Source organism: Podarcis gaigeae (assembly GCF_964106915.1).
Source record: "Podarcis gaigeae genome assembly, chromosome: 15".
Taxonomy (NCBI): Eukaryota; Metazoa; Chordata; class Lepidosauria; order Squamata; family Lacertidae; genus Podarcis; species Podarcis gaigeae.
In genome coordinates this window covers 18,965,833-19,254,190 of record NC_139692.1, presented here as the reverse complement: position 1 = coordinate 19,254,190, position 288,358 = coordinate 18,965,833, and the positions used below count along the sequence as shown (strand labels likewise).

Below are 288,358 nucleotides of genomic sequence, written 5' to 3'. Positions count from 1 at the left end.
GGCAAACTCTGTTAATTTAAACAGAAATTGCTGCTGCTGTAGAAAACATTTCCTTTAGGATTTCTTCTTCAAATGCAAATGAGTGTAAGGAAATAAACAGTAGTTTGTTAAATAAGCATATTTGCCTCCCCTTCTTTTGAAAGGTGGGGGACGTCTCTTTGTGCCATGAGTGGCTGGAAGGTTGGGTGGGTGAAGTGGGGAGGGGGAGAATTAATTTCCTTCTTGTGGATGAAGCCTGACCAGATGCTGCTAACAAGGGCTACAGATACTGGCATCGCCTTTTCTCCTTTTTGCCTTCATATCTGGATGATGGATGCTGGTCTTGCAGTACACAATATTTCCTAGCAGAGATAAGAGCTGAGTTTTCAGCCTCAGGAGTAATGAAGATGGCCAGATACCCAAAAGAGAGCAATTATTTTGGATTATGTGGGGATAGGGGAGGCGATGCAAAAGATGCTTCCTGGGCAACAGGAAGGAGATACTTTTCTTGAGCAGAGGTGTCCTTCCTAAATCCTTTCACTACCTGGAAGGTGCAATAATGAATAAGATATGGACAACAATGGCTGTGAGAGCTAGTGGTCATTTGTGTGGGCAAACAGTTTGCTTGCAAATTATTTCATGTTTGGCTGAGAAAAAGAGAGCCAAGGAAAGAAAAACTGAGGACTGAGTGAGTGGGGCAAGTTGCTGGCAGAGGGTCACTTTAAACAACCCCTGGCACCTCCAGGTAGGGCTGGGAAGGCCTAGAGAACCACAGTGAGTCAGTGCAGAAAATACAGGATGTATCAATGGTTCAGCTCAGTATGACGCAGCTTTCTAGGTTCCTAGAAATAATGTGAGGCTAGAAATAGTTGGCAAAGGAGTGTGTGCCAGAATGGAACAGCATCTCCAGAGATACACAAGTGAACTGTAGCTCAGTGGCAAGTCTTACTTTGAACTGCAGGCCCCTAAGCTCCAATATACCTGAAGGAGTGTCTCCACCACCATGGTTCAGCCCTGACACTGAGGTCCAGCTCCGAGGGCCTTCTGGCATTTCCCTCACTGTGATAAGTGAACCAGATAGGGAACCAGACAGAGGGCCTTCTAGGTAGACACTCCTGCCCTGTGGAATGCCCTCCCATCAGATGTGAAGGAAATACCTCAGGTTAATAACTTAATTCGTTCCGGAGGTCCATTCTTAACCTGAAACTGTTCTTAACCTGAAGCACCACTTTAGCTAATGGAGCCTCCCGCTGCTGCCCCGCCGCCTGAACACAATTTCTGTTCTCATCCTGAAACAAAGTTTAAAACCCGAGGTACTATTTCTGGGTTAGTGGAGTCTGTAATGTGAAGTGTCTGTAACCCGAGGTACCACTGTATCTGACTTTTAGAAGACATCTGAAGGCAACCCTGTTTAGGGAAGTTTTTAATGTTTGATGTTTTATCGTGTTTTTAATATTCTGTTGAGCTGCCCAGAGTGGCTGCGGAAACCCAGCCAGGTGGGCAGGTTATAAATAATATTATTATTATTATTATTATTATTATTATTATTATTATTATTATGGCTTTCAATATTTCAAAAAGTAAAAACCAGGACACCCTGAAAATTGTTGAGCTTCTTTTTAGGAAAACACGAAAGTTTTTCAGCTTTTTTTTTTTAAACAAAAACAGCAAAAAGAGCAATTTTTCTATTGACTCACCTAAGATCCAGGACAAAGCACTGCCTTTTGGAAATCCCTACCCCTACCCCTGGACATCAATCCTGGTAATGTCTGGAAAAATCTGGATGTATGGCAGGCCTATATTAGTTTATATAGTGCTAGCAGTGCACACCATGTTGCATGGCTCCCGTGCTGGACTCTGCTAGCTGTCTCCCTGCAAATGGAGCCAGCCACAGCTTCCCAAAGACCATCTGCAGCCTCTGCAGCCAGCAACTCCTTCTGGTTTCTCTAGGCCTTTCTGCACTTGGGACCCTGTGATGATTTAAGTGGCAAGCCCACATATCCTGATGCATCAAGTCTAGGAATCTAAAACCAGCTGCTGAGTTGCAAGAAAGAGAAGCAAGAGGGGGGAAATAACAGAGGGAGAGTTCTACAAGGAATTGATCTCTCAACAGATGATGACTGGAAAGGTTAGAAAGTAGAGAAAGGCATCTTCAGACGATTATTCACTGTCACTCTTAAAGACTGGCAAAGAAGTGAGAAATCGATCCCCAAAAAAGCACAAAAGCTGATATGGTGGCAGCCATCCAGCTTTCGAAAAGCCCTCATTTTTCGTAGCTGGAGTTGGGTTAAGTAAGAGTTGATCTTATGGCCTATAAGTCTCAGCTTGGCAAAGGAGCTTTCGGTGGTTTCCCTTAAGCCACTGGTGCTTAGAGGAACAGCTACTTTAGTTGGCTTAGCTGCTGATGCAATATATAATAGTTGGTTGGGGAGTTTGTGTTGGACTGAAGCAGCATCTCCAAAGATACAGATGCGGACTGTAGCTCAGTGGCAGGGTACACAGAATGGGGACAGCCTGCCCATTTCTTCCACTTCCACTGTGCTGCCTCCTCCTCCTCCACAGCCCTGACCACATGCTCCCCACTACCATGGCCACTCAGCCCACTCCTGAGGCCCACCCTGGCCCACCATTGTGCCAAGCTTCCTCAGGCTTCCTCTAGGCAGTGATGGCACAAGCCACGGTGGTGGGAATTTTTTCCACCTCAAATAACAAAATGTCTTGGGCAAGCCTGATGTGGAAGATCCCAGCTTCAACCCCCAGCTTCTCCACATAGGGCTGAGAAGGTCTCCTGTTGGAAAGCATGGAGATCCATTGCTAGTCTGTGCAGACACTACTGAACTAAATGGGCCAATGGTTTGTCTTGGTAGAAATGTCTGGTGGCCTGCCTTCTATTGCACGAATTCACTTCCTAACCCTTTGCTCTTCACTTCACACCTTCCTCCATATCCCCTGCAGTTGGGTGGGAAGGAGGCTCTCTGGGTTGTGGCACAGCAAAGCTGGCTGGGGCTGATGAGAGTTGTAGTCAAATGCACCTTGAGGGTTCCTGGTAGGGGAAGACTGTTCTGTGGAATGTCCTCCCCAGACATTTCATCTCCTGACACCACCAACTCTGATGTCCTTTTGGCAGACGGCAAGGATTTGTGTGCTTTGGTATGTTTAAACATTTTCCCAGGGCTTGCAGCATGACTTATAGTTCATCAGTCATGATTCTTTTTTAATGGATTCTGCTGGAGTTTATGGATTTACTCATTTTGCTTGTTCTTGACTGATGCCTCTACAGCATGTACTGATTTTTATAGGCTGGTTTATTACAGTGTTTATATTCTTTGCAGCCCTGGAAGGGTGGCTTATAAAATGGATAATTGACTGAATGACACATCATTTGATGTTATATATACATAATGACTGGCATAAGAACATTAGAAGAGCCTTGGTGGATTGGATGGAAGGTCCATGCAGTTCAGCATCATCCCACTTTCCCAAAGTGGCTAGTCAGATGCCACCAGAAAAATCACAAGCAGGACATCAAGGCAATTGACCAGTCCTGTTGTTGCCCCCAGCAACTGGATTTTCAGTAGTGGCAGATTAACTCTGCACCCAGAGGTGTTTTTTTTAAAAAAGTTGATATTGTGATTAGTGTCCATTCATAGAATTATGGAAGGGATATCTAATCCTGAGTGATGCAGGAATCACAGCTCAAGAATCCTTGACAAATGGGCATCCAACCTCTGTTTAATAACCTCCAATGAAGGAGAGTCCACCACCTTCTCAGATGGTCTGTTCTACAGTTGAGCAGCTCTTACCATCAGAAAGTTCATCCTAATGTTCAATCAGAATCTTCTTTCTTGTCATTTGAATCCATAGATAGCCAACCCTCTGGAGCAGCTGAAGACAACCTTGCTCCATCTTCCATGTTGACAGCTCTTCAGATATCTGAAGATGCCTGTCACATCACATCTCAAACTTTTCTTCTCCAAGCAGAACGTACCAAACTCCCATAACTGTTCCTTATAAAAGCTTGATTTCCAGACAGAGCCATCCTCCATATTTCTTATTTCCCACAGTAACAACAACAACAACACTGGCCCTACTCTCTTGAGATGGAAGAGTAGCACAGGAAGCCTCTGATATGGACATTCAATTCAATGCATATGTTACAGTAGGGAGTCTGAGTGGGGTAAGGTGTCTCCCCTCAGATGAGGTCCCATTGGTCCATTTCATTCATCCATCCAAGAAACATCTTATCTTACCACTCATTCTGCTCTTATTTTTTACTTCTGGTGCTAAGATTGCTTCTGTTAAGATGTTCTGGTATAATCATTGTGCTATATCAAACCTTTCTATTCTGTTCTATATCAGAACTGTCATGTAATGACAAAACAAGCAGTGTTGAATCATCATAAAATTGCAGCGTTGGAAGAAATCCAGTGGACCATCTAGTCTAGGGCTGCCATATTGTAAAAAGTGAAAATCCAGACAGAAAAGTTGTTGAGCTTTCTTTGCTTGTTGTTGAGGAAGAAATTGGATGTTTTTGAGCTATTTCTGGGGAAGACCAGCAAAATCTACACTGCCGACATGGTCTGCCGTACATCCAGATTTTCCCAGACATTTTTACCGATTTCCACCCAGACACTGCTTGCATCTGCAGTATTCTGGAAAATTCCAGGCATATGACAACCCTAAACAGGAAACACTACTGTTTTGATCTCTAGCTCCTTGGGAACCATCAGGGAACATCCATCCCCAATAATTACAACCTGCCATGTAAATGTTGGTTGAAGGAAGCATTTACAGAAACTGGTCAAATACAAATTTTTTCCTTCACAAGGAAACATATTCATCACACCCCTAATTGTGCCATTTCATGTAATCCTTTGCTGGAAACTACCATTCAGACTCTTTCTGCAGACACCCAACCTGGATTTTTATTATTTTTTTGCTCCTGGGTAAATAATTACTCCAAGCATAACAATTTGCTTAAAACTGTGGCAGGTTTAATGATCATCTGGGGCTAAATGACAGCTCAGCGTGACAGCTGGTGAAAAGCCAGCCTCTAAATGACAACAGAAGCCACCTAAACAATCCCAATCCACTGGGAGAGTTCAACTTCAAACAAACACCAAACCTTCTTGCATTGTTTGCAAGCATTCCAAATGGTGTTGAATGTTTTCTCCACTTCACAAAGATGCGCAACATATGCCATGTTGGAGACCTCCTTTTCTTTCAGTAATTAATTGTGCCCAAATACCAGAGACTCTCCAGCAAAAGGCTGCCCTTTCTTCTTTGTGGGAAGATAAAAAATCTGTTTGTCTTATCAGAGCATTTCTCATCACCCTGTGCAATTAGTTGCAGCTGGAAAGCAGAGTTTAATTAAATTCTAGAGTGCTCACTAGATCTTTTCTCTGGAAGATGGTGGACAATGTGGTTAATAACAAAGCTTTTTGTCACATTTTCTGCTGTCCTTGGGCATGGGCAACATCTGAGCGAGGAATTGCTCCAGAGGCAAGGATATAATGAAGTACCACAAATGAGCAGCTCTGCAAGTTATCTTGGCAATTATAAATGTACAACACAGCCCCCGAGTTGAGCTGTCAAGAGGCCAGGATTCTAGAAATGACAAGAGTTCAGCAAAAGAAGCCGATGGATCAAGCTTGGGGCATTAAGATGGCAGAGGTGTTGTGAAAGCTGCAGCTAATGGGTCATGCAGACTGGATTGTTAGGAATATTAACAGAAGACATCAGACTGAACTGATGCAGAGTCCTGCGGGATTAAAATTTAAATAGGCATTTAAATAGGGATACAGAGGTCTCCACCAGTGAGAAGGTGTGGAGGAGCTAAGAAAGGTTAAGCTCTCCTGTCTGTTTCTGAAGCAGCATCAAACCCTAAATGGCTTTCCCACTTCTTTTTGGGAGACATATGTAACCCGCCCCTATTTCAAGGGTGCATTGATGCTGACAGGAGCCATCAAAGCATATCTTCTCCACCTTCTCCTTCCCTCAGGTACTCTTCTACATTCTCATCTTGGTACAGTGCTGTTCCTTTGGCCAACAACATCTCTCCATCTCCCCTTCTCCAGGCTGCCGTGATTCAAGCTTGGTGTTAGCCTTTAGCAGAGTTGTTCTTTCATTCTTTCCATTGAGAGAACATCCTGATGTGGGTTTGTCTGGTAATAAAGATGTGTTACATTGGGGGGGGCAGAAGGTAGATTGGCATCTCTTGTAGGTTTCTGGCACACTGGGAGTAGAGTGGCAAGGGTTTCTGGCTCTCAGATGTTTAACAACCCCCCCACCCCCAAATGCAGGGGGCTGAAATGAAAATTAACCAGAGGATGCTGAAAACAAATCCCTAAGCTCAGAAAGTACTCAGAGGGGCTCTGGTCGTTCATCCTAGGTAAAGGTAAAGGGACCCCTGACCATTAGGTCCAGTCGTGGCCGACTCTGGGGTTGCAGCGCTCATCTCGCTTTATTGGCTGAAGGAGCCGGCATACAGCTTCTGGGTCATGTGGCCAGCATGACTAAGCCGCTTCTGGCAAACCAGAGCAGCGCACGGAAATGCTGTTTACCTTCCCGCTAGAGCAGTACCTATTTATCTACTTGCACTTTGACATGCTTCCGAACTGCTAGGTTGGCAGGAGCAGGGACTGAGCAACGGGAGCTCACCCTGTCGCGGGGATTCGAACCGCAGACCTTCTGATCGGCAAGTCCTAGGCTCTGTGGTTTAACCCACAGCGCCACCCGCGTCCTTCATCCTAGCTATATGTTCTTTTTGTTTTCACATGGAAGGTGGAGGAAGCTTGTTTTGTCCTACTCAAACCAATGTCTTCAAGTTACGAGAAAGGAGATTCCGACTAAACATCAGGAACCTTCTGACAGAAAGAGCTGTTTGACAGTGGAATGGGCTCCTTGGAGGTTTTTAAACAGAGGTTTAAAACAGCCTGCCAGCTGCCTCCTCCTTAGTCTCAATGTTACTCCCTGTGAAACTCAGGGAGGAGTGTGTTGTGCTCAAAGCTAAAATCAGTTGGCTTTGCTTGTCTTTTATGTTCTGCTTCTACCCATTAATGGCTCTGGCTCCACCTTCTGTTGGCTTCCCTGCCTTCCGTCCTATCAGTTTCAAAGGGCACTGGCTGCCAGTGGATTTGACTGGTAAATCTTGGGGTGGGTAAACCAAAGTAGATCCAACCAGCCTGAAATCTCCCACCCTTCCACCCACCGCATTGCAGCATATGTTACATGGCGAGAAATGCAGAATAATTAAGACACCTAAATCTAATTAAAACAATGAACAGGAACAAAATGCCCAGAGCACTTTTAATACAATTGAGTTACAATTCAGTGTAACTCCTGGATAAGAATTCTCAATCGTCTGTCAAATTTCTAATGGGTATTCAACTGTTGCATCAACACCATGTTTTGTATCCACAGTTGTCTAGTTAATTGTGGTGCCAAAAAGTACTTTTCTTGTATCCTAGTTATTATTTATGATGCCCAGACAGCAGCGTAGGGAAGAAAACTCAGAAACTTTTCACCAGACTAGTATGCCTCCAGCTGCAGTAATGAACAGCATCTAAAATTCTACAGTTCCCTTTGCTGCAGAAATACCTCATAAGTAATAGCATAATGCTTGTTCATAGTCACTTGATAAAGAGACACTGGCTTGTTATGCAGAAGCTGGCACTTATTAGCTGAGATGGAAAAGAATGTTGCACAAATTTCATAACTCCAGGCAAAGGATATTATTAAGAGGCATGCACACACACACACACACACACACACACACACTTCAAAAAGTGTTATTGGTGAATCTTCAGTTGGGTGAACATTCCACACCCTTGTGAGGAGAACAGAAGTATATTAATCCAAATTTTATGAGCAAATTGGAAAATGTCCCTGTTCAGGTTCATTTCAGCTCTATAAGGAATCTATCCTTGAAATTAAAAACAGGTATTAATTTTCACTCAATCTGGATTTCCACCCTCTTTTTCCCATATTGCTTAGAATTGCACAGAGGCAAGAGTAAAGTGCTCTGCACATCTTTAGAGGCATTCAATGTATGATTGCATGGTTATTCCAAGGCCAAGTCCTAGTGCTCAAAGCAAGCTCCAGGGATTGGCTCTTGTTACCCCAAATGAAACTTGCAAAGGCATTTTGATTTTCAAGGGGAAACACATGATGAGGCACCTGCCATGTCATGTACAGAAGACAACAGTACTGGCAGTTGAATCAGCACCTGGGTAGTGTCCCTCACCACACCTGAGAGCAGCAGATCACCTGGCAGGGTGCAGAGCACCGCACATGGCACACGCCCCGCAAACAGAGGCTTCATCAAAGGGGCTCAAAAGGGATGCCTTCCACTACCCTCCAGTATTTGCCACCTGAGGCGGTCATGTCAGCATACCTAATGGCAGAGATAGCACAGGATAGTACGCACCCCGGAAATGATCTCTTTCAGCTTCTGCCTTCTGGAAGAAGGTATAGCGTTATAAAGGCCAGGACTAGTCGTCTGAGAAACAGTTTCTACACAAATGCAATTCTGGTTCTAAATGCAGCATAAGGGGTCTCTATAGTATTTTAAAATGGGGTTTTACAGTTTTTAGGGGGTTTTGAATGTTTTATGTAGTTTTGTGGTAGTTTTATGTAGTTTTGTGGTAGTTTTATGTAGTTTTGTGGTAGTTTTATGTAGTTTTGTGGTAGTTTTATGTAGTTTTTCAATTTCATTGTTCTGCATGGGACAATGACAATAAAGATATCGTATATCGTATATCGTATCATAGGGTTGGGCTCATTTTCCTCCTCACTTGGTTGGAGTTGTCATTCTGTTTAGACCACGTCATACTGGCAAAGGCTGGGAAGAGGCTGATTTTGGAGCTGGAGAAGAGCAGTTTGGTCCTCCTTTTTGGAGAGGTTCTGCACTCGCCAAGCTTAGGAACAGAAGAGCATTGAACAAAGCCTGAAACTGACCTCTCTCATTTGTGTGATGGTTACATCTTCACTGTATATTCACACACAAAATTGCGCTCTCGTGCTAGGGGACCACAACTCACATCGTTCTATTTAGGAAAGGTTACAGAAGGTAAGACACTTTCTCTGAAGCTCACCTCTCATTTAGTGGCCCAGTTCTTTGGGGGAAATAGGAAAACATCCATCTTCGGAGTTATTAGCCCATCTTCTTTCTCCATAACAAAACTCCCTCGTGGAAAAACTGACAGTGAAGAAGATAAATTCTGAACACAACATAATTTACTAGTGTGTATAACGATGGGCTTTTCTGCCTTCATAAAGCAGCCTTTTTATACTGCAGGTGTAAAAAGAAAAAAGAAAATAAGTTGGGCTGTGACTCTTCTTAGTTGTTCCCTTGTTAAGGCTTTTGTCAAGGTCAATAAAACCATGCAAATAAGTAACCCAAAACAGAAACTTCTCATCTTGATTAAATGCAGGAGAGGTAGAAAGCTCTAAAGAAGTAATTCTGGACACCATGTATAAAAATGTGATCAAATGTGAATTTAGACCTCACCAATTAGATTTGCATTCATGAGAAAACCAGAAAAATTGGACCACTCCAGAGTTAGGGAGGAGCTGCTGGAAGACTAGTCAGTCAATCAATCCATGCCAAACAATAACTAGTCCATAAATGTATTATATTATCAGTCTGATTTACAACATAGTGCACCAACTTAGTACAGTGGTATCTCTGGTTGTGAACGGGATCTGTTCCAGAGGCCCGTTCGCAACATGAAAAGAGCGTAACCTGCAGCGGCACGTCTGCGCATGTGCGGGTTGTGATTCGCCGCTTCTGCACATGCGCGTGACATCATTTTGCACTTCTGCTCATGCGTGAGTGGCGAAACCCAGAAGTAATCCTTTCTGGTACTACTGGGTTGCCTCAGGACATAATCTGAAAGAACGTAACATGAAGCAGACGTAACATGAGGTATGACTGTAGTTTTTCTTACTAATTAACCTCCCTCTCTTCTCAGTTTGTGAATTGAGGTTATTTCTGTGCTGCCTTTCAGCCAAAACGACCCTTAAGATGGCTCACAAAATTCAATAAAAGTACAGCTTACGTTTTGTAAGACAACAAAATCCTAGCAACATATTTAAAAATAACCATACACCCACCTCCCTGCTTCAAGGCAAAGACAGTAACACCCCCTACCCTATCAAAGAGATAGTGGGAATAAACTCTGGGGGAGCAGCTCCTTCTTCTCCTAGGCAGAGCAGGGGAACAAGTCTGTCCCTGGACCCAACTTCCTTGCAATGCTCAGACACAACTTCCCCACAATTTTCACTCCAATAGTGTTAAGTGTTTCTCAGACTGAAACACAGCCCTTTGCATGATGTGCAATGTATGCACAGGAGACAAGCATGATGTATCGTGATGATGGAGAGCTGCCATCGCCTTTCATACATTTTGGAACCAAGCTGTAGAAACAGGTAGCTTTTACCTTAAATCTCACAAAACCTCATTTGCTCCCCTTTTTTTTGCTCTTTCCTCATTTCAAAGTCCTTCAGTCTCATAAACGTCCTCTCTACAACATAAAACACTCTGGCAAGTTATAAATACTGCTCAAACTGAATAGGAAGTAAGTGAGCCTTGGGGTTTATATGAAAGGAATTGGGAGCTGGTTGGTTCATTCTGGTCCCGTGACTTTCTGGCTTACCAAATTCCTTCCAGAAGTTTATCTCATAAACTTGCTGACTTGCACACAAAGCCTTCCTTCTGGGGTGACTTTGTGGTTTTTCCTTTTCTTTCCTCTGTGTCTGAAGTGAGAGCTGCCATAGAAATCCAGGATTTTTGCAAAAGAAATCCAGAGTAGAGGCTATTCAGCAGCTTGCCCCTCCTAGCAACAAAAAGACCAGCAAAGCTCTTTATAACTTTGATCTTACTGGTGGTGGGAAATGTCCCCCCCTCAATTAATAAAAAATAGATTTTAAATATTTAAAAGTGCAATGCAGGTAAATGGGTTCCAAGGCTTCTGTGTGCAATTGATTGCCAGATTCAGACTGGGAAAGAGGCTGAGTTGAGAATTGAGATAGAATGAACTTTGCAGCAACCAGAGAGGCATTTTGCACAGGGAGACTCTTGGCTTTAAAGTTTAAAGCAGCTCAGCTCAGGCTTCCAACCTGCAACATTAACAGTGAACCACACTGCAAGGCTGTCCCATGCTATTCTCTTCTCAGCTACACTACTTTTAATGTGGTCTAAACCATTGAGCCTCTTGGGCTTGCCAATTGGAAGATTGATGGTTCGAATCCACACGACGGGGTGAGCTCCCATTGCTCTGCCCCAGCTCCTGCCAACCTAGCAGTTCAAAAGCGCAACAGTGCAAGTAGATAAATAGGTACCACTGCAGCAGGAAGGTAAACAGCATTTCCACACATCTGGTTTCCGTCAGGGTGTTCCGTTGCACTAGAAGTGGTTTAGCCATGTTGGCCACATGACCTGGAAAGCAGTCTGTGGACAAACGCCAGCTCCTTCGGCCTGAAAGGGAAATGAGTGTTGCAACGCCATAATCACCTTTGACTGGACTTAACTGTCCAGGGGTCCTTTAGAAGAGTTTGAAGAGTTTGGATTTGATATCCCGCTTTATCACTACCCAAAGGAGTCCCAAAGCGGCTAACATTCTCCTTTCTCTTCCTCCCCCACAACAAACACTCTGTGAGGTGAGTGGGGCTGAGAGACTTCAAAGAAGTGTGACTAGCCCAAGGTCACCCAGCAGCTGCATGGGGAGGAGCGGAGACGTGAACCCGGTTCACTAGATTACGAGTCCACCGCTCTTAACCAGAACCAGTGAAGGCGGTGAAGGTCCTGTGTGAGTGCTTGGAGGCGGTTGGAGGTTGGATGGCGGCTAACAGATTGAGGTTGAATCCTGACAAGACAGAAGTACTGTTTTTGGGGGACAGGAGGCGGGCAGGTGTGGAGGATTCCCTGGTCCTGAATGGGGTAACTGTGCCCCTGAAGGACCAGGTGCGCAGCCTGGGAGTCATTTTGGACTCACAGCTGTCCATGGAGGCGCAGGTTAACTCTGTGTCCAGGGCAGCTGTCTACCAGCTCCACCTGGTACGCAGGCTAAGACCCTACTGTCTCGCCAGAGTGGTGCATGCTCTGGTTATCTCGTGCTTGGACTACTGCAACGCGCTCTACGTGGGGCTACCTTTGAAGGTGACCCGGAAACTGCAATTAATCCAGAATGTGGCAGCTAGACTGGTGACTGGGAGTGGCCGCTGGGACCACATAACACCGGTTCTGAGAGATCTGCACTGGCTCCCAGTACGTTTCCGAGAACGATTCAAAGTGTTGGTGCTGACCTTTAAAGCCCTAAACGGCCTCGGTCCTGTATACCTGAAGGAGCGTCTCCACCCCCATCGTTCAGCCCGGACACTGAGATCCAGCGCCGAGGGCCTTCTGGCGGTTCCCTCATTGCGAGAAGTGAGGCTACAGGGAACCAGACAGAGGGCCTTCTCGGTAGTGGCGGCCGCCCTGTGGAACGCCCTCCCATCAGATGTCAAAGAGATAAAGAATTACCTGACATTCAGAAGACATCTTAAGGCAGCCCTGTTCAGGGAAGTTTTTAATATGTAATGCTGTACTGTTTTTAACACTGATTGGGAGCCGCCCAGAGTGGCTGGGGAAACTCAGCCAGATGGGCGGGGTATAAATAATAAATTATTATTATTATTATTATTATTATTATTATTATTATTATTAACCACTACACCACACTGACTTTACCTTACCTTTTGCCTTTTTACTTTTAATAAGTGGCAGAAGAAAGGTATGCCTCCAACATTCACTTAGAGCTTGGGAGCTGGTACACTTCAGTACCTTCCTGGGCTGCTCAAATGCAAAGCTTGTGTCATAATAATCAACCACTTGAACCTGAGGCAGATAGGACCTCCTCACCAATGGGACAGGGAATCCCTGGGAATATAGGAAGCTTCCTTTCACTGAGTCAGACCATTGGTCTATCTAGCTCAGTAGCATCTACAGTGACGGGCACCAATGGGTCCCCAGGATTTCAAGCATGAGTCTTTGCCAACCCTTCCAGGGATTGAAACTGGCACCTTGGGCATGGAAGGCATGCTCTATCCCTGAGCTATTACCCTGACTCCCAAGGCCCCACTACATGCTGATTAGGGTTGCCATATTTTGAAGAGCAAAAAAGAGGATGCTAAGACGGCCATTCAAAGCAAATAAATGCAATTTGTCTCATTTTTTACTCCTGAAAAAGAAGGTGCGTCCTGGAAAAAGAGGACACATGGCAACCCTAACTGGGGCCAGGAGGAGTTGGTTTGTGCCTGCCCCAAGTGGAGACTCTGCAATGCACACATAGTGTAGGAGCTCTGATATTTCAACAGACTGCGCCTTGCCTCCAGCCACTTCTGAACCAAGAGGAGCCAGAATGTTTGGCTTCTCCTCTTGGGCCCTCTCAGGATGTCAATGCAGAGTGTCAGCACTGTGCCCTATTTAACAGAGCATAATGCAGGGCAAGTGGAACTGAATGAGCTTTGCCAAGGAGCAGGGGTCTGCAATATTCCATTGGTAGCTTTAGACCATATTTTCTCCTAAACATCCTATTAATATTCCTTGTTGAGAACAGGGCAAGAAATGAAGCCCATCAAATCCTATTATACGGAAAGTGAAAGGTGAAGAAAGCATGGCACAGAACTGCGTGCTGCTCATTTTGAACGTGCCTGGACTCCATAAAAGCCCATGAAGAGTTATTGGGGGATTTAGGTGAGAAGGGCTTGACAGGGCATCCCCTGGTGTACTCAAGGCTTCATCCCCATTGCCATCTGCTGGGAGCAGCCATCCTAGCCAGCTCCTTGTTCATGGTAGAGAAAGTTAGCCATGAAACTGGCCATGATACCTATGCTCTGCTCCCATGGTTGCAGGCAGTAATGCTTCTGAACACTAGTGGCTGGAAACCACAGAGCAGTAGAGCACTTTTGTGCCTGGATCCTGCTTGTGGGTTTCCTGGAGGCTTCTGGTTGGTCTCTATAAGAGCAGGATGCTGTCAGGATTGGACTCAAGAGGGCGAGATGGAGGAGGAATGGTGGAGGTCACCTCATCTTGTCATGACACTGCAGGAGAAGGGGAATGCAGCATTGATTTACAGCAGGGGTTTGAGGGGTCTGAAGGACATCACAGCTCAGAGATAGATGAACAGAAGAGTTGGGCAGTGTTAAAAGCGGGCGGGACACAGAGACAGGGTAGACAGCTGACACGTTGTCACTAGAGAGTATTTCTGATTCCCTCTGCATTCGTTAAGAGTTCAAGGACAATGGAATCAGAAACATTTGACCACAAGCAGCCACCGTAAGGTGAGATGCTGTCGCTAGGAAGGAGGGAGGAGGAGTCAGTTGGAGCAACGCTATTGTCAGGGCTGGCTACGCTCTTTTGTCTTTCGCTATTACGATTGAATAAAGTCATTAAAAAGGATTCTACCTTGTTTTCTCTGCTCTTGCAGCAAACAGGGGGAAGAATAGTTTCCTGAAGCCTTGACAGATGCTGAACTAGATGAGCCATTGGCCTGATTCAGCAAGCTCTTATGTAGGACTAGACCGGGGTCCCCAAACTAAGGCCCGCGGGCTGGATAAGGCCCAAGGGACTTGTTTATCTGGCCCGTGGCAACCGCTGCCCGCTCTTACTGGTGCTGCGCTGTGTGGCTGCCCACTTCCGGGTCGGAGGAACACTGGAAACAGCTTGTGCGCATGAGCAAGCATTATTTCCGGTGCACATCCAGGTCAGAGGAGGCCTGTGCACATGCACACAAGCTATTTCCGGTGCTCCTCCAACCCAGAAGTGCAACAGAAATAGCGTGTGCGCACGCATATGGGCACACGCTCCCCCTCCCTCCGGCCCGCCACGCGATCGGCGCTGGAGACACCAGCCCAAGGTGTGGTATGTTTGCTGTCCCCTGGACTAGACAGAGCAAATCTAGTACAGACCAGTTATCCAGGAGGCAATGAGATATGCTGCTATTATGCTTGCAGATTGTCTGTCGGCATCCAGTGCCTGCTCAGCCCAGAAGGGGAAAGGAAAATGCCAAAATGGTATAAAAATGAGAGATACATCCCAGCATCTTTAGAAACACCAGGAAAACCACCAATCAGAGGCTGTGGTGGTGTTAACTTCCACACAGGCTGTCCACAGATGGAGGGAGCCAATGAACCCTCAGCAGCAGATATCGCTGTGAACTGATTGAGGTTTGGGGTCCTTATTGCTCTGTGGTCTTTACAGCAGTGGGCTGAAAGGGCTGTGACCTGGTGTGGCAGCAGCTTGTTTCAAGGAGCCCCCACCCAAAAAACCCTTTACCTGGTTACCATACCATCTCTTCCTATTTAGAGGAAGGTTTCTGAAGCAGATAAGAATAGACAGCAAGGAGACTGCGGCTGCAGTCCTATGCATGCCTACCTGAGATTAGGTCCTAATGAACTCAATGGGCTTTTCTTCCAAGCAGACACACATAAGTGTGGGGCTACCTTTGAAGGTGACCCAGAAACTACAACTAATCCAGGATGCGGCAGCTAGACTGGTGACTGGGAGTGGCCACTGAGACCACATAACACTGGTCTTGAAAGACCTACAGTATGTTTCCAAGCATAATTCAAAGTGTTGGTGCTGACCTTTAAAGCCCTAAATGGCCTCGGCTCAGTATACCTGAAGGAGCGTCTCCATCCCTGTCATTCAGCACTGAGGTCCAGCTCCAAGGGCCTTTTGGTGGTTCCCTCACTGCAAGAAGTGAGGTTACAGGGAACCAGGCAGAGGGCCTTCTTGGTGGTGGTGCCCACCCTGTGGAACGCCCTCCCATCAGATGTCAAGGAAATAAACCACTATCTGATTTTTAGAAGACATCTGAAGGCAGCCCTGTTTAGGGAAGTTTTTAATGTTTGATGTTTTATTGTATTTTTAATATTTTATTGGAAGCCCCCCACAGTGGCTGGGGAAATCCAGCCAGATGGGCGGGGTATAAATAATTTGTTGTTGTTGTTGTTGTTGTTAGTTTGCATTGTACAATCTCTACCCTCCTCAGCAACCCCCCATTCCCACAACAATGACTGCATTTAACAGATCAAGAAAAGTTTTATGCTAAAATACAACTTCGTGCTAACACACGCTTTGTGTCTTGGGAGGCAACCCACCGCTGTTATCTGACTGTTACATTCTTCCATGGGAATAATGATTCTGCCTTTGCTCTCAGTGGATGCTTTGTTTGTGACAATTCCGCTCTGCTTTGCACATCAGGGGAGCCCGGTTCTTTTTTGAATAGATTAGCTGGGCAAATGTAGATAAACATCTGCTTTATCTCTTCTCATAAATTACCAACTTGACTGTAAATACAATGCAATGCAAATGTTCCCCATTATTGTTACTGTTAGGGGTCTAATCCGCCATTGTTTACATGGAAAGCAAAGGGAAGAAACCATTGCACTCTTTTAGTGAAGGAAGCAAAGGACTGGTAAAATCTTCCAACAGCCAGCAAGTATACTTATCGCCTTAACATGGGCACCTGCAGAGGAATACTGAATCACACACACTTGTGTGGGTACAGCCATAGTTTTTAATAGTATCTTGTGGTCTGTTTGAGAGTAGGATGTGATGGAAATGCACCCTTTAGGGGGCATTTCAGCAGTGCAGTATATTGCCCAAATCCCTTCTTCCACACAGTTATTAAAAGCAGAGCCCCCTTCCCTTGCATCAAAGGGATGATATTATTTCTGGTTCTCAGAGTTGGGGGGGGGGGGAGGAATGACACAAATCCTAGCGTAAGGCTGTATTTTTTCCTCTATTCCCTTTTCTCTCACTTATGTCAGTTTTTTTTAAAAATTAAAAAAGCTTTGTGAAATTTAAAGCCTAGCGACAAGAAATAAAACGGGTTCTATTTGCGAAACATGATTTCCTAATACTGTGGATTCATAAGTTTCTAAAACAAGCATGACCATGCATGTGTCTCTCACTGAATGGAGCAATCACTCTCTGCATCTCTGCTGAGCAATGAATCCTACCATGTCCCACTGTGTTCAATGAGTCCTGGGTTACTGTGTGCAGAATTTCAGCCTTAGGCTGCAGTTCTAACCCTACTTATCTGGACGTAAGTCCTATTAAATTCAGCAGGATTTCCTTCAGGTAGACATGGTCGGGGCTGCACCCCATATCAATTACTCGGTAACATTTAAACAGCACGGGAAGCCACTTGGCTCTATTAGGAAAATTGCAAAAATCCATCAAAAAGTCAGGCAATACTGTTATAGGTATCTTTCCATTGGTTATTGTGTAACTAATGTTTATTAAGGTATTGCCCAAATCCAGAATTTGTTTCATAGCCTGGGTAGAAATAGAGGAGGCATAACAGGGAGCGGGTGGCGCTGGTGTTTAAACGACTGAGCCTCTTGGGTTTGCTGATCATAAGGTCGGCGGTTCGAATCCGCATGATTGGGTGAGCTCCCATTGCTCTGTCCCAGCTCCTGCCAACCTAGCAGTTTGAAAGCACACTAGAGCAAGTAGATAAATAGGTGCCACTGCCATGGGAAGGTAAATGCCATTTCCGTCATGGTGTTCCATTGCGCCAGAAGCAGTTTAGTCATGTTGGCCACATGACACGGAAAGCTATCTGTGGACAAACGCCGGTTCCCTCGGCCTGAAAAACGAGATGAGCACCACACCCCATAGTCACCTTTGGCTGGACTTAACCATCCAAGAGTCCTTTACCTTTACCTTTTAGAGGAGGCATAGCAGTTTTAGTAAGGAAAGAATGAAATATAAGAACTCAATTCATCTCAAGATCCATATGTGATTTTCTTGCCAAATTGTGAATGAATGTGAGACAACTCAAATGGGACCATCCAGGGTGTTGATTTCTCTGAATCTCTAAACTTCCCACCATCCCCTCCATGGGTCTTTTTGTCAACATTTTCAATTGCATATTATTTCATCATCCATATTTTGCATCTGTCCATATTGTCCATTGTGATTGTTACATTACAAGTGCTATTAAAATCCGGCTAATGTTTTCATCTGCTTATAGTAGTCTACTAAATAACTTATAAATTCCCCCCATTCTTTCGTAAAGTTCTTGTCCTCTTGGTTCCTGGGTTTTCTTGCCAGTTTTGCCATTTCAGCATAGTCAGCTTGGTTTGCCATTCCTCTATTGTAGGGACTTCGCCTTCTTTCCATCTCTGGGCTAGTAGCATCTGTGTAGCTGTTGTCGTATACATAAAGAGTCTGTTCTGCTCCACTGGAATATCACTACCTACAATTCCTAATAAGAAAGCTTCTGGGGGTTTTTAAATAAAAGTTATTTTAAACATTTTTTTTAATTCATTATATATCATTTCCCAGAATGCTTTTATTACTTTACACGACCATCACATATGAGAAAAGGTACCTTCTTTTTCTTTACATTTCCAGCAGGTATTTTTACTTGTCTTATACATTTTTGCTAAATGATTTGAAATTCTTGGCATGTTGCATCCTGAAAGAAAACTACCGTATTTTTCGCCCTATAGGATGCACTTTTCCCCCTCCAAAAAGGAAGGGGAAATGTGTGTGTGTCCTATGGGGCGAATGCAGGCTTCAGGAAGCTATCCGCAAGCCGTGGGAGAGCTGCGCGAAGTTGCACAGCTCTCCCACCGCTTGCGGAGAGCTGCCTGTTCTGGGGGCTGGGGTCGGGGGAAGCTCGGGCTTCCCCCACCCCAGCCCCGCACCTGGGGGAAAAATAATTTTTTTCCCCTTATCCCCCCCCCCAAAAGGAGGTGTGTCCTATGGGCCGGTGCGCCCTATGGGACGAAAAGTATGGTATATGAAAATGATGTACAGGTGGCATTTGACTCCTAATAAGTTAGCAAGAATGTTGTATTCCAATGTAAATAACAAATGTTTCAGGGGAATGGACACACAGCTCCTGGAATGGGGAGGCAGACAGAACCTTTAATGTGCAAGTTGAAAGATTCTTGTAACCCTTTATGGAGGAGGTCCAGGTAAGGAAGGGGAGAAGTTTGATCCTGAAGAGGCTTTTTTTCACAAAGTGGCATATAAATTTTGTTAAATAAAATAAATTACATTTGAAAAAAAGGTTTTTCAAAAATTTGTAAAATCACATAAAATATATATGTTTAGATGCCTATGTTGAATTTTCACAAGGACTTCTTAAAAATAAATCATACACCGGTGCAGAAATGTGGAGAAGACACATTTTCTTCAAGACAGGAAAAATTAGAAAAAATATATTGATTTCTCCACCCTTGGATCCACTGCATCTTTACTTTGCTCCTTTAATAAGTCATTGATTGTCATCATAATTCCTCTGTTTTGTCACACATATTGTCCGCCAAGAGTTGCCCTTAATTAAACCTCACATCCCAGGACCTGTGGGGAGGGGAAAGCAGAAGGGAGGGGAAGGATTCAATTGGAGTTCATCTGATAATAGTTCCCTCTGCCTAACTCCTTGAACAAAACGATTTATTTCTGTATTTGTTTTTGCCATTGGCCATAACAAACGATAATCTGAAAACATAATGTGTATATATAGTAACAGGAAACTGAAAATAGTTAAAAATCATATTTCCAGCGCAGAGAACCCTGAACATATCCTCAAGGGGTTGACCCACATGACAATCAAAGGCCTGGGTTTCATTACATTTTCTGTCTCGTTTGGCCAGAGCAGAAGTCAAGGAAGCTCTTGTTTATATAGACTGATTGTTTTTGAGTCTGTCTGTGTGTGTGTGTGTAAAACCGCAACTGACCTATGCAGAAGTTCTGAAACCACAAAGAGGCTCTTTTGACCAAAAATATGGAGCGCACTGTTGCTAATCTCTTTGATTCTGAGAAGCGCAGTCTGCCGGGCTTATCAATAATTTCCAGAGATGTTAACGAATCCAACAATGTGAACAGAATGGGTGAACTCCTGGATGTACATGTCAGACATATTAATACTACACGCCTCAACCTACAGCATCGCTCAGAGTCAGCGAGTGAAAACCTTATGAGCATTCAATCCACAGATTGCTATATTGGAAGCAGCATCATTTTTTTTAGAGCAACAGGTGAAGGTAGAAGTGGAAACTTTTTGACATACATATGCAACATTTCTCTCTCTTTTTTTGAAATATGGTTTATTCACATATTTACACCTTGATTTAGGAGGGAGTCCAGATCTTACAACATGGTCATCTGAAGAGGAGCTTGCTTACAGCAGTGCAGCATTCTGACATTCATCAATGTCTTGGGTTTAGGTGGAGTCTCCCCCTCCAACTTAGAACATCAGTATTGGATTAGGACCAGGTAGCTCCAGATTCAAATCCCCGTCAGCTTTGAAGTTCACTGGGTGACCTTGGGCCTGTCATGATTTCTCAGTCTAGTCTACCTCACAGGGTTGTTCTTGTCAGGAGCTTGTCCTACACTCAAGTAGGACCCTGGTAGAAACACATGCCCAGCTGGCATGTTCCCTCCCTCCTGGTCGATCGTTCGGGAGTTTCAAAAGCTTTCTTCTGCCCGAACATCACAGCGCCCGATGCCAACAGACATCGGCACACTTAGGGATCCTCAGAGTCTTTGCAGTTTGCGTGACAGACCTCAGCAACTCAGCATTTTGGCTAATCTACTTTATTTACATATAAACATACATGGAGCACTGCAACATGGCTCCCTCTATCTTTAGCATCAGACAGCAAAGAGAAAAAAAAACAAAGGACAATAGTCCCACTTCACTGAACACAGTAACAAAAACATTCTGTTTCCATCACTTCCCACTCTGTGGAGTCAAACATATACTGCCATGTGATAGACAAAAACCCAATGACTGCAATCATGGAGCAGTAATTCTAACAGTTCTATAAACTAGGTGGAGGGGAATGTTAGAATTGGGCCCACCATCTGTCGTTGATACTGCCCCACACTTTGACCAGCGTGATTGGAGAGTATGCACAGTTCCAGCAGAGTCCTCTAGCAGAACACTAGAGTTTTCCTACTATCCAGTAAGCCAGCCTTTTTCAGAGATCCCAGTTCAGAAAACTCCTTTTGCACTCAGTTCAGTTTAGAGTATAAAGTGTTTATCGTCTCCTGGCACAAGCAGAGGTGGAAGAAGCCTCTCAGGCATCTGGGGCAGTGCGCCCAAGGTGGGGTGAGCTGCCCATAGGGGCAAGGCACACCACGGAGCCTCCAGAGTCTGCCAGTCTCCTCCCACTCAGCCACCCTACAGCTGGGAAGGGAGGCAGTAGGTGGACCATTTGGGGAAGCACGAAGCTTGCGTGCGCCCAAGCCACCAGGGAGAGACGCATGGCCCGGGCATGCTGCAGGCCCCACGATGAGTGCCACCCAGCATTTTGTCACCCCCTCAGTGGTGACACCCGGGGCGGTCCACACCCTCCACACCCCCTTGCTCCGCTCCTGGGCACAAGACACACATAAGCACACTAGCTACAAAAACTTTTAAGACATGCTGGTACATTGCAGACTAATCTACTATAATACAGTTCTCCTGGTCTTAAGAAGTAAACCTTGTAAAGATACAAGTATAGAGTGGTCCCTCGGGTTAAGAACTTAATTCGTTCTGGAGGTCCGTTCTTAAACTGAAACTGTTCTTAACCTGAAGTACCACTTTAGCTAATGGGGCCTCCTGCTGCCGCACGATTTCTGTTCTCATTCTATATGCTATTTCTGGGTTAGCAGAGTCTGTAACCTGAAGCGTCTGTAACCCGAGGTACCACTGTACAGAGAAATCCACTAGCACTTTACTACGCCAACTCATCATGAACCGCATACCATGCAACTTTCAGCTTCTCCATGGATATTTTGCACTCAGTGAATACCTCTCACTCCTGCCAACATCGCTGAATGCAGCCTTGGCTTTTTAACCACCTCTGCATATTCCTTAGAGAAAGAGAGGGTAGCCATGCTCCAAGAATTTAGGCTTGGATTCTTTCTAAGTCACCAAGCACAGCCGACATGCTAACTCTAAACAGAATCCAGACACAGAGGATGGGCTGCTCAAGAAAATGGCCTACTTAGTGCAATTTCACCCATTATTTTTTTTTCAAATTACACCAACAGGGTTGAGCTATGAATTCTACCTTCAGTGGAAAGAATGTAATAAAAAGTCTCTCTGTCCCCATCCCCCACTACTGTTCTGGATGTTTGCAAACCTGAGCAATAAAAGAGTGTGTGTTCAAAATCACTAATACAGAACCTTAAATGTATACATTCATTTTAGTGTCTTTTCTGGCGGACTGTAAGATAAATAAGATTAATACGAGAAGGATAGAGGCATTTCTCAGGGGACAGCTAGAAACAACAATAGAAAAATAATATTAAAAAAAAATGCTGAAATGCTAATATGGTATAACCAAAAGCAACCTTAGCATTGGCCAAAAGAATAATGTCATGCTGAATATGAACATCCCTTTCCCTTCTTGTAAGTTCATGTTGAGCAAAACAGAACCAAATAAAAGAAAGCTACCTCACAAATTCTCCTGCGGACCTTAACATGAGGTCAGCTTACAGATCACACAGAATGTCAGGTTACCTGGAAGAAATCCACAGACAAGCCCAACACTCAGAGTTACCAATTTATATCCCGAAGCTGCCTTTTCTCCATGAGTCAGAAAAAACCTTTTCAGCATTCATGCAAAGCGTCACTTTCATATATTATGCAACATAGGAAGAAGAAGCGAGAGAATAAAGGAATGGAAGATGCTGAAAACAAATGGAATGAACCTTCTGCTCCAGTTTCAGTTAAGAGAACGCTGATCCTTACATCTTGCTTTCAACAAACCCTCTAAACTTGAGATTGAATACACAAACACTCACTGCCCACCATGAACCACAATTAACAGGTTTGGCAGCAACAGCAACAGCAGTGTTCTCTGTCTATGATAATATTTTTACTCTGTTGTTAAGTATGCTGTTTTAAACGTGTGCTTTATATCTGACTTTCTTTAGTAATATTTCCTTTTGAAAAGTTTGAGATAATTTTTTGTTAACTTTGCTGCATTAAATGTGCATTCTGTAGCTGACCTCTTTCGTAATGCTTTATTTCGAAATCCCGAAGATAATATTTTGGTTTCCTGTTAATTGTGTTGCTCTTAATGTACGCTTTATATTTGACTATCTTCAGTAATGTCTTATTGTGAATTGTTTCGTTTGATATTTTGATATGTTGTAAAATGGTTTTTTAAAAAATAAATAAATAAAGATTTCTTAGTTTACGAAAACAAAAAACCCCTCTAAAGTCCATATATGACAGGAGTGGGGAACCTCAGGTGAAGGCTCCAAACATAACCCATCAAACCTTTCTTTCCAATCCTTGACATTCTCCTCAAGCCACGCCCCCTCTCCCAAGGCCACACCCCTCACTTGCTTTGCATCTTCCTTGATTGTTTTTGGTTTGCTGGAATGTGTCCTTGAGTTCTGACAATGTTTCTTGCTTGTCTGGATGTGGGGGGGGGGTGTAAAGAGAGGAGAGAGTGAATCTGTTTGAATCGAGACTGCTGTACAAAAGTATAATTCGTATTCATTGCTCTGAAAAAAAGGTTCCTCACTGTCAGGACGTGATGACCCTTGCGGTCCCTTCCAACTCTACAGTTCTATGATTCTATGATTTAGAGCATTTGTACCCACTCTTCAGCCAAAAAGCTTCCCAGAGTGGCTGTGGTGATCACACAAGGTCCCTGGACGTTTAACGGTCTATTGATCCCTGTGCCACCACTGTGATCGCTTCTCCGCTGCCACCAACCAGTTACTCTCTGGTAAAACACTAAGTCCAGTCAGTTGTTAAAAGTGAGCCAAAAAACCCCCCAAGTTTATTTTTCAAACATTAACAAGTTTATGGTTTCTCAGATAATATTCCTGTCAGTATCTTAATTTTAGTTTTTTTACTGGCCTATACCTTCCTAATACCTTCTGACGGATTATCTCAACTGTTTGACTGACTCCTCTTAACAAATTCTCTCACTCTCTCACACCAGACTAAGCCAACCCACAGACTTAACTTCTCTGTCTCTCCTAACTCCAGACTGTCTTCTCAACAACTCTAACTCACTAAAAGCCTCTGTGCTTAAATCTTATACACCATTAAGGCTGCCCCCTGGGTTCCTATTGGTTAGTCATTTTACAATTCGTTAACCCTTTCCCTATGAACCCAGTATGATGTCACACACTGTCAGGGAACTGCCATCGCAGCTAGCAGAGGAGGAGAGACTCAGCAGCGATGCTGGAGAGGGGCCAAGCAGGGAGAGAGGGAGGTCCCCAGCTGGGGAAGATAATCAGCACTACACCAGGGATAGAGAGGGGCCGATGGGGGAAGCGGAGAGGAGGCTCCAGGACTCTTTGCAGGAGACCAGCGAGGAGAGCACAAGCCCTCGGCTGCCTACGCCCACCCTGCACAGAAGACTTTCGCGCAGGGAAAGTAGGCAGCGACTTGGCGTCAAAGAGCTTCTTTGCTGGAAGAGGTTCAAGAAACGCCCACTGACGGATTCTGCCAGCGACTGCACAGCCACGGAGTGGAGGGCTGTCCAGAGGGAAACGGCTTAACCAGGCAAACTAGCCCGGAGAGGCAATAACTTACGCACAAGCAACCCTTAAAGCCATTACAGACACATAGGAGGGCAAACGCCACAGTGGCTTACATACAATTAGTAAAAGCAAGACAGTTCCTGCCTGCTGGGTTATTCTTTTTTAAAAAACCAAAACAAAACTCAAACAAACACATGACACAAAAGGGGAAAAGGACAGGGAGGGAAGGGGGAAAACTCAGGCACCAATTCTTAAACGATTATTCTTATTTTTAAGAAAGAAAGGATATAAGGGTCTGGGGAACAAATATTACAACTGGAGAGAGACCTGTTGGAATGTAATGTAAAAGTCTTTCCTAAAATGTATAAAATATTGTAATGGGAGACAAATTAAAATTCTCAACGATACATTGGGCAATAGATATCAGTCATCATATAGATATGGATGCATGGGAACAATTGTGGAATATGGATATAAAATTTACAGCATGTTATGGTTTAAGAGAAAATTATATGAAAATGATATATTGATGGTATATAACACCGAGTGAACTGGCAAAAATGTATAAGTCTAAATCAAGTGTTGGAAATGTAAAGAGAAAGAAGGTTCTCTTTATCATATGTAGTAAGGTTAAAGCTTACTGGGAAATGATATACAATGAATTTAAAAGGATGTTTAAAATAACTTTTATTTTAAAAAACCCAAATGCTTTTCTTTTAGGACAGAATTACCCAAATTATATAGAAATTTATTTATGTATGCTACCACAGCAGCAAGAATGTTACTTGCCCAAAAGTGGATAGAAGCAGCAAAGGAAGAATAGATACAAAAACTTATGAAATATTCAGAAATGGCAAAACTTACTGGAAGAGTAGAGTAAGAAATCAGAATAACAAACTGTTTATAAAAGAACGGAAATGGCTTATTGAATATTTACAGATAAATTGTAAACAGATAAAAACATTCGGAGGATTATTGTAATAACCTGCAGCTTTATAAAGAGTATATATTTACAGTAGGTAATTAAACGAGCAAGTTAAATGAATTTGGATATGCTGAAGGCATTAAAAAATAAATTTAAGGAACCACAGAAAGAGGGGGAAGGAATTCAAATTTTGAAATGTTAAATTGATTGTAAAATTAGTGAAACGTATAAACTTGAAAACTAATTATTCTTATGATGACCAGCTAGCACATTTCAGGAGTAGGGTGTGCTTGGTGGTACCGGGCTTTTGGCAAAGCTGGTGGAATAAGCGCTGCCTCATATCTCCCCACTTAAGCCAGATGGCAGTAGAACAAGAGGAGGTGGCAGCAGAGCTGATGGGAGGGAGCCCTGCTTCCCATCTCTCTAATGGTACAATGGCTGCTCCCAGATGACAGTTGAGGGAGAAGAGGCCTGATGGAGCTGGTGGAAAATGGCAGTGTGCTGGTCCTGGGTGTGGGTGTGGGTGTTACCATGTGGCGTGGTCCCTGTCCGGTCCGAGGCTGAAGCGGGGTCCAAGGCAGGGAGTCGGGCGTGGTCAGGAACTCTGGCAGAAATCAGGACAGGGTGCCGGCAGGAACAGGTAGCCAACGATGTTGCTCCCGCAACCTGGGACTGGGCGGGCTGGCCTTTATCTCCTCTGAGGCATAGGGCGGCCCCGGTCCACAGGTGACTCGCCTCTCCTGGTCTGGAGGCAAGCACTCCTTCTGCGAGAACTTAGTTCCCTCTGCCTCTCTGCCCTGAGCCTCTGCAGCTCAGGAGAGGCTGGAGGGTTACTGGACCCAGAGGCAGCCTCACCTTCCCCTGACAGGGCTGGGAGAGGAGCACCTGCAGGCGATGGGTCCTCGATCACCTCAGGAGCCAGAGTGGATTCAGCTGATGTCTGCTCCTGAGGATCCAGCACAGGTGAGGACCCTTCAGGCTCAAGCCTGGGATTCCTCAGGTTCAGCCTCTGAATCAGATTTCTAGGCCATCACAGGCAGACATTTACTGGCCACAGGTGACAGAGAGTGTTATGTGGTAGTTGGAGGGTACGATTGCGGCAGACCCTTGGCACAGCACTCTGCAATTCTTACCCTTGCATTCTCCACCAGATGTCTTCTACTTAGGTACATCGATTGTGGAGGTGAAAAGTTTGGACTCCCCGCTGGACACACCACATTTGCAAACATGTCGCACAATAAAACCATCATTTGCAAGGTGCCTGAAAATGTTTAGGAAGTTCTGAGATTTGAAATCACAGGATTAGCTTCCCGCGAGGTGGCAGCTCTCCATTTCCAGTAAAATGAGCAAAAACTTCCTCTCTCTTTTTTGCCTGTGGCATTTTTTGGGCTTCTTTCTCCAGTGCAAGGTTTGCTGAACAAAGCCTGCCTGCCTCGGTAGGTTAAACTCTGCATATAAAAATGGTCTCCTTGCTTGTTTTTTCAACAGAATTGGAGGGAAGCAAAAGTCTGACCCCCCTGATATTTCGATGCTGAGGTCGAGACTTGGAAAAAAAAAATAGTTGAGAGACTTAGGGAGTTAGTAAGTTTGCCTCCTTCATCTTCTGCAGACAGACAGAGCCCAGCTGGTGTGAAGCAGACAGCACAAAATGTGCTGCAGATGGTACTTTGGGGCAAGTATTTCAGAATTGGGTCAGACTGGTTCTTTTCTCTTTGGACGGCTTCAGGCGAGAAAAGTTATTTTCAGTTTATCTGTGCATTTATAAAAGTATTTCTGTACCTTATCGTAAAATAGCAGGGCAGTGAACAAAAGTAAAACTCAGAACACCACTAAAAGCAATGCAAATAAGTGTTAAAGTGACAGCTAATTGAACAAATGCAAAAGGACTGTTAGCATAAAAAGGTCATCAAGGGAAGCAGACTCTCCAAGAGTCCCTATTTACCAGGGACAGTCCCAGATTTACAGAAGCCATCCTGGTTTCTGATTTGATCCTGGAATGTACTGCTTTTCATTGTTTGTTGTTTAGTCATTTAGTCGTGTCCGATTCTTTGTGACCCCATGGACCAGAGCACGCCAGACACTCCTGTCTTCCACTGTTTGGTCATTAGGACATCCCTATTTTCATCGGAGAAATATTGGAGGGGATGTCTCTATTTTCATCGGAGAAATGTTGGAGGTTATGGAGAAGCCTGCAAGTAAAAAGATGGGGGATGCCTGCCACATCTCTGCTGGAAGAGTACACTGTGGCATGGGACATTAAATGCCTGACTTCTAGATGTGGTCACTTGGGCCTCTGTAACATGGGAGACAACTGGTAGACTTCCTCCAGAAGGTCTTAGTGATCAAGCTGGACTATGAGGGCTCAGGAATTTCTCAATCCAGGTAGCTCAGGACTTTCTTTCTTTTTTAATTTTTTATTTTATAATAAATTTTTATTGTTAAAATAGTTCATATATTACAGATATACAAGCATACAAACATACATTTCATACAATCCTTAAAAGTGTTCAAACATACTTTCACTCAATCCCACAAATAATTCCTTTTCTCATCACCATCCACCACCCCTCACCCCACCTTTGTGTTAGACTTCCAATCTACTCAATTGCAATTTCTTTCCACTTCTATTACTTTCTTTCACACACCTTTAGCCTAATTTCATATTTCTTTTTCTTTTACACATTTTTATCCATCTTATTTAGTATTTCAGTATTTGAAACGGAACTTGTTTATTCTAATAGGAGTTCTGATTTTTCGATATAGATAGTCCCTATCTATCTTCTCTTTTGAAATCCTTCCAATTTCTCCCATTATTTTGGATATATTGTAGTAGTCCAATAATTTGGCAAGCCGATCTATTTTTGTCGGTACAATACCACTTTTCCAGTTTTTTGCAATCAATAGCCTTGCGGCTACTGTTGCATATAAATATAAGGTCTTGTCTTCTTCCTCTAGGCTTCCTGGTACTATTCCCAATAGAAAACCTTCTGGTGTTTTCCTAAATGAATATCTAAACATTTTTTTCATTTCGTTATATATTATTTCCCAAAATTGTTTGATGTTTAAACAATTCCACCATATATGTATCATAGTACCTTTTCCAGTATTGCATCGCCAGCAGACATTGCTACAATTTTTATTCATTTTTGCTATTCTTTCAGGTGTTAAATACCATCTATGTTGTAGCTCAGTAGCTCAGGACTTTCAATACCAACACAAAAGTCTTCAATCTGCCCGAACAGCCTATGGACAGTCATTGTAGTTGTTTGAGCAATGATGCCATGTGCTGTTAGCCATCTGTCCCCATCTAGCAGCTCTGCTCTGAGTTAGCTGCTATCAGGGACCGTGCTGCGGAGGGCTGCACTGAGGAGGAATGGTGGGAGCAGCCCCCTCCCCCTGACCCTGAATCTTCCCAGGAGCAGGAGGACAGTATAGATTTGGAACAGTGGTTTGCAGAGGGGCCTAGTTCAGAAGGCAGAAGCTGGGAAATACTGGATGGGGAGCAGGTAGCAGAAAAAACACTGGAAGAGAGAGAGTTAACAGATTCATAGTCTCTGGACAGCATTCCTCCCCCTCCCCCCCATCCCCAGGGACAAAGAGAGCTCAGGGAGTGTTAGAACAGAAAGCGCAGAGGGTACAAACTCAGATTACAAAACATAGGAATGACATAGATTAATAGGGACGGAGGGGGTACATCTTAATTGGGAGCACCGCCATAACAGGGAAACGCTTTCTTTTGTCTCTCACTGTGTTTATTAAAGAAGCTAACTGGTAAGACTTTCCTTACGTTTGATCTGCTCATTTACTGCCACTGGGGAGGAAGCAGATTCCCCAAAGCCTGACAGCTGGAGCCTCTGGGACAGGCCTTAGCTGCTGAGGTTACTTGGGCGTCTAATGACAAAGACAAAATAAGGATAATGCAACTGAAAAGAATAGCTGATTGGATGTGAACATCAAATACACATAATCACTTGAAAACAAACAACCCACCAAGCTGAATTATTTAGCCAAATAAAATTCTCAATTACTCAGTTTTCTTCTCCAATGGAAAAGAAGGAACAATGATGAAGACATCTGACTTCTTGAGGTTAAATAATTTAAATTGCCCAACTCATTTAGTGTGATTGTTTTTGTGGGCATCTTACCGGATCCGGGAACTAGCTTGTCATCATACATGCTATAGTCTAGGAAATATCATCATGCACTTTGCCACAAGCATACACTGAGCCCATCATTTTGCCTATTTTATAATCTCCAACTACCTGAGCTCGCTGCAATGTGTTTTTTCAAAGTATGAATATTTATGACCCAGCAAACCAAATAGTGTGGATATTTGTTTTCCAAATCTTGTGTAGAAACATTGTTTTTGTTCAGTAGCTGCCATCCTTTGTTTCTGGAAAGCTATTGACAGCCCAATCCAATGCATAGTTATCACTCAAAAATGTCCCACTTTGCTGGATGAAATCTACTTCCAAATAGGTGCAAGAGTACTGCAGACCTAGCCATTCCTTAACTTACATCCATGTAAGTTTCAGGGAACATTCAGGGGTGGTGTCTTAAAGGTGGTTCCCAAGGTGTTTCCGGGGGGGGGGGGAGAGAGCAGTGGTATTTTCTAGTGGGGCACTAAGAGGCAAGGGTGGGGGCTCTGGTGATGTAAATAACTATCAGACCTTGGAAATACGGTATCACTGGGTCAAGTTCATCAATTTTGTTGAATTAATTGAACTAAATAATTTTCATTGGATTTTGAATTAATGTGCAATTAATCACTACTGTCTTTTTTACATACTTTATTGAAAGATAAAAAGGAATATTTGCACCCAGTATAAAACTATAAGTGCACAAGGTAAAATAAGCTGTGAAAAGAATAGTCACTGTAAGATACACCGGGGCGGGGCAGGGGGGGGAATCTTATAACGTAGTTATTCTACTTATCCTAAACTTAACCTAATACAGTGTTTATAAAAAAGTGATCTAGCAGCTAAATTGTTACTGATTGTTACTGTCTTGAATTGCATTGTGTTATTATCTCCCTTAATGGGTCATGCAAACCACTGTTCTGAATAATGCTTTTTATAGAGTAGGGTAGGGGGCACTGAAGATGAGTTTATGGAATTAGAGGGGCGTGGCCTGAACATTTTTGGGAACCTCTGTTGGAGAGACAAGCAAAGATTAAATTAGCTCTGCGGAACACTTGCAGGCAAAGCCCTGGGACTTTTCTGGATTTAGATAAAGAGAAAAGCATCTCTCACCCTGTGGCCACTGTCTCTTTTGTGCAGAGCTGAATGTATCTTGATAATAGGCAGACATCTAAAATTAAGGCTGCCTTTGAGTTCAGTTGTGCTCCTTCATGTGCTGCCTCCAGCTCTTAAGGCTACTTTTGCCTTATCTGCCGCCTAAACGAGAAACAGGACTGTGCAAAGTAGCTTCTTCATCATCTTTTTTCATGGCCTTCTGCAAGCCACAGAATTACTTTGCTCTGCCCAAGAGGATAAATGAGCTATAATCTTATTGCTACACTAGGGGCTATTTTTTTAAAGAAACTGCTAGTCAATTTGTATGGTGCCATTTTCCAGCCTCTTTTGCTGAGTGTGCTCAGGGCATGAGCCGAGATGGGGCTGACCTAAACAGGTAGCTGGTTAATAGCCCAGAAGGGTTGGCTGAGTGGGAGCTAAGGCTTTTGAAGACAGCTGGGGATCTCTGTATGGGATTGAATGGGAGCTTGATAACACCTCTTCACTGGAGGAGAGGGGGTGGACTTTCTCTCCCCTTCCCTGTGTGTGTGTGCTTGTGTGTGTGTGAAAGAGAGAGTGAGAGAGAAGCTGCAGCAGCAATTTGTCACCTTTTTGGAAGAGGGAGACAAAGGTCACAACCATATCTTACATTTAAAGCACAGCTCCTCCCCTAAGACACCTGAGAACAGCAGTTGCACGGTAAAACGATCATGACGTTATAAGAATTTTAAGGTCTCAAACGTAGAATAAATATTCGTAAATGCACACACATCTAAATATATGAACCTTGTGTCTGAAATAGCATGGGAGAGCAATCCTGAAGCCATTTTGGCTCTCCCATTGACCTCAAATATTCCTCTACAGTAACGGAGGCAAATGGGGAACACCTTCCCATTGTCTTTTTGCTTGCAAATCCTGTCTCCAAGGCATATTTGTGTATGAATAGGGTGAGCCTGTGACCTGGATTCAGGAACTAAAGTATTAACCATCACAAAGGAATGGCCAGGCTGCCCAGGTAATGCAATCAGTGACCATTATCAGGTATCCTGACAGGCAGGATTTCTGCTGTAGACTGCCTCCTTCTGTGATGTATGTATGATTTTTTTTTGGTGGGGGATGTTCTTGGGCTACAGGGCGGGCAATTTCAAAAGTCTACATAAGGGCTTGTGCAACATTGTTCAGGGTTCTTCTCCCTCCTGTGTGTGATGAGTGGTGACCCTGTTGCAACAGTTCCTTTAATAAACATCAGGTTTACTAGCTCAATATACTCAATATTCTCTGGTTGGTCTCTGTTATTTTCTCCTACCAATAGGGAACCCACTTTAGGACTCTGGAATACGCCATAAGGGAAAGGGAACAGTTTTTCTTATAACAATGATCACAGCCACCCTGCAAGGAAGTCCAGCAATACTTCCATCATATTGCAGAAGAGGAACAGAAGTGAAGAGATCAGCATCTCATCTTAGACCACCTAAGCAAATTCTTGAGCTTAGGCTCCACTGCTTCACAATCATTTTGCAGCAGCTGCCATTAGAGGTGCCAGCATTTGGTACTGCCTAAGCTCTTTGTAGGAGCAGGAGGTCTATGTGCAAAGTGGATCAGCGCCTTTGTTCCTGAAAGAGGACAGCCAACGCTTTTGGCAATTTGAATCAAGCAAGATACCTTGCCACAGCTTTTCAGCTTTGAAAAGCACCAGCATTTGAGGGCAGAGGGAGGCGTGAGATAATGAGAGAACATGGGAACAATGCTGTTTAGGGAGGTGGGAGGAAGGAGCAGAGCATCCAAACCAGTCTTGAAAAGCAATAGAAAAAAATATTAAGCTGGCCAACATCTCTTCCCATTCTAGTCTGGATCTTGGCAATAAATCAAGCGCTGACAATGTCCTAATTAGCCCTTATCATAGAAGGCTATAAAGTCTGATTCCAAACCAGTTGCAGAGTGTCTGAGCACGCTTTTGGGGAGCTCCAAGCTGCTCTGCTGTTGTCAGTTTTCCAAAAGGGGAAGAAAAGACATACATCAGGCAGGATGGTTGAAGATTCATTTAAGCTGTCTGTTCCTCTCTCTTTCTCTTAGCAAAAGGCATGAAGGAAATCAACCTGCTAATTAGCAATGGCTGCATGAGGAGCGAGGAGAACAAGGGGAGGGACGGTGCTCTGGACACAAGTTATGTGAAACAAGCAATATTTGCATGAGCTGGTAAGTAATTACATTTACTGTTCATGCACTGTTGGGCTCACTTGAGCAGCAAAGTGCTGTCTTTGTTTTGCAGAGGCAGATTAGGCTAAATTAGAGAGCATAAGCCAGCCTTCTACTACCAGGTGCTATCTATGCTTTGAACTACAACTCCTACCAGCCCCAGCCAACAAACGCATACTAGAGGCCATCATCTCACTGGGTGTCTAAATGCTTTGCCTAGATATGTTTCTGGATGCTGGTTTCCAGGGGTATGTGATCAGCTCTGTGAGCACCCCAAATAATGAACTGAACTAGGGTGATTTGAGGTAGATTCTCACATTCTTGGTTTGTGCATTACCAAGACATGTCCAGGAGCATTAGGAAGTGTTCAATCTTCCAAGTATCTCTATTGCCTCAGTTTTAATAAAATAACAACAACAACACAACAACAACAACAACAATAAATGTACAGCTTCCTTCTCACCCTGAGAAATGGAACCTACTTGGCCAGGGAAGTGCTCAAAATTTGTGGGGTGAGTGGGTTTACAAGAGAAGGGAGTGGTAGAGAGGTGGGATAATATTTTGTTACCAGAGAAGAATGGCAGATCAAGTTGATGGACTATGCTGAAATGGCAAAATTGACCGGAAAAATCAGGAACCAGGAAGACCAAATCTTTAATAAAGAACGGGGAAATTTTATAATTTACCTCGGAGACCACTGTAAACAGTTAAAATTGTTAGCAGGGTTGTAACAACACTTGTAATGTAACAAGAACTAGGGAAACAATGGAAATTTAACAATGAGACCCATGGAGGGGGAGGAGGGAAGTCCAGAAATTTGTGGAAATCTTGTTGTGTTGGGGTTTTTTTGGAATTTGTTGTGGTATGATTGAAATTGTTAATATGCAAAATCAAATTTTAAAAATTTAGGGGGGGGGGAATAGAATATTTTATTTTGATGGACAGGTCTACCATTTAATCAAAGGGTTATTTTACCAGTGTACTCCAGTAACAGTGATTTGGGGGATGAATCAACTTATGTCTTTTCCTATGTCATCATTTTCCTCAGAGTTTTGACTGTGAGACCAGGAAATACGTAAGTGGTAGAGTTAGACTACTGGGGTGGCCTGCTTCTAGCACAGTCATTGTTTTTCTTAAGAAAAAACTACAAATCTTCTTTCTTTTGGGTATTTCCAGGACGTGGGGAGTGGGGAGAAAAAAAGTGACAACTTTTCTACTTTCTTACAACCAAGGTAAAATCACTGAACATGATAGTCTCTGAACCTAATTTTCTGAGTCTCAGCAGGTTACTTACCGGGGCAACTCCCTCATGCTCCCCCCACCCCAATTTTCAAACTGATTGCCAACAGTCAAAACAAAAAAATTTCCTTCCAGTAGCACCTTAAAGACCAACTAAGTTAGTTCTTGGTATGAGCTTTCGTGTGCATGCACACTTCTTCTTCTGAAGAAGGTGCTACTGGAAGGAAATTTTTTTGTTTTGACTATGGCAGACCAACACGGCTACCTATCTGTAACTGATTGCCAACAGAAAAACTAAGGAAGGTAAGGAAATTTGTATTTTCCCACCCAAAATGGTAACGTCAGTCATTGAAGAAGACTGGCTACACCTTCCTTTTTTAAATTTGGCACACTATGTTCTTTCAGAAGGAGTAACAATGCCTACAATTTTCATTCCACTTCCAGCAGAAAAATGACAAAGTTAGATGCTTTTTAAATTTTTAAATACATTTTAAAGGTTCCCTGCTCAAACTCACCTAGATGGATCTGCCTGAAATTTGCCAGGTTTAACCCACTCTAGAAGGACTTGTTGCCTGCAAATTTCACTCACTTATGCAAAAGGGGAACCAATGTTATACCTATTTTAGTTTTCCCATTATAGTTGATGGGGGTGAAACAGGGCTTTGCATTTAATAGATCCGATCCCTGAATAACAAATCAAACAGGAATGATACAGAGCAGGTCTGAAGCAGATCTGGCCGACTCCAAATGCTACAGATGCAAGGCAACTTTTGCGATTGCTGCACATCTCTGATGACTACATAAAGATATCTGTGTACATTTTTGTTGTTGTTGTTGCTGTTTAGTCGTTTAGTTGTGTCCGACTCTTTGTGACCCCATGGACCAGAGCACGCCAGGCACTCCTGTCTTCCACTGCCTCCTGCAGTTTGGTCAAACTCATGCTGGTAGCTCCGAGAACACTGCCCAACCATCTCATCATCTGTCGTCCCCTTCTCCTTGTGCCCTCCATCTTTCCCAACATCAGGGTCTTTTCCAGGGAGTCTTCTCTTCTCATGAAGTGGCCAAAGTCTTGGAGCCTCAGCTTCAGGATCTGTCCTTCCAGTGAGCACTCAGGGCTGATTTCCTTAAGAATAGATAGGTTTGATCTTCTTGCAGTCCATGGGACTCTCAAGAATCTCCTCCAGCACCATAATTCAAAAAGAAGAAAAAGAAAAAGGACAAATTATGAGTCCCGCATCCAGTTTCATTTCCTACAACAGTCAACCAGAAGCCCCAGGAAGCCCACAAGCAGGTCTTGAGGGCAATTGCTTTCTTTTATATCTTCTTAACAACTGGTATTCAGAGATAGACTGCTTCTGAGGATGCAGGTTCCATATGGCCCTCTTGCCTAATAGCCATTGATGGACCTCTCCTTCTGCTGCAGGAGTTGCTTTATTTACTATATTAATATCTCACCCTACCTCCCAAGTGAGCCCAGGGTGGCCAGTGCACAAGGAATAAAATAATTTAAGCATATAAAAACAATTCCAGTGAAAATGAAGACTGGGAAAGAGCTCAATATATCTGCTGCTTTGGGTTGTTGTGGTTTCTTTTACGGGCCATGACTAGGTCCTGCAGCAATTTCCCTCCATTCTTTGGCTAATAGGTATTTTTCTCGCCCTCTTTGTCCTCAGTTCCTGAAATTGCTTCCACTCCCCTGGTTATTTTTTTGTTTATGCCCCACATCTGCCAAATTATCACTTAGCGAATAGGTCCTTTCACAGAGAAATTGGTCTCCATAACAATATACATTTCCTGTGCATGGGTGCATAAAATTACTAAAAGAGAGAAAAGGATTGGAGATAATTAGGAATGGAGAGATAATCTATTTTCCAGAACAAAGCACATCTTCCAAATCAAATACCCTCATTTGGTTTTAAAAAAAATTTACATCTCTGTAGTGTATGATTAGCAAACATGTCTTAGTTAATGGTTACACTGCGGTCCCTTTTCACACGCCAGGTAATACTCAGTGAGCTTGAGCCCATCAAACCCATCCCCACTGCACTGCAGATTTCACTTGTATAGCATTTGCGCAAAAGAGATCTGCAGAATATCTCACCCACCCAAAATACAGAAGCAATTTCAAGAAATTGTAAATAAAGTCATTTTGGAAAAGAAAGGATCTGAAAATAGAAAGAAGGAAAAAGTGAGCAATTCACTGTGGACTCCAACTAACAAATAACAAATATTTAATGTATTTGTGAAAGGTAAAATGCTAATTTCCCTGCTGACAGCACCCAGGAACAATTTGACAATAAACGAATCAGCAGTATAAAGATGTACAAAAACAATTTCAAATCCATTACAGATGCTGACAGCAATAATAAAAAAAATTGCACTTAAAAGGTTTTGGAAGAAAAGTCAGTATTCAACAGGCATGGAAAAGGCACTGGAGATGGTGTCTGTCTGATACGTAACAGGACTGTTCTGCCTTTGTCTCAGACCACGCCTGGAGTACTGTGCAGAGCCGTCTTTCCCGTAGGGTTTAGTGGTGCGTCGCGCCAGGGCGCCGGCCTCTCAGGGGTGCCCCAGAGAGTGGGGGAGCTGTGCGGCTTTGCAGGTGGCCTCCCCTTTCCCGGCACGCCTGCCAGCTGCGTATGGCTGGCAGACATGCAGTTTGCCTCCCAAGCCTCCGCGGAAGGAGAGTGATCCCCGCAGAGGCTTAGGATAGAAGCTGTGCCCCACCAATTACTGTATACGGCTGGTGGGCATGTAGCTTCCTTCCTAAGCCTCTGCAGGAGGAGAGTGATCCCCGCAGAGGCTTAGGCTGTGCTCTCCTCTCACGGAGGCTTGGTCGGCGTGGTGCAGCTTCCCTCCCAAGCCTCTGCGGGGATTGCTCTCCTGCAGCGGCATGGGGGAGAGTTGCGCCCCCCGATGGCTGGCAGTGCGCAGTTTTGGCCCCCCCCATCCGTGGTAATTTGGGGGCCCTGGGCGGATATTTGCACCCCGGCGCCGCATCTGTTAAAGATGGCCCTGGTACTGTGTCCAGTTCTGGGTGCCACAATTTATGAAGGATATTGATGAGATGGAATGTGTGCAGAGGAGGGTGATCAAGATGATTAAGGGTGTGGAAACCGAGCATAGCAGTCAACTTGTCCCTTTTCTTATGAGGAATCCTATTCGGAATAAGGGAATTTCCCTTAAAAAAGGGGAAACATTGACAGCTATGAAACCAAGTCTTATGAGGAATGATTGAGGGAGTTGGGTATGTTTAGCTTGGAAAAGAGGAGACTGGGAGGAGATATGATGGCTATCTTCAACTATCTAAATGGCTGTCTTGTGGAGGTTGTTTTCTCCTGCTCTGGAAGCTAGGATCTGAACCAATGGCTTCAAGTGACAAGAAAGAAGATTCTGACTAAACATCAGTAACAACTTTGTGACAATGAGCTGTTCGACCGTGGAACGGACTCCCTTGGGAGGTGGTGGGCTCTCCTTCCTTGGAGGTTTTTAAGCAGAGGTTGGATGGTCATCTACTCCTGGATGCTCAGCTGAGATTCATGCATTGCAGAGGAGCCTGGGGTTGCTTGCAACTCTACAATTCCATGATTCTATGACAGGTGCCACCACACCAGTGCTATTTTTCTAGGAAAAAGAGGTACCAAAACTCATCATGAATGCTTCCCTTTTTCTTTTATCATGGCAACGTTGCCCATCTGAGGAGTTCTGGTGAGTTCTGGCTGACAAAAATACTTGCACCACACTAAAGGCCCAGTTCCTATATCTTAAACCTCCCAATGAGATGGTACCCATGTTCCCTTGCCCTCTTAGGTTCCTGACTCAGTCACTGCCATGCCCTTCTCTGTCTGGGAATCAAGGCACCAGGCAGCTGACCATTGAGTGCCTTTGTTTCCCAGCCAGAAAAAAGGAGGCAGTTGCACAGAGATCAGGGGTCAGCAACCTTTTCAGCTGTAGGCCAGTCCATCGTCCCTCAGACCATGTGGTGGGCCGGAATATATTTTGAAAAAAGAAAAAAAATTGAACGAATTCCTATGTCCCACAAATAACCCAGAGATGCATTTTAAATAAAAGCACACATTCTACTCATGTAACAACACGCTGATTCCTGGACCGTCCGCAGACTGGATTGAGAAGGTGATAGAGCCACATCCGGCCCCCGGGCCTTAGGTTGCCTATGCCTGACAGAGATCATCCAATTGTGGTTTGCATTAAGGCAGTACTTGCTTTGCCCTGGATTTATTTTTTTGTCTGTTGATGGAGAATACATCAGTCTATCATCTATCTATCTGTCATCTATCTATCTATCTATCTATCTATCTATCTATCTATCAATCATCTATCTATCTATCTATCTATCTATCTATCTATCTATCTATCATCTATCTATCTATATCTATCTATCTATCATCTATCTATCTATCTATCTATCTATCTATCTATCTATCTATCTATCTATCTATCTATCTATCTATCTATATCTAATCTATCTATCTATCTATCATCTATCTATCTATCTAATCTATCTATCATCTATCTATCTATCATCTATCTATCTATCATCTATCTATCTATCATCTATCTATCTATCATCTATCTATCTATCTATCATCTATCTATCTATCTATCTATCTATCTATCTATCATCTATCTATCTATCTATCTATCTATCTATCTATCTATCTATCATCTCTCTCTCTATATATATATCTATCATCATCTATCTATCATCTATCTATCTATCTATCATCTATCTATCTATCTATCATCTATCTATCTATCTATCTATCATCTATCTATCTATCTATCTATCTATCTATCTATCTATCTATATCTATATCTATCTATCTATCTATCTATCTATCTATCTATCTATCATCTATCTATCATCCTTTCCTGCCCTGACTTGGCCACAGTGATCCATGCGACGGTCATCTCCAGGCTTGACTACTGTAATTTGCTCTACGCGGGGCTGCCCTTGAAGCTGTCCCAGAAACTCCAGCGGGTACAGAATGCTGCAGCGAGGCTCCTCACGGGGTCTCTGCCATGGGAGCATATTCACCCAGTGCTTTTCAAGCTGCACTGGCTCCCGGTGGAGTACAGGGTCAGATTTAAGGTGCTGCTTTTGACCTTTAAAGCCCTTCACGGCCTAGGACCCTCGTACCTCCGGGACCGCCTCTCCTGGTATGCCCCACGGAGAGCCTCAAGGTCCATAAATAACAACACCCTAGTGGTCCCGGGCCCTAAGGAAGTTAGATTGGCTTCGACCAGAGCCAGGGCCTTTTCAACTCTGGCTCCGGCCTGGTGGAACGCTCTGCCTCATGAGACCAGGGCCCTGCAGGATCTGATTTCTTTCCGCAGGGCCTGTAAGACAGAGTTGTTCCGCCTGGCCTTTGGCTTGGAGCCAGTTTGATTCCCTCCCCCCCCCTCTCTTTTTTCCCCTTCTTTTCCTTCTCCTGCGATGAGGCTACATTTTAATATTTTAATGTTCCATTATTTTAATTGTTGTGTTTTATTTTTGTTTTTAAGTTTGTAATCATTCATCTTGTTTTTATTATTGCTTGTAAGCCGCTCTGAGCCCGGCCTTGGCTGGGGAGGGCGGGGTATAAATAAAAAATTATTATTATTATTATTATTATTATTATTATTATTATTATTATCATCTATATCTATCTCTATCCAGTGCTTCTTTTCAAAAAAAAAAAAATGTTTAGGAGTACTCTCATTTTGACTCAAGAAAATCACCATTTTATAGTTAAAATTGGGGGAAAAAATACAGTAAATGGACAAAAGTGCAAAGATTCACAAAATGTTTAGGGGAATATGTACCCCTATGTCCCCCCAGAAAAAAGCTCTATCATCTATCTATCTATCTATCTATCTATCTATCTATCTATCTATCTATCTATCTAACTATCTATCCCAAAGAGTTGGACATGACTAAACAACAACAAATCTATCTATCTCTATCTAGCCCTGGTTTAAAAGTTGAATACATTTAGACCAGGGCCAGATAATGAAACTGATAATAAGATCCTGACAGTGGGTCCATGATACTGCAATGGTTTCCGTAATAATGCTGACATTGATGAAAAATGTTATGATTGAATGAGTTACATGCTTTGATTTGTGGAATGGAAAAGTTTATTGAATGACCCACAGATACCCTTTAGCAATGTTTTGTTTTGTTTTTGTGGGTTTTTAGGAGGGGGGTATTGAGAACCATTGCAGTGGCAGAAGTAATTAGGCAAATGTGCATTCAATTTGCTGGAAGGTTAAAGGTACACAATAACACACAAGTCGTCTTGCAGCAGTGCAATTCCAATTTGAGGTTTTTCCAAAAATCCTCTTTGCATGTCGCCTCTGTTAAACACTCCCTTTTGCACTATGCCAAAGATTCTTTGCAACGGAGCTCTGATAACATAGCGAAGGAGGAAGCATCCTGACTTGGTTCTGGTGGAAGGGAAATTCTCCCCCCTCCCCTTCATTTCTGCCTCAGGAATGCCAGCAGCAACTCTAGCAGCAATGTAATCACACTGCTTTCATCATCTCCAAATACTTTTGGGATCCCTCCCAGTAATCTAAGTTTTTACATCCCATTATTCCCATCGCCCCTAGTCTCCAGCTCATTTTAACAAAAAGTTAGACAATTCCCCACTTACCACAATTTTTTGGCTGACATTTTTGATTAGCATTTTGCTTACTTCTTGCCATTTCTGATTAGGGTTTGGGTTCTTTCTTTTTCCTTTTTTAGATTTCTTTTGCTAACTGTACCTTCAGGTACAAAAGAATAAAAAGGCTCATTAGAGTTTGAAATTGTGTGATGATTTATTGTTTCCCCTTCATGTTCTTATTAATAATGACTTGTCTCAAATGGGTTCTTTTGCTTTAAACACCCCCACCTCCGCCCTTCCCCAAAGGCTAATTTTCTGAGTTAATGAAATGCAGTGATAATTAAACAGCATCTATGGAATCCGTGTTTCATCCTGGGATATGAGTGTTTGCTTTTGGGTAATGATTGGTGGTTTTTCCCCCTTAGCTTATTTCTGCAAAGTGAAGAGCAAACTTCACTTTCTGGAACTGTAGTGTGAGTTCCATTAAAACAGCCTACACCTCAAGTGGGTTAATAGTGCTTTGTTGTTGTTTAGTCATTTAGTCATGTCCGACTCTTCGTGACCCCATGGACCAGAGCATGCCAGGCACTCCTGTCTTCCACTGCCTCCTGCAGTTTGGTCAAACTCATGCTAGTAGCTTCGAGAACACTGTCCAACCATCTTGTCCTCTGTCGTCCCCTTCTCCTTGTGCCCTCAATCTTTCCCAACACCAGGGTCTTTTCCAAGGAGTCTTCTCTTCTCATTAGGTGGCCAAAGTTTTGGAGCCTCAGCTTCAGGATCTGTCCTTCCAGTGAGCACTCAGGGCTGATTTCCTTAAGAATGGGTAGGTTTGATCTTCTTGCAGTTCATGGGACTCTCAAGAGTCTCCTCCAGCACCATAATTCAAAAGCATCAATTCTTCGGCGATCAGCCTTCTTTATGGTCCAGCTCTCACTTCCTTATATCACTACTGGGGAAACCATAGCTTTAACTATACGGACCTTTGTTGTCAAGGTGATGTCTCTGCTTTTTAATAGTGCTGGGGTCCTCAAATGCTCAAAGATGGCTATAGACCTGTTTGGCCATTTGCCCATGTATACAATAGACATGTAGAGTATGAGGACATAAGGAGAGCTCTGCTGGATCAGACCAATAGCCCATCTAGTCCAGCACCCTGTTCTTGCAGAGGCCAAGCAATTGCCCGTGGAAAACCTGCAAGCAGGGCTTGAGCATAAGGTCACTCTCCCCTTCTAATCTAGAAGAGGAGGGATGCGATTGCACCTCTGTCTTTGCTCCCCCAAAACAACACTCAACTTTCCATACCCACAGCATTTTGCACATAGAATCCAAAGGATACCAGCCCCATTAAAAAATGTGCCTCTTTGAAACCTTTGGGTCAGCAATGATTTGTGTGAAGCTACTCATGCAGTCCCACTCTCTTTGCTCCCTAGTCCTTCTCCATGCAAACATCCACTTCTAAATTTAAATGTTGGGTGATTCAGGATGTCAAGGAACTGTCAGCCAAGCACAGGTCATCCACAGGGTAGGAAAGACCACGAGGCAAGAAAGGTAATTAGCTTTTATTCACAGAATGTAACAACACAGCAGAGTTCCTCTGGTTCGTCTTGATCCTGCTGGGGATGTTGCTGGAACTGACCACTGCCTTCCATCCTCTAGCCTCTCACTCCAGATCCCTCCCAAGCAGACATAGACTGTGGAGAGGGGGTGGACTTCTCCTCTGGGCCTGTCTGGCCTGTTGCTTAGCAACGTGCAGAACTCTCCTCAAGTGGGTTGTCAGGGGAGGAGGACAGCAAGCAGGAGTTGGGCAGCGGGGGGAACTTCTGACTCCTCTCTGCCTGAGTCTGCGCTCACACTGCGACTTTCAGCCTCTAGCCCTGTCCTGGAAGGGCCTCCTTATCCTGACCCCTCTTGGTCACTTGAACTTCCTGCTTGTAGCACCTCCCTTTCCCAGACTGCTCCCCAGTGTTACACCACCACAATCTAAGTCTTCTTCTCCCATGTCCTCTTGGCCGGTTGGCACCCACCACTCTCCCTCATCCAGCCAGTCCCTGACACAGGGCAACCAAAATGAAGGACTTATTCACCCAACACATAGTTAAACCATGTGATTTTATCCCACAGGAAGCAGTGATGGCCACCAATGTGGATGGCTTTAAAAGAGGATTAGACAAATTCATGGTGGACAAGGCTCTCAATGGCTGTTGGAGGCAGAATGCCTCTAAATACCAGTTGCTGTGAATGACAATGAGAAGAGTGCTGTTGTTGGGCTCTGGTCTTGCTTTTGGCCTTCCTTTGGGCATCTGATTGGCCACTGTGAGAACAGGATGCTGGACAAGATGGGTCTTTGGCCTGATCCAGCATAGCTATTTTTATGTTCTTAATGTACATGCAGGGATGAGGTTGAAGACATTTTTTTGTATATTGTGCAAAGGGAGGTCTCTAATGGATGCATGAGATGGAAAGAACTGGCTGATTTCTAAAAGCAAGGATGTGTGAGATTCTGTGAGTGGAGGAACTCATTAGTCTTTTTGAAATTTTTGTTTGCTTCCCTTGAAATTCCTCAGAGGTACCACTTAAGCAGAACCTTCAAAATTCACTTCTGCTCCCTCATGATTCAACCATGAAAATGTCCGGAAAGAAATCTGTGCTTGTATATTGCCCAAAATTTCGTGACTCTACTCCTGAGATATTCTGGATTAATGGGGTAGTAAATGGATTTCTTTCTTTCTTTTTCCTTCTCTTTTGAAGCAATTAACATGGAAATGAGTGCTAAACTTCCATCAGAGTCCACTAGATTTCTGAAAGTAACTTTTAGATCACCTGAAAGTTCAAATATAATGCAGATATTAGCAGGAAGCGGTTGGGGGAGTGGAATAAGTTGACATGTGCATGGCGCCTATGTTTTATGTCTTAACCACACCTCAATTTGGGAAACCCAGTCTTTAGTGCTGAATCAGAACAAATGGCAATCAGGTTTTATGTAGATTCCGATTTAGCACTAAAGAGTGGGTTTTCCGGCGAAAGCAAAGGCAAAACTTCTCAAACCCCTGCTTCCTAGGCACGGGGCAAGTGCAAGTGCGAACAAGGCAAGAGTTGATGCATTGAAATGAATGAACAGGGCTAAGTTAAGTTCATTAATTTCAATAGGTCAACTCGGAGTAATGCTTAGTTGAATACCACCCATTAGCCCCTGCCTGCTCTTGAATGAAATTCAACTCCTCTGTGGAAATTTTTTTCTTAGAAAGTAATCTAGTCATCATGATGGAAGAGGTCAAAGTCTGTGTCTCTTTCTGAGCCCACTTTGGTCCTTCCCAGCAGAGCTCAGATGGGCCTCCTGATTGATAGTGACTATTGTGGTAATTGCTACTGGGATGTTGGCTGAAGGCAGGGTTTCAACATGTACCGTGTCACTTCAGTGAGACCTCCAATTCTCTCTGGCAGAGATAAATGCAGCCCAGCTTAGAAGGCTGATGGGTTTACAGACAGGAAAATGCAGAGGACAAGAGGCGAATTCCCACCTCCCCATCATGTCCTCTGCCTGTGTTTTTGTTTTCTTTAAAGGCAGCAGCTGGTAGAACAGACTCGGATGCACACAGCCTCACCAGATGGAAAAGGAAGCCAAGGGGCTAGAGAGGCTTATCTTTAAAAGAATCTGAAAGTTTTGCAAAACAATTTGACTAGTGGATAGCTACATTTTGTAATGATGCTCCTGGGTTTTGGTTTTGGGAACAGTTGTTTAGTATCTCTTTCCAAGGCAGCCCCATGGGGTCTACATTAATTATTATTATTATTATTATTAGTAGTAGTAGTAGTAGTAGTAGTAGTAGTAGTAGTACAATTAATTTATCAATCGCCTTCTAAACCACCATCTCAAGGCAATTTACACACAAAGTGATTAAAAACAATTAAAAATGCGAAACAACAAAAACATCCCAAATCATAGCCATATCAATAAAACGCTCACGTTTTCTTCCTGCTTCAGCAAAACACCTATGGGATGTAGTCCATTGGAACAGTCAAGTACAACATTCCTTGTTTCCCTAGAATGGACACAGACAGGGGGATGTTACTCCAGCCAAGGTAGAGTTTCCTGTTCCACCTGGTCTGGAACATCCTCCCCCCTGCATATGACCAGGTAGGTGGGTGTGACCCTTGCAGACCCCACAAAAGGTCTAGTCATGGAGCCATCTCTCTCTCTTTTGCCTCTCTCTTCCATTTTGGCCATTGCTCCTGATGCATCTGGTGCTGTCTGCTGATGCAAGCCACACTGTATCTGTAACTACAAGCTAAAGCCTGCCTTCATGGATCATACTGTGAACTGAATGTGAGTAAACTTTTCATTACAGTTTTACCTCAGGTTACATACGCTTCAGGTTACATACGCTTCAGATTACAGACTCCACTAACCCAGAAATAGTGCTTCAGGTTAAGAACTTTGCTTCAGGATGAGAACAGAAATCATGCTCTGGCCGCACGGCGGCAGCAGGAGGCCCCGTTAGCGAAAGTGGTGCTTCAGGTTAAGAACAGTTTCAGGTTAAGTACGGACCTCCGGAACAAATTAAGTACTTAACCTGAGGTACCACTGTACTTATAAGAAAGACTCTTGTGTCTTTATTCTTTTAGGAGGGAATCAAAGGGGTCTTCCCAGAAATATACTCCAATCTGAGCAGGCCAGATTGGATTGCTTAACTAAAGAGATCCAAACGAATCTGCAACTAGCTTCTCGCTGTGTTTGATTGTTGATTGTTGTTAGCCGCCCTGAGCCTGGCTTCGGCTGGGGAGGGCGGGATATAAATAAAATTTATTATTATTATTATTATTATTAAAGCTCTGCTATATGTAACTCACCAGTGTGAGTGAGGAAGGATAATATTTAATCAATATATCCTTTCCTACTATCCACAACATTCCCACATCACCGTCCTGCAAGAGCCAAGCTTCCTAGCCACAATCTGTTGTACAGCCTGAATGGTTCAGTTGGTTAGAGAGTGGTGCTGATAATGCCAAGATTGCAGGACTGATCCCTGTTGGACCAGATGATCCTCAAGGTCCCTTCCAACTGTATGGTTCCTGCTGCCCCTGCTCCTGCCAGTTCTAAAAGCTACAAGACTGCCAATCACCTCTGTCTTCTGCTTTCCCATTGGAACCCATGTAAATTTTTGCCCCAAGCTCATTCCTACAAATCACTGTTCAAAGGAAAGAGAGCTGTATTTTACTTCCACCATAAACATAATTACCTGCTATAGCCTGTGGAGCTCAGAAGGGACCTTGAGAAACTGGCTGAGACGTAGACAATTTGACAGTTGGCAGTGTGTTTTGCTCAGTTAATACAGCATTGATATGGAGCAGGGTTTTGTTGTTGTTGTTCATTCTGGAAACTTCCGCTAGAGCTTGCTTGTTATTTTAGGGCTTCCAACAACCTCCAAGGGCAAAGCCCATGAGCAATTTCATGTGGAGCTTTACATGTTTATATAAGCCAAATGGCCCATCCGTTCACCGAATCTTGCAGCCAGTGACATATTCTTTCAAGCAGAGTAGAAATCTGATCTGGATTTGATGGAACTCCCCCTTGCTCAGAGCAGATGTCAGAGTCCCAAATTTTCCACATAGGCTCTCACCTAATAAGAATGCAGAAGCACGGGTGCAAACTTGATTCTTATTTTGTATATTTACTGAGGCGTTACCTGTAACAGAAGTTTTCTCTTAGCAGTCTCCACTTAGCTTTGTCTCTCATTTCCATTGGATGCAGGAAGTGACTTCCTATAAATTCTGATCATAAAAAGATAACATGAAAAGAGCCTGCTGTATCTGGTCAATGGGTCATCCAGCCCAACATTCTACATCTCCACTTGACACACTTTTCCATTGTGTGCCAAGGCACCCGAGCCACAAAGTTCCCAGGAGAACAATAAAACACACAGACACAAAGTATTTTGGCTTATGAGTTTAAATAGGCCACAACTTTATTGGTTACAGATGTGAGCATTTGGCTTAGACACTGCGGTGAAGCCAGGCTATATCTTGACTCCTGCCCATCTGCAGGGAGTCAGTGGAAGGGTAAACCACCGATAGGGGCGCCCGATGACTTATCTCAAATAGGGGCACCCCAAGGGATCCCCATAGGGGCTGTGACATGGCCCTAGCCCACGTCCAGGCTTTGGACAGGATTCACACCCTGGATCCCTTTAGCAGGAAACCCTTACAGAGGAGGGGTAGGCGAAAGCTACAACCTCCCCTTATTCCAAACTAAGGCTTACCCAATGCCTAACCTCACAAACGTTGTGACGATTGCTACTTGGTAAGCAAAAACCAAATGGCCAGTGCCACTTTGCCAGGTGGGGAAATTCCTACCTGGCCACAACAATATGGCGGCTGACAATTGTCCATAGCAAGGTCATAGCATGAAAAGAGGGTGGAATGGTTGATGAGCGAAAGAGAAGGTCTGGTTGGCCTCGCCATGGTTAAATTGCCTGTGGCCACATCTACCCTGATTGGCTGGGGCTGTCCCACAGGGGGAAGAACCCCAGCAATGATGACGTGGCCAGCATGACACAGGGGTGAGGTGATGTCCCTCCGGCCCTTATGCTGTAAGCTGTTGTGACCTGGCTGCCCAGCTGCATCATTGCCCACTAGGAAAAGGTGAGTGGACTTCAGAGAACTGTCCATTTATTCTGACTCTCTGCTTCTGGCTACTTTACCAATTACTGATACACAATACAACTTCTCCTTTTATTCCATGACTGCTAAGCAGCTTTTAGTGAGGTACCTTGTTGAAAGCTTTTGAAAGTTCAAGTGTACTTTCTCAACTTGATCACCTTTATCCGTATCAGGACCACAATACCTCAAGGATTGTGTCTCGCCAGATGAACTGACTTGGACCCTGGAATCATCACATGAGGCCCTTCTTCATGTTCCTCCTCCATAAGAGGTCTGGAGGGTAACAACACGAGAATGGGGTTTTTTTGCAGTGGCTCCCCATACATATCTTTAGGCGTCAGGTAATAACATTTCTCTTTAACCGGGCCTTGGGCTGATTATGTTCTTTTAAATGTGTTTGTGGGAGGGGAGGTTATGGGTTTGCTTTGTTCTTGTTTTTGTTATGTATTATGTATTATTATTTTATACATAATACATAACAAAAACAAGAACAATGTTATGTATTATGTATTATTATTATTAATTATGGTGCTGGAGGAGACTCTTGAAAGTCCCATGGACTGCAAGAAGATCAAACCTATCCATTCTTAAGGAAATCAGCCCTGAGTGCTCACTGGAAGGACAGATCCTGAAGCTGAGACTCCAATACTTTGGCCACCTCATGAGAAGAGAAGACTCCCTGGAAAAAACACTGATGTTGGGAAAGATGGAGGGCACAAGGAGAAGGGGACAACAAAGGACAAGATGGTTGGATAGTGTTCTCGAAGCTACCAGCATGAGCTTGACTAAATTGCGGGAGGCAGTGGAAAACAGGAGTACCTGGCGTGCTCTGGGCCATGGGGTCATGAAGAGTCAGACACGACTAAACGACTAAACAAATTATTATTTTGTCTTTTTATGCTGTGGGCCAACCTGAGATCTTCGGATGAAGGACAGTATACAAATGTAATTAAAAAATAAAAAATGAAATAAAATTTATGCTTGTTGACACTCTAAAATAACTCTAATAGGTTCATGAGAAAATACTAGCCCTTGCAGAAGCCATGCTGGCTATGCTTCAGCAAGACTTGTTCTTCTATATGTTGACTATTTTACATTTAACAATACTTTCCACCAGTTTTCTTGGTTCAGATGACAAGCTAACTAGCCTGCACTTTCCAGGATCTTTTGAAAAATTGGTGTTACATTGGCTCCTTTCCAGCCCATAAGTATTGGAGGCTGATCTGAGGGACATGTTACTTATTTTTTGTTAGAAGTTCAGACATGGGTTGGTTGTTACTTTAATAATTGCTCCTCAGACTCTGCATCTTTCTGAAGTCTGAGTTCAACTTCTTCTTAAACTTCTTCCTTTGAACTCTGTTGAGGCTTCAGACTCAAGCTGAGATTAATTATACATCTGGACATGCATTGAAGGATACTCACTTCCTTCAGGTAGTGGTTCCCAACTGAAGTTGTTAGAGAAAGCTACCCATGGTGAAAAGGACCGTGGGGTGATGGCTGCTGTTCTTTGGCATGAAGTTGTATGCTGTGTACTTGGCAAAGAATTGCAACTTTTGAAAACGATATGAACAGAAACTGTCAGGCTGATTGCAGGATTGTTCTAGTAAATGGGTGGAGAGCTCATCACCTCATAAATGTACAAGGATCCACCCCCCTCCCCCAAAAAACACCCCTACCCATGCCAGTGGCCTTTCTAGTCCAGCATCCTGTTCTCACAGTGTCCAACCAGATCCTCTTGAGAAGCCTACAAAGCAGGACTTGAGTGCAACAGTGGTCTCTTCACTTCTGATTCCCAACAACTGCTTTTCAGTTGTATGCAGCCTCTGATACTGGAAGCAGAACATGATTAGTAGCCATGCATAGCCTTATCTTTCAGAAGTATCTCTAAGGCCCTTTTAAAGCTATCCAAGTCGCTGCCCATCGCCACATCTTGTAGTGGCAGATTCTATAGTGAACTGTGATCTCAAGATCAGAGCCGTAGCTGGGTGATCTTGCGCCCCTGGCAGAACCGTCCAGATTGCGCCCCCCAGCCACGGACAAATTAGCTCTTCTTTCTGCCTCTCCTCCAAACACCCCCCCCCATTCAATTCCTCACACACTTCACCTTGTATTTAAAACCTTTTCTTATGAGGCAATAATTGACATTTTTATTTATAGACATATTTATTGTTATGCCTACCGGCGTGATTGCTCGAGAGCAAACAGGCAAGACCCCCACTGGTCTTTTCAAAGGCTTTATTATCGGTGCGAAAACATTTACAGTGCAGAACGTCTCAGTTCCATGTCTTGCTCAGTCACTAGCAGAATCTGAGAGTGGGAGGTCCTTAAACTTTCCACAGCAGAGTAGTCTCTTGACCCCCATCCGACGCCTCCCCTCTCTGCGTGTAAACCTACTGCACAGAGATGGCGTGGGCAAAGGGGTACCTGCCTCCCCCCCCCGCTTTGCTCATGCACGGTGCTTTGGCTCTCTCTTGCATCCTCCGAGCCCTGCATCTCTTCCCCACTAGAGGCGGGACTTCCCTCCTCCGCGGAGGAAGTGCTGCTTCTCACGATCTTTGGAGGCTCCCTGTAACCCAGCTGCCCTTCCACCTCTCGCTTCTGAGCTGATGGCAGTTCCCTGACATCCAGGGACATATTTTAAAGCCAGTTTTGCACACACCCCTCATCTGCGCCCCTGGCAGGGGGCTTCCTCACCACCCCCTAGCTACGGCCCTGCTCAAGATCCCTTATCTGGTCAGTTACCTCCAGTTCATCAGTGTATATGTATGAAGTTAGGAAACTTTGCCCTGAGGTGCACAATTTCACACATACTCACATTGGGCCACACTTACCTTTTAAATGCCAGTCCCACCAGTTCCAAGCAATGCCTCTGTGAACAAATTCCTCTGCCGTTCATGCAGCAGACCATAAGCAGCTCTTAATTTGTCTTTAAACTCATCTTAGAAATCCCAGATGTTACCAAGGGACACAGCACTAAATATTTAATTGCCTTTCCCTTTGCAAATTATGTACAAACAATGTACTACTGTGTCTAATTACCTCATTAAAGCATGAAGGAGCATTATAAAAAAAACAAACCCAGATGGAATGACCTTTTATAATATAACAAAGGCCTAGAAATTGCATGTTATAAGGGGAAAGGTCTACATTCCCCACATAATATTGTGCGGCTTCAAGTCCACGGAAAGTGGTGACTGTGGTATATCTCCTATTTCATGTCTGACACCTCATCTGTGCTCTTAGGGGAAAGGCTAAATCCATCTATCTTAGATCCATAGTCCTAAACCAGACATCCCCAAATCAGGTGATTTTTCTGGCATTCACATGCCTTTGTAGTCTTGTTTCCCCACTCCTCCTCCAGTTCAGAGGAGGAGGTGGCTAGCCAGATCTGGATGTATTGCATTCATGCCAAGCTTCTAGGCTTCCCAGAGGCATCTGGCTGCTGGACTAGATGAGCCATTGGCCATTGAACCCCATGGCTTGCAGTTCTTCAGAGTCTGCAGAACCTAAGGGTGATGGTCCAGAACCAACAGAGTCTGAGCAAGGACACTGCCCCCTGAGCCTGACTCATCAGGGGATCAAGGGCTTCCTGTGCTGCAACACCTGCCAACAGGTATGTGAATGTGTCAAATGTGAGGCCACAGGAAAGGGAAGAAATGTTCTTCTGAAGGCCAGGGGTTTGGCCCTTTAAGATCCACAGGAGTGGCGCTTCAGATTTGGAGACTTATAAAGGCTCAGTTCACCTCAGGCCTTTGTTGGAGCAAGTTGCTCATTGAGAGATCCATGTGATGCTGCTACCACCAGTTGCCTTGCCCTGTGGGTACCTTGTACACATTGCTCAGAGCACATAGCCACTATTGTCTCATTCCTGTTGACTCAGGGATGGTCTGTGCCAATATCAAGCCTCTTCATATGTCCATATGGCAGCTGTTGGGCAATAAAAAATACATACAAATATCTACAGAGATGTGGGCATGGTTAATTAATTATGCACCCATCCAACAGGGTTCAGTTGAGAAGGACTCAAGGGAAGAACACAGAACACACTCCCTGACATCTCTGGATATATTAAATATAGGGCTGGTGGGAAAAGTCTCTGTCTGAGATCTAGACAGCACTTGCCAGCTCACATAATCCTGGGCTGGGGAATCTGCAGCTCCCATTATCCCTGGCCATTGGTATTGGTCATGCTGGCAGGGGCTGATGGAATTGGAGTTCAAGAACACCTGAAGGACCGCAGGTTCCCTGTCTCTGAAGAAAACAGCAGTCTGAATGAATGAATCGATTGCAAGCAGACTGATATGTCTATCCACTGGTTTCTTCTATTATCAGAATTGGGGGGGGGGGAGTGCGGCTTATATTCTGGCCAATACAGTGGTATGCTTCAGGTTACAGACTCCGCTAACCCAGAAATAATACCTCAGGTTAAGAACTTTGCTTCAGGATGAGAACAGAAATCGTGCTCCGGCGGTGTGGCAGCAGCAGGAGGCCCCATAAGCTAAAGTGGTGCTTCAGGTTAAGAACAGTTTCAGGTTAAGAATGGACCTCTGGAACGAATTAAGTACTTAACCGGAGGTACCACTGTACAGTATATGTTGGAATCTACTCTGGATCAATATTGAGTAGAATTTCCAGGACGCCATGCAGGTTTGGGTTGTATATACATACGTGTAAATAAAAAATATATCATTAAGAACAGCACAGTCTCTCCTGCACCTCATTGTCCAAAAGGAAAAAGAAATAAACCCTAGCTAGCACACCTGCAACCCCTGGACTCTCACCCCACACATGGAGATCAGGGAGGCATTTAACAATAGGACTCATCTTTCATAGGAGCCACATTACTACCTAGCTTGCCTGCACAGCTAAGAGGCCAGGTGTGCATCAAAGCTTTGACTGAGGCTGTGTTTAATATGGCTGGTGGCTCTTTTCCCCAAGACAACAAAGGCCCTTCCTAGTTTATTATTGGATGCTGGAGCTTTCGGACTGGCTTTTATCTCCCCAAGGATGGTCTTCATAAAACAAAGGCCCTGGAGAAGCGCTTTGTGTTCTCAGCTTTGAAATCATACTCTTCCAGGTCCCACAATCGCCCCTTCACACATTTTACATTTCATGACTGAACAACAAAACCTTTTGAGGGGATGTCAGGATTCAGAGGGACTAATCGTACACACACCACATGGTCCATGCATGAAATTTATTTTGAATGGGGGAGAAGCTGACCCAGTGGCCCACTGGAGGGTTTTGTTTTGTTTTTAATTAGAAGTATAATTAAACTATATGTATTCATATTTTTTTAAGAGTATAAAAGCTTTTTGAAGATCAGCTGAATGGGATGGGGCGGGGACAGAACTGGGGCCCAGCTTTACAAAGCAACCTGGAAGCCGATGAGAGAAGGTATATCCCTGCTAATGCCATTGTGAACAATTGGAATACAGTGGTACCTCTGGTTAAGAACTTAATTCGTTCTGGAGGTCCATTCTTAACCCGAAATTGTTCTTAACCTGAGGTACCACTTTAGCGGCCCTCCCGCTGCCACTGCGCGATTTCTGTTCTCATCCTGAAGTAAAGTTTTTAACCCGAGGCACTACTTCTGGGTTAGCGGAGTCTGTAACCTGATGTGTTTGTAACCCGAAGCGTTTGTAACCCAAGGTACCACTGTAAATTGCTGCTTTAGAGTTAAAGTGTTTGCAGTTCACATCCTTAGAGGGAAGGAACCATTTCTTTGAGCTTCTTTTCAAGACTAACTGCAGACCTGCATGGCTGTACATCTGGGGAGTCTCATTGCTTTTACACTGACCACCTGCTGATGTGCAGGTTGAAATATGTCACAGTATGTGTTGGCCATATATTGGTTGTGTATCACTGTACAACTGAATCCTACCTGGCTCCTTCTAGGTTGTTGTTTTTGTTTTTAAAAAGCAATGCTCTTAGTAGTCCAACCAAATGTAACAAAATATTCACTCCCGCTTTTCATCTCCAGCACTTATCTGATTCAGTCATACATCTTAGCATGCCTACTTGGAGTTTAATACCATCTGTAAATCATTTTCAAGTAGTTCTCCTTCAAAAAATAACATGCTGTGAACTTCAAATCACTTTTCCAGAGTTTTCCCCAGATGTTGAAATCTATATTGTGACCTATGTCTATTGCCCAGTATGTCATTGAGGCTTTGACAAGCTCATATTTTGTTTCCCCAGTAACAAATGATACAGTCGGAATTCAGGCCTCACCATGGGACTGAAACTGCCTTGGTCACACTGGTCAATGATCTCCGGTGGGCTAGGGACAAAGATGAGAGCTGTTTCCTAGTTCTGCTGGATCTCTCAGCGGCTTTTGACACCATTGGGAGCTGGGGGCACTGTTATATGGTGGTTCCGCTCCTTTCTCCTGGGCCGTGTCCAGAAAGTGGTGTTGGGGGATGAGTGTTCAGGCCCCTGGGCTCTCACTTGTGGGGTGCTTCAGGGTTCTGTCCTCTCCCCCATGCTTTTCAACATCTACATGCAGCCGCTGGGAGAGATCATCAGGGGGTTTGGGCTGGGTGTTCATCAGTATGCGGATGATACCCAGCTCTACCTCTCTTTCAAATTAGAACCAGTGAAGGCAGTGAAGGTCCTGTGTGAGTGTTTGGAGGTGGTTGGAGGATGAATGGCAGCTAACAGATTGGGGCTGAATCCTGACAAGACAGGAGTACTGTTTCTGGGGGTGGGGGTGGAGGACTCCCTGGTCCTGAATGGGGTAACTGTGCCCCTGAAGGACCAGGTGCGCAGCCTGGGAGTCATTCTGGACTCACAGCTGTCCATGGAGGTGCAGGTCAATTCTGTGTCGAGGGCAGCTGTTTATCAGCTCCATCTGGTACGCAGGCTGAGACCCTACCTGTCCGCGGACTGTCTCACCAGAGTGGTGCATGCTCTAGTTATCTCTCCCTTGGACTACTGCAATGTGCTCTACGTGGGGCTACCTTTGAAGATGACCTGGAAACTACAATTAACCCAGAATGCGGCAGCTAGACTGGTGACTGGGAGTGGCTGCCGAGACCATATAACACCAGTCTTGAAAGACCTAAACTGGCTCCCAGTGCGTTTGGGAGCACAATTCAAAGTGTTGGTGCTGACCTTTAAAGCCCTAAATGGCCTCGGTCCAGTATACCTGAAGGAGTGTCTCCACCTCCATCGTTCTGCCCAGACACTGAGGTCCAGTGCCGAGGGCCTTCTGGTGGTTCCCTCTCTGTGAGAAGCCAAGTTACAGGGAACTAGGCAGAGGGCCTTCTTGGTAGTGGCACCCGCCCTGTGGAACGCCCTCCCACCAGATGTCAAAGAGAAAAATAACTACCAAACTCTTAGAAGACATCTGAAGGCAGCCCTGTTTAGAGAAGCTTTTAATGTTTAATAGGTTATTGTATTTTAGTGTTTTGTTGGAAGCCTCCCAGAGTGGCTGGGGTATAAATAATAATATATTATTATTATTATTATTATTATTAATCGAAGGTTGGCTGATAGCAGACTGAGGATGGTGGGGCAGTGCCTCACTTGCCCTAATGGACCAGTCCCTGGCACTCTCTTCATCAAATGAAGCCTAACCTGGCTACTACTGCTCCTAGAACCTTTCACTGCTTGAGGAAATATGGAAAGTGGAGCACTTCGGTTCACATTCTCTTTTGCTTTCTGCATTTGTTTCACAGCAACGAGGAGCAGGAGACTAGAGTGGCGGTGTTTGCTCCTGGAAACGCTTTTAGTTACAAAGGCAAACCAAGTCTCTCCAATGTATGTATTTGTCTCCCCAGAGTGAGCCAAGGTAAAGTTCAGGGGGGAGCCTTTTGCTCTCTCTCTCTCTCTCTCTCTCTCACACACACACACACACACACACACACTGCTTGCTTGCTTGCTTGCTTGCTTGCTTGCTTGCTGTTGCGATGTTCTGCAGCTCCCGATTAAAAAAAAATAAATTAATTAAAAAATCTTCCCACAGCTGTTAAATGGAAAGCTTTTAAAGGTCAAAGGCATACCTCAGGGTGGCTCTACAAGGCTTGAGGATTGGATTTTGTTGGGGTCGATGTCAATTCCCCCAGGCTCCAATGAGAACAACCATGGCTTCAAGGACTTGGACAGAAGAACCCTGTGTTCAAATTTTCACTCAGCCACGAAGCTCATTCTGGGGCCAGTCCCTATTGCTCATTTCAGGTGATGTGTGGATCATACAGTTTTTATGTATGTTTACGTACAATGCAGGCTACCTTTCAAGCAATGGTTCTCAAAGCGGTTCATATTATGAATGAGAAAGCCACTCCCGACCTAAAGAGGGGGTGGGGTTGCGGGCTCACGCCCCCATCAACAATATCGCGGGGCTGGCATCAGCCCCGTGAGAAGCAGGGATTCCCCCAGCTCATTAATATTCACCGCCCACAGCGACAGCCAATCGGCTGCCGCTAGGGGGCGGGCCTCCCAGGATCACTTAAGGTCGGGGCAGCCCTGGCTCGCCCCTTTTCATTCCCACAGCAGTAGCGGTTTCCCACCCACCCGCCCTCTAGGTTTGCATTTGGACTTTGCTATGGGCTTTGGCTGGTCGCCGCATGGGGCCGGGTAGGAGTTTTTCCATTTGACAAATTGGCTGTATTTGGTAGCCACTTGGTTTGTTCGCCTAGCTCGTAGCAAAATGTCACAACTCCTGGTTTTGGCGGTTAGGCATTGGCAGGGGTATTGTTATGGAAATGAGGTGGGGGGGGAGGAACGCCATCACCTCCCCCAAAGCTTGAAGGGTAGTTCGTTAAAGGACTCCGGGGGGCGTCGCCTCATCCGAAACCTACGGAGGCTAGGGCCTACAGCGCGCTCCCGAGCGGTAACCCCTTGGGGAGCGCCCCAGGGATGTGCATCTCGGGGGCTCCCCCGTTTGGTGCTTAACCCTTCCCGGTTAGACCGGATAGTCTGGTAGGGCCAATGCCTAAAGCCAATACTGCTCTTACCTGTAATCAATAAAGTTGTGGCCATTTTCGCCCATTAACCTAAAATTTGGTGTCCGGTGTCTTTATTTACTTCATCTTTGGGATGGGGCGGGAATCGCCACACAACTTCAACAAAATCTGGCAACATGGAGTGCTTTTGTCCAGGGTCCTGGCCTACCAGCCATTCTCTGCTCCAAAATGCTGCATTCCTCCTCCCTGCTGTTTTGCTGCCTCCTGCCAGTCACCCAGCATTCTGTCCCCTCTGAGTCTGCTGAGTCCTCATTGGCTGGTTTGGGTGTTTGTCTTCCTAAAGGTTTGTTGTGCATCTGCAAATGTTGGCAGACACAGGGCATTTCTGAGTCTGCTGATCTCTCTCTGTCGTGTGTGTGTGTGTGTGTGTGTGTGTGTGTGTGTGTGTGTGTTGCCATATTAATAAATCAATGACTTAAATCACAGGAGTGGCAGCCAGCTATTTTTGGAAAGTCGATGACTCACTAGCCTAGGGCTTTAGACAGCCACATTCAATTGACTAGTTGGGCACCAGTATTTCCTTTAAGACATGAAAAGCTCTGGTAGATCAGACCAAAGACTTGTTTCGTCCAGCATTCTCTTTCCCAGAGTCCTGTTTGTGGGTATGCTCTCTCTCTCTCTCTCTCTCTCTCTCTCTCTCTCTCTCTCACACACACACACACACACACACACACACACACACAGAGAGAGAGAGAGAGAGAGAGAGAGAGGCAATAGTATACTTCCTATGTTATTTTCAGAGAGCCAACCATCTAAATCAGTCTTCCTCAACCAGATGCCCTCCATGTCATGTTCTGGTCCAGTGCTGGAACCCATGGGGAAAGCAGGAAAGCTGGAGGCAAAACTTATGGACCACAGATAGCTCCAAGCAAACAGTTTGCTCTAACAAATGCTGGGAGCAGACTGAAGCTTTTTATGCTCCCATCTCCAGACTGCCTCTTGCAGGCCCCACTCCCTTGAAAGAACTTCGAGTTATAAAGGGCCAACCCTCTGGATCGAAGATGGGCACTCTTCCTCTGTTCCATAGCCTCCCTCCTGGTTTGCTTCCTGTGCACCCAACTTGAGATGTGCATTTGGAAGGCATCTGGTTCTTCAGGCTCAGGGAAATGTGTCTGTGAAGATCCAGGCCTTGGCAGTCTGGCGGGTTTCTCCAGGAGGTCTTGTCCAACCACCCCAGGTGCAGTGGTCTTCCACACCCAGTTCTGAGCCATGACTCAGACCAAGCTGCCTATCTGGTGCCCCTGCAGCCTCCAACTCTGTGTCCAGATCACTCCTAGATTCAGGGGTCATGACACACAGGTGTTTTGCACTAAATATCCCAGCTGTTGTAGGCAGATGGGTGTTGGAGTTCCAAACATATTGAGGGTACCAAGTTGGGGACAACTAACCTAATCTGTTCCTGTCTGCCACTTTCTCGACCCCCTCACTGTAAACTGGTCACCTCACCCTATGGCATTTGTTGGTGACCATAATTTGCCCTGTATTAAACTGTATGATTCCATTTAGTTGAGATTCCTGCATTGTAGGAGGTTGGATTAAATTATCCTTGGGGGTCCTTCCCAATTCTACTTTTCTATGAAAACAAGCAACATATGTAGATTAAATGTTTGCCTGACAGGTGTTGCTGTCCAAGAACATCCTTCTGACCAGTGAAATATTATTGTCCATTTATGTAGTCATGGTTGGTGGCCTTCACCTTCCTGGATTTATGGAGCCAGATGGCAAACCTACATTGCCAATACATTGCATTACAGTCCTCTCTGGCCTCTTTCACAGTAAGCCAGGGATTTGCATATCCTTCTAGCGAGTTCCATTTTGGCTGCCGATTCTTCTGGTGGACATGAAACCACCTCTAAGATGCTTCTGCCAGTGTCACCTACCATTTAGTTTGTGGACATATTTCTGCTGGTTTTCCTCCAGGAAATGCAGAAAGCTTCAGAACTGCCTTCATCAACCTGGTGCCCTTCAGATATTTTGGCCTACAGTTCCCACCAACCCCAGCTGTATGATTCCAGTGCTGATGGGAGCATGGCCCTGCTGGCTGAGATTGATGGGGGTTGTAGTCCAAACATCTGAGGACACCATGTTGGCAAAGGCTACTACAGGCAATAATAGCCTCCAATAGACTTGACTTCGTGTGCTTTACTCAAGGATAATGTCCAGAATAACTTGGCTCAATGGCTAGTAGAGTAGTTTGGATTTGATATCCCGCTTTATCACTACCCGAAGGAGTCTCAAAGCGGCTAACATTCTCCTTTCCCTTCCTCCCCCACAACAAACACTCTGTGAGGTGAGTGGGGCTGAGAGACTTCAAATAAGTGTGACTGGCCCAAGGTCACCCAGCAGCTGCATGTGGAGGAGCAGGGAATCGAACCCGGTTCCCCAGATTACGAGACTACCGCTCTTAACCACTACACCACACTGACTAAACTGCAGATACAAGAAGAAGAATTGTTTCAAGACTTCTGTGACTTCTCTCCAGGGTGAGCCTAAGACATTTTGCTGCCCGAACAGGAGCAGCTCTCTTGAAGTCAAAGTGCAGAATGCCCAAATCTGGTCAAGATACAGTATTTTGGGAAGTGAGGCAGAAAATCCCACAAGACCTTATTACTCACCCTGGCAGTACAAATAGAATAGACCACTAACCATTTAATTCCCTTTCACGAGGCTCAGTCAGCTTTCCTTACTTTGCCGGACAGTAGGACCGGCTATGCTTCTTTCAAATAACTTTGGGATTTGTAGTTTACTGAGGATGCAGATAATCCATTTATTTTCACAGATCCTTAACCCTCTCTCCCTCCAGAGTTCCCCTGTGAGGAGTAACCTCTGTTTCAACAGTTTCAGTATTTGGTGTCCTGAATAGCATTGTTATGAATTTAAGGGAAGTTGAGGAAATGGCTCAGACAAATTTCTTTGAAGGTAAGGCCAGGTGGCCATTTTAGTGCTCTGATGAATACTTCAAAGGCAAGAGCCAGGTTGCAATTAGCTTCATCTAAGTGAAAAAGGACTGGGGGGGGGGGCTGGGCTGGGCTAGGCAGTTGCTTGTGTAAGTGAGCTGTCAGCAGGCTGCAAAAGCTGGGGACAGAGATATGCCTTTCTCAGTGCTGGATCCCAAGCTGTGACTGATGGAGAAGCAAGATATGATGGGGCATTATTGTCATGAGTCCCTCCATCCTGTGTTCATGTTGTATAGATGTGTGAATAAAACCATATATCTTCAAAACACCCCCGTCTCCTCTGACCCTCATTCCAAAGAAATTGAACCCTGGTAAGCGCACAACCACTAAAGTCTCTCACTACTCAGAGATTGGGGTGGCATGCAACAATATCTTATGTCTTCTGTTTTGCTACCACCATAAATGCCAACACAGAATGAGAGTCACCATTAATAGAGATCCAATGTCACCAGTGACTAGAGTGTTGGGCTAGGCTCAAGGAGACTAGAATTTATACCCCCATTCAGTCACAAATCTTGCTGTGTGACCACTATGAATCAATCACTATCTCACAGCCTAAGCAACCTCACAGGCTTGTGGTTGTTGAAGATGAAATAGGAGGTCAAGAACAGTATATCAGCTTAAACTCCTTGGAGGAAGGGCAAGATAAAAAAAGTTTTAATTCCAAAAACAAACATGAACTGTGAGCAAATACAGAGCAAATCTGAAACCAAAGTCAAACACAGAATCCATGAAAGTGTTGTAAGAAAAACTGCCCCCTTTCCCTTATGGGGTATTCCAGAGCCCGTAGAGTCCTTAAGTGGGTTCCCTATCAGCAGGAGAAAACAACAGAGGCCAACCAGAGTATATTGAGAAGCAAAGCAGCTAGTAAGCCTGATTTTTATTTAAGAACTGTTGCAACAGGGTCTCCACTCAGCACACGCAGGAGGGAAGAGAATCCTGAACAATTGTGTACAAGCCCTTATATAGATGTTTGAAATTGTCCACCTTGTAGTCCATGACCACTGGCAGAGGAAGGGGGGTGCTGTGGGTGCAGCCCGCCCCAGGTGTCATCCCTGAGCCCCACCTCCAGGTGCACAGCATATGTGCCTCTCTGGGTGCTGGAGCAGCTACCTCTGCCCCTGACCACCCCCCCAAACATCATACATACAACACAGGAGGAGGCAGTCTACAGCAAAACTCTTGCCTGCCAGGATACCTAATAATGGTCACTGATTGCATTACCTGGGCAGTCTGGTCATTTTTGTGTGATGGTTAATAATTTAGTTCCTGGATCCAGGTCACAGACTCACCCTATTTATACACAAATACGCCCTGGAGACAGGATTTGCAAGCAAAAAGACAATAGGAAGGCTTTCCCCATTTGCCTCCTTGACTGCAAAGGAATATTTGAAGTCATTGGGAGAGTCAAAATGGCTTCAGGATTGCTCTCCCATACTATTTCAGACACATGGTTCATATATTTAGATATGTGTGCATTTATGAATATTTATTCTATGTTTGAAAGCTTAAAATTCTTATAACAAAAGATTTCAAACAGTTGTGTGGTTCCTCCACACATTCAGGAAGCCCATCTCTGTTTGCTGGCATCAAGTCCAGGGCGTAGGGGGCGAGAGGCAACCCATTGTGCAACAAGATAATTAACTCTAATTATATATGTTGAAGTGTGACTCCATAATTGCATGGGGTCACGTTGTGCTGCTGAGATGATTCATTGATGTTTCAGCTCCTGCTGAACCCCTCCCCCAAGTTATGTCAAATAAAGAACTGAGATGAGAAATGGAGGGTGGTTGTCTCCAGAAATCTCTTAAGAAGGGTCCAGAGAGGAGCATTCTTCCCAGTAATTGTTGCTTTGCAGTCCCAGAGATGTTTATTTCCAGCAACAGTACACTGTTGGAGTTAAATAAATGGTACATGGCCCAGGCAGAAGTGTCTTAGAAGGCATTCAGGATCCAGACACCAGGTACCAATGGTAAAAATCTTCCCAAAGTCTTCGCTCTGAAATTAGGAGACCATGGCTCCAGCTGAATCCAATGTTTCCCCAGGCTCAAGACAGAGGTTACCTGCGAGCGAATTTTTGCAGCCTATGAACTGACACTCTCCCAAGCCAGTTTGCTTTTTCTGACAGCCAATTAGCAAGCCAACAGGGAGCATGTTTGTTTAAATACAATAACAGGTAGACTTTCATACACATCCCCACCCCAATTCATAGAGGGGTAAGCTGAGGATGCAAGCTGATCGCTTTACAAGACCTCATTAGTTGGGTGGTTCTGATGACAAGGAAGCTGTCCCTTGTGCAATTACCATTCATTAGCCACACTGAGTGCAGGAAGCATGTGCCATAAAGAAGACATTCAATCAAGCTCTTGCCAAATGCCATCAGCGCTTATGTACCCTGATTCCACTTGATCAAAGACCAGGGGAGAGACACTGTTCATGTTCATCGGTGCTCTCTAAGGAACTTCTTATCCAGATAATTAAGACATCCCCCCATATATGTCTCCTAACCTCAATTCCCTCTCTTTTCTTGTTTCTGTTTGTCAGCCTTCAAAAATAATTGAAGAGGGTCGGCCCAAACATTTGGCAAAGTGAGGCAACTGCCTCTGGCAACATAAGTGGTGCTGGCAGCATCAACATCTCGTTGGCTGTTGTTATTATTATTATTAATAATAATAATAATAATAATAATAATATTTATACCCCACCCATCTGGCTGGGTTTCTCCAGCCACTCTGGGTGGCTCCCAACAGAATGATAATGATAATGATAATAATGCAATAAAACACCAGTCATTAAAAACTTCCCTAAACAGGGCTGCCTTCAGATGTCTTCTAAAAGTCAGATAGTTGTTTATTTTCTTGACATCTGATGGGAGGGAGTTCCACAGGGCAGGCGCCACCACTGAGAAGGCCCTCTGCCCCCACCCTGGCCAGACTGCTTTACTGGAGTACAGAGTTGTGCATTCATTCATTCATTCATTCATTCCATGTTTTTTTAGTGTAAAAGCAAAACTTGAAAGCGGCTTACAAAATGAATAAAGCAATGAAATCAACAGTAAAAAAAAGCAGTTTGAAATTGTTGTATTTAACTTTTTAAATTTTTTTCAATGAAATATCATTAAAACCAATGGCAAACTAAAAACTGGATTAAAACACATGTCGACATACTACATATCTAGACAGGCATGCCTAATCAAATATACTTTTAGTAGACACTGAAAAGAGTACAGTAAAAGTGCCCTTCTGATGTTGATGGACAGAGCGTTCCAAAGTTTGGGTGCTGCCACACTCAGTGATTAATTTCATACAAATGAGGAATGAGTATTATGGGGCACCTATAACAGCACCACTTCACAGACCAAAGCATTAGGGTGGGCCGATATGGAGTAAGACAATATTGCAAGGAATTTGACAATCTTGCAATATATTTTACATAGTTGAAGGTTGCCCCTCCACTCCAACTAGTCTACTACAGTATCTCAGATATCTTGGGACATGGGGGCCCATTGGATAACTTCAGATTTGCAAAGCAAATCCCTTTGCTTCACACAAAATGAATCGCTCTGTGGATTATTTGAAAGGAGACAACGCCATTATAAACAAATAAAACAAATAAAAAGCTGGCCTCAGAGTAATATTAGAGAAATTGATGTTGTTGTTCCTTTCCTGGAGAATATTAACATTTGGTTTATTGGAAATGATTTCACAAAGCTGACATTTCAAGGTTGTTAAGTCCCCATAAATTAAGGAATTCCAATAAGGGAGCGTACGAAGCAGTGGCCTTTCCACTTGGAAGAAATTTCAGAAGAGATTAGTGGGGTTCTTATGTATCCTCTCTCCCTCCTGTCTTTTTTCCCCTGTTTACAATACACACTTCCTTAATCTGCTGACATCTTGATGAGATGCATGCAACCATTGATCTGGATTGGAAGTCCAGTTGAGTGCAAAAACAAAACTTCAAAGTGGTTTAGAAAAAGAATAAAGCAATGAAATCAACAGTAAAAAAAAAAAAAGCAGTTTGAAATTGTTGTATTTAGCTTTTTTATTTTTTTTCATTCAGATACAGTGGTGCCTCTGGATGCGAACAGGATCGGTTCCGGAGCCATATTCACATCCTGAAGTGAACCCAACCCGCGTCTCTGCATCTCTGCGTGTGCGGGTTGTGATTTGCTGCTTCCGCGCATGCGCGTGACATCATTTTGAGCATCTGCACATGTGCAAGGGGCGAAACCCGGAAGTAACGCGTTCTATTACTTCCAGGTCGCCGTGGAGCATAACCTGAAAATGCTCAACCCAAAGCTACTTCAACCCGAGGTATGACTGTATCATGAAAACCAATGATAAAGTGTTGAGTTTTCTAGGGCTAAGGATCAGAGTGGGACAGGGGGATAGCACAAGAAGAGCCAGGGGGCCTGTAGTCCCGGGTGCATGATTTTGAGGGGGCGCAAGCCAGGTGTCCCCACACAGGGATTCCCACCCTGCCTGCCACCTAGGCTAGGGAGCTCGGCCTTGCCTTGCCATCACACCCACGACCCCCTCACTGAATGGCAGCCTGGTCAGTGCTGGGGGGATGCACCTGCCAAGGGCCAGGTTGGATGGACAGGCTCCCCCCCCCCATGTGGGCAGGCATTACAGTGCAGCCCCATGAACTCTCCATGCCCTGCGCCTGCCTGGCGGCAGCAGTGACAACAATTAGACTGGCATGGTGGGTTTCGTTCACCCTCTGCACCCAGCCCCTGGTACTTCCTGGTGTGCACACACATGCGCCAGGCGCAAACAAAGGATGTGACGCCACGGGGGGGGGGCTTGCCTTGATTTACAAAGCAAGCAAAATAAAGTGATTAGCAGGGCAGGTTCCCAATTACAGTGGTACCTCGGGTTACATACGCTTCAGGTTACAGACACCTCTAACCCACAAATAGTACCTCGGGTTAAGAACTTTGCTTCAGGATGAGAACAGAAATTGTGCTCCGGCGGCGTGGCAGCAGCAGGAGGCCCCATTAGCTAAAGTGGTGGTTCAGGTTAAGAACAGTTTCAGACTAAGAACAGACCTCTGCAACGAATGAAGTACTTAACCAGAGTACCACTGTATACACCTGCCAATATCTGTCTTCACACAGGTTGAAGGCAAGGGCTCCGAGATTTAACACAAGATGTAAAGGTGCTGGAGCAATAGCTAAAGGGTAAGAGCACCAACTCTTGCCCTTGGCTTAGCCCCCCGGAGGAGTGTCTGGTAAACGCAGACAAATTTGCTCAGGGTTGCTTCTCAGAATATGCCTTCTTCTCTGCAGCGAACCATCAGAAGCTGTTGCATAAAGGAACAGTTAGTACCAGTTGCTGGAGAATAGAGGAGGAGAGTGTGTTCTTGTGCTCAAATCCTGTCTGCAGGTTTCCCAGAAGATGCATCTGGCTGGCCACAGTGAGAAGAGGATCCTGGCCATTGGCCTGATCCAGTCAACAGGCTCTTCTCATGTTCTTAACAGGCCTCTGAATTCCTCTTCTCCACCAAGAGTATGTCAGTGAAAGTTCTACTCAATATTGACCCAGAGTGGATTCCAATGTATAATAGGCAGGATAAAAACTTAAACATGTTGCAGGGTTCCCCCCCAAAATAGACCAGAGCAATTGTACTTCATCTAGCAGAGTTTTACCGCTACTGAAGGCAAATGAGCATAATGGTCACAAATCCAATACATTCAAGATTGGCCATGTCCATAAGAAATACCGTTGCAGCAGACTTAACTCAGACTTACAGTGACTTATAAAAAGACTAAACCTTAACACTATCTATGTACAGAACACCACACCAGAAGGAAAAGAGATACAAAGAGAAAGTGTGAAACCCAGGCTTCTTCTGTCCCTGCTATCAGCCTGACCTTGACAGAAAGAGATAACAGAACCAGTTTAAACTGTACTCAGCTTCTCTGAAGGAATAACCCAAACATCATGAAGTTTCTTTCACACAGAGAAGCTTCCAGAATCCTCTTGAATTAGGTAGAAAAGGAAAGATCTCTACACATCACATCAAGACTTTCTGCACTGAGAAATGCAAACTGACAGAGTATTCAGTCATGATGGGTTGCTGTACCCTGCCCTGGCTCCCATGCAGATGAACAGCAGGTTGTGCGTACATATTTTAATGAATATCTAAGCTCATTTCCCTGAATTGAATTAGGATAATTCAAGCTATTTCTAATCAGCAACAAAACTTGAATTGCTCAAGTCAATTCAGATCAAATAAAAGCCACTTATGGAGCTGATGAGTTCCAACCCCCACCTCTCTATGAGCCTCAAGTCCTCCATGACCTGTGAACCTTCTTCCCCCACCTCTCATGATCCTCCAAGAATGCCAGTTCTACAGCAGGTGCGTGGGGAAAGAGAGATAGAGCCACTCCCTCCTGTCCATCACTGGCACCAGCAGACAACTCATAGCATAAGGAACCCATAGTGGCTAAGGAAGCATTTGAACCAGTTCCCTGGCTTGAGGCTCCTAATTCCATTACCTGATTGGATAGCTCTCCTTCTGTCTCCTGAACATTTCCATGTACCTTCATTTCTGACCCTGCTGGTCAGAGGGCCTATCTGAGGTGGCTATCGGAGATGGGGCATCTGAGCATTGCATAGAGTGGGGTGAGTTCTTACGGAGTTCAGAATAAAATTGGAGGAATACTCAGATCATGCTTGAAATGAGCATTTCAAGTTGCCGAGTTCCATATTATGAGCCCTGTGGCTGATGAATAATTTTCAGTAGTATTTATGCTGGCTGCCACAGAAGGGAAATTGCCCTATTAAGAGAATCTTGCACTATGAAATTGCAAGCACCATCCCTACGTCCCCAAGCATTTATAATTCTGAGAAAGGGGACTTTATCTAGCAAATGTTTGGGACACTTTGCTGGATGCTGGCAAGCTTCCAGATTTCTGTTTCCTGTGTGGAATAGGGTTGACTCCGCAGGGACTTATTCCTAAAGCGAGAGAGATGTTGGGTGCTGGGGCTTGTTCTTTCCTGGAAGACGCATTCTCTGGCCTAAGAACAGAGGGTCCATCTAATCAGAGGAATATGTCTTATTCTGAGAGCTTAGTCACACATACCTTTCCTCTGCTCTTTCCAGCCATGGTCTGCAATTTATATATAGCTTTGTGTCCGAGTGCCCCCTTTTTTTGCTCTGGAGCTTTCCCCAGGAAAACTCACTCTTTAAAGCTCAACCAGAGCAAACGTCAATCCATGGAAAACTTGATGTTTTATCTGATCCAGCTTTAAAGAGCTGGATTTCACCAGTGGCGTAACGTGGGGGTGCAGGGGGGGTGCCCGGCCGCACCGGGCACAACATCTGGGGGTTAGGGTTAGGGGGCGCAAATCCATGGGTTAGGGGTTCAAATTACTTGCCTTGCCCCGGGTGCTGACAACCCACGCTACGCCACTGAATTTCACAGGAAAAGCTTGGAGGAAAGAAAAAGGAAGGAAGGAAGGTACGAAGGAGCTCAGACATGTAGCATTACAGTGTGGACCTATGCCTGGAAAAAACAAGGAAAAGAGTAAGTGTGGATGAGCCACACTACTGGTCCATAAAGCTTAGCATTGCTTCTGCATTGAGCGGTGGTGGTTCTCTGGGGCTTGGAGATTGGGGTCTCTCCCAGTCCTACCAAGAGATGCTTCCAGGAATTGAATCTGCAACCTTCTGCATGCAAGCACATTCCTCTCCACTGAACAGCAGTCTTTTCCCTAGTCTGGCATCCCATTTCCCGCAGCCCTAATGCATACCATATGCGACACATCGTGATTTTTCATACCATATGAAATTATCCCCACTGCCGTGTCATTTGCGCGAGAGAGTCCCCCGTTAGTATACGGGCTCAATTCATTTCCACCTGACAGCCAATGGAAAATGGTTTCCTGGCTCCAGGAGGTGTGTAAAAGAGGCTCGATATTTTCAGACCTTGATAAACCTTTCCTCCCAACACTGTTTTTGGCTAATTAACTGCCTTGGGTAGCTTGGAACTGATCCTGCTTTTTGGATGCTGCCACTTCCTTTCCGTTGCGCTCAAACTCTCAATTATTTCCCAGTGTCTAAACACTGTCCCTTTTCCAACAGGCTAAATTGCTTTGCCAGTGGCTCTTTGGATCTGTGTGGAAAGGGGGATGGAGACAGGCAGAGCCGGCCAGCATAATATACTACTCTGCTCTGTCGCCACTGCGTCTGCGTAATTGTCTCCTACATTCATGATCTGGCTTGAACTGCGGCAATGTGAACACATTCTTTTCCTGTCCCAGACACTGTGTAATTGAATTGGATGGCAAAAAAAATAAATAAATAGTGGAGAGAGGAAGAGAGGGGATTTTTAGTGAATTAAAGCTGATGATTTTAAGGCCTCAACTGGGGGGGAAGCTGGTGCATTAACACCCAGCATGCCCCATTGTTATAGTTTCACTGTCAAGCTAAGTTTAGCAACAAAAGACTTGGCTTTCCAGCTCTTTGAATTGTTGTCCCTTTCTACAGGGGTTGACCATTACTTATTGATACCATGCCATCCACACGCCTGACACTTGGCAGAATAACAAATGCAAAAAGAGGAGCTTATCAGCTCCGTTTGGGCAGCAGGGGAGATGCCAGAAGAAATAAGAGGATCCTGTCTGGTGGATCAGGTCAGGAGGGCCCATCTAAGCCCAGCACTCTGAGTTGGTTCACAGCCGCCAGTGTGGTGTAGTGTAGTGGTTAAGAGCGCTAGTCTCGTAATCTGGGGAACCGGGTTCGCGTCTCTGCTCCTCCACATGCAGCTGCTGGGTGACCTTGGGCCAGGCACACTTCTCTGAAGTCTCTCAGCCTCACTCACCTCACAGAGTGTTTGTTGTGGGGGAGGAAGGGAAAGGAGAATGTTAGCCGCTTTGAGACTCCTTAAAGGGAGTGAAAGGCGGGGTATCAAATCCAAACTCTTCTTCTTCTACTTCTGCTTGTCTACTGCTTGATCCGCACTTTCCAGGTGTCGGTCCAAGTGGTTTTCCCCTTGCCCCACTCCTTTCCCAGAGAAAACCCACTCTTTAGTGCTAAATTGGAACAAACATCAATTTGGAGAAAATTCAAATTTCTCTTTGCTCCCATTGAGCGCTAAATAGTGGTTTTCCCTGGGGGAAAGCAGTGCGACAAGGGGAGATGTATTCAAGGGGATGCTGCCTTCAACAGTGGAGAGAAAAAATGGTGCTGAAATAGCTTTTCCTGTTCCTTATGGTCCTCCAGACCACCTCACTGCTAGAAGAGTTTCAGTCACCTCTTCCATTGGACTGGGTACGGAGGCCCAAAGGAGTCAATCTCTGGAATGAAGTAGCCATTTGAGCCCAACAGCTGGATGTTACTCCCTCTGTGGCTCTCTCACCAGATGTTTCTGGCAGAGCTGTGTGCTGAGTCCTTAATTCCCTCTGTGGCCCCAATCAGTCTACCACTACATGGTTTTGTTTGAAAATGTTGAAACCAAGAAGAAAAAAAGTCAAGAAAGAATGGGGGGAAATTATAATTCATTTAGGAAACCACTGTAAGCAGATGAAAACATTAGCAGGATTTTAACCTCACTTGTAATGTAACAAATACTATGGATGATTTGGATAGATAAAAAATACAGATTATGAAATAATATGCAGTTGGAAATGTTGACAATAGGACCCATGGAGGGGATGGAGGAAAGTCTCGAGATTCAGAGAAATCTCTTTATATGGATACGTATTTGGTATTGTTATAAATTTATACTTGTAAAATCAAATAAAAATGATTTTTTAAAAAAGAAAATGATGAATAAAAAAGATTACCATGAGAAGTTGTGGGGAGGGGAGACCAGGTAATTCTCCAATGCCCCAAAAGAAATTCAAATGAGAAGATTTTAGAAACAAAATTAGGTATTTGAGTCCGACAAAATTAGCAAAAATGTATAAAAGTGGATCAAATATATGTTGAAAATGTAAGGAAAAGGAAGGTACTTTTTATCATATGTAGGGGTCCTGTAGAAAAGTAAAAGACTTCTGGGAAATGATATATAATGAATTGAAAAAGACGTTTAAGATAACTTTCATCAAAAAACCAGAAGCTTTTTTACTTGGATTAACAGAGGATGGAGTTCCAAGGGACTTATGTATTTATGTATGCTACAACAGCCACAAGAATGCTGCTTCCCCAGAAATGGAAAGAGGAGAAGGTACCAACAAAAGAATAATGGATAACTAAGATGATGGATTATGCCGAAATGGCAAAGATGACCGTGAAGATCAGAGATCAAGATGAAAAAAAGTTTGAGCAGGAATGGAAGAAATTTATAGTCTATTTAAAAGACTACTGTAAATATATTAAAATGTTTGCAGGTTTGATATAATATTTATGTAATTATACAATTGGAAATTAAGATACATAAGAGGGAAAACAAAGAGTTTGGAAAAATAAAATGAGATGCAAGAAATTATGGGGGAGAAATTTGGAATCCAGGGAAGGGGTGGGGGGAAGTCTATATTGTATTTTTTGGGAAAGTACTGAATTATCGTAATTATAAAATTTGAAAATAATATATATATATTTTAAAAAAGAGAAGATTTTTAGAAACATCTTTCCCTTGGGGTCTGAATCCATAGTTTGTTGCCAATCATGAAGAGCCACTTTCAGACAGCATGGAAGGGTTTTCCTTGGGTGCTTGGAGTTCTTTGCCCACCATTTAGTCCATGGAAAGCATCAAATCCCTCTTGGAATCCAGTCCCCTCTTCAATCACACCACCTTGATACTTTTCCACTCTTCCCAGCATGGAAGTAGGGCTTCATTTTTTCTTTGCTCTCTCCCTCCTAACATCATGAAACCTCTCCAGTAGAAAGGGAACTTGCCAGGTTCTTCAATGCATCAAGTTTGCTACCAGAAGTATTTTAATAATTTTCTTGCCGTGCAGGCACAGACCGGCAGCTGGGAGCCCTGAATTACAGCCAACATGAGGCCCCTGATAATGCCCGGCAGCCCTTTTCCTCTTCTGTGCAATACTGCGAATGGAGACAGGAGGGAAATTAGGTTCGTTGTTGTATTGATTCTCTGTGGCTCTGGTGTTAGAAGTTAACATTAATTTTCAGGGAGCCCGTTTTCTTCTTCTCTTCTGGCCTGTTGGCGTGTTAATGGGATTACAAGAACTGTCTTCAAAGAACCAGCTCATTCCTGAGAGCGCGGTACAACTGGTGGCAATTTTGTCCTCCAGATTCAAAGAGAAATTTGTATTCATATCTATGTTAGCATTTGACGATCTACAAAGGACCTCTCTTGCCATTGTCCTTCTAAGAAGGGAGAGCAGGGACCTTGAAGTTCCCAACAGCTGTTAATCAAGCAAGCAAGCAAGCAAGCAAGCAAGCAAGCACACAGGTCACCTTTGTCACAGTCCGGACGCCTATGCCCTGGCCAGGCCTGCACACAATCTTGTTTGTCCTCAGTAACCAAAATTATATTATCCCATTTTCTTCTAGCCAGAATGGCCAATGGTCAGGAATGATAGGAGCAGCAACATTGGGACGGCCACAGGTCTCCCTACCCCACCTCGTTTTAAATTCTCATTCCTATAATTTTGTCTATAGCACTGTGTTGTAATTGGGCAGTAAATAATGTGCCTTCAAATATCACTTCCATATACAAGCAGAAAAGTTGTTTTCCTTCATTTTCAAGGAATCGTGCAAAACAAAGTGGCACTAATAAAGAAAAAGTTCCAGGGTGGCAACAGAAAGCAAACTAAAAATGCTTTTGCAGTTCATCAAAACTATCCAGCAATATTAAGTTATAGGAAAACTGGTGCTATTAACAGTAATCCTTCTAGCTGGTTAATTGGTTTGGCAACTTCCATGCACATGATGTGTGATGCTAATTGTTTTCCCCAATAGTTAAATGATAACTAGTCAGAGGCAGCTACAGGAGAGCTATGAGATTCAGGTGAGGGTCAGATACCTTGTCATATATACGGTATATAAGAGGACGTTCCGGCCTGCCCAGGCCTCACTCAATTTTGTTTATAACACTCTTCCATTTTCTTCTAGTTGTGAGGGTGTGGGATGGGGCAGAGCCTCACAAGTGGTGTAGCCTAGGGCCTCTTGTCATCTAAATCTGGCCCTGATTGCACCCCTTCCCCCTCCCCCCACCATGATTTGTATTGAAATGTAGCCACCTACAAACCTTGTCAAACCTTGGAAAGTAGGCAGCTTCTTTAGGGGGGGGGGGGGGAGCTAACTTAACAATGCAAAGGTCGTCTCTCGCCCCAACCCCATGAAGTCCTTAATTTGCAGCTTTGCCTTTCAACACATGTAATGCACTCAGTCCACAAGCATTTCAAATGGGCACCTGTGACATTTCAATGCCAAACCTTTAGAAATCTATTTCCTCACACTTTACAATCTAAACGTCGACAGGAATCAATAACCTCTGAATGGCAGGCAGCCCTTTGCCAGGCAATAACGTTGCAGTCTGAATTTTCTCTCTCCTTGTCAATTTCTCACTAAATAAACCTAATGGTCTCAGGACACAACACTGGCATCACAAATTCAGTTTTTGTTCAAGCGTTAGCTTCTGAGATGCTGCCAGATGACTCCTTTAATGGCTGACAAAGGTGACACATTCTGGGGTGGGTGGGTGTATGTGAACACACCTACTGTTGTTTTGTAAACAACAACTAACCCACTGTCATCTGGAATCCAGCCGGCATTGATAAATTTTAAAGGGGACAAATGTGTAAACTTTAAACTGTAAAGGTTTAATTTAATAACCTAGATATTGGATCAAGTCCCAGGAAATGTGTAAAAGAGCCTTGGAAACCACAAGGCTACTTTGGGACTCTATACAAAAGGATTTCGGAGATCCTAGCAACTGGCATCTATTAAAGAGCTCAGCAAAAATCAATAGAGGAGACTTCAGTGCCAACAATAATTTCATATTTCACAGAGCTGGGCAGTCAAGATTATAACCTTGGAATCTAACAATGCTTTTCCACTGGCACAATTTGTCATCGTTCTTTCTTTTCCCATTCTTTTTCTTTTGTTCTTCTGTACTTTCACATGCTCCCCTCCTCACACACACATAACAAAAATAAAATAAAATACAAACAAAGAGGGCATGTCGCGGGCATGAGAAAACATGTGAGTCAACCTCCCCTTGGTACATATGGAGTGAGGTGGCCTGAAATGAGTTTAGGGTGGTTTTAAAAGCTTGGAGTCTCCTTCTCAGAACGCTTGAAAGGTCTGCTATTATCTCTATGTGGTAGCATTTATTGATAGCCAGCAGCAGGGTACAGTGGTACCTCGGTTTTCAAATAGCTTAGTTCACGAACAGCTTGGAACCTGAACGCTGCAAAACCAGATGTAGGTGTTCCGGTTTTCCAACTTTTGGGGGGTACCTTCCAACCCTATGATTCCATGAATTATTTTGTTGTGTGTTGCATTAGTTTCATAGGCTGAAAGATGGGGGGGGGGTCTAAATTATATTTATAATTTATCTCACACACCAGAGCCGGCCAACCCATGAGGCAGGCTAAGGCAGCTGCCTTGTACTGTGGAACCACAAAGGTGGCACTCTCACAGGTGCCCTGCCCACCTTGCTGCCTCTGCTGCTTGCAAAGAGGCAGAGGAAGCAGTGGTGGCTAGATTCCGATGAGATCCCACTGGAACCTGCCATGGCCACTTCACAGACATAGCCACACAACCCAGGGAAAGGAGCCTTTAGGGTGGTGGCGCAGCAGTAATGGGGTAGCACCTTCCCATGTCGCCTTTACACACACAGAAGGCTGCAATCCTAGTGTGGCGATCACACAGGGTCCCCGGACATTTCACCGTCTATTGATCTTTGTGCCACCACTTTATTTTTCACTGCCACAACCCAGGCCCTACCTGGGACAATACTGAGTCCAGTCAGGGTTAAATTGAAACATAAACTTTTGCTTATTTATTGCAGTTTAACAAGCGTGTGGTTTCATAAAGAGTATCAGTCAATTACATTCATCGGACTCAGCCTATTTCGTTACACTAACTCAACCTACCCACAACTCTATCCCAATTCACTCCCACTCCAAGCAACCACCCAACTCCCAACAAACTTCTCCCCAAACTCCTCCCAGAGCTGGTTTTATACTCCCTCTGACTCCACCCTCCTGGGTCCTGACTGGGCAACCTGTTTAACTATTTCACCTCCAGCACTCTCACATGTTAACGTCTCAGCGGTCTCCACCATTCCTCCATCTTGAACTTTATCAATTCAAAGAATCCCCAGTTGGTCATTAGGCAAATCATGTTGGCTGTCATTGCTTGATTGCGTTTGCATACAGAATAACTTACTATGCACCTGCGCTTTTTCCAGTCATATGTTTACATGTGCGTTTTAATTAATTTCTGTCCAGAAGGGTGCTGATTAGTTTATGGATACAGTAGCATTTAATTGGCCCTTGCTAATAACATGGACCTGCTGCTTCCCTGAAAGAATGTTTAGTCATCACAGCTTGGAGGAGTCACAGAAAGGAGGAAAAATAAACCACAGGCAGGTCTTCTTCTTTTCTGTTTCTATTTTAAAATAAGAATAAACTACAAAGTGTGTTTGAATGTTAATAAACACACCCTCTCCCCACACCTATCTTACATTCCTGACATCTGAACAGTTCAGCTGAATTAAACACGCAAAAAGAAAGTTAATAATGTAGTAGTTTAGGTGGGGAAATAATAAGTCTGATGTCTAATTGCAAATGAGGAAAGACTGAATTAATTATTGCTATTAACATTCAAATTATTCGGCAATTTTAAAATGTGGGTTAACATGTGGAGAGCGAGGTACATGACACGACTGAACTTGAAAATAAGAAGGATAAATAAGCAAAAGCTCTCCAGCTCGCCGCCACCTTCCTCACCTTTTATGCAATTCAGCCTGAGCCGAAAAGAAACACTCAACATTTTTTGTGCATGGGGAATAGATTTTCCTCTGTGCAGGGAATAATTAAGTCTGGAACATGTTATCAAATTACTGTGTGACTCTTGCTACATCTCCCAAACAAGCAAAATATCATCGTTTTTGCCCCAGAGACTTTATGGGCTTCCAATGGAGCTGAATGTTGGAAGATTAAGGGCAGATTAAAGAAAAGACTTAATCACAAAGTGCCAAGTTAAATTATGGAAGGCACTCTCACAAGAGGTAGTGATGGCCTCTGACTTGGATGACTCTAAAAGAGGAATGGAAAAATGCATGGAGCATAAGGCTATCAATGACTGCAATGGTACCCATGTTCTACCTCTACTATTGATGGGAACTATTGTGCTGTTGTGCTCAGGTCCTGCTTTGGGGCATCCCATAATAGGCATCTGGTTGGCCACTATGAGGACAAGATGCTGGACAAGATGAGCCATTGGCTTGATCCAGGAGGGCTCTTCTTATGTATGATTGTTTAATCAGCCCTAGTGGTATTGCATGGACTCGGATGGCGCTGTGGTCTAAACCAATGAACCTCTTGGGCTTGCTGATCGGAAGGTTGGCGATTTGAATCCCTGCCACGGGGTGAGCTTCCATTGCTCTGTCCCAGTTCCTGCCAACCTAGCAGTTCAAAAGCACGCCAGTGCAAGTACATAAATAGGTACCGCTGTGACAGGAAGGTAAATGGTCTTTCATTGCGCTCTGGTTTCCATCACGATGTTCTTTTGCACCAAAAGTGCATGGATATTCCATGCATAAGCAGTGTGTGTGTGTGTGTGTGAGAGAGAGAGAGAGAGAGAGAGAGAGAGAGAGAGAGAGAGAGGGAGGGAGGGAGAGAGAGAGAGAGAGAGAGAGAGAGAGAGAGAGAGAGAGAGAAATCATGGTCCCTTCTCTGCACTGTGTGTGCATGCACATGCAAAAGAGGAAGAAGGGAACAGCTTGGCAAAGGAGAAAGGAAAAACTGCACAGTTTTGCATGCAGCCTACAAGAAGCAGGACTGAGGATCTATGGAGAGCAGGTTCCGTCCTATTGCTTTGGGAACTGTCACTTCTCCAGACTGTAAATAAAGAAGTATTACGAACATGCCATGGAACTCCAATTCTTGCTCCTCACAAAGAAGATGATTAATGAAACAGTCTCCCATTTAGGAAACCGGCAAGTCTCCCATTTAGGAAACCAAGCATTATGTTCTGTTTTCCAAACCACCACACTCCTGGGTCATTGGCACTTGTGTGAATTAGTGTCAACAATGCACGGGGCTTTCCATATTGTCAACTAAGGAGTGTCTGATACTACCTGCATAGGGTGTAACAGGGCAGGAGTCATCATTAGGCCATTCATACCTCTCTCTCACACACAAACTCCCTGGCTACAATTCTTTTTAGGGATACTGTTTTGCAGATTAACCATGTAAAGCAAGAGTCTGTGAAAATCTATTTTGACCATTGACTGTGTTGCGTGTTCTGCATATTTCTGCACTGGAATAAAACACAGAGATGAGCTCCTAAGACATCCCATCCCCAACCTTGAGATGCTAAGCCGGTTTGGGCTTTATCAAACTTGTCATTTTCTGTTGCTCCTAAGCTGTTTAATCCATGCGCTCGGTGCAAAAGCTCCCGCTAGGAGGAAGAAATGTTTCTGGCAGTGGAACCCAGCCTGTCAGCTTCCACTACAGCCTGTCTTCTGCATTATGCTGTGAAATAGGAAATTATCCTTAATACGGTAGGGAAATCAAACGACTTAGGATGCCTATCAAAGCGTCTAATAGAGAAGAACATCTGCTTTGCTGGCTCCTTTTCTTCTTTTCATGTTTCAAACTCTTTTACATTTAAGGGATGACAAAGACAAGAAGCTCCGCTTCCCAGGAAACAATGAGGTGCGTCCCATAGGTGATCGCACCAACTGTCGGGGGACCACAACCAAGATAACAGGAAGCGGTGTTGGAAAACTGATTTAGTGAATACAATGTCATTTCACCTTATCTGTTCCCTCTGCCTTACACTTCTCAGGGACAAGCAGATAGGAAAGTTTCTACGGGACAGCCTAAAAGCAGAAGCCATGCCCCATTCTGGAAATTCACTTGCTTTCTGGTATGCGCAATCGTCTCTTGAAGATTGAGCCGTGCCCCCAAAAGTGTATAAATCATTTCATTAAAAATCTCATAGTCTTTATTGCTTTGCTAAGGGCCATCACCAAGTTTTGCAATAGAAGAAGAAAAGATAAACCCTCAAACGGAAGACATTTCATTAACTGATTCAAACATGGAGGGGGGGGGGCAAATCTGCTGTTTCACTTGTACCATTAACTACTCGTGAGTTGGGTTGAAGGAAGAATCCAGAAAGTTTATTTGCTGCAATACAGTCATACCTCGTGTTGCGTCCGCTTCATGTTGCGTCTTTTCGCATTGCGTCCCATGGCAACCCGGAATGGGTTACTTCTGGGTTTCGCCGCTCGCGCATGCACAGAAGTGCCAAATCACGTTGTGTGCTTGCGCAGACGCAGCGCTTCAAATTGCAGGCATTTCACGTTATGTACGGGCCTCCGGAACGGATCCTGTCCATAACACGAGGTACCACTGTAAAGTGTTTCAGCGGGATCACTCCACAAAGGCTGGAACCTCTCCCAAACGCCCGGGGTGTGTGTGTTACTTGTAGGTTTCTTACACAAAGCATTACAATTTCCTCCAGTCATATACATTCTCATTACCTCATTCAAAGAAGCATACAAGCTGTCGTTAGCCAGAACCTATTTACCGTACTTTTTGCACCACAACACTCACTTTTTTCCTCCTAGAAAGTAAGGGGAAATGTCTGTGCGTGTTATGGAGGAAATGCCTACGGATGGCATGCCTACAGATTTTCCTCCTCTAAAAACCATGTGCGTGTTATGGTCGGGTGCATGTTATAGAGTGAAAAATACGGTAGTTACATTTCATTTTAGTGTGCCTGCGCTTCTAGAATAAGCATATTTGTTGACATAGCTTTAATTCACTGTGCTTGCATGGCCTTCACATAAATACATTTTGTTGCAGAAGCTATTTTACTTTGTATTGTCTGTGTGTGTGTGAACCTGCATGTATAGCTACAGCACTTGTGTTCCTGTGATAAGAGTTTTAGCTTCTCTTGGGGAGGGGGCTACTTGTAAAGGAAAGACTTTCTCAGCAGTTTCTTAAAGCGATAGGCTACTATAAGTTCCCTTTACCAGTCACACTCAGGAGTCCATATTACCACATTTTGGGGACCCTCGAGGCCCCTCCCACACCATCACCAAGTCTTGCAATAGAAGAAGAAAAGATACTAAGGCCCTAAATAGAAGACATTTCATCAACTGATTCAAACATGGTAGAGTCCTCCAAGTGGTGCAGTCCTCTCTTAAATAAATAAATATTGCCACTCTGGAGCAGAAAGGGCTGTGCAGAATATATATTTTGATAGCAGGAATAGGGAATGGCTGGCCCTACAGTTGAAGTGGGATCACAGCTCCCAGCATCCTTGACCATTAGCCACATTAGATATGGCTGATGGGAGCTGGGGTCCAAGAACACCCCTGGAGGGCCAGTGACACACTTTGGGCTCTCAGATTTCAGCAGCACCCTGCGAGACAGTTAAAATTTGGCATGGCTCCCATCTCTCTAGCTCTGTTCTCCAATGTTGTTATGGCGCCCCCTGCAGCATGGCACCCAGTGCGGCCGAACTGATCACGCTCTACCCTAGAACCCCATCTGCAGGGGGCTGTATGTCCCCAATCCCTAATAGATAGGCTGGAAGCACCTGTGAAATAATGAAGCATTCTCTGCCCCTCTCCCTGGAGAAGCATTGTTAGCTTTAAAAGCAAACATTAATTTGCAGGATGAAAGCACCCAAAATCTAAGTAGAGGGCTGTAGAGCTCTGTGATGCCATACATCTGAGGCAGTTAAGTCCGTTGGTATGGTTATGACAGTTATTAGCAGTCTTAACAGTTAGAGCAGCAGGGATGTTCTGTTGTGCTGCTGTCTGCCTCACAGTTAGTCTGTACCCGTATTTATCATAGAGACAAATTTGTGTAAGATGTATTAATGGCATAAGTAACACCTACCTGCATTGCCTATTTAATCTGCAGTGGTTTAGACCACAGCGCCACCCACATCCCTCTTGGGCTTGCCAATCAGAAGGTCGGCGGTTCGAATCCATGCAATGAGGTAAGCTCTCATTGCTCTGTCCCAACTCTTGCCAACCTGCATTTTGAAAGCACACCAGTTGCAAGCAGATAAATAGGTACGGCTGCGGTGGGAAGGTAAGTGACATTTCCATGCACTCTGGTTTCTGTCACGGTGTTCTGAAGCGGTTTAGTCATGCTGGCCACATGACCCGGAAAGCTGTCTGTGGACAAACGCTGGCTCCCTCAGCCTAAAAGCGAGATGAGCAGCACAACCCTATAGTCACTTTTGACTGGTCTTAACCGTCCAGGGGTTCTTTACCTTTTTTACCTTAATCTGCGTGTGTAAGTACACTAAGTAAAAGTTATGCATTATTCGGAACTTTAAAAGAGAGAGCCTTGTGTAGTTTTTATAGGAGGAAAGGGGAACTAATGGGGTTTGGCAGTTGCTGGTGCAACACCTCATCTGGCTGATTTCTTAGTTCTTTGAGATGCCACAAAGATTAACCTGATGGATGGACTTCTCTTGCAGCCTGATTCTTAGTTTCTGCTGGCTCCCTTTCGCAAGACCAAAGTCCCACTGTTACCCTGAGGCAACCCTGCTGCCTTTGATCCTGTCCACAGGATCACAATCCACTGCCCACAGCACAGCTTCTTTGCAAAGTGTCAAGATAGCAGGAGACACAGAGTTAGTGGGACAAAGAAAGACAGGAGGCTGCTCTGCAATCACATTCTCTCCCTGTCTCCCTTAAGCATTTTTCACACACTAAATGACTCAGAACCAAAACGTTGATTAATCAAGTCCCGAGCCCAACCACCCATGTCTGTACTAATAAGCTGCAATGCAAATTCTCACCCAGGCCCAACACCCAAATACGATTCTGTCTGTGTTTTGTCACACTGACACAACTGGGCTTGTTTTATGTTACTGATGTTCTGTTTTTACTTCCCTGGTAAGCAATGTGAGGAAAGCAAAAGAGCGGAGTGATGGGAATAGCAAGTGGGGTGTTGGAGGCAGCAGAGAGAAGAAAACAAGGGCGCAGACTGCTGAAGTTAGTGGCAAAGTCACATTCCTACCTTGCTGCAAATCGGGTAGTGTCAATTTCATGCCAGCTAAAAGGAGAACGGTTTTGCATTACCTTTCTCAGCCCTCCAAGACGGGATTTGTGAAAGCGTCAGCATTTCATAGTTCCAAGTATTGTAAGTTTAGGAGATTTGAATATATATAGAAGGCATGGTGTCCCATTGCTAAATCAGATCACCCAACCCCAGCTTGGAATTGATGGCACTTCCAAAATACCTTATGCCAATGAGATGGGATGAAATGTTTTGTTCCTGATGCTGCTTATTGAATTACCTCTTTCCGCTGCACCCAAGATAACCAATCTGCATATGCATGCTTTCTTTGATGTCACCTGGGAATTCATTGTGCAAACACTTTTAAGATTAATAATTCAAAGCATGGGAGAGAGAGAAAACAAAGATAACTCTCCCATACTGGGGAAGAGATTTGGTTCTTCCAGAAATTAGCACATGAACAAAAATAGCTTTCTTTCTTTCTTTCTTTTCTTTCTTTCTTTCTTTTGAAGGGGCTGCACTCTATCAAAAGTAGGGATGGGGGAAACATTCATTCTGTTCCCATTTTACTGCAAAACACACACACACACACACACACACTTTGTGAACCAATACACAAACATTCAGGTGTCTTTTGAAATTCAAAATAAACAGATGAACAGAATGTTAGATTGAGAAAATAAGAAACTGAGAGAAATTAAAATTGACAGGTTCATCCATCCTTAGGTAACAAAGACAGTCAAGAATCCCACTGCCAAGCTTTGGCTAGTACACATACTGCACCCGTTTCTGGAAAAGATGGGCCTTCAAAGCTCAGTGTCTGAATGCTCTTTTTCTTGCTCTGTAGCATTCCCTGCACAAATCTGCTATTTAAAACTGAAACGCAACAAGTGACAATTTGGATTTTCCATGGATTGCCATTTGCTCCTATTCAGCTTTAAAGAGTGGGTTTTCATGGGGAAAGCTCCAAATGAAGAAAAAGGACCTTCGGACACAGATCTTTAAAGTGCCAATTGTCCCTGGAAAGCACAGAGGAAAGGTAAGTGTGGATGAGCCCCTTCTTGTCACTGTCAAACACAAAGAGCAAAGAGCCATTCCTTTGGAAAATCCTTCTCCATGACCGAGTCAACTTCTCTGACTCCAGGTCCACACCCATCTCCCTGGTCACATTCAGGGGGAGGACATTCTAGACCAGTGGAACAGGAAGTTATACTGACTGAAGTAACATCCTCCTGGTTGTGTCCACTCTAGGGAAACAAGGAATGTTGTATTTGACTGCTCCAGTGGATTATATCCCACACCTTAAAGTCCTAAATGGCTTAAGACCAAGATCATTAAAGGGTTATCACCCTGTGTATGATTCTGCTTGTCTCCTGTGGTCAGTAGAAGATTCCCTCTTGTTTGTCCCAGTCTGAAGTACAGTTATTAGGAATACGGAAAATGGCTTGCTCTGCAGTAGCAGCTAGGACATCAAATCCCTTTGCTCCAAGAGATTTGCTTAATCCAGAACTTGGTAACTTGCTTCCCACCAAATGATGTCAGATTATTTCCATCATACTTGACTATCAACCATGCTGGTTGGGGCTGATGGGAGCCAATATTCAACAGCCTCCAGAGAGCCACCAATTCTGTCCATCCCTGGCTTAACCCGTTTTTTTGTTGGTCTCAAAGACCATTTTCTTTTAGCAGCCACTTGGCCTGACTGTAACTTGGCATTTTCTTCATTCTTTCTCACTCCCCATGGTTTTGTTGATCGCCACTGTTTTAATGGTTAATAGATGTTGGAAGCTGTTTCAAGGACCTTTCACTTCCTTCCTTCCTCCCACCATCCCATGCGTGGACAAACATGTAATTTGTCCTATGGTCAACAGAATCCTTTGGCAAGGTTTCAAAATCCCCAAATCTGTTTTCAAGAGGTCATCTTTCAATGACAGAACCAAAGGGAAGGTATCAATTACAAGGTGTCAGGAAAATGAATAGGTAATTCAGAGATAGCCAACAAGCTAAATATTGTTGGGACTATAGATCCCATTGTCTCTGACCATTGGCTATGATGGGAGGAGTTCAATATCTGAAGGATGCTGTGTTGGCCACCTGTGATCTAATGGGAAGCTGGCATTTTCAGGAAAAATGACATTTTGTCAATTATGTTTATTGATTTCCCATTTACTTTTAACAGATTGTCACCAAATTAATACAAATTTAAAAGCTGACATTTTGAATGTGATTTGTTTGACAGTAGAACCAAGAATAAGTTCAGGAGAAAATAGAAACGAAGCAGTACTGTTGAAAGATAGAGTTTGATTTGAACCAAAGCTTCCTTTGGGTTTAGTCCCAGAATCACATTTCAGGTTTAGCTCTTGGGCATATGAACAAATAAGGGAAGAGTCCTTCTGAAGATGTGCAGAAGCCCTTTGACCATGTTCCTGAGTTCTCTTGGCAGCCCTTGAACATCTGCAGTTATAAACAAGACCAGAAGTCCTCCAGATGTTGCTGGACTCCAGCTCCCATCAACCCCTTCCAACAGCATGGCTAATGGTCAGGGATTTGGGGAGCTGGAATCCAAAACCATTTAGAGGGCTGCAGGTTCCCCAACCCTGATTTAAAGGCAGGCTTGAGACTCGGTGCGTCTCCCTTGAGAAATTTAGCACTGCCACAGACTGTTCTTGTTTAAGTCTTGATGTCTTGATCTGTGCAAAAAAAGGAAGAAGAAAAGAACACCTGGGAAGGTCATTCGGCAATTCTAGCCTCATGAAAAGCTGTCTGTTGAAAGCTGCCAACAACAGCTCATTTGCCCGGCCTGCAACTGAGCTGACATTTCCAGACCAGGTATTAAAATCTGACTTAACAAAAGCACAGATTGTTGGATAATATTTCTCCCTTTTGGCAAAATGCTGAGCACTGAAGCAACACTATTTTGGCCACAGGTGGGGGATATCACTGATGAATGCTCCACTGTGTTCAAACAACAACAGCAACCCTACAGCCTACAAGTGGAGAACCTCCACATCAGGGAGAAAGGGTCTAATCCAGGGGTCAGCAACCTTTTTCAGCCATGGGCTGGTCCACTGTCCCTCAGACCTTGTGGGGGGCTGGACTATATTGGGGGGGGGGGAATGAACGAATTCCTATGCCCCACAAATAACCCAGAGGTGCATTTTAAATAAAAGGACACATTCTACTCATGTAAAAACATGCTGATTCCTGGACCGTCCGCGGGCCAGATTGAGAAGGTGATTGGGCCACCTCTGGCCCCCGGGCCTTAGGTTGTCTACCCCTGGTCTAATCCAACCTTATTGCTGTTCCTCTAGTTTTTTTTTATTTCAGGGAAGCATTCAGAAAGTCCCCCCCCCCCCTATTCACACACTTATGTGGATCAGTAAATCAAAGCTGTTGCTAGGAGTTTTGGCAGCTAAAAGCATTACGGTGATTAGCAATAGGAGTGCTATAACGGGCAGGCAGAGACTCCTGACCCCACAGATAGTAAGGGCAAGTTTATATATGCACAGAGCTGGGAGTAATGCACCAGGGTCACTTTGTGTGCATAAGAGCTGTCAGATTCTGCCCTATGCATATAGCCATAGACTGACGAAGGAGCACTATAAACAGAGACTGTTCTCATTTATGTATACAGGTAAGAATCATCCGCAGGAAACAAGGCAAAGGAGATTTCATCAGCTGGGGCCAAGCTGGATTCTATTTCATTATGTCTATCAGTGTGTTGCCAATGGTTAACTAGTGCTAATAAAACATATTGAGGTCTAAACAAAAAAATTCCTTCCAGTAGCACCTTAAAGACCAACTAAGTTAGTTCTTGGTATGAGCTTTCGTGTGCATGCACACTTCTTCAGATACACTGAAACAGAAGTTACCAGACCCTTCTATATAGTGAGAAGGTGGAGAGGGGTATTACTCAGAAGGGTGGTAGGAATGGGTGATTGGCAGATAGCTGTGATGAGCCTGTTGACGACTCTTAACGGCTGCAATAGGTCTTACAGGAAAAAGCAAGGGATGAGAAGGTGAAAAATGGCTTTGTCATGTATAATGAGATAAGAATCCAATGTCTTTGTTCAGACCAGGTCTCTCCATGGTTTTAAGTTTGGTAATAAGTTGCAATTCAGCAGCTTCTCTTTCCAGTCTATTTCTGAAATTCCTTTGTAGTAAAACAGCTGCTTTGAGATCTTGTATAGAATGTCCTGGGAGATTGAAGTGTTCTCCTACTGGTTTCTCTGTCTTGTGATTTCTGATGTCAGATTTATGTCCGTTTATTCTTTGGCGTAAGGTTTGGCCTGTTTGTCCAATATAGAGAGCTGAAGGACACTGTTGGCATTTGATGGCATACACAATGTTAGACGATGAGCAATTAAATAGTCCCGAGATGGTATGTGTGATGTTGTTGTGATGTGTGCTGTTCTCATTTACAGGTAAGAATCATCCGCAGGAAACAAGGGAAGGGAGATTCCATCAGCTGGGGCCAAGCTGGATTCTATTTCATTATGTCTATCAGTGTGTTGCCAATGGTTAACTAGTGCTAATAAAACATATTGAGGTCTAGTAACTTTTACAGTCTTTCTTACGTGGCTGAATTACAAAGCCAATTCTGTCCAGCTTCTCATTTTCTATCTGGTTTAATTTTTGCTGCTTGTTGATTGTCTCTTTGCCATTTCTCATATTGCCCAATGGATGACTCAAACTGTGTGGTGTTTTTGGGGGTGGGTGGGGGGAATTATTGCATAAGCCAGAGGCATGCTGATAGAAAGAAAGGCTTCATTAAACTCATAATAGTATGTCATTACTTCTGAGAAGTGATCGCTGTGGATTTGCTCAATAAACAATGCAGCATTAATTGCTTTAGGAACGAATTTGTATCAGCTGGCTGAGAGATCTTATCACACTGTGATGCGCAAGCCTCTTTTGAAAAATGCATTGAAGAGCTTAAGGCCGCTCTGACCCACAAAGCTGCCATCAAAGTCAGTTCTTTAAACACCCACACTTATCAAACTTTGCAGCTCTCAGATAAGTTATTTTCCAGATAAAGTTATAACTATTGAAGAAAGGCCTGTGAAATATCGTCTCAGCTTCCAGCACCCTTCATGCACGTCTTCTTCTTCTTTGGTGATTCCTCGTAGCTGAGTAAGATTGTCTTCCATGAACATGGTTTTAACAATGAGTCCGTAAGTCACTGTGGAGGCCAATTTTGGATCCACACGTTCTTCCACTGTGGGGACATAGGCAGGAGCTGATCACGGTGAGGGTTTGCCAAGTGTGCCTTCCTCTTAGCACATTTCTCCCTTTCCTCCTGAGTTCGAGCATCTTCAAAGCCCATGACACCTTTGGTAAAGCCTGTTCTCCAGGCTTGCAAGTCATTGTTTCCCAGTTGTGGGTGCTTATACTACATTTTTTTAGATTTGCCTTGAGAGAGTCTTTAAACATCTTTTGTTGACCACCAGCATTACACTTTCCATTTTTATTTTCGGAGTAGAGAAGTTGCTTTGGAAGATGATAATCAAGCTTCCGCGCAACATGACCAGTCCAATGAAGTTGATGTTGAAGAATTATTGCTTTAACACTGGTGATCTTGGTTTCTTCCAACACACTGGCATTAGTTCTCCTGTCTTCCCAAGTGATGTGTAAATGTTTTCGGAGACACTGTTGATGGAATCTTTATAGGAGTTGGAGACAGTGGCGTCACAACGGGGATGGGGGTGGGAGGGCGGTGCGCCCTGGGTGCCATGTCTGGGGGGGTGACAAGAAGGCACCCCGCGGGGGCTCGCAGTGTTGAGAGCAGCCATCGCGCCTCCGCAGCCACATGTGGAGAATCCTGTTCATGGCTGCAGCCATGAGCAGAAGATCCCAGTGCCAGCGGCAAACTGCTATGTACAGCGCATGTGCTGTACATAATGATGCCACACATGCACTGTACATAGTGGTTTGCCTCCATCACTGCTCGAGCACCGCATGTAGAGGATCCTCCGTTCACAGCTGTAGCGGCGATGGAGGGATCCCGGCACTGTCCGTATGGCGCTGGAGTGGCACTGCTGGCAAACCGCTATGTACAGTGCATGTGCAGCATCACTATGTATGGCGCATGCGTCGTACGTAGCAGTGCCCCGCCCCGGGTGTCACAATGCCTTCGTTCGCCCCGGTTGGAGATGGCATTTATAAGTGGTCCACGTTTCACAAGCATACAATGAGGTTGGTAGTACAATAGCTTTGTAAACAAGCATTTTGGTTTCCCTGTGAATGTCCTGGTCCTCAAACACTCTGCACTTCAATCGGGAGAAAGCTGCACTCATAGAGCTCAGGCCCAGGCAGATGCTAGTCTAAACCTGAAGAGTATTGGTATGAGTTGGGGAGACCCTTCTAACCCCTGGATTCAGCAACTGTAGAAATATAAGCCAGGCTAGCTTCCTGGTGAGGTGATTGCCTGGGTGATGGGCCATTAAGTGGAACAAAGGAAGTGGGTCTGTGTGAGATGACAAATGGATGGGGCCCTCTCCCCCAACTTGTGCATAGTTAGAAGGATGAAGTCAGTGTTGAGGGCATAGAGTTGGAGTGATGTGAGCTAAAAGCAAAGCAGCAAGCTGGAGAGAAGAAGATAATCCTTGCTGCAGATTTATAGTGTTACTCCCCCCCCCCCACCACCACGACTCAGAGAGAATCCCTGAATTCTTTGTTGATTTAAATGTGTTTTCTTGCTCCCATCTTCACTGAGGGAATTTGTCACAGCAGGGACAAGGAGAAAAACTCTTTATCTACCCGCTACAAATCAGTCAATGATGCAAAGCTAGGTTTGTTTTTGTTTCTTTAAGAATTCTTGCTTGCTTTCATGTCTTTTAAGTTCTTTCATTTTCTTCTCCTTTTATATTTCCTTTGCTTGTTCTTTTTGGATATGCATATTTGTTTAGATTTATGTCTCTATGATTTGGTATAATAACCTTATTGTGAATCTTATGTAAATATTTTTATTTATTCTTTATAAATAAAATAAATTGGCAAACAGGTACTTCTAGAGCTAAGCCAACACAACACTCTTCACTAAGAAGTAACTGGCCATAGTTAACAGCAGCAAGGACATCTTACACACTGCTGGGTAGAGCTGTTCCCCCAACAAACAACCTGATCAAAAGTGCAAAACTAAGGTTTGGTCTCCCCTAGCCATAGCTGCCAACTTTTCCCTTTTCTTGCGAGGAGTCCTATTCAGAATAAGGGAATTTCTTTTAAAAAGGGGGAAAGTTGATAGCTATGCTCCTAGCACAGCAATCATCACTGCCAACCTTAGGGGAAAAGACTGGAGAGTATAGCATTAATTCAAAACACGATCAGGTAAGCTATGGTTTGTGAGCGCTCCCTGCAAGAGCTGGTGTAGCTGCTAGGAAAATGTTAAATAAAACATTCAGCCCCTGGTGAGGTATGGAGAACAGCCCCACACCTCGTGTCAGGTGTACCTGCACTATCATTACCAGCTTCTCTTGAGCCCAGCCCTGCTCTTTGTCTTCCTCTGCACTCCCTTCCATCACCAATATCTGGAGATGGAAGTTAATTGGGAGAGGTGAAGCAGGAGCAGAGATAGGCAGAATTTCAGAGAGTGTGTGCTATAATTTGCAGCTGGTTCCTGCTGGGCTGAAGCTTGCAAGCTGTGTGCATGGTCTCCTTATTTTTATAGATTCAAGCTCTCTACCTGCTACCTGGAGGGGGCTAGACAAACCTGAAGACTTCAAATCAGCCCTGGAAGTCCAGCAGCCCTTGCTATATTACTGCAGAAGCAGTCAGGGTCCCAGGTACAAATTTGAGGCCTTATCTACACTATATATTTAAAGCATTATCAAACCACTTCAAAGAGTCATGGTTTCCATCCAAAAAATCCTGGGAATTATAGTTTGTCAAGGATGCTAAGAGCTGCGAGGAGACCCCTGCTCCTCTCACTTGGCCTGTTTTTGTTTCAGAGGAACAGAGAGGAAATCAATTTTGTGGACAAGAAATACCATCCTTTTTGACAAATGCCTTATAATTTAGATACTTCTGTTTCATCCCCTGGCCTTTGAACCTCAGTCCTCCTTGCATGGGGGGTGGGAAGCAGGGTAATTTTCTGGTGTTCTTGAAGACATAATTGCTTCCTCTGTGACACAAAATCAGTACTTATTGAGTTGTCCTCAAAAAGCCAAGTATTAAATATTGGTTTAATAGCTGTGGTAATGTTTTCATGGGAAACCTATCCTTAAAAAGCCACTTCTTTCCTTCCCCTCAACAACTACAAAAACCAGGGGCCAAAAAAGTTCCCAAAATACACCTGATGTTTAGGCCTTCAGACAGCAAACATCGATTTCTGATTGGACTCAGCAGAGGTCCATGTGACAGAAGTGACAGAAAGGCTTCCAAAAATTCCATGTCAGAGCTAATCCATCAGAGCTGGTGCGTTGTTAAGAGGTTATTGTCTGCTTGGATCGATTGAGCCATTTTGCAAATGAAACTTTAATATTGATAGTAACTAGAATTTTAATACAGGCCCAGCATGACACTATTGATTGGGAGGCTGGGAGGAAAGTTTTTGGTTTTGCTGCAAAATAAATCCTGCTACTATCTCTGATGCCTTCCTCTTGGACAGGTAAATTACTTTCATCCCTGCAAAATGGGAAGAAGGCTGCAGTGATCTCCATCGTCCGATCTTCCACATGCCTTGATTCACCTGGCTGAGTTTTCTGTAGCAGTTTATTGCAGTGCCAGTCTAGATTAATTATTAGCTATATATCTCTCATGAGCTCCTTTTAAATGCTCCTTGTTTACAGAAGACATTTTGGATGAAGTGGATTCTAGTCCATGAAAGTTTATGTAACAATAAATTTGTTAGTCTTTATGGTGCCACAAGACTCTCTGGGCCCCTGCGGACTGGCGTTTTATCGCAGGTGTTTTCTGCAAAATATTCTTGGCTCAATAATAGTGCATTGGTGGTGTATTTATTCTGCTTTAGTTTGTTTTGTGATGCTTCCCCAGTGCTACCACATTATTAATGTCCAAAAGTCCTATAGCACAACAAAAATGTAACCAGAACACTTGTTGGTAAGGTACAAGATTTCAATAGGACATTATGGGGCATGCACTGATTGGAAACGAAACAGTGCAACCACCCAATAAAATGGATGTCTGGAGAGATCCTCTGTTGATTTTGCTACAACAGACTAAGGCCACATTTACACCATATGGTCACAGCACTATCATGACTTTCCCCAAGAATTCTGGGGCTGTAGTTTGTTAAGGATGCTGAACGTTATTAAGAGACCTTCCATTCTCCCCACAGAGCTATGATTCGCAGAGTCCCCTGTGAATAGGGAATGATAATAATAATAATAATAATAATAATAATAATAATAATAATAATATCTGGCTGGGTTTCCCCAGGCACTCTGGACAGCTTCCAACAGAAAATTAAAAGCACATTAAACGTCAAACCTCCCTAAACAGGGCTGCCTTCAGATGTCTTCTATAAGTCAGATGGTTGTTTACAGTGGTACCTCGGGTTAAGTACTTAATTCGGTCTGGAGGTCTGTTCTTAACCTGAAACTGTTCTTAACCTGAAGCACCACTTTAGCTAATGGGGCCTCCTGCTGCTGCCAGGCCACCAGAGCACGATTTCTGATCTCATCCTGAAGCAAAGTTCTTAACCTGAGGTACTATTTCTGGGTTAGCGGAGTCTGTAACCTGAAGCGTATGTAACCCGAGGTACCACTGTATTTCCTTGACATCTGATGGGAGGGCAATCCACAGGGTGGGTGCCACTACCAAGAAGGCACTCTGCCTGGTTTCCTGTAACCTCACTTCTTGCAGTGAGGGAACCATCAAAAGGCCCTCGGTGTTGGACCTCGGTGTCAGGGCTGAAAGATGGGGGTGGAGACGCTCCTTCGGGTATACTGCGCTGAGGCCTTTTAGAGCTTTAAAGATCAGCAGCAACACTTTGAATTGTGCTTGGAAATGTACTGGGAGCCAATGTAGGTCTTTCAGGACCAGTATTATATGGCCTCAGTGACCACTCTCAGTTACCAGTCTAGCTGCTGCATTCTGGATTAGTTGTTCTACTACCCTGAGAATTGTAGCTCTGTGAGGGGAAATAGGGGTCCCCTAACCACTTTCAGCACCCTTAACAAACCACAGTTCCCAGGATTCTTTGTGGAAACAGTTTAAAGTGGTTTCACAGTGCTTGAAATGTGTACTGTGAATGTGGCATAATACAGCTACAGAGCACAAAGAATAACCTCTGGAAATGGCTAGTTTTGTCTCTTAGGGATGCCTTGTTAAAAGTTTATTAGTTCAAGTTGCTAGAGTTGCCACCTCAACTGACCCTTGTGAAGAACACCTGCAAGTAATTCTGACCCCAGCTGAAGAATAAGGATGCCCACTGAATGTTTTGGACTACAACTCCCATCAGCCCAATGATATAATGTCTTCTTGAGATCGGTGAACTGCCCACCAGCACAGGTGAAAAGTAATTAATCAGCAAAGTGCCTTGGTGTTGTGTTCCTTCTCTTGATATGTGTTGTGGCTGTGTAGGTGTGTGATTGTACTTGCTTACCTTTGGATAAAAGAATAAACTTGTTGTGGCATTCGTATGGTCGTCTCATGGACTATTGACCCGTACACCACTAATCCGCTGCCACCAACCAGGTTCTCCCTGGTAAATCACTTAGTCTCAGTCGGGTTCTCAAGTTAACAATGAAGTTTGTAGTTTATTGCAAACACAAATAAACTTTAAATGCATTTGAAACACTGTTACCCTTTACCCTCTTAGTCTTATTTTATCCTGTCTCTAATTCTTCTACCTCCCCTGACACAAGAACCAACTGCACTAACTGTCTCTCTATTTCCATCTGTCTTCCAACTGCTCTTTCCCCCAACTGCTTTTCCCCAGCTGTCTAAACCTCTGGCTAAGCCTTTTAAAAACAGATAGGCTCCGCCTCTGGCTTTCTATTGGTCTACCTATTAACCCTTTCTCTCCCCCTGTACAGACATTTCCTAAAGAATGGGCAAACACCACATTTGTATGCTGTACGGGGGGTTTGAGCAGCATCGAGTTTGTTCCACAGAACCTTTGAGGACCAGATAATACCATTACTAGCCAGCACAGCTGTGCTGCCTGGAGCTGTTGGGAGTTTTAGTCCAGAAAATAATGGAAGGCAGCTTTGGGATTTACAAAACCCAGGACATTTTGCAGCCTTGGAGTGGATGGTAAATGGCTTGCAGGGGTGGATATTGGGGGAGGTGGACAATAGGGATAAAATACAACACTTTTTTCCAGCCAGAATTTGCCAAAACTCAATTCTGGCACCTCTCAGAACATTTGGTGCCATTGCCATCCTAAGAGAATGAGGGAAGTGTTTTTGGTGAGTTCTGGCACCCCTTTTTCTAGAAAAACAGCACTGGTAAAAGAGAATTTGGTCTGATATGACTATTGAAATTGTAGTCTGCCTATATTTTCCTTTCAGCCTGTCCATATTTGGGGTTGGTTTAGAAGGCATCTCTTATGACTGGAAAGGTAAGTGTTTGGCTTATTGCACTGAACATACATAGCTTTGCCTTTCATTGCCAGAGTCCACATCTCTTCAATTTAGGCGAGGTGTGTGTTCTCTGGACAAGCAGCAACTGGTTTTTTTTTTGGTAACATCCAGCATGTTTTAACCCAGGCTTTCCCAACCTGGCAACCTCCAGATGTTTGGAAATACAATGGACATGCAGGTTGGCGCTGATGGGGATTGTATTACAAAACATCTGTAGGGCATGGAGAAGGCTGCCTTAAACCATGCCCGTGTTGACAGGCCACTCTTCAAGATTAAATAACCTCAGTCCTAAACATACTTACACACACTTGTTTGCAGTCACTTTAAAATTAATGGGGCTCACTTTCAAGCAAAGGTGGCTAGTCTCTCCATTTACATTCTGTGGCTGTTTGTTTGCTGCTTGTTTTTAAGTGGAAGGAGGTGGAACAAACCAAGTGTGACATTTAACCAGCACTTCTGGACTCATCACTTCTGCAGGCCTCAGTTTTAAATAGCCTTGCATCATGCTGTTAAATGTTTAATTTCTCGCGGATAGGCAATCATGTTTGTTTGCCGTTCACTTCATTTCCCTGAAGGTGCTTTGTTGTTCTCTAAAAGCCCATCTCCAATATTAAAGATCTTTGTTTTCTTCATGTAGAACAGGCTTTGTGTACACTGAGAAGGATTTTAATGGCATCGGCTGAGCTGGCGTCCTCTGGGGGCAGCGTCAATGAAGGAAGTGTCTTTTGATGCTGGCTACCATCTTGGAGTAGGTTTGGTTATGTCAATGCTACAAAAGCAAGCAGGTGTACTTGTAGAAGGTCACCTGTGTAGCATCTGACCCCACAGAAATGGAATCTGTTGTTACCGTCTTGAAGAAGATGTACTGGGACACCGTTGTCAAGACAGAGCTGCCTATAGGTCCCAGCTCACAGAGGACCAACGCTAGGCTGTAGTAATGTACAAAAGTCTTTATTGAAGTTCAGTTTCCATTTCAAAGCCGCAGCGTGCAGCCCTACGTCTTAAACCCTAGATCGGCGAAGTCCCGTCTGAGTCTCCTCCCCTCTGACACCAGTTTAAGATCCTAGCCCTGCTCCACCTTTTCCGCTGCTCTCTCCTCCTCTGGGTCCTCCTGCCCGCTGGGGCATTGCCCTTTCTGGACTCTTCCGACGCTGAGTCGCTTAGCTCCTCCCCCTGCCTCCGGCGGGCTTTAGGACCCAGTTACCAATCCTCATTCTCTGCTGTCCCGTGATACTGGCCGGATCTGACCTCCCCTCCGTTGTCCGACTCTCCGATGGAGGCGTGGTCAGCCCTGCCTCGTCTTCTCTCCCTGGTGGGGAATGCACTGCCCCCGATACTTGGGACTCTTCCCCCCCACTCTGCTCTGGTGGGGAAGCTGGTCCTGATTTCCAACTACTGCTCTGGGAGTCCCTGCTGCCCCCTTGCTCCTGGGGCGTTCCCCTTGGGAACCCCCTACCCCTGGCCACTGGCACCCCCTTCTGTGAATCTTCCGATTTGCTGGAGAGGCTCATGGAATCCCTCGGGCCACTGTCCTCTTCTCCTACGCTCCCCTCGGATTCTTCCCCTTCGCTCTCCATTTCCTCTCTTCCCTTTGCCTCTGCTCCTGAGCCCCTGACAATATTGAACCAACTCAAGGTATGCTGATAAAAGAGTGTAAGAAGAGCCTTGCTAGCTATGAACAGGTTTCTTGGATCATACCAAAGGTCCATTTAGTGCAGCTCATAATGATCAACAAGATTCATCTGAGAAGCTCAAAAGCAGGGGACAGTGGATTTTTTTGTTTTAAAAAACCCAGAAGCTTTTTTATTAGGAATTGTAGGTACCAATATTCCAAAGAAGCAGAAAAGACTTGTTATGTATGTGACAACAGCCACACGGATGCTACTAGCCCAGAGATGGAAAGAAGGCAAAGTCCCCACCAGAGAGGAATGGCAAACAAAGCTGATGGACTACGCCGAAATGGCAAAACTGACCAGAAAACTCAGGAACCAAGAAGACAAAAGCTTCAAGAAAGAATGGGAAAAATTTATAATTTATTTAGAAGACCACTGTAAGCAGATGAAAACTTTAGCAGGATTTTAATAACACTTGTAATGTAACAAACAATATGGACAATATGGACAAATACAAAATATAGATCATAAAATAATATGCATTTGAAAATGTTGACAATAAGACCCATGGAGGGGATGGTGGGAAGTCTCGAGAATCAGATAAATCTCTATATGGATATGTATTTGATACTGTTATAACTTTGTAAAATGAAATAAAAACGATTCCCTCGCCCCCCCCCAAAAAAAGCAGGGGACAGAGCTAATACCTGCTAGTATTCAGAGGCATTCTGCTTCTGAGGTTCCATATAACTGTTGTAGCTATTAAGAGTCTGGATGAATCACTCTGTTGTTGTTTTTAATTTTTATTCAAAATTAAAATAAAACATACTATCCAGAAACATATCATCCTTATTCCCCCCCCATTTTTCCTTTCTCCCCCCACCCTCCCACACAAAACCCACCCACCCCCACCCCCCAGCTTCCCTCAGTTCCAGTCTTTGATTTCTCTAAGAATGCTGTTTTCTGCATGATACACAGTTGTATAGATCCTCAAACTATTTAGCTGATTATTATCAATAAAAAGTTTGTGAATGTTTATTCAAAGCCAGCCAAGGAGTCCAGTTCTCTTTGTTGCGTCTTCAAATACTTTGTATTGAAGGGTTCCCATTCATCTTTAAAGTCACAGTTATCTTTGTCCCGAGAATCACTCTGCTTTGAGCCCTTTTCCCATTTACATTGGTTCAGATATAAGTCCGTCTCCATATTAATCTGCTAAAAAGAAAATACGCACAACTACTTCCATTTAAATACATACGTTTTAAAGCAGGATTGGGGATTTGACCTCCTTGAAGAATCATTGCCCTATCACTGGCCTCAGCACCTATGGAGTTGAACATGGAACCTATGGAGATGGAGTGGAACCTGGGAAATCCCCTGAGGACCACCATTCCAGGATGTGCCCCATTCAAGAATGCAAAGATGTGGTGCACCCTGACTCATCTCACCTCGCGCCGGGGAAGGGTACTTCTTCACACAGCACATAGTTAAACTTGGAACTCGCTCCCACAGGAGGCAGAAATGGCCTCCATCATTGAGGAGAAGGCTCTCAATAGCTACTAGCCATGATGGGTATGCCTTGTGCTATGTATTCAGTGGTCTGTGTTTGCCCAAGGTTGAGTCTGGAATGATTCTGAGCTCCTGTGTTCTGATTCAATACATGATGTCCCATCATAGAACGTTTCAGGATTTGGGCCTCTGCCATTGGCCCTTGAGCTCTGAGTCGTGATTCACAGCTTGGAAGTTTAGACAGCCAATCACATTGGGACTGGGAGTGGCCCAGATTTTCAGGAATGTATATAAGCAGTTGCTTTGCCCCTGTTGTCCAGTTCTGTAGTTCAATAAAGGTTCTTGCTCTTATCTCTGTGTCTTGCCTCGTGGGAACCCACCTACACTTCACTTTGCCTCCATGATCAGAAGCAAGAGGCTCAGTGGTTTAGACCACAGCACCACCCGCATCCTAGTTGCTGAAAACTACAAATAGGAAGATTACTCTAGTGGTTAGATCCTGTTTGCAGGTTTCCCATGGGTATTTGGGTCATACTGTGAGAACAAGTTGCTTGACTAGATGTAGAATATTGGTCTGATCCAGCAGGATCTTCTTATGCTCTTAATGAAGGGGACTCATCTTCTGCCGCATGATCTGACTCAGCAGAAACAATTCCCGGAGGGTGCTGAGTGCCAGTTTGTTCCCCTGGTTGCCTTTGATGTTCTGACTTAAGAAGTTTGTGGAAGCCAATAAAACTGGTCCTAAGCGATGGCAACAACATTTACCAAAGTGGGCTTGATTCCAAGCTATTGTCCTCTAGCTAAGCAACTTATCTTAACTTTAGTGCCGCAATTAATCATTTGTGTTGCTCTTGTTAAAGTCCCTATTTAGTTTGTTCTTACAAGGACTCTGGTTAGCTCATTACCGTCCTTCCCATTTTTTATTTTTTATTTTTGCAATGTAGAGCTCAAGTTCAGACTCAGCATTTGCTGCTAAAAACCACTTGAAAAACATTGGGCACTTGCTACTTTTGCTTTCATGCCTAGTTCAGGGAACAAGTACATAAGAACATATGAACTACTACCCCTCCCCTAACACCCCATACAACATGACCATATCATTGGCTCTGGGTTGTATCCAACTAAAAAAAAAAGGTAAATGACAACTGGACGGTTAAGTCCAGTCAATGGCGACTATGGGGTTGCGGCACTCATCTCGCTTCCAGGGCAAGGGAGCTGACATTTGTCCACAGACAGCTTTCCAGGTCATGTGGCCAGCATGACTACACTGCTTCTAGCACAATGGAACACCATGGTGGGAACCAGCATGCACAGAAACGGTGTTTACCTTCCTGCCACAGCAGTACCTATTTATCTACTTGCACTGGTGTGCTTTCGAACTGCTAGGTGGGCAGAAGCTGGGACAGAGCAACGGGAGTTCACCATCATCGCATGGATTCAAACCACCAACCTTCTGATTGGCAAGACCAAGAGGTTCAGGGGTTTAGACCGCAGCGCCACCCGCATCCCTTTACCTGTATCTAACTAAGCTGTACTCAAGCAGACATACTGAAATGAATGCATCCAAGTGACACATGTTCATTCACTTCAATGGATTTACTTTGAGTAAGCAACATTGGCTACAACCCTCTTTTTTTTCTAAGGCAAGGATGGAGGACCTGTGGCTTTCCAGATGTTGTTGGACTCCAGCTTCCATCCTCCATGGGCAATACTGGCTGGGCCAGTGGGAGATAGAATCCAAGAGCGGTTCTCTCTCCCTGTTCTAGTAAATTTAAATCCATAATAATATTGATATTGTTTATAAGTCAAGAACATAAGAACGGCTCAGGGCCCTCCCTGTGGAACGCCCTCCCTTCTGATGTCAAGGAGATAAAGAATTACACAACTTTTAGAAGACATCTGAAGGCAGCCCTGTATTGGAAACTTTTTAATGCTTGAAGTTTTTATTATATTTTTTGATATGCTGTAAGCCACCCAGAGTGTCTGGGGAAACACAGCCAGATGGGCGGGGTATAATAATAAAATTATTATTATTATTATTATTATTATTATTATTATTATTATTATTATTATTTATTATCAGGGGCTCAGGAGCAGAGGCACAGGGGAGAGAGGAAATGGAGAGCGAAGGGGAAGAATTGGAGGGCAGCGTAGGGGAGTATGAAAGTAGCCCGAGAGATTCCATGAGCTTCTCCAGTGATTCAGAAGATTCCCAGAGGGGGGCGCCGATGACCAGGGCAAGGGGGGTCCCAGGGGGGACACACCAGAAGCAAGGGGCCAGCGGGGACTCCCAAAGCAGCAGCGGGAGCTCAGGACCAGCTCCTCCACCAGAGCGTAGTGGGGGGGAAGAGTCCCATGTATCAGGGCCAGCGTCTCCCCCAGCAGGGAGAGAAGATGAATCAGGGCTGGCCATGCCTCCATCACAGAGTGAGGGAACGGAGGGGAAGTCAGGTCCAGCTAGCCTCTCCGAAGGGGGAAGCAGTGACAGGAGCAGTGTAACGGTCAGGAGGAAGGTTGCCGGCTGGGCGTGCGCGCCAAGTTCGAATGTACAGGCACGCGGCACAGCAGGAAACCCGGATTGGGAACCAGGTCCTAAAGCCCGCCGGAGGGAGGGGGAAGACTCAGGGGACTCAGCGTCAGAAGAGTCTAGAAAGGGCGAGACCCCAGCGGACAGGCGGGCCCAGAGGAGGAAAGAGCAAAGGAAGAGGTGGAGCAAGGCTAGAGTCTTAAACTGGTGTCTGGGGGGAGGAGATTCAGATGGAGCTTCAGCAGTCTAGAGTTTGAGACGTAGAGCTGCGCGCCGCGGCTTTGAAATCGAAACTGAACTTCAATAAAGACTTTTGTATATAACAACGAACTGGCGTTGGTCCTTTGTGAGCTGGGACCTCGGGCAGCTCTGACAATTATTATTATTATTATTAGCCTCAAGGACTGCCTCTCCCCATATGAACCAACGCAGACCCAGCAATCATCATCTGATGCCCTTCTGTGAGAGGTCTAAAGAGCGGCAGGATGAGAAAGGGCCTTTTCTGTGGTGGCTCCCTGCTTATGGAATGCTCTCCCCAGGGAGCTTCACCTGGCACCTTCATTATACATCTTTAGGCACCAGGCAAAAACGTTCCTCTTCTCCCAGACCTTTGGCTAATTATAAGATCTATGGCCTGTGGGGAAGCATTGCTTTGTTTGTTACTATGGTGTGTATTTTTGTGTTTTTGTATTGTAAGTTGGTTGACATTGCCTCCTGTAGGAGTATGTTCCATAGTTTTGACTGCACCATCAGAGGTGAGTTAGTGGCTCCTGATCTTGCAAAGGATTTGCTAATTCTCCTTTGCCTGCTTTAACTTCTAATTTGTCCCTGGAACAGGTCAACAAATAAGAAGATGGAGTGGCTTCAGTTGGAGAGGGGATTATCCCAGGACCACTGGGATTGCATCAATAACTCTAGACAGGCAAGGCTAAATATCCTGAAAATTCCTATTTATCATTACTAAGCATCCAGCTCTCCAACAGGGAGGAGGGAGGAACCTATGAAAATGCTTTGGCAAGCCGCACAAAGGAACTACAATTCAATTTTGTTTCCCTTTATTTCTTTTGATTCTCATCTAACGAGATATTAGATTAGCTGCTTTTGCAATTAGGAGAAGAAAAACGAAAAAAGAGAAATCTTATTACTAGGGGGAAATTGTCCTTCTGTGGAAAGACAGCTCTGGTTTCTGGCAGCTGACCAACAAATGTTACTGGGTCCTTCTCCCCCCCCCCCTTTTAGAAAGCTATCCTTTTGACATTTCATTGCAGCTGTTCTCCAAGTATGCCTATAAAATTGCCCTAATATGGACACCTGTTCACGGGGCGGCTGTGCTGCCAAGCCTTAGGGTCAGCAATGACCAACATTTTCCAAGTGGTAGCTAACAGCAGAGGGCATAGAAGAACTTGGTAAGCCGATGTTGACACATCGTTCCACATTTGTAAGAAATCAGTCTTTCAGTGAGGCAGCACCAGCTCTTGGGAACTCCCTGCCTATTGACATTAGGTAAGCAATTTCACTGTACCCATTTTGACACCCCCTAAAAACGTTTTTTTTTCCTTTTGGCAGACCTGTCCAGACAAATAGGATATTGACATGTGTTTTAATCCAGTTCATCACTGATATAGATTCATAGATAGATAGATCAATAGATAGATGACAGATATAATCGTTGATTTTAATTATTTTTCAACATCACTAGAGCATGAGACTTTACCTCAGATAAGAACAGAAATTGTGCGTGGGGCGTGGGGGCAATGGGAGGCCCCATTAGCTAAAGTTGTACCTCAGGTTAAGAGTGCTTTCAGGTTAAGAATGGACCTCCAGAATGAATTAAGTTCATAACCAGAGGTACCACTGTAATCCATTGGTAGCCGCATTATAACAGTTCCAAATTATATTACAATTACTAACCCCAATCATTCAAATGCCAAATTATATAATTTAGGTGGCCTCATGCATGCTAGAATTGATGGTTTACTTTGTTTCTGCATTTCAAAATCTTATTCATCCTCAATTACATTCCAGTCATAATAATAAACCCTTATACAACAACTGCAATATTAACGACATCCATTCATCTTGACATGTTGAATGATTTATAAACCCATAGTGAAGCATTCCTTATTCCTCCTGTGTGTGGCAAATATTCTGTCCATGGTGTTTCTTCCTGTCCTTGTAAAATGTTACATCTATCTATTCCCAGCCGTTGCTGCTCTCCATCGCGCCTTGGGAGGAGCTGGAGTCCAACAACATTGTTGTTCCAGAAGTTCTCCATTGCTCTTAAATAGTTGTTTTTAACTGATTATTTCATTGCTTTATTCTTTTTTTGTATACCACTTGGCAGTTTTTATTGCAGTTAAGTGGTATATGAATCTTGAGAGATAAAGTGAAAAATAAATAAATATTAAGGTGGAAGAATCAGGGGTGGGAATCCCAGCAACCTGGGCTTCACCCTTTCCACCCACCTCTGTACCACCACCAGCCTGTTTCCACTGCAAGTCCAGCTTCTGTGCTTTGCGGATGCTGTTTAGGCTGCAATACCAACCCCATCACCTGACTGAGTCAGCTGACGAGAAGAATTGCTGATCCTTGATCCTCGGACGCTATAAAGTACCACCAAAGCGCTTGGTTTGTTTGGGATGGCGATGAGTTTGACGCTTTTAACAAAATCTTTACGTTTGTCTCCAATGTTAATCTTTCCCGGAGTAGGCCTGTTGACATCAATGGAAGCAACTGGTTTAGATCCATTGATTTCCACAGGTCCACACTGCGTATGTTAGTTGGATGCAACCTTTCGTAAGCTGGGGAGGAAATGCTTTTGCACTGTAGGGTAGGAATTCATAAGATGAAGCAAACAGGGGAAGCATATGCATTTCTTTCAGTCGCATGCATCTTAGCCTGACTGCAGTGCCAAGGGATTTGTGGAAAAAGTTGGCACACATGGGATGTCAAATGTGTAAATGCATTTAATATATCCATTTTTGCCTTTTGCACAAGGAGGAGTCTTAACACCCTTACCCTCCCACCCATCCCCATCCCACAATACTGTGGTCCCAATGAAAACTGCCCTACCATGTTGAAGTTGGTATTAGGCCCAGGATGGAAACTTCCACTAGCAGGGGTTTTTTTGGGGGGGTGGAAGGATTTTCAGTGGCCTCAGTGGTGGTAAAAGTTACCCCCTCCCATCCCTGTGTGCCATGGTCCTGAATGGCCAAGCCCTCCACCACCCTTGGGCTCTTATTTTGAGAAAGTCAGAAAACAGGCATGCTAATTGCATTCCCACATACAGTTGTACCTTGGCTGTCGAAAGGAATCTGTTCTGGAAGTCCGTTCGACTTCCGAAAACCTTCAACAACCAAGGCGCGTCTTCCGATTGGCTGCAGGAGTTTCCTGCACATAATCAGGAGCCGCAGAAGCTGTGTCGGATGTTCGGCTTCCAAAGAACATTCGCAAACCGGAACACTCACTTCTGGGTTTGTGGCGTTCGGGAGCCAAAACGTTCAGAGTCGCAAGACGTTCGAGATCCAAGGTACGACTGTAGAACCTTTTGCCTGTTTTGCAGGCTAGCAGATGAAGGAAGCCACTGTGGCATCACCCTGGCTGCATATAAGATTGCAGGACTGTCCAGAAATGTCACGATTGCAGGAATCCAAGCTTGGAGCATGACTTCAATAAACAAAACAAAAAAAATTCCTTCCAGTAGCACCTTAAAGACCAACTAAGTTAGTTCTTGGTATGAGCTTTCGTGTGCATGCACACTTCTTCAGTTCACTTCTTCTTGTGTATCTGAAGAAGTGTGCATGCACACGAAAGCTCATACCAAGAACTAACTTAGTTGGTCTTTAAGGTGCTACTGGAAGGAATTTTTTTGTTTTGACTATGGCAGACCAACACGGCTACCTATCTGTAACTTCAATAAACAAAAACACCCACCGCAGATTTGTTTTCAGTGCATCCGTTCCCAGAGCTTGTTGCCCAACAAGTTCCCTGCATGTTGGAAATGAATTGGCTCTCGGCCTCCCCTAAGGTGATATTTTATCAAAGCTTGGGGGGGGTTAAAGCAACCCCCTCATTTCCTGTTAAAGAGGGATGCCTTTCGCAGCCTGCCATCCAAAAGTTGCAATTTCACAGCGGAACATTAAATATTGATTTGAGGTAGGAATAGTGCAGAGCAAAGCCCTAAGTGCAGAAAAGGGTTTCTTGGGAACAGATGCCAAGACAGGCAATGGAGCTGCGATGCATATCCAGTGTCAAGAGAGACTTTTAATCACCTGGTGTTGTGGGTTTATGACAGACCCCTACAGGCGTTTCTGAACCCTCCACCTTTCTGTGGTTTCCTTGTGGTTTTATGAGCCTTTCTTACCAGACTGAAATGTGTACGACGGTTGACTTTGGGGTACTGTGATCTGTCAGGTGTCAAGCAAATCTGCAAAAAGGTGAAGTTGACATGCCAAGGGATTTCTACTGTTCTGAAGGAAAGGCTCCTTCTTGGGTTTCAAAGGCAAAGCCATCCCTTTTCCCCGCCTGGAGGGTATATGACATCCTCATATGGCATTAGCATCTCTTCCATTGTTTAAGCCAGGCATAGGCAACCTCGGCCCTCCAGGTGTTTTGAGACTACAGTTCCCATCATCCCTGACCACTGGTCCTGTTAGCTAGGGATCATGGGAGTTGTAGTCCCAAAACATCTGGAGGGCCAAGGTTGCCTATGCCTGATTTAAGCCATCAGAATACAGTGGTACCTCGGGTTAAGTACTTAATTCGTTCCAGAGGTCCGTTCTTAACCTGAAACTGTTCTTAACCTGAAGCACCAGTATAGCTATTGGGGCCTCCTGCTGCCGCCACGCCACTGGAGCACGATTTCTGTTCTTATCCTGAAGCAAAGTTCTTAACCGGAGGTAATATTTCTGGGTTAGCAGAGTCTGTAACCTGAAGCGTATGTAACCCGAGGTACTACTGTAGCTCATATCCCCCCCCCCAACATGGTATTTTGCATTCATTTCTAGCCTAAATGTTAAAGCCCATTAACGAATAAAAGTTCCAATAAACATTGCAGCAGAGGAAGTAATTGCTCTTCCATTGTTTCAGTATTTATGCTCGCTCTTTTCTTCCCAAATGACAGCCACGGAGGTTTTCTGACACTTTCTCATCAAGCCTTATTAGCATCTCATTATGCCAGCCCCTGAGTGATGGGAGACCACCGTAGCAAGGAGAATGGCCTAATCCAGCAAATATTGGCTTGAGAAGACTGGGAGGCCAAGGTCAGGTGTCTGTGGCATGGTGGGCATGCAGAACTTCCCCTGGATAATGACAGCCATAGCTGTCAAATCATCCTGCTGATCTACCCTTCACACCAGCTCATTACATTCTCCTAGGAAAATATGAGCGACGACTGGCAGGTGCTTAAAGGGAATCGATCAGAGGTTTGGCACTTGAGGTTCTCTTCTTGGATTGAGCAGAATTCACCCGCCCCTCAAAGATCTGGAGGGTGGAGTGAAGGCAGAGAAGGTGCTGTTTCATTCATCAAGGGGAGGCAGGTTGCTCCCTTTGTGCAGGTTCAAAGTGGGTGCTCTCAGCCTCTTGTGCCATCCTGTGCATTAGTTGACAGACAGCAGCCTTTCACTGTGAAATGTAAAAAGGGAACGGTAAATGACCCTTGGAGGGTTAAGTCCAGTCAAAGGCGACTATGGGGTTGCGGCGCTCATCTCACTTTCAGGCCAAGGGAGCTGGCGTTTGTCCACAGACAGCTTTCTGAGTCATGTGGCCAGCATGACTAAACCACTTCTGGTGCAACAGAACACCGTGTTGGAAAGCAGAACAAGCTGATCAGGCGCCTGGGGTGGCTCTGTGGGGCCTCCAAGGAGTATGCCTGCCTCTTCCCACTCAGCCGCCCTATGGCTGAAGGGGAGGCGGTGCGTGAACTGTTTGGGGCAGCACAGAGTGTGTAGGCACCCAAGCCACCACATCACTCCCAGGAGAGACGCGTGGCTCGGGCGCACTGCAGGCCCCGCAGTGAGTGCCACCCAGCATTCTGTTACCCTCCTCAGTGGTGACACCCAGGGCAGCCCACTCCCACTGCACCCCCCTTCCTCTGCCCCTGCAGAGAACATGGAAACGCCTTTTACCTTCCTGCCATAGCGGCACCTATTTATCTAGAGTGGAACCTCAGGTTGCGAACATGATCTGTGCGGGAGGCAGATTCGCAACCCGCAGCGCCGTGTCTGCACACATGTGGCTTGCGATTTGGTGCTTCTGCGCATGCACAAAGTGCAATTTATCACTTCTGTGCACGCGCAAGCACCAAAACCCAGAAGTAACCCATTCCGGGACTTCTGGGTTTGGCACGGTGCCCAACCCAAAAACGTGTAACCTGAAGCGTCTGTACTCCAAGGTACCACTGTACTTGCACTGGTGAGCTTTTGAGCTGCTAGATTGGCAGAAGCTGCGACAGAGCAATGGGAGCTCACCCTGTCGCAGGGATTTGAACCGCCAACCTTCTGATCGGCAATCCCAAGAGGCTCAGTGGTTTAGATTAGACCACCTGCGTCCCAAGTAAAATGTAATTGTCTCCATTTATTTGTTTCCACGCAACACCCACAAAGTACAAGAGGACATAAGAGCCTGCTGGATCAGCCAAGAGGAAGTCATCTAGTCCAATATCGTTTTTCTTATAGTGACCAAGCACATGCCTCTGGGAAGCCTGCAGCCAGGAACAGAGCACAACAATACTCTCTCCTCCTGCAATTTCCAGTAATTAGTATTCAGAAGCATGCTGCCTTCACTGGGGTGTATGGAGTGTTAGGGGAGGGATAATACCTCTGCTGTGGGACACGTCATGCTCCTTCTGAGGTAGTTGGCTCACCTTTGTTCCCCACCCTGCACTGACCTGTGGCTCCTAGAAGCTGTCACCTTGTGACTGTGGCCACACCTCAGAAATGGCTTCAACTGGCTGGCTAAACCAGGTGAGATTTGAAGTACAATAAATAATTGGGGGGGGATATAGGGGGAGGAAGAACTGTAAAAATGCTCAAAGGGGCTTGAACATGGTCACATCCACCCCACTTCCCTAAAATAAATCCTGGGAAATGTAGTTTGTTAAGGGTGCTGAGAATTGCAGTTCTGTGGAGGGATCTCCTAACAACAAATGATTTCTTGGGGAAAACCATGAGTGTTAAAGTGGTAAAAGAATGTTTTAAATGTGTGTGTGTGGGGGGGTGATTTTAGTGGCTACAAAATGCTGACTCTGGGCAAGGGGGAATGGAAATCTGCAGCAAAATGCAATGGAATATCCTGCCTGAAGGCATAGCTGGCTGGAGCATGGAGCAGAACAGAAGTGTTGCAAAGTGAAGCATTTTACCGCCAGTGCCATTTGTCTTGACTATAATGTGAATCGGGCTTCCAATCTCAGTCCAGTTTCTCTCTCAATCCAATCCAATTCCAATCTTGATTCAGAACAGTGCCTCTGTTTGGAAATACCTGGTTTCATTTTTGCAGGAACCTCACTTAAAGCTACCCAGTATTTTTCATGAGGTACTATCAACAACAACAACAAAATCTATCCTAGTACAGGAAAGTACAACTCCTGTTTCTGGGTGCAGAGGTGTTTTGCCGTGGAAACCATATCCCTTTCTGTGTGCACTTGTGTGTATGTCCAGCCATCAGACTTTTGATCCTGCTCTGCCATCAAATGGCAGTGGGACAGCAATTCACCCTGGGGGCCAGGACATCTTTCAGGACAGGAAGATATGGGAGTGTACTATTCCATCCTGAGGCTGAAAGCTTTTCTTGCACCCTAGCTGGTTTGCATTGCCTAATAAACCCAGAAGGATTCTTAATAAACATAATAAAACATATAACAACTTCCCTAGACAAAGCTGCCTTCAGATGTCTTCTAAAGGTTGTATATTTACTTATTTCCTTGGCTTGGGGGTTGCACAACTCCATGCCTTCTAACCTTTCTCCAATGAAAATAGGGACATTCTAAGCAAAAGCAGGACATTCCAGGATCAAATTAGAAATTGGGACAGCGACCGTAAATCTGGGACTGTCCCTGGGAAATAGGGACAGGGAGTCATAGGGACACAGTCATGACGGTTTCTGGGCTTGATGAGGCATGTGAGCCTAGCCTGAGCCATCTCCAGCTCCTCTCCAAGCTAGCAAGCCCCACCTGGGCTGTGGGTCCTTGCCTGCCTTCCCTTAGAACTGACAGCTGTAAGTTCTGGAATCCTGAGATCAGGGATGGTCCTATTTCACCACTTAAGGCAAAACAGGAAGTGCCACTCTGCTCTCTGCCACACTACCACCACCAGTGGGGCACTCACCACCACTGAGCCACCTGCCAGTGGTACTGCAGCTGTACCACCAGCTGTGCCACCTCTGCCGCTTGTGGAGAAGCAGTGGAGGCATTGGTCCCTGAAAGAGCTTGCAAGATCTCTCCCAAATCTCAAGAGATATTTTGCTCTCCTAGACATCTTGCAAGACTTTGATGAAAACTCGCAAGATCTTGCAGGAAATCAGCAGGAAATCACCTATCTGTTTCCCTGCAAGCACACACCTTTATTTATGTATAATACAATTTTCTCAATCTACCAGATCTGCACAAAACATCAGACTGTGTGTGTGTGTTGCTTCAAGGAAGGAAAGCTGAGGTCCATGGGTATTTGTTTACATGTGCACATACGCCTTTTGTGATCTACCATGCTTGCACAAAAGAGCAGTCCAAGAATAAAAGTAAGTGATGCCTCACTCCAGACAAGGTAAGGATTGGGAGTTGTTCACATGAACAGTCTGTTGCTTCATATCCTCAAGCAGGCCTGGCCAGGACGCAAGCCATCTTGCAAGACTTTGATGAGATCTATCAAGATCTTGTGGGAAATCTGCAGGAAATCAGCACCTATCCTGGCACCACTTCTTGGCCAGGACGCAGGCCTGGTGTCAGGGTGCTGTCAGTGGCTCCCAGCTGTTTGCCTAGGAAAGTATAAAGACAAGGGGAAGTTTCTTAGTCCTTTTTTATTTCAAACTTTACAGAGAGAGGCTATAAAACCCAGCCTCTTGGATAATGGTGTTGTCCCGAGTGAATCTCCACCCTCCCCATCTCTTCCACTTCCTCATTTGTCATCATCATCACCTCCTCTATGAGTGCCGCTAAGTGCCCTCTGTCTTTGAACTCTCTGCTCTCCTACTTTTAAGGCTCGACGGGTTCTGGGAGATGGAGGGTTTGGAATGCTTTCTAGTGGCAACGTGTCAGCCAGCTGCTGCTCCTCCTCTCCCATAATTTTCCCACTTTCCCCCTCATCTGCCTCTGAGCTGTGACCTCCTGCAAATCACTGTTGTAAATCTATACTGTCTTCTTCTTCCTCCTCCTTCCTGGAAGGGTCAGGATGAGGAGATGATCTCCACAATTCCTCCTCCTCTGCCCAGCCCCTGACACACAGTTTCACCAAAAACCCGTCATCATCTGGTGAAAATGCTGCGATTCACTGCCTTTCCACAAAATGAGCTGAGCCCTCGGTGCCCTAAACTGTGGGGTCATGGTTTCACCAAAAACCCAACATTGTCTGATTCTCTCCCAAGTGGCACCAAACACCAGCAAAAGGATTCCTACAACGTTTGCTGGTGAAAATGCTGCGTTTCACAGTGCCCGACAAAATCAGCCTTTGGCCCCCTAACTCAAAGGTATCCCATACAAGGGTTGTTTGTGTCCATGTGGAGACAAAGTAGCTGAACTGTTGGGCCATGCCTTCTTTGAATGTGACCTTCAGAGAGAGGAACACAATAAATTGTTTTGTCCCCTTATGAGGAAACAACCTGGAAGGACACAGGACTGTCCCATGGAATATTTATTGGCTGATACAAACAAGCTAATAGCAAATCTAGTGCCCATGTTCTCTGTTCAAAGGTGTTGCAAGATAATGATCTCATTTTTACCTTTTGCAGCATGTGATATTCTAAATATGTGTGTTATATCCTTTGTATTATATTGGATTTTAACCAAACATATATTTTAATGCTCATGCTTTTATTCTTTGTTTGCTGTGTTTTCGTGGGTCTGTGGCCTTATAATAAGAGATTTGATTGATGCTTCTCAAATTGCATTGGGGACAAACAACAGCAGAGACCCATTGTGTTCATAGCTTGCTTCTGTTAAGCTGCTCAGGACTGCCTGGCTAATCACAAGGGTCCTTGGTGCAATCCAGCAGAACTCATCTTATGTTCTACCTGCTCTGTAGTTAGCTCATCCCAGGACTATGACACAGGGCTGTAGTTCAGGGGCAAAGTACCTGCCTTGGGTGCAGAAGGACCCAGGTTCAATACTTGAATGTCTCCTGTGTAAAAAGCCTGGAGAGACATTGCAGATCTGTGCAGACAACACTGAGTTAAATGATCTGGTGGTCTGACTTGATGTAAGCAGCTACGTATAATTGTTGCCTTGCATACTTAACGCACAAGCTGCTCACCCGAAACTTATGAGTGGAACCTGAACGCACCTAACCCAGCTACAATTTCTACAGCTGTTGTAACCCACAATTGTTCTTAATTTTCCAACTAACTGAACCTGATCAAATGGAACTCTCGCCTTCTGCAAGTTCCTCCGCCTTGCAAAGATTTGAAGGACTGTAAAGAGTCTAACAGGTTCCCCCAATTTCATACCACAATAGTTCACTTGCAGCTCTGGAGCTATAGAGGGGTTTCCACAATCCACAACCACTTTTCTGTAAAACAATTTGCTGGGAATTTGCCATAAACCTATTCCCAGAGGAATTACAGTGGGCTTCCTGAACAGTTCAGGTAAGACTACAGGTGATTTGAGAAAGGGGGATCTTGGTGCTTTTCAGCACCATCTTTTAAAGTTTGTGGCTTATTATACTTTCTATCACCTTCCCTTCATGCTCTCCAAATCAGCTAAATTCTATCCCTTTACTAAACTTTTTTTTTAAATAGTAATAATCATAAATAAATAAGAATAAAAATGTGCACCCCACCACCAAGACCGTTCCATTGTAACTATCCAACCTCCCAAAATTTCAACTCCTCTTGCGATGGTTTGACCCCTTTCCGTTTTAACAGTACAAATTCTACAAACACCCTCCATATCTCCTCAAAATCATTTCTCCTGCAAATGCCCTGTCTTACCTTAATGACACATGTTAATTTATCATTAATAGCTATATCCTACACCTCTTTATACCATTCTTCCATTTTATGTTTTGCTTGCCCCTTCCAATTCCTAGCTATTATAATTCAGGCAGCAGTCAATAAATTTGTGAGCAAGTCCTTCATCGCCTGTGAACCTTCCACCCCATTGTAAATTGATAATAATGCTGCCTGTGGACTTTTGGTCAGCTTTAACCCCGTGATTTCTGATATCTCCTTAAACACCCTTTGCCAAAATGATTGTACGTATTTACACCCCCACCACATGTGAACATATACTAAATTTAAGATTATGGGGAGTCTTCCCTCTCCACAGTCTGTGTACACATCAGTATATACACTTTCACAGAACCAGTTGTGCATGGGTAGAGTCAGCTTGTACCCATATTCAGTTAATGTGTGAACCAGCCTATAGCTAACCATTCTCGGTTCTGCCTTAAGTAAATGTTTTTGTGAAGGTGCATAAATCAACAACATGAAAAATGCCTTGTCCTTAGATGCTGTAAGTTTAGTTCCTCGGCCTTCTCACTCAGTACTCCCTCCTCCTCTTTAACTCCCTCTCTTTACCTATAATTAATCATGATAAAGTTACATTTGGTAGAGAAAACATCCCTTGGAGAAATGGCAGTTCATAATCAGTATGATCGCAAATAATTAAAGGTACCTGTGGCGAAGCAAAGAAAGGATGGAGCAAAATTTGTCAGCTCGATATTAGTTTCCAAAATGAAGAAATACCTGCCCGTTTGCATTCAAAACTATTCCCAATTAAAATTAGTTAGTTTTGTTAAATCTGGCCCTAGCCAAAGTTTCCATTAGATTTCTATTTTTGTTGGACCGTCTGGTGTTTTCCCATCATCCTTCAATCTTCCCTCTTAGTGTTATTATATTTAAAATCCATTTGACATCTTCTTTAGCTCTCCCACATCCCAGCAATAAATGCAAAGGCTCCAGAGGGATATTGTATACAGACATTATTAATGCCTGAGCCCCACCACCAGCAATAGTTAAAACCAGAGTTTAAATGTACCATATTACCAATAAGACCAAATTACAATGATAAATCTTATTCAAGTATCATCTGTAATAGACTTTCAAAGAAGATTATTTTACATTAGATGCTAATATAAAGATTTTATATTAGCAGTTATTTTTCTTTATAATCCTAAAACTCATTCTGATTGAAATAAGAATAGAAACTGGGGGGGCAGGAATTAACAGCATGTCATATATTTCTCTTAGAAGTTCTTTAAGTTGCTAGTTAGAACTACAACACAGTGCCTCTCTAGCCATGTGAGTAGTCCCTTAATATTTTATCTTTCTCACTTAACAAATCTCTATGGTAGTGGTGGGGAACCTCAGTGCCAAGCCTGGATGACCCTACTTCTCCAGAAGTTTGACCACATGAGCAACTCATCACCTCCATGGCCTGTGCTGTCATCTGGGGCCTCTAGTCCAGAAACCACCAATGAACCGCAGTCTCCTAAACAGCACAGGAACCAACATTTGCTAAATCAGCCAAGGTTCGTTTAACTACAAGAGACACTTCCCAGCCTGAGTGGCTGCTTTATTTAAGCATGGCTGCCTTATTTAAGTTTAGTGCTGTCTGCTGCTGAAACAACATCCAAGCCTACTTGTGTCAGTCGCCAGCCTGAGTGCCATTTGAAGCTGTCTGAGGTGCTGCCTTGAACTGGAACTCTTGCCTTGCCTCTATCCCTCAAAGCTGTGTTCTATTTATTCAGGGCTTCTAGCTTTTGTGGGCTGTAATCCACGAAAAAGTCATGCTTAGAATTAAATAATTCTTATCCAATAAATCATTTTTGAGCACCAGAACTGGACATATCTCACAGTCCTTCCATACATCAAAAACACACAAATGGTTACCACGATGTTGCTGTTAAACAATTGGGAGCTTGTGTTGATCTGCTGCAAGCCACTCAGAGATCCACTAGTACAATGTTCTTGTGGGATGTAATCCACTGGAGCAGTCAAATACAACATTCCTTTTATCCCTAGGGTGGGCACAAGAAGGGGGATGTTACTCCAATCAGTATAACTTCCTGTTCCACTGGTCTGGAGCGTCTTCCCCCTGCATGTGACCAGGGAGATGGGTGTGACCCTGGCTGACTCCATAAAAGAGCCGAGTCACGCAGCCATCTTTCTCTCTCTCTTGATGCCATGCTGCTTTCCTGCAGCCATTTTGTTTTCTTGTTGCTGTTGTCTTAATGTATTTTGCTGTCTGCTGGCTCTCAGCCAGCAGCACATGGGCTCAATCCCCATAAGGGATGAACTCACACTATGTTCTGAAACTACAAGCTAAAGCCTGCCTTCAGGGATCATTCTGTGAACTGAATGTGAGCAAACGTCTTGTAACTTTTAAGGAAAGACTCTTATGTCTTGATTCTTTTAAGAGGGATCAAAGGGGATACCAGGAATAATCTTAACTAAAGAGATTAAACGATTCTGCAAACTAGCTTCCTGCTGTATTGAGGAGGAACTGCTCTGCTACATGACTCACTAGCGTGAGTGAAGGAAGGATAATATTTAATCAATATATCCTCTCCTACTATCCTTAACGTCCCCACAGCTTTTAGCAAATGCAAGCAGGGCAAGCAGGCACGGATTTGCATCTGTTTTAATTGCAACATGCTTTCATACTTGCAATTCTTAATTATCTGCTTTTTTGTTTTGGTTTTTTGCAATTCATCTTTACTGATTTCTTTTACAAACATTCATAAAATCGCATTGTAGCATTACAATTTTTCTTGTCATTAAACATGTGATTGTGAAATATAATAAAGAAAAAATATACTCTTAATCATTTAATTCATTTGAACTCCCATTTACACTTGATGTCCCTCCCCTTCTTACTTGGGTCCTCTATTTTACTTAGTTGAATGCCCGTCTATATATTTGGTAACCTACTTTTCCACTATATTTAATTTATCTCCTTACAAGGTTTATTCTAAACTAGTCAAAAAAAAATTACTTCTCCATAATGGTCTTTCAGATACTGTTTAAATATTTTCCAATCATTTCTAAATGTTTGTTTCATTTGATCTCTTATCTGCCCTGTTAGCTTATCCATTTCAGTGTACTCCATCAATTTAATCAGCCACGCTTTCTTTGTTGGTAAGATCTATGTTTTCCAATTCTGAGCGTAATTATCTACTTTTAGTGTATTTGTTTACAAAAACATGTCCTCCTTCACAAGTCTGTGTCGAATTCCCTGTAGTTCCAGGTGGGTATACATTCCTGCTTCTACAGTTCTCACTGTGGGTGGTGCTGTGGTCTAAACCACTGAGCCTCCTAGGCTTGCTGATCGGAAGGTCAGCAGTTCGAATCCCTGTGACAGAGTGAGCTCCCATTGCTCTGTCCCAGCCCCTGCCAACCTACCAGTTCGAAAGCACACCAGTGCAAGTACATAAATAGGTACCACTGTGGTGGGAAGGTAAATACCATTTCCTTGCACCCTGGCTTCCGTCACAGTGTTCTGTTGCACCAGAAACAGTTTAGTCATGCTGGCCACATGACCCAGAAAGTTGTCTGTGGACAAACATTGGCTCCCTCAGCCTGAAAGTGAGATGAGCACTGCAGCCCCATAGTTGCCTTTGACTGGACTTAACCATTGAGGGGTCCTTTACCTTTACCTTACATCACTGTTTCTACAGTTCTCACTGCCCACCTGCCCCCAGTTTTGCACACCTTGGCAAAGCTAAGGAAGACCTATGAGCATCTTCTCTCTTCCAAGCAGTGGTCTCAGGTTAAGCAAAGTTCAAGTCCCAGCAAGGGAAGGTCATGGAAATCATAAGCTAAGTCCAGAAAAGCAAGCTCCACGTCCCAAAGGCAAACAAGCAATGTGAGTAGCACCCTGGACAGTTCCAAGTAGAACAAACACAGACAGAGTCTTGAATGGAACTGCAGCTTCTTTTGAACAGATAGCCCCAGCCCTGATGAGAGGTTTTTTTAATTTATTGACTCCAAATATGTTTCCGAGCACAATTCAAAGTGTTGCTGCTGACCTTTAAGGCCCTAAACGGCCTCGGCCCAGTATACCTGAAGGAGCATCTCCACACTGAGGTCCAGCTCCGAGGGCCTTCTGGTGGTTCCCTCGCTGCGAGAAGTGAGGTTACAGGGAACCAGGGAGAGGGCCTTCTCGGTAGTGGCGCCAGCCCTGTGGAATGCCCTCCCATCAGATGTCAAAGAAATAAACAACTACTTGACTTTTAGAAAACATCTGAAGGTAGCCCTGTTTAGGGAAGCATTTAATGTTTGATTTGTTGTTGTTGTTGTTGTTGTTGTTGTTGTTGTTGTTGTTTTCAAAGGGGCCCAACCTCATTTATGAGCCTTGGACTCTGGTGGTGCAGTGGAGGCCATGGTTCTACTATGGACCCCAAAGCTGGAGCCACTGGAGTCTGAAGACAGTCATGTACCCTCTTCAGGCCATAAAGGCACTGGAACCACCAGTTCTCCTAATGCTGGGGCGTCTGAGGTAGTGGGTGCATCAAAGGCTGGTTCCGAGAGCAAATGCTTCGGGTCAGATATCAACACACACACACACACAACACCCATATCATGTGATATTAAGGACAGAGGGGAAGTAAACGGTTTTGACATATAAAGTCTTAAATGGCTCAGGACCACAATACCCGAGCCTCTTTCCATATGCCTCTTTCCATATTAGCCTACCCAGACCCTGAGATCATCTTCTGAGGCCCTCCTTTGTGCGCCCCCTCCTTGAGAGGTCCAGAGGGTGGCAACACAAGAATGGGCCTTCTCTGCAGTGGCTCCCCATCTATGGAATGCTCTCCCCAGGGAGGTTTGCCTGGCGCCTTCATTGTACACCTTCAGGAGCTAGGCAAACCAAGCCTTTGGTTGAACTGATTTATATTCTATGCCCTTTTAAAACATGTGTGTGTGTTTTTTTGGGGGGGGGCTATTGAGTTGTTTTTATTTTTATTAGGTATATTGTGGTTTTATATCTTGATTTTATTCTGTGAACTGCCCTGAGACCCCCGGGTATAGGGCGGTATATAAATTCAATCAATCAATTAATATTGAGTGTCAATTCCTGTTCTTTTAAAAATATAACATTGCAAACTCTACAAATTTGATGCAGAAATTAACAATCAGGCATAAGAGTACATCTTGGAAAGGGCCAGAAATTAAACACTCGTGTCTGAATGATATTGAAGAGCGTTCTGCCCGGACGCTGAGGTCCAGCGCCGAGGGCCTTCTGGCGGTTCCCTCATTGCGAGAAGCAAAGCTACAGGGAACCAGGCAGAGGGTCTTTTCGGAAGTGGCACCCACCCTGTGGAACGCCCTCCCATCAGATGTCAAAACAATAAACAACTACCTGACATTCAGAAGACATCTTAAGGCAGCCCTGTTCAGGGAAGTTTTTAATGTGTGATATTTTAGTGTTTTTTGGTTTCTATGGAAGCCGCCCAGAGTGGCTGGGGAAACCCAGCCAGATGGGCGGGGTACAAATAATACATTATTATTATTATTATTATTATTATTATTATTATTATTATTATTATTATACACTTTTCCAGCACTGTGCAGGAGTGCACGAGGCTCAATGGCAATTTCTATTCTCCTTTTGCCCATTTTCAGAGGACCACAGAGGCAGCATCTGCAGCTGCCTTTCTCCCCCAGAAGGGAACAACCGAGCACAGCTAAAGTTTTCTGCTCAGAAGTTTCCTAAGGGATGCTTGAAATCCCCAAATGAGTCAGCAACAGCATCTTGGCAGAAGCCCCAGGCGAGAGAGAGAAAGAGGGATAAGCAGGAAGTTGATCAAATTGTTCTCATTTCCCAAGATGGATGGCACACCATCAGCTTGTCAGGGAAACTGACGGGTTTTGACTTGCAGCAATTGAAACACATGCTGTTGAGCAGATAAGAAGCATTTAATGGAAACACATGTCTCAAAGAGTGAAATTCCCAGAAGATGCTATATAAATGAAGCCCTTTTTTCCATTGCACAGAAGCACACACACTTGGCAGGGGGAGTTCACAGGAAAGGTGGGGGGAGCTACTCAGAAGATAAAGCACTTCTCTACCTTCTGATGGTGGCTTCTGGACCATCTTTAGGGACTCCCCAGGGGTAACCAACATAGGGTCCCTTTGCCTGAGGAAGCACAAATCTGTGACAAGGGATCCAAACTCCTGGAGTCAGCAGGATTCAAGCCTGAAATGGAACAAATAGGCAAATCTTAGTGGCTGCCCCAGAAACCCAACTAGGAAGAGTAAACAACTTCTGGTCTCAGCATATATTAAAGTCTAAAGGAGTGCTCTCTACCTCTTCCAATGATGTGTTATATGGCTCAGGAGTTGAGAGTTGGTAAGTCCTGTTACCTATGCAGAGAACTCTCCAGCACTTCCCCACTCAGTGCATGGGATGTTGTGAAGAGATGTTTGCTGAGATCAGACTCTCTCTCTCTCTCTCTCTCTCTCTCTCTCTCTCTCCGGAGGATGCAGAAAGTCCCAGAAGCCCTTCAAGCAACAAAGTTGCACCAGCTCCTTTAAAAGCTAGTTAATGTTCCTCCACTAAAATGGTGATAACTGATGTCCCAAAGAGTGGCACAAATGGTTTTTAATTAGGAGACTGCTGCAGCACATTAGGCTCAATGAGGCTTTAAAAGTCTATCTCTTGGCCAGCTTCACTTCATCACGAAAACCTATTCCTTGCCATGAGCATTGAGGGAAGGATGATTCGGGTGTCGTTGGATGGGTCACATTTTCCTGGAGCAATCCTCCTCCCAACCGTAGACCCCATTAAGTATGCAAATACTTCATCCTCTGAATTGTCTGGAGCTCTAGTGTGGTTCTGCATGATAACACCTTTGTAGCAGATCCCAGGAAAGCACAAAAAGAAACAGGGCTCTGATCCAGCACTCTATTCTGGGTGGAGGAAAGCCCAGATCTTGCACTGTGCTCCCTGTCTCCACAATGGCACCCACGTGCATTTCAGTGATGAAGTTGCCAGCTGCCAATCTATCTCCTCTTGAGAAGCATTGGGTTGCCTGTTGAGAGCCCCTCTTGTGTCTTTACCACAGAAGCCTGGCAGGCTGCAAAGCATTATGGGAAAGAGTTCAAGGATGCACACACAGTTCATTCAAGGTGCTGCTGACCAAGCCTGTTGGCTCACCACCCCCACTATGATTTTATTGGGGGGGGGGGAGAGAATTTAAAATACTGTAAGTTGCTTCAAGTACAGTGGCACCTTGGTTCTCAAATGCCTTGGTACTCAAACAACTTGGAACCCAAACACTGCAAACCCGGAAGTAAGTGTTGCAGTTTGCGAACTTTTTTTGGAAGCCAAACATGCTCCGTTTTTTATTAACTTTCTTTTCTGTCATTACAAACATCTCCTATCACTAACATACATATTACACATCTTCACCCCTTCCCTCCCGGGCTTCCCTCAGCTTCCATTTCTGGTTTGTTACCCTCTTATTGCATACTGCTGTTCCTTACAATCCACTGTATCATTTCTGAGTGTTACACTTCCAATCTGAGTGCCACACTTCCATTTTGAGTGACATGCTGAGGTCTGTCTGGTTTTGCATTTTTGTTTTTGCAGCTTTTTTGTTTTGTTTTTGTGAGTGTGTGAAACCTAGTTCAGCTACTGATTGATTGATTGATTGATTGATTGTGTGACTGCAGTACATTGATTATTGCTTTCATTTTATGGATCAGTGGTCTCGTTAGATAATAAAATTTATGTTAAATAGCTGTTTTAGGGGTTGTTTTTAAAAGTCTGGAACAGATTAACCCATTTTGCATTATTTTCTATGGGAAAGCGCGCCTTGGTTTTGGAATGCTTTGATTTTGGAAAGGACTTCTGGAAGAGATTAATTTTGAGAACCAAGGTACCACTGTACTTCAGTTAGTAGCCATTATATAAATATGTCAAATAAATAAATACCTCTTCTACACATGATTGATCTTCTCCCTGAGGAAACCTGAGGTAGAGAGATTGAGAGGTCTTGCATTGGAGCAATGGCACCCTGTCTGGTGCTCCTGGTGGTGGTGATGTACTGTCATTTGATGCTGATTTACACCATTTCCTATGTCAGAGGGAGTGAACCTTCCTTGGCTCAGTGGACCAGAGCTTTATCTGCCTCTTCCCCACAGGCCAACACTGACAAGTAGGCGGGGCCACCAATTTGTCAGTCACCTGACATCATAATGCCATGGGACCCATGCTCTATCATAATGCCATGGGCGAGCAGCTTCTGAAACTCTTTCCCCTCTCATCTTAGTATATAAATCCATGAATAAAGTTACATTCCATACACACAAAGCATATCTATGGTGTTAAAGCAACTTTGCTCTGTTGCTAGGCAGGGTTCGAAAATGACAAAATTGTCTGCCTGTTGGCATCACTGCCTTTTTCAATCAGATCTTTTTGGAACGGCTTACTAGGCAGAGGGAAAAGCATAAACTTGGAACTCTTACATGTGCTTGGGATTTTCCCTTTCTGCCTTTTGCAATAATATGCCTCTTTGTAGAATGCCTGTTAAGGCGGGGGCAGGGAGATTTGTTGTAGGGATGGGGAATGTTGAAACAATATAAAGATCTCCCCCCCCCCCAATGTGTCCTCAAGTTTGGTGACCTTTTGCTAGTAAATCAATAATAAATTGCATATTTTTTTATATGAGCATGGCAAGCTTAACTTTTCCCATCAGAAGAATGCTATCAAAAGGACAGTTTAGTTAGCTATTAATTTCCCAGCTACAAACCCATTATTGCTTAACATTCCCCACAAAAGGCAATTCAAAGCTCCCCCCATAATCTATGAAAATGATACTGCAGTTAATTAATACATGCTTAAGTACTGCAAATGCAATTATGTGCACATCCTCAAACCTCCTAAATCCATATTCTGAAAATGTTGAAATATGAGAATTAAGATAAGTTTAAGTTTCCTGCAAATGAATTCAAGTCAAGAGAAGTTGCTTTGGAATGGTTGGTTGCTCCTAATCTGTTTAGCAAGCCTGATACAATTTGTATTTTTTCCAGGATACTCTCTTCAAGGACAGGGTCCAAATTCTATCCTTGGCCTGCTCTCACCCTCATTCACTTCCCTTCTTCTGCCATTGTCACCCAGTTGACACTTCACAGGATGCCATTTTATGTCACCATTTCCACATCCATTTTCACAAGGGAGCTGTCACGAACGTGTGAAAAATGTACATACCAAGGCACTCCCCAGGATGAAATAGTAGGAACTCAGGGATGGTGAGTGCTTCATCCTCCACAAAGGTCACCAAGATTCTGTGCCTGATATACTCCAGAGACCACCAACATTATTCCATCCATGTGATCGACTCAGATACTCTTAACACCCTATTAGTGTTTGCTCAATAAACAATGGTGAAGTGACCTAAGATGGGTTAGAAGAGTTCACCATTCGGAACGTCTTCAAAAAAATAAATTCAGAAATTGTACTTGAAGGAACTCTTAGTGATGATTTGACAAGGAACCTTGAGAGCTGTTTTTCTGAGAGTGTTGAAGATCATCTCACTGCCCAGGGGATACGGATCTGTCTCTGTCCTAAGGAAATATGAAAAATCCATTCTGGATCCCTGGCAGAGCATCATCAAAGCCAGTGACCATTCTGGTCCAGGTGATGGATGCAATAGATGGAGGGATGAGGGAAGGTATTTGGGATGGACAGCTCCATGTGGTGCTCAACTTGGAGCAAGTTTGGGATGCTGCTTCAGCAACAAATTACCCTAGCTCAGGGCTTATCTACGTTTACCTTTTGTTCACTCTTTCCAGGCACAGCCTTTTCTTTATTTTTTTTTAAATATATATTTTATTAAGATTTTTAAACATAAATGCAAAGATAAAGAACAGTGTAACATATATCATAACATACTTTCTTGACTTCTTTGGACTCCCTCACATCTCCCGCTCCCACTTGCATCATTGTCAATTCTTGCCCGCAATTTATCATCTTGTTTAGAATCTTGTGTCCCATTCATTTAAATATAGTCTATTAATTCTCCAATAGGTTTATAATTTTTCCTCAACTTACTTGTCATCTTAATTCCATCTAGTTTAGTGGTGCACAATTATTTATGATCTAGCATCCTTTCTTAACATTCAACCAAATTACAATGTTTTTTTAAATAAATCTTAAATTTCTTCCAGTCTTCTTCAACCCTCTCCTCTCCCAGGTCTCGGATTCTGCCAGTCATCTCGGCCAGTTCCATGTAGTCCATCAGTTGCATCTGCCACTCTTCCAGTGTGGGTAGATCTTGAGTTTTCCAGTTCTTAGCGATGAGTATCCTTGCTGCCATTGCTGCATACATAAAAAATGTTCGATCCTTTTTTAACACCTTCTGCCCGACAATACCCAGAAGGAAGGCCTCTGGTTTCTTGGTGAAGGTATACTTAAATACCTTTTTCAGCTCATTATATATCATTTCCCAGAAGGCCTTCACCCTAGGGCAAGTCCACCAGAGGTGAAAGAATGTTCCTTCATTTTCTTTACATTTCCAACATTTATTATCAGACAAATGGTATATCTTGGCAAGTTTAACTGGGGTCATGTACCATCTATATATCATTTTCATTACATTTTCCTTCAGGGCATTACATGCAGTGAAGTTCAACCCAGTGGTCCACAACCTTTCCCACTCCTCAACACAGAATACTCTGGTTTCTCTTCAGATCGTATAAATCTTTCGCCTTTCACAGCCTTTTCTTTAAAGCACCATGCCTAAGCGCCTTTTTGGTGCTTGGCTCCAGAGCTTTCCCCATGAAAAAAATGCTCATTAAAGTTCAGTTGGAACAAACAGCAATCTGGAAGAAACCTGATGCTTGCTGTGATTAAATGTTAAAGAGCAGGCAAAAACAAACAAACAAACCCCAAAACACCACTTTGACATGGAGCAGAGAGAAGTTGAGTGTGGACAAGTCTTCAGTCTGAGTGGTTAGCTCTGCTTTGCAGTGGAAGAAACACCTCTGGTACAAGGTGCCGTGGCTATTTCAGCACCCATACATCTCCACAGTGCATGAGAGACAGTAGTGCTGTTAGAGCTTCTGGGCTGGAATCTTTAGAGCAAGCTTCAGTGCAAGCTTGGACCAGAGAGGTGTTGGCAGAATGACTTCCTATTGTGCTGGAACTTCTGGGTGCAGTGGATTGTAAGGGACTGGGCAAAGGAGGAATGGTGGAGACCGCCTGCCCAGTCTCTCCCTTCCAGAAAAGAAGAAGACAGTTCAGAATTACAACAGGGGTTTGAGGAAGGTCACAGCTCAGAGGCAGATGAGGGGGAAAGCTGGAAAATAATGGGAGAGGAGGAGGAGGAAGAGGAAGAGGAAGCACCAGGAGAGCAACAGCTGGTGGACACAGTGACTTCAGAAAGCATACCAGATCACCCCTCTCCCAGAACCCACCGAGCCTTGAAAGCAGTAGAGCAAAGGGTTCAAAGGCAGAGGGCCTTCAGTGCCACCCATAGAAGAGATGAAGAATGAGGAAGTGGGAGGAAAAGGGGTTGGAGAGTCACTCAGGGAAATGCCATTCTTCGAAGAGACTGCATTCCCAAGACTCTCTCTGTGAATATTGAATAAAAGCAGATGGTAAGGACTTTTCCTTGTCTCATCCTTTCCTGTCAACCTACCAGGGGGGTTGGATCCTGTGCTGCCTGACACTGATGGTGTCAGACCCTGAGGTCTTTAGAGTGGCATGGAAAACTGAACATTGACTCTGGAGAAGACTTTCAACGAGAGGCCGGCAGCTGAGACAGCATGCACAAGCCCATGGCTCCTTCTTCCCATACATCTTTCACTCCATCTGACCTGGGCTGAGTTCATTGCCACAAAGTTCCATCTTTGCAGCCTTGTTTCACTCTGAATAAGGAAGAGTTAACTGAAAACTTCTTCAGAAAGCATTCGGAGGGCATGCAACTACTCTTCTCCCCCATACACCCTTCCTTTGTGTACAGTAATTATATAAGTCTGCCCAGAGATGGGATGAGCACTCTCCATTAGCCAAGAAGGACCTGATTGGGAATGACATTTTGCCAATAAATTCATTTTCTTAAGAAAGCCAGAACTCCCGAGCACCCAGCCTTGCTCATCTGCTTCTGTTTGCCTGTTTAGTCAACTGTCTAATCTTCTTTATGAGAAATGGGATGAGCAGGGAAGATCGGGGGAACTACTTTGGGAGTTGAAAACCAGATGGCAACCTATCTGTTATTTGCATTATTCTATAGAAAGCTGATAAAGGGTGCACCTAGACTGTCACTGTTTTGCAGGAGGGACTCAAACACTGCAATTAAAATGGGTTAAGGAGCTCTGATGCCTTTTTGCAAAAAAATAATAATCTACTTTTTAATATAAAAGCTGTTTTTTTGCAGTTTGGAAAGCAATGATGGAAAGCATTGGAAAGTGTGGAATGAACAAATGAGGAAATGTAGAAAAAAAACATCCTGCAAACAGATCAGGAGGAATTCAAGATGAGAGCTCATTATTGTATCAGACTGAAGAGATTGTCTGGAGGGGCCCTGAGTGTGTGATCAGTATACTCTTACGTTCCTTTACCCAAAATGCTATTCTTGTTTCAGACAATTCCAGTCATCAGTGGGAGAGGACAATTCAAAGAATGGCAGAAAGTATTGTCAAGATTTATCTGGCAAGAGAAGAAACCTAGAATAAAGTATAAACTTCTTACAGATAAGAAAGAAAGAGGAGGATTCTCGTTGCCAGATTTAAAGATATATCGTGAGGCGTCCTCTCTGACCTGGCTAAGAGATTGGATGAAACTAGAAAACACAGCTATATTGGATTTGGAAGGTTATGGAAACAGGTTTGGGTGGCATGCATATTTGTGGTACAATAAAGTCAAAGTAGATAGAAGTTTCTTGAATCATGCTATAAGAAAGCCATTATACGAGATATGGTCTAGATATAAGGATTTGCTAGAGCACAAAACACCATGGTGGATTTCACCAGCAGAAGCAATATCAGTAAAAAGGTTAAATATGAAAACTGATTGGCCTACATATAGAGAGTTCCTAACAGAAAGTGACAAGGGGTTAAATTTGAAACCATATGATCAAATCTGTGAAAGGTTAATAGGATGGCTTCAGTACCACCAGATAAATGATATATTTAATAAAGATAAAGCCAAGAATGGCTTTGAGACTTATAGAATGAAGCTGGAAACCGAATTGTTAGAAAGCAAAACAAAAACCTTATCAAAAATGTATGATGTACTTTTAGAATGGCATACAAAAGATGAGGAAATCAAAGAAGTAATGATAAAATGGGCAATAGACATCGGGCATAATATTCAATTTGATACATGGTCTCTAGGCTATGGAATGGTGGTATGAAATTCACTGCATGAATGACACTAAAAGAAAAAATGTTGAAAATGATGTATAGATGGTATTTGACTGCAGCTAAATTAGCAAAAATGTACAGAATAAGAAATAAAAGTTATTGGAAATGTAATGTCAAAGAAGGGGATTTCTACCACATGTGGTGGATGTGTGATAAAGTGAAAGGTATTTGGGACAGTATTTATAATGAATGTTTTAAAAAATGTTTAGATATACTTCCCAAAGAAACCAGAAGCGTTTCTGTTGGGAATGGTAGGAGTGGAAATACCAAGAATAGACCATAAACTGTTTATGCATGCGATGACCACAGCCAGAATTTTATTAGCCCAAAAATGGAAACAGCAGGAGTTGACGACTATTGAAGAATGGCAGATGAAGATGATGGAGTATGCGGAAATGGCAAAGCTGACCAGGACAATCCAGAACCAAGCTGACCAAGTGTTCCAAAGAGAATGGAGTAAGTTTATAACATATCTGGGGAATCACTGTCTACATATAAAGTCACTAGGAGGACTGAGATAAGACTCACAATGTTTAAAATTAAGGAACGTTCTATTTGTGATTAAAGTGTACAATAAGTAAAGCGAGATATAGGTTGAGGACGATATAAATGTGCAGAAATAAAATGGAGATTTAAGGAAATCAGAAGAGGGAGGGAGGGAAGTTGACAGCTCAGCAGAGCAGAAAGATATGATTTTACATTATGATGTAATATGATTGCTAAAATTCGGGAAAGCAATAATACACACACACACACACACACACACACACACTTAGGTTCCCTTGGAGGGATATGCATCAATCATGTTAGCAACCTTAGCAGATGACTCCTTCATTTACTGGGAGGTCAATCCATCATCTGCCTATTCCCCTAATTCCTTTCCAGTCCCTTACAACATCTAGCCTGTATCTTCCCTTCTCCAGAGTACAACTCTTACCATCTTCATCTTATGCTTTCCCAATGCTTAAGGAGAGCTGTCTTCTAAGTTAGGAAGGAAATGGAACTAAAGTGGTTAGAACACACTTTTCTTAATTAAAAAAAAAGTCACACTGAATTCAAAATCATGTTAACAAATCTACAGAATTAGAAAGAGGTGTCTGTGCTTCTTAAGCAGCTGAGTCTAGCAGTTTGCATCCATAGGTGGAGACTTTCTAATTCTGACTCACAGCCTGCAATGAATCAGTAATAGGCGTCAGCTTATAGTTGATGGAGGGACCTATAATTCCTCTCATAACCATTCACTGAAAGGGGGATCTAAAACAGGGATGGGCAGAACTGGATCTATTAGTACAATGTTTTTCTGCCTTGGGTCCCCAGGTGTTCTTGGACTACAATTCCCATCATTCATGGCAACTGGATAAGCTGGCAGGAAATGATGGGAGTTGTAGTCCAACGGCATTGGGGGACCCAAGGTTGGAGAACTGTGGTGACGTTAAGGATAGTAGGAGAGGATATATTGATTAAATATTATCCTTCCTTCACTCACGCTAGTGAGTCATGTAGCAGAGCAGATTCCCCTCAATACAGCAGGAAGCTAGTTTGCAGATTTGTTTCAATCCCATTAGTTAAGCAATCCAGTCTGGCTTGATCAGACTGGATTATTCCTGCTGTCCCCTTTAATCCCTCTTAAAAGAATCAAGACACAAGAGTCTTTCCTTAAAAGTAACAAGAAGTTTACTCACATTCAGTTCACAGAATGTAGTTACAGAACATAGGGTGAGTTCATCCCTTATGGAGACTGAGCCCATGTGCTGCTGGCTGAGAGCCAGCAGACAGCAAAATACATTCAGAGAACAGCGTCAAGCGAACAAAATGGCTGCAGGAGAGCAGCATGGCATCAAGAGAGAGAGATGGTTGCGTGACACGGCTCTTTTATGGAGTCAGCCAGGGTCAAGCCCATCTCCCTGGTCACATACAGGGGGCGGACACTCCAGAGCAGTGGAACAGGAAGTAATACTGACTGGAGTAACATCCCCCTGCTTGTGCTCACTCTAGGGATACAAGGAATGTTGTATTTGATTGCTCCAGTGGATTACATCCCACAAGAACATTGTACTAGTGGATCTTTGAGTGGCTTGCAGTAGATAAACACAAGCTCCCAACTGTTTAACAACAACATCGTGGTAACCATTTGTGAGTCACTGGACTGTGAGATGTGTCCAGTTCTGGTGCTCAAAAATTATTTATTGGGTAATAATTATTTAATTCTAAGCACGTCTTTTTCACCAGGCTCAGTTTGGTGGGTCTTGGGGTTTTAGTAAAAAACAACAACAAAGTAGACCCCCCAAGACTAAAGCCTGATTACCCCGATCTAAAAAAATCCATTCTTTTGGCAGTCTTTAACTGTGAGCACAACAGGAGCTTTAAAAAGAGGGTAAGGATGGAGACAATCTGCTAAAAAAAAAAAAAAATCTTTTTGGTTTCTCATTTTTTTCTATTCTTAAGTTCAGTTCTCCATGTTTCCAGATCAGTCTGAGATTTTTTAAAGTCCTCATGAAAAGCCTTCAGCATTCTAATATGAATTTATCCTAAGTAAATTTGCTTAATATCCTTGTTTTTGCGAAGCCATTTCCCCTAAAATAATTCATTTTTGTATGTTATTTACACCAATATGCAATATGCAAAAATGCATTTATAGGCATTTTTTTACAGATTGCTTGGCATTGCACAGATTGAATGGCATTGCAAAAATCAGAGAAGTGCAAATTTTGAAGGATGGTTGTGTTTCAGTCTATGTGTTGCTTCGGAAAGCATGAATTAGGTAGAGTTGTCTTTGCATCGCTGCTTTTTGACTATGGGAAGTCAATCAGATTTTTACACCCAGTCGCAGAAAAGAATCGCTAATTTCCCCCCAAGTACTTGCAGTTAATTCCCACCCCCCCACCCCCAGTATGGAAGCAGCCTCAAGATCCCAGCAAGAATGCAGTGAAAGTCTTTGCTGGGCTGACAGAAGAGCCTCTCTGCATTTTTTGTTCTCCAGAAATGAGCTGAGTTTTGAAATAAATGGCTGTGATGGGTTAGTATGACAGCTCCAGCATGCTCTCCAGAAGAAACTAGCTTCCTTGAAATTGCTTCCATAACAACTGCTACATAAATTCCCTCAAAAATGAACCCTCCTCCCCAAATAACAACAAAGAGAGTCTTGGAGATGGTGGGAGAGAATTTGCTTGCCACAATCCGTTTTGCTTTAATTGGAAAAGAAAGAAAAACAAGTGAGATGAGGGATGGACAGATCTATTTCTCTCCTGTTCCTGTCAATTTGATATGTGATAATTCTTAGGCCCCTTCTATCCTATTTCACATCAATCTATCATCCTGCCATTTCTAGAGGGATCTGATTGGCCACTGTGGGGAACAGAATGTTGGACTTGGTGAGTCTTCTGTCATTTGTTTCACGTGATGCTCAGCAAGACCTCAGAAGCCAGAAGTGGGTGGTGAATAATTCTCAGTGGTCAGAGGGTAGAACCTGGTTGCCCTATAGAGGTCCTTCCTTCCTTTCTCCAGTCACTGTCAGGCTTCAAAGAATCCGATCCCTCCCATGGTGACAGCTAAGAAGTTGGTAAACAAGAAGAGTTCTTACCAAGTCTTTTATTCAATATTCACAGAGAAATGCCGTCTCTCTTAGATAATGGCATTGCTCCGAGTTAAGTTCCACACCCTCCATCTCTCCTGTTCTACATCATCCTGATGCACACAGAGACCTATAAACTCAGCTAACTTGCCAGGCTAGAGGCCTTGTGCCTTATCTTGTGCTTTGTTGTTGTTTAGTCGTTTAGTTGTGTCCGACTCTTCGTGACCCCATGGACCAGAGCACACCAGGCACTCCTGTCTTCCACTGCCTCCCACATTTTAGTCAAACTCATGCTGGTAGCTTCGAGAACACTATCCAACCATCTTGTCCTCTGTCGTTCCCTTCTCCTTGTGCTCTCCATCCTTCCCAACATCAGGGTCTTTTCCAGGGAGTCTTCTCTTCTCATGAGGTGGCCAAAGTACTGGAGTCTCAGCTTCAGGATCTGTCCTTCCAGTGAGCACTCAGGGCTGATTTCCTTAAGAATGGAGATGTTTGATCTTCTTGCAGTCCATGGGACTCTGAAGAGTCTCCTCCAGCGCTATAATTTAAAAGCATCAATTCTTCGGCGATCAGCTTTCTTTATGGTCCAGCTCTCACTTCCATACATCACTACTGGGAAAACCATAGCTTTAACTATACAGACCTTTGTTGGCAAGGTGATGTCTCTGCTTTTTAAGATGCTGTCTAGGTTTGTCATTGCTTTTCTCCCAAGAAGCAGGCATCTTTTAATTTCGCGGCTGCTATCACCATCTGTAGTTATCATGGAGCCCAAGAAAGTAAAATCTCTCACTGCCTCTATTTCTTCCCCTTCTATTTGCCAGGAGGTGATGGGCCCAGTGGCCGTGATCGTGTGCTAGGAACAGCTTTAGTCCCAAGGTTGTAAACAACATTCATAAGTGTCTACATTTGACAATGTGCTGTGCTCAAATGCCCTAACCCCCTCAGGTAGAAAGGAATGCAACGAGACCACGTGCAATGGGGGCTGCTTAGAGAGAGAGTCCTTTCTTTCCTTACCTAATGAATAGGTAATGAAGGAAAGACCATACATGGTATAATTAGTATTGTGCTGTAACTTTAGATTGGAGGACGTTTATGCATATGTATTGCTTTAACAGATAACAGCTATGTATATTAAGCAGGCCCACCCTTTGGGGCTTGCTCAGCTTTCGGAGAGTGATCCCACTGAGCCATTATTGCTAGCAATAAACACCCTTTGTTTTCTCACCGCTGCGTGGAGATTTCCTTCAGCCTCAAACATTAATTTTGCTACAATCCCTGTGTCGGCTGATCTGAGCTTTCTGCCTCTGAGCTTTCTGTTCTCCTACTCTCAATGCCCGCCGGGTCCTGGGAGAGGGCGGTGTCAGGAATGCTTTCTAAAGACACTGAGTCTGTCAGCTGTCTGTCCCCTGGTGCCTCTTCTTCCTGCTGCTCCTCTGCCAATATTTCCCAGCTTCTCCCCTCTGCAGCCTCTGAACTATGACCTTCTGCAAGCCACTGTTCTAAGTCTATACAGTCCTCTTCTTCTTGGGGAGGTTCAGGAGAAGGGGGAGTGTTCCCAGCATTCTTCCTCAGTCCAATCCCTGACAGTGACTAGCAAAGGTAAGTGGAAACGTGCAAAATAAGACAGACCATTGAAATTAATTTGTGCAGGTTGCAGCTTCCAGCTTTTCTCGTTGCAAAATGTGGGTTGGCAAAGGATTCTAATGGGTGTGTGTTTAAAGCATATATTCTGATATGTGAGGTCTTTTATTCTGGCATTGATTCAAAACTATTTTGGAACTCTTCTGTCTAACAGCCAAATAATATCTGAACTGCCTGGGGGCACTTTTTCACTAGCTGACATTAATTATATTTAAAGAAACACTCCTTCCGAAGCCTCAACCATTGTAATGTGTTAATTGCCCCCCAGGAACGGAACTCCTCAGCAAATGAGGCAAAAGGGGTTTCGATTCCCAAGACATTCCACTTTCATTTGGTTTGGGGAGGGCCTTTCCCACCCCAGCATGTTCTCAGAGCCTTCTCAATGGTGGAGATACATCAGAAAACACACAAGCCAAGTTTTCATTCCTCCCCAGGTTCATATGTATTCCTTTCCTCTTTTTGGATGCAGGGAAACTTCAAGTTAGCAGCATAGCAAGACTCTCTCAGCCCCCCCCCCCCAACTCTGGTCGCTTCTTCTTCTAGGCAAATGTTGTAAAGAAAATGTGTATAAATAGAGCGGATTTGCACTTACGCAGTTGCCTATGAATAGCAGTTTTCTGCCAGATTAGACAGTGATATGAATAATGGGGATGAGCATCACATTGTTCTGAGGGAGGAGCACACACAGAAAGGAGCGACAACCCAATGCAGCCAAATTCTCACTGCAGGCAGTGAGAGAACATCCCCGGGGTTATATGACAGCAGACTTTCTCCTTTTCTGAGATCCCTGGGGGTCGAATGTCTTAAAACCTGGAGGTCGATTTGGAAAAACCAGTCTTTGTCAAGTTGAAGTTCCAGGAAAAAATATATAATTGAAAAATCATTCTTTCTGATTCCTCTTGTGCTTAATCCAAAGTTTTGGGGTGAGTAATGAGAGCAGAAAAACCCACAAATTGAAAAATGCATTAAATGGAAATAGCCCCTGACTTCCCAGATGCTGCTGTGAATTGGGACTCACATTATTATTATTATTATTATTATTATTATTATTATTATTATTATTATTATCATCATTATCATCATCATCATCATCATCGTCATCATCGTCATCATCATTATCATCATCATTATCATCATATTTAAATCCCACCCATCTGGCTGAGTTTCCCCAGCCACTCTGGGCGGCTCCCAACAGAATATTAAAAACACGATTAAACATCAAACATTAAAAACGTCCCTAAACAGGGCTGCCTTCAGACGTCTTCTAAAAGTCAGATAGTTGTTTATTTCCTTGACATCTGATAGGAGGACATTCCAAAGGGCAGGCACAACCACTGAGAAGGCCCTCTACCTGGTTCCTTAGTTGGAGACAAGTTCTGTTGTGTCAGTCTCATCCTGGAAATTTCCAGGCTGCACAAAAATACATTAAAGCACTTTTTTTAAAAAAATCACACCAAGAGCTGGAGGAACCAGAGTGGGTTTTGCTGTTGGAGAGGTTGAACAACTTCTCAGAACTGCAGCCTGGAAAGGCCGCTGAGCATTGCCAACATACAGGTGAAACTCAGAAAATTAGAATGTATTAGTTTCACCTTTTAAGTTGAATTACTGAAATAAACAAACTTTTCCATAATATTCTAATTTTCTGAGTTTCCCCTGTATCTCCTAAAGACCAGGGGAGAAAGAAACCAGGCAGCAGCAGGAAAGACCCCATTGCTGGGCCAGCCTTCCTGCAACCTCACCCCCCCCCCCAGATGTTGGACTCCAGTTCCCATCAGTCCCATGGTCTTTGCATGCAGAAGGTCCCAAGTGCAAAGCCCAGGATCTCCAGGAAAGACTGGGAATGCCCTCTGCCCGAAATCCTGGAGAGCTTCTGCCAGGTAAGGTAGACAATACTGAGCTAGATGAACCAATAGCCTGGCTCAATATAAGGCAGTTCCCTGTGTTTGCTTGACAGAAGCTATAAGGCCAACAGCATCTGGAAAGTACCAAATGGGAGGGGGTCTGCTCTGGTCCCCACAAGGGTTGCTCTTTTTGGCATCTGGTTACAAGAGGGAAGGAGGGTTCTCAACCCTGCTTCATGGCTTCTTCTAAGGCTCTGGCTCTGTTCTGCCTCCCAGGAAGGGATTCTTCTGCAGCTGGGACAGGGCAAAAACCAACACCTGCCTGCCATGTTTACATTCACATTGAGGAAGCACCAAGAAGCCACAACGGACACAATATCGTAAGGTGTCAGGGACTGGGCAGAGGAGGAGTGGTGGAGACTGCCTCCCCATCCTGACCCTTCCAGGGAGGAGGAAGAGGAAGACGGTATAGATTTATGACCATGGTTTGTGGGAGGTCACAGCTCAGAGGTAGATGAGGGGGAAAGTTGGGAAATCATGGGAGAGGGAGAGGATGAGGCAGACATCTGAAGGCAGCATAAGCATGTGACTGTAAAGATTATGATTTAATTCATCTGTAAGTTTCTGCAAGTAAAGTTTTTGAATGTTAAAATATATTTATTTATTTGAAAACGTGTATTTAAATGTGTATCTAGATTTTCAAGCCGGCTTACAAAAGAGAACCATAAAACAGATCAAAAACATTAGAAATAAAAGCAATTATCATAGCAACAATAAAAATACAAAAATCAGTAGATATAAAATCAATTAAAAACCTGGGCAATTTTTTGGGGAAAATGTCTAAAACATGGCTCTCTGGGCAACCCAGTCAGGTAGGTGGTGGCATATAAATAATAATTATTATTATTAGGAAAGCCTTGATGTTGACAAGTCTTGGCATTGGTTTAATTTCCAAAGCAGATTGTCAGTCATATATGATTAATAATAATAATAATAATAATAATAATAATAATAATAATAATATATTTATACCCCGCCCATCTGGCTGGATTTCCCCAGCAACTCTGGGCAACACCCAACTGAATATTAAAAACACAATACAGCATCAAACATTAAAAACTTCCCTAAATAGGGCTGCCTTCAGATGTCTTTTAAAAGTCGGATAGTTGCTTATTTCCTGGACATCTGATGGGAGGGCATTCCACAGGGCAGGTGCCACTACCAAAAAGGCCCTCTGCCTGGTCTGAGCTTCTTAGCTGTGTTTTTGCTACTCTTACTTCAACAAATGTGCCTGCGATCAGAGCACTAAGACATTCTCAAAGGTATCTTTTTCAGCATCTCTGGGACTTAAATCCAGCCTGAGAATGGGACCCAGTAAAGCCCCTGTGTTTTCTTCAATTACAGAATGGAATGAAGCTGGGCGGCATCAGATCCTGTGACTGGTAAGGAGGGTGAAGCCTTTGGGTTAACAAGGTAAAGGGACCCCTGACCATTAGGTCAAGTTGTGACCGACTCTGGGGTTGCGGCACTCATCTCGCTTTATTGGCCAAGGGACCTACTGGATCATGTGGCCAGCATGACTAAGCTGCTTCTGGCGAACCAGAGCAGTGAAAGGAAACGGCGTTTACTTTCCCGCTGGAGCGGTACCTATTTATCTACTTGCACTTTGACGTGCTTTCGAACTGCTAGGTTGGCAGGAGCAGGGACCGAGCAACAGGAGCTCACCCCGTTGCGGGGATTCAAACCGCCAACCTTCTGATCAGCAAGTCCTAGGCTCTGTAGTTTAACCCACAATGCCAAAAATGTGACTTTCTGCTTCTCTCTGGTGGACAGAGCAGAACTGGCTGTTTTCTGCATTTAAGCCCCAGCATCTCACCTGAAAAAATACTACAGGACCCCTGGCATGCTTATGGGTTGCTGGTGACCACTGAGACTATTTGCTAACCTTCACTTCAAATTGGATCTCAGGTCAAGGTCCCACCAGGCATTATTTCAGGCCAAGCAAGTCACCCGCACCATTAGCTCTCTCCGTAATGGGAAGGCGATTCCTCAGTGGACCATTGAGCTGCAATGCATGTCAAGGTAATTGCCAATTAAGGAGACCTTGAGATGCTGGCACCATAATCTGCCAAGAAGACTCACTGGGATCAACTAAGCAGCGTGATCTCATCCCATTTCAGCTTCACTGGTGCTGTGCCCCCCTGTTTTGTGTGGATTTTTTTTAAAAAAAATAAAGCACACGAGTGCACATTTAAGTTGCACACATACTTTTTACATAAAATATGCTTTTTTTTCTTCAATGCACTTTTCCACAAAACGCACATTTTAAAATGTAATTTCTCTGTATGTTTTACACACCAAAACTGCATCAAAAAAATCATGGAGGAACGTACAATCTGAGTGGGTGTTGTTGCATCTGAATCTGCAAGCAAGTGTTGGATCAGGTCAGTCTGCTGCAGAAAAACAAAAACAAAACAGAGAGATTAATTTCCTCTTCCACCTCTGCTGACAGGTAGGAATGACAGAGAATTCTGACGAAATTGGAACAGGAGTGGAAATGGTGAGTGTTCACTTATTCATTCTGGTATAGAAATCAATCCAGTGAATTTTTTTGGTATTTACTGGTTGTTGTTGTGAGGATCACAATTACAATTGTTGCCTTCACCCCAAAGTCCCAGGGTAGGTTACAGCGATTAAACACAATACAGTGGTACCTCGGGTTAAGAACTTAATTCGTTCTGGAGGTCCGTTCTTAACTTGAAACTGTTCTTAACCTGAGGTACCACTTTAGCTAATGGGGCTTCCCACTGCCGCCACACAATTTCTGTTCTCATCCTGAAGCAAAGTTCTTAACCCGAGGTACTATTTCTGGGTTAGTGGAGTCTGTAACCTGAAGTGTCTGTAACCTGAAGCATCTGTAACCCGAGGTAAAGGTAAAGGGACCCCTGACCATTAGGTCCAGTACAGCTTCTGGGTCATGTGGCCAGCATGACTAAGCCACTTCTGGTGAACCAGAGCAGTGCACAGAAACACCGTTTACCTTCCCGCAGGAGTGGTACCTACTTATCTACTTGCACTTTGACATGCTTTCGAACTGCTAGGTTGGCAGGAGTAGGGACTGAGCAACGGGAGCTCACACCGTCACGGGGATTCGAACCGCCAACCTTCTGATCGGCAAGTCCTAACCCACAGCGCCACCCATGTCCCCGTAACCCGAGGTATCACTGTATTAAAAACATTTGAAAACAAAATTCCAGAAATAAGGTTGGTCCTGAAAATATACTTCTCAAGTGTCAAAAGATAGGGTAAAGTAGTGTGTCTTCCGCTTTTGCTGGAAACAATACAATGAGGGTGTCAGACACACCTTTACAGGGAGGGAGTCCCACAACCTAGGGGCTGCCACAGCGCAGGCTCTCTCCTGGGCTGCCACCCCACAAGCTTATGAGGACAGAGGAACTACAAAGAAGGCCTCTGTTGCTGATCTTAGCATCTGAGAGAGTACATAGGGAAGGAAGTGGTCTATTAGGTATTTGGGGGCCTGAATCAAGGGTCTGGAAACTAAGTCTTACGAGAGCGCTTGAAGGAGCTGGGTATGTTTAGCCTGGAAAAGAGGAGACTGTGAGGAGATATGATAGACGTCTGCAAATATTTCAAGGGCTGTCACATAGAAGAGGGAGTAAGCTTGTTTGCTCCTGCTCTGGAGGGTAGGACTCCATGGCTTCAGGTTACAAGAAAGGAGATTTCGACTAAATATTTTTTAAAACTTTCTAACAATAAGAGGTGTTTGACAGTAGAACAGTCTCCCACGAGAGGTTGTGGACTCTGGTTCCTTGGAGGTTTTTGAGCAGAGGTTGGATGGCCATCTGTCATGGATGCTTTAGCTGAGATTCTGGCATTGCAGGGGGTTGGACTAGATGACCCTTGGGATCGTTCCAATTCTAAGATTCTACAATTCTATGAGTCATTTGGTGCACCAGCAATATGCATTCTATTACATTTTCGCCCATTTGCACTGTGCTTCCTTTGCACTGAAATGCATGAGGTGGAATGATGAAATGACCAGGTAAGTTATGTAATTAGATAAGTCATGTAATTTTGCCACAACAAGACATATACCGTACTGGCCTGAATATAAGCCTCACTTTCCCCCCCCCCCAAATTCTGACCGTGAAAATTTAAAGTGCTGCTTAAATTCGCGACCTTACAAAAATTGGCTTTTACGATATCGCTGCTGAAACAGACATACAGTAAAACGGAACGGGTGTGAGTACCTGCGGAATTTTATGGGAGCAGCTTATATTCGGGTATTGTCTTTTTTCTTTCTCCCCCTTGAATTTTAAAGGTGTGGCTTATATTCCGGCCAATACAGTAATATAGGTTTTGGTGGAAGGTGAACTGCAGCTGAATGGAAGCAGTGCTGCATGCATTGAATATGGAGCAGATTATCCGATTATCCAGACGGTACATGGAAGACACAGAGAGTGGCCAGATGTTCTCTCCTGCTGTGAACATGGTTTTTGGAGCTGCTGAGCTGTGTTTTTAGCTGCCCCTTTGACCACAGGAAAAGCTAGACCATCTCATAAGTGAGTGTTAAGGAAGGCAGGAAGGTAGGTTAAACAGAAATCTACAACAGAGAAGGATCAAAGGAGCGGGGAAGAATTCTCTTTGAATTACCTGCTTCATTCTACCTCTGTGTGTATGTGTGTGTGTTTTCCAAGTTTTCTGCAAAATAAAACACAAACAGCTCTTCAGTTGTCATCTGTCAGCTTTCCAATTGGAGCTGCAGAGACAGGGCAATTTACTCCTGTGGGCTCACATGCATCAGGTCTCTAAAGTAGAAGTTAATTTCAGCTGTTCACAAAAAAAATGAAGATTCTGGGAGTTTGTGGAGAGACGGTGGTGTGGGCACTTGATAGTCTCTGACATTAACCTGAATATTTGATAGAGTAGCATTGGACCACATCAAGGGAGGACGGAAGAGTCTCTTCTCGAGCTCAATAAATAAGAAACACGGAAGGAAGCAGCTTGATCTCCCTCTGTCCACAGAGTGACAACACAGTGCTCATGGTTGAAAGCTGAGTTTTCTCCTGAGAAGATCAATCAAAAATCACAAGAGCCCTGCAGGTGGATCTGACCAAAGACCGTCTAGTTCTGTATTCCCATGGTGACCAACCAGATGACTTTGGGTGATGGCTATGCTATGGAAATACTTCAAGGCAGAAATCGAGAGCCCTGCTCAGCAGAGAGAGAAGGAGGGGGAGACTAGCTTTCCATATATATATATATATATATATATATATATATATATATATATAGGTTTCCATACATATATCATCATTATTCAACTTAACCACCAAACAATCGTTTCATAAATTCCTCTCTCCCCCTTGGCTTTCCTCCATTTCCATTTCTGGTTTGTTGCATTCTGCTGCTTATACAGTGGTACCTCAGGTTACATACGCTTCAGGTAACATACGCTTCAGGTTACAGACTCCGCTAACCCAGAAATAGTGCTTCAGGTTAAGAACTTTGCTTCAGGATGAGAACAGAAATCGTGCTCTGGCGGCGTGGCAGCAGCAGGAGGCCCCATTGGCTAAAGTGGTGCTTCAGGTTAAGAACAGTTTCAGGTTAAGTACGGACCTCCGGAATGAATTAAGTACTTCACCCGAGGTACCACTGTATATAGTAGTATATTATCACATTATTGTCTTTCTTGTTCTCTCTAACTGCATTATGCATGTTTATTTAAACCCTGCCAAAGAGTCCATACTTTTACATTGTTTCTGCAAATATGTTACAAAGGGTTCTCATTCTTTTCCAAAGTCACTATTATCTTTTTCACGCAGTTTATCTGTCAATTTTGCTAATCCTGCATATTCCATCAACTTTTCATGCCATTGTTCTTTGGATGGTATTTCTCCCGTCTTGCAGTTTTGTGCTATTAAAATTCTTGCTGCTGTAGCTTTCCATATTTTTGAATTAAGGCCATTAAGTCCAGAGTCTCTAAAATTGTCTGACTGCCCTCACTGCCTCTGGGAAACCCACAAGCGGAACAAGGGAACAGCTCAGTGACAGAGCATATTCTGTGCATGTAGAAAGTCCCAGGTTTGACACACACACCTCACATCTCCAGGTAAAGAAAAAAAAAAAGGTAAAGGACCCTTGAATGGTTAAGTCCAGTCAAAGGAGCCTAGGGAGTTGTGGCACTCATCTCGCTTTCAGGCTGAAGGAGCCGACATTTGTGCACAGACAGCTTTCCGGGTCATTTGGCCAGCATGACTAAACTGCTTCTGGTGCAACAGAACACCATGCCAGAAACCAGAGCACAGGGAAACACCGTTTACCTTCCCGCCGCAGCAGTACCTATTTATCTACTTGCACTGGTGTGCTTTCCAACTGCTAGGTTGGCAAGTGCTGGGACAGACAATGGGAGCTCACTCGGTCATGGGGATTTGAACCACCATCTTCTGATCAGCAAGCCCAAGAGGCTCGGTGGTTTAGACATAGCGCCACCCACATCTCCAGGTAGGCCCACTTAGTTCAGACCAATTCCAGTGACAGCAGGTAAAAAGATGAAAAACCAGCGGCACAGCTTTCCCCCATTAACACACTTCTACAAAAAGAATGGTATACACACTGCATGTATACCATACATTTAAAGCACCCGGTTTCCCCCAGAGAATCCAGAGAAGTGTAAGGGGGCTGAGATCCCCATTCTCCCCCCTCCCCCGAGCTACAATTCTCTGAATCCTTTAGCAAGGTATTTCCCTTCCCAGGAAACTCTGCAAATTGTAGCTCTGAGAGGGGAGTAGTGGATCTCTTTAACAACTCTCAGAACCCAAAACAAACTCAACATCCCAGGATTCTTTGGGAGGATCCATGTCTGTTTAAAGTGGCATGATTTTGCTTTAAATGTGTAGTGCAGATTGGGCCTTTAACTCTTAATTTTTAAAAAAATTGTACCCTGCTCAGTTTTAATTTGCAATATTTCGCTGTGTTTTGAGGTAGTTTTTACAAACCTTTACTGAATGTTGCTGGGTTTTTTTATTGTTTTCATGTAACTCAAGAGATTATTATTGTGTGAAACGATTAGATATTTAAAATACTGTAAAGAAATGGCAACAGCTCTCTGGGTGACTGGGAGCTACAGCTCCCTACTGCCATCTGCTGACTACTTTAGATGAGACCAAGGAAAAATATCTCCCAAAGTGGCTGGGAGGCTGTGGGGAGAAATATTGGTGCTACTTAGGGAAGGAGAAGCAGAGCTACCCCAAAACTGGCAAAACAAAGCTGCTTGTGGTTTGCTAAGAAAATAGCTTCTTCTTTTTCAAAGAAAATAAATCCTCTCTCTCAGGTCATATCTTCACACTCCTCATGAAACCGAAGAACTCCACCAAAGTCCTGAGGCTTTATAGGGCCTGGATAAATCCTATTGGACCTTGAAAATCACCTGACAATTGCCCAATCCCTTAAGTGCTGCTCCTCAAGAGGGAGCAAATCAGCCGTCTCCTTGTTTCTAGGGCGATCTCCTTGTTGTCATTGGGATGCAGAGTGATGGGGACTCCTGGGATGGGCTGTGAGAGACTCTGATTTTAGATCTCCAAGCCCACCCAGGGACAGTAAAATTTGTGTGAAATTTGAGTTTTGAGGAATGGCTGTGTTTCCGTTCCTATCTTGTTTCAGAAAGTGCAAATTAAGTAAGTTTGCCTTCAAATGAATCCTGAACTGAATTTCTGCTACCATTCCTCTACACATCCCTGTGTCTTATGCAGGGGTCAAGCCCAGTGCTTACTAGCCCTGACCTAGCCACTGTGATCCATGCGACGGTCACCTCCAGACTGGATTATTGTAACTCGCTCTACGTGGGGCTGCCCTTGAGACTGACCCAGAAACGCCAGCGGGTGCAGAATGCCGCGGCGAGACTCCTTATGAGGTCTTCGCTGCAAGATCATATTCATCCGGTACTATACCAGCTGCACTGGCTCCCGGTGGAGTACAGGATCAGGTTTAAGGTGCTGGTTTTAACCTTTAAAGCCCTATACGGCCTAGGACCCTCCTACCTACGGGACCGCCTCTGCTGGTATGCCCCACAGAGAAATTTACGGTCTGCAAATAAAAACATCCTAAAGATCCCAGGCCACAGAGAAGTTAGGCTGGCCTCAACTAGAGCCAGGGCTTTCTCGGCCGTGGCTCCAATCTGGTGGAACGCTCTGTCACAAGAGACTAGGGCCCTGCGGGACCTGACATCTTTCCGCAGGACCTGCAAGACAGAGCTGTTCCACCAGGCCTTTGGTCAGGGTGCAGCCTGACCCCCTCTTCTGGCAATCTGCACAGAATTTTGCTTGATGGTTGCCATTAATTTGATCTTAATTTGATTTTAATTAATTTTATAATGAATGTTTTTAGAATGTTGGACTATTTTGATTGTTGTTAGCCGCCCTGAGCCCAGCTTCGGCTGGGGAGGGCGGGATATAAATAAAATTTATTATTATTATTATTATTATTATTATTATTATTATTATTATTATTACTGCCTTTCCCTGTTCAAAACGACTCCAAGGCGAAACTGTACTTGACTAGCCTAGAACCTGAGTCTGGGATCACATATCCACATGCCCTTGTATTTTAGTCTTAAAAGCAACTGGGAGAGGGGGGAATTGGGGGTCACAGTGCTGGTCAAGGGGGTTAACCCTTTCCACTCATACCATTAACCTGCTTTAAATACCTCCCCCAGGCCACTACTATCTGCAGGCAAAATACAGCTGCTTGTCCTTTTTTTCTTTACTTTCCACAGCTAATCAAGGCTTTGGAGGAGGAGTGTGCAATGGTACCTCGGTTTACAGACACTTCAGGTTACAGACTCCGCTATCCCAGAAATAGTACCTCGGATTAAGAACTTTGCTTCAGGATGAGAACAGAAATCGCGCGGCAGCAGCGGGAGGCCCCATTAGCTAAAGTGGTGCTTCAGGTTAAGAACAGCTTCAGGTTAAGAACAGACCTCCAGAGCGAATTAAGTTCTTAACCCGAGGTACCACTTTATTGTCTCCAGAGATATGGAGCTGGAGGAAATTCATAATCATCCCGTGCAGAACTGCAGTCCTGATCCACTTCACCCCTCCCTAAGAAACAAAACCCCACATACACTTGCTTTTCAGGCTAAAACAGGGGTCAGCAAACTTTTTCAGCAGGGGACCGGTCCACTGTCCCTCTGACTATGCGGGGGGCCAGACTATATTTTGAAAAATATAAATACCCTGCAAGCCGGTCCCCCAGCTGCCTCCGGACCTGGAGGAGGAACGCTCTCTGCATGTGCTCAGGAGCACTTCTCGGCGTTGCCTGCTCTCCGGTATTGTTGACGAGCAGCAGCCGCTCCATTGGCCCATCCCCATGGAGTTCCCAGGTGGCATGCACCACACACTGCGGCCTGTTGTCCGAGGCCAGGTCAGCAGGCAGGCTGCGCACATAGAGCGCTGGGCAGGCGGCTCACAGCTCGCCCTCCAGCTGCTCCAGTGCAGCCGCTGAGGACACCAGCAACAGCAGCGCCGAACCAGGCGCCAGGTGCGAGACCAGCAGGTGTGCCAAGCTCCGGCTGAAGCCCCGCAATGTGCCCATCACGATGCCCATGGCGCGGCCCAGACCCTCCAGCCTCTCCGTCCATGGCCACGCCGGGTTTACCGCAGTGTGTGGGCAACGAGGCTTCGGATTGGCTGCAGAAGCCTCAGCACCGCCACCCGCCCAGAGGCATCTGCAGTTTTGGATAGGCTGCAGGAGCTTCCTGCAGCCAAGCCAAAGCCGTGTCAGTGTCACAGAAGTCAGCCCCTGTGAGGTGAGGCATCCACGGCGGTGCCAATTTAGCTCAGCGCACAGGGACTAACCGAGCGGACGGAAGGTCCGTGGGCCGGATCTAGAAGCCTGTTTGCTAACACTTGGGCTAAAAGGTATCTCAGGCAATCTAACCATGGATGGTTCACATCACATTTAGTTTGGCCTTAAAATATTAGAATAATTGGCACCCACCCCAGTGACTGAGCTGGTTGCTCTGGCACCCTGAGCGGCACACATGCCATGCACCCGGGGTTCAGGGCGATCTGCCCACAGGTGTGGGGACCATAGCTGTCAACTTTTCCCTTTTCTTGCGAGGAATCCTATTCAGAATAAGGGAATTTCCCTTTAAAAAAGAAAAAAAATGACAGCTGTGGTGGGGAAGATCCACCCAAGGGGCAGGGCGATCCACCCACAGGGCCGATGGACGCGGCTGCGCAATCCTCCCCGGGGGGCAATCTCGGCACGGGGGGGCTGAATGTCACCCCTCTTCAGGCTGAAGGGGGTTGACATTTGGCGCCCCGCGACTCCCAAGCCTACAGCAAGCCGGGGAAAGAGGGAGAGCCGCAGCAGCTGCTGCTTATCCCCTTGCTGCTTTGCCTCATGCTGGGCTTGGGGGAGTCACGGGAGGTGGGGGCCACACCAAATATCACCCCCCCTTCAGGATGACACCCAGGGCGGCCCGCACCCCCACACACACACACCTTCCTACATCCCTGACCCACCCACCAGAAGATGTGTCCCTGCCTCTCTGTGTGTTTGAAGTTCTCTTTTTTAATCAATCAGAAGCCAGGGTACAAAAAGAAAGGCTTTGTTACTGGCAGCCGTTTGAGAAAATGAGAGCATTGAGTGGCAACCACAAAGGAGGGCTGTCTTTGTCCTGGTGAGAAAGTAATGAAGGTTGAGGAAAGTTGGCTTTAAAATGTCACAGCCAGCAGGCAGAGAACAATGAGGCTGGCTGGGATGGCAGCTGTTGAACATATATTCTGCATTGCCTCTCTCTGCAGCCAGGACAAATCTGGGGTAAGGCATTGTTAAACAAGTTCTCTGAATGCCAATGAGCTTGCCTTAATATACACTAGTGGCCAAACTTGTGGAAACCTTTTGGAAAAAGTGTATTACCGAGGTTTGATGGCTCATAACACCACTCTCTCTTTTTGGAGTACAGTGGTGCCTTGCAAGACGAAAATAATTCGTTCCGCGAGTCTTTTTGTCTTGCGAGGTTTTTCATCTTGCAAAGCACGGTCCGTCGCAACTGCGCCTCTTCAAGCGGCTTTAGTCTAGCGAGTTTTTCGTTTTGCGAGGCATTCGTCTTGCGGGGCACCACTGTAATACCATAGAATTATATATCAATGGAAAGATAATTTAATGAAGAATGTAATGCAATAGCTTTTATGAAGGATTATTTATTACAACAGCAGTCATAAAGAAGAAACGTGTAACACATAGGAAAAATGAGATATATAGAAATTCTCACCACGTCAGTTAATACTTAGTTGGAATAAAAATAAAAAAAAATGTCCAGTAGCACCTTAGAGACCAACTAAGTTTGTTTATACTTAGTTGGGCAACCTTTAACTTTAATTACAGCCTTACAACGCCTTCCCATGGAGTGAACCAAGTTTTTTAGTTCTGCAGCTGTAATAATGTGAAACCAAGATTGAGTTATTGCCTCTATTAATTGGGTTTTATTGATGGGTTGCTTCTGACTAGCAAGTGTATTTAGTCAACTCCATAGATTTTCAATTGAGTTAAGGTCTGGGTTATTCCCAGGTCATTCCAGCAGTGGAATATGATTCTCAGGAAACCACCATTTGCACACAGCAGCAACATGATATGGAGCTGAATTCTGTTGACATAGAAGTGCTTCATTATCTTGGAAAATATGTATTATATATATTAATTTAACATTTTATTTTGAATTGTTCGATGTTGCCCGTTTTGAGCACTCTTGCAATTAGGGAGTTTATAAAAAAAGAAATCTGTCAAAGAAGAATGCCCACTCCGAAATTAAGCATACTCAAGAAAACCCATTGATTTCATTCAAGGCTACCTCTTTGAAGGGCAGAAATTGTATTGCATTGGTACAGGATGAAACAACTTTGCTAGCAGGCACAGAGTTTTGAAATACGGATTTTTTAACATAAATTTTATAGGCGGAAGGCGTGTTTTCTAGGTGGTACAGGGTATATCTTTGACAACAGAAATCAGGATGCTTGCCAGAGGTTGTTGGACTCCAACTCCCAGCAGCCAGCAAGGGCAATGGTCAGGGATGATGGGAGTTGTAGTCCATCTCTAGAGGGCTACAGATGTTCCACACTCCTCTCTTACAGTCTTTGACAGCTCTGGGGGATTTAAATTATTTTCCTGGCACTTCTGGTTCCCACCAATCCCAGCCAGCAGGATGAACGGTCAGAGATGATGGGAGACCAACAATATCTGGAGGGCCACACACTTCCCACCCGTGTGCTAAAAATATGAAACCCCTTTCAAATACAGTGGTACCTTCGTTCTCAAACTTAATCCGTTCTGGAAGTCCGTTCCAAAACCAAAACGTTCCAAAACCAAGGTGCACTTTCCCATAGAAAGTAATGCAAAATGGAGTAATCTGTTCCAGATTTTTTTAAAACAACCCCTAAAACAGCAATTTAACATGAATTTTACTATCTAACGAGACCATTGATCCATAAAATGAAAGCAATAATCAATGTACTGCAGTCACACAATCAATCAATCAATCAATCAGTAGCTGAACTGGCTTCCACATAATCACAAAAACAAAACAAAAAAGCTGCAAAAACAAAAATGCAAAATAAATAGCAAAAACAGACAGACCTCGGCATGGCACTCAAAAGGGAAGTGTGGCACTCAAATTGGAAGCATAACACTCCAAACAGAGCATGTTTGGCTTCCGGAAAAAGTTCACAAACTGGAACACTTACTTCCAGGTTTGCAGTGTTTGGGTTCCAAGCTGTTTGAGTACCAAGGTGTTCCAGAACCAAGGTACCACTGTAGAATAAACAGCCTTCGGGGGGGGGGGGTTCACCACCAAACACCATGAAAAGCAAGTTATTCTGGATCATAGTCTTTCACTTAAAAACTGGTACCTCTTTTTCTCTCCATCAAAAGTTGGTGACTTTACGTCACACAAAGGAGCCATGTGTTGGAGGGACAGCTGTGGAGCTTTGGTGATGACGACATGGCATGTGACCTTTAGAGAGATGGGAATAGGAGTCCATTTCCTTCAATAATTACAGTGATTTCTCACTTCCCCCATAACATTTTGAGAGAGCCCTTGTCCTGTGTTCCTGCTTTCGACACTGTTTCATCAACTGCAAACATTGCTCAGCCTTTTCGCTCTGAGCAAGCACCCAGGAAGGTTGTCCTGCACCATGCAGGTTGGGGCATCTTTCCTGGTTTGGGAGAGAGAGGAGGGGTTGCTAAGCAACCACATGCTTGTCTCTCTTTCCAGGTGTCCCATCAGCTGGTTGGCGATAAAGGGGAAATCAACCAACCAGCCACCTGACCTCCTGGCTAAAACAATGGCTCTATTCACTGTTGGGGTAGGAGGTGTGTGGATTGTGGATGCACTAGGAGAGGAATCTGAGCCAGTGGCCTATTTAAAGATGGGTCACCAGCTTGGCCCTATTCAGCCTCCATCTCCTACATCTTGAAGCGATGAACTGAAGCTCCAGACATCATTTTGACCCACTGGAATTCCCTGCAATGGTAAGATAAAAAGGTAAAGGGACCCCCTGACCATTTGGCGCTCATCTTTATTGGCCGAGGGAGCCGCGTACAGCTTCCGGGTCATGTAGCCAGCAGGACTAAGCCGCTTCTGGTTAACCAGAACAGCGCACGGAAATGCCGTTTACCTTCCCGCTGGAGCAGTACCTATTTATCTACTTGCACTTTGACCATGCTTTCAAACTGCTAGGTGGGTAGGAGCAGGGATCAAACAACGGGAGCTTACCCCGTCGCGGGGATTCGATCCGCCAACCTTCTGATCAGCAAGTCCTAGGCTCTGTGGTTTAACCCACAGCGTCACCCGCGTCCCATTTAATGGTAAGATACCCCTGTTAAATTCTTCTCCGATGGCTTCATGAGCTGCAGAATATCTCAAGCATCTCAAGCGTGACTCTGGCATCCTACACTTGTGGAGATAGGAGAGCAAGGGGCAATCTGGAAATAAAATGACTGATGATGTGCATCTATCACTCATCCTCCAACATTCCCTGCCAATTCAAAGTCAGAAACATTGGTAAATCACTCTGCCTATTTTTTGTCTTTTGCAGGGGTGGTTTCTTCAAACATTCTTGGTGTGTGTCACTAGATTTGTCATGAAATATAATTAGATCTTTTTGACCAAATTTGATTCAGATTCCGTTGTGGTCCAAGCCACACACTCCCTTCAGGTAATGCCCTTTTTGCAATGTACTAACAGGCCAGTCTCTGTGCAAAAGAACAGATGGAAACAAAATTTCTGATATCAGAAATAGCAGCGTTCAGAAACCAGAAGTGGGATCATTTCAATCTCTCCAGACACTTCTGACTTAAGCGTTTCCTTTCTCAGACAGAGGGATTTCAGAGGGAGACTCCAGGATGAAACTGTCTGGTTAGAACCAATCAAGAAGTCTGAATCTATAAGTTTCTATAAGACTATGGTTTCCTGTTCCCACTGCTGGGGGTAATTTACACAGCAAAACCTGAATGATGGGGTAATCACCAGTTTTTGTTGCTGTTAATTGGTTGCTTTGCTTAGCTACAATTGCTGTACTTTTTGAACTTTCATTCCCATACAGCCCTATTTTTTTCCTCTCTCTCTTTCTAGCTAGGGGTGTGGGTTGTGTGCATATTAACAGTGACTAACAAAGCAAAAATATTACCATATTGCATTTGCTGAAGCTAAGTGGTGGCAGGTATTACTATGTCCCAAAGTGGGGCCATATGGTCTCAAGGTTAAAAGTCTATAAATCCAGACATTTTATCTTGTTTCCAGTGTTCCCGGAACAAGGTAGTTTCTCTCTTGCAGTACCTGATAAATCAGAGGGGCTGTGATTTTCCAGACCGAAGTGCTTTGCAAGTGGTTGTTCTGATAGATATATTTTTTTCAAGTTTGGAGTGGATTTACAGTATGATTCCTAAAACATGTGCGTGGGTCAGTTGATGTTCTTACACACAAACTGACTGTCGCATCTCACACTCAGCATGATAAATGACATTGGAGACCTGCAGGGAATGTTTTGTTTCATTTAGTAAGTCCTGGCAGTCCTTGTGCTCTTGAAGGGAACTGTCTCCATAAGATAAATACTGATAAAACGTTCAGTGGTTGGGTTTGTCAGGATGTGATCCAGAATGACTGATGGGTGGCTTACATACAACTCTCGCTTTCATAAACTTAGAGGCTGGCAGAAAGGTATTTAACAGTATATAACGCTTTTGAAATGGACTTTAGACTTTGAAAATTTATGCTGTAAGACCATTCTAGCCTTTCAGTTGCCACAAAACTGCTGTCTCCACCCACCCAAATAGTGTTGACCTTCAGCCGTCTCCCTCTGCAAATAAATGTCATGTGTGGTTTGACCCTCAGGTTCAAAGTCACAATCCTGGTCCCTCCTCAGAGGCAAAGGGGGAAGAGAGATCATGGGTGTCGGAAGAGAATGGTGAGCTATTTTATGGGATTGGACCTGGGAGTTATAAAAACTGGGTGGGCAGTAGACAGGGCCAGCCCAAGACATTTTGGCACCCCAAAACTGCACCCCCCTCCCCACCAGGGAAGAAGAGGTGAGGGACAATTCACATCAGGAACAAGTGGGGAAGAAGAAGAGTTTGGATTTGATATCCCACTTTATCACTACCCTAAGGAGTCTCAAAGCGGCTAACATTTTCCTTTCCCTTCCTCCCCCACAACAAACACTCTGTGAGGTGAGTGGGGCTGAGAGACTTCAGAGAAGTGTGACTGGCCCAAGGTCACCCAGCAGCTGCATGTGGAGGAGCGGGGATGTGAACCCGGTTCACCAGATTATGAGTCTACCGCTCTTAACCACTATACCACACTGGCTCCCACACTGGAAGGAAGACTGACATCGGGATCTGCTGCCCTGATGAATCCTAGTCACCTTGCCTCATGAATGGGCTGGCCCTGAATACAGGTTTCTATAGTGGTACCTCGGTTTAAGAACGATTTGGTTTACAAACTCCTCAAAACCAGAAATAGTGTCCCGGTTTGAGAACTTTACCTCGGTCTAAGAATGGAATCTGAATGGTGGAAGGGCACCAGCTGCGGGAGGCCTCATTGGGGAAAGCACGCCTTGGTTTAAGAACAGTTTTGGTTTAAGAACGGACTTCCCCAACAGATTAAGTTCATAAACCAAGGTACCACTGTATTGGGATCTGCTGCCCCTGTGGATCCTGTCGCTTGAGGTGGTCATCTTCTTCCTCCTCCTGCTTTCCATCTCCTGCCATCAATATTTTCTCAAGATGAAACCCAGAGCACTAACAGGATTATAGGAACAAGGAGGAAGCTTCCTTATACCAAATCAGATTCTTGGTCTGTCTTGCTCAGTACCGGCATCAACTCTCTGGGTTTCAGGGAGTGGACATCCTCAGGTCTACCTGATAATGCTATTGGGGACCATTTGCATGCAAAAAGCTCTGCCACTGAGCTACAGCCCTTCTCCGATATTTCAGTTTCCCACCCCATAATCTAATTTCTCTCTCCTTTTGTATCAAGTGCCTTCAAAAACATTTCTTGCAAACTCCTGCACAGCCCAGAGGTGCCTCTTGCTTCTGGGATCCTTTGGCTTGCTGATTGGAACAACCATTGGGGTATGGTTTCTGGGTAAGTACAGGCCAGCTGGGAGGTTGTGCATAGCCAGGCTTAAGTGGGCACATGGAGATAAGTTGCTTCTTCGGTAGCCCAGCTCTGGTGGTTACTATGTGGGGCGCAGTATCTAGGCTGCTGTTCCACCCTCCTTCTGCCATTGTCCTCTTAGTGAAACAACTGCAGAAGCCCCTTCCCCTTCAGGGGTCGTTCCCCCTCCCGGGCCCAGAGGCTGCTCTAACAAGGTGCAGGGAAACGATGGAAGAAGGGGAGAAAGACCAAGACGCCCTCGCTGGAGACGCTGGCAGCAAAAAAGGTTTGGAATCTCCAATGTAGCACTAAGTTAAAGGCACTAAAGAGGTGTACTCGTTTTGCCCGTGAAATGGGTGTTGTTGTGCAAAAGAACGCATAACCATGTTGTTGGTAGCTTTGTTGTGCAATGGGTTGCGCAATGGGTTGCACAAGTTTCCGTTACTGCAGCTAGGGTTGCCGGACCTCCAGGGCGGCAGGGGAAGGGCTTGAATCTCCAGGTGGGCAAGAGTGCTTTTGATTGATTGATTGATACTACAATTATGCATGCTGTTCCCAAGCTTCAATTACCAGGAACCAGCTGCAAAATTGCATAGACTCTCCACCGTGAGCTGCCCTCCCCTGTCCCAAACAACCTCTATCTCCAGGGCTCAGTGGATGGAGGGTGTACAGAGGAAGAATCATCAGGGTCTGCCTCTGTGACACCACCAGGGTCTCAGGTTTGGGCCCTGAAATCTCAGGGTCTGGGATGTTTCTGATCTGGCAACCCTAACTGCAACTGTTGCATTGGATTCCTCTGTTGCACAAGATTGAAGCTCACCTGTCCGCTACTGCAAAATCCCTAGCGCTAGCAGACAGAGAATGCAGGATACAGGTGATATATATATTACAGTGACTAACACAACATTTTTTAAATGAACTCTTTTATAAAAAAAAATGGCAAACTCTAATGAACTGAAGACTGGAAAAATGAGAAAGTGAGAGAACTCAAAACTGACAGGTTCATCCCAATGTGCTTAGAAGAAAGGTGGAATGTGTTTAGGGGGTGCTGGCTGTATGGATAACAGAACTTTTGAGGAGCACAATTCATGAGTGAAAGATCCCTAGTGAGGCTCATAGAAGGAATCTAGCTATTGCAAACAACCAGGTAAAAGCGGAAAGAAGTAGACACAGCTGCATACTCCTTACACCGCTTGCTGCCACTATCTCCCCTTAAAAAATAATAATGCCTTGTGAAGGCCTGATTGCCCCAAAATGATGGATAATACAGAATTCCTTCCCAGCAGGAGCAGATCAAGTCCAGCAGGATGAGGTTTTTAATCCACCCCGTTTTAGTATTTTTCAGAATAAACAGAAGCAACTTCTTATTGGAAGTGCAGGCTGAGGGTCAATCCAACTGGTTTCCGGTATGCCATGAAAACTGGGATGTCTCCCTGGGGATGCAAATCTGCAGGTGGCTGGGTCACGCCCGGTAAGTGCAGCCAGATGGGGTGTCAAATCTTCCCAATCCCCCACGCTTTGTTGTCTTGTCTATGAAAGGCAGTTGCATAAATCAGTCCGTCAGCTCACAAGATATGGAACCTGTCCTGGATATCTACAGAACCCCTCCAGAGGTTTCATTATTTCGCATCACTGAAATTGTAGTCTTCCAGGTCTGGTTGTAGCACACTCTTACATGCACACAAACACACACACACTTTGCTAATTTTCTGGGTGACGTTTTTATTTTCGGTACCACTTCTGCCTCTCAAACTTTCCACTCAGAGACACTCTCCCGTACCACTTAACATTCATTCATTCATTCAAATGTATTTAAATCATTCCCATACCATTTCACATTTACAAAGGAATCTGCAAGTGGTTTACAACTTGTTTTTATTTTATTTTTTTAAGAAATATTTATTAAAGTTTTACAAAAACAAGAGTACAAAAATACATGAAAAAATAAAAAAATAAAAATACAACATACAAAGGACAAAAAGAAAATAAGAAAAAATTAAAAAATCCGTTTTTCATAACTTTAAACTCATTTGCTTGTTTCTTTGACCTCCTCACACCTCCCCTTCTTGTGTTCCCATTTACATAATCAAATCAGGTTCCCATTTACATAATCAAATCAGCAAATCCTTACCCTCTTTCATTTATCTTAACTCTATATCTTAACATTTTATAACTCTATATTTTCATCCATTATCAATTCATTTTTGCATATTCTTATTAACTTTGTTGCTAATGCCACTTATTTTCAATCCAACATCATTTTAACATTCATTAATTTTACAGTGTTTCTGCAGATAGTCTTTAAATTTCTTCCAATCTTCTTCCACCAACTCTTCTCCTAGGTCTCGGATTCTGCCAGTCATTTCTGCCAATTCCATAAAAATGTTGAACTGAATAACACATTGCAAACTAGAATCTGATACAAATCACTTATAAGATCTTGCTGCTATCCAGGCTTCAGCCAGTGACAGATCAACATCTCCCAGGCTTTTAAAAATGCATATATATATCTACGAAAATCTACGAAAGCATATATATATATATATATATATATATATATAATTTCAGATTTTATTGTTAATATGTATTTCAAAAAATACTAGCTTTGATTATTTTGAACATTTTTTAAATCGATGTGGTCTTTTTCATTTCATTTTATTTTATTTGCAAACTGACATGAAAATTCATGTTGAAGTGTGGTGTAGGCGTCCCAGCCAATGAGCAGCCAATGGGCAGCCAATGTTTGGCCTTCCAGATGTGTTCTGGACTACAACTCCCATCATCTTTTGCCATTGGCCAGGCTGGCTGGGGCTGATGGGAGCTGCAGTCTAACCACATCTGGAGGGCATCCCTGGAGTAGTCCATACCAATGTAGGAAGAGCCAGTGGCTCCATAGATTCATGAACACACACACACACACACACACACACACACACACACACTGGTATGATTTTTCCCAAAGTGATGATTCCTGTCTGTCACTCCTGCAGGCTCACCCACCACAAAGGGGTAAACCTAACAGATGTGAAGCTAAACACCACCCAAGAGTTTGCTCAGATTTTGCCCAACTGGAAACGAAACATCAAGAATAAGTGGCAAATGAGGTGGGTCCCCTGATTAAGCTGAACTTCTATTTTCTTCCTTTTGTTTAATGTCAAAACATGATTTCAGACTTTTTGAGTGGCATCCAATTTCTTTTTTTAAAAAAACAACATTTTATTAGATTTTCCAACCATCCAAAAGTAGAAATCACCATAACGGAAACAATAGTAACAAACACACACAACTGTATGCCAAAACAATTTCAAATCCAAAAATAGGGATTCTCTGAATCCCGTGACTCCCCTCCCCTGGGTACTGTACATTTTAATTCACACACCCCTACAACCACTTGTTAAAGTTTTTGCTGCAGTAATATCTCCTGAGCAGGATGAATAAAATATTGGGGGGGGCAGATATTTTATTGGGGGGGGGTCAAAGGGACCTTGGCCCCTATGCTCCTGAGGCAGGCAGATGCCAGCCTATTATTGGTTCTTTGTAATCTGCCTTAGGATATATTTGTCTGGAAAATGCCACAGAAATTTGATCAGTCAAGAGGATTCTATCAGCTTACCAATTTCCTCAGACTGTTGTATCCAGAAATTGTCGTGGCTGTGCATAATGGGTCTGTTTGGGCTTCACAGCATTTAACCACCTATTTGTTTTATTCAGGAGTAGATGCCCTTCAGGTCGGATTGTGGCCCTCAAATGTTCTGGTAAGTAACCCAAACTCACCTTATGGTACTTCAGAAACCATCATACATTGGTGTCCTGATTTGCCCTGAAAAAAAGCACCTTCTCACCAATAGCCAAATCCAATGTTGTTCACATCCAGCCATCTTTCATAAGCAGACAAACAAACATCTAAGGCAGGCATAGGCAACTTTCGGCCCTCCAGATGTTTTGGCCTACAACTCCCATGATCCCTAGCTAACAGGACCAGTGGTCAGGGATGCTGGGAATTGTAGTCAAAAACATCTGGAGGGCCGAAGGTTGCCTATGCCTGATCTAAGGCAATGCACAGTCTGGGTGCAAAATGAAATGTGTGCAGCCATTTGCACGTTGAGAGCCTTTATCTGCATTAAATACACATGCTTTATTCCCATCCTTTGCTGTGACTGAGGTCCAATCTGCACAAAACTGAGGTGGGCCTCAGGAACCTTCACATTCTTAAAGGATGCTGGGATGTGGCCCTTCACCCTAGGAACACCTCAACACTCTTTCAAGCAAAAGTTGTTTTTCTCTCAGATTCCTTGGGAGCTAATCTGAGGAGTAAGCCCCCCACCTTTCATCTTCCCCACAGAGTGTGGCTCCAAGGCTCCACAGGCAATGGAGAGAAAGGACCCATCTCCGGGGCACTGGCCGTGGCAGGTCACCCTTTATCACGAGGCCAACCATTTCTGCGCAGGCTCTATGGTGTCGCAGGAATGGATCGTCACAGCTGCTCACTGCATGCACAAGTAAGTGTGGGAGAATCTGACTCCAACAGCAGGAAAGAAGGTGCAGATTTGGCCAAAACTTTGTCGGTTTTTCATAGAATTGTAGGGACCACAAGGGTCATCTCGTCCAACCCTGTTTTCGCCCAATGTGGTGCTCAGATCCACGACTCTAAGATTAAGAGTTTCATGCACTGTCGACTGAGCTGTCCCAGCTCTTCTGGACAGTTTTGTGTAGAGATGCAAATTTGTAATTGCATGGACAAGTCCTCCCGCTGCATAGCTCATAGGTAAGTCATTGGCTACCTACCATCTTACTTAGTGGATAATCGGCTCAGCCTTGAGACACCATTTTTATCTGGATGGAGGACCATGCATGGAGTAAAAAAGGGAAGGCTGCTCTCCTCTGCTAATGGCCCCATCAATTGAGAGCAACAGAAGCAACTTAGCAAAACTTAATAAGGTTTCTTGCATAGGGAAGCCAGTGAGGGTCACTAGGTGTCATTGGCTTTGAGGAGGGAACAGAATGGGTGGTATTGCCCCCAGAAGATGTCACTGTTGGGGGAATGTGCAACAACCTCATACTGAGCCAGAACATCGAGGTCCATCCAGCTCAGTATTACCCACCATAGCTGGCAGGACCTCTCCAGGGACTTAAATGGGATATGCTGGGGATAAAACCCGATACCTCTTGCATGAAGAACAGATGCTGTACCAGGAAGCTATGGTCCTTACCTATGGATGGCACTTGATGCAGTCCCATCTCCAGGTTTTTTGGGGTGTTGGGTAATGAACTCTTCAGGCAAGGTCTTAGTATATAGGAGAGAGGGTATGCAAACAAGTTTTCTCACGTCTCCCCACTGTTTCCAAACATGTTGGGCTTTTCCATGCAAAACGAGACAGGTGGATGGACCACTTGGACTACTGCAATGTGCTCTATGTAGGGCTACCTTTGAAGGTGACCCAGAAACTACAACTAATCCAGAATGCGGTAGCTAGGCTGGTGACTGGGAGCGGCCACTGAGACCATATAACACCGGTCCTGAAAGACCTACATTGGCTCCCAGTACGTTTCCAAGCACAATTCAAAGTGTTGGTGCTGACCTTTAAAGCCCTAAATGGCCTCGGCCCAGTATACCTGAAGGAGCGTCTCCACTCCCATCGTTCAACCCAAACACTGAGGTCCAGCTCCGAGGGCCTTCTGGCGGTTCCCTCACTGCGAGAAGTGAGGTTACATGGAACCAGGCAGAGGGCTTTCTCGGTAGTGGCGCCCACCCTGTGGAATGCCCTCCCAATCCAATGTCAAGGAAATAAATGAATCTGACTTTTAGAAGACATCTGAAGGCAGCCCTGTTTAGGGAAGTTTTTAATGTTTGATGTTTTATCACATTTTTAACGCAGCCAGATAGGTGGGGTATAAATAATAAACTATTATTATTACTATCATCATTGTTATTCGGTCTTGAAACCCTTTCTGAATATCTGGCACATTCATCCTCTGGAGATGGAAGCGAAAAAGCCCAGTGAGGCAGAAGTGGAAGTCCAAGCATGTTCAGGATTTTTGTTTCATTCCAGACTTTCCGGCTGGGTGGCCTTTGCTGGGCTTGAAGACCACACCAGTGGCAAAGAGCAGGTGGAAGTGGCAGTGGAGAAGGCGGTTCCCCACCCCAACTACAGCAGCAGGAGCCCCGACTATGACATTGCAATGCTGAAGCTGAAGGAGCCTCTGCGTTTCTCAGGTGAGCTGTGCCAGCAGCCGGCGATGGTGGGCCATTTATCCATAACAAAGGATCCAGATTTGCAAAGGGAGCTTTATACATGTAAGTGCACATTTATAAATAATTGCTATAATTCAAATGGAAATGCAATTAATTTCACCATAGGGTGCTTCCTCATTCTGTTGTCCAGGTTTTGATAACTGTTGATGGGCAACTTCATATCGTGCTTAATGTTTAAACCAGACTTGGGCTGGGCATCCTTTTAAAGAAAGGAGTGGCCACTGCAAAGCAGGACACACAGCCACCATCCATCCCACTTTGAGAAGGACTCTCACACCATAAGCTTTGCTCTTGGCACAAAGGCTAAAGGGTCGGCAAGGCTTACTGGGCGTGGGACGGATCACTCCCGCGGAGAACCTCCATGGGCTGGACAGGTGCAACGTGATGCCAGAAATCGTATCTGCACACATCCGCAGCTCCAGAAATTGCTTCTGCGCATGCCCAGACGCCAAAGGTTGTGCCTGCGCAAAAGCGATTTCCGGCATCTGGGCATGCGCAGAAGCAATTTCTGGAGCTGCGGAAGAGAGCCCCCCCACTGCACTGCGCCGGCTTAGCACAGCACGCAGGGACTTGCCGAGCAGGCAGCTCGGTTTGGGGGCAGCTCGTGAGCTGGTTAAAAGGCCTCCATGGGCCGCAGGTTGGGGACCCTTGTCCTACACCATCAGTTCAATGGCTATAAGATATATATCCTTCCTTCCAAGATACTGTTGGAGCTGTGTGTTTGCCCCAGTACCATCAAGACATCCCTAGCGGAAGCACATGCTGGATTTCGGCTCAGGACGCCACAAGATTAGAAAATGGTAAGTAACAAACCTAGAGAGATTTTATTTAAAAAATGTTTATGTATATAGAGATACCACTGTTGCAAGGAACAGGGTGTTGCTGCTTGTTTTGCAGCCACAGGTAACCCTGCTGAGACGCTGATGGAAGTGCCAGTGACCCTGCTCAGCACCCAGAAGTGCAACAGCTCATGTAGGATGGCAGGGGAGCTCAGCCCTAGAATGCTCTGTGCCCACTACTTGGATGAAAACACTGAGGCTTGCAAGGTAATAGCTGGGAAATGTGTGGCTTTGCAGTTGTAGTGGGATAGGGGGCACGTGGGGTCAGAAATACCGGGGTGAGAGCAAATGCAGACTTTGGTCTTGCAAATTTCAGCGGCGCACTGTGCGAGACCAAAATTTGGAACTCCCACCACCTCTTGCCTTCTGTTCTGCTCAGTTCACAATGTCAAAGTTGCAGCACCCCCTAGGCTCAGTGCCCATTGCAGCAGAATCGTCTGCGCTGCCTAAATCCGTCTCTGGTGAGAGGAGTCCCTAAAGGGTGAGGGAAACCCTACAGAATGCCGAGAATCCAAGGAAAAGTAGTTTAAAATACATGATTGTTTTCAAACTGTATTACATATTAGTGAAATAATCATTTGACAAAAGTTATTTTATTAAAAAGTAAAATCAGAGCCCAGTGTTCTCATAGCTTTCCAAATTGCCTTTGCATTCAGGAAGGAGCAGGTTTTAATTTGAGCGACAGAATACAGAATTTCCTGCGTTACGTTTCCTTACATCACCTCAAGTCAAAGGGCTCAGAGACTTCATTTTTAAAATTGCATACACGTATTCGCAGAGAGACAAAATGGAACAGAGCTGACAGTGCCTTGGTTTTAGCCAATGAGGTCTATAGAACCTTGTCTAAGTTGCTTTCCTGTACAAAATGGATATTTCCCAAGAAAAAAGCAAATGTTTATCAATCATTCTCTACTCCATGGATGGTAAATTCTTTCCCTTTCTGTTTAAACATGATAAAGCAGCTCTCCCTTCTGCTGGTTTCATTTATGTCTTCTCTTCTTCTGCCTTTTTAATGCTGGAATTTGTTTACTGTTCCTCTACCCCTGGCTGTTACTGGATTTTAATGTTTTATTGTTCATAAGCCACCCAGAGAACACTGTCATGGGAAGGGACGCTATAGATGTTCTAAACAGGCAAACTTGGTGGAAATAAGTCTCCTCCCTGAATTAAGAATAGCTTGGTAAAAAGCAGAGTGTCTAGGTTACAGGAGAGGGCCAGGTTAATAAAATAAAATAAAAATCCTATTTCCCTCTGGATTGAGAGACCAGGACATCTACACATATCAGAGACCATCTCCTTGCTATTTGCAGGCCACGTGGGGAGGACCTCTGGTTTGTCTGCTTGAGCACGTCTGGCGTTTGGTGGGGATTGGGAGCCAGAGGACCGGGTGCAAGGAGCCTGGACAACCTGGTGTTTATACAGAGGTGGCAGAGTTCCTGGACTGGATCCATCATGTCATGGAGGTGAGTGGGGAGCGAGGTTGGGATTGCTGGAGCCAGTTCATGCAACCATCATTGCAGCGGAACACTTGGCTGCAATGATATTCCTGCCACCTACCCAAATATTCACCATGTGAGAACACACATTTGGAGCATCCTGAGGACCACATAATCCACAGGGATGCTGCAGGGAAGAGGATGCTGGACTAGGATGGCTTTGGTCTGCTCCAGCTGCAGGGCTCTTATGTTTACAGAGCCCTTTAGCAGTGCAGGAGAGACTCACACAAGCTCTTGCACTTCTGGGACAAAAGGGGTGTGAGGACACGAAACAAGGAATCATGTTCACATGTGGTGGGGGTGTAAATATGTACATTTTTCTTCCGGCAAAGGGTGTTTAAGAAGATAGCAGAAATCACGGGGTTAAAGCTGACCCAAAGTCCAGAGGTAGCACTATTATCAATTTATGATGGGGTGGAAGGTTCACAGGCTATGAAGGACTTGCTGACAAATTTATTGACAGCCGCACAAATTACAATAGCTAGAAAGTAGAAGGGGCAAGCAGAATATAAAATGGAAGAATGGTGCAAAGAGGTTTGAGATATAGCCATTAATAATAAATTAAAGTGTGCCACTAAGGCAGGGGTCACCAACCATGGGCTGGAAGCGGGCCGTGGAGGTCGTTTGAGAGGCCCACAAGCCACCCCCGAACCGAGCTGCCTGCTTGCGAGCTGCGCTAAACCGGCACAGTGGGGCACAGGGACTCACTTCCGAGGCGCTGGAAATCGCATCTGCCCACGTGCAGACGCTGGAAATCACGGGCGCACATGCGATCCAGCCCATGGAGGGATCTCCGCGGGACCGATCCAGCCCAGGCAAGATAAAGCTTGCCGGCCCCTGCACTAAGTTAAGACTGGGAATATGTAGGAGAAATGGTTTTGAAGAGATATGGTGTTTGTAGAATTTGTATTGTTAAAACAGAAAGGGCTTAAACCAGTGCAAGAGGTGCCAAAATTTTGGGAGGTTGGAGTTATAATGGAATGGTCTCGGTAGTGGGGTGCACATTTTTATGATTATTTATGTATGATTAATAATTTAATAAAATGCAAAAAAGGGAGTGAAGCAAAAAGGGAAGGCCCCTTAGCCCTCTGCTCCCCATAAAAGTAAGATGCTACTATTTCTACTTCATTTTAATATGAAAAATGCCCTCCAAGAGCCATGCTGGTGCCCGGTTTTCCCATGGCAGAACCAGCACAGAACTCTTAATAACCAAGAGCCTTTCAGAATGTTTTCTCTTCCTGCTTTGCCCCAGCCAACCCTGCACCCAGCTTTAGAAGCAGCCCAACCATTAGGCAGAAGGAAGCAGCTGCCTTGGGTGTGCTGCAGGGCAGGGAGCCAGTGTGGTGTAGCGGTTAAGAGCAGTGGACTTGTAATCTGGTGAACCGGGTTCGCATCTCCGCTCCACAACATGCAGCTGCTGGGTGACCTTGGGTTAGTCACACTTCTCTGAAGTCTCTCAGCCTCACTCACCTCACAGAGTGTTTGTTGTGGGGGAGGAAGGGAAAGGAGATTGTTAGCCGCTTTGAGACTCCTTCGGGTAGTGATAAAGCAGGACATCAAAACCAAACTCCTCCTCTTCTTCAGAAGTCGGCCTGCCCTGTGCTCCCAAAGCTAGACTGCTGAGTAGGTGGAGGACTTTCTCCTATCACTGAAGAGGCAACTGCCAGTCCAGTTGGCTTCAGTACACTGAAAAGGAGGGGTGCCATCTTGCCCTTTCCCCAAAATGTGTTGAGCCACTATCGCTAGGGACAATGACTTGAAAGGCATAGGATTAGCCTACTAGACAGACACAAACCCAGCAGCTTTCATTTTAGAAATTCAGGGTTAAGCAATGGCTCAAAAGCTGTCCCGTTGCCTTCCAGAGCTACTAGTCGCCAGTGGGTGAGCACAGAAGAGCCTCTGCACACCCCACATCCAGAGTCCATCGTCCCACCTTGCAACAGCACAGAATCCAGAACTCAAACCAGGAAGTTTCTCCTGCCCCTTCAACATTCCCACTTCTGAGCACATGGGGCTGAGAACCTGTCATTGTAGAATGTTCTCTTCCAAGGATGAAATCTTACGCAATTGCTCAATAGCACATTCTGCTGGGTGAACAAGCACATATCTGCCTTGCCAAAAAAAACCCCACACCTTCCTAAGCCCTCACCTGTGCTAATATCATTAGCTTTTAGCTGAAAGAGGGCACAACAAGCACACCATCAGAAAGCCACTGGATGAATGGGTAAATGTGGTTCCAAGTGAGTGTAAAGTGATGCACACTGAGGCAATACAGTAAAATCACAACTTCACATATACACTGGTGGCCTCGGAGCTAGCAATGAATGACTTGGAAAGGAATCTTAGGGGCTGTGACGGATTGCTCAAGGAAAATGTCAGCCCAGGGTGCAGCATCTGCAAAAAAAAAGTTAATTCTGTTCTAGAGATCAATAGGGAATGGTCTGCAAAAAATCTGATGCCATTATATGAATCTATTGTGTGAACAAACTGGGAATATCGTGCACAGTTCAGATCACCCCATCTGAAAAAAACTGGAAAGGGGCAGCCAAAATGACTAAGGAAAGTGGCACTGGCCATATTTCACAGTAAAGGAGACAATGACATTGAGGCTAGTTTTTTATATGCCTATTTAATGGCTCCCAAAAACAAGTATGAGAATACAAAATAATTTGTAAGTAATGATTAATCCAGTAACATTTTTTTCCACAGTCTTGGATTTTATCTTCTTAATGAATGCTAGACAAGACAGTGACTGAATTTTAACCTCTGTGAATGGAAGTTTAAATGCTTGGGGTGGGGGGGGGGCACAAGAAAAAGGGAGTGTTCAACCAAAAGCTCCACCTCTCCCCCAAATAATCAGAAGACCGAGGTTTCCATATTAACCAATGCTCAATCTCAAATTCTGTAGATGGAGGTGGGGTATGTGGGAGAGAGCATCTGCCTAACCTGATAAGCGAAAGAGGAGAAAGCTTATGAGCAGCCAGTTTTGATTAACTATGTAGTTATTAAGTCAAGGAAAGAATACTGCAGTTGTCAAAGAGACAAGTAGGCCTCTTCTGTTGTTCTCCATGAACGTCAGCAAGGAACAGCTGGACTAAGCCTCTGGCCCCACCCTCAATATCAAACATACCACTGGCTTGCCCCCTGAACATCTGTAGCAGCGGCACTAATCCATACTCTGCTGTTTGTGCATAGTTCCCTGAACAAACATAGGCTTCCATGCTGTAGATGCCACAGGATGCATGTGACGTACCTCCAAGGCAGGAGGGTGCAATTGGCAGCATGGCTGGCCTTCTCCACCCGTAGACCCTATATGGGAAGAACAAAAGAAGAGGACTCGGGGTAAAAAGACAACTTCTGAGGCGTGCTGCATGGGGTACGCTAAAGGCAGCAGCTGGTAAAACTACGACGTTTTGGCACTTTAAAGCCCTTCAAAGGGCACAGAGAGATTTTTCAAGTCTTGAGTGCTTCAGAAGCCATTTGCAAAACAGATGAGGTAAGATGCACAAAGGGGAGGTACCACCCCCCTCAAAAAACAATAAAACGCTGCATAGATGCTCTGCCACAAGGAATCAGATTACCCCAGGCCACTGAGAGCCCCACATCTCCCAGTCAGATGTACTGCAGGGGCATGTTTGCCATGAGTTCCACCGGACCCAAACTGGTTTTACCAAACACCCAAAGCAGAGGGAAAGGGTTGGCAAGACCTGCAGGCGTGCACGTCAGGATTTAACATCCGACAAGCCAGGATTCCCTCTGGACCACAGGTGCCAGGTCATGTCAGGCGATCATCTTCGGAGGCCTGGGAAGGCAACACAATCGCTGTGCTGGCTTGAATGCCTCAGGCGATGCTCCTCTGAGAAACTCAACCTGGTCTGCAGGAAGGTCCTGCTCACAAAAGCCAGGAAGTCATTGTCAAGAGATACGGTCAAAGTGGATGAGTGTGTGTGTGCAGGTGGGGGGTGAGAAGACACCGGCTCTGCCAACTGCAGCGTGTCCAGGAAGACAACATTTTAGGAACAGCAGAGGCACTGGAGCTACTTGATCTTTGCCAGGGCAGCTGCCCTACGCTCTGTGTTCTGGAACAAGGCTCTGATTAGGTTCTTCACCTCGCTTGCGGAGAATGCGGCTGCAAGGGGCCCTTTGCCATCTGCCCACCTGGGAGAGTCAAAAACAAAAGAAATGGAAAGAGCAGGAGTGGTTATTTAATCAGCTGAGGGAGAAAGGAAATAAGGGCAGGGAGAGTGAGGGAGGGAGGTCTTTTTGTAAACCTCTCTGCCCATGGCTTTCTGTGGTCAGTGGGTTGGGATCTGGGGTCCTTGTACCGATGCCTGTTCTTTGCACATTACTACAGGACCCTATCTATCCCACTTCAATTCCTGCCCTTTCCTTCCTTCTCCAGCATCTTTTTAAGCAAAGATGTCACATTCTTTAAAGAAACACACCTGGATCTTGGAAGATTAAATTTTTATTATTATTATTTATTATTATTATATTTATTCAATTTATACACGCCCTATACCTGGAGGTCTCAGGGTGGTTCACAACAAAACAACATATAAAATCAAATCAAAACCAGTAACCCAATGCCCACTCTAAAAAACCCCACATTCTAAAGGGTGTTGGACATCAATACAGTTGTACCTCGGGTTACATACGCTTCAGGTTACATACGCTTCAGGTTACAGACTCCCCAACCCAGAAATAGTACCTCGGGTTAAGAACTTTGCTTCAGGATGAGAACAGAAATCGTGCTCCAGCAGCGCGGCAACAGCAGGAGGCCCCGTTAGCTAAAGTGGTGCTTCAGGTCAAGAACAGTTTCAGGTTAAGAACGGACCTCCAGAATGAATTAAGTTCTTAACCCGAGGTACCACTGTAAAATCAACCAAAGGCCTGGTTAAAAAGGAGCATTTTTGCCTGGCACCTAAAGGTGTATAATGAAGGCACCAGGCGAACTTCCCTGGGGAGAGCATTCTATAGAAGGGGAGCCAATGCAGAGAAGGCCCCGTTCTCGTGTTGCCACCCTCCGGACCTCTCAAGGAGGGGGCACACAAAGAAGGGCCTCAGAAGATGATCTCAGGGACCGGATATGTTCATATGGAAAGGGGCAGTCCTTGAGGTATTGCGGTCCTGAACTGTTACAGGTCAAAACCAGCACTTTGAATTGGGCTCAGAAACTAACTGGTAGCCAGTAGTGTTGGACCAGGATCGGTGTAATATGCTCAAACCGCCTTGCTCCAGTGAGCAACCTGACTGTTGAATTCTGCACTAGCTGAAGTTTCCGAACCGTCTTCAGAGGCAGAACAACCAAAAATGTGTACCGCTACAATAGTCAAAATGTGGGTTTCTCTGGTGAAAACCACCTCTTGAGTGGGGCAGGGGGCAGGCACAGAACAAGCATCCAAGCCAGGCTATATCATGCCACTGTCTGGTGTTTTCAACTTCTCCCAGTCAATCCTTACTGGTCTGGGAGGGCTAACAGGAATACGGAGGATGCAGAGCAGATGGTATGGAACACCCACCGGTCCACAATTACTTGCAGGCTGGCCTGTAGCACCATCATGAGCTCCTTGAACGTCATCCATTTTGGCACGTATACGGGGACCTCCTCCTGGAAGGGTCTGTTCTGTTTTTCTTCTGGCAGGGGCATGAACACCAGGGGCCCCTCGTCCACCATCGTCTGACAAAGCATGTGCAACCTGTCTGCGTTCTCAGCAGAGATATCCTGCAATACGGCAGAGAGCAAGAGCAAATGGCTGGTGTCAAAAAACAGGCTCTCTGTGATGTAATTCATTTTCCTCTAAATGAATCAGAAAGAATATACTTTTTTTGTTACATGAATTATATACCACTTAATTGAAAAAAAAAAACAACCCTCTAGGGTTTGCATAAAATATACTTTTAAAAAACCAATAAAATCAAATGTTAAAAAGAAATTGGCATGAGCTTTATCTGAACATTTGCACACCCCAGCCCACTTTCCAGAAACCCACAAGTCTATCATCAGATTAGCGAGAAAATTGTTTCAAGTAGCACACTTAGATCGCTTTTACAAGAGATGCGGAAACTGGAGGTTTAAATTTTGCATGTCTCAGAAGACATCAACGCTTGATGCGGACAAGCAGACTTATTCTTATAGTTTTAACTTCTGCTGCCACCTTATGTTGAGGATAGTCGTCATCCCCCCCCCCCCGGCGCCCAGAGGAGAACCCAAATATTTCCCTTGAAGTAACAGTCCAAGATGAGGTCTTTTCAACCAAGACGGAAATTACGTGCCCATCAGGACATTCAGAATAATCTCCTGCATAGGAAGTGTGTAACACTTGACTTCTCTCTCTCTTTTAAAAGAAGCCAATTCCCATGCAAGCAGCATATTCACAAGTTCAAAAGCAGCTGTATTAAACTTAAAAGATGTAGATCCTGACAGAGATGAAATTGCCATTGTGGTTTTGTTGTTGTTGTCTTTAGTGGAGTGATTCCATGCTACGGAAATTGGAAACGTCAGGCTTGCAGAGCCTGAGAAGCTGCTAGGGGAGGCTTTTCCATCATCATAAGAATTGGCTCTAACTTTCTAAAACGTGAACCAGATCCACAGAAGAAAGGCTGCTCACACTAAGAGAAGCAACTGTGTTTGCGAGGAGGAGTAGACCTCAGCTACATTGAGAAACCACCTGTGGCCCACACGGTTCTCACCTCCAAGGCAGCAATTCTGCTGATGATCTCAGTGAGAGCAGTGTTAAGCAGAGTCCCCATGGCCTTGCAGTAGATATTCACTGGAAGGACGTCCTGCCAGACCATGCCAAGCCTCTTCAGCTGGTGCAAGACCTTGAAAGAAACTGCACCTTCTTAATACATACAAACCCAAGACGACTCACAATGTGACCAGTAGGGGTGGGGAGGAACAGACAGTGGCAGGATGCAACTTAGAAAAGTAGGCACGTTGATGGAGAGATTCTTGGTTCTCAAACTTAATCCCGGAGTCCGTTTGACTCACGAAACCATTCGAAAACCAAGGCATGGCTTCCGATCGCCTGCAGGAGCTTCCTGCACTCAATCGGAAGTCATGGAAGCCAAGTTGGACGTTTGGCTTCCAAAAAATGTCTGCAAACCGTAACACTCACTTCCAGGTTTGCGGCGTTTGAGAGCCAAGCCATTCGACTACCGAGGTACCAACGTACTAGAATTTGGAGTCATTCCAGGAAAACTGACAGGCAGCAAATTCAGAAAGTTTCAGAAACTGTTTCTTTACACAACTCATAGCCAAATGATGGGTGTCTCTGTGGCAGAGATGGCTGTGAAAGGGGGAGCTTTGATGATTGTTGTTAGCCGCCCTGAGCCTAGCTTCGGCTGGGGAGGGCGGGATATAAATAAAAAATTTTATTATTATTATTATTATTATTATTATTATTATTATTATTTAGAACCTCCAGGTTCAGAGATAGTATACCACTCAATACCAGTTGCTGGGGGGGGGGGGAGTGTGGGGAAAAATGACAACAGGGAAGGCTGTTGTTCTCATGCCTTGCTTAGAGGTTTCCTGGTGGAATCGACATGGCCAGGGTTGAAAACAGGTGAATAGACTAAACAGACCCAGTAGGGCTCTCCTGATCTTCCTTCATTGTACAGAACAGTATCTGCCTTTCAGTGTCAGTGTAATGTACAGACTGCAAATGATGGGCGCTGTAAAAGCTTGCAGCCGATCCCTCAAAAGCTTCACCTCCACTCACCTGCCGCACAGCTTTGTTTGCCGCTGAATAGTTGTCGTCATCATCCACACTGGAGAGATCCCTGGCGCTTGAAAGTCTCTCCAGGAGTTCCTCCTTTTGCACTCGCATCTGGGCCAGGAAACACTCCGTCCCTGTGGGGAAGAGGGAGAAGTCTCAGTTCCAGCCTTGAGTTCCAGGAACCATAACACCACCAGGCAAGTTTCTGAACTACCCAAAGATCTACCTCTTCATAAGCAGCAGGTTCCTGCAAAGAACACCAGGAGAATTTTCAAGGGACTTTAGGGAAATGTTCCTCTGCACTTGTGAGGAGTCCCACAGAAATACAATACAAAAGAAGATCGGGCAGAGGGATTGTTTCTGTGGGTTGGCAAATTTACTAGTTTGCAGGGTCACCTGTGGTTCCTTCCCCCACCCCTTTCCCGCTAGAACAATCTTCCCCCCCTTGCATCCTCCAGATGCTGTTGGACTACAACTCTCATCTTCCTTAATCATTGTCCATGCTGGCTGGGGTTGATGGGAGCTGGATTCCAAATTTCTGGAGAGCATTTGTTGGTATAACAAAAAGAAGAACCTGGACTGTACCACAATGCCACACACACCACACCACATATCCCTGTTGTAATTGAATCTCTGTTTGCATTTGAAAGGTACGCTGCTTTGAGAATCCGGCTAGGCTGGAAAGAAGGGTGTAAATATCCATAAACATGAACAAGTAAGTTTCCTCCAGGCTCACCAAGTTTCCTGAAACCAGGCACCAGGTCAACAAATGTGGCTATTCCATCCATTAGGTGGCCACGGAATTGGTGGCCCAGGGTCAGAAGGTGGTGTGCAATGTACATGCAGTTGTTGTGATGTATAGCAGCCAGCTGGGGAAGTTTCTGAAGGTTTTCTCTAGGGAGGAGAAAAGAAGGGGGAGAGCAGATGTTCCCAGATGGTCATGAGACAGTTTTTGATCATTTTCCTCCGCAACCACCTAAAGAAAATAAAGCCACTAGGTTTCCCAGAGCAGGAATGTCATTCTGTCTATATGCTTAGAACAGATATGTGGTCCCCTCGGATGCTTTTGGGGACCAACTCCCAACATTTCTGATCATTGGCCCTGCTAGCTGAGGCTAATGTGTTTCGGAGCCCAACACTTTATGAAGGTCTACATGCCTCCCATCCTTGGGGTAGAAAACCCCTAACGGAGGAAGGGCGAGAGGCGAAGGCAGAGGGAAGGCAGTCCCTTTGGGATCATGCAGTGCCCATTTGGAGTTGGCATAGTAATGAGATATGTTAGCTGCCAGTGGAGGAGCCTGCTGTTGCATCTTACTTCAGACTGTATGGGTTTAGGCAAGCTGTTCTCTGGCACCTGCATGGAATGTAAAGCTGCTGTTGCTCAAACATTTCTGAAATTTCCAAAGGATCACTGTCCAAAGACATTAAGCCATGTCTTCATAAAGGTTTTTTGTTTGTTTTTTAAGAGAGAACAAAAGGAGGAAAGGGGGACTGAAGAAACAAAAAATTTTCACCTCCCCGGCGAGGTTTTTCATGTCACTCACTTGTGATACATCGGCACCACATCACAGAACAGATGAAAGATGTTCCGCACGGAGTAGAAGAGCTGGATGCAGCTGGGGATGGGGGGAGCAGGGAGAAGAAAGGAAAAGCAGAAACGTTATCTGGGTTGTGTGGCTAAAAGCATCACAGCTACAGCACAAAATGCTTGGGGGACTTAAGCATTTGTTGGCTGCATGGCAGGCCTACCCACTCAACACCCCCCAAACAATTCACTCAGAGTCCTCACCACTGATCCGTGCTGGCTGAGGCTTCCTGGAGCGTCTGATAAGCCAACACCATCAACTTCTGTACAGATTCACTGATGCGGCAGGCAGGAAACGAAAAGGTGTGGCGGCTCAGCCTTTTCTCATTCTCCAAATTTGTTGCCTGCTTGTCAAGAGCCTCAGATACTATTTGCACCTTTAACTGGTCACCTGCTCCGGGGTCAGGCATTTTGGGCAGAATTACAGAGGAGTCTGGGGTAACCTAGGAAGGGGAAATAAAGATGTACACTGGAAAGTGGGGATGGGAGTGGAACTGCAGCGCAAGCAAAATACCAACTTAGGGCACAACACATAGGTCAAGTGTTTGTGTTGGGACTGGAATGCAGGACTTTTAACGTGCCTGGAAGGAAGACCAATAAAAGTTAAATGATCTTCCGTTTTTCCAGAAAGAGCAGAATACAAGCCCAATTAGGAAGAGGGGAAAAGCTTACTACAAGAGTGCCTAGGAAGACCATAGAAACAACCCAGGTTAGGTTTACCGCACAGCCCAGCAGGCCCCAAACATACTGTACTGGCCTGAATACAAGTCACACTTTCCCCCCAAATTCTGACCTTGAAAAGTTAAAATGCAGCTAAAATTTGCGACCGTACAAAAATTGGCTTTTATGATATCACTGCTGAAACAGACATACGGTAAAACTGAACAGGTGTGAATGGCTGCGGAATTTTAAGGGAGCAGCTTATATTCAGGTATTGTCTTTTTTTTTATTCCCCCCCCCCCTTGAATTTTAAAGATGTGGCTTATATTCGGGTGCAGCTTATATTCAGGCCAATACGCAGAGCAGCACAACTCTGTATAGGGATCTTGAATTTCCTGTTTCAAAAACTGGACTTTGCTCAAAATAAAGAGCTATCCCAGAGCACTGCCTGATTCGCATACTTTGGAATAACTAAAAAAGACCCCCCAAAAAATCCTTATCACTAAAATGTAAGCATGGTTAACAACACACAGGATTACGCAATCCACCTGGAAAAATACTCAAACACTGAGGAAATAAGCAGAGGTTCTATTGACTCAGCTACCTTTATGGTGTTGTGTATTTCCGATGTCATCAGATTTCTGGCTGCCACTATCACATCCTGGCATTTCTTATTAGCAAAGTGACAGTTGACGTTACGGGCATAGGTCAGCAAGTCGGTGGCATCCTCCTTTAGGAACCGCATGTCCTTTAAGGCTTTTTCAAACTCCTCAGTAGCTTTAATAACCTAAGCCAGGGGGTGGGGGAGAGAGGAGGAACAGTGAGCCCCGTAAATGCTACCTATGGGTGGAACAGAAGGCCCAGCATTGGGAATGAATGTGCCAATGTGTCTCCAGCTTTCAGGCCTTGAATCCCCATAAAATAAGGAAATTATGGATCATTTGGTTTAGTAGCAGGCCATGGGAAGCTGACGCATTAGAATTTATCAGACGCTATTGCGGCCTACTAACAACAGTGAAAAAAGGAAGACAGTCAGGAACTGATCAGTTATTTTAGTATGTGCATATTTTGAACTTTTGCCTTCGTCCGCTAAGCAAACCTTTACAACGACAACTCAAGGGCTAACTTTGAAGGCAAAGGGAAGAGGGTTTAGGGAACTGTTCCATAGGCCTTTCCCATCCTTCACAGTCCCTCAGCTGCTGCAACGCTCACCTCAATATACTGCCCCAGTTTGCTGCTGTTGTTTGGGATCGAATGCACCAAGCAGTCGCGAATGAGACAGTCCGAAATGTCCTTCCAGATTGTGTCACCCAACACCTCTGCCAGGACTAGATTGGAGCTGTTCTCCTCCTCTGCACAGTGCTCAAGTGGAACACCTGGGAAAACAGATGGTCATGTAAGAATAATCATGGCCCCCTTGATGCCCTGGCACAAAACACCAGCATGCACAATAGGGGCAGCTCCCCTTGGCAGATTTCCTCTGCATTTGGAAAACAGTGGCATAATTTTTAGGAGCCTCAATGGCTAGGTGAACCCTTGTCACTCCAGATGTTGTTGAGCTACAACTCTTATCATTCCTGACCACTAGCCATGCTGGATGAGGCTGATGGGAGTTGGAGTACAACATCTGGTAGGCCACAGGTTCCCCGGTCAAGTTCTGTGGCATCTTCTTCAGCAGCAAACAAGAAGTTCTCCTGACCCACTCTGACGGCCACCTCCCATGGTTCCGGCTAGCAAGGAGCTCCGTACCTAAATGATACTTGTGAAGGACCTCAAGTACCAGCTTGATCCTGGCAAACACCTCCATGGGGGACGGGTGGCCAAGATTGGAGCCCACAGACCTAAACCTCAGCGTGACGGCATCAGGGTGCTCCTCAGGCAAGGGCTGCAATGACGGGTGGGAGATGAGCGGCTTGAGGATGTACTTCAGCAGCAACTGTCCTGGCACAAAGAACAGGGAAGGAGGTAGCCATTAATAGCCGGGGTTGAAAGACCAAGTAGAAGCAGCATGCTGGGCGGCATTTCCACTTGGGCTGCTGCAACATTCCTTGAATTGGTCTGGCTTAACTTAAGAGTGAAGATAGTACAAGGGGGTGGGCAAGGAAGAAGAGGGTAGTAGATTCTTCTGGAGCAAGCAAGAGGAATTCCAAAATACTGCTCTTAACGAAGAAAAGATAAAACTGCAGCAATTTGTCTCTGTATATTTAATTAAACTCTTTCCCACATCTCCATGTTTCAGCTACTGAGCTACAACCCTTCCACACTTACAAGAGCACCACCCCAGTCCAATGCTATTCCTAACTGACTAGGCAAAATAATAATAATAATGAGGTGGGAAAGAAAATATTAACTGAGCTATACTGAAGATGGAAGAAGGATGCCTCCCCACTGTTTTAGGAGCTGATTAAGAGCAGACTGCTGTGAGGAAAGAGGGAAGCAAGTCTCTGATTTTAATCCAGAAAAACAGCTATGCTTCAGGTATCTAAAGTTTGGAAACCTGATCCAATTCAAATGACATATGGTTTTAACTACAGCCAAATTTTGGTTGTCGCCAGTGAAAATCACTTACCGAAGTGCCTGAACTTCAAACGCAGCTCATCCAGGATAGCAAATGCCTGCAGCACAGACGCTACTGTTGGGCCAGGGACCACATCCTCCTTGGACAGCACCTTGCACAAATGCAGTTCTGTCTCCATGGCTGACTCCAGGCTGCCCACTTCTAAGCAAGAAGTACACAGGACAAGCCCCCGTTACAGCAAAACATTGGCTTCAAAGCCAAAGCAAAAGAGCAAACAGAGAGGATGGGTTTTGCATGGCCTGCCTTTCCAGACTTCAATATCAATTCACAGGCAATTCCACAAATAGGGTTGCTTCAATGTGTTCAATAGCAGCCAATGAGATGCATGTCCCATGTTGGCATGGATATTTACAAATAGCAGGAGACCATCGCTCCATGGTAGAGCACATGCTTTGCATATAGAAGGTCTCAGGTTCAAGGCATGACAGCTCGGGGGGGGGGGGGGGAGGCGGTCAGGTAGCATGCAATGGAAAAGACCTGCCCTTGCAAATCATTAGTACTAAACTAAATGGGCAAATAATCTGAGTCAGTATAAAGCAGAATTCCATATATCAACCATATAAATGTGATCATGGTTTCGTATTTATTAACAAACTGGAAATCTTAATAAACAGCAGCAATAATAAGGCAGCTTCCCATGTTACTAGCTTTAACTTCTTGGGATAGATTCCTCTATAAAACAGGATGCATATAAAACACAAAACATTAGATAGGACAGAGAAAGCTCATCCTTCCTGAATCCAAATTGCTTTCCTTCCCCTGTTACACACTGCCACAATCCTGCCAGAAACATGTAAAGTGCAGAGTGCCAGGAGACATAAAACCTTCAAGATGTAACCTGCAGAGTATGCTTGACCTGTTTCAAATCTGCAAACCCAAACAGTTCCTTGTCAACATTCAGAAAAGAGGCAGGCAGGATGGCAGACTTTGAGAGAGGATTCAGCACAAGGTGGGGGGCGGGCACAGAACATCCAGAATTTTTGAGTTGCTTCTACACTTTGTGAACACCAAACTGAACACAGCCCACAAAAAATGCACTATGGTCTGTAGGTCCTTGACAAGCCACACTCTTCCCACCCCCAAGTCTGTTTCTGCAGTCACAGACAAGCAGAAAGAAAAGGAAGCTTATCAGCACCAACCACCCAAATTTTTTCCAGGCACTCTGAAATTTGATGCCGGTTGCTACAAGTTTCAGCCAACACTTCCAAGTGCTCTTCAAAATTTCCCTACTCTTCCAAGTTTGTCAACACAGACAATAATATTACAATAGACATTGCTAACCATAAAATTCTAGGCATTACAATTACTTTGGTTGCACTACCCAAGGACAAAAGGAACCTTTACTTTTTTGTATAGAACTTCCAGCACTTGTGAATTTCTTTGTATCTCTTTGCTTGATTGTTGTTTTCAACAGTGCCATAAGGTACATTACTAATATTCCCATTGCCCCCACCAGACAGAGAACAGTGGTTGAGAAAGAGTAGCCTACGTATAGTCAAGAATAAGTCCACAGGAAAGCAGTTCTTGAACCAAGCCCAATAATTGAACCACAATAACTCTGGAGGGGAAATTTGCTTATAAGCCCTCTTATATTCTATTATGTGATCAAATAGGACAATAAAGCCCAACAGAACCACATATACTCTCTGTACTAAGATTTTAGTTGTGCAAAGACTACTAACGTCTTAATCTTATAAAAGCCTACACATATATTAATATGTATTTGTAGGACCATTTTTCCAATTTGCAACAGGGCTGGGTCACAATAACTTAAGACACAACTTTTTACTAAGTGATACTATTTGTCCAACCAACTAAGTACCATTCACTCTGACTGACAATGGCTCCAGCACCTGCTACCTCACTTTCTTAAAAATCTGGAGATGCCAGAGCTTAAATATGGAACTTTCTGAATGCAGAACACATGCTCTACCACTGAGATATCCTCCCCTCCACTAGAGATCAGCCAAAGTCAAATTGTCTGCCGTTTCATCTCTGACCTCCAAAAAGTACACATTCACAACCCCCAAACAACGCCCCCGCCAAACCTTTTGATTGAGGAACCTTCCACACAGCCATTTGCTGCCACTCCTGACCCAAGAGGTAGATAATGTTTTGGGTCTGCATTGTGAGCTCCCTGCGGAGCGCCTTCAGAATCTTCAGCTCAAAGCCTCGACGTGACTCCAGGGTTTTCAGAATCCTCCGGGCCTGACAGAAAGGAGGATAAAGAGACAAAGAGTAAGATACTGCACAAACAGTAGCCAAGCAAGTCCATTCTTAGAGGGACACAAAAGTCCACAGCAGTCACAGAAGTCCCCAAAGCGACTGGAATTACCTTGTTCAGGTGGCAGGCTGCTGACACATACTTCTTTTGTGGCAGCAAGGCATTGAACTGTTTGAGAGCAGTTTCGAACTTTAAAATAAAAAGAAGGAAAAATCACTGTTGACTATATTCAGAATGAGGTCTGAAAAAACAAAGAAATAGATTGGCATTGCAACTGGGGAAGAGAGGCCCCCTCTCACCTCCTGCAGCTGTTTCAGCCCAGTCAGAACTAGCGTGTCTCTCTCCAGTTGCTGTTTCAGCTCAGAAAATTCTGCAATGGCCACGTTCAGGTCATGCTGAACCTGGGAAGGAGCCACAAAACCAAAGCATTTGTACAAGTCTGGGTTGCAAACATTATTTAGCTGGTTTTTTATTACATGTCGTACCTCCTTTTTGTAGGGCTAGGCACAGAAAGCATGCTTCTTAGCATCTAGTTAGGTCTAGATACAGACCTATTTGAGGGGGGAAACCCTGTGCTGTGATGTTCAGGCAGCAAGGTCACACAAAAAAGTTACTTTCCAATTTGCAGTTATTTTATGATCATATAGTTTTATGGGGCTTTTTTGTCAGACATAATATCAAACTTCTTAGTCCTTCTAACTAGCTGAAGACTCAGTTCTGGCAAAGGCCCATTATTTTTCTTTGCATCACCTCCATCTCAATCCTGGACTTCAGCTGGTCAATGCTGCCAGAAAGTTCCTCCACTTGGGACTCCAAATCCTTGGCACTCTGCATACTGGGCAGAAACTCTATGTACCTCTTGTTGACCATGCTGCAGACTTCATCCTGGAAGAGTGGAAGGAAAAGTCACTTCAAACTTACATAAAATCACAGAAGTGCAATAACTCATGGAACCCAATCAGTTGACCAAAAGCATGATTCTCCATTTGCCAGTTCCTCAGAGACTGCAAGCAATCCAATTTAACACAAGTAGATAAAAGGTGTAACAAACAAGGTCCCTGCACAGCAAATTATCTTTAGAGGCCTCAAGTAAGCAACACGTTGTATGCTGCAGCGGAAGGCAAATAACCCCCAAGGGCACAGTAGTCATATTGATCCAGAGAGAACTTCTCTCTGGTCCAACTGTCAGTAGTTGCAGTAAGCAGTGGATTTGTTATTATTTAACCCTGGGATGCCATATGTTGCTAGAATACTCCCATCACCCCTGCCAGCTCAGCCAACAGTTAAGAGATCCTAAGAGTGGCACTCCAACAACATCTGGTTGACGAACATGGGAGGACTAGACGACCAGCTCTATAGGAATGGGCCATAGCTCAGTGGGAGAGCATCAACTTTGGATGCTGAAGGTCTCAGGTTCAATCCAGGTGGACCTGTAGCTGTCCCCTGGAGAAGCTGCTGCCAGTTTGTATGTAGACAATACTGAGCTGGAAGGACCAAAGGTGTGATCAGCATAAGGAAACATCTTACATTGCTATTCTATGGCAGGAGAAATCCTTTAACAAATTAAACAAAAAGCATTACACACACCAGTGTCAAACTCTGAAAAAACTACCTACCGGGTGAAAAAATTAACCTGCCAGCTCATCACAGCATGGAATAGTGGTTAGTGCTGCACTAGGGCTAGCACAGTGTTTCTCAAACTTGGGTCTCCAGCTGTTTTTTTGGACCACAACTCCCATCACTGCTAGCTAGCAAGACCAGCAGTCAGGGATGGTGGCAACTACGGTCCCAAAACACCTGGAGCCTTAAATTTGGGAAACTTTACTGGCCCAGCAGATGAGGATTCAAATCTCTACCCGGCCATGAAGCTCAGCAGGTGGCCCTTGAGCCAGTCACTGTCTCTCCCAGCCTAGCCTACCTCTCAAGGTTGTTGTGGGGTAAAATGGGGAGAATTGCAAAAGCTACCTTGAGCTCCTTGGAAGAAAGGTGAAATATGTTGAATGGTCTCTTTAAATGTGAAGGTTCATTATTGTTCCACAAGATGTGTATGTCTTTAAGGGCCAGAGCAAATAACATGACCTAGTTTTACAGCTGTGAAACAGTATATAAGGTGCTGGTAAGTTGTGTTAATTAAGCTGTGTCAGCAATTGGGTATAGTATATGAAGAGCAGCACCTAGCTCTCTCACCTAGCAGCACCTGGGGGATGGGTTGGTGGTTGGGTCGTGCTTGTAGATATATTTTGTTTAAAATGAGTTTTTGTTTTTGTTATTAAAACCTAGCTAAAGTTATTTTGCATTCCTTGTAATGTGTGGTCTCCCCAGCACGCTTTCTGCAGTGCAACTAATCTGCAAATAGCCAACACATGGCAATGAATAAATAGAAGAATACATAATACAGATGTGAAAGAAATAAGCAACTATCCTATCTTTAAAAGACATTTGAAGGCAGCCCTGTTCAGGGAAGTTTTTAATATTTAATGCTGTACTGTTTTTAACATTTGATTGGGAGCTGCCCAGAGTGGCTGGGGAAACTCAGCCAGATGAGCAGGGTATAAATAATAAATAATAAATAAATAATAATAATAATAATAATAATAATAATAATAATTTAATTTCGCATGGGCTCAGAAACACTCTCGCTTAGATCACTCCATTAAAGGGTTTCAGGGGGTAAAAGGAAGGCTTCGAAAGGGGCAGAGCCCATGTAAAGCCCCGCCCCTCTGCGGCCAAGGCCCCGCCCACTAGGTGACAGGTCCCTCCTCTTGGAGGCCCCGCCCACCTCTCTTCCCCCTCCCCTCCCCCCTCCCCTTCCCCGCACCTTTAGCTCCTCCACCCGGCAAGAGAGGCGGGAGATGCGGCCGCTGAGGCCCTCCTTCTCCAGGCGGCCCGAACAGGCCAGCACGGCTTCCACTAGCGAGGCGCTCCTCGCTTCCGCCTCGGCCTTCTCCGCCATGAGGGAGAAGTGCCTTCGTCGTCAGCAGCCGCTTCTTCTCCTCAGCCGCGCGAAAGGCATCACGGGAAAGGGAACGCGCGTCAGCCTTTCCCGCCGGGAGAAGCCTTACATTCCCAGAGTGCCCTGCGCCCGCCCCGGGAGGACAGCCCGTGGAGTTGGGCGCTGGGGAAGGGTAGAGCGGCGCACGCAGGATACGGACTTCCGGTCTCAAGTGAAAAGTCGTTTCTCAGGCCGGAAATGCGGGCTTTGACATCTAAAAACAGAGACACCGGACGGGGTGAAATGGCACCGAGGGGGGCCCCTCTCTAGAGTGAACGTGTGCATTTATTAAGTAATAAAACGTGGCGTGCTTTCGCATTTACGTGCTTTCGCAAAGCTTACATCAGAAATGGGAGCGGGGAACCATAGAGCTGCCGAAGGGTAGAGCGCGCAGCTCCCGAAAGAGGCCCAATGGCGGCTGCGCATCTGTGGCCATAGATATAGAAATATAGAGCAGCTTCTGCTTTGGATTCCTTTTTGGGCCGCTTGGCGAGTCTCGTCTGCCGGCATGGGGTGAAAAATGCGCCTTGCGGGGGGGGGGGGGACAGGATTTATTTTTGAATACTGTATAGAAATGCAAACCAGGCAGGGAGGCGGTGCTGCATAGGGACCTCCCTCAAAGGAAGATGTGTATGGGGTGTTCATCTGCTGCTGTAATTCAGCATAGTACTGAAAATTTAGTTGTTATAGTTGTGCGTTTTCTTAATTGTTGTTGATGAGTAGAAATAAACACTTAACAAACACATCGGTCGGTTTTCTTTCGTCTCACGTCAAAAAGGATCGGAAAGGGGCAATCAAAATGAGGAAAGGGATGAAGCGACTCCACTAGGAGGAAAGGTTGCAGCGCCTGTGGCCTTTTTAGTTTAGGGAAAGTGAGTGTTCCGGTTTGCAAACGTTCTTTAGAATCCGAACGTCCGACGCGGCTTCCGATTGGCTGCAGGAGCTTCTTGCAGCCAGTCGGAAGCTGTGCCTTGGTTTCTGAACATTTTGGAAGTCGATCGGACTTCTAGAACGGATTCCATTTGACTTCGGAGGTACACCTTAGAGTCAAAAGGCTTGTAGCTTATAGCCCTGAATGTGTGTGTGTGTGATAAGAACCAGCAAAGATTCATGCTTACATCAGGGAACATCCAAACCTTTATATTTTAAATAAATAAATGGCATTTCCTTGTGAAGCACCCCAGAGTTTTCTTGCAATCACAAGGTATAAACTTAGTAAGTGAATGAGACTGCAAATACCTCAAAACATTGATACAACGAATTGGCATCAAACCTCCAGGGTTTCATGCAGGGTTCTTTCCTGAACCAGGGACACTTCTGCCTGCAAAGCTTTACCACTGAGCAACAGCCCTTCACATGAGTGGTGCTGGGGTAAGCCCTATCAAGCTGAAGCATACAGAGCTTCTAATTGCTCCTGGAGCAGCTGCTGGCTTAGGAGAGGATGATTCATTGTCTGAGTCTGCTGTGACCTACTAAAGAAATAACAAGGTAACTATTAATTACCTCCTCACCAGTCTTTCTCTTCCCATAGAGTTGAAGTTCACAGAGGCTAAATGTGTTTGGACAGCTTCTTTATATAGCAGAGTAACTAATAAAATATGCAAGTATATTCAGGAATAGATGTCATTTCCCCCAAAGTGACATGTTTTGCACAGTTCTCTCCATTTCCCTTGCCCCTGTTTTTCAGTTTTTGCCCTCTGTTTCCTAAATGCATAGCCTAGAACATTGCATTTAATGTCATACAGTGGTACCTCTAGTTACGAACTTAATTCGTTCCGGAGGTCCGTTCTTAACCTGAAACTGTTCTTAACTAGAGAAATGCTTTCACTAATGGGGCCTCTTGCTGTCGCTGTATCACCAGCACACAATTTCCGTTCTCATCCTGAGGCAGAGTTCTCAACTTGAGGTAACTCTTCCAGGTTAGCGGAGTTTGTGACCTGCGGCATTTGTAACTCAAGGTACCACTGTATTAAGACTTTGCCCCCTACGTGGTCTCATTGGAAAACAAGCTCATTTAATCCTACATCAGCCTTCCCAGACCTGATGCCCCTGTGAAGTTTTGGGTGACAAGTCTTTTGGGAATTGTAATTCAAAGCATCAGCAGGGCACCAGTTTGGGGCTGTCTACATACTTGCTGAAGCAAGTTGCTTAGTTTGGAGACCAAGCCAACAAATCTTTTCTTTTGCATGAAACTACTGAGCAGTTTTGTTTTATTTTAATAGCTCAGAGTAAATTCAAGACAAGTGTGGATTGTTCAGGGTTGGTAATCTGTTTATGAACGCAGCACTGCTACAACTCTAGCCTTGTCAATCTTGGCTTTGACACACCATGTTGAACTCACACACATGTAGAGCCTACACAGGAACATAGGAAAGTTGTCAGTACTATACAAAGTCAGAGTATCTGGCCACCTAGGTCAGTATTGCTGGCATAGACTTGAGATCTTTTGCATGCAAGGCAAATGGTCTCCCACTGAGCTATGGCCCTTCCATGCACAAGAGTAGGCTAAATAAGACCACCATATGGAGGCTGCATGCAAGGTTCCTTTGATCTGCCTTTGAAGCTTAGAGCTACTTATGCATATTTGAAAAAAGGAACAGCACGGTATAGCATGCACACTTTCCATGGGGCAGCTGGTTTAACTATTATTTTAATTGTATTTTTTATTTGTCTTTATTATTAAACACCATATTAGGTTAAGGTCTGCTTAACTACTATTTCCCCCCTTTTTGTAATGTACACAATATATTTTGTTGTTGTTGTTCTGTTTTCTTTCCTGCACAGGTACTGTCTCTTGTTCTTTTTTGTGTGTCTTATTTTACTCTGTGCACTTGAAATTTTGTACCTTTTTGTTTTTCAATAAAGAATAAAACTGAAATGCAAGCTTTGTAGTAGGCAGGGGAATCTGTGGCCCTTCAGATGTTGCTGGACTTTCTCTTTTTCCCAGAAATAATTTTTATTTGATTTTACAAATATAAAATTATAAAGATAACACAGAACATATCCTCAATTACGAGATTCCAATGAATCTCTGGCCTTCCCACCTTCCTCTCCATGGGTTCTATTATCAAATCTTTTCTACTGCATCCTTTTCAATACTCCCATTTATATATATATATAAAAAACCCTTCATTATCTCCATAATACTCATTACATTACAAGTGTTATTGCAATCCTGCTAATGTTTTCATCTGTTTACAGTGATCTCCAAGATAGATTATAATCCCGCCCCCCCCCCCATTCCTTATTAAAGTTTTGGTGTTGGTTCTTGAGCTTTCCAGTCAATTTTGCCATTTCGGCATAGTCCAACAATTTAATTTGCCATTCTTCTCTGATAAGATGTTGCTGGGCTTTCATTCCTGTCAGCCCCAGTAAGGCCAGTGGTCAATTATTATGGGGCTGCAGTTCAGCAACATCCGAATGCTAGCATAGGAATAGCCACCCCTGCTCTGTAGACAGGAGGGCATTCGCAGTACAAGTTAATGTGAGATTGAGATTGAGTTAAAGAGATACAGACACAGCCCATGTAACCTTTCTCATTATTGCAGGACTGGCTCTTCTTCCCAAATTATCTTCTTTTCCTCACCTCTCCCACCTTGTTTCACTCTAAATATCCAGGGGAAAGACACCTGCAATGCTTTCAACATTTGCAGATCATGTCTCCAGTTGATACTTGCCACACAGCACTCATCTGCAAAGCATGAAGGCACACAATATCATTGTTCAAAGAATAAACTTTATTCGCTTTCCCATTTCCCCTCCCAGTGTCCTTGTTGGAAAAGGGTGTGTGGCTTTGTGTAAAAAATAATTCCATTTAGCAGCAGCCACAGCAAAAGAGGGACCGTAAGACTGGTGAGTCCAGAAGCTAAAGGCTTCCATTAGGCAAAGAAGGAGAGAAATGGGGCCAGCTAAATGCACATGGGCAATGAGGGAGGGAGGGATAGGACAACACATCCACCAAGAAAGAGTTCTGTATGGCACTGTGACAAGATGAGACACTTTCGCATTTGCGCCTGGAGGGAGCTGCAGTTGGGGGTGCTGCCTGCAGCCCAGGCACCTACTGCATGTGGCATAGAAAAGGGGGGAGCCAGAGAACTGGACAGACCCCAGGACACCCAACGCAAAGCTTTTTCCAAAATGGTTAAACTCGAAGCAAAGAAAGATTCTGGTCAACGCTTGCGAGCTATCCAGCTTTGACAGCAATAGCTATGCCAATAAAAGTAGTCAAAAGGGTTTTGGGTTGTTGTTGTTTTTAAAGGGACAGATTCAGCGTTGAACTTCTGCTTGCAGAAACCAGAACCCCCAATCGGACATTGATTCAGGAACACAAAAGTTGCTCTTTGTAAGGGATCCGGCCCCAAGAGCTGTCCTGTAGTGCAATTTTATTTCAGGGCATCATCTTAACTCGGCAAACCCAGAGAGAGCTGATGGGAAGAGTCCTCTGAAGTCAACAATGGCTGGACAGGGGGATGTGGACAAGCCTTCTTCCACCCGGGAGTGCAACAACCACAACATGATGTGAAAAAAATAGCAGCTACCCTCCTGCAAACCTGAAGGGCATCGCTTTATTCTTGCTTCCTGTTGGTTGAAAGAAAAGCCCTGAATGCCTGAGGTTGCTTAAACACTGGCCTCTGGGTTTTTGTATTCGCTGCTTCTCTCCTCTTCTGTGATGTTGGAGAAGCCCAGCTTAGAGAGGCCTTCCTCACTGGGACCATCGTTGTTGAGGTCTGTCGACAGACAGGGGTGCAGCAGATGGTCCCAGTACAAGCTGAGAGTCGACTGGTCCTGGTTTTCCATCTCCCGCTGTTCATACATCTCTCGTGCACTAATTACTGGCGTCTGGACTTCGAAGGTCTTCTCAAAGCGGGTGTAATCTACACGGAAGGCGCCTTTCTCCAACGTCATGCAGGGCTCAAAGCGGTGGCCCCACAGGATCTCGTCCTCTACGTAGGAGGTCCGGGCTTGACACGTCATTCCTGGGGGGAAAGGAATGTCAGTGGGAGGTAGGAAATGTGGAAGACACCATACAGTCCAATAATAATAATAATAATAATAATAATAATAATAATAATAATAATAATAATAATAATTTTATACCCCGCCCTCCCCAGCCAAAGCCGGGCTCAGGGCAGCTAACAACCAATAATAAAAACAAGTTGATTAAAATACAACTTTAAAGATTAAGATACAACATTAAAACATTAGGATGCAGCCTCTTTACAACTCTATTGGGTTTAATAGGACTTACTCCTGGGGAAGCATGTATAGCATTGCAGATTAAGTTATACATCTAAGTTATGTTGTCTGAAGGAAAAAAAGTGGAGGGCAAAGAGTGGAAATGGAAACATTGGCATTGTCTGAATTTGGCAACCCCCATATTTTTGTGTAGGGATTGCCATATGGGTCAAAAGTTGTTTTACTTTAAGGGAGGTGCAAGAGGGAGAGTGTGGGGTTCAAGTAGAAAAAGGAGGGGAACAAAGGCCCCCAGAAACCTGGAACTGGCTTTGTGACTTAGAGTGTTGCATGAAATGAGGACTTTGGGGTTGTTTCTGTAAGACACATGTGCCCAACTACAGTCATACCTTGGTTCTCAAACTTAATCCATTCCAGAAGTCCGTTTGACACCCAAAACCATTTGAAAACCAAGGCGCGGCTTCCAATTCGCTGCAGGAGCTTCCTGCACTCAAGCGGAAGCCGTGTTGGATGTTTGGCTTTCAAAAAACGTTCGAAAACAGGAACACTTACTTCTGGGTTTTCTGTGTTCCGGAGCTGATTTGTTCATCAACTAAGCCGTTCGAAAACCAAGGTATGACTGTGTCTTGAACTTCCCACATTTAGGAACGTGGGATACAGCTCTTTTATTTCATCAGGCCATTGGTCTATCCAGCTCAGTACTGTCCCCTGTGACTGACAAGGGCCTCTGTAATTTCAAACAAGTCTCCCAGCCCTATCAAAGATTTTGGAGATTGAACATGAGACCTCCCTCTCACTCCTGTACAACCATGAACTCTACCCACCAAAGTTAACAAGCTGCCTCGTGTTGACAGGACAACTTATCCCAGGAAATAAGGAGCTGAGTCAAGACACCTGACCTTGCCAGACATTGATGATACTGTTCCATCTATCGCTCTCAGGGTGATCAAGTGCTGTGCTGCAGCGAGCAAAACCCACCAGGAACTGACCTCAGGCATTTCTACATTTCTCTCTTTGAAGTTTGTGTTACAGGCAGTGCTTTTATTCTAGAAAAAAAAAGGTGCCAGTATTGTGTACCCTTGAGTAACGCCCCCTCTTCGGGGGGGGGGGAGTACTGGTTACAACTACAACTTTTAAAATGTTGGTGCCCATTTTGTTTCACTCTGTGCTACTTTTACTTTTTATTGTATTGTTTTTACTCTGTTATGCCCATCTGGATGTGTTCAATGTGCACCTTATCTTGGTGTTTTTTTATGATGCACACTGACTAATAAATATTGGATTGGATTTGACTCTTCCATAGGAAGTGGCCTTATACCAGGTCAAACTCTGCTCATTTTGCCCATTCTGGTTTTTTGTGGTGGTCCAGGGTCTCGAGTGGTGGCAAAGGGGATTCTTTCCCATCACCTGACCCCTTTAACCAGAGATGCTGGGGACTGAATAATTTTTTATTCTGCATGCAAAGAGAGTGAGGCCCAAACAACATCTTCCACTGTGCCTTCGGTCTACCTAGATCAGTATTTTCTGACTGGTACCTGTCCTCCAGGATTCCTAGTAGAGGATCCTTCCTATCTATTATCTGATCCTTTTCACTGGCCTCATCAGGAATAGAAACTGGGGCTTTCTGCAGGCAAAGCGTCTGCTCTGCCACTCAGCTATGATCACTTCACTCAGTTCTACTTGTTTTGACCTCCAATTTGCTTTTTGAAAACAGAGGCTAAATGGTTGTCACATCAGGTATCCAATTGCACAAACAAGCTGCTAGTCACCAGGAATATTGGCTTCATAGAATCAGAACTGGGAGGAATCTCATTCTGTGCTAGGGCAGTGATATCTGTCATATTCCGTGTTTGTTCCAATCAGCTCCACTACCGTATGGGCTTCTGCTAAAACCTACGTTGTTTGTCTCACTATCTGCTGTGACTAAGACCAATTTCGGTGCATTTCAATGGAAGGGGAATGCCAAAAAACAATTCAGAAAACAACAAATTTGTGTAACATTTGTAGATTAAAAAAAAATCACAATAGTGAATACTGCTTATATTTACGTGCTTTCCCTTCCTCATGTCAGTCAAATGTGCAAATAATGGCAATTTCTGCTGCCATTTCTGTTACTGATTGAATTATCTGACCTTATTCTGTGCATGTATTATAGGGGGAGAAGGGTAGGGGACCCACTTAAGGGGAAAACCAGTCCCACCTCGACTCTCCCCAATTTTAGCCTAAATGTTCTACACACAGTAACCGGAATTCTTTGGGGGACGCAGCATGCTTTAAATGCATGGTACGGAAGCCAGTGTGCAAAATTCACAAAACTGTGACAGTTCATGTTCTGACTTCAAGGGACAGTATTTATATGTGAACAGAATTTGAACACCCAAGCAAGGGATTTTGGGGCTCAGGTGCTGGCCTGAGAAAGCAGCCACATTTATCAGGCCATGCTGCCCAAGTTGGGCATTCTCTCCCCAGCAAGGAGACCTACCAGACTCCAAACTCTTAAATTCCACCAGGAAACAGGTGAAGACACTTCAGGCAGGCTTGAAGAGGGGATGATATGAAAAGAGCTTTTGCTGGAACATGGCCAGCTGTTTAATAAGCTCTTTTATGTGGATTCAAGTTGTTATTTTTAACCCCCATTAGATGCTTTCAGTTGTTCATGTTGGTGGTTTTTTGTTTTGTTTTTTAAGCAGGGAATTAAATAATACTTTTTAAAAAAAGGAATTGTCCAAGCTGCTGCTCCCTCTTCCAACAATTTTGCCGGTATGTGAGAAAGGGCACTTCTAGGATTTTGCTATTTTGAGGTGGGATTCAGTCACAGACCAGCAAATTCAGGCTTTGCAATTAAAGTATCGTTTCGCTCTATAGGACACACCGGACCATAGGACGCACCTTGTTTTAGAGGGGGAGAACAAGGAAAAAAACTTCTCCCCCTCTCTGCTTAGCGCCCCTTCAGCAAAGCGACAGGAGAAACAGAGCCCCTTCCATTTCTCCTCCCACTTCGCTGAAGGGGCGCTGCACAGCTCTCCCTCTCTGCTGAAGCCAGGAGAGCAAGACTTCAAGCAAAAGGAACCGAAGCCTTCAGAGCGCAGCACGAGTTCCCACTGCGCTCTGGAAGCTTCAGGGTCCTTTCGCTGAAGCCAGGAGAGTCGGTGTGCACCGACTCCTCTCCCTCTCCAGGCTTCAGCGAAAGCAACGCGAAGCCTCCGGAGCACAGAGGGAGCGCTCCCTCTGCGCTTCAGAAGCTTCGTGTTGCTATCGCTGAAGCCAAGGAGCCTGCATTCGGTCCATAGGACGCACACACATTTCCCCTTAATTTTTGGAGGCGAAAAAGTGCATCCTATAGAGTGAAAAATACAGTAGTTCTGGAGTTCTCGCACAACAAACTCACTTCCCCTGCCCCAGCAGACATTTTGTGATCTTTGGGGATCACGCTTGCTTGATGCAGTACTTTATAACCTTCCCACGAACAAATCAGAATGAATGTTCAGTAAGTGGTCAATGTCATCTAACCTCCCCACAAACTTTGTGCAAACTAATCATGTTGAGTGCTTAATAAGCAGGCCCTCTGGAAATGACAAGACAGAGAGGAATGACCACCAGATGGCATAGGACACAGCATCCTGCATTGCAAATAATTATGTTTTGATTTGATTTGTCTCTGTGATGTTTATTCTGTGTGCATTTAATTAGGGCTGCCATATATCCAGAATTTCCCGGATATGTCCATGATTCGGACACTGAAAATAGCTTCCAGAATTTTCAGAAATCAGACAAAATGTCCAGGAAAATCCAGGCATATTGCAGTTCATATTGGAAGTGCTGATTTTTTTGACCAGTGCCCTTAAAAATACAGTGGTACCTTGGTTCTCGGGTGGTTTGGCTCCCAAACAAATCAGCTCCCAAATGCTGCAAACCCGGAAGGAAGTGTTCCGCTTTGCGAATGTTTTTCGGAAGCCGAAAGTCCGATGCAGCTTCTGCTTGAGTTGAGGAAGCTCCTGAAGCCAATCAGAAGCCACGCCTTGGTTTTCAAATATTTTCAGGAGTCGAACGGTCCCCTGGAATGGATTAAGTTCGAGAACCAAGGTACCACTGTAGGTGCACAACTTTTGTGTCCAGATTTTCACTTTTTGAAATATGGCAACCCTAATTTAATAAACGTCCACATTTCTTTCACTTGAGAGTGCGGATTCCACTTTAAAAACAAATGAACAAAAAATCCTAATCGATATGCTCAGAGATGGCAGTGCTTATACATGCATTTGCACACAGAAATTATTGGCTGAATGAAATATGCTAGTGTGTTGTGTCCCTCCACCCGCAAATAAATGTTACTTTTGTTTAACAGCAATTCCTTTGTTCTTGAATTGCTTATAAACTACTCTGATTATGTCTCTCAGCTTGGTTACTAGAGCACAAAGTGATGGTGCTCACATTTAAATTCCTTCATGTTGTTGAACATGAGGCGGAAGCATACCCACATCAGCCTGTCCATAGACTGATTTTCTTCTGAGTTGCTCCTCTGGAAACTCCAGCCATATGACATAAATTGACTGGAGACTGAGGAGAGGGACTTTTCAGTTGCGGTCCTCCATTTATGGAATTCTCTTCCTGGGAAATGCTTGCTTGGCACCAGTACTGATTGCCTAGAGGTGTCAGGTTAAATATCTTTTTTTAAAAAATAACTACCAGATTTTTTAACCTTTGATGAATTTTGACTGAGATGGTTTTGATTACAGTGGTACCTCAGAACTTAATTCGTTCTGGAGGTCGGTTCTTAACCTGAAACCAAGGTACCGCTTTAGCTAAAGGGGCCTCCCGCTGTCTCTGCGAGATTTCTGTCCTCATCCCGAAGCAAAGTTCTTAACCTGAGGTACTATTTTGGGGTTAGTGGAGTCTGTAACCTGAAGTGTCTGTAACCTGCAGCGTCTGTTACCCGAGGTACCACTGTATTGTTTGTTATATTGTAAATGACCCAGATTTTTTTTCCTAACTGAAAGATGACATATGAACCTACCCAGACCCTGAGATCATCTTATGAGGCCCTCCTTCACATGCCGCCTCCTTGAAAGGTTCGGAGGGCAGCAGCACAAGAACGGGCTTTCTCTGCAGTGGAATGCTCTCCCCAGGGAAGTTCGCCTGGCGCCCTCATTATACACCTTTGGGTGCCAGGGAAAAATGTTCCTTTTTAACCAGGCCTTTGGTTGATCCGATTTATATCCTATGCCCTTTTAAAATGGTGTTGTTGTTTTTTGAGGGGGGTATTGGCTTGCTATTTTTATTTTTACTAGGTATTTTGTGGTTTTAGATCTTGATTTTGTTCTGTGAACCGCCCTGAGACCCTCAGGTATAGGAGGTATATAAATTCAATAAAAAATAAGAAAAAAGAAAGAAATAAGTATTTCTTCCAACTTGCTTGATTATCACCAGCCCATGCTGCCTGGGGATGATGGGACTTGGGAATCCGAAACATCTGAAGGGCATGAGGTTGCAGAAAGGTTGGGACAGACATTTGAAGCATGCTGTGTACAGATCACGAGAACGAGACGAGTGTAAGTAGCAAGAAAGGTGTGCAGAGACACATATATTCTGGTTCTCCTATAGATCCCAGGACCCTCTACTCTCCTGAGAAAAAAGAGGTGAGATGGTTTCTGGCCACGGCAATGAGTTAATGGTGGATGTTCTTTGTAGCCCTCCAGCAGCTGCGGAGAAGTTCAGGCAAGGGAAAGAGAGGAGATGAGGCATAAACCGTGGGTAGGCAAACTAAGGACTGAGGGCCAGATCTGGCCCAATTGCCTTCTAAATCTGGCCCACGGACGGTCCAGGAATCAGCGTGTTTTTACATGAGAAAACTGTCAGAGAAACTAAACACACCAAATCAGTCCCTACCACAAAAGGTTTTTCTATCCTACCCCACCTCCCTACAAATATGCCAGACTCCACCGCCCTAAAGAATCAATGGCTGAAAATTTCCAAGGGTGCCCAAAATCCAAGAATCAGCCAGTGCCCTAAATATCCTTTTATGGAATGTGGCCGGTTGGTCTAGATGTTTATCTCAATCTACAGATATTCCATTCTATAGCCAAAACTTTAACATCATCGCCCTTCAAGAGACATGGGCGGCGGAAACTCCAGTACATGAGTAGAATGTGTCCGTTGATTTAAAATGGATCTCTGGGTTATTTGTGGGGCATAAGAATTCATTCATATTTCCCCCCCAAAAAAATATAGTCTGCCCCCTCACAAGGTCTGAGGGACAGTGGACTGGCCCCCTGCTGAAAAAGTTTGCTGACCCCTGGCATAAACCCTCTCAATGCCCCTCAGTGGAGAGTTCATTGCATGCCGCAGTGTAATGCAATCCTGTGTCTGCCAACTTGAAAGGCAGAACAGGAGCAACCTGGGAGTGTCCCCCTTGCCATGGACGAGCAATCATTACTGGCATGATTTGTGGACAGTTCCTCCTCAATCTGGATAATTGACAATAATCAAGAGGTGCTCTCGAAGCATCATATGCTAATAAGCTGCAATCAATCAGCCACCGAAAGAACCGGGACTGGTTTTCTGAAGGTATTTGAATGTTTTCTTAAGCTTGAGAATCCTTACAACAGTCTGAAAGGGAAGGGGGGGGGAAAGGAGCTTTGTGCTTTCTTGTGGTTTTTTAATGGTCTTTTTCCCCCTTGTCCTCTGCTATAATGAAGAGACGTGTGTAGTTGCTAATTTGTTTGACACTTCAAAAAAGAGGGAGGGAGGCTTTTGATTTATGTTCTACAAGAAATTTAATAAGGTTTTGCTCTGCCCCCCCCCCCTTGACTGAAGTTGAAAGGACTTTAATTATGATACCGCTGAACAGGGGTGTTGTTGGAGAAATGCAGTGGGGGAAAGAGAAAAACGACCCACAGCTGGATAAATGCTGAAATGAGGTTGAATTTTAGGAAAGACATCGCTGTGTATTGTGTGCTGAGAAAGAACTCCAGAGGGGAATTTAATGGTGGATGTCTGGAAAATTCACTCTGTGAGATATCTATGGCTGCCGTTCGCATGTCAGCTTGATAACAGTGGAATGATATGGAATGTGACCTTGTGCCACTCAGATAAACACCGCAAAGGATTGAATGGCGAGAGAAAGAACTGAACTCTTTCAACATTCCAAGTCTGGAATAAAATTGTACATGAAGGGCTACACACTTGAAATTTATTACAGTGGTACCTCAGGTTAAGTACTTAATTCGTTCCGGAGGTCCGTTCTTAACCTGAAACTGTTCTTAACCTGAAGCACTACTTTAGCAAATGGGGCCTCCTGCTGCTGCTGCGCCGCCGGAGCACGATTTCTGTTCTCATCCCGAAGCAAAGTTCTTAACCTGAGGTACTATTTCTGGGTTAGCAGAGTGTGTAACCTGAAGCGTCTGTAACCTGAAGCGTATGTAACCCAAGGTACCACTGTATATATTTACAAGATGAAACTGAGGTGCTGTTTTGTAAGGTGAAAAAGCAGACAGCTGGAAGAATGGTTTGATGGCCAGTGAAGGATGTCAACTGAAGACTAAATAAGAAATGAAGCTGCTATGGGGGGGGGGATCTTGGTCATATGATTGCAACGAGAGCAGGGAACTTGATTTTAAGAAATTGTATTATAGCAATTTGGTTTGATCTGTAATAATTTGGAAAATCAATAAAAATATTTTTTGATAAAGAAAAGAAGAAGAAAAGAAAGAAGAGGTGAGGTAGGGCTAGCAATCAGAACTGCATGGATCATTTCTCCAAAGCTCACTCATGCTGAGTTTGTAGGGTCACCCAAACAGGTCTCCAGAATATCTCCCCTTCTTTGATGTTCTACTCTACAGTGCACCCACCTGTCGCTTCCACAATGCCTTCAAGGATGATGATGATTTCAAACTGTTCCTTCTTCAGTGTTTCCGCGGACATCTCCCAGAAGGGGCTGACCTCATTGATGACATGACAAATTATCTGTGGCTCCACCAGGAACAGTCGGTCCTCCCCCGTATCATAGCCCAGGTTCAGTTCTGACTGCTCCAGTGGGATGAACTCCCCCTCCTTTGTTTGCCTGGACTTGATTAGCTTGGCTCTTATTTTTGCATCTACCATGTGACTGTCCCGGAGATCTCCAATGCGGAACATGAGGCAGAGCTTCTCATCCCGGTGGGAGATGACACACTTTTTGCTGAATATTAAGGTCTGGGCACGCTTCTTGGGTCTAGAGATCTTGACAAACATGCAGCCCACCATGAGGGCATCAATCATAGAACCAATGATGGACTGGGCCATTAGCAAGATGACCCCTTCTGAGCAATTGGCCGTCACAATCCGAGATCCGTAGCCAATTGTCCGCTGACTTTCTACAGAGAACAGTAAGGCAGAGATGAAGTTATCAATGTTCTCAATGCAAGCCTTCCACTCGGGGTCACCTATGTGGTTGACATCATCTCGGACCCAGGCATCAAAGTAATATATGATGCCAAAGACCACCCAGGTGATGATGTAGCACATGCTGAAGACAAAGAGGAACCAGCGGTACTTGAGATCCACAATGGTGGTAAAGATATCTGAGAGGAACCTCTTCTTTTCCTGAATGTTGCCCAGGTTCACCTGGCACTTGCCCACCTTGGTGACGTAGCGCTGCCGCTGCTGCTTGTTACCCCAGCCAAACTGCCGGTCATCGTCTATGAGTTTACAGCGCCGGCTCTGCCCTTTGTCCGAGGAGGGCACGGAAATGATGCTACGGGTTGGGGTTTTGTTCCGCGACGAGTTGATGATGTTGGGCGCACTGAAAGCATGCTGGGGATAAAGCCGGGCATTGAGGTCCCGCAACAGAGAAGGTGGTGGCGGGTCAGTCCTGGAGGACCGGTGGTATCTGGGCAACTCATCTGTGTCGATTGAGACTCTGGGACGGTGCTTGATAGGCACAACCTGCTCTGCGGTGCTGAGCCTCCGCTGGAGAAGGACTGTCCTGTCATTGGGGATGTTTGAGCTGCAGGGTACCGACACGTAGTTGCATGTCAGGGCACTTTTCTTGGTGGCTGCAGTTTCCGTTTGCTGGGGGCTCCTGTCTAAAGGACCCATCGAAACAGCTATCATTTCAGGCTGGAAAAGAAAACAAACTTAGTAAGCTCTCCATTTCTGTCTTCCAAAATAGTGAGTCGTTGGTTAAGGCTTGATCATGGAAGCTCTTCACTGAAGCACAACCCCATATTGGAAGCTGAAGGACACACACACAACCCCCCCCCCCCAGAAGATAAGGATAGTAACCTGGAAGCTGTCTTATATCACTTTTGTCCCTTGGTCCATCTAGCGCATTGCCTGTGGTTTCAGGCAGAGGACATTCCCAGTCCTACCTGAAGATCAAACTTGGGATGCTCTGCTGGCAAAGCACATGTTCTACCACTGAGCTGCAGCCCTTCCCCTAACAGTATTTTGTTTGGCAAGGATGTATTTCTCCTATTGCCACTTTTCTAGAGAAAGAGGTGCTGTAACTCACCATGAACGCCTCCCTTGTTCTCTTATAATGGCAGTGGCACCTACCAGAGAGATGATGGAACTGAATTCCAGTGAATTCCCACTGGAAAAAAAGCCCTGCAAACATTCTGAAATCCCTTCTAGAAATTGCCAACAGGTCACCAGGGCAACTGGATCTGTCCCACCATTTATTTATTTGTTCATTTATTAAATTTGTATCCCAGGATGGCAGAGAACACAAGATAAAGCATCTTACAAACAATTCCTGTACAGATTCAGGCTGGAAAAAAATATCTGAAAACGCTTGTTGGAAGAGGGAGATCTTCAGTAGGTGCCAAAAAGACATCAGAGACAGCACAACTCTGATGTTCAGATGGAATTGCTCTACAGTGGTACCTCGCAAGACAAAATTAATTCGTTCTGCGAGTTTTTTCGTCTTGCGAATTTTTCGTCTTGCGAAGCACGGATTCCAATAGGAATGCATTGAAACCAAATTCCCATAGGAATGCATTGAAACTTGAAAGACGTTTTCGTCTTGCGAAGCAAGCCCATAGGGAAATTCTTCTTGTGAAGCAACTTAAAAAATGAAAAACTCTTTCGTCTTGCGAGTTTTTCATCTTACGAGGCATTTGTCTTGCGAGGTAGCACTGTATCCAAGTTTTGTTCAAAGTAAGACAATTAACTCAAACTTAAGAGAAGGAAGCAGTAGTCAAGTCAAGCATTTGTTGTTGAAATTAGGGGTGGCCCACCTTTTAAAGTAAGGGGCCTGTATTCTCCTGTCCCCAGCCAACCCTCCAGGGCCCACATGCCCACATCCTTATTTTTTTATTTTTGACAAAGTAATAATCATAAATAAATAAGAATAAAAATGTGCACCTCACCACCAAGACCATTCCATTGTAACTATCCAACCTCCCAAAATTTCAACACCTCTTCCGATGGTTTGACCCCTTTCCGTTTTAACAGTACGAATTCTACAAACACCCTCCATATCTCCTCGAAATCATTTCTCCTGCATATTCCCCGTCTACCCTTAATGACACATATTCATTTATCATTAATAGCTATGTCCCACACCTCTTTGTATCATTCTTCCATTTTATATTCTGCTTGCCCCTTCCACTTCCTAGCTATCATAATTCGTGCAGCTGTCAATAAATTTGTGAGCAAGTCCTTCATAGCGTGTGAACCTTCCACCCCATCGTAAATTGATGCCCACGTCCTTGTATATACACAAGCAGGCTTCCCCCTGAGGAATTCTGGAAACTGTAGTTTGTTAAGGGAGAGTTGTGAGGAGACCCTCTGCTCCCCTCGGAGAGATGCGATTCCCCAGAGTGTTTCAACCAGCAAGGGAGCTCTGGGTCCCCCACCCACATACCTTCTGAGGAAAGGTTCCATATTGGCTTGTTTCTGTTGGGGGCCGAGGCAGGTAAGCCAACATGTGCTTGGCAATTGGAGCCTTCGCTGGGGGGATGGAGTTTCTTCGGCTTCGTGACTCTTCAGACTTCAGCCTCCAGTCGCCAGTGTTGTTGCGGACACAGAGGCCGTTGTCTGGCTGCAACTCCATGCTGCTGCTAGCCAGGGGCAAAACCATCATTTGTTTCAGGCCAAGGTGGGGGCCTAACCCAGGGCCTTACGCTTCCTCCGGTGAAGGATCCTTCCATTACAAAAAAGAGAGAGAGCAAAGTCAGAAGGAAGAAAATAAAAGGAGAAATCTAGAGGAGAAAACAAGAAAAAGGGGAAAGAAAGAAAACCAAAGCAAGTCAGAGTAAAATGAAAGAACTTCCTGCTCTCTGCAGCTACATATGGTATTCTTTAAGGTCCAACCATTCTATCTTCTATAAACCAGTAGAAAGCAGCTCCCTATGTTCATTCCTCTGGGTCGCGCCGTGGTCTAAACCTCTGAGTCTCTTGAGCCCACCGATCAGAATGTTGGCAGTTCAAATCCGTGTGACAGCGGTGAGCTCTGTCCCAGCTCCTGCCAACTCAGCAGTTCGAAAGCACACCAGTGCAAGTAGATAAATAGGTACCACTGCAGCAGGAAGGTAAACGGTGTTTCTGTGCACTCTGGCTTCCATCATGGTGTCCCATTGCACCAGAAGTAGTTTAGTTATGCTAGCCAGATGACTCAGAAAGCTGTCTGTGGACAAACGCCGGCTCCCTTGGCCTGAAAGTGAGATGAGTGCCACAACCCTACAGTTGCCTTTGATTGGACTTAACCATCCAGGGGTCCTTTACCGTTTACCATACCTGTGAGGGACAATCTATCCACCTGGGTCTTGTACCGCTTGAGGTTCTAAATGGCCTCAGCTCAACATACCTGAAGGAGTGTCTCCACCCCCACTGTTCTGCCTGGACACTGAGGTCCAGCTCCAAGGGTCTTCTGGCGGTTCCCTCACCGTGAGAAGTGAGGTTACAGGGAACCGGGCAGAGGGCCTTCTCGGTGGTGGCACCTGCCCTGTGGAACGCCCTTCCATCAGATGTCGAGGAACAACTATCTGACTTTTAGATGATATCCAAAGGCAGCCCTGTTTAGGGAAGTTTTTAATATTTGATGTTTTATTCTGTTTTTAATCTGTTGGAAGCCGCCCAGAGTGTCTGGGGAAACCTAGCTGGATGGGCGGGGTATAAATAATAAATTATTATTATTATTATTAGCTCTCACAGACAACCTTCCATACCCAGACCAGTTCAAAACCTCATTCTTCAGAGTATTATGTAAGCTGCACAGAGGAGATTCCCAGTTACAACATGATTACGAAAGTTGAACTGGCTTCCTGGGTCAGGAAGGGGCTCCTCCCTAGCGAATCCGCAGGAGAAATATGCAAGCTTTCCATTTTTACCCGCCTTTGCTCAGAATACACCTGATTTAGGCTGAGGTCCTCTTAAGCACCAGATCCTATTAGAGTCTGGCAAAGGTCATTTCAAAAGGTTAGCTGGGCTGCCCTGTTTGTGAGCGGGCACCAGAGGCCTCTGTCCTCAAAGCGAGAGATATATCAGTCCCCAAAACATCTTGCCTATCCAAACAGACAATTTCTTAAAGATAGGGGAGGGGGGAATTAGATTCAGTTTGCATTAAAAAGTGAATTTCCTTAATTCATGCTTTCCAAAACAATTTGCGAACAACAACACAGCCATCTTTTGAAATCTACGCTTCTATGAATTTTTCAATGCAGGCAAAATTGTGTGCACTAAAATGTGCCCAAAAGGGTATTTATGAGGGAAAATATTAGGGGAAATTACTTTACAAAAACGTATATATTAGGAGAAATTTGCAGTAAAAGGCTGATGAATTTTCAAGACGATTATAAAAACACCCACCCACAAACTGATGTTAGAATGTGAGGAATTGAATTTGAGAACTGGAGAGTCACAGATTCACCTACCCCTACCTAAATGGACCAAGGTTTCCTAATCCCAAATTGTTACATTTGGATTATTAAAGACTCCCATGTTTCACAGATGGAGGTAGCAGGATTGCAGCAGGACCTTGGGGAAAGAGAGAGCTACTCCACACTGTAATCCTGATGAAAATCCTGCTGCCACTGCTTCTTGTGCTGAGTTAGGCCAATGGTATATCTTGCTATATATATGGTATATCTTGCTATATATATGGAACAACTGATTGGTTCAAAATTGGGAAAGGAGTACGACAAAGCTGTATATTCTCTCCCTGCTTATTTAACTTATATGCAGAATTCATCATACGAAAGGCTGGGCTGGATGAATCCGAAGCCGGAATTAAGATTGCCGGAAGAAATATCAACAACCTCAGATATGCAGATGACACAACCTTGATGGCAGAAAGTGAGGAGGAATTAAAGAACCTTTTATTGAGGGTGAAAGAGGAGAGCGCAAAATATGGTCTGAAGCTCAACATCAAAAAAACGAAGATCATGGCCACTGGTTCCATCACCTCCTGGCAAATAGAAGGGGAAGAAATGGAGGCTGTGAGAGATTTTACTTTCTTGGGCTCCATGATCACTGCAGATGGTGACAGCGCCACGAAATTAAGAGACGCCTGCTTCTTGGGAGGAAAGCAATGACAAACCTAGACAGCATCTTAAAAAGTAGAGACATCACCTTGCCAACAAAGGTCCGTATAGTAAAAGCTATGGTTTTCCCAGTAGTGATGTATGGAAGTGAGAGCTGGACCATAAAGAAGGCTGATCGCCGAAGAATTGATGCTTTTGAATTATGGTGCTGGAGGAGACTCTTGAGAGTCCCATGGACTGCAAGAAGAACAAACCGATCCATTCTGAAGGAAATCAGCCCTGAGTGCTCACTGGAAGGACAGATTGTGAAGCTGAGGCTCCAATACTTTGGCCACCTCATGAGAAGAGAAGACTCCCTGGAAAAAACCCTGATGTTGGGAAAGGTTGAGGGCACAAGGAGAAGGGGACGACAGAGGATGAGATGGTTGGATAGTGTCTTCGAAGCTACAAACATGAGTCTAACCAAACTGCGGGAGGCAGTGGAAGACAGAAGTGCCTGGCATGCTCTGGTCCATGGGGTCACGAAGAGTCGGACACGACTAAACAACTAAACAACAACAAATATCTTGCTTAGCATTGCCTTTGCCCTGAGTGGCAGCAGATCTCCAAGGTTTCAGATAGGAAAGGTTCCCAGTCCAACTTTACGCCTTGCCATTGGCTTTGCAGCCTCTGAGCACATACCACAGTACAACCAACACCCTCTTGCAATCAAGGGCAGAACAACTGGGGTTCTCCCGATGCTGGATTTATGCACAAGCTAAATAAACTACAATTTGGAACCTCAGGTTATGCTGAGCCTCTAAATGCAAACATGTTACTAAATTTAAAGGTGTTCCATATGCAAATACAGATGTACCTTGGAAGCCGAACGGAATCTGTTCCGGAAGTTGGTTCAACTTCCAAAACATTCAGGAACCAAGGCGCGGCTTCCGATTGGCTGCAGGAAGTTCCTGCAGCCAATCGGAAGCCGTGGAAGTCACGTCGGACATTCGAAAACCGGAACAATAATTTCCGGTATTCGATTTTTCGGGTGCCAAAACGTTCGACTCACAAGACGTTTGAAAACCAGGGTACAACTGTAGGCTTATTGCAAGATACATGTGTTAGTTTGATGGTTAGCTTTTAGTTGCATCCTTGTCTATGTACTGGTAAATAGAAAAGTTTATTGTTTCTGTTAGAATAAGACACCTTTCATTTTTATTTTGCCAGTGCTCTAGGGCAGGCATAGGCAAACTCAGCCCTCCAGATGTTTTGAGACTACAATTCCCATAATCCCTGACCACTGGTCCTGTTAGCTAGAGATGATGGGAGTTGTAGTCTCAAAACATCTGGAGGACCGAGTTTGCCTATGCCTGCTCTAGGGCCTTGATGTAATTTAGGGGATCAGCACATCTTAAAGCAGCCTGGGGCAGGCCACACATCCTTCTGGCAATCGTCTCTGCAATTATGGATCTTCTCATTAAAGAAAAACCTCTGGCAAGCTACCAGGAAACCTTCAAGTTTCCATGGAAACAGTTTGAAAATTTATTTTTCTAGCTTTTCATTAAGATATAATCAAGGCACGCACATCAAAAAGAACAAAATGATAAATCTACAAGTGTTTGAAACTGTAAAATGGGACTGCTCCAACTCAGCTAAAATTGGATATACAGTGATACCTCGCATTAAGAACTTAATTCTGGAGTTCCATTCTTAACCTGAAAGTGTTCTTAACCTGAAGCACAACTTTAGCAAATGGGGCCTCCTGCTGCTGCTGCTGCTGCGCCACTGCTGCACAATTTCTGTTCTCATCCTGAAGCAAAGTTCTTAACCCGAGGTACTATTTCTGGGTTAGCAGAGTCTGTAACCTGAAGCGTCTGTAACCTGAAGCATCTGTAACCTGAGGTACCACTGTATAAGAATTTGACACTGGCTGTATGGCTCAATTATTAAACATATATGCATTTCATGGAATTGTAGAGATAGAAGGGACCCCAAGGTTCAAGGCCCTGCCATTGGTTCAGGTCCTACCCTCCAGAGCAGGAGAAAACAAGCATGCTCCCTCCTCCATGTGACAGCCCTTAAGATATGGCTATCATATCTCCTCTCAACAGCCTCTTTTCCACGCTAAACATACCCAGCTCCCTCAACCATTCCTCATAAGGCTTGCCTTGATCATCCTCTATACTGGATTTACCATGCAGGAAACTTGCAACTGAGGCCAGCCAACCAAAACTTTAAAAACTCCAGCCAAGGACAGACTACTCTCTCGCAAGGCAGGCTGCTCCCCTATCAAACAGCTCTTCCTTTTAGGAAGTCCTTCCTAAAGTTTAGCTGAAGCTAAAGTGTCACTTGATTAACCAGTATTTTTGATAATCACTTTATATTGCTTTTGTATGCTTGCCTATAATAATGTACATCACCCTGGTGTTTTGTGAGAGGACAGTATATAAATACTTTTATAAACAAATTAAAACTCACCCACTCATTCTATTCCTGCAGCAATGGAGAAAAAGGATCTTCCATTACACAGAGCCCTTTAGATATTTGAAAAATGACCTCATGTGGCCCTCCCTCCCCTTAATAATAACAATAATACCTTTATTGTCATTGTACAACATGTGTACAATGAAATTAAACGAGCTTTCTTCCCTTAACCTTCTTATCTTCAGGCTAAACACACACAGCTCCCTCAACCACCCCTTATAGGACTTGGTTTCCAGATCTTTCAGCATTCTCCATACATGATCCAGTTTGTCAGGGTCCTTTCTGAAAACTGGTGCCCACACTGGCCTGAGCAGTGCAGAATAGAGTGGAACTTCCTTCTACTTCCTGTCAACTGGACACGAGGGCTGATTGATATATCGTCCAAAACCAGTTTGAAATCCAGATCGTGATATCGGTTTCATAGGTTTTGACTTGGTAATATATCATGAATCGTGTGTGTGTGTGTGTGTGTGTGTGTGCACTTTGCAAAAATCACAACATAGGAAAAACCGTGAAGTCATCCAATGCCTCTACATATTTCAGACATTGTGATATATTAGTATATTGCGATGTTTAGCTGGTGATGTATCGTTATATTGAAAAGCAGATATCACCCAGCACTGCCGGACATAACAATAACAACAACAACAATTTATTTGTACCCTACCCATCTGGCTGGCTTTCCCCAGCCACTCTGGGCAGCTTCCAACAAAGACCAAAAATACACAAAGATGTAACACATTGAAAACTTCCCTGAACAGGGCTGCCTTCAGATGTCTTCTGAATGTCAGGTAGTTGTTTATCTCTTTGACATCTGATGGGAGGGTGTTCCACAGGGCGGGTGCCACTACTGAGAAGGCCCTCTGCCTGGTTCCCTGTAGCTTTGCTTCTCGCAATGAGGGAACCACCAGAAGGCCCTTGGAGATGGACCTCAGTGTCTAGGCTGAATGATGGGAATGGAGATTCTCCTTCAGGTATACTGGGCCGAGGCCATTTAGGGCTTTAAAGGTCAACACCAACACTTTGAATTGTGCTCAGAAACATACTGGGATCCAATGTAGGTCTTTCAAGACTGGTGTTATAACTGTGTTAGGACAGCCTAAGATTGCAGTAGCCTTTAAAACACCTGCATCACGTGCCTCACCAGTGTTCAGCTTATCCTATTCTAAAAGCAATATACAGTGGTACCTCAGGTTACAGACACTTCAGGTTACAGACTCCACTAATTCAGAAATAGTACCTCGGGTTAAGAACTTTGCTTCAGGATGAGAACAGAAATCGTGGGGTGGTGCGGTGGCAGCGGGAGGCCCCATCAGCTAAAGTGGTGCTTCAGGTTAAGAACAGTTTCAGGACCTCCAGAACGAATTAAGTTCTTAACCCGAGGTATCACTGTACAGCATACATGCTAAAGGGAGGATTCAGCTAAGTTGTTTCATGTGTGGAACAAGGTCCACTCATGCTACAATTTCCCCTTCTCATCCTGCACCTTCTAAATTTGAGCTGGGGGATTGAGGGGAAACCTAGAACAGGTTTAGGGGACACACACAGGGAGGAGAGGGAGGAATAATAGCACTGTAGTGTTGGAAGGGACACCAAGGCCCGATGCAGGGATCACAGCTATAGAATTCCTGACAGATACTAATTGGAAAAGCTTGCAAATACCAGATAGGCTTAGGATTTAAATATGTAATGTGATAAATCAATATGTTGAAATTTAGATTAGGAAAGTAAGAAAGATCTTAAGTGATTAAGTTAATTTTATGAGAATATAGGTTTTGGAAAACCATTAAAATGATATACACTGAAATTCAACCAGGGCGATACGAGGAAGTCACTTAACAATGTTAATAAGATTAGTCTTAATAAGGTTATGATTTATGTTTTTTTGTTTATTTGTTGGTATGTTCAAAAATTTGTGGAAAACCAATTTTAAAAATTTGATTAAAAAAAAGAAAGAATCCCTGACAGATGACCATTCAAACGCTGTTTAAAAACCTCCAGTGAAGGAGAGTGCACCTGATTCTGAGGAAATCCATTCCATTGTCAAACAGCTTTTACCGTCAGAAAGTTATTCCTAATGTTTACTCAGAATTGCCTTTATTTCAATTCAATCCTCTGGAGCAGCAGAAAACAAGCTTACTCCATCCTCTATGTGACAGCCCTTCGCATATTTGAAGATGGCCATCCTATCACCTCACAGTTTTCTCTCATTGCATGGGTGTACCTTATTTCTTGTGCACACGCCCCACTTAGCATGACATTGAATTCCATCCTAAGGGCGATGGTAATGATGATGATTATATATATGGCAGGGGTAACCAACGTGGTGCCCTCCAATTGTTGATGCACTCCAGCTCCCAGTAATAGGCCCTGATGGGGGGGACCATTTGACCATTAGGTCCAGTCATGGCCGACTCTAGGGTTGCAGCGCTTATGTTGCTTTATTGGCTGAGGGAGCCAGCGTACTGGTCATGTGGCCAGGATGACTAAGCCGTTTCTGGCAAGCCAGAACAGCACACAGAAACGCCATTTACTTTCCTGCCAGAGCGGTACCTATTTATCTACTTGCACTTTGACGTGCTTTCAAACTGCTAGGTTGGCAGGAGCAGGGACCGAGCAACGGGAGCTCACCCCGTCACGGGGATTCGAACCGCCGACCTTCTGATCGGCAAGTCCTAGGCTCTGTGGTTTAACCCACAGCGCCACCCGTGTCCCCATAGGCCCTGATAAATGAGGACAAATGTATTCCATAGTGTCTCCTGATGGTGAGTGGATAGGGAAAACCAGGAATTCTAGGAACACAAGGCTGGAATTTGGGGGATATGCATGTTAATGGCACAATCCAAAATGACTTGTGTACATTGGGTGTGTCCAGCCATGTCTGAAACAGCTATGGTCGCTTTTCTCCATGGGTTCATGTGACAGCAGCTGGGACCAGTCACAGTTCCTCATTCCAAGGTTTAGAAATTACATGGACCCTTCAAATATTAAGAAGTACTAAGCAAGCGCTTTAGAGTGCATTTTGAGTCCAAATGAGCTAGAAGCAGCAAAGGCTGCCATTTGCATCTCAGTCTTCAGAAGACATCCATGAAGATTCGAAAAAGTGCAGGCTAAGAAAGACAGAGATGCAAGAATTTAGTTCAAAGTGACCTTCAAAACCAGGGATCTGCCACTCGGGCCGGCATGAGGGATGGATGATATGTCGATTTCATTTTTTCAATCTTAAATTAGGTTCTCCACATTTCTGCAGCAATTTGAGATCCCTTGAAAATCCCCATGAAAATTCATCAGCATTGTAGTGTGAATTTCTCCTAATGAACACACCCTAGCATGCAATGGTGACTAATATACACCTATTTGCAAGCAATTTCCCCCTAAGGCAATGCATTTTTTGCATGTCGCTTGCTCGAATATATGCATTTTTTTGTACACATTGGCTTGCATCCAATACTCATTCTATTCAGAGTAAACCCATTAAAGTTAATGGATGCATCTAATTTAGATACATTCATCTCAATGGATCTGCTCTTAGTAGAACTTAGCTGATACAGCCTAAAGTTTGGGTGGAGAATTGCATTGCAAAATTCAACGGTTTCAATTCAAGAAGTGCAAACTTAATAGTTTCTTGTTAAACGTGCACAAAAACAAATTTCTCCCCCATTCCTATTGACTGCTCTGCAAGAAATGCTTGAACCCACAGCACTGCCAAAACTGCAAAAGGAAAAAAAAAAGGGGGGGACCCATCAGGGGATCTATACTGCAGATGGACATTAGGTTTTTTTTTAATCTTCTCTCCCAAGAACATTTGGTGAGGGTGCTAAGAATGATCCATTAGAAGAGCTCTTGCTACCCACAATATATATAATCCACAGAAGTAATCTGCATGCCTCTCTGTGGATTGAGGATGTCTGTATTTGCACAGACCCCTACAGGGCAACCCTAATGCTCCCAGCTGGAACTAGCTGGGGCAAAAGAGGACGAAAGCTAAGCAGTCTAAAGTCTAGCGAGAAAAACAGCCTTTCCTTTAGCTGGTGATTTGCTGTGATTTGCCTTCCCCCTTCCCATCACGCCCCTGTCCATGCCAGATGGCAAGTGGTGGCAGGTTAGAGGTTGGGTTTGACCGCTCTGGTGAGGGATCTCCCGTCTCAGTCACGGGTGTGTCAAAATAATGGGTTTACAGCCAAGTCCAGTTGCACATCCATGTTTGGTTAGGGTGTGGGGGCTGACAGTGTAATAGCAGATGGCTAAGCCAATTATGTGACATAATAGCATTGCCCAGGCTGAAGAGGCAGCAAGCATCTCTTAGCCCTTCCCTCCAGGCTCAAAGCAGTCTGAGCAGGTGCCAGGTGGGAGGAGGAGGAGGAGGAGGTTGGATGGGCGAAGCCTGAGAACCTTCTGCCCCATGACCCTGGCAGCATTTCACAACACTTAGTCAGGGAACTGGTTTCATCCAGCATTCATGCAAATAGATGCACACTTTCATGTACATATTTGCACAATTTCTTCAGCATGCTGGTCCTGTGCTTCGCTCCCCCTCCTTTTCGGGTGAGAATTTTCCTGCTGGAAAATTTTAGAACCCTACGATTCTGCAAGTGTTCGCATCGTGCAAGAATGGAAAACTGCAACAGAAAGCCAGCTAGTTCGAATTAAGGGACAATATGCACATTGATCCTTCATGAGAATTGGATGCTGGACTAGATGAGCCTTTGGTTATGATCCAAAACATCATAAGCACTGCTGCCAGGCAGGAGATCCATTCCCCAACGTCACCAAAGTCCTCATCTCACTCTCACCTGTATCTCTTGTCCCACAAAAGGTACATTTTATTTGCCCTTCATACTTTACATCAGTCCCTCCCCTTAGCAGGTCACCTTCTCAAAGCTCTGATGGCTAATTCTTGCAAGGGTGACCTCTTCCAACTACCAGCTTCTGCTGAGAAAACATCAGCCACCCACTGTGGGCCATTAGCAAGCAATTTCCCAATCAAAGGAATGACTGGCTAGCAACCATGACGGATTCCTTAGAGCAAATCTGGGGAACCTGCAGCTCTCCATATATTGCTGTGCTACAACTCCCATCATCCCCGATGAACTGGCTATTCTGGGGGGAGTGGGCCACACATTTCCTACCCTTTACAAGTGCCTTGTGACTGCAGTACTAAAGCTCCTGCGATGCTCTGCTTCTAATACATCTCATCCTAGATGTTCAAAATACATGCCAGAGGTTCAGAGTACCCACAGGCACACCTGTCCAAGCCACCTTTTTGATCCTTCCTGATCAGGTGTATGTGAAAAGACATCTGGCAGCTGGGAAAGGGAACACAGTGGTTCAGTGGCCCAGTTGTGAAACTGGGGAATTGGAATGGTCTGGGGAATTGGATGGGGGAATCACTCAACTGAAGAACCTGTGCTTTGCTCAAGGAAGGCTTCCAGTTAGATCCACTATGTCTCCACCTAAAAGGGTATTGGACTCCAATGGACCAGTAGCCTGTCTCAGTCAACATAAGGCAGCTGCCTATGTTCGTATGAACAGGACTTCATGGCCCAAGAGTGTGGCATCACAGCTTTTTGTATTGGTTCTCCCCTCCACACCCCAACATCAGTTGGAACATCAGTTTGGAACACTCAAACAACGGGACCTTAGGAATGTTGAGTCTTGTCAAGGAAGAAGTCAGAAGCAGAGGAGAAAGGCAATACATTTAGAGCAGCGGCTGGGAAACATCTGTAGATCTCCAGATGCTGGACCCCAACGTGACTGCCAATTAGCTACTGGGCTAAGTCCAAGGTGCTGGTTTTGGTTTATAGAGTCCTATACACCTTGGGACCAAGATACAGGTATATATGGTTTCTCTCCACCAGCAAGAATTTCACTTCTGGCATCTTTCTGTATATGCATCCTGAGAATGAACTAATGTGTTCTTGGAATTAAACATGCAGGGGCATAGCTCTAAGAAGAATCAGGATTATAGCAGCTGGGAAGGGGTGATGTAACCCTTTCCTCCCCTGCTACCGTCCTGAGCAAAACCCTTCTTCTGAAGATGTTCTCTGCACGAGGGAGGGGGATTTTCCTCTTTGCACCTCCCAAAGCAAATGTCAATTTCAGAAGAAAGATTTTCATCAGAACTATGTCAGGGCAGGAAAGAATGACATATATTCTTCATGGCAGTTACGACGCCAAGAATTATCACATTCACATGCACAGCCAGCTAATACTATTTGCATTTAGAAAAAAAGAAAAAAAACCTTCATGTTAAATGCAAACACATTAATGTCAAGTTTAGACTCTGAAGGTGCCTATTGGAGTGAGGGTGGCATCATGGTATCGGGCAGACACCAAAAACATTGGGTGGCATCAGGCAAGCCTGCCCCTGTCAGCCTACCCTACCCTGCAGGGTTACTGGGAGGGCCAAATGGAGCAAGCCCATTCATGCACTCCTTGACAAAGTCCTTGAAGGGACAGAAAATGCCAAGTGACATCGATGTTCACACTGAGGTGTGGATTTTAAGGCAAGCATGTGTAAAAAGGTAAGAAACCAAAAGTAAGTCTGACAGTCCAACCAGACAAGGCAAGGGCTGCCTTGATTGAAACGACAGTGTCTGACATTTTAGCAAGTATGTGTGTGGAGACAGAGGGGGGATTCTCAAGCACCATTTTGCCCCACTGCCATTTTCCTAATGAAAATCTACACAGACACAAAGGTTCCATGGCCCATAGGGATTAAAACTAGCAGAGGGTGGTCCATTAAGGAAAATGGGGCACTTTGCCACCAACCTCCATCTGCCTCAGTGAGCCCCCAAGTGCCTGCCTTCTTATTTTATTATGATTATTATTACACTTATATTCCACCTTTCATCCAAGGAGCTCAATGTTGCTTACATACCATAATTCTCCCCGTTTTATTCCTATTATTATTATTATTATTATTATTATTATTATTATTATTACTACAGTGGTACCTCGGGTTACATACGCTTCAGGTTACATACGCTTAAGGTTACAGACTCCACTAACCCAGAAATAGTACCTCGGGTTAAGAACTTTGCTTCAGGATGAGAACAGAAATTGTGCTCTGGCGGCACGGTGGCAGCAGGAGGCCCCATTAGCTAAAGTGGTGCTTCAGGTTAAGAACATTTTCAGGTTAAGAACAGACCTCCGGAACGAATTAAGTACTTAACCCGAGGTACCACTGTACTGGTATTATATCCCTAGCAGGAGTCAAGGTGGCTTGCAGATTAAAATGGGAACCACTAAAATAAAACATAGAATTCAAACTATATACATATATAACATCTGTATAAAAGCATACAAATTATTACAACGAAGTCAGCATGGCCCCAGTCCTTTCAATAAAGCAGTCAATCCCCCCCAAAGCCTGTTGGAACAAGAAAGTCTTCACCTGCCGGCAGAAGGACAACAAAGAGGGAGACTGTCTAGATTCTCCAGGGAGACCATTCCAGAGTCTGGGAGCAGCCACTGAGAAGGCCCTCTCCTGTGAGCCTGCAAGTATGGCGAAATTAAGAGACAGGCCTCCCCAGAAAATCTCAAAGCCCAGGCAGGTGGTCTTTCAGATAGCTTGGGCCTAAGCCATGTAGGGCTTTAGAGGTCATATGCAACCACGGCTGCACAGATGTTATTGGCCCAGAGATGGAAAGAAGATAAAGTTCCTACCAGAGAAGAATGGCAGATGAAGTTGATGGACTAGTCTGAAATGGCTAAAATGACCGGAAGAATAAGAAATCAGGAAAACCAAAATCTTAATAAGGAATGGGGAAAATGTATAACTTATCTTAAAGACCATTGTAAACAGTTAAAATCGTTAGCAGGATTGGAATATCACTTGTAGTTTAAGGGTGAATTCTAGACACAATGGAAATGTGAAAGATTTGGATGATCATAAAAGATGTAGGAGGAAGTGATTAATAACAGGACCCACAAAGGGGAGGATGGAAGTCCAGGAGATTCCTCGGAATCTTGTTTTAATGATTTATGTTTGATATATCTCTGTAAAAATTTAATTTGAATAACCAAATATATTTTTTTAAAGAGGTCATAACCTGCACTTTGAATTGTGCTGGGAAACAGCCAGTGGAGCTGTTGCAGCAAAGGAGTCGCATGTTCCCTATAACCAGCTCTGGTTAACAATCTGACCACAGATATTTGAGCCATTTGAAGTTTCTGAACTATTTTCAAAGGCAGTTGCCCTGCAGAGCATGCTACAGGAATCCAAACGGGATCTAACTAAGGCATGTGTCACTGTGGGCAAATCAGACATCTCAAGGAACGGGTACAACTGGTGCACTAGATTTAACTGTGCAAATGCAATTCTGGCCACCGCAGAGACTTGGGCATCCATACTTGGGGCTAAGCCCAAGAGCATGCCTAAACTGTGAACCTGTGTCTTCAGGAGGAGTATTAACCCATCCATGATAGACTCAATCCCTTTTCACTACTCTAAAGTTAAAGGTAAAGGTAAAAGGACCCCTGACAATTAAGTCCAGTCGTGAACAACTCTGGGGTTGCGGTGCTCATCTCGCTTTACAGGCCGAGAGAGCAGGCGTTTGTCCGCTTCCACAGACAGTTTTTCTGGGTCATGTGGCCAGCATGACTAAGCCGCTTCTGGTGAAACCAGAGCAGTGCATGGAAACGCCGTTTACCTTCCCACAGGAACGGTACCTATTTATCTACTTGCACTTTGACGTACTTTCGAACTGCTAGGTTGGCAGGAGCTGGGACCGAACAATGGGAGCTCATCCCATTGCGGGGATTCGAACCACCGACCTTTTGATCGGCAAGCCCAAGCGGCACAGTGGTTTAACCCACAGCGCCACCCGCGTCCCTTCCTCCATCTGACCAAGGGCATCCCTGCATTGTCTTGTTTTGTCTGCCTGGATAATGATGATGCTGATGATGATTATACTACCCTTCACCCGGAGATCTCAGGGCAGTTGACAAAATAAAAACACAGCATAAAACCACAAAATAAATCATTAAAAAAAGTAAAACAATACTCCCCACGCTCTCCCACAAACACATTTAAAACGGTATAGGATGTTAGCCAAAGCCTGTTTTAAAAGGAGTGTTTTCGCCTGGCGCCTAAAGATGTACAGTGGTACCTTGGGTTAAGTACTTAATTCGTTCCGGAGGTCCATTCTTAACCTGAAACTGTTCTTAACCTGAAGCACCACTTTCACTAATGGGGCCTCCCACTGCCACCGCGCCACCGGAGCCCGATTTCTGTTCTCATCGTGAAGCAAAGTTCTTAACCTGAGGTAATATTTCTGGGTTAGCGGAGTCTGTAACCTGAAGCGTATGTAACCTGAGGTACCACTGTATAATGAAGATGCCAGACAGAACTCCCTGAGGAGAGCACTCCACAAATGGGGAACTGCGGAAACCTCGAAACTCGGGGCAACTTCTCCCAGTGGTTTCACAAAAGTGTTAAATAGCATATGAGGTAGGTTAGGCTGAGGCAGACAGTGATTGATCTAAAGTTCCCCAGTGTGAGACTCATGGCTAAGTGGGGATTTGAACTCCAGTCTCCCAGGTCCTAGTCCAGCACTCTAAACACACTGGCAACCAGTCAAGGGGTGGCTTTGCCAGTCATTAGCTCAGGCCCCAAAGTCAGCTGGTCTCCCTGCCTTCTGCCCCACCAGTTCCACTGATCATCGGCTACCATTGATAAAAAGCCTATCTGTGCACACAGGCTGTGTATATCTGACTTAGCTTACCCCATCTGCCTTTTGCAGATCTCGGCGGCTCACAAGGAAATCCTCCTTGGTCCAGACAGAAGTCGATGGAGGAAGGATTCCCCCCTCTTACCACTCACAAAATATACCATGTGCCTAGGCTGCTCATGCATGCATAGCCCCTCCAAAACAAGAAAGGTGAACACACCTGGCAAAGATTGCCAACTGACCCACCACCTCCTCCTTATGAACATATTGAGTCGGGGTTATGTTTCAAACCCAGGAGGAGGAGGAGGAGGGAGAAGGGAAACCCAGCTACTCTGCACCAATCGGATTTGTGGTGTTCCTAGCCGTTCTTGCTGTAATCCTCGCTGGCGCACATATTATGAAATGCCAAGTTCCTGGAAATCCTTCAGCAGTGAGAGAGCTGGCAGGCAACACTGCGGGGAGAAACCCTGATTGGCAACACAGGCAGTGCCTGCATCCCGTGCTGCGGTGGAGCAAGAGGGATGCGGGTGGTGCCCCTGTCACCCAGGGGGATATTTGCCAACCTTCAGCAGACCAGGTGAATGATGTTTCTCAGAGAGAAACCCACCAAAGCTAAGCAGAGGGAGAGAGGTGGTTTCCCTTAGTCTTGCATGCTGTTGTAACATAAGAAGCTGAGGTGACACCATTGATCCATCTAGCTTGGTTGTGTCCACACTGCTAGAGGGTACTACCAGTCCTACCTGGATATGCCAGGCATTGAACCTGGGACCTTCTACCACTGATCAGTGGCTCTTCTCCTAAAACCTTGCATTTTTCTCTTTTGAAAACCCATTTATTATGACGAGGGTTTCCCAAACTTGGGTCTCCAGCTGTTTTTGGACTCCCATGATGCCTAGTTAGCAGGACCAGTGGTCAGGGGTGATGGGAACGGTAGTCCAAACAGAACTGGAGACCCAAGTTTGGGAAACCATGATTATGACGAACCAAAATGTCACAAAACAGCAAGCAAGTTTCTGGGTCCACCAGAACTCTTCATCAGGCTGGACATTGAGTAGGTCAACAATGTTTAGGCAACACGATAACCATATATATACGTAATAGACAATCTTTATAGAATTCCTTCAAACAATAACAAGTTCAAAATGAAATCTTAGACTCAAAGTCTCTGAAAGTCTTTGAATGAAGTGAGGTACCAGACTTTGTAAGATAAGCTGTGAAGCTTTGTGTGTTCAGCAAATAGAATGTCCAACAATGAACAGAGATTCCGGATATTGACTGCTGTTTCGTAGATCTTCGTCAGCGAGGTGGGAGAATATAGAATTGTTTCATAAACCCATATTATTTTGAATGAATATATGTGAATGTAAATATCAAATGCTGTGGAGCAGTGCTCATGTAATAATTATTACATGAGCACTGCTCCACAGCATTTGATATTTTCATTCACATATATTCATCTCTTGGCAGATGGCACCCCTATTGCATCAGTGCTGTCACGACCATAACATAGGTGGCCAATTGAGGCCGCAAACAAGTGGCTTATTTAGGGCTACTTGGCAAATGCATGCAGTGGCTAGATCCAAACAGAGGACAGCCTGGTTCAGAATTTGACTCTCAAGAGTGAGTCTTGGGAGGCCTAGCAGATGACCTCAGTTAGACCACTGTTTGTTCACCCTTGGTGTAAACCAGCCTTCCCCAATTCAGTGCCCACCAGATATTTTAGCCTATATATTTTAGCACAGCAACGGTGGTCAGGGATGATGGGTGCTGAAGTCCAAAACATCTAGAGGGCTTGAGGTTTCAGAAGGCTGGTCTGCATCACACACAATATGTGACTATCAGAAGAGACCTGAAGCTGGATGAGAACACAGGTCCATCTAGCCCAGCTTCCTACATCCCACCATAGGCCTCTAGGAACCCAGCAAGGAGAGTTTGAAGGCAACAGGTCTCTGCTGCTCTCTTACTTCCTCGGATATTCACTGTAAGAATGAGCAACAATTCATGAACGAAAATTCATCAAAATCTGCACTTTGATGAATTTTGCAATGCAGTTCTCTAGCCAAGCTTTGTGTTTGAAAATGCGTATAAGGTTTGCATAAAAATGCACATATTAGTAAAAATTGTGTAAAATGCATTACACTGGGAACATGGTGTTGCAGACATGTGTATATTAGGCAAAATTGCATACCAAAATGGTTGAGTGGTATCCAACTAAAGTGTCAATGATAAAGCAAAGACTTCCACTTGTGCAGTGGGATTTCCCCCTTCCCTCTCTTCCCTCTGCACCACCCCCAATCTGCTCCAGAGAGTTGGGGAGACCTTTAGAGCAGATTTAGGGGGTGCACAGTGGGGGAAAGGAGGAGAGAAAGTTCCTCTGGGAAAGTGGAAATCCTTGCACCAACAGAATGAGTTGCACAGGTCAACAACTGAGACAACCATACACTGGAAGAACTTGGCATTAAAATGCTGGTGAATTTCCAGAATGGCTTTTAAAATAAGAATAATTTTAACAATTGAAAGCTGGTGTGGAAATGTGGAGAACCAAAGTTAAGCCTGAAAAAATGAGAAACAGTGAGGAACTGAAATTGACAGATGCTTCCATTGACAGATGCCTTTGGTCTCACTTCCTGGAAATGATACAAGATTCCAAGACACACCCCACTCTGGATCCCTCCCTCCAAATTGTCATCTAGGCACCAGGGATTGGAAACAGCTTGCAAAAGCTGGTTGGAAATTCATCCAGCTGCTTCTGGGCAGTTTTGGAAAGACAATGCCTAGCAAGAGATGGTGGGCCAGATCAGGGAAAGAATCAAGGTGTTCACAAGGGAATCAGGTGCTGCAAGAAACAACCAGGACGAGTGTCCAAGCCGGTGGCCACCAAAGGTTTTGGACTACCAACTCTATCAGTCCAGCCAGGGCTGGAGGGGACTAGGCTGGGAAAGGCTGGCCTAGGAAAATGCAGGCAGAAAGCAGAAATAGTTCCTTCCCACTCCTGACAGCATTTCAGGTCCTCCCTGACTCCTGCTCTCTCTCTTTGACCTGACAAAATGCAAGCCACTTGCTATATCCTATGCACCCAACTAGCCCATTTTGGGGGGACATTGCCAATCCCTGTTCCTGACAAAACCCTGCCCCTATTTTTTTGCCATTCTGAGAGCTGCTCTATTCTGTTAGTGGGTGCAAAGATGCACACGCTATAATTCTTCAGGTTTCAAATATCTCCTGCATCTATTGTTTTAATACATCAGATGGGGAGGTATCTGAATGCCATCAGTGGGGTGGTGAGAGTGTCAGACCAGGGTCACAAAAACACCAGCTGGAATCCCCATTTGGACCTTCTCTTCACTTTACCTTTCTGAGAGTTCTGCCATGAAGATAAAACGGGAGGGGGGCACGAAACGCCTTGGAGGTAAAGAGGAGTATATACCTAGTGAGCAAACAATTTGTGCACCAATCACACTCGTGTGGATGCAAAAATCCCCACGACCATTTCCCCCTTCACTGCCTGCACCTGGGTAGCAAATATGGGCTGTGTTTTGCGTAACACCTACTCTCCAACAAATACGAGAATTCTCTAGCAAAACCCTGTAGGCGTATTTAGTTGGAAACAGCAGCGCAGTCCTGGGCATGTTTACTCAGAAGCAAGTCCCACTATATTCAGTGATGCTTAGTTTAAGGCAAGTGGGTAAAGGATCACAGCCTATCTCCCCTTAAGTTCAATGGGGTTTACTCCCTACAAGAACCAACCCAACCCAATTATCCTACCAAAACACTCTCACAGAGCAATTCCATCTGTATTTATTGGCAACTGAGTCTCAGTAGGCTTGGTGGAATTTACTCCAATGTAAGTGTGCATAGGACAGCAAGCTTAATTATTATTTTAAGTCAACTGCTATGGTCAGGTTAATGGGCAGCAAGCAACAGTGGGCAGTGGAAGAATGTACAGCACCTCGGGCAATGACGCCTGGGGAAAAGCAGAGGCCTGTTACAAGCAGTACCCAAGAATGTTCCAGTTTTCATCTGTGAAATGTCAGTGGGGACATTAAATGGCTACTTGCACAAAGACAGGGATTTATTTTTTTTTAAGTCATCCAGGAGGGCCTTCAAGTTAAGTGTGCTCACAGGATAATTTCCTTTCTGGATTCATGAGCTGGGATTGGGAGGGGGGCATTTCTGTAAACCACCAGGCAGCGATCCCACTAAAGCAGAGGTGTGTGTGTGTGTGATGGGGAAAGGTAAGATCCACAGACAGCCTCAAGGGACCTTCCTTTAAGATAAATGTAAAATCGCATTGCAAAATAGCATCGGATTTAAAGATGTTTAGCTATGAACCAGGATATATCAGTACACCTATTATAAGATATAGGTAGCCGCAAGGAAATAGGTTGTGGTCTGAAACACTGGGATGGGGGGCGCCACCCCATCACCCCCACCCTAAACAACACCCAAGAAAGGAGCTGGCTGCCATGCTAAATTGTGAGGGACACAGACATACATTGAATTACCAGTCCACTTATAGACAGGGGAAAAAGACTGGGGGAACCCCTCTTCTTGGGAGAAGTAGAAACCTGATCATATATCTATGTCTGATTACATAACCAACTTTTTGGGAGAATCAAAGGTATTGGGGGCGTGTAGGGAAGCCATATATACTATACATTCACTTATCCACTGTAGAACTGTCGCTTTCCTCCAGTTGACTTCAGCGAAAGTGAGAGACCCAACCACCATCCCATTCCAGCCCCTTGGTGTTCAGAGTTGGTGGCAAGCAATACACCTACCTCATCTCTCCAGCGGAGTGTGCTGCGGGGGCCGGATCCAGCGAGCCCCAAAGGCACAGCAAATTCCCGTCCTTTCTGCTGTCGCTCCTACTGGATTGTTAATCTAGAGCCCCTTGCTAGGTCTTCAGCTCCGGGGTCATTGCACTCCCCAACGCGTTCCCATCCATTCTGGAAGAGGCAAAAAAAAAAAAAAAAAAGCCAACTAAAACCCCCCTTTTTTTCTTCCCCAGTTTGTGCGTTCAGAGCTGGTGGGGGAGATGGAGAGAGCCAGGCGGCAGCCTTCCAATCCTGTTCTGGGAGAAGAAGGTCACCCGTTAATCTGTCTCAATGACACGCAGAATTACCTCAAGATGATTTAATCAGAGAGGCCTGGGCAAGGAGGAGAGACGCTGGCTGGGAGACTCCAGGCCCCACAGGGTTAATCTCTTGGAGACTGAGGCACATGGTGGGTCCATGTTGCCCCCTGCCCCCCTCCCCACATGCACATCTGCCGGCATCTGCTCTAAACTTCCAAGCTCTTCCATGCGTTGTGTGGGACAGACTGAAATGCTAACCGTCAACTAGAATGAGAAAGCGATGGTAATTTAAAGGGGAGAGTAAGACACAATTCCTGACCTGAGTGGGGAAAGGTGTCTGGATTTCTGCTCCTCCAGAGAACCAGGACAGAACCTGTCTACCCCAACGGCCCGAGTTTCGCTTTCCGCACCTAGAAAAAGGCCTGAATGACACCTACCGAGAGGAGAGATTAAGAGTCTATATTTACACCTGCTTATGAAGGAGCTAGGAGGAGATGTGCTCACGGAGAAGGCAAGTGGAAGAGAAAGGAGAGGGCCGGCCGAGAGAAGACATTCAGTGGTGGCCCTCGCAAGGAGTTGGGTGCTGAGTGCCTGAGGAATGATGCTAGGAGACATTAGGGGTCACCACCTTGTTTGGTGCATGGGGCAGATTTGGAAATGGAAAAAAGCATCATGGGCTCCACAGAATAGCTACTTCACAGGACCAAAATGAGTGATGCTCAGAACCAGCCCATTCCAAAGACAGGTAAAACATCTGCACCTCTCTTTTCCCCTCCAAAAAACCAAAACAACACAAAACAACAGGCCAGAAATCAAGCAACAGTTTCCCCACCCCAAAGAGGCAAAACATGCTCTCAAAATCCCAATATTCCTCAAACGAAAGGAAAAGCAGGCAACTCACTCTCAAACAAACCAGAGCAGGGAAAGAACCCTCAAACAGAGCCTAAAGCATTCTGGGGAAGAGGAAGTAAGAGGTCAGGAGAACTGAACTGAGCTTTCCAGTCAGATCAGCATCCCCTTCATCCCAGGTAAAAGAATTAATTTCCAAAAATCAGGTATAAAAAAATTAAATTTTGGAAGGGAGCCAGGGTCTTGACTGGTAGGGGCAGGGGTGCCAACTTAAATAAAATGTATCATTATATATTGATATATCACAGTGTTTAGCTGGTGATATATCACAATGTTGAAAACCAGATATCACCCAGACCTGTTCCTCAGTCATCAAAATGTCTTGGGCCATAACTGTCTACATTAGGTCTGCCATAGCTGGCATTCGTCCATCAAAAATAGCGTCTGGGCATAATTATCGAGTATTGGTTATAAATGGCCAGGAAAACCCAGGTGTATCGGAAGTTGTTTTTTTTAGCAAATTTCCCAAAAATTAGCTAAAAGAACTTCATTTTTGTGCGGGGATTTTGCACAAAAAGCTCAACAACTTTGCCATAAAACAAAAGCTCAACTTCTGTGTCCGGATTTACACTTTTTGTAATTTGGCAACCCTAAATATAGTGCAAGAGTAAAGTGGGGGGGGGGAGGCAGTCAACTCTATCAGCATCTCATAGAAGAGGAATACTATACCCTGGAAATGGGGGGGGGGTGGCACCCTCCTTTTTGGTCAATAGGGTGCCAGAACAACAAAGAGCTGTGCATCACAAAATCAGTGGATTTCCTGTAGGAATTATTTTTTAAAAAAATATTTTTTTGTGTTTTTCAATTTTATACATTTCAATAATTTTACAATCATTTTAACATTCCGAAACTCAACTTCCTTCTGCCTCTTTCTGCAGTTCCTTAAATTTATTTTTTATATTTCCTGCTTATTCCAAATTAACTTAACCATTTATTCATCTACTTTAAATGTATACTCTAATAAAACTGCAGGTTATTACAACAATCCTGCCAATGTCCTTATCTGTTTACAGTTTGTTTGTAAATATTCAATAAACCATTTCCATTCTTTTATTAAAAGTTCGTTATCTTGATTTCTTATTTTTCCAGTAAGTTTTGCCCTTCCTATTCCTACAGCAATTATCACCCTCAGAATAAAACTTGCCTGGTAGACTGAAAACAATCCCATTCCTCATGAAAAGTCTTTAAGAGGGTGCCATTTGCCCAGTGTAAACTCTGTGGTTGGAGAAGGTTTTTGAGAACCTCATCTATGACCACCACAGCCCTGCAGTGATGCACAGAACGGTACAAAACTTAACTTTTCCTGCAAGACACCATCTTGCCTTCTATGTAGAGACTGAAAGGGACTCCCTTTCACTGCACCGGGACGGAAAAATTCTCAACCTAGCTCAGAGGCTGCAATGGTACTAAGTGAATCGTAAATCGCTTTGTGGTCTATGAAATATTCTAAGTCCAGAGACAGGGAGAGGATAAAAGCCAGGAAAATCTGCAGACTACATTTAAACCTGTCTCCAGCCACACAGGGAGGGGGGCGGGTTAAAAATAGCAATGGTTAACCTGTTGGTTATAAATAACTACTTAGCCAGTGTTGTAAACGGCTCGAGGATTATTAATACATATGGAAGGTTTTAATCACTTAGTTGCTTACTGCCAGAGTTCAGGTAAACGATGTCTAGAGGCATCTGCTTCAACTGCAATTTGCATTTGTGGTTTCAGGGATAAATGCAGTCTCCCTCTTTTCCTAATCTGCATGCATGGCACATGTACTGATGCAAGGAAAGGGTCGTGGAGATACTCAAACCAGGACCCACCATGCTAACAATAAGTAGATCACTGGTACTTAAAACATTTCCGCTTCTGTGTAACCCATTCAGTATGTTTCTGGGTGCTATTCAAAGTATTGGTTTTAATCTAAAAGTCCTAAGGTGTTCATTCCTGTACAAATATTTCCCTTTGAGGTCTTGCACTATGTTGCTCTCCTCTTCTGACATTAGAGCATCATTCTTAATATTATTCTATATTTATTTATACAGTGGTACCTTGGGTTACATACGCTTCAGGTTACAGTCTCCGCTAACCCAGAAATATTACCTCAGGTTAAGAACTTTGTTTCAGGATGAGAACAGAAATTGTGCAGTGGCGGCGCGACAGCAGCAGGAGGCCCCATTAGCTAAAGTGGTCTTCAGGTTAAGAACATATTCAGGTTAAGAACGGACCTCCGGAACGAATTAAGTACTTAACCTGAGGTACCACTGTACCCTGTCTTTCCCCCAACAGGGAGTCAAAGTGGCTTAAAGATAAAAATAAGAACAGCCAAAAGATTTTTTAAAAATCAATAATTTAATACAATGGTGGCAGTGGATAAAGATGTATTGTAACTTTTGAGTAGATGTTTTTGGTAACAAAAAAGGGGGGGTGAAACCCACAGAAACAATTAAAACATTACAATAAAAACAGTATGGCACCAAACCCTTTCATTAAAAGCGGTCAGTTCCACAAAGTCTGTTGGGACAAGGAAGTCTTCATCTGCCATCAGAAGGACAACAAGGAGGAAGCCAATTGAACTTCTCTAGGGAGGGAGTTCCAGAGTCTGGGAACAAACTTTGCCACTTTTATTCTCAAGAGACAATGGAGTACATCTCTGGGTGTGAAGTTAAGCAGTGTGTATGGAGATCCTGTGCTATCCAGATGAAAAGACACACACACCCCAGCCTCGCTGATGTGGTAATAATAATAATAATAATAATAATAATAATAATAATAATAATAATAATAATAATAATTTATTTATACCTCACCCTCACCCATCTGGCTGGGTTTCTCCAGCCACTCTGGGCGGCTTCCAACAAAATAGTAAAATACAATAGTGTGTCAAACATTAAAAGCTTCCCTAAGCAAGGCTGCCTTCAGCTGTCTTCTAAAAGTCAGATAGTTGTTTGTTTCCTTGACATCTGATGGGAGGGTGTTCCACAGGGTGGGCGCCACTACCGAGAAGGCCCTCGGCCTGGTTCCCTGTAACTTCGCTTCTCACAGTGAGGGAACCGCCAGAATGCCCTCGGCGCTGGACCTCAGTGTCTGGGCAGAACAATGGGGGTGGAGACACTCCTTCAGGTATACTGGACCGAGGCCGTTTAGGGCTTTAAAGGTCAGCACCAACACTTTGAATTGTACTCAGAAACATACTGGGAGCCAATGTAGGTCGTTCAAGACCGGTGTTATGTGGTCTTGGTGGCCGCTCCCAGTCATCAGTCTAGCTGCTGCATTCTGGATTAGTTGTAGTTTCTGGGTCACCTTCAAAGGTAGTCTCACATAGAGCGTATTTGCAGTAATCCAAACGAGAGATAACCAGAGCATGCACCACTCTGGCAAGACAGTCTGCGGGCAGGTAGGGTCTCAGCCTGCGTACCAGATGAAGCTGGTAGACAGCTGCCCTGGACACAGAATTGACCTGTGCTTCCATGGACAGCTGTGAGTCCAAAATGATCTGCTAAGTGCCTCCCCTGTTGGCATACTTTGCAATGGCTGTTTTAAGCAAAATGAATTTTATCTTGTTTTAAAACTGGAACGGTATGTCCCCTTTGAAGATGCATCTTGGCATAAAGTTGATGAAGCCATGTTCTTTCAAGTTAGCCTTCCTCACCTACTGGTCTCCACCTGTTTGGACTACCACTCCAATCAGCCCCAGGCAGCACAGCACAACCACAGGGAATCCGATCTGGATGTTTTAAAACAGACTTTGCAGTCTATCGCATCTTTAGGTCTCAGTTCAGTAAAACAAAATTTTTGTTCCTGTGAATTTCTTGAGCACCACTTCTAAATTCACGAGAGTGTGTATATGTTGCAATGGGAGAGGAGCTCTGTGGTAGATTTCACTGGAATTGCTAGCTGATCACTCCAGCTGTATACTTTGCTTAAAATAACTAACACTTCTGCAGCAACTACAACACGAGTGGGGAAAGGCAACGCTGTCACCTGAAATAACAACAACAACAACAACAATTTGTTTATATGCCACCCATCTTACTGGGTTCCCCCAGCCACTCTGGGCAGCTTCCGACAAATTAAAACATCATCATAAAAAAATGCAAGAGTTTGATTTGTAAAAAGCAGATTTATAGGAAGACTTCAGCCTCAGAGTCAGTAGGTAACTTCATCCTAGAATCAAAGAATTGTAGTGTTGGAAAGGAACCAGGAGGATCATCAAATCCACCCCCTTTGCTTAACAAAGAAGGATGTTCCTACATGTTTAGAGGTTCCTTATTCTTATTATGTACATAAACATCTTAGGGCTGAGCTCTGAAGACACAGCCCATGTTTCAGTGCTAAGTCCAGGCCAAAGTGAAGCTTTTGGAAGATGTGGAAATTTATCAGCATTGACTGCTTGTACTTTACTCGACAATAAAGTAGGCAGACGAGTAAGAAGAGACAGGGCAAATAAACATGATAAATCCCAATGCTAGGCAAATCCACACATGGAGAAACAGATGGGGAAATCATATAGGGTGGCTGAATGAACCCCCAAGGATGTTTGGAGGCTGGAATGTGCTTGCTTAGGGTCGCCTTCCCTAACCTTGGAGGGCTCTGTCTATATTAAGGAAAAGCTCCCATCAACCCCAGCCAGCACTCCACGCAGTCCAAGATGTGCAGAGGGACCTGGCTGTGAAAGGCTGGTTTAGGAGATGAGTTGACTGATTATTGCAGTGTGGTTTTGTCAGCATTTGGCTAATAGCATGCAGAAGAACTGATATTGCAACCCAGGAAGCAAGATTATTCTATATTTAGTTCCCTCCTCATTAAAAAAAAAAGTTAGCAATTTATAATCTTAAAAGGAGTTCACTGTGTGCGTACACAGTCCCACACAGAAGCAGGGAAGGTTGCAGTTGATTGCTCCCACCTTGAACAGACTGTTTCCTACAACCTCTCCATTTATTAACTAGTACACAGGTCCCAAGAAGCTACTTGAAAAGACAGGTGGCATGTGCATTACACCGATTGCAAAAGTTCTCCAGCAAGCGACCTTCATAAGCTGCTCCTTGAGCAAACTGGGCCTGTCACCTCTGACCCCTGAGTGGTCTTGTGGATCCTTAAGTAGAATCGCATTCTATACACAGCTGTTTTCTCTGAGCTTTGTGTATTTACTCAGTATCTGGAGAATGGCCAGGTTTGGGGGGGTAAATCTGAAAAATGATGAATACTCCACCCTCTGCAATGGGGAAAAAAGGCTCAAGCACCACTCAAGAGAACCTTTCAAAGCTCATTTTAAAGATACATTTCCTCAGCCCAAGGGCTCGTTGGTAGATGTTGGTCTTCTACCCTTGCCAGCTATGGTTTGGAACTTCTCACGGGACAGAGAGACACTGGTTTGTTGGTTTGTTTCTTCCTTCCCCATTATCCAGATCAACTCATCTCCCATCCATGTTTTTCCTTTCCTTCTATAGTCATCTCCCTTATTTCCTATCCAGAGCTTCTGGACAATGGAGCATTTGGCATAATAGAGACCATCTGTCCCAGCTAACTTGAAGAGACGAGCAAAATATGAGTTAACCCCCCCCCCCCCCGGCTAATTGGTGAAAAGATCAACATGCTCTGCCAGTAATGTGGTAATTCTGCAGAGGCGGTACTGCACAAAGTGTTTCTGCACAAAAGGGTCTGTAGAAATGAACACCTGCATAGTGGGATTTCAAACTGCAAAACGTACAGTTATCTTTGTGCCACATTTCGGTGAATCTGTTTGAAGAAGTTGCTCTATCAGCCCCATCTATGCCCGTTCACATGCTGAAAGGGACTTGGTCAATTGCATCAATTCAATTAACATTGACATTTCTGCCTTGCACATGAATTAAGCTGAATTAGGATTTGTATTTTTCCCCCTCCAGATAAAGGCAAAACCAACCAGATATGAAAAGCTTGGCCACACCTTGGAATGAGTGGTATTCTCTTCAGCTCCTCCTCCACTGCTCTTTTAAAAAACTAGCACCAATTCAGATGGGCTCCATTGAAACCTACAGCATATTGATGACACTGTAGCTCTATCAAAACTTCTGCCGCAAGAATCAAGCTCATCTGGAATAGTGAACATTCAAAGGCAGAGAGTTTTGTATGCTGGTTGAGAGTCCAAATATGGCTTGGCACTACAGTACTATAGGCCAATTGGGGGGATTAATTATCTCGCTCTTCGGCTGGGTCTCCTCTTGTGTTACAACTTCCATACCTTTTTGGAAGAACCTCAACTTGGAATTGAATGAATTGGAGACTTGGAACACAGGACTTTGGCATGCCTGCGTCATTCAAGATGAAAACATAATGGAGTGCAAAAGCTATGGCTCCCTCTTAACCCTTCCTTTGGAGTTCAGAATCTCTAGGATTGTAATGGTTCTCTCTAATGGACTGGGATTCCTTGCCCTCTCTATTTCTATTTTGGGGTTGAACTGTCTGAAGATAAGGGAACAAAACCTGGGACTGAAAAAACGCCTCGGAATCGCTGGAGGAATTCTCTTCTGCATTTCCGGAATGGCAACCCTCGTGCCCGTCTCCTGGGTTGCCTACAACGTAGTGCGAGAATTCTGGGATAAAACTGTGCCAGAGATTGTCCCAAGGTGGGGATTCGGTGAAGCATTATTCCTGGGCTGGTTTGCTGGGTTTTTCCTCATACTAGGTGGGTTTCTTCTGATCTGCTCAGCTTGTTTCCTACAAACCCAAACAAAGTCCAAGCAGTTTGCTGTCCACCGTAAGCCAGAAGTGCGAAAGGATCCCAGGTTACAAAGTCATCATCAGTACTTGCCACCTAAAAATGCAGACCTTGTCATCTGAGCTGCCTGCTATAGTATCTTTACAGGTTTCATGAGAACCATTTGAGATGGTCAGAATGGCTTATATCTGACTGGCTGGAAACTGGGTTATTGTCTAGGATCCTTCCAAGCATCCTTTATGGAGCACTTTTTTTTGAAAAATATGCTTGGGAAAGCAAACTTTCTGTACTTACATGTGTCATACCATGTTGTGCGGCATTTTCAGTGGCAACAGGGATACCCATCTCAATGACTGCAATGTGGGAAACTTAAACATGAATGCATAGAAATAAATTGTTTTCCTTCAAAATTCACTAGAGTATTATTAATATATTAAGATGGGGACAGGGGGAATGGATGCAGGATTAGAATCCCTGTTCTTTCCTGTGCAAGACTAATTTTTCTTCAGTCTAAACAATCAGGAAAGTGGCTGTTTAATGACATACCCCTTCACTGGAAAGAATTTTTGTCAAGGAGACTGACTGTAGTTATGATATCCAATGTCAATAGCAAGGTATCAAGTTTTATTCAACAGGCATTGTCAAACCTTTTATGGAGTACTTAATTGCACTGTAAAAAAATAATGAACCGTTTGTTTGCTTTTCACATGGATCAGAAATCTCTGTCTTTTGAGACAATACAGTAATAGGGTTTTGGGGAAAATGGCTAAAAGGACACTTCTCAAATAGAAGCATGAAGCATAGAGAAAAAGACCTTGTGAATTATAGTTTCATTATTTGTGGTGTCTCTGCTACTGACTTCACCTACTAACGGTGCAATCTTATACTGGTCTGCTTAGAAGCCCACCCCACCTCGAACTCAATGGGTCTTACTCCATTGCAAGTAGGCAAAGGCTTGCAACCTAGGATCCATATGGTAGGTGTTGAATGAAGATGATATCTTTACCGTTCAACCTACCTGTGCACTAAAGCAGGTAGCAGGTGAGATGAGTACATTGAACACGGCAATGGTTTTGAACTTCAAGAAAGTAATTCTAGGTTGAAACTTTGGCAGAAGCTCCTTTAAGTTGCATTCATCAACAATATATAATTCCTTTCTTGGGCAGATTTCAAGGAAAGGTTAGGTAGGCCTGGATCACTTGCAAGCCTGATTCTGTTGATAACACAGATGCTCTCATTTGGGGGCAGGGAGGGGGAAAGAGTTTTATAAGTCTCTCTTCTGAATTCTACAAGTTAATCAGAGCAAAAACAGCATGAATACTTGTATGGTTAAGAGGCCCATGGTTAGGCTCCTGGTTAGTCCTGGCAACGCCCAAATCTAAAATGTAAAAAATAAAGGCAAACAACATTTTCTCCAGGAGGCTTGTTGTTGTTGTTTAGTCGTTTAGTTGTGTCTGACTCTTCGTGACCCCATGGACCAGAGAACGCGAGGCACTCCTGTCTTCCACTGCCTCCCGCAGTTTGGTCAAACTCACGCTGGTAGCTTCGAGAACACTGTCCAACCATCTAGTCCTCTGTCGTCCCCTTCTCCTTCTGCCCTCAATCTTTCCCAACACCAGGGTCTTTTCCAGGAGCCTTACACCTATGTAATCATAGGGGCCCAGCCTATGTGCACAGCAGTCCACCCCAAACTAACCAGTCAATGTTTTAGATTGACCAAGGATCAGCATCACAGGCTAAATAATGAGGCACACCACAACTGGAAGTAGTGGAGCAATTAATCTATTCTTAGCACCAAAGCAAGTAGGATGCAGACTAGGTCATGTTATATGGCTAATCCAGTGGTGACCTTTGCAAAAATTATCCAATAGGAAAGTCTCCCAGTGTTCAAACACAGCTGAGAAAAGGAGAAAGATAAAGTCTAGACCGTGGGTAGGCAAACTAAGGCCTGGATCTGGCCCAATCGCCTTCTAAATCCGGCCCGCGGACGGTCTGGGAATCTGTGTGTTTTTACAGGAGTAAAATGTGTGCTTTTATTTAAAATGCATCTCTGGGTTATTTGTGGGACATAGGAATTTGTTCTCACCCTCCATATAGTCTGGCCCCCCACAGGTCTGAGGGACAGTGGACCGGCCCCCTGCTGAAAAAGTTTGCTGACCCTGGTCTAGACACTCAAAAGAAACAAAGCAATCCACTACAAATTTAAATAGGGTAAAATTCTTTATTGCACATTTAATTAAAACAGAAAAAGGCTTCTCAAATATGTATTTCCATTTACATCCCGATTGCCAATGTATTCCAGTAAAACAAAGATTGCTTAAAAATATTGGCAGTAGACTTTGCCAGTTAAGCAGTATCTTTTTATAAAGGTTTATTATTCCTGACTTCAGAGCCCTTGTCACTGCCAATACTAGCCTGATAATGAAAATTCAGTGATTGGTAATAAAGGAGATATGCTTTGGGAGGTCAGAGAAAGCAGTTTCCTTAGGGGTTTTGTTTTGCATCTCCATTCTTGTCCTGGAATGACTTTTGCAATTCTGTAGCAACTGTAAAATATTGCCACCGTCACCATTTCTCCTGATGGCATCAACTGTGTTTTGAGTTGCTAGCATACACAAACGAATGCCTGTATTTTTTACAACCCAGGCTACCAGGTTCTTCTGTTACCGCCACATCAGGAGATATCTGATGGAAAGGGCCTCAACTGATAGGCTCCCATTTTAAGGTGTTTTTCCATGAAAAAGGTGAATGTGAATTATTGCTCTTAAAATTACCTACGACTGTCTGGCTTATTCCCTGAATCAGTCCTGCTTTGATGTCAATGAGGTCCAGTTTAAACAGGCTTCAGGTTACATGCTCCCCATTGTGCTTTAAATGCACTCCCTTGTGTTGGCCCAGTCATATGCAATGACAGCCCAACAGCTATCAGCACTGATAACATACTGCTGGCATTGTGACACATGAACAGACCAGCATGTGTGGCAAGTGCATTCAAAATATAACAGAGCGTGCATGGAATGCTCACAATGAGCATATCAAACCACTGTATACTCCATAAGAATTGAGCACAATAGAAGTATATATATACAATATGCTGTGTTTAAAATTTCCGTTTAAAAAAATAAGTGTCTTCCTACCGTGTTCTTGTAGGAAGCCAAGGCAAACGCAGTTATAGTCAACGTAAAACAGTGAAACCTCAAGACATGTTCTAATTTAGTGGCTGCCCATATATGGTGCACACCAGAGGATGTCATGTCCCATTTAGCCCTTTTCTAAGCACAGTTTTGGTTAGGTCTGAATGTGGATTGTCTCAACATAGCATCTCTCTTCCTTGCTCCATTCCAAAAGGTGGTCGGCAGCTGGATTCCACATGCTGATGGGCCTGTGGTCTCCAGAGCTTAATGCAGTACAGTCGGCAGTTTTTATTTGACAGTGACAGTCGAGGCCCCATGAATAGATTCCATGACAGCTGCAAATCGGCTGCAGAGATCGTAGGGAGAATTGGGGCGGATCTTGGGTGGTTCTTTCAGAACTATGCCCTCGGAGGAACAATCTAGCAGGCGGGGTAGGAATTCACTCAGTTTTAGCTGCAGGTCCTCTGTAATACAAGAAGAGCCAAATAACAACAACAACAACAACAACAACAACCCAATAGCAACAAATCTATGCTTTGATGTCTTGTTGAAACTAAGATTGTGAAATGTAAGAAGATGCAGAAAAACTCTGGAATGCTGATCTGTATGTAAATCTGGAAGTTCCCTCAATCATATTTCCCCTTTTCCCACTCCTTCAAAGCAACATAATGTCACTTACAAGTTAAAATAGGGCACTTATTGACAACTTCACCAAGCACTTCCCATAAACACTCGTGAAGACAGTGTTGCAGACATCACGGATGTCTACAAACCCAACCTGCAAACACTTACAACAGCACCTCATTCTCAGTGTACAGTAAGAGATACCTTTTAAGTTGTACCCAATTCACAACCACCTGCATTTTACAAGGTGGTACTCGTCAGATAAGCCACTTGTCTAAAAGGAAATATTTTTCACTGTAAGCAACTATCGGCAAGTCTGAATTGCAGATGTGAAAAAGCTTTTTCACAAGTTCATGAAAGCAGAACACAAGAAAACTCAACTGTAGAAACCAGAGCTTTTGTCTATTTTGAAATAGTATTTTAGGGCCAATACTTTTTCCTGACACCCCCTGCTGGCTGAAGTGAACAAAGTTTAACCAATTTATTGAAATCTAGCAAAGAAAAATGCACAACAGATTAACTTCCAGATCATGTGTGCTTATTTTAATTCACGATATGTTCAGTAATAATAATAATAAATTCCTCACACATTGTTGCCTCTTACTACTCCATTCTGCCCCCTGCTCCCGGAATCTCTGGGGTAAAGACTGACATGCCACGTGAAGATTTAAAAGTAAGTTTTCTGATCAGTGTGTACCTCTGATCACAGGATGTGCCAGGTACAGATGCAACATGTACAAGTAATTTCTGGCAATAAAAAACATTTTCTATCATTCCTCACCCCAGGAGAATGCTGCTTGGTGTACACAGTAAGCTGTTATAACTGGAACGGCCCATACAAGAGGGTGTTACTTCTGCTTGAAAACAAGAGGGGAAATGAAAGAATCAAATCCCATATTCTGAAGACAAAGATCTAGTAATTCAAGAAGGCAGTCTCTCCAGTAAACTTTAGATGCTGTAGCCCACCAGATGCTGTTGAACTCCAACTCCCATCAGCCTCAGCCAGCAAGGCCAATAGCCAGATGTGATAGGAGTTGTAGTCCAGCTGACATCTGGAGGGCGACATTTTGCCACCTTGGCTTTAGGGCTAAGCAAAATGCAAATATTGTGGATTATCTGAATTGTGCAAGGGCATTTTACTGACAGTCTTTAGAAAAACAGTCAGGAGGTACACAAAGACTAGCAATACTAGGCGAGAGACAGGATGATAGCAGCACAGAGTAAGAGGTCCAGGACCCCCTTTCTTACCATTCATGTCCTTTCCCAGGTAAGCACACCAACGATTTCTCATGACCTCAACGGCATCCAGGTCATCCTTTGTATCATTGCTGATGAGGAGGTGCATGCAGGGGATTATCAACTCATTCAAGATGTTCACACCTTCATCCACGCTCAACTCATTGCTACTTTCAAACAGAGCTGCTGCAGCATCGTTCAACTTCTGTGGCAAAGCGATATGAGAAACACATTTATGGGTCTTTGGCAACAGCTCAGCCTGGTGTCTGGTTACTTTCCGCAATGCTTCCTGTGGCAAGTTTGAGAGTGCAGCTGAACATTTAGGGGTTTTTGTTTGCTTGTTTTTACACTGCCATGGCAAAAAAGAGCCCAAACATCTGCCAGATATGCCCCTCTCTGCAAAGGGCCCCAACCTGAGCGAGGTTTTCACTAATCCATTCAGGAACCAAGAGATAGAGCACACTATAAAGGTAAAGGACCCCTGGATGGTTAGGTCCAGTCAAAGGCGACTATGGGGTTGCGGTGCTCATTTCGCTTTCAGGACAAGGAAGCCGGCATTTGTCCACAGACAGCGTTTCGGGTCATGTGACGAGCAGGACTAAATTGCTTCTGGTGCAACAGAATACCGTGATGGAAACCAGAATGCACAGAAACAATGTTTACCTTCTCGCCACAGTGGTACCTATTTTATCTACTTGCACTGGCATGCTTTCAAACTGCTAGGTTGGCAGGAGCTGGGACAGAGCGATGGGAGCTCACCCTATTGTGGGGATTCGAACTGCCAACCTTCTGATCGGCAACCTTCTGATCGGTCAAAGGGTGGAGAAAGCAGCACCCATATAAGAGCCAAGACCACGAGAAAATTAAAACTATGCAAGGAAGAGCAATGGCACTGTGAGGAGAACAGTGTATTAAAGCAGTGAACTCCATTTCTATAAAGAATTGGATCTGCACATGAGAATAAGACGAAGATTGAAAACAAAGCAATGATTTGGAAGTGGATCATTCTACCAGCAAGCTCCTTGAAGGGGTGGTGGGAGGGGAGAAGGGGTTAATACCAACCAAGAGACATTTTCTTCTGAACAGAGCAATTAAAGATGCATTGGCGCCTCTGTTGGCTCCCTTCCTCCGCAAGGTCAGATTGCTCTGATAGGCATACACCAGATAGGTCAGAGCTTCATAGTACCTTATAAGAATAAGAAAGAGGGTGAGAGTTGCAATCTTCGAAATCAAAACAGGTTGTGCAAGCAAACATTTACTGCAAACTACAGCAGCCATTCATAGCTCTTATACTTGCTTGGGACACATGGCTATACCCAGTGCTTTTTTATGGGGGTACGCTGGGGTAACACATACCCCTAAACGTTTTGTGAATCTAATGGAATAAACCAAAATATTTTAGTTTCTTCTCTAGCACGGTGAATTGTCAGTTCTGTTGCTACCCCCAATGGCAGCCTCATTTCCTGTCACAATATTTCTTGAATCTCAAATGGAAGTGAGCGTTTTAATGTGTGAAGTAGGAGTTGGAATCTAGCAGAGGAATCGGGAAGATGTTAGTGCACACAACCTCATGTCAATGTGGAAGTGACTGTGAGCTGTGTAATATGAGGTAATGCATGTTCTTTGTACTTTTGTCCATTTACTGTATTCATTTTTTCCTGATTTGAACTATAAAATGGTGATTTTCTTGAGTCAAAATGAGAGTACCCCTAAAAAAGCACTGGCTATACCTATCTGTTAACTACTTCCCTGTGTTCAGAAAAGAAGCCCTTCTGGAATACAAATAACTGGGAAGGGATGCTTTGCTTAAATGAGCTAGGAACATTTTCTCAGTGTAGCCCATGCACCACTCTGTAGGAGGACAGCTGCCTAGTAAGAACTGGCCTACAAACTAGCACATTGACCAAAATTCACAGGAACACAACTGTATCCTGTTCAGAAGTTCCTGCTCTCCCCTCAGTGCATGAGGGATTACCACAAGCATCCTAGCACCACCCTTCTTCACCATCCTTATGTGTCCATTAGAATAAGGCTTGTCCAAGCTTGCTGGAATCTTACTGATTCACCTCTCCAGACAAAATGAAACCTTTTGAGCCAAAGTATTCATGAGAAGATACAGATGCGGAAGTGGAAACATCATGTATTTTAATATTTTGCTGGAAGCCGCCTGGGGATGGATGGGGGATAAATAATAAATTATGATTATGATTATACACAGTGGAAAAGTCATACCTCGGGTGAAAGTTGCTTCAGGTTGTGCTCCGCGGAGACCCAGAAGTAACGGAACACGTTACTTCTGGGTTTCACCTCTCACGCATGCGCAGACGCTCAAAATGACGTCACACGCATGTGCAGAAGCTGTAAATCGCGACCCGTGCAGATGTGGGGTGCGTTCTCTTCAGGATGTGAACGGCGCTCTGGAATGGATCCCGTTCGCATCCAGAGGTACCACTGTACTTCCCCACTCAAGTCGTCCCTAATTTCTACTTGCTATGATGCACCACCACAGATTTCAACCTTGTGTTGGGTCTAAGAATACATCCACCAATCCTCAGCTACCCTTCAAATCTTCATCACAACCTTTAGAAACAATTTACACAAACTTACTGTTTATTCTGATACAGTTCCAAGCCTGTTAAGAGGTAAATAGATACTTTGCGAAACAAACTGTAGTCTTCGTGCCATTTCTGTGCCGGAAAAAGAAAATGGTCACAATCCATTAATGGTTCAGTAAGTCCCACTTTATTCACACCTGGCTTTTCTCATATTGCTCCTTTTCTCTTGTTGCTTTTGGGCACCGCATTTTTCCATCTATAAGACGTCCCCATGTATAAGACGACTTAGTTTGGGGGACTCAATTTTAAGAAAATGAAGGGAGATGGTCCAAAGTTGTTGAGCTTCTCCCCCCCATGCAGCTGCGGGCAGAAAATACTCCCTAGATCGTTTCCCAGGTGCAGCGGCATCTTGGGAAGTTGCACTCCCGCCAACCGGTGCGTGCCACCCCCCCCCCATCTGTGTATAGGACAACCCCTGTTTTTGGACAAGATTTCTGAGTCAAAAAACCTTGTCTAATACATGGTAAAAATACGGTAATCATCATCATCATTTTATTTGTATGCCACCTTTCCACAGTTAAAACAATGCTCAAGGCGGCTTACAATATGAAAAGATTTAGTTACAAACATAGCAAAGTAGTCATAAAAACAAATAACACACATCAAGACTACATAACCAAACTGAACCATTTCCACATAAAAATATACAAAAAATTAGTATCAATAACAGCAAAAGCTCCTGACAAAATTTTCCCCAAAATACCCCAGTCCTTGCTGGGCAGCAGCAGAAGCAGCAGTTCTTATGAAGCCTGTCAGGCCCTGCCCTAGGCCAGGTGGAGAGAGGCAGGAATCATAGCCCACTTACTAATTACAAGATACCTATTCCGTGTGCTGCTCTGGTTTGCCAGAAGCAGCTTAGTCATGCTGGCCACATGACCCGGAAGCTGTATGCCAGCTCCCTTGGCCAGTAAAGCGAGATGAGCACCGCAGCCCTGGAGTCTTCCATGACTGGACCTAATGGTCAGTGGTCCCTTTATTTACCTTTACCTATTATGCACTTTTTGGGATGCGGGTGGTGCTGTGGGTTAAACCACAGAGCCTAGGGCTTGCCGATCAGAAGGTCGGCGGTTTGAATCCCCGAGACAGGGTGAGCTCCCATTGCTCGGTCCCTGCTCCTGCCAACCTAGCAGTCCGAAAGCACGCCAAAGTGCAAGTAGATAAATAGGTAATTTACCTTCCGGCGGGAAGGTAAATGCCGTTTCCGTGTGCTGCTCTGGTTCACCAGAAGCGGCTTAGTCATGCTGGCCACATGACCCGGAAGCTGTACGCCGGCTCCCTCGGCCAATAAAGCGAGATGAGCGCCACAACCCCAGAGTCGGTCACGACTGGACCTAATGGTCAGGGGTTCCTTTACCTTTATTATGCACTTTACCCTCAATTTGGGTATATGCAGTATGGCTGTCCGTTGGATTCAGATGAATCCTGAAGTGAATGTGAAGCAGAATCTCTACAAGACAGCAAAGGGAGCACCTGAAACACTCTGTAGTGTCTCAGCAAGCCAGACACTTTAAAAATGCTGTAGACACATTTCTACTGAAAATGGATGAAGAGAATGCTACTAAATTTACCATAATACCTAAATGGGATGCGGGGGGGGGGGGGTAGGGAGGGCACTCTTATTTCTGCTACTGTTTTATGTGTGGAACAGATTTTATCCAGGATAGGGGACAGGGCAAGAGGAAATATAGACATCTCAGAGAGAGGGAGTAACCCTCAAAACACAGCTCTGAAGAAACTAAGTGATCACCACTTATCTGAAGGAAACAGATTTTACTTTTTTGGTCATAAGAATAGCATTTGCTCACCTAACTATTAGGCTGCAGCTTTGACACAATGATATAAACCAGATCTAAAACTTTAGAGCTAAGGCTCCTTACCTTATACTCTTCCATGTCCACCTCATCAGGTCCAATCTCTTTCAACTTAGCTCGAGCTACCTTCATAATGCTAATCGATCTGTTCACGGAAAGGAGGAGAAAGCTAAGTGAAGGGACACCCAAAAGCCAGAGAATGTCAACTGAAACATCTCTTAGATTTAGCTTGTTTTGATATTACATCTATATATTTTAGAAATGCAAGCAGCGCGGACTTGCTGGAAGCTGCCTTCTTAGCCCATTGAGGAGGAAATGCAAGTTAGAAATGGAGAGCTAAAACACAGAACAATAAAAATCTCTTTAACCATCTAATACTGATCAGTGCTACCAAAGTCACTGAACACCACTCCTACCAAACAAAGCCCCCATATAGCACTTTCAAAACAATTCTGTGCCCTTCCTTTATTCACACAGAAGACATTCCAGCTTATGTGTTCTGAACAAACCTTTCATCATAGCTGAGGTTTTTGTCTGCAAACTGCTCCAGAAGAGTCCGTTCCACCACTTGCTTTGGCGCATTGTTCTGCAGGAAGTAAACTAGGACGTGCTGAAGCCGGGGGTCATTTTGTGGTGTTGGAGTCTCTGTTGACAGCGAGTACAGCCTGGAGTATTCTTCATGGAATGCCTAATAAAGCCAAGAATTGGAATAATATCAGTCTGACAATTATGAATCCACAATGCAAGCAGTTCTTAGACTTTGAGGGACATTCTTATCAATAAGCTGCTCACGACCAACTTAAGCTGGATGTGCTGAAATTAAAGTCCTATGAAGCCAAGCAACTGCAAGGTCTTGTTTTGCTCTGCAGATGACCGTCATGAGGCCTTGCTCCAACCATGTCAAAGTAGCTCCTTGGAATTGGTAGGCAAAAGCTAGTGCCATATGATCTAGTGCAGCAATACTGAGGATTTTATTCAGCACACATCTCTAACAACAACAGGAACAAACTGCTCTCTACAATTGTTATCTTTTCTGTGAATTGCCCTGAGACCTCCGGATATAGGACGGTATAATGCAAGTTTTGCTTCTGACAGCAGTTGGCACTTTAGGCTGTTTCTGGAAGGCTGCAGGGCTACTAAGAAAATTCCCAGTGCATTGGCTTTCAACAATCATTCAGAGGATTTTCTGAAAGGTGGGCAATTTCCACCTATCTACTTTGAGACAGCAAGATTTCTTGAGATGTCCAGAACCTGAGCTAGAAACATGAGTCCTCATTTGTAGACTTTTACAGCTGAGAAATAGGCTCAATGGATACCAGACAAAAGATTTCTTAACAATATACATACATGCATGCATCGTTTTATTTATATGTTGCCTTTCCAAGGTTAAAACCACACTCAAGGTGGCTTACAACATGTAAAAAACCTGCCATACAATTACAAATGTAACGAAAGTAGTCATAAACAATAAATAAAACATCAAAAAATACAACCAAATTAAAGAATTTGCATAAAAATCATAAGATCTAAAATAAATATACCAAAAATATAAATAAAAGCAGCAATCCCTGCCCCCTCAACCCCTAACAATACCCGCAAGCAGGGGAAAAAGCAGAATAGGATAAATGGTTATCTCTAGGTTCTAAGTTTTCTAACTACAGGAAGCCCTCCTTATGTAGAGGAAAGAAGGAAAATCAGGATGCCACCCTCTCTAGGACTAGAAAGAAGCTTCACAAGCCAGTCCAGTGCTTCCCTTGGTCATGAGAAGACCACATCTTGTAATATATATATCCAATAGCAGTAGTGGAGGGAGCTGCACTTTGGGGTGCATCCAATAAACTTCTACTCAAGAGTGGAATGTTTATGCTTTAAGAGCAGCAGCAGGCTTTTTATCTCAGTGGAGGACAGATCTTAAGAAGGCTCCTTGGAGGAGAAACTTCAAAAATCAGTGAAGACCTGCTTCCTCAAAGTGGAATATCAACCTCTTGTGACGGAACAAATGATCTCTGCAATCAAGACATTGCAGGGCAGAAAAACGAAGTAAGGAACAGCCACGTGGCATCCATAGCCAATGTTTCATTTTATTTCTCCACTGCCAAGAGGCCAATGTGTACAATAGTACCTTAACTAGCCCTGCTTCAGACCCATCCCGATCAAAGGTTTGACGGGCTTTAGCAATAGCCAGGATCACACCTTGCATGGCAGGACTGAGCATCATCTGACAGAAAGAAGAAAAAAGAAAGATGGAGAGAGGAAAAATGAAAAATGCTACACGATGAAAGAGTCGGAACAGGCAAGAGCTAAGACATGCAGAGTCCAGAGTCAGGGTTCTACCTTCTTCCATACCTGGGGTCTTCCAGATGTTTGAATTCTGAACTGCAACTCCCATCAGCCTCAACCAGTATGGTCATGGAAGCAGCCAGTTGAAGACTGCCCTTCATGATTATTAAGTTACTTTGATTTGTTCACACATTTGTAGACACACCTCAACTTTGTGCCCCTCTACCAACTATGAATTAAGTGTCCACATTTGCGTCGAGAGGGTCTAATGAAAGATGAGCAGGAATTAAGGGCAATTAAGGGGATGCAGAGATACATCACCAAAGTCCTAACCCATGCCCGTTTCCTGTATGGGATGACATAATGTGCAGGTCCACCTACTCCACAGCAGGTTGCTAGCAACTGGCTTACTTAACCTACCAGTCCCCACTCACATGCTGAAAACCCCCAGGCGTAAAACATATTGTTCATTCAATCCGGAGACAAATATGATGGTGCTGTCGGGATTGCTTCCATGCACAGGAGAGCAGTCAAAATTTAGGACTAGGTCTGCTGCTACGTTTTCAGAATGTTATGTGGCTTCACCATCTTGGATGGCCTTGGCCTTGGATGGCAAAAAGACCTCGGTAGAGGCAGAACAGCTTTAGTATTTTTATTTTTAAGTGAGCAACCTTGGGGAGTACTCTCGTGTCAAAGAAACCAAACCACTGGTGGGAAAGTCTGCAATCCTAATAACCACCATTTGGATTGTTTGAGAGACAGCTCTGGGATGTTTACTTCCAAGCACAACCCATCTGAAATGGGAAAGATGCAGCCCGCGAGGGCAGTGTCTGGCATCTTCCCTAGTTCGCAATGCCTCAGAATGAAAGATGCTCATCCCCAACATTTTTGCTTGCTGCAAAAAAGACACACAGACACATAGCTGTGTACCTCTTCATTATATCCATCTGCATCTGATCTAACTAGAATCTTTCCCACACTGGGGATATCCACTTCAGAGATCTGTGAGCTAGGTGGGGCAGAAAGCTCCAACCCCATAGCAGCCTGTGGCTCTTCTGCCTGAGTGGTGGGGTTTGCTTCTTCCGGGAGGTGCTGCACTGGTTCCTCCTCCTTTGACTGTTGCCACACAGAGATAAGAAAACAGAAAGAAATCAGAAAGGGAAATGAAAGGTAAGCCAGCAAAGCAAAAAAAAGGTTCAAGCAAGAGGAGGCAGGGAGCAGAGGCATGGAAAAGGGTGGCTATAAAGGTCCGGAAGCCCAACAATTGCTATTTTCACCTTGTCAAGAGCTGCCAATCCACCAGCCTTCTCATATGCATCAGCTGTCTTGGCAATGGCTTGAGCCGTCTGTTCCTTGGCAATCATGGCATGTTCGGAGGAGAGGGAATGTGCCATCCGTTCAGAGCTGGAGGAACAAGATCTTTCTGAGGAGAGAAAAATAAGCGTAGTGCACAATTTACTCTCTATGTCCAGCAAGGCATTTAGAAAAACATAGAACTCGACAAAATGTTAGAACTTGGGTCGTGCCTAGCCCTGAGCTACAGCCCAGTGTACAGCTGTACAGCTAGTGTAGGAGGGCAAAGATTTTTATTCTACCTTTTGAACAATGCTTTCAATGAACGGGACAAAAACAGCAGCCCGTGTCTTATAAGTAATGCATTAATAAATCTGGAAGAATAAAAAGGTAACAAGGCTGGTGCCAAGGATCATCCCCAGTGAGGGAATTCTACAGATAGCAACCTGCATTACCTCTAAATGGCATGCGCTTTGGAAGAACCTCTGAAAATCATCTCAATACATGGGGCAAGTCAATATGGGAGGTAAAGTCCACACAGGGCTTCTTATAGAAATTTAAGCACCAGGACTGTCTCATCACTCTCAGCAATCCAGTAAGTCAGAGGGCTGAACAACCGGCATTGGGAGAGGCAAGCAAAAAGACTGACTGCTTTTCTCACCTTGTCCCAAGTCAGAAGAGAGGTCCTGAGACTCTGCTGGTGATGACTGATCCATCTGCGCCATCTTGCTCGACTGCTCCTCCCACTCTGCCACCTCCTGTTCAAGCCTCCAGTTGTCTTCTTGGATGTAGTGCTGGAGCTCCAGAGGCAGAGATTCCACTTCTCTCTGGGTCTGCCCATTAACATAATCTAATCAAAGGGAAAATATCCAGAAGGTGCTGGTGCTCATTTGCCCCTTGCATCCTACCTCTGAATACTTGTCAGGCTCACTATTAAACCAAGACACTTTGTGAAAGAATAGCCTACAATGAAACCTTTGTTTATTAATACTATGGGTCACCCCTACTTATCTGAGCACCTTGGATAGAAGTTGCAGACAGTTATAGAAACAGATTTGGGTTCACACACCACCCTATTGGGGTGGGGGGTGGGGCTACACATCCACGGGACGCAGTGGCACTGTGTTCTATACCACTGAGCCTCTTGGGCTTGCTAATCAGAAGGTCGGTGGTTCAAATCCCTGCGATGGAGTGATTGCTCTGTCCCAGCCCCTGCCAACCTAACAGTTTAAAAGCATGCCAATGTAAATAGATAAATAGGTATTGCTCCCACACTGACCTGGAAAGCTGCCTGTGGACAAACACCGGCTCCCTCGGCCTGAAAGTGAGATGAGCGCTGCAACCTCATAGTTGTCTTTGACTGGACTTAACCATCCAGGGGTTCTTTACCTTTTACACATCCACACACCTACTGCTAAGGCTCAAAATGCAAATGATGTATAAAGGGACCTAGGGAAAGCCCCAACTCCTCCCAAACCATTAGCTCCTAATTTATTACTCCTCTGCTCTGTCAACCCATCAATGCCTGGAGGATTCTTTCAGCTTCTTATCAATCCTTATGCTTATCCTGGTCCATATCTACATTTAAATTGGGGTAGGGTTGGAATGGAACTTTATTAAGATGATCTCTTTTGTTGCCTTTTGATCCAGAACAATCCTGAACAGGAGATACAAATAAACTGAAGCTGCTTCTATCCCAAACACGCACCACTGTTTTGGGGTTTAGAGCCAGTATAGTTAAAGAATGTCAGAAGCAGGACCTGAGAGACCAGGATTCAGAACCCAGCTGGACCATGAAGATCAACTGGGTTATCTCAGGCCAGTTACTATGTATCTCAGCCTAACCCCTCTCACAGGGTTGTTGTGAGGTTAAAAATGGAAGGATGAGCACTATATAGGACACCCGGAGCTCCTTATAGCAAAGATGGGGGATGCATGTAGGAAGTAGGGAAAATAAAATACCTCATTTCAATCCAACTGGCACCCAATGATGGTTTCCAACCGCCAGCATTCAGGGCAAAGACGGTGAGAGGTGGTGAGAGATCAGCTGGACTACTTAGGTGTGCTTCACACCGCCTCCCAAACCCCAATGGACTAGATGTCTTTTCAGTGTTCCAGAGAAAAGGAGGAAGATGCCATGAGAGATGGCAATGGTCAACTGCTTGCCTGCATGTTCTTTACTTGTTCATCTTTTTACCCTGCAAAAGCTAATTTTCTAGACTGCTCCAGAAGACAGGTATCTGAATAGAGCATATCATCAACCTGAAGGAAGAATGTGCTGGGCTAAGCCAACATCTCTGTCCCCATATGGATGTTGGCTGTTACTTTGGCCCAGTTAGGAACACTCTCAGCACTCACTCCTGCATTGCAGGAGGAGGTCAAGACATCCTCTCTCTTGTGATTTTAAACAGCATTAAATGCAGGCTAGACATCTTACACTCCAGTACTGTACTCTTTTTACTGTACCATTTCTATACACAACTAGATGCGTCTAGAAAAACAGTTGCTTAGAAGAGATCACTTAGCCCAAACCCCAAGTCCCTACATACCTTCCTATACAATCAAGAATCAACCATGAGCCACAAGCAGGGACTGGGTGCATTGCAGAAAAGTGCTTACAAAACCAATAGCTCAAGATCACTCAGACAAGTAAGCATTTCAAAGTCCTTACCAGCAGCAGCAAAGTGTGGTAGCTTTTTATTTATGTACATCAGGCAGTAGGCACTGGCGTTCCTCAGGCCTCCAAAAGAGTCCCTCTCCAGTTCTTCCCAAGATGACTCTGTCACAGAGATGTCATTATACTTGAGCCAGCTTTTTCGGGGCTGGTTGTAGATGTAGGCCCAGTAATGGCCAGCGTTGGCCTGGCCTTCATGGACCAAGACAGCATGCAAGTGGTAAGGGACCTGCAAAATATGCACACACATACACAACAGGCTTATTTTTAGCAGGTGAAGTAACATGACCTCAGGCCATATTCAGCCAGGCACATTCCCAGCTGTTGTGCCTGTTAAGAACTATCCATTCATACAATCCTGGCTTCACACAGAGAGAGACAGATTATTTTCTTCCCAGAGTAATATGGTTTTAGTTGGCAGAAAGCAGTGCTTCAGAGTCACTGTGACAAGTGTGAACTTTAAGGGTCAAAGCCCGACTACCCAGAAACCACTTGGCAGATTGACATAGAGAATTACAAACCATTTATTGGAAAAAACCAAGATTATACAACGTAACTCCACTAATATGATGGCAGAATCTTGAAACCCAAGCCTTTTAAGATGAGGAGCCAAGAGGCAGACACTGTATAATCCAGAACACACCCAGCATTTGATTCATTACGTGCTGGAGGAAAAGGGCAGAAACACCTCTAAGCATGAAAGAAGCAGCGGTCCTAGTAATGTATTTTGAAGGGATAAGGAGAGAAAATTGAACCAACTCCACCAGTTATTAATATTTACAACAGCATCTACAGCTCACTGAAGCAAGTACAGGAAATAGTGTAAGGTAGAAAAATGGAAAATGCCTGTGTCTGAGAACAAGTTTTAATGAATCCCATTAGCAATACCATTCCACAGCAAGGTAATTTCATTATTTGCAGGATATCATATAGAATCCAAACGCCTGCTTGAAAAGGCTGGGTTTTAGTAAACTAGTTTTACGTGGACAGATCAGAGAATTACTTTAGGTTCAACAACAGCAGATATGCCCCATCTCCCAATAAGATGATATTGCTTTCAAGAAAACTGTAAATGAACTCAATTAACAGCATGCACTGCCAGCATGTACCAGTGCTAGCACAAGAACAGAAAAACATAATCTCAATGAAAAGACAAAATATCTTACCTGATGAAGCAAAGGATCTGAGTACATCTGGTCAATAGATTGGGAAAGCAGTGCAATAGAAGCATTCAGGTCTGTTAATCAAAACAATTCAATACTTATGTTTGATCTTGCGTTAGCTGTTAAGCATTTCTAGGACACAGACAACACAAATATCTACCCACATTCAAATCCACGCAGGTAGTTTCTTGCTGCCTTGAAGGAGGCACCGGTGCACCCATTCTTTGAAAGTTCTCCCTGGACCTGGACAATCTTAATAACTCTAAGCCCACATGCCTCGTTCCTTAGGGAAGTGATTAACAGGGAGGGGCCTCTCAACTCCAGACATTCTTGGAAGAAACTGATTATCTAGAAGACCCACTCCAGCCTGAAATTAGGCCTTCATCAGAAGAAAGATGGAGAAGTGCAGCTCTGTTGATTCTCCTCAATCTCTCAGTGGCTTTTGATACTACTAACCACACCATTCTTCAAGAGCAGCTTCAGAGAATGACGTTGGAAGCATTGATTTACAGTAGTTCAGCTCCTATTTCCAAAACTCTACTCACACAAAGGTACTGGGTGATGATTTCGCTCAAGCATTTGACTAAAGGAGTGCCCTTGGTTCAGCTGCTGTAGCTTTGTTAGCATATTGTCCATTTTCACATTTACTGTATTTGAATGTCACATCCCACTCTGGGATTGGGTGAACAATGAAGAATGGGTTAGAAATTACTTCCATTTATATAGAAAATAATCATGAAAATTGCCAAGGCTATTGATGTTTTGTGAAGAATACGGTTACCTGCAGAAGTCTCAATTGCTGTGGAGGTTTAATAGACAAAAGTGTGCAGACAGATTAAGAGCAGGCTGCATTTAAAGTATTTATTTCTTGCCTTTCAGCAGGTCTCTAAAGCAGCTGATAATCAAGTGAAAACTGCATCACATATAACAGGATACAGGCTCCTCCAGCTCAGAGTCTGCATCCTACAATATGCCAACACTTACTAAGCTTTCAAACGTCCAATGAAGCAAGCAGGTGAAATAACTGAATTTAGAATAAGCATGTTTCCATGAAAGTTGACAGTTTATTTTGCATTGGCATGGGGCAGAGAATGAACAGCCCTGAACATACCCAATGAAAGTCAGTGACTCTAGCTCCAACTGAAAGTTGTTGTTGTTGTTGTTGTTAATTTCTGTCCACCTTTCACCATAAGCTCCCAGGACCATTTAAAATACAGTAAAAGCTTACAATTTAAAAAACAAAAAACAAACGCAATACAGTGGTACCTTAGTTCTCAAACTCAATCCATTCTGAAAGTCCATTCGACTTCCAAAACATTCAAAAACCAAGGTGTGGCTTCTGATTGGCTGATTAGCCCCGGAAACGATAGTAAAGGTAAAGGTAAAGGTACCCCTGCCCGTACGGGCCAGTCTTGCCAGACTCTGGGGTTGGTGCGCCCATCTCACTCAAGAGGCCAGGGGCCAGCGCTGTCCGGAGACACTTCCGGGTCACGTGGCCAGCATGACATCACTGCTCTGGCGAGCCAGAGCCGCACACGGAAACGCCGTTTACCTTCCCGCTGGTAAGCGGTCCCTATTTATCTACTTGCACCCGGAGGTGCTTTCGAACTGCTAGGTTGGCAGGCGCTGGGACCGAGCAGCGGGAGCGCACCCCGCCGCAGGGATTCGAACCGCCGACCTTTCGATTGGCAAGTCCTAGGCGCTGAGGCTTTAACCCACAGCGCCACCTGCGTCCCCCGGAAACGATACCGACAGCCAAAATGGGTGTTTGGCTTCCGAAAAGTATTTGCAAACTGGAATACTTCCAGGTTTGTGGCGTTTGGGAGCCGATTTATTTGTCAACTAAGCCATTCGGGAACCAAGGTACCACTGTAATAGGGAGGGCACTATCTGGGCACAGACCTTTTATGTCTTGTTCAACCTCTTCTCTCCATCGTTGCAGGCAGGCCACAACAAGACTTATTTCATCCTTTGTAATCTCACGAGGAACATGGCCTTCTGGCACCTTCACAGGAAGTCTGGGAAACTGGAGGGGTTTGTTGTTTGGTTCCTGGTGAGATGTGGCTAGGGCAGAGACCACGTCCTTGGCACTTTCAGCTTGTGTTACTGTCACCCTATTAAGAGAAGGATAGAAAGATAATCAATGCTACAGTTCCCAGCAAATGGAAACCAACACTTCTCTGAACTCAGCAGCCACCTAATGAGCTATAGTATGATGCTTTTTTGGCCAAAGACCCCCCCCCCCCAAAAAAAAAGAAGCATACATCAAGTTACAACAATTTGAATCGCTGACATGTTATTTTTCTCATTTTAAATCAACCCCGATGGAAAACCAACCTCTGTCAGAATGGCATCACTCAGCTTTCAACCAAGTCCTTCATTGGAAATATGGAAAGCAAGGAAATGGAAAGGATATATAAAAGGATCCCAAGATTTCTGGAGTCAAGGTGAGGTTGCAAATGATATCTTAAGAAAATCAGTTCTTTACCTGCTTTGTGTTGGAGGAGTCTCTGAAGTTTGGCATTCAGCTACTGGTGTCAAGTCTTGAGTGCAGGGGGCATCCCCAGGCAGCCTAGTACCTGCAAATTCAAGAACATACTGCAGCATGTCTGGCAAAGGGAAGCGGCTGGCACCAGAACCGTATCTTGTGTACCTAAAGAGAGTAAATCAAAGAGAATTATGACATGTTATTTATATCCTACTTTATAAAAACACCAATTAAGTTTATTGAATCCCTGTATACTTTAAATTATTCTAACGGGATCAAAGCTACAATAGTTATTTAAGGAAGCATTAGCGACCAATTGGGCTTTCCCTTTAAATATCTGGCATATGCCCAAGTACTACTGTAAATCTAATTTAAATTTTAACTACCAAGAAAAACTGCATGATAAACTACCACTGAAAGTTGGATTCTATAACGTCAGGCATAATAACCCAAGAAGGAAGAGGCATCTGTTTGTAGGCCTTTCTAAAAGTCAGTCAACACGCATGGAGACCACTTCCTTGAACATAACATGGGCACCAAAACAAGCAGTGTTAATTAGTGCAGTATTTGCCTATATTACCCAACAGTAATATAAAGTAAAAGTTATTGTTCATGGTGGAATGCCAAGGACCAGTTAAGGAACTTATGTGTCTCAACTACAAGCCACTGTTACTCAGCCATGAGAAGCTTAACAGCCAAGCCTTCAATCCATGTCCTTGTGTGTGTGTGTCCAATGCTGGATAAAAGCTTGCCCTCTTCAGGAAATTTGCTTTGGACACATCCAGCAGCTATAATAAATGTGGCTAGATAGAAGCAGTATGTAGTCATATGACCCTTTGTGGGCTGGAGAATAAGGAGAAGTCATAGAAAGCTTTTCCTTGCCAGTCTGAGAGATCACTGAAATGACTGGAGAGATGTGGAGGCTCCCGCCAAGATTGCACTCACAGATCCCAAACTGAGTGAAAAACACACCAGTCCAATGCGTTCATATTAATTACATATGGGGAAAGGTGATATAGACACTGCTGCTCTAATCATGGACTGGCCACCATACATAACAGTCTGAATATGGAAACATGAAGTTTTGTAGTTCGAAAAGCTGACCACCTACCTTTCCAATTTCTGTTGTAGAACCGTTATCTGATCCTTCAGTTTCTTGATCTCTTCTCTTTTGGCTTGAACAAGCTTTTTGTTACCATACAGGAACCTAAAGGAGAAACACTTATTTGTGTGGTCTCTTTTTGTAGGATTAATCCTCCCATTCAAAAGTACACATGAATCATTGTGAAGACTGATGCAGTCATGCCAATATTACTCTAGCAGGCCTTGAGGGTAAAGTCTGATGCTCTGAGCTTTTGCATATGATACTGCCAGTTAACATCTCACCTGTCCATATAAATTATCTGTGGAAACTCTAGCTTGTTGTGTATCTTCTCTGGCTGCCCAAGCGACTGATTGAACTCAAAACGGGAAAGTTCAAAAGTCAACACGGGAGGAAGTTTTGTAAACCAGCGCTGGAACACATAAAAAAAAGTTTTAGGACAGGAGAAGGATACTAGACTTTCAAATATGTAAGACACCAGAGATCTCACCATATCTATCGACCATAGGAAGTCATGCGCCATACCCAGGGGGGAGGGGCGATCAATGTATGTTAATTTGTACATTTAGTTATAAGCTATTTCTGAATACTGATTTTAAAGTCAAGCTGAGCCCACCTTAAATTGCTGGGTGTGTACAAAGGCTTAATGTTACAGAGCAACCCAAACAAGTCTTACAATCACAACTAAAAACTGCCAAGTCGGAAACTGTTTCAAATAGACACTGAGCAGCAGAGTTTTCTAGCTGCTGATATTAAAATCCACAATGGAAATATCCTGCCAATGATTCCATCTTCTAAGCTTTTAATAGCCTTCTGGCATCTAGAGCTAGACAAAGCTTGCACGATACAAAATAAGTAAATCACACCCTCTGTTTAGAGCTATTTGTAATTAGTTGGCCTGATGCACTTTTTAAAAGTTATCCTAGTTGCCACAACTTTTACCTTGGCAGTTGAATGTAACATAGGGACATTAAAAAAAAATAATTCTGTTTCTTAAAAAGCAATCCTTATTCTTTAATCCTACAAAAGCTGATAATTTAACTATAGACGAGAAAGCAGAACTAACTCCTATTAACTGAACAGAGTGAGAGCATTCCTGACTATTCCCAACACATCAGCCTCCTAAAGCCTTCTTCGCAATGTGAACAGAAAGGTTCCGATTTAAGATGCATTTCTCGGATGGCTGGAAATATACAAAAAAGACTTAAAGGGTTAAGTAAAAAATTGCCTCTGGCTAAGATTTTTGCTTTTAAGCTTCCTGGGATCCTAAACTACGGAGCTGAAATCACTCAAGATGATTTGCCTTACAGTGAAGCCCTGGGAGATTAGGTGGGTAATTTAGAAAACCTGACATTATTTTCAACATAGAGCCAATCAGCTCTATCAAGGAACATCACATGCTGCAGAAGAAAGTACCAATATTGCACAGAAGGACCTTAAACAGCAGCAGAGTCTCCTTTCATTCAACTGCCTGCCAGAATGCAAAACTTTATTTTTCATTCTTTGTCATGTGTTCATAAACAATTCTTATAAAGAGAGATGCTTTAGGTAGTTTAAAGTAGTTCTGAACAGCTTTCAAATATGTCTAAGCAGCATATGATTGGGTCATGATTTAAATCAAAAAGCAGAAAGAGCAGGATAGGTGGAGGCAGAAGATTTTTTTAGGATGAAAATGAAAAGTGTAGTGTACACGAAGAGGGAAAAGATGAATTACAAAAAAAAGCATACCATAAAGTTAAGAACTGTACTTTTACCCTCCGAAAATATGGAGGCAGTGGTTCCTCCCTACTCGGGTATGGGTAGGCTTCAATAGAAAGAGAAACACTTTATCACACTTACACATAATAAGCAGACCCTTTTACTGCAAGGTAAATGCTGGACAGGTTATGTGGGAAGTCAGCAATTATACAACCCAGGCATGCTAGCTTTGATGAACATGTCAGCCACGAAATACTGTACACTTAACTATTCCCATGTAAAATGTGAGCTTCACAATACTTTTTACAATTTCTCATTTGGGATCATGTTTGTCTTTTCTCTGTTGCCTGTAAGTAAAATTGATGAATCGTGTAGAACTAACCTCTTGCCCATACTTCACTGACTGATTAGATGACGACGGTTCAGTCTCCCCCTCTACCATGGCGCCTTCCAAACATCCATGCAAGTTCTTATAACCATTTACCTGCAGGGGGTACTGGCCAAATGTCTCTATTTTGGAAAAGGTCTTGCCTGAACATGAAAGGAGAAAAGTCAAAAGCCAGCTTTTCATAAAACCAAGCACACACCAGAATATCTCTTTACAGATATATCTAGATATTGCAAAGAGGTTTTTATTAAAGCTAAGCCAAACAAGGGTTTTGTTTTTTTTTCAACTGACTGGTCAATATAAACATATTACAGTTTTTAATAAGCCTTCAGCACAGTGTAATGGCTCTATAGATTTTGCTGGGAGCTGCCCAGAGTGGCTGGGGCAACCCAGTAAGATGAGTGACATATAAATAATAAAATAATAATTCTTATTCTTTCCTACTTTTTCCTGATTTAGGGCCAATATTAATAACAAATTTGGGAATACTGAAAGTATTCCTTACATTCTCATCGCATGTGGATAACATATGAGGATATTAGTTTTGTATTTTTTGGTAAGATTTTTTTTTTGTAATAGTCAAGATTAGTGATAGTTCTCTCGTGAACATATAAACTTCCTAGTGATGCAGTTCACCGAACCTTCCAAGGCAGGGAGACTCACACATTTCTGCATATGAGTGAACAGCATGCATGACTGCTTGCTTCAGAATTTAAGAAGTAGAAATCTACAAGAACAAAATATTGCTGTGAACCCACCGTCAATTCCTTGGAGTGCTCCTGCTCAAGGCTCTAGCCCTTGGAAAAGATCTTCATAACCATGGTAATTGAGCACTTTCATTAATTTCAATAGTAAGCTAATGTGGATATTTAAATGTCCCACTACTGACATAAGAGGGAGCTGCAAATGCTTAATTTTGCTTGGACTGTGGCCAAAACAGACCTATCTGCAACAGTGCCCAGGTAGAGTCCAGGTAAGGACACAAATCAATGTAAAGAGGATTAAATTAACACCCTTCTACCTTACCTTCATGAATACCTTCAGTAAGGAAAGTCCCATAAAAAAGCTGAACCATTGGGTTCTCAGATTTGTCCTGTGAGTTACCACTGCAGAAATCAATCAATCAAATAAAGACATGACAAATTCATTGGACTCAGGAATACAAAGTGTTTTTTAAAATAAAATAAAATAAAAACCAAGGCTTTTATCAACAATCCTTAGGTGCCTGAAAATGGAATAAAATGACAGGTGGTCTGTATAAAAGGACAGGGGATATGAACTTGAAATATGCAGTTATCAGTTTGTTAGAAAACTATGGTTTAGGCCTAGGTCCCACTCAGACAGGAGACCTTTGCCAAGGCTGCAGATGATGGAATCATGTGATGGAATGTTCCTCTATATAACAGATACCATGCTCCACCCAAAACTAGTGTGTTACCAAGGAGGGCAGGCTAGAACTGTTCTCCCCAAATGAACCAGTCTTCTACAGGCAGGGAATTTGTCCCCCCCCCCCCCGTGAGAAAATCATTTCATCCCGTGAGCTTTCTCCTGTAGTCTAAAGTGACATAGCCCGGAATATTCAGAGCCTCAAACACTGTTTCAGATACTCACATTCTGCCATACTGACTCTAGCTATTATGAAAATGATGCTTCCCAAGTTTCAACAGACAGTTTAGCTACAAAAGCCAACTATGTCAAGCTCCTAGAGTCATAGGAAGTTGAACAGGGAGCTATTAATACGGGCAACTTACATGATTTGGAATGCCCCATTTGCTTAGAAAGTTTATCATGTATTGAAATATGAACTAGAGCTTCTTGCTTAATTCAAGATGTCTTCCCCACCACCTAAACAAGCTGCAGCACATGGTAGGAAATATTGCTATAATCTCACAATGTTAAATGCAACCCTATTCTCAATGGAAAGAAGGAAAGGGTATTCAACGATGTGTCATATACCAAACTTATTGTTCAACTAAAGTTTCTCCAGACTCACTTAACATTCACAGCCAGCTGAAAAGCATCCTCCAACCAATCCAGAAGTTTGTGGGTGAACTCGCTCACATCTTGCTAGAAGAAAGACAAGACACTTAATGCCAAAATGCTAATTACCAGCAAGCTTAGTCTGTTGTTTTTAGCAACTACTGTTTTTGCATTGTGTTTGCAACAGAACCCACTGCTCCTATTCTTGTGAGCTGTAACACAGAGACTGACTGAATACATGCATAAATAAAGAGAGGCATTTCAAAGCACATATGCACAGGAAGAGCCATCAGACTAATGCAGAATGCGGCAGCTAGACTAGTGAATGGGAGTGACCACCAAGACCATATAACACTGGTCCTAAAAGAATTACATTGGCTCCCAGTAGATTTCCGAGCACAATTCAAAGTGTTGGTGCTGACCTTTAAAGCCCTAAACAGCCTTGGCCCAGTATACCTGAAGGAGTGTCTCCACCCCCATCGTTCAGCCCAGACACTGAGGTCCAGTGCCGAGGGCCTTCTGGCAGTTCCCTCACTGCAAGAAGTGAGATTAAGGGAACCAGGCAGAGGGCCTCCTTGGTGGTGGTGCCCGCCCTGTGTACCACCCTTCCATCAGATGTCAAGGAAATAAACAACTATCTGACTTTTAGAAGACATCTGAAGGCAGCCCTGTTTAGGGAAGTTTTTAATGTTTGATGTTTTATCGTGTTTTTAATATTCCGCTGGGAGCCGCCCAGAGTGGCTGGGAAACCCAGCCAGATGGGCGGGTTATAAATAATAAAATTGTTATTATCATCACCATCATTATCACCACACTAGTTAGCTACACACAAACCACTCTGATCTTTTAGCAGAGGCCAACTAAATTTTGACAAGGTTCTCTTCAAGCACAAGCAAATAGGTCCGGGATGATTCCCAGAATCCTCATAAGGTAATAGCTGGGAAAGGGGGAAGACAAAGGGAAGCCTCCTGCCCCAAGCCACTTTAAGCATGTCTTCATGGTGGGGCACAGGGACTAGAAAACATCCCATCTAAGATGTAGGGAGAGAGGTTGAGATGCCTCTGCTATGTTTTAAAGTCACACACCCACTTTATAGATCACAATCAAGGTTGGTGGCACAACCATCCTAATTACCTGCTGCTCCTCAGGTGAACTGAACGCACATCTGAGACGGTCCAGGGCTGCGGAAGGGTCTACAAATTTACAGGGTGTTCCCAGCATTAAAGCAAAGAGATACTGAAGTTCCTGCATGAACGCGATGTTCCTCTTTTTCTGAATGAAAAAGCACAATGAATTGCAGAAATGACAACCTGAGCAATCCATTGTAACAGGAGCTAGCATTTTACTAACAGAAATAGCACAGAGGTCAAGATTGCTGATGGCAAAGGCAAGGTATAAACAAAGAAAAGGACAAGTACTGGGAAGCTGCCCATTTAGTACTCAGGGCAATATTCAAGGAGGCTGAGAGGTTTGGAAACATTGAAAGTAAGCAGTTAGAGAACGCCTAATGTATTACAATGCAAAAATGTTTAAGAATATTCATACACAGTCCCTTACTCTGCCTGAAATAATAAACTAGATATTGAAGAAATCATGATACCAGCTGTGGCAAAACAAACCAGCCTCAAACTCTGATGAAGTCTGAAGCCAGTTTCAAACCAAGTACATGTTTTAGATTCATGAACTTATCAAAATCAGCCAGGTTCATTCTAATTTTAGACAGTACAACTACAAGAAAATGAGCAACCTGCCCTTGTTCAGACAGCACTTACGCTTTGGCTTTGACAATTTTCCAGTACACTCTCTGGAAGGGAGTAGCTAAGAACCAACCGGCGGAATTCTGGCAGCTGGAAGAGAGACTGACAAAAACCCTTAAATTAAACCACTGCCTCATCTGATCAAAGCAAGACTGTAATTGGATCTCAGTTCAGAACACAACACTCTTTGTAGGCCAGCGTTCATGATAAGTTCAAAGGCTATGCGTTTCCTACACATTTTTTGATGTCACAGAAGCATGTACACTGTGCAGAGACAAACTGCTGCTCTGAAGTAGACCTTAATCATTGTAACAGAAAGATGTTGGCATGTGCTCAGCTCTCCCACTAAAGCCAGTGAAACATACAAAGCACTCCCAATCCTACTGACTTTTAGAAGACATCTGAAGGCAGCCCTCTTTAGGGAGGTTTTTAATGTTTGATGTTGTATTGTGCTTTTAATTCTGTTGGGAGCTGCCCAAAGTGGCTGGGGAAACCCAGCCAGGTGGGCGGGGTATAAAAAATAAATACCTAAATTATTATTATTAATTATTATTATTACTGGACCCCATGGCAAATAGGCATCAGAGATAGCTTGACACCATTTTCTCCCATAAGGCGGCCAGGGTCTCTCTCTCTCACACACACACACCAACTCTTATATTAAAAAGTACTGCCCAACTACCATGGATCCCTGTTAGAATGAGTGTGCAGTACCCTCTGCACCCCACCCCCATTATAAGACAAGTCTCTGGCAGAATCCTGATCTCCGGCTTTTCCTGATGTGCCATATATGTGGCACCTAGAATTCAAACAACAATTGGTAAATTGCAAGTGGAAACCATAATAATGCTTACCTGTTTTTCATACATCACACCATGGGTATTAAATACATAGGTATTAAAGAGAATGCTGAAGGCAATGGAATAATATGTCTGACCACAACCAACCTTAAATTAACACAAAGTATCAAATACCCTAGAAGCATTGCCCTAGCACAGGGTTGGAACTCCCATCAGCCCCAGCAGGCATGGCCAATGGTCAAGGATGGTTTATTTAAAAGTACTTCAAAGCCGCTTTTTTTAAAAAAAAACCCTAAGCAGTGTATAAATAGTATAAAACATCATAAAAGCAGCATCCAATTTTATGGATCAGGGAAAGAATGTACAAGGGTTCTTGGGCCTTTAACTCCACCATTTGACCAGCAGGAAATAGCTGACTCCCTATAGGAAACATGAGGTAGTCTTGGGGTAGGGGAATAGAGCAATAATGACTCTACTCACTCTAATTGTGTGCTATGCTATACTATACCCCCCTAGTGCTGTCAAGTTGTGTTATACCATGCCCCCATGGCAGTCAGTTTGTGACTAGTGCCCACAGCACTCAATCACAATTTGAAATGTACCTAATGGCCCAAGTAATCTCAGAGTCCAGCAACATCTAGAGGGCCACAAGTTCTCCATTTTGCCCTGGCAGATGGCACTCAAGAACTAGAGGCGCCATCTTACCTGTATGACTGCACTGAACCAGCAAGTATTTCCAATGTTTTTCATCCCTACTGGCCAGTCGCCTGCTCTCCTCCACTCACTCTGGGCAGCAGTCTCTCCCCAGACATCACACCGTTTCCGTTTGGACCGATTGTTGCTTTCAGCCACACTCGGTTCATAAACTCTGCCAGGGAACACAAATCAACAAGTCAGTGACAAAAATTCGGGTTGTGTTCACACAAAACTTCCCATGCTTCTGATTGGAAACTGCAAAACTGAAGAGTAGCTATATTTAACCCACCCCCAATTAACAGCATAGGCTGTTGTGGTCAGCTGTAGAGGTGTTGTGGCAGGGCACACCTTTTTGGGCTGACTTTTGATCATATTCTGTAGGGATCAGATTACATTATCTGGGATAACAATGGAATGTGGCAGGCGGAGGACCAGACTGTGTGGGAGATGTACAAGAGGAGAACATCTTGCTGACCTGAACACAACCTGGGTAAACAGTGCCAATAAAGACCATTCTTCCAGAGTGTGAATAAAATATAGTCCAAGGCGCTTCACAGATACTTAGGGAGTAAATATGGCGATGACACAGGTATCTGCTGCCCTTTCTGTACTGACTCGTGTATTGTTTTACTGTTTGGTTGTTTGTTGCCCATGGATCCTTAGAAGGGCAGGATAGGAATTTGATAACATGCACAAAGAAAAGAAAAAGGCAGAGCACAGCATACACATTCGCTGTTGCATCTGGATCTTTCTCTACAACTTGAACACTTGGAAAATCAAGGGCTCCAGAAGAAACAGCTTCCTGCAGATTAGCTTCATCATCTTCTGTTGCTTCAGCTGGACCTGGAAACCAAAGTGGCTATCACTATTTAAGTAGAGTGAAGGTGCCCCTCACAAAGCCAGTCCAAGACACAGTATTTTACTGGTTTTCAAACAGGGAGGCAACAGTTTAAAAGCAAAACACTGCATAGGCATTTTCACACTGATGCTTTCCAAAAGCACTGGCAAAGACAAACTCCAAACACCACCCAAACAAGAGGCTTTCTATGGACAATTAAACTTGGACCGTCATGTTAAGACAATGGTTTTCAAACTCACTCCAATGATGAGGACACACATCCCACAGATGGTCAAAGCAGTTTAATCCAGATTTTGACTGGAGGACTGTGTGCAACTGAAGTGTCTGGAGTTCTAGATGAGGTCCTGGCTTGCAGCCAGCCACATGTAAGCTCATTTCCCATCTAACAGAATTAATGTGCTCTCATCCATGTAAGCATATAATTACAAAAACACTGTTCCTATTGCTATCTCATCGCAATGTTTCCGTTTCAATCTATTGCCCCTTCACCCCATCATCATAACAATGAAATTGGAATGATCAAGCCTCTTCATCTAATCCAACTGTTAATGGGTCCATACTTGTCTTTCATTAGCCCCAGCAAAGTGTCTCTTTATAAATGGGACTGAGCCTATGGCTCAAGTTTTCACAACCTATATATAGCATTCCCAAAAAATGCATCCAACTGTGGCAAGAATATTTCAGGTAAAGGGAAGAAGTCACCTACTGGTTGCCTGATTTTTGCCAACTGCACTTCCTTCACTGTCAGATGGTTCTGCAGCAACAGCTTCTTGCCCTGACTCTTTAGCGTGGTGTTCTGTGAGGAAACTAACGGCTTGAATTAAGTTTCCATCAGCAGCCTAAGGACAAAAAACAAAGCATTTGTGCAACACGGGAAGAAAATATGTACCGGATGAAGTATTTCAGGTCAACAATTGCTTATGCATGACACTCACTGGAAAAAAATAAGATTTAAAGTACAGTACAATTCCCATCCTGCTCTGTCTATACACTATTCTAAAGAGATGTGGGGTCCAGCTTTAAAGAAGGGCAATAAAAATGAAAAGAGCATTTCAAACAGGAACCACATTTTCATACATACTCCTAAAAGGGTCCTATTATATCCTGAGCTAGGAGAGGCTCAGTAAATGATGGTGATCCTCTCCAGAAGTGCAATACAAGTGAAAGATAATGCCCACTAAAAAGCTCTCTCTGCACATCCTTCTTATTCTAACTTGAAGCAAATGTGACATGTTTAAGATGGTGCTTTTAAAGGTCAGAAGGGGAAGCATGGACAGCTGTCTTTATACTGTTGTTTTTCCTGGCTTGAAGCAATCCCTTTGGGGAAACATGGCTGCCTCTGCTGGCTCTACGGCGTCAACACAAAGAGCACAGCTAGAACACAGGCAGCAGAGATCAAGGGGAGGGTGATTAGGACCCAACAGTGAAGGAGGAGGCAGAGGAAAGGTGCTTGGTGAGCAGGTCTGACATTCATAGTGGCAGAAGAATACTTACCTTCAGGGCTGTGTGGAGGAACAAAGGATCCTGAATGCCTGTGATCTCTCTGAGCTGGTTGATGAGCACATTGCCATTCTACAGTCACACGGGACAAAGAAAGTATGTGTCAATAAGGGAATAATAATAGGATACTTACAGTGAGGCAATATCAACCAGCCTTCTCCAATCTAGTGCCCTAGATTGTTGCTGGACTACAGCTCCCATCAGCCTTCACCATGGCCACACAGTCTGGGCTGATGGAAGATGGAGTCCAGCAACATCTGGAGGGTGGGTACCAGGCTGGGGAAAGTTGAAACATTAGCACAGTTCACACATGAGCTAGACCTAATGATTCAATAACCATGCATACGCCTAAGCTTGAACTGTGAAGAAAAAAATTACAATCCCTAAATCAAGGTTTACATCCAAAACCAGTGACCATGGGTTTTTTTGTTTGTTTGTTCCTAAACCATGAACTGTAGCCAGGGTTTGATCTTTGCTTATCAACTGCAGTTTGAGAAAAACACATCAAGCCCTAGGCTGGACATGCAGCCAAGCCAGAAAGTGTGGTTTGTTTCTTCTGCATACAAGGAAGGAGGGCAGACCAATGGCTCTATGCGTGAAACACAAAAAGGGAAAGTTCAATGGTTGCCTCCACAGGTCAATGTACCTTTCTGGACCTTTCTAGATGCAGACATTTGATCACCTAGACATACCATTAAGCATTCTGTCCAACTCAAAAGCTTACATATTCTCCAAATACCCATAGGTATTCCATTTTATGCCTCAGTGAAAGCTAGCTCCTTATTAGAAAGGAGCATGTGCCCTTTAAAGGAGGAATTATAGCCAGGCCTAAGCAATACCAGTTCAAATATCCCTTTACCAGGGCGAGGGACCAGCAGTCTACATATTTATTCTACCAAAAAGCAGCAGCATATGCTATCAGACGTAAGCAGTCCAGGAATTTGCAGGGGTTTGATGAGGAGCTATTTTAAGCTGGCTGCACATGCCATTTAGGTTTGTCATTTCTCACTTACAACAAGGTGCCAAAGATATACAGCACGCTAGACCCTCTCCAAAATGCCCTGTAACCAGTTGGCTGGTGGAGTTAGAATGATCTAGCTTTTCTCTCTTAAAAAAACAGAGACATAACCTTGCCGACTAAGGTCCATATAGTTAAAGGTATGGTTTTCCCAGTAGTGATGTATGGAAGTGAGAGCTGGACCATAAAGAAGGCTGATCGCTAAAGAATTGATGCTTTTGAATTATGGTGCTGGAGGAGACTCTTGAGAGTCCCATGGACCGCAAGAAGATCAAACCTATCCATTCTGAAGGAAATCAGCCCTGAGTGCTCACTGGAAGGACAGATCCTGAAGCTGTGGCTCCAATACTTTGGCCACCTCATGAGAAGAGAAGACTCCCTGGAAAAGACCCTGATGTTGGGAAGATTGAGGGCACAAGAAGGGGATGACAGAAGAAGAGATGGTTGGACAGTGTTCTCGAAGCTACTAACATGTGTTTGACAAAACTGTGGGAGGCAGTGGAAGACAGAAGTGCCTGGCGTGGTCTGGTCCATGGGGTCATGAAGAGTCGGACACGACTAAACAACAACAATACAGCTTTTCTTCACCCTAGAGGTTCTATGAAGTAGGCAAGCATATTAAGGAGTAGTTGCATAGCAGCATCTAGGGTCAAATTATTCCAAATTTTACCCAAAATACATTGGTACCCTTGGATGCGAACGGGATCCATTCCGGAGCCCCATTCACATCCTGAGTGGAACGTAAGATGCATCTGTGCAGGTCGCGTTTCGCCGCTTCCATGTATGACGTCATTTTGAGCATCTGTGCATGCACGAGTGGCGAAACCCAGAAGTAACGCACTCCGTTACTTCTGGGTCACCGCGGAGCGTAACTTGAAAACGCTCAACCTGAAGCACATTTAACCCAAGGTGTGACTGTATAATATTCCACACTGATAAATTTCCATTCAGGTAATGAGGAGGGGGAAATAGTCAGGAACCAGGTCTCATTAATTCCCAAGGTCTAAAAAGTAATCTGGTCCTTTTTATCAAAATATGAAAAAGGCATGCAAATTCACCTATTAACAAACCAAGTTGGGCCCAAATACCGGAGATCAAATAGCTGATTTTTAGAAAAGTTTGGCTAGCATTCAGAAAGGGTGGATATTGAAGTAACATTTTTAAACAGCAAGGAAAACAGGTAAAGGCAAACTGACTGGTAAGGAACCCCCTTACTCAGATACTGGCAATTATGAATCTCGCATCCAGAGTCCCAGAAGGAAAATAAAATACAGTTTAGGAATCATTACATTATACTTAATTATCCCACTCTCACTATGTTCACGCAACCCCTCTCCCCCAAAAAGGGTATACTCCAGATGCAAAGACATCATTCAAGTTCCAACCTATTTAGATAAGTTTATGTCCCTAAGGCACCCTGTTAAATTATTTGTCAGGAACTGGTTTCTTTTTTAAAAACAAATTGAAATATTTATAAGATGTCCTTAAGGGCCGAAATCCTCACCAAGACAATTTCCAAAAAAATATCAGAACACTAAAATCAGCACTAAATAAGCATCTAGCTCAATAAAATACTAATCACAGGAATGTAATCCACTGAGCGTCACACACAACTGGTCAGCATTGAATGGCACACAGCAAGTCATTTTTGTAATATTGGGAACACCATCATTCTGTGAAGATGATACAAGCCTGCCAAAAAGCTGTCTGCTCCTCATAAAATAATTTGACATCATCATGATGGATAATTAAAATTAGTATTAAACTATGATTAATATTCACTGTAACAAGCAACTGTGAAAGGAATTTCATTACCCAGAGGTTTAATAAGTTTTATTTTAAGTTCGGTGATAAGTTGACCTACCACTGTTTGGTCAAACCACATTGGTAGTTGTTAATAGCTATTAGTGAAAACTATGTAAAGTACTTCTGTTTAGAAGAGTGAAGGCCAGACCCAAATATGGCTTAATTAATCTTTTTAAAATCTATAGCAATTTTCTTTCTTTCTTTCTTTCTTTCTTTCTTTCTTTCTTTCTTTCTTTCTTTCTTTCAACTTAGATCCATTGAGGGCTTTTCCCCCTCCGCCCTGGAAAGCACCAGAACTCAGTTCAAGCACCTCTCAGGTGGCTGCCACTGCCATTATAAGAAAACAAGGGCATCTCTTTTTCTAGAAAAATAGCACTTTAAAAAAGTGTCTGCAAGGGAGGCAAAAAACCTGCCTCGTCTCGCAATAAACTGATTCGTAGCACCTGAAATTTCTTCCTTCCTCTTTTTTTGCCTGCTAATGATACGACCCCACTTTCAGAGTTTTCCGTTTAGGGAGACGCACAAAGAAAAAAAGTCCTGTAAACCCATTTAGGCCCTCCTCTTCTTCTGCCACTTACAGCTTCATCCATCAAGTATCTAGGGCGCTCTATTTAGGGCGCTCAAAGCACACTTCTACACGCAATATTGAACCAGCAGACTTTTTTGTGTTTACAGGAAAAGGTTCTATAGATAGGTGACCAGCGATGAATATAACAGCAATAAATAATAATCGCAATACTAATGAATATTGCTAATATTAACGGCTCTTTCTGCTTGTATACAGACTGAGACCCAGAGTAGGGTTTGGGTTTGTTTGTTTTTGTAGGGAGGATGATAGAAGGGAGAAGGCAGAGAAGTGAAAAGGAAAGGAGGCGCGGGTTTCTTCCCTCTCCTCAGTATACCGTCGCGGGTAGGCGACCCAGCTCGGACTCACTCTCTCTCTCTCTCTCTCTCTCTCTCTCTCACGAACAACCCCCCCGGACAGGTCCCCAATCCCTCACCCGTCCTTGGCTCTCGACGGCAGCCGCGCCCCCCTCCTGGGCCTGCTGCAGCTCGGCCGTCATCGCGCCCGCCGCCTCCTCAGCCACCACAGAAGCGGCCCGAGCTCTCCACGCTCCCCGCAACCGCCGCCCACGCCAAGCCCCGCCCACGCCGCCGACCTATCAGCGCGCGGCAGAGGGCGGCGCACACCGCCCCTCACCCAAACGAAAAACAAATATTTCCGAAAAGAGGAGCGCGCGGGGGGGCGTGTCGGGCTCGAGCCTCCTCCGGCCGCGCCCCCCCTCGAAGCGAGGTGCGCATGCCCACGAGAGAGCTCCCCCCCCCCCCCAGCGCCTCTTCTCGTTCGTTTTGGCTGAGCGGGAGCCGAATGCCGCGCGGGTCGCTCCGTCTCGCGGCCGCTTCGCTCCCAACGACCAGTCGCCTTCGCTAGAGGCGGCCGGTAAAATTTTAAAAATCTGATTTTTTTTAATTATTATTTTAAATCATTTATTTCTATCCATCCTGGTTTCTGTTGCCATTTTTTTTTCAAATGCCGCATGGATGCCTTCCAGTCGCCTCACACCCAACAGCTCTTTTTTATTTGCCCCAAAGCAGAATTGAATCCCAACAAAGTGCTACTCAGAGCAAACACAACGAAATGAATGGGCCTAAGTTAAATCATGTCTATTGATCTCAGTAACCTTCCTCAGAGTAATGACTAATGTCAGATACATGCAGTCCTTTCTGCTGGGAATAATTCAGACTGAAATCCCCAGATGTCAGAAAGGTTATTTATGTATGCCACTACTAGGGCCCATGTTTTGTTAGCCCCCAAATGGAAAATGTGTGCGGTCCCAACCAAAGAAGAATGGCAACTTAAGTTGACAGAATATGCACAACTTGCAGACTTAACCTATAGAATAAGAACAAGAAGAACGTATGTTTAGAGAAGATTGGAAAACGTTTATTGAATATATGGGGGGAAGTTGTGTACACCTGAAAATGCTGTCAGCGTTAAGATAAATTCAACAGTGTAAATAAGTTTTGATGAATGCAACAATGGAATACTGAATGGTATAGTTTTTGTAAAATTTGCAGAGATTTATGATATGTAAAATGAACCATGGAAAGAGAAGAGGGAATGTCCTTGATATCTTAAGGATGTAAAAATGAGTATTCTAAATTGTAAAACAGAAAATTTAATTAAAAATTGTATTCAAAAACAATAATGGAGATACTGTGGATGCTCAGGTTGTGAATGTGATCCGTGCAGGAGGCACGTTTGCAACCCACAGCGTCCACAACCCGCAGCGCCATGTCTGCGCATGTGTGGGTTGTGATTTGGCGTTTATGCACAAAGCTCGACTTAGCACTTCTGTGCATGCGCGAGCACCGAAACCCAGAAGAAACCCGTTCCAGTACTTCCAGGTTTCGGCGTGTCCGTAACCCGAAACGCGCAACGCGCAACCTGAAGCATCTGTAATCCGAGGTATGACTCTGTGTGTGTGTGTGTGTGTGTTATCTATCTATCCATCTATCTCTATATCTCCATTCAACACAAGACCCTTCAGGGCAGTGGGCAGTTTGAAACAACAGGGGTTGTGCTTACTGCTGTTTTAAAACGCCCTCTCATTTTGGAAAGAGGGACAAACGTGGCCAGCCTACAACCACCTATTGACATGTGGCTGGACTCCAATTCCCATCATGCCCTATCAGTGGTTACACTGGCTGGGGCTGATGGGAGTTGTAGTCCAGCATCATTTTGAGGGTGCCCTATGTGGGAAAACTGGATCAAGGATCCGGAGAGTTGCAAAGGAGTAGGGGTGGGGGGGATCTGGGGGAATATTGATGGATTAGTGGGGAAAGGAATATTTATGGCTTTAGTTCCCAGCAGCTTTGGACAGATAACAACACATTTAAAACACTTTCAGCACCCGTTTATAGCACATGACTTCACAGGAACGGCATTTTCCTCTCCTAGAGCTACAATTCCCAGCACCCTCAACAAACTACAGTTCTGAAGATTTTTTTGTGGGGGGGTGGTATGACATCCTATGCCCTTTTAAAATGTGGGGTTTCAGGGGAGGCGTTATTGGGCTTTTTTTTTATTTGATTATATATTTTGTGGTTTTAAATTTAGTTTTTGTCATGTGAACCGCCCTAAGACTTCTAGGTATAGGGCAATATATAAATTCAATAAATAATAATTAATAATATGGTTTTGATCCATCCTCCCCCCACCCCTTGCTTAACACCCAGTATGGTGAAGCATTCTAGTGGACTCAAGTGCTTTATCACTATTTTGGAACCATTTTGTTGGTTGTAATAAAGAGGCTTTGGAATTTTCCAAAATAAAAATGTCAATTTAACCCAGAGCCATGTACTGTATTGTAATCTATCTCTCTTCCTCTGCTTAGCTTATTTGGTGTGTTTCTCTCTGTTAAAAGCTTATCTACTTGGCATGTGGAGGACTGGCAAATAAGCATCCCAGGCGATGACATTATCATCCCTTCTGTGAATTAAATAGTAGTGCTTTGTCCCTGTCTCCCACAGCTCTGCTACAGCACTGACCAGGTCTCAGGTGTGTTTCTGCTTATCTTGCCAGGAACAGGCCATTGCTCACACATTCTTAAAAAAAATATTTATTGCTTTTACATCTCATTTTTCTCTCCAAAGAGCTTGAGGTGGTGAACGAGGTTTCCCCCTCCTCATTTAATCTTCACAACAACCCTGTGAGGTAGGCTAGAGTAAGAAGCATTGGCTGGCCCCAGGTTCACTCAGTGAGCCTCTTGGCTGAGTGGGGATTTGAATCCTGGTCCAACACTCTACCCATTACACAACATAGTGGCTCTCTTTCTTTGCATGTGGAAGGTCTCGTGTTCAAACCATGGCACCCCCAGGCAGGGCTAGAAGAGACCCCATCTACAAGCCCTGACTCTTTTTCATACTTCCTGATGTACCGGTAATTATATTATTTTATAATAATAGATTGACTATTAGTGAAACATCCCAAAACATATACTTTGATTTAAAAAAATTATGCTTTTAGGCACCATGGTTAGTGTGATCGGGGTTGCAAGAGAATGGCCAACTGCCATTTTGGGAAAATGTCTCCTACAAATTTAAGGAAGCTCCACTGTCTCCAAACCCATTTTTGTGGCCCAATTTAAAATGATGGTTTTAACCCTTGATGGCCTGGAACCAGGAAATATAAGACAGGGCCTTCTTCCACATATACTGACCTGAATCTTGAGATCCACTTCAGGGGTCCTGCTCTGGGTTCCCTTGTCAAGTGAAGTGATTCAATAACAAAATAACGAATCCTCTGATTAAAATCACACAACAAATGGCACCTAAAATGAAAGCAGGACATGCTGCGTTACCATCCCATCATTTATCAGACAGCAAATCACACACACCAGAAAAATCCAATTTGGCCCCCAGATGGCACTCTGACTATGCAAAATGTGCACGGCAGCAGTAGCTTTGCAAAAACTTTAAGGATAACAAATTAATTCTGAATAGGACAGGGGTATATTTTGAATATTTAAAAATGTGGCAGGTCCACTTAATGGTTTCTACACACTTACCCTTTCCATATGCCTCGGGGCAGCTTTGCACTAGCTCCCAATTTGTTTCCAAAGTGCTGAATTTGACCTTTAAAACTGCCTTGTCTCACTATCCATGCATTGGTTCATTCAACAGAGGGCTTTTTCCAGCTGTCACCGCCTCCTAATGTAAGGGGGGGTTGGTGACCTCCACATTATAAAATCCTCTCCCCGGATACCATCACCAACTCTTACCCTTCAGATTCCAGTGGAGTCCTCCTAGTTTTCTCATTGTCTGGGTGGACAACTGCAAGGTCTCTTCCTCCTTTTGCTACCTTTAAACTGGACTTGGATGAAGCAACCCTTTAAACCGAGCACTGCACCAGACCTCCCACTGGCTTTTATCTGCTGGTTTAATGTGCTGTCTTATTATTTACTGCTTTTCCATTTTATCTTTCTCTATAATTCTATTTATTATTGTATCTTATTATTATTATATGCCACCTTTTATGGTGAAAGGGGTGGTGGTGATGGTGGTGGTAGAAATTCCATTTTAAAAAACTGACCAACACATCAATAAATGGAGCCAGAGGGTGTTGCCGCCTCAGAGCTGTCTGAGTACATTTCTCTAAGTCAGCTTTAACGGTAGAGCATGTCCTTCTCCAGTGCCTGTATTACAGAGACATTCGTATTAGCCTGATTTCCCCACTATTTCATAAGTACCCAGAGCGCGCAGGGCAATCCTATACCTCCCTGCTGCTCTGAGATACCAATCCTGCTACAATATACAATGTTGCTAGATTCTGCACAGCAGCGCTCAAAATTTGTCAGAGGATGACCTGTGCCACAAACTAGATTTAATGAACATATCAGATTGCACTGTAAATTAGTAAAGTCTTTTATATACAGTGGTACCTTGGGTTAAGAACTGAATTCGTTCCGGAGGTCCGTTCTTAACCTGAAACTGTTCTTAACCTGAAGCACCACTTTAGCTAATGGGGCCTCCTGCTGCTGCCGCGCTGCCACTGCGCTATTTCTGTTCTCATCCTGAAGCAAAGTTCTTAACCTGAGGTTCTACTTCCGGGTTATCAGAGTCTGTAACCTGAAGCGTCTGTAACCTGAGGTACCACTTTATTAACCTTTTATGCTCTTCCACACCCACCCAATGCTCATACTCTTTTAGCTTCTTTTAAATTCTTATAGACTTTTATATTCACCTTCTGTTTTAATACCTTTTAGGATTCCAAAACGCTTTTCAGTTTTTAAATGACTGTATCCCACCCTTTTATGCTGGTCTATGACCATAATAAAGATTTGAATTGAAGTCAGCTTTCCCCAGCCTGGTGCCCTTCATATTGTTTCTAATGCAACCCATGTCAGCACCAGCCCATAGAGCTATAGCATGCTAGGATGGATTGAAGCAGACCATGCGGGGTGGGACTTTTGAGAGCTGATGTTCATAACATCTGGAAGGTCCCGTTCTAGGAGAGGCTGATTTAATTCTGCAGGAGGATACATGGGAACACCTCTCCCTAGGACCATTTTACCTAATTAATAGCACAATCCTATGAACATCTTTGCAGATTTAAGTCCCACTGTACTGTTCAAAGGGACTTAAAAGGTAAAGGTCCAGTCGTGACCGACTCTGGGGTTGCGGCGCGCATCTCGCTTTATTGGCCGAGGGAGCCGGCGTACAACTTCAGGGTCATGTGGCCAGCATGACTAAGCTGCTTCTGGCAAACCAGAGGAGCGCACGGAAATGCCGTTTACCTTCCCAACAGAGCGGTACCTATTTATCTACTTGCACTTTGAAGTGCTTTTGAACTGCTAGGTTGGCAGGAGCAGGGACCGAGCAACGGGTGCTCACCCCATCACGGGGATTCTAACCGCTGACCTTCTGATCAGCAAGTCCTAGGCTCTGTGGTTTAACCCATAGTGCAACCCACGGCCCTTTCAAAGGGACTTACTCCAGCATAATTATGTTTGGCATAGGGTTGCAATTTAAATTGGCAAACAAGCTCCTTCTAATTAGAGCTGGCCAAGGCATTAGGTTGACTGCAACAAAAGTCGAGATGGAACCTGTGGCCCCATTACACTTACAGAATCCAACAGGGTTGACAGTTGGATCTTATTTCAATACTGGCCAGGAGATCACTGTCCTCCTCCTCCATCCCACGTGAGAGCAGCAGGCTCTTTTTGGAGCTGCATGACTCATAGCTTTATTCTCTGAAAGAAAGGTATAGCCAGGGGACTCAGAAGGAGCAAATAGGGGGCTACTGATATTCCTCACCCAGCATCTGCCACAGATGCTACCCACACCACAAGCAGAAAGCACCAGGATACACAGGAGGACCCCAAGCTTTTAATAATAATAATAATAATAATAATAATAATAATAATATACCCCACCCATCGGGCTGGGTTTTCCTAGCCACTCTGGGCAGCTTCCAACAGAATATTAAAAACACCATCAAACATTAAAAACTTCCCCAACCAGGGCTGCCTTCAGATATCTTCTAAAAGTTAGATAGTTGTTTTTTTCCTTGACATCTGATGGAAGGGCATTCCACAGGGTGGGCGGCACTACCGAGAAGGCCCTCTGCCTGGTTCCCTGTAACTTCGCTTATCACAGTGAGGGAACCGCCAGAAGGCCCTCGGCGCTGGACCTCAGTGTCCGGGCTGAACGATGGGGGTGGAGACGCTCCTTCGGTTATACTGGGCCGAGGCTGCTTAGGGCTTTAAAGGTCAGCACCAACACTTTGAATTGTGCTCAGAAACATACTGGGAGCCAATGTAGGTCTTTCAGGACCGGTGTTATAGGCACCAGTACAACAAAGTTTCAGGAGGAAAACCTCTAAGAAGTTACACCCCACCCCAAAGAAAACCCCTAATGAGAAATGTGTTTACTTAGTGCCCATGCAATGGTGACTGAGGTGGGGGAGCAAAAAAAAGAGTGGGTCGACTATCTTGGAAAAAAGGAGGAAGAGATACACAGAGATATTAAATAGTCGGAGAGAATTCTCTCCTTTTCTGGTTAGGCAATTCTTTGGTTCAGCCTGCCTGAGAAGCTATTTTTGAACATTCCCAGGAACACAAGTGAATGCTGCCTGTAGAAATCAATGGAGAAACCTGAGATTTTAATGTAGCCAGGAGTGAACACTGATGCACAAACACACCCACCCAAAACAGCCAAATGAGGTCTGAGCATGCTCAGTGGCCACAGAATGCTGACTTGTTTGGGGGAAGAGGATGGAAAGCTGTGGTGGTGGAATGGAATGGAACCGCTGGCATGCTGAACAGAAGCCGATGCATTCTGTATGGTGACATTTTCCTGTAGGTACCTCTTGTGCAGCTTTCTCCTGATGAAGTGTTTGAGGACTGGGACATTTACAGGGAAACCAAAATGCTTGTTTACAAAGCTAATGTACTACCAACCTTACTGTAAGCTTGTGAAACGTGGACCACTTATAAACTCTGGCAACGGTGTCTCTGAAAACTTTTACACATCACTTGGGAAGACAGGCAAACTAATGCCAGTGTACTGGAAGAAGCAAAGATCACCAGTGCTGAAGCAAGGATCCTTCAACATCAACTTTGTTGGACTAGTCATGTTGTTTGAATGACTGGTTATCATCTTCCAAAGCAACTACTGCATTCTGAACTTAAAATTGGAAAGCATAATGCTGGTGGTCAACAAAAAAGGTTTAAAGATTCTCTCAAGGCAAATCTAAAAAAAAAGTAGTATAAACACCAACAACTGGGAATCACTGGCCTGAGAGTGCTCCAAATAGAGAACGGCCTTTACCAAAGGTGTCATGGGCTTTGAAGATGTCCAACGTGTTAAGAGGAAGGCAGGCTTGGCAAACCCTCACTGTGATCAACTCCTGCCCAGAAACCAATGTCCCCACTGTGGAAGGACGTGGGGATCCAGAATTGGCCTCCACAGTCACTTATTTAACTCACTGTTAAGACCATGTTCATGGAAGACAATCTTACTTGGCTACGATCACCAAAGAAGAAGAAATGATCCCAAGTCTTTGAGTTTTGCTCCTTATATAGATAAATGGGCACACACACACACAAGCGGGAACTATCAGGAGGCTTAGGAGAATTTAAAGGTTTCCAAAGGTACAGCAAAAACTTTAGCGGGGGGTCAACCATCCGTGTGCTTAAAATGGGTCAATGTGAGCAGAGCATGCTTGGAGGGCATGGGATGCTAACAGGCTGCTCTCTCTTTTCTGGGGGTGGGGAAGAAGGGAAAACCGGGGGAAGAGGAAATTAAACTGTTTGGAATCCAGAAAGGGAACACTATGTGCATTTGCATCTTGTTGCAAGACCCACTTGTTGTGATATGTCTGTTGTGCACAGCACAAAACACTTTGCTGTGAGCCAAATGATGAAGTTGTTCTCTGGGAGGGGGTGTTTCTCTGGGAGGGGGTGTTTCCTCCTCCATCTCTTCTTCCCCTCCTCCATATCCCATCTCTGCCTGTCCAGATGTGGCATTTGGATGAAGGGGGTGGGTGGGAAAATACACTTCTCCCCTCCCGAAAATGTGTACATCTGTCATAATTCCCATCATTTTCGGCTCCGCTGCCAAGGGAGTGAACAAAGGGAGCTGGCGATTAACTTCAAAGAACTTTGTTGGAGAGGAATAAAGATATTTAGGGCCTATTTTGTGAACTAATTGCATTTGCATATTTATGGGATTTACTGATATAGCAGTAATTAAAAACTATTTAGTAGTCTTAAAGGACACATAACTCAGTTGCTGTTTGCATAATAAACACGTCCCTTATTACGTTTATTATGTTTGCATAATAAACCTTTCACCATCTCGATAATTCAGATGGCCATTCCGGAGGGGCCAGGGCTAGATGGTTGCTTTCCTACTGAGCGGCATGAAGGGAGAGAGAGGGAGAAGGCATGCAGAAGATCCTAGAAGGGAATGGAAGAGATCGTCCCATCCACCCAACTCCTCTCTTGCTAGCTTCAACCTATAGGATATCGATGAGGGATGGAGGACCATAGCTAAGAAGCAGAGAAAGTACCTTGAGTGCAAAAGGTCCCAGGTTCATTCCCTGGTATCTCCAGGTAGCAATGGAAGAGTCTGAAATGCCATTGAGTGTAAACAATACCAAGCTAGTTCCAAATTCATGGCATACAAGACTATCAGTGACTACTAGCCATGCTCTGCCTCCAGGGTCAGAGGCAATGAAGCTTCTGAATACCAGCTGCTAAAAACCACAGGAGGGGAGATAACTCCTGCACTGCAGGTTTCCCACAGGCATCTGAGTTGCCACTGTAAGAAAAGGGTGTTGGACTCAGTGAGTCATTGGCCTGATCCAGCGGGGCTCTTCTTATGTTCTTAAGGAAGATTCAGTTGTCAGTCCTCTTGGCTTCTGTACACAGAACCAGAAGGGGTTGCCACCTTGTCCGTTGTTGCGGGCAGCAAAATGTCTTGAATTGGCCTTGTTTGCAAACCCACAAAAAGTGATTCAGATCTTCCTAGGTCTTCAACAAGGTGTCACCTCTCCATTTTAGTACTTCATCCAAATGCCCAAGACATTTCACTGCCCCAAACAGCGGCACCAGATGCCTAGGACCTCTCACAATTTTGAAGTATATGGTTAAAGCACAAATTCAAACTCCTGCATTCCAAATCTGGATAGCAATGACATTTTGGAACATTTTGTAAACATTTGTTTCTTCTTGGGCGGGGGCGCTCAGAGAGATTGGTTGAGCTTCACTTGGCCTGATTTTTGGAGGCAAAAGTTTGCAACAGGATGTTGAGGTGGCCCAAATCTATGAGTTAATCTGAATCTGTCCCCTGCCTTTTAAACCCATCTTGGCTGCTGAACATGTTTGCAAGCTTGGCTACCAACTTCAAGACAATATGAATGATTTTCCTGGTGCCCCCATAAAACTATTGCTTCCCTTTTCTTTTCATTGAATCTTGCTGCCTCCTTCCCTGGGATAAAGCAGAAGGCAGAGTGTGAAAGGTTTATATATATATGGGGTGCTGTGAGGACAACCCAAATCATGTTTGCATGAAGGTAAGGCTATGAATGACTACTAGCCACAACATTGAAGGCAATATACTTTTGAAGACCTGTTGCATAGAAATGCAAGTAGGGAAAACGCTGCTGTTAACACCAATGTCCTGCTTGCAGGCTTCCCATAATAGGCACCTGGTTGGCCACTGGGAAAAGGATGCTGGACTAGATGGGCCAATGGCCTGATGCAGCAGATCCTGATCTTCTTTGTATGTGCAGCACAAACCGACCCAACGGCTATGTAGAATCAGGCTGAATGATCAAATGGATACAGTTCAGAGAATCTGTACTGCTTCTTCCATTGCCAGGGTTGGATCTTTAGACTGTGGCTGGAAGAAGTTGCTGTCCAAAACAGCTTGAGGGCACCACGTTGGGGAAAGCTGGTTTAGTCTGATCTACTGCCCATTACTAATTTGGGAGTTTCTGGCTGCATGATCTCATCATCTGTTTTGACCCTTCAGAATTGTGATTTATGAAGCAGCCAGCTACAGTAATTCTGCTCCTGGTAAGACAGCCATGTTGCAGTTTGCAAGGGGGATTATTATTTATTTCTTCCACTGCTGCCCTGCCCTTCCTCCCGAAGGAGCCTGAGGAACCCAGATAGGGGAGCTGTCAGGCTAGTAGAGAAACCTACTAGAGTCAAGGGGTTGGGCGTAACAGCAGGTACAGCCAAGGAACTGTCCACAAGAGAGTTAAGAACCTGCAGAACTAGAGAGGATAAGTGTTGCACCAGCAAGAAAGGAACCGAGGCTTCCTCTATTAGGTCTCTTCCAAGCAAGGCCCTGATCCTGGAAGTATATAAAGCAGTGGTTCCCAAACTTTTTGTGCCCATGCCCCGCCTAAGCATCTCTAAAATCCTGATACCCCCTCCCCCGTGACATATCATTCTTATTATTCAAAAAGTGAACTCCTATTCACGCGGAGGAAGCCTAAAAGGCCATTCACTGTTAATAACTCATTCTTGAATTGCCCCCCTTAAAAACCAAATTGCCCCGCTGTGGGGCATGTGCCCCACATTGGGAACCACAAAGTCAAAGCTTCATTTTCAGAAGCTGAGTCTGATGAACTTTGGGCAATTCTCCACACTATAATGTCCAGGGCCAGATTAAGACATTTAGGGGCTGAAACCCTATATATATATATATATATATATATATGGGGCCCCCTCATTAGATAATGCAAAATAAAAGCAACAGTAAACTGTGAAATAAAAGTTTAAAATAAAAACAACAACAAAGATTTATTGTAACACATGACAGAATCTGATCTCCCCACATGAATTTGATCTACGTTCGTACGACACATACAGGTGTGTGGGAATAAATATTAGAAACAGAATAGAAAAATTGGGGAAGAGTGTGTAGCGGAGTGTAAGGAAGTTGAACAAAGTTCATTTTTTATCTTCTTTTTTTCAGTGCCCCTGCTTTGCTGGTGCCAAATGCATGTACTTAGTCTGCCTACTGGGCAATCCAGCACTGCTAATTGTGGAGTTGGTCTGGGTTCATTGCTGCCTTTTCCCTTGGGGTGCAGGAGGTGATGCCAGGGACGGAGGAAGGGGGTGCGGTGGGGGCGGGCCGCCGCGGGGGTCACCACTGATGCTGGGCTGCAGCTCTCCCGAGCCATGCATCTCTCCTGGGAGTGACGCGGTAGCTTGGGTGCCTGCAGGCTCCATGCTGCCCCAAACAGTCCGTCCGCCGCCTCCCCCTCAGTTGTAGGGTGGCTGAGTGGGAGGAGGCAGCCAAACTCCTCGGAGGCCCTGCGGAGCATCCTGCCCGGCTCCCCCCGGCTGGCCCTGCCCAACATGCATGTGGCCCTGCCCCTGGGCGCAGGGCACACACACCACCCCAGGCGCCCAATGAGCTTGCTCCACCGCTGGGTGATGGTTCAGAGTCCTGAGCCTCAGGGGTATCCTAGGCACATGGCAAAGGGTATCTGTCCAAGCCCTTGACTTTGGCAGGATCAGAGGCTATGTACATGTTAGCAGCTAGAAATGTGTCCCCCCACCCTACTCCGCCGGTTGTGTTACAAATTGCTTTCTCGCATTGTGTTTGTGTGTTCCTTCGCCCTATTTGCATTCTCTGATTTATCTTTCTGTGATGAACTCCAGCTCACTAAAACTGACATCCACACGTGAGCAACGGCTGCCTGAAAACCCTCACACACACATCTCGGCTTAACCGTGGCTTCTGCTTCCTAATCAGATAGAGACTAGTTTGAGTGTCAGATGGAAATTCCCAGGTGTCAAAAAAGGCTATTTATGCCACTAAAGCGGCCCATGTTTTGTTAGCCCCAAAATGGAAAATGAGCGAGGTCCCAATCAAAGGAGAATGGCAACTTAAACCGATGGAATATGTGCAGCTTGCAGTTCTAACATATAGAATAAGAGAACAAGAAGAACATTCTTTTAAAGAAGATTGGAAAAATTGTTTACTGAATATATGGGGCGGGGGGAAATGTGTAAGCTTGAAAATATTGTCAGCATGAAGATAAATTCAACAGTGTAAATAAGTTTTGATGGAAGTAATAATGAAATACTCAATGGTTTAGTTTATATAAAATATGCAGAGATTTATGCTTTGTAAAAGGAACCATGGAAAGAGAAGAAGGGAAGTCGTTGATATTTTAAGGTTGTATAAATGAATATTCTAAATTGTAAAACACAAAATTGAATAAAAATTATATAAATAAAAAGAAAGAAACTGGTTTGAGGGAAGGCGCATCAAACAGGGTAAGGCCAGAGGCAAAAGTGGGCACAGCAATGGGTGTGACTTCCACCTTTGCAGAGGAGCCTAAATTCCAGCCATGCAAAAGCCCAAAGTTTCTCTATACATGGGCATCTCTCAATCTTCAACCCAGGAAGGAATTCAGGGGCACTTTCCTGCCAGGCTAAAGAACCGAAGGAGGACATTGAGCAGGACTAGTGAAGAATGTAAGCCAGGGAGAGCAGGCATGCCCTTGAGAGAGTCCCAGGGACTGGATAGAAGGGCCTGGGGGCTGCATGGAGTTCCTGGCCCTGTGTTTCCCCAGACCTGGCAGAGAGGCTCCGCCAGACCTCCAACACACCTCTTTGCCCTGGTCTTTGACACTTGAGATGTGTGCTTTCTGGATCCACCCAAATTCATGTGACTGTCATTTGTTTCAACTGTTTTTGATACTGTATTTTAAATTGTTGTAACCTCAAGTACAAAAGCCTGCTGGAAATGTAAAGAAAAAGAAGGTACCTTTTACCATATGTGGTGGTTGTCTAAGGTAATAAAAGCTTTCTGGGAAATGATATATAATGAATTGGGGAAGAAATGTTTAAAATAACTTTTGTAAAAAAAGAAGCTTTTTTTATTAGGAATTGTAGGTGCCAACATCCCTGAGGAGCAGAAAAGACTTTTTATGTATGTGACAACAGCCACACGGATTCCTCTAGCCCAGAGATGGAATGAAGACAGAAAGTCCCTTCCAGAGAGGAATGGCAAAACAAGCTGCTGGGCTATGCTGAAATGGCAAAACTCACCAGAAAGCTCAGGAACCAAGAAGACAGAAACTTCAAGAAAGAATGGGAAAATTTATAATTTATTTAGGAGAGCACTGTAAGCAGACGAAAACACCAGCAGGATTCTAATAACACTTGTAATGTAACAAATGCTACAGACAATATGGGCAGATACAAAATATAGATTATGAAATAGTATGCAGTTGAAAATGTTGACAACAGGAACCATGGAGGGGATGGTGAGAAGTCTCGAGATTCAGATAAATCTTTATACAGTGGTACCTTGGGTTAAGAACTTAATTCATTCCGGAGGTCCGTTCCTAACCTGAAACTGTTCTTAACCTGAAGCACCACTTTAGCTAATGGGGCTCCTGCCGCCGCTGCTGCACGATTTCTGTTCTCATCCTGAAGCAAAGTTCTTAACCTGAGGTACTATTTCTGGGTTAGCAGAGTCTGTAACCTGAAGCGTATGTAACCCAAGGTACCATTGTACATGGATATGTACCTGGTATTGTTATAACTTTACACTTGTAAAATCAAATAAAAACAATTTCAAAAAATAATATTAAATTGTTGTAACCTGTCCTGGGACTTACTGGTGGAGGAGGGGCAATAAAATTGATTAAAACGGCCATCCCCATTTGTAAGAATCTAAGTGAAATGAGTGGATAAGAAGGAACAGTTGGTCCATTGAAGTGGAAAGGGTGTGTGTGTTAAAGAATCTTTTGCTCCTGTACTGGTACACATTGGAAGAGAGGCAATAGATATGGTGCCCCTTTGATTTGCTCCCCAAGTCACTGGCTCCCTCTAAAACATTGCCCTTGTTTTTTAAAAAGTGTTTGCCAGCACCTCAGTGCCAGTCCGGTAGAGGACAGGTCCCCTGGAATAACCTTGCTTGAAAGGAGGGCTCTCCTTTCCTTTCTGAGATGAGGCTGTTAAGTTCTCCCATCCATCACAGCACAGCATGTCTTTTAATTAAAGGGAGTTGAGACGAGAAGATGACATGCAGTCTGGATCTCCCAACACCAGCCTCCCTCCTCCTTGGCTTACGGTGTTAGTGATTGTTCTTCATTAGACAATAGAAAGCTTCCATTACCCGAGGTAATTCAAGACAGTGAGGTTAATTGCTGTCAATGCCAGAGATGCCAGTGCATAAGTCTGATGCAGAGGATCTATTTGGGATGCTATTATTATTATTGCAAAGACAGCTTCCCAGGTAAAAGCATTCTGCGAAATCCTGTTAGGAGTAGGATTTCTTACCCCCCACAACCTCAACTCTCCATCTCCAGACCAATTGCCATCAGCCACTTAGCACCAGCACGTCAGCGGAATTAAAATGCTGTCTGTGATCACTTTCCCAAGCAGAAGAGGTGGCGAGTGTTAGATCTCGTGGGAGCGCAGAAAGGCTTTCAGAGCTTGAAATACTGGTGGTGCTGGACATTTCATTGATGTGTAATGAAGAAACGGACAAGAAGAGAGAAGGTGAACTTCCTGCTTAAGAATTGTCTGCTCCTCTGATGAGATGCTGGAGAATTAGTCCTTTCCTGGGAAAAATCAGATTCTGTGAGTTACCAGGTGGTAGCTATGATGATGATGAAGGTATTCCTGCTCCTCATTTTTGTTGCAGGTAAGATTTCAGGTATGTTATTATTCCATTGCCATCTGTATACATGGCATCTTTCAGGGCAACCTAAGCAGGTCCTTGCCCTGAGAAGGCTACAGTTTTGACTATAGTACTTGGGGAGAGAGTGGAAGGGAAGGGAAGATTTGATCACTGGGTCAATTCATACACTCACATTTCTTGTTCAGTAACTTGGCACTTGGTGATGACTCTCAGCTGAACGCCTGAGCAGTCAAGTATGCGAGTCATAAGTTATTCATTTAGCATGCTTCTGAGCCACCTTTTCACAGTTCAGGGTGGTTTGTGTCAGCTAATGCAAGAGGTTAAAATGCACACAAAACAACCAGTGAGCTAGAAAAGGAACCAGCAAGCTAGCCAGAAGTCCACCCTGAAAGTTAATAAGGTGGTGGAATTCTTCTTGATGTTATAGCCACTAGGGCCCCTGTTCACACATGCAGCAAAATCAGGTGGCAATCAGGCTTGACCTGGAACGCAGCACTTTGCATGCTTTAGTGCTGTTTGTGGGGGGAGGTGTTGAAGCAAGCAGAAAACGTGGTTGCTGCTGAGACCCCTTCTTTGAAACATGCCGGATTTTACATGTATCTGAACTTCACTTGGTCCATAATACAGTGGGGATTGGGTGATTTGATCACATGACTCCTGTGCTTTGTCAGCTGTGCTGGCTCCCAGTTCATCCGCAGACCCAGTCCAAGCTGCTGTTTCTCACCTTTAAAGCCTTCATGGCATTGGGGTGCCTGAAAGATCATCTTTTCCCATAGAGACCTCCACCTGAAACTCAAGATCCACTTCCCAGGCCCTACTCTGAGTGCCCTGTCAAGTGGGGTGCAACAGTTGGCTACCAAGGTAGGGTGGCCACGTGTGCTGCTGTACAGAAGACAGTTCTCTATTTGATGGGCTGCCCAGTTTAAAGAATTCTACAGAGCGAGAGCAAGGGGCAATTAGAAGTTACCTATCAACAAATTTCAGCACCTGGACAGCAAACTGAGCATAAACACAGGCTTCCTGCCCCATGTCTTCCCCACTGAGGGGAGATAAACTGTATTTCTATTAAAGCTAGAGTAATTGTCTCCAAATGCACATCTATACATATAACTTAGTCTATGTAAATTTTTTACATGCAAATCAGTGTCCCCTTTTAGTCCTCTTTTTAAAGTGATGTGCATTGTTCTTTTCTTGGTGATAGAGTAGTTAGTCACCCAAAGGAGAAGACATTTTTGATGGTCGGAAAATCCACCTTCCCTTACTCCACTCCCATGACCTTGCTTTGAGCTTACATTTTGGCTTTGTGAGTTCCTCTTGAATACTTTTTGGTGTTGTTCTCTCCAGACTTCTAAAATTGTGATTTTAATATCTCACTTGTAATCCCCTCTTTACCGTCGTGTTACCGTTACTTCTGCTGCAGAACTGGTTTTTTTTTACTCTTCTCTGCTGATCAAATATTTATGCTGCCATTTGCTGGGTTTTCTATTTAAAATCTTGATAGTTTCATCTTGCATTTCCTGGCTTTCTGCTTGTGAGCTGTTCAGGGAATGATGGGCAGCCGTACAAATGCTACAAGTAAGCAAACAAACCAATACAAGCAGGGTGATTGTTTTCTTTATGGGGACATATGAAACTGCCAGCTTCCCCCTGCAGTCTGAAGTTGCACAGCCTATGAGAAGGTTTGCCCGCATGATTTTTGTGCATGCACAAAAGCAGGACTCGTGCCTTGCACATATTTGCAGGAGGTGGAATGAGTGCAGAGATGCTGGATTTCAACCCCTTTAGGGAAGGAAATTCTCTGTGTGCAAGACTATTATAGTCAGGACATTCTGTGTGTGTGTGAACCCATGATTTTGCACAAAAGAGAGGCAACTGGGAGTGATGGGTGCAGAATACAGTTACCCAGGAAAGGCTGGCCACAGTAATTCATACGTTGGTTACTTCTTGACTAGATTACTGTGGGGCTTTCCTTGTGCTTGATCCAGAACCTGCAGTTAGTGCAGAGTGCTTCTCCACGACTGCTGATGGGAGTGAGGCCTTGTCAGCATATTACACCTGTGCTCAGAGACCTGCACTGGTTGTCTATTTGGTACTGGACCAAGTTCAAAGTGTTACTAGGGCTATTTTTCAGCCAGAACTCACTGGAACTCAGTTCCGGCACCTCTCAGGTGGGCGCCATTGCCATTAGAAGAGAACAAGGGAGGTGTTCATAGTGAGTTCTGGCACTTCTTTTTCTAGAAAAATTGCACTGGGTATTAGTATATAAAGCCCTTAACAACTTGGGACCAAAACAAAAAAAATTCCTCCCAGTAGCACCTTAAAGACCAACTAAGTTAGTTCTTGGTATGAGCTTTCGTGTGCATGCACACTTCTTTAGATACACACTGAAGAAGTGTGCATGCACACGAAAGCTCATACCAAGAACTAACTTAGTTGGTCTTTAAGGTGCTACTGGAAGCAATTTTTTTTGTTTTGACTATGGCAGACCAACATGGCTACCTATCTGTAACTGGAACTTGGGACCAGTTTACCTACAAGATTCATCATCAGATCTTTATTACGGTCATAGGCCAGCATCAATAGGGTGGGGTGCAATCATTTAAAATCTGTAAAATGTTTTGAAGAGCTAAAATTATTAAAACAGGAGGTACTATAAAAATCTAAAAGAAGGGTTAGGAGCACTAAACAGAAGTGGAAGAGCATAAAAGGTTAGTATGTAAGAGGCTATGACTATCAGTTTACAAAGCACTCTGAAATGAGTGTTCATTAAATCTAGTTTGTGGTGCAGGCACCTACGAGATGGCCTTACCCCATATACTCCCTTTTGACTGCTTTGTTTGGTAGAACTGGTAGGGTTACAGGTGTCACGTAACATTCATTCTGCATTTGTAAGAACTCAGTCTTTTAGTGGGGCAGCACCTACCCTTTGGAACTCCTGGCCTAATGATATCAGGCATCTTTGCTGCACACTTTTTAGTACCTGATGAAACTTTTTTGTTTAGACAAGTCTGACCAGATCTTTAGAAAGCTGATGCAAGCTTTAATCTGTTTCTAGTTTATTGTTATTTTAACTTTTAAAAAGTCTTAAATTATTGTTGCTAATTATTCTTGCTTACAATTTTATCCTTTTATTCTCTCTGTAAACCACTTTGAGGTCCCCCGTCCCCTGTAAAGTGTATAAATCTTATGAAATAAATAAAATCTCAAGGATAATAATAATAATAATAATAATAATAATAATAATAATAATTTATTTGTACCCCGCCCATCTGGCTGGGTTTCTCCAGCCACTCTGGGCGGCTTCCACAGAGACCAAAAATACACTAAAGTGTCAAACATTAAAAACTTCCCTGAACAGGGCTGCCTTAAGATGTCTTCTGAATGTCAGGTAGCTGTTTATCGCTTTGACATCTGATGGGAGGGCGTTCCACAGGGCGGGTGCCACTACCGAGAAGGCCCTCTGCCTGGTTCCCTGTAGCTTTGCTTCTCGCAATGAGGGAACCGCCAGAAGGCCCTCGGCGCTGGACCTCAGTGTCCGGGCAGAACAATGGGGGTGGAGACGCTCCTTCAGGTATACTGGGCCAAGCCCGTTTAGGACTTTAAAGGTCAGCACCAACACTTTGAATTGTGCTCGGAAACGTACTGGGAGCCAATGTACTGAGGAGCCAAGCGGACATTCCTGGTTCTTGATGAGGAACAAGTATTTCTCCCTCTCTGAGTTGCTCCAGTGATGCTAAGGTATTGTGTAAGCATCTCCCTTCCCTTGATTGCATCACGCTTCTGGTGGTATCTCTCTATCACAACCCAGAGTCTCACCGAAGCAGCACAAAACTCCCAAGCTGCGGCCAAACTGGCGAGGAATGTTTCTGACACTCCCAGAGGGTAGGATTAAAGCACGTGAATGTTTGCTACAGGGGGCTAATACCCCAAAGATACTTTGCAGCTTTGAAATGTGGCCACTTCAGCCTTACTTCCCTGCGTGCTCCTGCACAGGGGAGGTGTTGTTATTATCAACAACGTCTATTCGTTTAGCTCCGTTGACAGTTGAGTTTTAGGAGCCTCATTTGCAAACGCTTCCAGGCTGCCGAAGGAAATGTGCAGCTGCTAATGATGAGAGCCGTCTCTGTCCCTGACATTAGCTCAAGCACGTTGCTTGTTTCCACAGTTCTTGCTGGAACGCAGCCCAGAAGCATCACGTTCCTTGGTGGTAGCCACAATGGGGACAGGTGGGCACAAAGCTCGCAACGATATTGCACCACAGCCGACAATTGATCATTATTAAGCTTATTTTTAGCACCATCATTAACTCCATCGAGCATTGCTGTCCCCATGGAAACGTCCGGTTTTGACTTCTGAATCGGTGTAGCAGGTTAAAGTCTCTAACTTGGTTCCATTTTGGACACAGGCCAGAGGGCGTTGAGTCTTCAGCAGGACTTCCATGCATTGCACTGTTTTTGGGATTGCATCAAGCTTAAAAATCTGCTTGATGCAGATTTTATGAATGGGGCAGCTGTATTTATGAATGGGGCAGCACTTACCCCAAAGCAGGGATGGGGAAGCTGTAGCCTTCTAGATGTTGGTAGGCTCCATCTCCCATCTGCCCCAGCCAGCCTGGCCAGTGGGCAGGAGTGTTAGGAGCTGTGGTCCAACAAGATATGGAGGGCCACAGATTCCCCATCTTGGGAAGCTGGACTTCCCAAACTGGTCTGTGAACCCTTGGTGGTCCGTGAGCTTCAGTCGGGTGGTCTGTGTCTGCAAAAGCACAATTAAAAAGCACGCATCGTTTAGCATTGTGCTCTCCAATTGCTATGGTGGGCAAAAAAAATCTTTAAGTGGTTCTCCAAGATCCTCAGGAATTTTCTGCTCGTCCATGATGGGAAGAGTTTTGGAACAACTGTCCCAAAAGATCAGGTTCACAATGTGGGGTGCTCCTCAACCCAGCTTTGTCATAGAGGGCCAGGTGTGGTAGAGTGCCTTTACCAGATGAGACTGGTGTGTCAGTGTCAGGGACTGGGGAGAGGAGAAATGGTGGAGACTGCCTCCCCAGCTTGACCCTTCCAGGGAGGAGGAAGAGGAAGATGGTTTAGAATTACAACAGGGGTCACAGCTCAGAGGCAGATGAGGGGGAAAGTTGGGAAATCATGGGAGAGGAGGAGGAGGAAGAGGGAGCACCAAGGGGGCGACAGCTGATGGGCTCAGTGTCTTTAGAAAGCATTCCAGACCCCCCTCCCAGAACCTGGCAAGCCTTGAAAGTAGGAGAGCAGAGAGCTCAAAGACAAAGGGCACGTAGCAGCACCCATAGAAGTGACGAAAGAGGAAGTGGGAGAGATGGGGGATGGAGATTCACTTGGGACAATGCCATTATCCAAGAGGCTGGGTTCTATAGCCTCTCTCTGTAAATACTGAATAAAAAGTGAGTGGTAAGAAACATTTCCTTGTCTTTGTACATTCCTGGGCAACCGGGCCATGGGAGTCACTGGCAGAACCCTGATAGTCAGCTGCTACAGCCATTCCTGGGCAGAGATATCTGACAACTTCCAAGTTAAGACTACTGCAATTCATAGTGTGTGTGTGATGGCCTGGGAATCTGATTCAGAGGCTGAACCGGAGGAATCCCAGCCTGCACAGGAGTCTCTGCCTCTAGGGCCGGCTGAGCTGGGGCAGGGCCTTGCATCTGAAGCACCTGCACCTGTGCCGGATCCTCAGGAGCAGGCACCAGGTGAATCCACTCTGGCTCCGGAGGTGATTGAGGACATATTGCCTACAGGTGTGCCTCTCCCAGCCCTGTCAGGGGAAGGTGAGTCTCCCCCTGGGTCCAGTAACCCTCCAGCCTCTCTTGAGCTGCAGAGGCTCAGGGCAGAGAGGCGGAGGGAACTGGTTTCTCCCAGGAGGAGTGTTCGCCTTAAGGCCAGAAGACGCGGGTCACCTGGGGGCCAGGACCGACCCTGGCCTCAGAGAAGATAAAGGCCAGTCAGCCCGGTCCCAGGTTGCAGGAGCAACGTCGCTGGAAACCTGCTACTGCCAGCACCCAGCCCTGTTCTTCCAGAGTTCCCGACCACGCCCGGCTTCTTGCTTTGGATCCTGCTTCGTCCTGGGTGGACTGTCTCTAGACCCGTGACCCAGGACCAGACTCTGAGCACGCCTCACAGAAACCTCCCCCTGGGACCAGTACAGTGTGCATATTTGAGACTCACTGCTTATTGAGATTAAGCAGGTGCCTTCACTGTACAGTGGTACAGTTTTCAGGTTACACGTACAGTGGTTACACGTTTTCAGGTTACGGATTTGATGAAACCTGGAAGTACTGGAATGGGTTACTTCTGGGTTTTGGCGCTGTGTGCAGAAGCACTGAATCACGTCACATGTGTGCGCAGTCTCGGTGCTGCAGGTTGCGAACGCTACGGGTTGCGAACGTGCCTCCCGCACGGATCACGTTCACAACCCGATGTTCCACTGTACTCTTTTTGGTGCCTCCTGAAAACATTTCTGTTTTGACAAGCCTACACAGATACTAAGAAAGTTGAGGTAATTTTAATCTGTTTTCGTATTTTAAGTTTTAGGTACTTTAAAGTAAGGTTACAATTATTATTTTTACTGTTTTATCTTATGTGAACCACTTCGAGGTTTCTTATAATCAAGTGGTTTTTGAATTTTATGAAATCAATCAATAGATGCGGTATAAAACAGCAAAGGTGAAAGCCACAGGTGTTTATATTTACAAGTTGGTGGTGAGAAGCACAGCCACTATTGAAGCAAGTTCATAATTTTGAAAGATGTTGTGCATAATAAAATATTTTGGCACTTTGAGCACCTGCTCTCTTAACAGCTGACACATTTATTGAGTGATTGATTCATGCATTTATATCATACCTCTTTCTCTAACGAACACAGGCCCAAGGTCAGCCAGTGAGCTTCATGGCTGAGTGGGGATTTGAACCCTGGTTTCCCTCGTCCTAGTCTGTACTCTAACCATACCCCCCACCAAGTCTTTAACAAGAACACAAACCATATTTCTAGGGCAGGGACATCCAACTCCTAATAGACTACGATCTACTCACAGTATATATAAAAAAAAAACTGGCAGTGATCTACCAGAGTTGTTGAGGTTGTTGAACTTTTTTTTGGAAAGGCAAAGTTGTTGAGCTTCTTTTAGGAAGTCAGAGTTGTGGAGTTTTTTTTGAAAGCCATAATTGTCGAGCTTTTTTGGGAAAGCCGAAGCCGAAGTTTTTTTTGGGGGGGGAGGGGATCACTGAGGGGCCAGAGATCTACCAGGGTCTACCAGGAACACCCCACGATCTGCCAGTAGATCATGATCTACCTGTTGGACATGCCTGTTCTAGGGTATATTCCCTGAGTTTAGAAACTAAGTTTATTCTTCAGGCCACTTTGATTCCAGTTTCCCCTTTACAACATTCCTTTTATCATTCTGATTCCAGTTAAGGAGGAAGGAAATATGCTTTTGCCTCCTGGCTGAGATGAAATCAGGGCTTGCTATTCCGCAGGCTCTGCTGAGGATAACACACCTGCAGCCCTGTCCGTAACATTCTGGTTGCTGTGACATTGATCAAAGATAGGGATCGCTTCCCAGCCCAGCTCCTGACATGGCATCCTTCATAAAAAATGGACATAAGCAGCCTCAGCGTGCTGAGAGAGGACATCTCATTTACAGTTTCCTGCTGGAACTCTGGTCCCTTCAGCAGCTCATCAAAACAGCTATCAGAGGCCTGGCGAGTGGGAGAAAGCGTACATCTCGGACCCTGCAGATTAGATTTTGCTCACACACGTTGCCAATTTGCTTCAGCCCAATGAGTTGGTGAGGCTGAGCTCCCCAAGGGCCAGCTGGAACAGTGAGCAGGGGGCGGGGGAGAGAATCTTTTTGCATTTCTGAGGGGCCACTCAGGAATGTGTCACATGCAATTTTGGGTCTCCGTATCTCCCTCTCCCCCACCCCCCGCCACCCAAATGCTCCCGCATCCCTGGCTCTTTTTCTCTCCTGCTATGCAAACAGATTTTATTTTTTTGTTCCAGTAAAGAAGCTTGCTCATATGGGGGAAAGGGTGGGTGGGTTTGACTGTGTGTGTGTGTGTGTGTTTGGGGGAGAGAGAGAGAGAGAGAGAGAGAGAGAGAGAGAGAGAGAACTAAATTATCTGAGTACAGGATCAGGCACAATCTCATCAGCTCCCAAACCATGTGGCTTTCGGGGTTCACTAATTCCTATTCCACATTCACTTCTGTGGTCTAGATTCCTGAATGAGATCTGCAGAACACTGAATGAAAAGCAAAAGCCCATTAACTGGAAACACATAGTCTATTATCTTAAAAATTAAAGTGACTTCAGAGCTTGGTGAAAGGCAGTAGGCTGGCTGTTGGGTGACATGAGCTGTCAGAGGAGAAAGGCAGAAATAGTGCAAAAGCCAAACTAACACCACTCTCTTTCCTAACCACAGGCAACCTCTGCACTTGACAACTGATGCCAAATGTATCCAATTACCAGATTGAGCTTTACTCCTTCTGCTTCCCTTGGTAGGGACAGAAGCCTGAAGGATCTTATAGCCTGATTCAAAGTATATTTGTGCAGAAGCAAGTTCCATTGTGTTCACTGGGAATTTATAACATCCAAATCACTAAGTATACACAGGATCACAGCCTTGGATACAGATATGGTGGTGGTGAGGATGAATGATTCTTCAACATCATGTTGTGCAGGTCATGTTGTGCAGTTGCCTGATTACCATCTTCCAAAGCAACTACTCTATTCCGAAGTTAAAAATGGAAAGTGTAATGCTGGTGGTCAACAAAAGAGGTTTAAATACGCTCTCAAGGCAAATCTTAAAAAATGTAGTATAAACACCAACAATTGGGAAACTCTGTCCTGCGAGCTCTCCAATTGGAGAACAGCCTTTACCAAAGGTGTCATGGGTTTTGAAGATGCTCGAACTCAGAACGAATGGGAGAAATGTGCTAAGAGGAAGGCATGTTTGGCAAATCCTCACCATGATCAACTCCCGCCCGGAAACCTATGTCCCTACTGTGGAAGGATGTGTGGATCCAGAATTGGCCTCCACTGTCACTTACGGACTCACTTTTAAAACTGTGTTGATGGAAGACAATCTTACTTGACTATGAATGATTGCCCAAGAAGAAGAAGAAGAAGAAGAAGAAGAAGAAGAAGAAGACACATTTCAGTCAATGAGTTGGAGAAAGTGGTTTAGGGTGAAGTAGGTTAGGCCAAGAAGCAGTGATGGACCTAAGGTCACCCAGTGAGCTTCAGGGTTGAGAGGGGATTTGGACCCCATTTCCCCAGTCATAGTCCAAAACTCTAAGCATTGCACCACACTGGCTGAGACTAGAAAAAGGATAGGACTCTGTGGGGGTTGTTAAGTATAGTAATTTAATTCACTGAAATTGTAAATTCATGTATGAATTACTATGTGTTTAAATTTGATGGTTGGTAACTGAATTCTAGAGAGTTCTCTAGTAATTCTTGTGTGATTGGCTAACGTTAGTCACATGGGAGGTATCTAGTGAAGGATAGACTCCATTTTATCTGAGGTGAGATGGCTGTGTTTTACAATCGACTGTGAACACTGCTAAGTTGAATACTGTAGTGTGTTCGAGTGTTTCTTCTTTGCTTGTAAGAAACAGAGCAAAAATGCAGAAGAAGGTGGAAATCTCTCATAGGACCTGCAAAGCATGGCTTCATTGGGATACAGAAGGCTGAGCGCTGAGCTCTGGAAACAGGAAAATGCAGTTGTTTGGAAGTTAGAAAAGGAGACTGTAAGCCCATGCTTGGATAAGCATGTGACTGTAAATATTGTTTTAATTCGTCTATAAGTGTAAGCTTCTGCAAGTAAAGTTTTTGAATGTTAAAGTCTGGACACTGGTTTAATTTCCAAAGAAGGGCATCAGTCATATATATCTTCTTCTTTGGCGATCCCTCATAGCTGAGTAAGACTGTCTTCCATAAACATGGTCTTAACAGTGAGTCTGTAAGTGTCTGTGAAGGCCAATTCTGGATCCACACATCCTTCCACAGTAGGTACATGGATTTCCAGGCAGGAGTTGATAATGCTGAGGGTTTTCCAAGTGGGCCTTCCTCTTAGCATGTTTCTCCCTTTCATCCTGAGTTCAAGTGTCTTCAAAGCCCACGACACCTTTGGTAAAGGCTGGAGCACTCGCAGGCCCGTGTTTCCCAGTTGTCAATGTTTATACTACATTTTTTTTTAAGATTTGCCTTTTTATTGGCTGCATTTTTGATACCCTTACTTCACCAGAGGTGGTAGTCCACGTACCAGCTGGCCCACTCCAGGCTTTAAGTTAATACCTCTCTGTTAGGCTCTTTGTCCCATCCTGAAGGGTCCAAGTGCTTCAGGAAGAACAGCCCTTCCCAAGAAAGTGTTGTCAGCTTTTTGTCATGTTCCCATCACACTTAATTACCTGAGTCTCTTTGCTTGCCAGGTACTTTGGCTGCAGCTACTCAGCGACCCAGGAACTCCACACTGCACCGCTTGACCCGGCGGCTTCTGAAGAAGTACAGCAAGGGAGTGAGGCCTGTCAGAAATTGGAGCAAGCCCACCATCGTCTATCTTGACCTTTTTGTGCATGCAGTACTGGACGTGGTAAAGAGAGCTTCTAGCTCATTTAAAGCTGTTGACCTGCAGGGTAGAATAGCAATGAAGTCTCTGCAAGACGAACACCTTTAAACAGGGGCTAGAGCCCATGTGTGGTGTGCTTCTGTAGTCATTGAGGTCTAAATGTGGGTTGGGTGCAAGTAGCTCTGCATTAAATCGAACCCTGTAATTATTACCTGTCTGCAACAGCAATTTTGGAAGATCTGCAGAAGAATATTGAAGCACTTCCAGAGACCAGGGATTTGATTCAGTCAACATTTTGAAGGCAAACCTACCCGGAAAGGAACTTGGCGAAACAAGACACAAACTAAAACAAAACCATCTTTCAGAATTCAAACTTTGCAGTGCTGGCCTCCGGCTAAGTAATGTGTGCAAAAATACATGTACAGTTGACTTGCAGCTTGCGTGTGTTTAACTTGCCCGATTGCAGCTTTAGGCACTTGGTGGCTGGCCAGCATGCGATCATGCAAATTAAACCCATGCAAGTTTGAGGGCTTGAAAGCTCTTTCTGTGCCAGGTTTTCCCAGTGTGGAAAGAGCTTTTAAGCTCTCAGACTTCTTACTGAGTTCTGGGAAAGTCTTTGCAAAATCTTACAGGGCCATACGAGATCTCATGAGATTTCATGGCCTCCAGAGGCTATGCAAGATCTTCCCAGAACTTGGTAAGCAAGGCAGAGAGACCTTTCCGCACCAGGTTTTCCTGCCATGGAAAGAGCTTTTAAGCTCTCCTCTTTTCTGAAAGCTAGATATACTGTTTTCTGTGCACATACCTGGGCAAATGATTTGGAGTGCTCCAATATCTCCTTTTGGAGTGACTCAAGTTGTGTTTTCCGAGAAGTTTCATCATACATAATAGAATTTGCACACCATTCTCTAGAAACTGAGGCACCTTGCTTTTTCAGTGTTCCTAAATGCCTTTCTCTGGAGTATATAGTTGCTAAAAAGCTCCCCTTTCATACTGATTGAGTTGCTGGAGGCTGGGACTCTGCTGTGGCAACAGTAAGGGGTCTTCAATGCCCTGAACACTATGTAAGAGGGAAGGGCTGGAGCCCAGTGGTAGAGAATCTGCCTAGCATGCTGAAGGTCCTGAACTCAGTTCCTAGCACCTCCAGCGGAACCAGAAGAGCCTCCTGCCTGAAACTCTGGAGAATCACTACCTGTCAGAAGTGACAATACAGTTGTACCTTGGATCCCAAACACCTTGGTACTCACATGTTTTGGCTCCTAAACCCCGCAAACCCAGAAGTGAGTGCTCTGGTTTGCGAATGTTCTTTGGAACCCAAACGTCTGATGGAGCTTCCTGCAGCCAATCGGAAGCCGCCATTTGGTCAGGGGTGTACAGAGTGGGGTGTGGAGGGGGCGGTCCACCCTGGCTGCCACTCTGGGGGGTAACAAGATGGCCTCTGCCTCCCCCCAGCTGTAGAGCAGCCGAGGGCGCATGCAGTCAGTATGGGCGCCACTCATGCGGTGTCCATATGGGCTGCTGCTCTCGCATGCCATTCATATGGGCATCCGTATGGGCTGCCTCTTGCACGGCGACCGTACGGGCTGCCGCTCTCGTGAGCTGTCCATACTGGGGTCTGTATGGGCTGCCTCTCACAAGGCTACCATATGGGCTGCCACGCATGCACACTCTGTATGGGATGCTGCAAATCTGCAGTCCGTACGGGATTGCTGCACATGTGCGTGCGCCACTGGGCGGTTCGCCCTGCCCCTTGGCGTTCCACCCCAGGTGCCAGAGAGGGTTCCTCTGCCACCGGCTTTGGTTTCCAAACGTTTTGGAAGTCGAACAGACTTCCGGAATGAATTCCTTTCGACTTCAGAGGTACCACTGTACTGACCTAGGCAGACTTTGTTTTTGTCTGGCTCCATATCAGGCAGGTTCCCATGCCCATAAGATGGAAAGCACAGTGGCTCCACAAGACCCAGAGCTTGCAAGGGACTGATTTTGTTTTGTACGATCAACTTACTCGGAAGGCGGCCGTATTTGTACCCCCCGGTGATCTGAGGAGAGATTTGGCTGTGTAATCACTGTTGTGAGACGCTGCCGCTGGCTCTGCAAGAGCGCTCGATGCCTTCCAGGCCTCAGCAGGTGTGCACGCTAATAGAGGAGCCATTCGGCAGGCATTGCGGCACGCAAAGTGCTCCCGCCCCATCTTCCCTGTCGCCTGCGACTCCTTTTGTTGATCTTTTGCCTCCTGTTCCGCGCACATAAAAGGCGGGGAGCAGTCTGAGACTCTCCAGTTATTAGGAGGGCCTTGGGGAAATCTGATTAGACCGATAATCTAGTCAACGGAGAAAGAGCTCCAATTTGTTTAGATTGAGTTTCGTCAGTGCCGAATTCCACGCACCTCCGTCTTCCACTCCACTGACTTAGAGCCTCCCAGACAGACGCCGAGGCAGCTGTTCCAACAGGATGCCGAACTGGGGGAAAGATAAATAAGAATGCGGAGGAATTATCTGCATGTTTGCTAACCACCAATTTAAGACTAAAGTAGGCTTCCTATGTTAGGGAGACTAATGAATTCCAATTCTCCCAAATATCCTTTGTTTTTAACAAGCAAGATGGAAGGGGATCCGTACATGCACACCCAAAGCGAGAGAGGAAAGAATAGTTTCAAATGGCACAACGAGAGAAGCAATTATATTGGCCAGCTGGCATGGAGGAAAACTCTGAAGGGGAGTCAAGTTTTACTTTCTGACTCGCCCCCCCCCAACTCTCTCAACTCTGGCACAAGGGATGGAGGGAACGTCAACAGCCTATGGGCTGCCCAAAGCAAAGAGTGCTGATACACCAGTGATAAGCAGGAAAGGTGCTGGAAGCAGAGATGTGGATAAGAATTAGCTGTTCATACAATGTGCGGGTATGCATAAGAAGACTTAAAACAGGAGTGGGGAATCTCAGGCCTGCGAACCAAATCGAGCCCTCCAGCCCTCTGTCTGGCCATCAGGATCGCTCCCCAAGCTGCCCCCCCTTTCCCTAGGGCTACACCCCTTACCAGCCCTCCTTGAGTGCTTCTGCAGAAGAAGAAGAAGAAGAGTTTGGATTTGATATCCCGCCTTTCACTCCCCTTCAGGAGTCTCAAAGCGGCTAACAACCTCCTTTCCCTTCCTCCCCCACAACAAACACTCTGTGAGGTGAGTGGGGCTGAGAGACTTCACAGAAGTGTGACTGGCCCAAGGTCACCCAGCAGCTGCATGTGGAGGAGCGGAGACACGAACCCGGTTCCCCAGATTATGTGACTGCCGCTCTTAACCACTACACCACACTGGCTGAAGTGTCTCCTTGAATAAGCATCCTGCCACTTGCGAGGCTATAAGTGTGTGTGTGTGTGTGTGGGGACTTTGGCAGGGTTCCTTAGAAAGTGGGACTACCATTTTTAAACTTCAAAATATTTTCTGAGCTGCCCCCCCTTTTCCTCTCAGCCTGAGCATGCATGAGATATGGTGGCCGTTTCACCAGCACAGTGGCAAAATATCTCTCTTACTCCCCACTCCCCCCCCCCGCAATTATTTCTCTGTTGTTCTCTTTGCTAGCAAGGGATGCTTCCAAATTGTGAACCTTCCAGAGAAGAAGGCAATCAACGCTGCCCAGTTTTCAAGCCCCGCTTTTGTAGAGAATATGCATTATTCTTAGCAACCTGATTAATGTCAGAGTAACTAATTAGGGTGGTAGGGAGGGAGAGATGGGTGATTCGTTTATAGTGTCAACAGCCGGCAGCGGTGTGCCATTTTGTCAATGGTAATTTACTGTAAGGAGCAGCAGACAGAGGGGGGTACCTGAGAGTCGAGGGTCAACAAAACAGCGCCAGCCAGGTGTAGGAGAAGACAGTGATGGAGATGGGCCTCCAGAGAGTTGTCCATTTGGCAAAATTGATTGGCTCTCCTTTTTCTTTCTTAGCTGGATTCCAGGTGCAGCTCCTGCAAATCTGGAGATGGGGCAAGGCAGCAATGTGATAAGGCAGAATAATTCTAGCCAGGACAAGAAACAGGCAAAGCTGTTTCTTCATTGCTTAAACCTGCATACAAATCTAACCGAGAACAAGGTTCAGGAGCATCTGTGGATCTCCAGATGCAACTTCTATCATCCCCAAGTACTGACCATACTAGTTACTGGGGCTGCTGGGAGTTAGAGCAGGGGTCGGCAAAATTTTTGTGGCTTGGGCTGGCTTATGGTCCTGCAGATGCCACAGTGGGCCAGTGTGTGTGTGTGCGCACACATGTGCAAACACTATTTCTGGCACTCCTTCCGGCGCAGAGGACGTGTGTGCAGCTTCCCATTGGGAAGCCAGCCAGCATCGCGGAAGGCGGTCCCCACTCTGCTCCTTGACAGTTTAGGGTGGCGCACAAGAGCCGACCAAGTGGGCGGTGGGGGTCCATGGGCCACTTGAACGACCCCATGGGCTGCTTGTGGCCCATGGGCCTTAGGTTGCTGACCCCTGAGTTAGAGTCTAACAACATACAGAGGGTCCCGAGTTCTCTATCCCTCCTGCAGGAAAGTCATAAAGTAACATATGACCTGCTTTGACCTACTGCTCTTAAGAGAATCTCAGACTGGTCTCCCTGCAGTTCCCACCTTTGACCAGAGACAGAGGCAAAAGAGTTGCACCCCACTCTGGCATGGCTTGGGCCCCATGTCCAACACCAGCTGGGCTCTTGAGCCACGTCTCTAGAACACTTAAGTGGATCTAGTTCCATACAAGTCATACTGTTTGAATTTGCAATGGGAGAGACAGGGATGGAGATGATCTGAAGCCACATGAAAACAGTAGGCAAAACCTGTTTAACTCTCTAGGCAAATGTGCAACAATGATAATTTCCTGATTCCACTGTATTCCATCATAATGATTGTTGTTGTCTGCATGATTTGCACAATTTACATCTTTTTCCTTTCCAGGATGCTCAGAATCAAAAACTGAAAACAAGCATTTGGTATCGGCAGGTAAGACAATACTGACCGGGGTTGATGGTGTCCCCCCCCCCCATCTGTAGGGCCACAGCTTCCATATCCTTGCTGTATGAGGTGGTGCTCCAGATATTAATTGTTAGTAAGCCAGGCCTCCCTAATAACCCAAGTAGCCCTCTCTTCCTTCCCCCATTTTTAAATTCAACTCTCCACCTATTTCCCCCACTTCTCTAACCAAAAACTAAACAGATGCATCTCAGCTTCCATCATGATACATTTGACTTTAGTACAGTTTAGAAATAGCTAGACATGCTCCTTTCTCTCTTTTGCAGATCTGGAAGGATGAGTATCTCACTTGGAATTCTAGTCGTTATGATGGGATCCAAGAAATCTCTTTGCCCATTCACCGCATCTGGGCTCCTGATATTATTGTTGGTGAATCGTAAGTGTGGACCTTGTTGGTTTGAGATGATGGTGACTCAGGGTCTCATAAACTCCTCTTAAGTAGGTTTCACCTCGGGCTGCAGTTGTTAAGCTGGAGATGTTTTGATATTGTTGCTTTTCAGTGGCATTTTATTATATTATAGTAATAAATATGGTTTATTGGTTTTAGCTGCCTTGGAGGCCTACTGCAGATATATGAGAAAGAGAGAGAAAGAAAGAAAGAAAGAAAGAAAGAAAGAAAGAAAGAAAGGAAGGAAGGAAGGAAGGAAGGAAGGAAGGAAGGAAGGAAGGACCAAAAGGATGAAGGGAATGGAACAACTCAGAGGGGACATTTGACAACTCATGAGTGACATTTCTTGCCTCAGAACTTGGGAAGTAAGGAATGGAGTAACTCAGAGGGGAGTTGTTCCATTCCCTTCTTTCCAAGCTCTGAGGCTACAAATGTCACTCGTGCCTGAACAAAAATGCAATATTTAGCAGTGGAAGTAATGTTCCCAGGTAATGTACAATACATCATGGACTGTCCCTCTGCTCTCTCTCTCTTCCTGGTATAGCGTGGATGCCAGCAAATCCCCAGATCTCCCATTTGTCTACTTGAATGCCAGTGGTGTGATCAAGAATTACAAACCCATGCAGGTGGTGTCCGCATGCATGCTGGAAATGTACACTTTCCCATTTGACACACAGAACTGCAGCCTGACTTTCAGCAGTGCTTTGCACACAGGTGAGTCAGGAGTTCTGAACCCAGGGACTGGGTGTTATTAGGGGAAAAATCTGTAGCTCAGTGGTAGAGTACCTGCCTTGCATGCAGAAGATCCCAGGTTCAATCCCCAGCATCTCCAGGTAGGACTGGGAGAGCCACTTATTCAACCTTGGACCCCCAGATGTTGCTAGACTACAACTCCCATCATCTCCAGTTAGCTTAGCCCATGGCTACCAACATCTGGGGACTCAAGGTTGAAGAACACTGTATAGGCAATATTGTGCTAGATGAACCAATAGCCTGAGGCCGCTTCCTCAGTTTCTATCATTGCTTTTACAACACCACCACCACCCACTGCTGACCAAAGGGAGGAACTACAGGGAGTCTGGTCAGACCAGATGAGATGCCTCTCAACTGATCAGAGAGAATTTAAGCCCCCAAACAGGTTTTTTGGGCAGGATTGATTGCTCTTCTAATAACTAGGAGACTAGACTCTTGTGTTGGATACAGGCTACCTTTATTTTGCTTCACGTTTGCCTTACTTTGCAGGACAAGAGATACAGTATACCTTGGAATGATAGGTACCCACAGTCTGGCTTCTCTCCATCATGAGAACTAATTTCTTGACTCTGTTTGCTCCCTCTGAGTTCTCCACATTACTGGAAAAGAATCCTGGGAAGTTTAGTTTGCAGAGGGGGCTAGGAATTGTACTTATGTGGGGGGTGAACGGCAGTTCCTAGGAATATTTGGAGGATGCAATGTGATTTAAATGTGCAGTGAGGCTGTAATGTAACATTTTGTTCACCACTGGACTTGATCTTAAATGTGCATGACTAATAGTTTTGTCATTTTTCCCCACTGTATCCTTTTTAGTTCAGGATGTGGATCTTGCTTTTTGGAGGAGATATGAGGAGATCAAGAGTGACCAGAAGTTGTTTCTAAATGATGGAGAATGGGAGTTGGTTTCTGTGCTCTCTGAGCGGCGTATCCTGCAAACTCAGACTGGGAGCATTGCTCAGATTCGGTTTCATGTGAGTACCTGGAACATTGTGACCTGGTCACTCTATCCTCTCCTCTTCCTTTCTCTTCCCTTAATGGCATCATTTAATGCCCCCATGTCCTCTTGTTCTTGTTCTCATCTCTCGTTCACAAAGGCTTCCTGGCTAAACCTGGTCCTTCAGCTTTACTGTTGCCTGGTTTTTGTATTGTAGTTTAGATGGTTGCTGTTCATTCATTTATAGTTGTGTTTTTTAAACGGCACTTTTGCATTTGATTAAAAAATAATAATCCTCACATTGTGAAGCTGCTCTGAGTGCCCTGTGGTAAAAATACATTTCTTTACTTTGAAATCAGTAATGATGTGATAATTGTTAGGAACCCAAAATTTCCAATCAGCGTGTAATGTGATTCAGTGCTAGGAGTAAGAGAAATTTGGTTTGCACCTAGTAAGGATCTTCCTGGTTCTTCTTTCTTCATGCTTCTTCTTCTGTCTTCCAATTCTTCCAACCTCCTCTTCACTCATCCTGTTTGCTTCTTCAGATGACTGTACTGCAGAGGCCTTATTTCACCCGGGTCAAACTCCCAGTTTTGCACCACGCTATTTATAAGGGACACGGGTGGCGCTGTGGGTTAAACCACAGAGCCTAGGACTTGCCAATCAGAAGGTTGGCGGTTCACATCCCTGCGACGGGGTGAGCTCCCGTTGCCCGGTCCCTGCTCCTGCCCACCTAGCAGTTCGAAAGCATGGCAAAGTGCAAGTAGATAAATGGGTACCTCTCTGGCGGGAAGGTAAACGGCGTTTCCGTGCGCTGCTCTGGTTCGCCAGAAGCGGCTTAGTCATGCTGGCCACATGACCCGGCAGCTGTACGCCGGCTCCTTTGGCCAATAAAGCGAGATGAGCGCCGCAACCCCAGAGTCGGCCATGACTGGACCTTATGGTCAGGGGTCCCTTTACCTTTACCTATGCACATTTATACACACACACACACAGGCTGAGAGCCTCAATGGAGGCTTCACCCAGGGCAAAAAACCCAGCTAGCCCCCATAGCTTCAAGTGTCACATATCTGTAGTGGCCATGGCACAAACAAACCACACACCATTACCATACATGGACATTCACCACAAATTCAGCACACACACCCAGCATTTCAACTCTCCTCACTCCAGCACAGGAAATGATACCTTCACACAGAATCTACAAACTTACCATTATCTGGTGCTTCTTTGTTGAATAAATGAGAAGGGAAAGGTGCCAGCTTCAGCTGCAAAGCTGTGTCTGACTGTCGGCCCCCGTTCGCCTCATGAAGGCAGCTAGGCAAGACTGAGTGCTGGTGGGGTCTTCCGCCAGCAAGACAGTTGGCACCTAACCTTGGATAATATTCCATCTCCAGCCTGCAGCTGCTGAACGGGCACCGAATGAGATTGATTCCCTTCATTAGCGCCAATGGGCTGCAAATACCTTTTGTGTACTTATTATTATTACCTGGCGTTAATGGATAATGAAATGGTGGCATAATATCGCTAGCACCTGAAGGGTGTCTAATGGCAAACACGACTAAATCGAAAGCGCTCTCCTCTTTTTGCTTCCTTCCTTGTGCTGGGGAATTTAAAGGCAATGAGCTCCATCGCCTGTTAGACAGGATGGAAAGGGACGGATTTGGTTGCTGAGAGAATCATAGGTTGCAGTTCAGGACCATGGACACCTCCACAAAACCCTGCCCAGAAAAGAGCTGAAGATTCTGAAGGAACATGCTGATACCAGTTCCTGATGATGATGTTTTATACAGGGTGGCCCAAATCTTATTGAGAGGTTCATACCCCACAGTCCTCATTTGAAATCGCCGTGTGGGGTCATCTCAAATTTCTGAGCATTCAACAGACACAATGGTTTTGAAAACAATTGTGCCTCTCAAAGGAATCAGGCTCCCACTCATGGAGGAATATAGTATGGGGCCAAGCAAAGCTTATTTGCGGGTTTAACACTACATAAGCTTTCAATCAACACAAAAATTTCTAATTTTGTGGTTTTTCAAAGCTCAATGAAATAAGGAACTGATAGCTAGTGACCAACGTCAGCATTGCTCTCTCCTCCCTCCCATGTTTCCTAGGCCAGCCAGTGTGTTTAAAATGTCAGACCACGATGCTAGCCCCCACTCAGCCATGAAGCTCATTGGTGATCTTGGGCCAATCTTTCAGTGCAGCCTACCTCACAGGGTTGTTTTGAGGATAACTATGTACACCACTTTGAGATCCAGTTCAAGACAAGAAGGGATATAAATGTAACAACAGCTGCAGCAACAACAACAGCAGAATTGTGAACAGAACTCTCTAGAATAAACTCCATCACAAACTTTGGCATATCTGTGTAAGCAACTGAATTTAATACAGAACAGCATGGATTGGAAACATTTATAACAAGCTGCCTTTTCTGTTCTGGATGCCATATCTGACTTGTACTGTCTTCACTAAAAGCAAGTGGAACAGCTATTATACAGAAGCACCAAGTTCAGAGGTCCCTGGATATCAGTCTCTAGGGAGCAATAGCAGGAGCAGGCTTTCAAGAAGTATGTGAACTTGATGGGCCTCCTATGCCCTTAAGGAAACTGGTGTCACCATTGTGGCCCAGTGGGTCAGCTGAGGCAGAACAGTAGAGAAAGATAGATCACTGCCCCAGAGGCAGTATAAATTCCTTATCTCTGAAGTTTCATTAATTGCCCACCCTCTTCCTCCATCTGATCCCTCCAGATTGTTATCACCAGACGTCCCCTGCTCTACGTGGTCAGCTTGCTGATTCCCAGCATCTTCCTGCTTGTTGTGGACCTGGGTAGTTTCTACCTGCCCCCGAATTCTGGAACAAGGATAACATTCAAAACCAGCGTGCTGGTTGGTTACACTCTCTTCAAAGTCAACATGTCAGACGAGCTGCCAAGTACTGGGATCGGCACATCTCTGATCAGTGAGTGGAAACAGGGTAGCACTAATATGAGTATAACTTAATAATAATAGCACAAGGGTTCATATAGGGTAATTTTTAAAAGGCATAGTATTATGCCCATATTGCAGGTGAAAGCACTGAGGCAGTGAGGTTGTGGTTTACCTAAAGAAAACCCAGCAGGGGCAATATTCTAACTGGAGCACCAGGAGGTATAGAGTTCATTCTTCCAGCCACTGCACTATTACCAGGACAATAGGAGCTGGTTGTGATTGCACCAAAATAAGTCACAGCAGAAAACCAATCTTTTGCTCTAGGCAAAATGCGTGGGTGCCAAATGAGCTTTTCTGCAGCAATAGCCTTGGCTAAAGTGGGTCTCAAAACACGGCAGCCCCTCTTGGGAAATATCCCACAGTGCTTCAGGTGTGTGTTCTTGTGTGCCTGTCCTGTTTCTGTATGAGCCTTTAGAGGGCATACAGGAGGAAGCAAGGATTGCAAAGCAGGCATCAAAGTTCTCACTGAGGTTGTAAACCAATGGTGATGGAGCAGTGCCAACCTAGCCCAAGGCAGGCAGGTGGCTGGGCAGCAGGTTCTCTAGGTGAGTTGCTGGGGAGCCAAGCCTGAAGCAGCTGTTGGATAAGAGCAGCAGGGCTCCATGTGGCTCCCTGGATCAGCTAACCTGGCTGGGCTTCCATTATGAAGGAGCTGGCCAGCTGGTTTTGCTAGCTGCCCTATAGTGCAGAGAACAAAGCACCTCAGCCAGTTCACTGAGTTCACTGACTCCCCCCATACCTGGTAGATTTGGGGCAATGCAAGAGTCTCTGGATAAGTGCCTTTGGCTTGTGGTCATCATCCTCACTGGAGAAGTCCCTTTATATGGGCTCTGTGTGCTGGATCACAGCAATGCCAATGGTTCACAAGTATCTCCTCCTCCTCTTACCTCTGTCTCAGGTGCCTTCTTCACCATCTGCATGGCTCTGCTGGTCCTCAGCCTATCCAAATCCATCTTCCTCATCAAATTCCTCCACTTGGGTGATGATTGCACACGGGATAAGGCCTTTGCTTCTTATTGCTGCAGGAACGCTGTTGACACTGCAGGTGAAAACGCCAAGGCAGCTAGGAGCTCAGGAGAAAAAGCTGGCACTGCTGCAGGTACAGAAGGCCAAGAAGTAATGGGAGACAGAAAACGAGATTATAAAACTATAAAAAGTGGATAGAGATGAAGTCTTCCCACCCACACCTCCCGAAACTAGAACTAGAGCGGAGGGTGTGTGTGTCAGCCCGTAACACTAACTGTTGATGGATTACAAGCATACAAAAGCCCTTCTTCACACAATACATCATTAATTTGTGGAACTCACTACCACAAGATGGAGCAATAGCCTTTGGCTTAAATGTCTTTACAGTCATACCTCAGGTTAAAGTTGCTTCAGGTTGAGTGTTTTTGAGTTGTGCTCCGCGGCAACTTGGAAGTAACAGAACGTGTTACTTCCGGGTTTCACCACTCGTGCATGTGCAGATGCTCAAAATGATGTCACGCGCATGTGCAGACACGCAGATGCGGGTTGCGTTCTCTTCAGGGTGCGAATGGAGCTCTGGAACGGATCCCATTCACATCCAGAGGTACCACTGTAGAAGAGGATGGAGCAACTTCAAGAAAGAGAATAGGTCTACCAATAGCAATTAGCCATGGTGCCTATATTGAAACTTTAGAGGCAGCCTACATCTTGAACTCTGTGGAGGAGCAATGATGAAGCATGGCTGTGCCTTCACTCTGCCCCACTTGTAGGATTTTAGGAGGCATCTGTGGGGAACCAGCTTGAATCTAGAGCAGACTTCCCCAGCCTGGTATCCTCCAGATATTTTGGACAATGAATCCCATGAGCCCCAGGCAGCACGGACTGATGGGAGTTATACACCAAAATATCTGGAGGATGCCAGACTGGGAAAGGCCAGCCTGGTATCCTCCAGATATTTTGGACAATGAATCCCATGAGCCCCAGGCAGCACGGACTGATGGGAGTTATACACCAAAATATCTGGAGGATGCCAGACTGGGAAAGGCTGAACTAGATGGGCCCATTGGTCTGACCTCCCACGGCTCTGCTTATGTTCTTAAGGACTGTCCAGGCACAAACCTCATAGATTTGTAGGTAAAACTCTAGAATTGTAGTCTTAGAAGGCACTCTGAGGGTCATCCAGTCCAATGCATGAGGTCAACAAGGAACTATGTCTGCCCAGGACTGAGTTGTAAGAAGGGGTTGGGTAAGGAACGAAAGTGAAGCAAGCCCTCATTCATCTCTTCTTCCAACGTGATGAAGTGCTTCTGTCTTTCTGCAGGGATACCCTTGTCCTGGGAACACTCATCTGTAAAAGACCATGCCACTGGGACAGCCACACCCCCAATGGAGAAGATCCGAAGAGAACTCCTCCCCATCAGCTCCCACTTTCGTGCCCTAGGCGTTGCTGCCAAAGTGGACGGCGATTGGCTCTCTCTTGCAAACAAGCTTGACAAACTCCTGTTCCGGGCCTATCTTTTAGTGCTGGCTGTGTATGCAGTTACAATGGGTTCTCTCTGGGGGACGTGGAGCTCCCAGTAGGGGCAGCTGGCAAGGCAGTCCAACATGGCATTGAAGAATGGCCACATGGGCATTTTAAATGACATTCACGGTCAAATCATTATGCCCACTTACAGCATTGGAGAGCACAATTTAAAATGTGGGGCATCACCTTTGGCACTCAAGCGCTGTCTCGGCTTTCTCTGTTGACTAGTCTAGGCTAGTTAAATGAATTTAACATGCATGCGTATATATATATTAAATATGCAGATAGCATCCATAATCATAGACAAAATAATCATAGGGATCACAGCAGATGTGAAGCGGGAATTTGAAGCTTTTCCTTCTATTTCTGAGAAGTGACTGTCCTCAGGACTGCAGGAAATGCTCAAAGCCCCTCTCAGTTCCTGCTGCAATCCTGGCAAACATCAGTCCCTCCTTTCCAGATGTTATGTGTGTTATTGCCCCACAAAATAACCTGCACTCAGGTGGCACTCAAGTCCTGCTTCAGGGCTCCCGGTTACCTGTTTGGCCACTGCGAAAACAGAATGCTGGACTAAGTGGGCCTTTGGCCTGACCCAACATCCAGATTCTTGTTATGTTCTTGTATTAATGGCCAAGACTTGTTTAAGGTCATATCTACAGTAGTTGCTCCTTCTGTCTCATCTCTCCTTCCAGCTCCCCACTTTTTTGTTACTGGGATAAGGGTTATTACCACACACAGTGGGTAGTACCAATGGGATGTGGCGACGAGTTGCCATCCAGATGTTGTTGGACTTATCAGCCCCAATCAGTTGAACCAATGGGATATGGGAGTTGGAGTCCATCAAATCTGGAGGACACCTTCCTGATGCTTTGGGCAACAATACCTCTTTTCTTATATTGCCTTCAACTCTCTGGGAAACTAGTATCATCACAGAGGTCTTTCTAGCAGGGCTTCAGGGACCCAGGAGAAAACATGATGATAAAGTGGGCACCATGTCTTTGACTCCACTGCCATCATGCTTTATAGAATGCCTCTCCTCTCCAATTCAACCTCTGTCTCTCTACAAAGCCATGATTGCAGTATCATTCCCAAACCCAATCCAATCAGTGCATCAAATGGGGCATCATTAACCTCATCTCCAGGGCTTATTTTGCTCATAAGATCCATGCAAATGCATTTGGGATGATGGAAGTGCCTCTCCTAGGCTTTTTTCAGCACCCGTGGTTAAGATGCGGTGAAGAACATCAAGAAAAATGAGGTGACCCTTTGAGCGGCACTTCATTAGGATTTCCTGGCAGGGGGAGTTTGCAGAAATCAGTAATGTATGGAAATGAACTGTAATAAGTTTATAGCAATAAACATACTAGTTTCAAAACCAACAAGACTTCAGCTAACCATGAGTCACTAGCTCCACTGATTTCCATAGGGCAGCCTTCCTTAACCCTTTAGAAGGTTTGGACCTCTGTGGAATCACAACTATTCAGTTTTCCATATTTCACTCGGAACATGATATACGAAATGATGGGGAGATGGAGGAATGAAGGTATGGTGAAAGAAGGAAAAATAGGGATATCAGAAGTTTAGGTGAAGTGGCATCAAATAAGGAGATAAGGAAGGAGCATTATGGGATGCAACAGCAGCACCCCTTGAGGACTCGAAGCCTGCCCATTTTTCAGATTTTAGCCATGATGAGGAATAGGGGAGGAATCAAAGGTGAATCTGGCTGTCAGCCCAAAATGAAGGCTTAGCAACCATTGCTCTACGAGGTATCAGATTCCGCAGTTTTCAGCTTGCATCGATTGCTGGATGCTGGTAATTCCCAGAGGCTTAGCACAAGGGACACAGAGCCCATCATTGTTATCAAGTAGGCCCTGAGAGGGGTTTCTGTGTCCTCTTCCTTGCCTCCTCTT

The 288,358-nt window shown here is 44.5% G+C and overlaps 6 protein-coding genes and 2 long non-coding RNA genes across 18 annotated transcripts; 3 read left to right on the top strand and 5 right to left on the bottom strand.

Annotated features, from left to right (window-relative positions):
- Positions 1 to 90,109: 90,109 nt before the first annotated feature.
- Positions 90,110 to 93,443, bottom strand: LOC310832415. The gene is made up of 2 exons (XR_014558280.1): positions 92,582 to 93,443; positions 90,110 to 91,859 (listed from the first exon to the last, which is right to left on the bottom strand). It is a non-coding gene; the product is annotated as an uncharacterized lncRNA (long non-coding RNA).
- An 11,786-nt stretch (positions 93,444 to 105,229) lies between these two features.
- LOC310832420 lies at positions 105,230 to 115,889 on the bottom strand. The gene is made up of 3 exons (XR_014558285.1): positions 115,697 to 115,889; positions 108,358 to 108,429; positions 105,230 to 105,578 (listed from the first exon to the last, which is right to left on the bottom strand). It is a non-coding gene; the product is annotated as an uncharacterized lncRNA (long non-coding RNA).
- A 25,715-nt stretch (positions 115,890 to 141,604) lies between these two features.
- Positions 141,605 to 154,107, top strand: TMPRSS5 (transmembrane serine protease 5). The gene is given in 13 exon segments (XM_083714077.1): positions 141,605 to 141,732; positions 143,594 to 143,666; positions 144,737 to 144,844; positions 144,999 to 145,142; positions 146,192 to 146,327; positions 147,847 to 147,960; positions 148,568 to 148,611; positions 149,199 to 149,355; positions 150,907 to 151,070; positions 151,811 to 151,909; positions 152,007 to 152,155; positions 153,259 to 153,435; positions 153,438 to 154,107. Coding segments are annotated over 13 exon segments (1,455 nt in total). The 5' UTR covers positions 141,605 to 141,729; the 3' UTR covers positions 153,525 to 154,107.
- A 1,947-nt stretch (positions 154,108 to 156,054) lies between these two features.
- On the bottom strand, positions 156,055 to 171,546 carry ZW10 (zw10 kinetochore protein). The gene is made up of 16 exons (XM_083713973.1): positions 171,034 to 171,546; positions 168,966 to 169,100; positions 168,515 to 168,616; positions 168,327 to 168,404; positions 168,040 to 168,199; positions 165,983 to 166,132; positions 165,163 to 165,354; positions 164,626 to 164,789; positions 164,018 to 164,200; positions 162,958 to 163,196; positions 162,713 to 162,784; positions 161,905 to 162,062; positions 161,172 to 161,302; positions 160,138 to 160,269; positions 158,967 to 159,169; positions 156,055 to 157,602 (listed from the first exon to the last, which is right to left on the bottom strand). The coding sequence occupies exons 1-16, from the start codon at positions 171,166 to 171,168 to the stop codon at positions 157,482 to 157,484; spliced, it is 2,355 nt and encodes a 784-aa protein (XP_083570099.1). The 5' UTR covers positions 171,169 to 171,546; the 3' UTR covers positions 156,055 to 157,481.
- A 2,455-nt stretch (positions 171,547 to 174,001) lies between these two features.
- Positions 174,002 to 207,448, bottom strand: LOC310832329 (G protein-activated inward rectifier potassium channel 4-like). Of its 3 annotated transcripts, XM_083714024.1 has the most exons (5): positions 207,400 to 207,448; positions 206,785 to 206,952; positions 187,247 to 187,525; positions 184,248 to 185,496; positions 175,700 to 176,183 (listed from the first exon to the last, which is right to left on the bottom strand). In XM_083714024.1, exons 3-5 carry the CDS (start codon positions 187,463 to 187,465, stop codon positions 175,825 to 175,827), a joined length of 1,827 nt encoding a protein of 608 aa, XP_083570150.1. In that variant the 5' UTR covers positions 187,466 to 187,525; positions 206,785 to 206,952; positions 207,400 to 207,448; the 3' UTR covers positions 175,700 to 175,824. The 3 variants fall into 3 exon arrangements, with proteins under 3 accessions (XP_083570151.1, XP_083570152.1, XP_083570150.1); XM_083714025.1 differs by lacking the exons at positions 206,785 to 206,952; positions 207,400 to 207,448 and adding an exon at positions 202,058 to 202,235 and having other exon boundaries at positions 174,002 to 176,183; positions 187,247 to 187,583; XM_083714026.1 differs by lacking the exons at positions 206,785 to 206,952; positions 207,400 to 207,448 and adding an exon at positions 202,058 to 202,213 and having other exon boundaries at positions 174,926 to 176,183.
- A 6,267-nt stretch (positions 207,449 to 213,715) lies between these two features.
- Positions 213,716 to 215,089, top strand: CLDN25 (claudin 25). Its single transcript, XM_083715338.1, has one exon. The coding sequence runs from the start codon at positions 214,089 to 214,091 to the stop codon at positions 214,797 to 214,799; it is 711 nt and encodes a 236-aa protein (XP_083571464.1). The 5' UTR covers positions 213,716 to 214,088; the 3' UTR covers positions 214,800 to 215,089.
- Positions 215,090 to 216,878: 1,789 nt separating this feature from the next.
- USP28 (ubiquitin specific peptidase 28) lies at positions 216,879 to 248,883 on the bottom strand. 5 transcript variants are annotated; one of them, XM_083713942.1, is made up of 26 exons: positions 248,601 to 248,883; positions 244,770 to 244,847; positions 243,982 to 244,114; positions 243,142 to 243,259; positions 242,426 to 242,588; positions 240,936 to 241,022; positions 240,298 to 240,435; positions 239,177 to 239,250; positions 238,210 to 238,289; positions 237,178 to 237,326; positions 235,382 to 235,509; positions 235,107 to 235,202; positions 233,996 to 234,160; positions 233,410 to 233,621; positions 231,511 to 231,581; positions 230,342 to 230,573; positions 228,332 to 228,520; positions 227,655 to 227,800; positions 227,308 to 227,493; positions 226,220 to 226,315; positions 224,607 to 224,785; positions 224,164 to 224,242; positions 222,279 to 222,358; positions 220,734 to 220,857; positions 219,684 to 219,876; positions 216,879 to 218,275 (listed from the first exon to the last, which is right to left on the bottom strand). In XM_083713942.1, the coding sequence occupies exons 1-26, from the start codon at positions 248,661 to 248,663 to the stop codon at positions 218,100 to 218,102; spliced, it is 3,435 nt and encodes a 1,144-aa protein (XP_083570068.1). In that variant the 5' UTR covers positions 248,664 to 248,883; the 3' UTR covers positions 216,879 to 218,099. The 5 variants fall into 5 exon arrangements, 4 of the variants coding, with proteins under 4 accessions (XP_083570068.1, XP_083570069.1, XP_083570070.1 ...); XM_083713943.1 differs by lacking the exon at positions 226,220 to 226,315; XM_083713944.1 differs by lacking the exon at positions 227,308 to 227,493.
- A 7,138-nt stretch (positions 248,884 to 256,021) lies between these two features.
- Positions 256,022 to 287,830, top strand: HTR3B (5-hydroxytryptamine receptor 3B). Of its 5 annotated transcripts, none has more exons than XM_083714074.1 (9): positions 262,624 to 263,292; positions 273,748 to 273,820; positions 278,817 to 278,861; positions 279,158 to 279,267; positions 279,824 to 279,993; positions 280,846 to 281,003; positions 283,718 to 283,928; positions 284,856 to 285,056; positions 286,245 to 287,830. In XM_083714074.1, exons 1-9 carry the CDS (start codon positions 263,183 to 263,185, stop codon positions 286,502 to 286,504), a joined length of 1,338 nt encoding a protein of 445 aa, XP_083570200.1. In that variant the 5' UTR covers positions 262,624 to 263,182; the 3' UTR covers positions 286,505 to 287,830. The 5 variants fall into 5 exon arrangements, with proteins under 5 accessions (XP_083570202.1, XP_083570200.1, XP_083570201.1 ...); XM_083714075.1 differs by having other exon boundaries at positions 262,625 to 263,292; positions 273,748 to 273,833; XM_083714073.1 differs by having other exon boundaries at positions 262,625 to 263,292; positions 273,748 to 273,908.
- The last annotated feature ends 528 nt before the right edge of the window (positions 287,831 to 288,358 follow it).

Coding starts and splice junctions, on each gene's coding strand:
- ZW10 (XM_083713973.1), bottom strand. CDS start 171,168: ATGGCGGAGAAGGCCGAGGCGGAAGCGAGGAGCGCCTCGCTAGTGGAA. Junction 168,617..168,965: donor AGTCCAGGATTGAGATGGAG/GTGATGCAAAGA, acceptor GCTCCTTCCCAG/GTTCAGCATGACCTGAACGT. Junction 164,201..164,625: donor AACTGGGGCAGTATATTGAG/GTGAGCGTTGCA, acceptor CCCCTGGCTTAG/GTTATTAAAGCTACTGAGGA.
- LOC310832329 (XM_083714024.1), bottom strand. CDS start 187,465: ATGATGGTTTTGCCCCTGGCTAGCAGCAGCATGGAGTTGCAGCCAGAC. Junction 185,497..187,246: donor ATGGAACCTTTCCTCAGAAG/GTATGTGGGTGG, acceptor TTTCTTTTCCAG/CCTGAAATGATAGCTGTTTC. Junction 176,184..184,247: donor AGGCATTGTGGAAGCGACAG/GTGGGTGCACTG, acceptor CTTTCCCCCCAG/GAATGACGTGTCAAGCCCGG.
- CLDN25 (XM_083715338.1), top strand. CDS start 214,089: ATGCTGGTTGAGAGTCCAAATATGGCTTGGCACTACAGTACTATAGGC.
- USP28 (XM_083713942.1), bottom strand. CDS start 248,663: ATGACGGCCGAGCTGCAGCAGGCCCAGGAGGGGGGCGCGGCTGCCGTC. Junction 244,115..244,769: donor TCCTCCACACAGCCCTGAAG/GTAAGTATTCTT, acceptor TTTTGTCCTTAG/GCTGCTGATGGAAACTTAAT. Junction 222,359..224,163: donor TGGACATGGAAGAGTATAAG/GTAAGGAGCCTT, acceptor TTTCCGGCACAG/AAATGGCACGAAGACTACAG.
- HTR3B (XM_083714072.1), top strand. Junction 278,014..278,816: donor GCAACTTCTATCATCCCCAA/GTACTGACCATA, acceptor TTTCCTTTCCAG/GATGCTCAGAATCAAAAACT. Junction 283,929..284,855: donor GATCGGCACATCTCTGATCA/GTGAGTGGAAAC, acceptor CCTCTGTCTCAG/GTGCCTTCTTCACCATCTGC.